Source organism: Acomys russatus, chromosome 28, assembly GCF_903995435.1.
Source record: "Acomys russatus chromosome 28, mAcoRus1.1, whole genome shotgun sequence".
NCBI classification, from domain to species: Eukaryota; Metazoa; Chordata; class Mammalia; order Rodentia; family Muridae; genus Acomys; species Acomys russatus.
Window position 1 is genome coordinate 31,595,489 of NC_067164.1, and position 222,590 is coordinate 31,818,078.

At 40.5% G+C, this 222,590-nt stretch overlaps 2 protein-coding genes and 1 pseudogene across 4 annotated transcripts; 1 reads left to right on the forward strand and 2 right to left on the reverse strand.

The window, feature by feature from the left end:
• Nucleotides 1-12,016: 12,016 nt before the first annotated feature.
• Nucleotides 12,017-82,869, reverse strand: Mon2 (MON2 homolog, regulator of endosome-to-Golgi trafficking). Of its 2 annotated transcripts, XM_051170894.1 has the most exons (35): nt 82,626-82,869; nt 74,673-74,736; nt 72,498-72,533; nt 63,459-63,586; nt 62,718-62,849; nt 58,965-59,094; nt 57,590-57,684; nt 56,868-56,993; nt 53,135-53,329; nt 51,671-51,795; nt 51,134-51,270; nt 50,110-50,263; nt 47,850-48,076; nt 47,213-47,294; nt 46,055-46,239; nt 45,048-45,160; nt 44,277-44,381; nt 43,378-43,458; nt 43,228-43,301; nt 43,054-43,144; nt 41,246-41,347; nt 40,063-40,173; nt 37,631-37,806; nt 34,772-34,934; nt 33,228-33,521; nt 31,813-32,011; nt 29,145-29,767; nt 27,274-27,417; nt 26,323-26,451; nt 24,881-25,071; nt 24,293-24,353; nt 23,210-23,333; nt 20,262-20,469; nt 17,624-17,706; nt 12,017-14,183 (listed from the first exon to the last, which is right to left on the reverse strand). In XM_051170894.1, exons 1-35 carry the CDS (start codon nt 82,734-82,736, stop codon nt 14,020-14,022), a joined length of 5,163 nt encoding a protein of 1,720 aa, XP_051026851.1. In that variant the 5' UTR covers nt 82,737-82,869; the 3' UTR covers nt 12,017-14,019. The 2 variants fall into 2 exon arrangements, with proteins under 2 accessions (XP_051026851.1, XP_051026852.1); XM_051170895.1 differs by lacking the exon at nt 72,498-72,533.
• A 29,312-nt stretch (nt 82,870-112,181) lies between these two features.
• On the reverse strand, nt 112,182-203,784 carry Usp15 (ubiquitin specific peptidase 15). 2 transcript variants are annotated; one of them, XM_051170899.1, is made up of 22 exons: nt 203,617-203,784; nt 186,332-186,459; nt 180,329-180,459; nt 175,313-175,439; nt 172,353-172,498; nt 167,385-167,446; nt 157,218-157,304; nt 151,966-152,110; nt 131,702-131,875; nt 128,885-129,043; nt 128,576-128,800; nt 125,459-125,542; nt 125,276-125,370; nt 124,995-125,186; nt 123,478-123,593; nt 123,055-123,327; nt 122,606-122,676; nt 122,186-122,301; nt 121,607-121,756; nt 118,960-119,063; nt 116,749-116,837; nt 112,182-113,148 (listed from the first exon to the last, which is right to left on the reverse strand). In XM_051170899.1, the coding sequence occupies exons 1-22, from the start codon at nt 203,703-203,705 to the stop codon at nt 112,966-112,968; spliced, it is 2,946 nt and encodes a 981-aa protein (XP_051026856.1). In that variant the 5' UTR covers nt 203,706-203,784; the 3' UTR covers nt 112,182-112,965. The 2 variants fall into 2 exon arrangements, with proteins under 2 accessions (XP_051026856.1, XP_051026857.1); XM_051170900.1 differs by lacking the exon at nt 157,218-157,304.
• Nucleotides 146,069-146,611, forward strand: LOC127211068 (60S ribosomal protein L27a-like; annotated as a pseudogene).
• Nucleotides 203,785-222,590: the final 18,806 nt, after the last annotated feature.

Consider the following 222,590-nt stretch of genomic DNA (forward strand, 5'->3'; position numbering starts at 1 on the left):
CACTTCTGTGGGAATAAAGATTTTTTTTTTTTAAAGAGTATTATGTAATCCAAGAGAGACTAGATAGCAGAGAAGTTGAACTTTCAATCTGCCGGCTTCTACCTCCCAAGTGCTGAGACAACAGTGTACACAACTATGTCCAATACACTTTCAAAATAAGGAGGCAAGTGTTAGAAAGGAAATGGGCTTTATCTCAAATACAACTGCAGTATCAGCAGGTTCTGAATCGAGGCCCCTTCAGAAGGCACATGAGTAGAACTTGGGTTTTAAAACAACACAAGTAGGCCAAGGATATAATGTAATTATAGAAAAAGGTGTTCTCATTAGCATACAAACACGGACTTAAAAACTTCACCATACACATCGACTGAGGTGCATGAGCACTGAGTTAACATGAATCTCCTGTGGTAGGCTTACTCACTTGCTAAAAGTGGAATGGGCGCACTTCTTTCAGCACTCACGAGGCAAAGGCAGGTGGATCTCTTGTGAATTTAAGGTCAGCAAAGGCTACATGGTGAAACTGTCTCAAAACCAAAACAAAAAAGGAAATGCAGTTAGGATTCCAATTAATTTTTTTAAAAAACAAAGACAAAATAATTAGCCAGGTGGTGCATACTTTTAATCCCAACACTCGGGAAGCAGAGACACGTGGATCTTTGAGTGTGGACCCATCCTGGTGTACAGAACTTAGAACTCCAAGTTAGCCAGGGGTACAGAGAAATCCTGGCTTGAAAAACCAGGGGTGGGCGGTGGGGGGCGGGGAGCTATGACAATCTGTTTTCATTTACTGGCATATTTTAGTTTCCTCGGCTTTCTTCTGTCTATCACAGCAGTGTTACATGTTAATACTGCGACCATGATCCCTTCAAACAGCCTTCTAGGTTTTAAAATACACTATGCAGATTAAAAGAGCGGCCTCCACGTATCTAGATCCCTGACCAGTAGTTATGTTGAAAGCGAACAACATGCTCAGACGTTTTCACTGTTCAGCCAGGAAGCAGCTAAGAGGTTTTTTTTGGTTTTTTTGAGACAGGGTTTCTCTGTGTAGTCTTGGCCATCCTGGACTCACTTTGTAGACCAGGCTGGCCTCGAACTCACAGCGATCCGCCTGCCTCTGCCTCCCAAGTGCTGGAATTAAAGGCGTGCGCCACCACGCCTGGCTGCGCAGCTAAAAGTTTTAATCTAACTTTGCAGCAACTTTATCAAGTGGTCTGAGTTGCCCGTGAACACTGGGCACCTTGGCTTCCTGAGAAACCCTGACTCCCACAGTAATATATCGTCAATTATATTATGATAAAGCTAAGGATCTGAAACCCAACTCCAAGTGAGTGGTCTATTTTCAGGAAATGTCTGATGCTGAATAGAGAAGAAACTTTGAAAACACACATTTTTAGTACATATTTAAGTATATATACACTAATATGTATAACTATATATGTACAATTCAGGAACTGTTAAGACACCAGGAACAGTTATCAACTCCAGCTGTCCCCAGGATTGCTGATAACACACAGCGTGAGAAAACTATTCTGTACAGAGCCTCTCCACAGCTTTTACCTTGTGTCAGTCAAGTAGGTTACTAATGTCTTTATCAGTCCACATTTCTGGTTATTTGCTCCACAAGTCATATTTCTGCTTTCCCTTGGGGGCAGTGGTCCCGCTTTACAACATTACCCATGGTCCTTAGCATGGGGTCTGACAAAAACAGCCAATGGATTTTTGGTAGTCATACAAGTAACTTGAATATCTTTGCTAGGTTATTTTGTGATGGGTAGCACAAATGACTTTTTAGATTTGATGATAGAAGTAAAATTCTCACTTTGGATATCATTAACCCAATGTTAACTCATTTCTGGAGATGATCGCTCCATTTGCTCTCTGGCTACGGGGTATGGGGGGGGGGTGTCGCAACTGTTGAGTGAGAAAGTCTAGTACCTCCCCTGTTGGGTAGTGGGTATAATAAACAGTAGAAGGAAAGTGTAGTTATGAAATCACACAGCCTTCTCAGCATCCGCGCTCTACACTAAAGAGATGTGTTCTGCTCTTAGGTACCTCTGGCAATGCTTTGGGGTCTGTTCTATAACACAAAGATGTTTTCCTTACCAGCCAGGAGGTAATTATATTTATAAATGCATTTTTCATATATAATTAACAATCAGGGATATTGGGGCACAAAGCAAACTTGCCTCCTAATAATCTTTGCCACATGGCACATCCAGAACACCCTAACATCCCTCTACTTCCGCTGGAGTTGGCATTTATTAAAATCTCGTGACGACAGCCTATCCTTTCTCTGGTGCACTTGTACTTGAGAAGGGCACTCAAAACACTGTGGCATCCTCCCTATCAATGGCTCTGTGCAGCTACAAATTACTTAAATGCCTGACAGTAGACCTTTAGCAGAAAAGTTAATTGCATTAGTAAATGTCGCCAATAACGACTGTAAAGCTGCATTTTGGGTAAAACCACCCAGTTGGAAGCTTGTCAGCAGTGAAAATAGTTGGTAGTTATCACGGCCACACAGAGAACAGGAGAGCAGCTCTGGGAGGACTTCCCCTTCCAGCAGCAAACAGAAACATATGGAAGCCCTCATCCAGCTGACAGTACACGCATGCTCCCTGCGGGCAGTGTAGCCCTGGACAAAAGTTACTTTAAGCACAAGATGAACTACGGGGGGGGGGGGGTTTATACATGACAACGTGTTAGAGTTCAGTATTAGCAGAATTTAGTATTTTAGGGGTACAGATTGTTAACAGTATAGTGGGCTGCATGATTTGTTCATTTGCTGAGGGAGGTTCTGGAAAAAATAACTGTAGTACCAACTAGAATTTTACTAGTACTTTCCTTCCACAAATTAAGATTTATCTAGTATACAACAGGCTTTCATCACTGAGGGGTAGGGGGGGTGCTTAAAAGTAAAAGGCCTTACTTTATCAAGAAAAACAAGCTTAAAGCCGGCGTTTTAAGTCTAGCCTGAATGTTGAAATTCATGGTCCTTTACTGTCCTTCCTACAGTGAGGTGGCCCATCCTGATGAAATTATATTTAGGTTATCTTAAAGGCGTAAGCTTAACTTAAAGGTATTCCATCACTTTTGAGTTAAAAAGCACCAAACTCTCATTGAAAGGGACAAGAGATTGAGTTGCTTTCAAAAAGTTTCTTTCATGTACTTAGCAAAGAATTGCCTTAAAAAAAAAAAAAAAAAAAAGCATCAAAGTGACACCAAAAATCTACTACACTATATTAAAACCATACACACAAACAGACCAGCTTCACAAGGAAAAGAACTAAAATTTACTATCATACTCTCCTCTTGGAGAAAATAAACGTATCTTCCACACAGACTTCGGGTAGTTCCCTCTAACTATCCAAACTATCTCTACAAAACTTGTATTTTCCTAATTGAGGTCACACTAGGACATTTCTATGTCATTAGACATTAAGTCAAGCCTCTGGGAAGCCATGCTCCTTTAATAAAATGCACATATAAAGAACCATATTAACATAAAAGTCTAAGGCCAACCCTCCCCCACACCCTCAAACCAGCATGGCTATTTGAGCTTCCAAAGTTAAACTAAAAGAAAAAACAAACAAAAAACCCAAAAACACAGCACACAGTAAAAATAATTTATTTTGTTTTATACATTTAAAAAAACCGAAAAAAAGAAAAGCCCGAAAAGTGCATTTAACTCTAAAGTCAACTGTCTTTTAAGGAGTTATAAGCAATTTAAATTTAAACTCTACGTTGCATTAGGCTTACATTTTAAATTAAACTCTTAAAATTCAGCGGTCATACAATAACCCAAATCCAAAAATTAACATAAGAGTTTGTAATCACAACGTTTACTATAGTTGTGCCTCGCAGAGCAGCTCGCCCACCCCGACCCACACACACCTCGAGAATGAAGCGGACACAAACTAAGACCCTGCGCTCCTCAAAATCATCCGAGGCGGAAAGTTGTGCTGCGCCTCGCGCGGTTCCGCCCGCTCCTCCGAGAGGGCGACTCCGGAGGCTCGGCTCTCCTCCTGCGCCGCCGCCCGCGCCTCGGCCCGCCGGACGCTAACGGTCTCCGCGAGCCCGCCCGCCCGCCCGCCCGCCCCTCCGCCCGCCGGGCTGTCCCCGCGCCCCGGAACACAAAGGGGACCCCCGGCCATTGTCCTCGGCGGCGCTGAGCATCACCAGCACTAGCAAGGCAGTAGCTTGCGCAGTTATCTCCACAGCGGGCAATGTCACAACCCGACCAACAGCACAAACTACTACCTCAGCCAGGGCCATGGTGTGTGGAGCCGGCCGAGCTCGCCGCGCCTCGGTCTCCCCGCAGCCGGCGGCCAAGGGCGGAGGCTGCAGCGGGCCGGCCGCGCCCTCTCCGGAGCGGAGCCGCCCGCCCGGGGCCACCGCGGTTCCGCGCCCTCCCCGCCACCCCGGAAGTCCCCCGCGCGCAGCCCCCGCACCCTCCGGGGACCCCGGCAGCCGGCAACCCGCGGCTCCGCGCGCGCCCCGTCTCGCGCTCCTGCTCCACTGCGTCCGGGCGAACCATAGAGATCCCTTAAAGAGGCTGGCGCGCGGCTCTGACCACGTGACCACCTGCCGGCCCCCGCCGCCATCTTACATCCGGGACCCCGCGCCCGCTCTCCGCCCCGGTGAGCCTCGCGGCTCCCGGAGAAGCCGGCGGCAGGCGGGGATCCCGGCTTCACGCCGGGGTCGCAGGCCGGGCTCCGTCCGCTCGGCAGTCCCGCTGCTCCTGGTATCTGCTGTAAAGATGGCGGCGGCGCGGGCTGGACACGTCCTCCCCTGGCCGGCGGGGAAAGTTTCCGGCGCCTCCTTCCCTCCGGCCGTCCTGCCCGCGGTGCTCCACCCCCGGCGCGGCCACTGATGCTCGCTGCGGAAACTGGCGGGAAAGCTGTGCTCAGCCAGCTTAGTGCGCAGGCTCCTGGGACTGGGGCGGTTGCCTTCTCCCCATTTTTAGGCAAGATTTGGAAGAGGGCCGACTGCAATGGGGCTTCACCTTCGCGTGGCCGGGGTAACATTAGTTTTGCTTCTCCTTTACAGGGTTTTTAAATTTTTGTTTTGTTTTTAGATGTCACTAAAGTGTCAGATAAAACTAGTAAAACAAGAAAACTACATAAACGTGCTTTTAAAACCTATGTACGTTACATGTACTAAAAGGGGGACGGTGTCTGGATTTCAGATTTATCTGGCTATCTTCTATAAAGAGTATTTGGCAGTCCCATTTGTCATAAAGTTGCTGAAAATCTACACTCCGCAAAAACAAAAATAATGAACGCTTAGAGAAATGAGTATGTTGAGTTGCAATCTGGGAACTTTCTCTAGACTTCAACCCTTTCACAGCAGCCAGAGAGCTAATAGTGTCTGGAGCAAAACTTGGTAACAACACTCATATTTAATTAATTTTTGAGACCCACCCCAAGCCCACCCAATACACTGCAATTTAGCACAACAGAGCCTGGAGCCCATACTATCATAAATTAACTCTCATTACAGGACCCAAATACATTTCCTGAGGTACGAATTTCCGAATTTAGCGACTACCTATGTTTCCTAAGTACATGTTCACACTACCTGCCCTGCTATGCTACTGACAGATTTCGGTATCTTCGTATAATTAAAGCCACCGCAAATGGTAATTTGAATAGTTTCTAATTAATACTTTTTATGTTTGAGTGTATGTGTAACACACTTGTTGCAGTAATATGCTAATTTACTGTCTGCCACATACCTATGGAAACTCACACCGACTAAGTCACTGCACAGCGAGCAGGTCATGCTGTCTCTCTTCATACCAAGTTTTTCGGCCACTGTAGCATGGAATTATTTTTAAGTGGGTATCAGGTGTGCATTTGGTTTAAACGGTATACAGATTTGCTAGAACAAAGTTTCAGACTAAACTTGGTTCAGCTGTTGTACCACTTTATCTATTTCTAACATCAATTTAAATCATCCACATATTTTACTATCACACCAATATTCTCCCACCATTAATATTCATATATGTAGAATCTACTCAGTTCACCCTAACTCCTTTTCATTTGAGACATTTTCTGACTAGTCCCAGCTTGCTTGGAACTTGCAGCTGTTTTCATCTGCCTCTGAAGTGCTGGGAAGACAGGTGTGTTGCACCACCATTCTTGACTCAAGCATCCTTTGAAGCACGAGCCTCTGCTCATCCTCCATCCCACCTCGGCAGGAAAGCCAACGTTTGCTTTCCCTCTTCTCTATGGCATGTATTCTACACATAACCACAGACGTCTCTCCCTTAGTTTTGGTTATTAAACTAAACCTGTGTCATTCCAAAGTATTTCTGGCTTTTAAGGAGTTTACTGATGACGTTTCAATTCCTCCAAGCCAATCTCTGCCGGCCCCCACCCTATACAATACCAAATTTCAGTTACCTATTCTACTGAAAACACCCACCTTCCCATGGTGCTGGGAAGATGGCTCAGCAGTTGACAGCAAGCATTGTCCTTGCAGAGGACCCAAACTCTTACCACTGGGTAGCTCAGAGCCACCTGCCCTCCAGCTCCAGGGGACCTGAAGCTTCTTCCAGACTCCTCCGACACCACCCCTCCTGTGCACACACCACCCCCCCCAATACGCATAATTAACAATCTTCAGTCTTTTCCTACACTTCCTCACTTCCTTGGTATAAACAGAGACTCTTAAGTTCTATCCTGAGCACTGAGCCTTTTCGGTTTGTTACTCTGTGTCTGCACACTTGGCAAGAGCTCTGTCCTCGAGGGTAGGGATAGGCACTCGCACGCTACTGACACCCTGGGCCTTGACGATACAGTCCTACACTCAGCAGTATTTGAGGTAGAAGATTTTCTAATCTAGCCACAATATTCTGGAGTGACTCCCAGTCCCATGACAAGGAGACGCTTATAGTTAATATCTGATGGCCGTACAGTCAAAGAAAAGAAAGAAGCTGTTCTGGTTCCCAGCCCATTTCTTAAAACACATTGAGTGTGTTTTATTCCTATTACAGCCTAAACCTTGCCACAGGCAGGCACAGTGCTTTTTCTAACCTTCCTTGTAAAATTGTATTTAATAATTCTATGCATTGGTCCTCAGTATTCATAGACAACAACTCCAAAACAGGTTGGTTAGCTAGCTCAGCTCACACATTCAGCAAACCTCAGGAACCGAATTCACGAAGACTCTCGGCCTTTTAACCACCATGCTATTGCTGACATACACTAAGCAACAAACCAGATGCTTTAATGGATAAAATATTTTAAACCTGGACTGACAATGAAAATCCCATGCAGCTTATACAGAGGTGAGTTCTTCTACAATATATCCTCAATATGTAAAGTTCTCTGTATGTTCATGTATATTTATCCCAAATGCAAGATCATGGAAACAGCAATTGCCTCAAAGTACTTTTAATTTCAGTAAGATTAATGCAATGAAACATTTTTACTAGCAACCATACTGTGTAGCTAAAAGGATGACCTTGAAGCGAGCCACACTGGTTGAGGTTTGTCAGTCTAGGAAGCAGCCTCTCAACTGTGCTTTCCTCGTGTGTAAAGTGAGTACAGTCCTAACTTTATATTGTCAGGAATGAAGAGAGATGTTGGGTTCCTCAAATACTCCACAGTGGTGATTTTTTAAACTGGGAAATACAAAACTTACTGTATTGGAAAGCAGTACCACACTAAATAATACAGAGATTTTTTTCATTTGTATTTCTCAAAGTAGGAATTTTGAGTCAGAATTTCAAGTGAGCTTCCTGTCTCGACCTCTAGAGGATCAGAAGTAACATTTGTATGTCTTATTAAAAAAAGAAAATAGGAAACAGAATTTCTTTGAGCTGTGGAGGGATGGCTTAGCACTGATACAAATGGGCAGCCTCTAAACAGCTGCCTCAAATAAAAGCAAAACCAAAAAACCAACACTCTTAAAATCCAAAAGGCCTTAAGCCAGACTGGGGAGATAACAGTTTACTTGGCAGGCACAAGGCCTTAATAAACCCAGCACTGCTCTCTAAAGGCCCTACCCCCAACGCTAATGTACATGAGGACTGTGCTTTCTACTTGATCTTGATTCTTGAAATGTCAAATCGATTTTATAATACCTCAAGTCTTTCCTACTAGACACTTTTTTTCCTTCCATTTTATACATCAATAGCTTTAACAAGTTTCTCAAAAGCATTTCTCCTTTATTTCATCTTCTGATTGTTTTCCAGATTGGCTATTTCCATATTGTAAGCGTACATCATCACCATAAGTGATGAGAGAATCAATGATGTCCTGAGCATAATGGGGACATGAAAATGAGCAGACAGTATACCGAAACCACCAATCAGATGGGAAAGAACTTATCAAGGTGACGGAAGTTAGCTGTAGGATGGGACAAAACATGTAGAATCATCTTAGTGGGTTCCGGGTGCAAATTGAGGGTCTACACAGTTTTAACTGTGTAGTTCTAAAGAAACACCTACCCTAGATTACAAAGATTTGGGCTTGAAGCCAAGAAACTTTCCTGATTATTCCATACCTTATGTATGTCAACAACATAGGGAATATAAGAAGACTGTAGAGAAACAGTGGCATGGCATTACTTTCTAGAATCATGTTGAGAGCTAAAAAAGGAATCCCACAAAATTAGATAAATCTATCAAGTCTGACATAAACACCATATGGTAACTGCTTTGAGTCAGGAGTTAAATGTTCTCTGTTAAAATTATGACAGAGGGAGTAAAACTAGAAAGAAAATGGAATTTGCAGTTAGGTCTAAATCAATATTTTATTTTTCTAGATAAGCAGGCTTAGACTATAATAGAATCTCTTTGGAGTTTTCCTTCCACCTAGTAAATCTTCGTCGTAAGTAGTGATTGCTGTTACACTACAGTAGTTTTACAAATAATGGCACAGTTTAAGAGATCTTTTATGGCTACCCTATTTAATGAGGTTTAGTATAAAATAAAACTTTAGGTATTTGTAGCAACCGGAAGTGATCTCAAAATTCAGTAAGTTCCCTCTTCATACTGAGGATCTAAGCATTCTCGGTGGCATAATAGCGAGTACGTCAAGACAGCTGCCACCACGGTGGGTTCCAAATATGCTAGGAGTGCTCAGAAAACGTGTGACTTCCTGTCTTGAATCAAAATTGCACTTACATGTATTTCATTTTATGTGTTTGGGGATACAGCCTGCATGGAAGCCTGAGGGGATATCAAATCCCCTGGAACTGGAGTGAAGATGGTTTAAGCTGCCGTGAGAACTGAACCAGGATCCTCTGGAAGAGCAGCTGTGCTCTACCCATCTCTATCCCCCAAATTACTTCTTCGTAACAGGAAAATAGATGGCACAGAAGTCATAAGGTAAGTAGAGCACATATCATGAGCAAGTGGTAGTCAGATGGCACACACACCTGAATTCACAGTATTTACCTCCCAAACGGGATCTTCTAAGGCAAAACAGTTTCACTCCAAATAAACTTACAGCTGTAAATAACCCTCTCTAAGAAAAGTAGCATTATTCTGGTATTCACAACACAGCAAAGACATGACTGTTCCAAGTTCAGCTACTAAATCCATGTATAGCAATCCCATTCTGTGTCTTGGCAGCAGAGTCAATAGACTCAGAAGTACAGTAGGCGATAGTTGCAAACTATATTGTTCTGTTATTTTAAAATGGGAGAGAACTTCACCTCAGCAAAAAAGGCAACAGTGGCCAAAGTGGAAGGCACTTCTACAGTCTCACTAATAGGAAGTGGAAGGCACTTCTACAATCTCACTAGTAGGAAGCTGTCACCAGGGCTTCTGTCCGAGGCTCACAATGAAAGCACAGGTGAGTACGAATGGGTAGAGAATTTTTAAAAGGGGGAATAAAGAGATAAAAATTAAAACAGGCAGAAACCAAAGTGATGCCCAAGATGAAGGGAAGGGAAGTAGTTAAATACTTTGGATATAGCAGTGCACCATCAACCTGAATGAGTGCCCCAGAGCGCCATTATCAAGTCAGGCCCACATCCACAGCAAGCATCTGCTAAAGAATGAGGAGAGGAGCAGCAGCAGCAGCAGCGTCTTAGAAATAGAGAAACAGCAGCTTTAGACATCTGCTTAAAGATGCCATAGGAGGGGACATTCTCCACAGTTGAGTGAAGAGTGGGGTATGACTTTCACACGAACTCTGGTGCCTCATATTTGACCATGTCCCCTGGAGGGGGAGACCTGGTGGCACTCAGAGGAAGGATAGCAGGTTGCCAAGAAGAGACTTGATACCCTATGAGCATATACAGGGGGAGGTAATCCCCCTCAGGAATAGTCATAGGGGAAGGGAATAAAGGGAAGAGGGGAGGGAGGGAGGAATGGGAGGATACAAGGGATGGGATAACAATTGAGATGTAACAAGAATTTAAAAAAAAAAAGATGCCACAGGAGGCAGAACCTCAGGCCACCACTGCAAGATCACAGAGTATTCAGTCATGAGATGACTTACCACCACTGCTCCTCTTGTTTTTGCAGCAAGGCCTGTGTAGTCCTGGCAGCCTGGGCTTACAGACACGAGCCACTACACCAGCTTATCCATGTGGCTCTTTAAAGCCAACACTGCTAACACAATGTTTAAAAAACAAACAAAAAAACTACTGGATTTAACCCAAGCCTTCTGAGAGGGTTTACATGTAAATTGAGAGTCAATGACATCTTTTTTTCCCATTCAAAAAACTTAACATTAACATAAAAGGACCACTCTCCTCTCCAGAGATACAAAAAATTTAATTCAAATCGCCACAAGGCATTAAAAACTATTTATCCACCATATGCAAATCAGTAATACACCACATCACACACTCCTGTTCTTCTCATGAATAATTAGAAAAAAATTCAGTCTAATAAAGACAGCCTTGTAGCACTAAGCATAGCAAACTGCAGTACTTTTGACAAGTCAGAGTATCTCCAAAATGCCAAATCTAGTAATTGGAAACATTCTAGGCTGCTGGTAATGTTTTGAAGAGACCATTTTTGTGGACCTCTGTGGTAATTTTCTAGAAAAATCTATAACCCACAATAATCTGAGCTTGGATATTAATCCTTTTGGGTCTTGATTTCCAGTTAATTTCAATGGCAATCACAGGTATTTCCTGAAAATGTTCTGCCTATCTTAGTGGTTATACGCACAAATTTATATTTGAGGAGTGTATTCAAGAGTGCCTTTTATTAACATGACATGAGCAATTCATTTTAGGGGATATATTTCCGATGTCTTCTAGCACTCACTGTTCAACACTATGTTAATTCACTGTCAGGTCTTAGGTGACCACTGACCCAATGCTGACCTAGGACAGTTGGTGCCAAACTGACAACAAACACAACATTCTTAGCATTGTAAAAGGAAGGGCAATAACTGTTCCTAGCTGCTACTGCAAATGACTGCGATCCACTAGGATAATATAAATAAACTAAATTTTCCATGTTTCCTTCTGATGCGATGTATAATTTAAAGAACGTAGCAAGTGGAGGAAACAGTGGAGAACATAAATGTTAATGTAGTAAAAATATAAACAAGTTAAAAGCTTTCTTTCCTAGTCAGGCCTAAGTCCCCTTCACAGAAAAGCCTTTTAATAAATGTGATGCAAAATGTGTACAGTAAAATAAAACTTTAACAGTATTCATAAAGAAAAAGACACTATAAGACTGACCTTTCTTCGTTGGTAATGGTTGTGCTACTGGCATCCAAAAGAAGATCTATGCAAGTAAATAGTTACATTAAGACCGGTATGACCATCCAGTTGTTGCTATGGCTTGTTTTATTGTTCAGCAGTCTCTAACAGTCGGTCAGTGGTAAAGAGTCTTGAGATTTAAAACTCCTGCCTCAATGCAGTAATAGGGGTTGGACCTAGTGCTTCACTGTCAGGAGCGTTTTAAGATTTCCTTGCATCTGGCAACTCCATGCAGCCCAGTCTTGCACTGACTGAAGAACCCACTTCATACTTAGAGGGCAAGGACAATGCACTAACCTCTCTGGGAACAGCACATGTGACCAAAAGGCTTTAATTACTAACAGTGACTCCTTGAGAGTTGAGAGAAACTTTGGGGAGAAGCCTGTCAGTTAGTCCTCCAAGGGTGTGGCCCACTTCCTTGACACTGAGCCTGGCATTAATCACTGTACATTAACACATCCATCATGTTTATAACATTGGTATTAAAAGCTAATACTGTATTAGCGCCGATTATTTATTTTATGTAACTGTGTGCTGTCGACCCTTGACTCACAGCTACCTTCACTGGAGAAGAATCATTCAGGTTGCAATTGATCTGTTATTTCTCACAAGCAGACACTTTTACTTTCTATAAACTCATGGTAATATCTTGAAAATGTTACCACTCTTAGTATTTTCATACTTTATCAGTGATATTCCTATTTTTTTAATCCACAAAGTGAATATATCAAAATATAAAAAATACACCGCTTGAGTCATTTTTTAAAACACCTTTAAGAAAACACTGACAGTACAGTCTATGAAATGCCATGTTTTACCTTAACCTTAGGTGAAATAATAAAATAGAAATTCATTGATTCATGTGAGTAAAAATAATACTCCTTCAAAATAGGCCTTACCACACATATACAGAATATAGTGCAAATTAAATCATTACATAATTAAAATAGCCTCAAAATTGTATCTCATTGACTATTCAACTGTAGGGTCCCCTTATAGTTTTATGGTTATTCTTGAGAGGCCAAAATTTATAAATCTTGTTAAAGTCAAAACTTTTCTAGTACATTAAAATAATTTCAACTCCACTACCGCTTATTAATAGCAATGTTTTCAACATTTTTCATGTCTTCAGCACTTGTGAAATAAAAGTTTAGCTTGGAAGAATACTGTAACAGCATATTAATTAAATAAAAAATACAGTGAGCTAGGTCAAAGTCAGTCAGTTTTGTAAGAAAGCAGTCACGTGCTCCGCAACTTTCTTTCTCTTTTAGGGTGGGACAGCACTTGCTCCAGGACACTCGCTCTATACTTTGGGTTAGCCTGGTGCTGTGTCTTCTTGGAAAGAGCTCAGAAAAGGAAGCCAGAGCAGAACAAAATCTCAGTGGCAAATATCAAGTCATCTTGCCTTGGTCATCATTTAAAGACAGTGACATATGTCACAAGAAGAAGCAACATGAAAAGTCTTTAAAATTCAGACAGCAAATATAAAATCACACATAGAAGCTTAGAGAGAGACTTAAAGAAATGAGGTATGATTAGGTCATGGTGCTACAATGTGTCTCAGGGTTTAAGTTACAACCTGCATTTCAAAGGTGCAAAGTCAGCAAATCATACCTTCTGTTGTTGTGTTCACATAATCCTTCTGGCCACTAATAATGCATGTAAAAAAGCATAAGGCTAACTGTATGATTACACAATAAGCTAAGCGTGTCTGCCCCAGAAGAAGGCAAATCAGAAGTAAAAATGTAAGCAAACAGTTTTGTATTAATAATAAATACAGCTTCGAGCATTTAACATCATCAATATTTTAAAATTTTAAATAAATGCAACTATTTTGTACAGAACTGTACCATTTATTATACACACAGTATGTCAGTTCCCTTTGTTCACAAAGGCTGGTTGTAGATAATATGGAATGTTACAGTACCACCTTGCATAAAATTTTAGTACAATTCTGTACTTGAAAAAGGGTGCAAAACACCAGCCTCAAAAATCTGAATGGAAATATCCTTTTTAAAAAGTACATCATTAACACATACACCACAAACTGTACATAAGCTCACTTTAAATCACCAACTGAAGCTATGGTAGAAGGGATGATGTAGTGTCCACCAGCCCTCCATCAAGACTGCTCATGGGAAGGCTTGGCTCCTCCAGAAGCCTTTGCTGTCACCTATACTTCTGTATGGATCACGGAACCCAGATAATTACACTTTAATTTAAAGAAGGCAAACAGCAGCTGCCAAGAATGACTTCGTAAGAAACGTCCTTCTTAGAGACCAGGAGGAAGCATCCCTTAGAATATATTTCTTCCTGTGTGTGTACTGTAGCTGGTCAAGATTCTCCATTTTGAACTTTGGATGCTGGTGGCTGCATGAAATCCTTAAAGGGAACTAGTGCCTCTTTAAGAGCAGAGCAGACTTCTGAGGAGGAACAGGTGATACATTCTACTAAAGTTGGGTATAAGGCAATTACTTGTGCCCAGGTATTTCCATCAACTGTAATATAAAAAGTAAAAAAAAAATCTCAAAACAGAGTGGATATAAACAGTACAGACAGCCAATTTACATAAACAATCTAAAAAATAACAGAAATGGTCCTATAAGCATCTTTTAGTTTTTAATTCCACAAGACTTCATGATGAAATTAATAGAATGCGAAAAAGAGATGATGGCACTTGCTGCTCTTGTAGAGGGGTTCTCAGCACTCACAAGGCTGCTAACAGCCATTTCTAATTCCAGCTCCAGAGGAGTGCAATACCCTCTTCTGGCCTTTTGGGTACCAGGCACGAAAGTGGTGCACATCCATACAGGCACACAAAACATTCATACACGTAAGGTAAAGTAAGCAAAATCTTTAAAAGGAGGAAAGAGAAATGATAGTGCAGACAGAGTCATCGATACCAACAAACTTTGCAAGTTAACAAAGAAACAGAATAACCCAAATTATTTTCTCTATAGTTGTCAGAAAATATAGTGTGCATGTCACAAACAATTAGAAAACATTTTATTCACTTGCCTACTAAACATATCTACTCGTGAGTTTCTCAGTAATGACCTTGAGAGTGGTTTTGATTTGGTAGTCTTCTTACAGAGCTTGCTAATACATAATACACAGGACTAGACTGGGTGGAAGAGCCCAGCCTGCTTTGCTCACCATACCCACTGTCAAGTGGATGTTTTTCTTCAGGTAGGTAGACGTATTCCACTAGAAGCAGTAATATGCTAATAGTGAAACTATGCTACATTTACATTTTCTGTTGTGTGCTGGATTTCCCCAGCCCTAGGGACGGAGTCAAGGTCTTATACATGCAAGCATGTGTTAACCACTGATCACTACCTTGGGCCCTCTTTTCACCTTTCAGCCTGAGACAGGGTCTTACCAAGTTACCTATGCATGGCTCAAAGCACTTTTAAAATTATTATACACTTTATTTTAATTTATTAGGTGGTGACATTTTTCCACCTGGAATAAGGTAGTGCACGGTACCCTGGTCAAGCTAATAAATTTCTCTTTATCTTAGTTCTTCAATGTAAAAGGAGAAAATGAGTTTTTTTAATGTGGTGTCTCTCATTTTCTGAAACAAGTTGCTGATTAAATAAGCGTGGTAGATATCACATACATGTGACAGACATGTCTCTTCCTAAAGACCAGTAATTCATATGAATTCACTAGAGGCATACAGGAAAAGAGCACAGCAAGTTTATAAAATTCATGGCTTCCCAAATGAAGATGCTTATGGGACCTTTTCACACCTAACATGTCTGACACTACTTACCATTAGCGCTACTCCCTTAGTGTGCTTACTTAGGGTTCTCTGTGCAGGTGCTAACTTCTTAGGCTTCTTCAGCAAAGGGTTGGAAGACAGAAGGGGCTGAAGAGGGAATGGAGGGTGAGGGCTCCTGCTTTTTCCCTGTCTGAAGTGTTAAGGATCTGCACTGAGACTGGTAAGGAGCTCAGCAGGCTCTCAGCTGACAGTGATCCCCCTGGACCCACGCGGTGGAGGAAGAGAACCAAGTCCCTGCAGTTGTCATCTGACCCACACATGTGGGCTATGGCAGTGTACACCCCTCCTCCACACACAAAATAAATGGCCTGTAATAATAATAAAAGAAGAATCCGTACCATATTTCTTCTTATTTCTGCTTTGGTGGGTAGGGTTTGACTTAAATCAGAAAAGGAACTGAACAAAACCAAAAAGGGCCGGCTCTGCTCTTGCCAGCTCACTACAGCCTGTTCGGGTTGTCTTCTGTGGCCCTTTGTTCCAGTCTCAGAAGACCATGCAGATGGAGACTAGCTACTCTGGCCGATGAACGTCAAACCGCTATACTAATTCTTGGCTTATCAGAGGAGATACATTACAAAGACAGCTGATGTCAAACCTGGGGGAGAGTGCTGAACTTCTTAAAGTATGTTTTAAAACCCACTGTAATCTCCAAGGGACTTTGTGACAGGAAGCCAGATGTACTGTAACTCAGGACTTGGGAGATGGAGGAAAAGAGATTAGTACTTCAAAGTTGTCTTTGGCTGCACAGGTAGCGTTCAAGGCCATCCTGGGTTATATGAGAAAAACCTCAAACTACAAAAAGAATACTAAAGAGATGTATCAAAATGAAAGAATAGACATAATCCTTGTTAAGTAAAAAGTAGAGAAGAAAGAGTGGTTACAAATGGGGTATTGTTATTTGTATAGAAAACATGGGGGTTACTGAAGTATATACTTACATGAAAAATAATAAAGTAGTAAAAATACACACATTTTAACCTTCATTTAGTGTGTGCAACCCAGCAGGCACTCGGAGGTCAGACACAGCTGTGGGAGTTGATTTTCTCCTATGATGTGCTTTCTGAACTCAAGTTCTCAGATTTGGTGGTGAATGCCCTTACCTAGTGGACATCTCACCAGCCAGTGGTTTTACACTTTTTAATTTATGTGTATTTATATCACCTATTCAAAACACGCCATCAAGTACCATCAGGTAAAATAATAAAAACAAACTTCCCTCGAAAAAAAAGTAAGTCTCCAAATGGCTCACTTTCAGCAACAAAAGTATAGCAAGACAAGAATAAAAAGGTTTTGAGTAGCTGTGGAGCCTGGTGGTTCTGCACCTGACAGCCATGCTCTTGCATCAGCCTTGGACTGGCTATGTGCAGTCCAACACAATTCTACTACTGAAGGCTAGCATTCTTTTGGTTTTTTTCTTTTTCTGGGGGAGGGGCGGGTTCAAGACAGGGTTTCTCTGTGTAGCCTTGGCTGTCCTAGATTCACTTTGTAGACCAGGCTGGCCTCGAACTCACAGGGATCTTGCCTGCCTCTGCCTCCTGAGTTCTGGGATTAAAGGCGTGCATCACCACACCTGGCTTTTCTTCTTTCTTAATGAAGCATATTACTTTACTAATCTACCATTATAAATTATGGATTCACTTCATTTATTCACAGCATTATTCTAATTTCTAAATTTTTTTCTGTATTTGTGCATATGTATGTGTGGAGGTCAGACAGCATCTCACGTGTTCTCCAGACACTACTTTCATAATAAAGTAATTTGTAATTTTGTATCACTGCATGTCTCCTCTACACGTGTAGATATGCATGGAAGCCAGAGGACACCTCTGTGGCATTGGGTCTCTTCTATTTTCATCTGGGTTCTGGAGCTCTGACTCAGGTTGTCAGGCCATCTTGCAGGCCTACCATGTTTTGTTTTGTCTTTATAGAGGCCATTTTTAAATAGGCCGTTTTAATAGGCCAAGATCAAACATTACAAATTAATTTTCCTGAATTGACATCCTAATGGACTTGAGCTTTTGTCATCACGAGAACTGGAGAAGAGTGCAGTGGCAGTCACGCTCTGCAGGTCGGCTAATAGCATGCTGCTCACTAACACACAGGACGCAGCATGTACTGCCTCACAGGGTTAGCAAGTTCCCAAGCACTTACCGTTCTCGGGCTGTGTTTTCTTAAGTGAATCAATGAGAGTGCTGACTGCTTTTAAGACAAATATGATTTCTGTTACTTGTTGCCTGAAAATGATGAGAGATGATTTCCCTTAGGATTTTTTAGATAAACCATGTAATTAATATTTTTACGCTCAAAGTTTGCACAAATAGATACAATTTTTGAAAAATATTGACTACAATAAAATAAAAAGATGTTAAAATTCTTATAAAAGGAAAAATCATCAAACATATAAACAACAAACATATATAAATACAAGAATTTACTGCTTTGTAGCTATTCTTACCCAAATTATCAATGAAGGAGTAAGTCAACTCCTGACAATCTACATTTACAAGATAGGCCATGCAACTATTTACATATTATTATTATTACTGGGTTTTCAAGACAGGTTTTCTCTGTGTAGCCCTGGGTATCTAGGAACTCACTCTGTAGACCAGGCTGGCCTTAAACTCAGCCTGTGTCTGCCTTCTGAGTACCAGGATTAAAGGCATGAGTCACTATCACCTGACAAAAACAATGTGGCTTATAACATGCTTTTAAAACTTCACTATAATACAATGTTTTGTTTATTTTCCAACTAATATTAATAGAAATTGGCCAAAATTAAATAAAACATATACTTTTAATAGGTGATATATATTTTACAATGCTGCTAAAAGTACACTCAAAACTGCAATGATACCGAAGTATTTTTCATTTCCTTATTGTATTTTTATATGACAATCATGAAACATGCCTGAAATTAATTATGATATGGCCTATTTAGCAATTAACAATAATAAAGCAAACAACAAATAATAAAGAATAAGCATGGAATAAAAGAGCAGTGTCGAAAGATGCCCCAGTCCTGTCCTTTCCCCCAACAGGAATGGCTATCTGCCTCCATGGTGCATTCTCCTGCTGGCACAGATCCGATCTGCAAGCCCACAGAGAGCCAGGCCTTTCCAGTGTAGTATAGGGCACTACAAAACCTTTTATTTTTAAATTGGAGACGGGATCCCACATTCCCCAGGCTGATATCAAACTTGTAACTGAGGATAACCTTGAACTTTTGATCCTCCTGCCTCAATTTCTTGATTATTGAGATTAGAAGCCTCACTATCGGGCTCTGATGAACTGTATCCCAGGCACCAAAGTTTCTTTGCAAGCAGTTTGATATTGAAATGTTGCTTAAGGAAAACTCAAAATACTGCAACACAGAATGAAACACCAGATGGCTATAAACAGAGCTCAAATCACAGAAAGTAGGTAGAGTGGGAGAGACAGCTCAGTGGAACTTGGAACGTGTACTGTGCTTCAGATGATCTGAGTGTGATTCTGAGAACCCACGTCACACAGCTCACACGTCACACAGCCCACACGTCACACAGCCCACACGTCACACAGTCCACATGTCACACAGCTCCAGCTTCAGAAGGTTAGCCATCTGGTCTCTTCTGGCACTTGGACTAATGCCCACATACTGACACATAAACAACAAGAATACAGTTAAAAGAAATATTCAAGACAAAAAAGGAAGGAAAGAGATTTCCTGAACTAGTATTTATGATCTAATAAAAATATTCATTTGCATGTACACATAAGGAAACAACTTTAATCCACTTTTAATCATGTCCACAATCAAATATCGGGATGGATTTGTACATACAGTTGAACAGAGTGACATAATTTATGATCTAGAAATTTAAAATTCAAGATTGTGATTTTGTGAATTTCATTCACCAAATTAGAAAACTGTAAAATAAACACTGAATGAGCAAAGAATTTTAAAATACTAAAAATTGAGGAAAAGGCATTCATATACTCCTGGGGAAACCTAAACAGGTATGGAACTGTAGTAGGCAATTTTATAAGACATGAATGCTTAAAAAATAAAATCTGTATCCTTTGTCAGGTCAGTTCTAACTTCATAAATTGGTAAAGAAACAAGGTGCACGTGAGATTTGTGGGGGTGATCTGATTCTCAGCCAGTTTCCCTTCTGTCTGCTTTGACCTAAACTCCAGTTTCTACATCTTAAAAACTTAAGGCTGTCCTTTGCTGGATTCCAGCCTATAGTTCAGCTGTGATTTAACTCTGGAGTTCCTGCCATGAACACTAATTGGATATAATAGAAGGGATCACCTCAGGACAAGTGCCTGATTGGAAGAAACTCGGATTAAGATATGGCCGAGTGATAGATATCAAGGATATCCCTGGAAGTCATTAACCTCTTCCTCCCCCTCCCCTCCCCCAGACAGGGTTTCTCTGGGTAGCCTTGGCTTTGTAGACCATGCTGGCCCCAAACTCACAGAGATCCACCTGCGTCTGAGAAAGAGATCCTGCTTTCATGCAAACCCACAAGTCCTTATGCAGAAACCTCTGGCAGAGGATATATTTTCAGATTCGATAGTGTTTTAAGGTTCAAAAGGTAATTTGATATCACATAGCCCCTTATCTCCAAGAGAGGCTGAAACAGCATAAAAATCAGAACAATTACGTACCTGCAGCAAAGCCTACAAACACTTAGGCTGCAAAGGGCAAGTACAACTATCAACCTCACTAGGAGTCTCTTGGTTTTGTGCCATCTTTGTTCCTAATGATGATAACCCTGTATCTCTTTCTTAATTAAGCACGCACCTTGGGAGAGGGCACTTCCCACTCAGCCTCTCATCCTCTATGTAGCGATGCAGGACATCCTGAGACCTCTTTAAAAGCACGGAGAGGGCCATCCGTGAGATGTAGCCTTCCTGGGGTGTTGTGACTTTGTTACTGAACGAAAACTGGAGCAATGTTTCAAAACACATTTTAGAAAATTCTTCTCTCAAACGAATGTCAATCTCTGCTTCTGTAAAAATTAGTAATATTTGGCTGTTAATAAGATGTTAAAACAGTGCACATTAATAACGAGCCTAGCAAGCTAGGAATAAAATGCACTCAGTAGTAAGATGAAAGGCATTGATACACAGCCTATACTTAACAATCTAGTAAATAACAGTTTTCCCTCTTGCAATGTGAAACACAGGCTGTCCATAATCCACATGTTCTTTTTCAATTTTACTGTGAGTGTGTGTGTGTGTGTGTGTGTGTGTGTGTGTGTGTGTGTGTAAGTCAGAAGACAACTTGTAGGAGTCAGTTTTCGCCTTTCACTATGTGGAATTTATAACTGAACTCAGGTCATCAGGCTTGGCAGCAAGCTTCTGTTGATCCATTTTCTGATCTTTTGGCAATACTACAAAATGAGTCTCAGTGGCAAGGAATGTCCCTTGGTGGGTAGAATGCTTGTGTAGCATGCGTGAGGCTCTGGGTTTGATCTCAGCTTTGATCCACAGTACCACATGAGGTGGCCTTGGTGGCACGTCTGCAACTCCAGCCCGAGAACAGGAAGCTCAAAGTCTGAGGCCAACAATGGAGGCTATGTTTTGTTTTGTTTTGTTTTGTTTTAATGTTTACATTTTCCCCCCTGACACAGGGTTTCCCTGTTAGCCTTGGCTGTCCTTGACTCACTTTGTAGACCAGGCTGGCTTTGAACTCACAGAGATCTGCCTGCCTTTGCCTCTCCCGTGTTGGGATTACAGGCATGCCATCACCCCTACACTATGCTTCCATTTTATTTGATGTTTCCAAATGTCAAAAGGAAAGTCAAGGGCTAGGGAGATGGCTCAGAGGTTAAGAGCACTGGCTGGTCATCCAAAGGTCCTGAGTTCAGTTCCCAGCAACCACATGGTAGCTCACAACCATCCACAATGAGATCTGGTGCCCTTTTCTGGTGTGCAGGTGCACATTTGGGCAGAATACTGTATACATTATAAATAAACAAATCTTAAAAAAAAAAAGTCAAGATTCTCACAACAGTTCCAATGTGTCCATCTCCAATGAAACCACTCAAAGCAATTCCTGTACACAGTACCCACTTCTCTCCTTTACCTTTTTTGCTTCACACCGTGTGACTGACAAAACACTGGACGGCCATTTGAGCCCTTGGTCCCAGGTAAAGAGCTGTTTGGGGAAGCTTAGGGGGTGTGGCCTTGCTGGAGGAAGTGTGTGACTGGGGCAGGCATGTTCTCTCTCATTCAGGGTGGAGGTCTCAAATCTCTCCCTCCCTCCCTCTTCCCACTTCTAGCTCTTGCTCATTCTCAGTTTCCTGTCTGGGGTTCAGGATGTGAGTTCTCAGCTTGCTGCTCCAGCTGTCATGCTTGCCTGCCTCCACACGTCCCCGGCAGAGATGGTGGTGGCCTCTTATTCAACTGGAATCATGGACCAGTAAGCTCAGTTTTCTTACTTACTCATCTGGTTTGGCCTTCCTTTTAGAAGTCTGTGAACTTTGGCTCTCAAGTCATGCTAAAGAGCCAAGAACCAAGTGACCATGGAACTAGCTTAGCATGGAATGTCTTCCTATATATGTTAGTAGAAAATGTCAAGGTAAAGCTGAGGGAATGCGGCGCTTTATGCAGAGCCCTAGAAAATACCTAGCATTTTAAATATGGGTATGATATAAAAATTAAGCACACTTAATTATTTTTCTCTGAAATTCCCATGCTGATAAAACTAACAGGCCAAGTTTTTTTTTTTTTTTTTTTTTTTTTAATGTTGGGGTAGGTGGAAAAAACCTAGTTTGTTAAGTAAGCAGCAAGAGAGCCATCTAGTGGTTGAACTGTATAAACGTTCTTTAAAATTTCACAAATTATTCATGGGTATAGTAAATGGGTATATATATATAATGTATAATCTCACAGAAAGAAAACCCCATTATGATGTTGCAATTATATCTGAAATTTGAATACACGGTTTAATAAAGAGGAATACTAACAAAACAGTTTAGATAGCAGCTCAGGTTAAGATACGATGACGTGATGAAAGGAGCATGGCCTTCATTATTTAGCCTCTAGTCTTATGACTATGGAGTTTTTCCTTTTTCTTTTTTTTTTCTTCATTAATTAATTTATTTATTCACTTTACAGATTGATCACAGCCCCCTCCCCCCTCCCTCCCATTCCCACCTTCACATCCCTCTCCCCCTACTACCCTGCCTTTTTCCCTCAGAGGAGGATCCCCCATGGGTACCAACCCACCCTGGCACATCAAGTTGCACTAAGCACATCCTTTCCCACTGAGGCATGGGAGTCTTCTCAAACTAAACACAGCCCCCCCCACCTTTTTTTTTTTTTTAACTACTGTGGTGCCTATCCTCATAATGTTCTGAAGAATGCGGTACCTTTCTAGCATAATGCTTGTACACACAGGCACACACTGTTTGTTCTTTAACAAATGGAAGCCACTGTTTGCCTAACAGAGCCAGCATACTCAGTGGTCCAGTGACCTCTTTTTTCTACACTGTATTCCTTATAATAACCCACGACTTCTGTCAACCTACACAACTTCATCAGATTCCAGAAGTTCCACGTAACTTAGTCAGAACTTACAAGTATGAACACACCTGCATCTGCTCTCAGAGAACATAACATTCTGCACCGCATCCCTAAAAACTGCCCCTCCCATTCTCCCGGTTTACAGTGAAGCAGTGAGAGGACCAGGCATGCCACTGGCCTTCCTGCTCCTCCCAGCGTCGTAGGACTGTGAACTGGCACCTGTGAAGGAGGACGACTGCGAGTGGATGGAGCCCCTGTTGAGCATGGTCATCATCTGACCCACAAATGCCTTAGGGATGAGGTTGGCATACGGGAGGATCTCCACGCTGATCAGCTGAACCACCTAGAGCAGAGGGCACTCAATCAATTAGAATTTCTAGAGTAAAAGTTAAATTTCATTTTAAAAAATTAAACTTCCCTGATGGAAGTATATAAGTGTTTTACTAGGACTATGCAACGTGACTAAGCACTAAGCCTGCTTCCTTCATCCACCTTACCTACGAGGAAAGTCAACGCTAAGGCTTACTGTACTGCAGTTTTAACATGTCTTGATCCTCACCAGCTGTGAATATATAGAAAAACGCTCAGCGTGTGAAACACACCCATGCTAAAACATTCAAAATTAATATTAAACGTACTGTATAACCAGAAACTTTGAGAAGTTAAAGTTACACTCGTTTTTGACAGATACCTTATCCTAACATGATTTATTTTGTCCTCTAAAGGAAAAGCTCACACACAATTTAAAACAGTAAAGTCACAGAGGCTGTACTTTACAGATCTATGACAGTGCCCATACTCTCAAGTCTACACCTGAAAATCATGTATTTATTGGCTTAAAAGTTCAGCTATCAACAGGGGGGGTGGTAGTACACACCTTTAATCCCAGCTCTTGGGATGCAGAAGCAGGTGGCGCTCTAAGTTCAAGGCCAGCCTAGTCTACAAGCTGTCCAGAACAGCCATGGCTACACAGAGAAACTCTTTCTTGAAAACCAAAAAATAGTTCTGCTATCTCACTTAAATGACAATAGAGTCCAAGTCCTTCACCCAATCAAAACTTCAAAGCTAAAAACTGTAAGGTCGGCAAGCTGGCTCAGGAGGAACAGAACGTATGTAAAATGGAAGGCTCGACAGAGGTGTCCTCTGACCCACATACAGCTACCCACAGGGAGACGCGCGCGCGCGCACACACACACACACACACACCCCACATGCCCTTCCCCTACTAAAATTAAAATTTTTAAATCTTCAAATTCCATCTATAATAAAAAAAAAACAAGAAATTTTTCTAATCTTGCTTACTTCAACATCAATACTTTCATTTCTTTGAAATTCTTGAATAGAGAGATTATCTGGAGGTATGCTGAAAAAGAAAAAAGAAAGACTTGATTTCATTTCCTAAACAAACAGAAAAGAGACAAACAGTAGTCAAGTGATACAACATTAGCTCTTCCTATTGGGGCTGAGGCATTCTGGCACCCTTAAAGGGAGTTATTATTTTCTTTTATGTTATATGTGTAAACACAGCACCCGTGCATCTAGTTTAGAGGCACAGTGTCCACTTTCCTGCCTACAGCCAGGTGGTTAGCAGCCTTGCTTTGTTTGGACATTGCAGTTGAAAAGCACTCTGAGCACCAGGTCCTCTGCACCAAGCACGAGTCTCTCCCACAGTGAGCAGAACTCAGCCCCTTCCTCCTCTAGCCACTTCTTCCTGTCGGCAACTCGGTAACAGCAAGGAGAAGTAACATAAACTGTCCTCCTGTCTGTGCAGGCAGCCCCACAATGACCCAATCAGTGGATACAGAGTAAGACACACATCTCAACACTTGCAGACATCTTTGCAGTCTTCCATCTCTGTAAAGTCTCCTCCTTTTAGATCAATGAGCTGACCTTTTAGTAAAGAGGAAGTCTTCAAGAGTGCTAGCTAATTCTGGCCACATGCTGTCAAACTTCCCAGAAGAGGCATGCTGCCGGGCGACAGGCAGCCCAATGGAGAGAACTTTGAGTAGAGAAGCTACCGCCAGTTTCCATGTGCTTTCAGAAGGGCAAGAATACTTCAAACTGAGAGGAACCCTGAGAGTCTGAAGAGAAGCAGTTAGGATTGGTTAAAACACACATAGCTGCATTCAAAACAAAACACACCATGTAACAACTGTGAAAAAAACAACAGTGTAGGTATATTCACTGAAAAGATGATTAAGAAAGATCGATTCTTAGGCATAGTCCCCAAAGACTGCTTCTTAGAAAGATATACTTTATTTTGCTTGGAACTGAGAACCAGACCAGGGCCTTTTGTATGATAAACATGGCCGGCACTGCGGAGCTAACTTCAGCTCTGCAAGCTACACGTGTTCTTTACATTGGACACCAGAGTCTTAGTATATAGTTCAAGTTACAGTCAAACTCACGATTCTCCTGTCTCAGCCTCCTAAGGGCTGGGTGACATGTGTGCTACGACCATACTGCTTTAACACTGTCTCTCTCGTCTTCTAAACACGGAGTCATTAAAGAGTCACCAACACCTTTGAACCTCAGTTGTCTTTCTTTAAAATCACAATAAGAATACTGCATGAGAAGTGAAAGCGTCAAGAACAGACAGTTTGCCATTTTGCAACTCCCCTGACATGGGTCCCAGCAGAAAGCAGTCTTCTTCATAAGGATCTCCTGTCCAGAAGAGGCCAGTACTGCTTATACTTTCCAAGTGGTGAGGGGAAAGCTAGCAACCTGAGATACCAGTACTTTCAAGTTTCATACCCCAAATTCCTTGGGTTTTATATTTTACTCAAATATCTTAATGTACTTTTTCTAATACTGCAATAAATTAATCGTGTAAGAATATAAAACCTAGAATAAGAGTTAGGTTTAGGTTTGTCCTTTAAATAGAGGGGAAGTTAAGATGAAGAACAAAAGTTTAATCTTTTAAAAAGAAATTCCAAACATGATGATCTATGTGCCTTTTTGAAGGGAGTCTGCAGCAGCAGTTAGCTGATGCTCATTCCCCGAGCAGCCTGAGTGCTGAGCAGCCTTAGGCTTGAGGACTCTTTAGGAATGGTAACCAATCCCAGGGAAGAAGAGCCATGGCAGGCTGGAGGTGGAGTTCAGCAGAGAGGGTTCTGCCTGGCATTTGTGAGGCTCTGGTTCAAGCCCTAGTACTGCGCCACCCACACCCTATTCCAACAGACCTCATAGACTAAAAAGATTGAGTTTGCCAAATACAGTTCATATAAAGTCACTATCAATAATGTTTTCATTTATCCTAATATATTGCTTAGAGAAATTTCAATAATTTTATAATGTCAGGTAAAAGTATAGAGATAAAAAAGACACATTACCTTAATGATATTCTGGAGGACTTTCTCGTTCACCACTGCTTTATGACAGGCCGTTTTTTGGTACAAATCCACAACTACTTCTAAAGACCTTTCCGCGAATGGTACATAATTCAAGGCTACCCATTCCGCCTAGAAAGTAATGTTTTCACCAGGAGTTAAGAGGTACCGGGACTGGAGGAAACAATTTTGGTCTTGAAAAGAAAGCTCCTTTCCTTACAAGTTCAGGCCCTTGGTTTTAGATCAGATCACATTACATGCAAGGTTTTCAAAAACATGTGTACTTCCTAAAAATCACTGGGCACAAGCCACAACTACGGGGGCACAGAGCACTCTAGTGAGATGGGGGATGGGCTGAACTTGCTCCAGCAGGTTAGGACAGGGGAGGAACATAACTCACCGGTGCAAACAGTTGGATCTATTTTGAGTCCGGTGTGATGCAAGACAAATAGAATGAGAAAATTAATACATGGCAACGCTGCTTTTCGGACTATATATGACTATAATTTATGGCGAGTGAAGAAAACCAGCATGTACATGCATTCCAGAATTTACTTTCGTTGTAAGTCAAAATAAAGATATAATTTGCCAGCCAAGGCTATGAAAATGTATATAAAATCCAACTAAATTTCACACCAGCAGTGGACAACTTATTTAGTACACACAGATTTCTTCATCTTGCATTGTAGATATCTATTTTAAGGGAAAATTAGCCTCAGGGATTTACACCCACTTTATAGAAGAATAGGGCAGCAGAGAAAAAAGTACAGTGGAACTGTCATTCTTGAAGAAGCAAGGGGAGGGAAAGGGTAAGCTCTGAGAAGAGCACACAGAGCAGACAGGAGCACCACAGCCATGGTTTCTCGGGAATACTTCTATTCCGCAACAGACACATGCATATGAACGACAATTTCCTTTTCTTAGGTAACCAGAATAAGCACAACTGTGAACTACCTGGTTATATTTTGCATTTGCAACATGCTTTGTTTCCAGCTGTCCATACTGTGGAGGCTTACAGGAAAACTCTACAAATGCCAGCAGCTGGTCAAAAATAGCTGGGTACATTATCTGCATGTTTTCTGGTCCGACACAGATGGCCTATGAAACAAAATGAGACCATTAGGATGCATAGTACAAACCCCACGAAAGTGTTTTCTTGTACATGCATTCACTCACCTAAAGAATCTTAAGAACTGTACTACCTTATGCCATCCTGTGACACTTCGAATTCAACTATTTAAACAATTACTAAGCAAAAAGCAACCTCAAAGTGTTTAGTCAGGTTAAAAATTATTTTCATGAAATATGCTTTATTCTTTAACATGGAAGGCAAGGGTCAAGCACGTTAAGACAAGTGCCAGGGAAGGCTGAGGTGCATATCTGAGATTTGCCTCAACGCAGCCACGAGACCAGCATTAGGTCAAGATGAAGCTGACTAACTTTAGTGTAAATGCTATCAGCTCATACACACAGCTGATTCCAGCCCCATGCCTGGGCTATGTATTCACAGGCATTATAGCTGAAATATAAATAAATCATGCAAAAATGATTCTAGTTACTTAGTTTTGGAATGATGTTACATTTTGTTTTCAGAGTCAATGCTCAGAGCAAATTCGTAGTAGCCATAATGAACAATTATATTTGTTCTTTTTCTGCCAAAGTAGAGCTATTAAAAAGTAAAATTTTGGATTTTTTTTTCTTGAAAATAAGAGTGTAAGTTGGTTTTTTTTTAATTATTATTATTACCTTCTATACACACATAGCAAGCCTGAATATGCAGTTTTGAGAGTTCAAGAATCTGGGAATTCTCCAAATGACATTTTCTGATAGAAAACCTGTTTTACTCACTTTAGGGAAATGTATACACGATATATTTGTATAATCTAAGCAGAGTGGGGTTACTACAATTTTTAAAACTTACTTTGATTTCACTTGAGAAATTCATGCCCCTCAAACAATCTTTGAATGTCATATCTGTTGAATTCTGAGCTGTTCACAACGTGTTCCTTGCACAGCCTGGCTCTCTCTGGTCCTGGCTGATGACTGAGTGGGCCTTTTTAGCTCCTGTTTGTTTCCTGAGTGTCACACTGTAGAGAAGGCTGGGCTCAACCTTCCTGAGAACCTTCCTGCCTTAGGCCTCCATGTACTGGGCTTACACATGACTTATCACACTGGATTTGGTTTGGCTTTTCTTTTTATTTTACCCATATGCTTTTGCATCCATGCTTGTACCATGGATGTATGTGGCGGGCAAAACAATTCTGCCATGTGGGTCCTGGGAACCGTAAATCAGGCTTGGCCAAGTCCTTAACCAGGGCAGCCATCTTGTCAGTGCTTGTTTAGAACTTTGATAGTTATGAACTCTTGTATCAATTTCCTTGATAATCTAAAAACCATATTTTTATATGGTGTTGCTTCCCAGCCTGGCTTTATTCAATGATTTTTAGATGTGTTTAGTGATTTATTGTTGTAAAGAACCAAACACACAGCTAAAAACACACGTAAGCTGTAGTAAGAAAAACACTGTATAAGGTCACCCTTCTGTCTTATATAGGCTATCAACAACTTCAAAATTAAATTTAAGTGAACTCGGATTAGAAGACACAAGCAGCTTCTTGATGACTCAAAACAGCTGAAGTGATTTTTTGGAAAAATATCAGAAAGAATAAGATTTTTTTAATCCTGACAATCTTAAATTTATTCACACCAATCTCAAAAAATCTGAATTTATCTTCTGAAACTTGCTGCAAAATAGTAATAAAAAAAAAGATCCAGAAACCTATATTCACTACTTCTTATGCAGCTAGCTATTCAGATCGCATTACCTTTTGGAGAACATCTAAAGCTGTAAGCACAGCTTCCTGTAAACTTGTCAGAACCGCCTCAGTGTACGACGGAAGGATGAAAGGGGATGCATCTGAACTTATGGGGACCGAAACGGCACTGTGCAAAATGACTCCTAACTTCTGTAAGTCGTCCATGTTGAAGCCGGCTTTTATGTGCTGGTACAATGCTGGGAATATCTGAATCAGAGCTGTAAGGAAAGGCTGGCTGGGGATGAAGGTCATCTTATCAAAAGCTGCAGGTGGTTTTGTGCTTTCAGAGCCAATCCTGTACCAGGTGCTCCAGGCAGCCCACCAGAGGTTCAAGTCCTCCAGCTCGTCCGTTACCACGGGCGGCTCAGAGCTGTATCTTCCCAGTTTTTCTCCAATGGAATCCGTCCTTACAAATGGCCTGCTTAGGCCTGGCCCCGAAATGCCTCCTATAAGGACAGGCACGGGCACATTCACCACGGGCGTCTCGGGCTTCTCGGAGTCTCTGACAGGGGATGCAATCTGTAAGATTTCCTGGAAGCTTTTCAGAGCAGCCAGGGACACTTCATTGTTTTTGCTGAGCGCAGCTGACTGAATGTGGTCAAGAAGAACATCCCAAGCTCTTGAAAAGTCTCCTGTATCAAGAAAAGGGGGAAAACCCAGTTAGTATAAAAATGACTGAATTTTCTTAGACATTTTAGAGCATAGTTGCTTTATTTTCTGCTTAAACTGACAAAGAACTAAAAAGAACATAATTAGGTTCTAAGGTACTAAAACCACAACTCAGGGGCTAGCAAAATGGCTGAGAGGAAAGGCACTGCCCTGTAGTCCATATTGCGGAAGGAGAGTGCTAATGCCTGAAGGTCTCCTGTGATGTCCAAACGTGTACTATGGCATGTGTATGCGCTCTCCACCACATACGCACAATTTAAAAAAAAAAAAACATGAAAAAAAATACCAACAACCCAGCCAGTAAGTTAGCTTTCTAAATGTCTACATATAATTATATACTGTGCATGGGTCTGTTAAAGACAAATTTATTTGTGTTCACATTAGAAAACCTTATCCAAGCCACCTGAGTTGCTTTATATTTTCATTTAAAATTTTAAATCAATACTCAGCAATTCATCTCTGTTGGCATAAAGTGAACACATGTTAACCGTGATGTATATGCCATCATATGTAAATCCAAATTAAACAAAAATACCCTGGGTGTGGTGGCACACACCTTTAATATGAACACTTGAGAGGTAGAGGCAGCCTGGTCTACAGGGTCAGTTCTAAGGACATCCATTTAGAAAGACCCAGGCTCAAAAACAAAACAAAACAAAAGCACTCGAGGTTTGGGAAATGGCCCATCTGGTGATGTGCTTGCCATGCAGGGATGAGGAGCAGAGGCTAACTTCTAGTTAAACAACCAGGTGCAGTGGGCATGTGCTTCGGTTTCAGAGTGCTTGCTACATAGGCAGGAAGACGTCTTCAAGCCCCTACCCCAGTGTACAGAGCTCGGCGTGGCTGTGTAACCTCAGCACTGTCGGGCAGAAATAGAGTTCCAGGTCCAGCAGGAAAGTGTGTCTCAAGAGAACGAGGTAGAGGGACCGCAGGACAGCCACTGTTGTCGACTGACCATCAAAGTGCACGCACTCACGTGTGTACACCTCCCTCACACCACTTACTGTCCATTTTTCTGTACTGCCCCTAACACTGCCACCCAAACCAAAAGCATTGGAACCTCACCTTGAGTTCTCAGCCTCAAACCCACTACATCAATAGCTAGGCGGTCTTGATTCTGGGCGCTGTCTTGTACACTCTAGGATGTCTAGCGTCATCCCTTGCCCCTACACTCCAGGGGGCAGTAGCATTCATCTCCCCCAGGGCAACAATGAAAGTCTCAGAATGACCTTGTCCTCTATGGAATTAGCTATAAGCTTGGTCATGCTTGAGAACCACTAATTTCCAGTAACAGCTTCCTTATCAGTCTGCCATGCCGGCCGGGCCCCTTTCTCCCCTCCCCCCTGCAACCAGAGTGGTCTTTTTGAACAAAAGTCTGAAAAACTTTTCAGCAGTTTTGTTTTTCTTTAACTTGCTGTTAGGACGAGGTCCCAAGCTCTGAAGACATTTAACACAGCCTGGCCTCTTACGACACCTGACCCTCCTCAAGAGCCACACCACTCTTTACTTCCGTTTCAGAGCGTCAAGCATGCTCGGGTCCTCTCCATTCGTTCCTCCTCCAGTCTTTTCCCTCTAAGCCTATCCTCACTTCACTGCACCCTGGCCTGATGAACTCTTACCTACCTGCATTCCTCAGGTAAATCCTCTCAGGCTGCCAATAGAGGCTTCACCAATCTACTCTAAGCTCACAATGCACTAATTTTCTTTGTGGCATTCATCACTGTAGCCATTTTTCACTTATGGGTCTATTTATGGCTCTTCGCTCAAGCTCAACAGTGCATGTATTCTGCTCAGCACTGCACTCCTGAAGGCTGGTCCAAAGTAAGTGGGCATTACTTTTCCCTCAATAAAATGAACATGTACCCACCACACATAAAGGCTATAGGTAAAGCTGACTATTCTTGAGAGGCAGTACTGTATATTAATTCCCAAGGAATTTTCTATGTATCTTCCAAGTTTCTTTGAACACAACTTATTTGTATAATCAAAAAAGAAAGTGGTTATCTACCTAGAGGCTGCAGTAAGTATCTCCTGGTATTGAAGATTCTTGCTACTCCGGCGAGCGTCAACACCCACGTCTCAGCCCATTGCTTCTCTGCCGTGTCTCTTGAGTGATGAATTAAAATATTTCCACCTCCAGACTCAATCTTTTCTTTGTCTGCAGTCGTAGAAGATTCCCGAACTCGGTCCAATAGATGAAAGAGTACCTAAATATTTATTTTCAAGGTCATATAAAAAGTACTTATGACTTAAGTACTGGCAAAGAAAACTAGAAGTTACAGAGTTATGTAACAATGTTATTAATCCACATAAAGTAAAGACATTACAGAGTTATGTAACAATGTCATTAATCCACATAAAGTAAAGACGTGGCCTGAAAGAGGCCACTGTGCGTTCTTAAACTTATCCTTAAGGTCACAGGAAAAAGGACGTTAACTGGACACAGCTTTAGCCAGGACTTGTCACCAGTGGGAAACCTCTGGGATGACACCTGAGATAAGGATGCAGGTCCAGGCAGAGAGTGTTACTATGGAGATGTCCAGATTGCGCTTAGGACTAAATGAGGTGTTGGAAAAACAACCAGAAAGCAAAAATTGGTTAGAATTTCAGGAGTTTTTACAATTAAAAGAAAATAAGAACAAATGAGGGGGCACTGAACAGAATAGCTGTGTTTATGAAACAGAAAACTTAAAAAAGAAGATGTAATAATGTTAAGCACCCAGCTGGGCATGGTGGTGCATACCTTTAACCCCAGCACTCGGGAGCAGAGGCAGGTGGATCTCTGTGAGTTCGAGGCCAGCCTGGTCTACAAAGAGAGTTCTAGGACAGCCAAGGCTACACAGGGAAACCCTGTCTGGAAACGCCCAACCTCACCCCCCCCCCACAAAAAAATCCAACAACAACAAGAAAAAAAAGAAAAAAGAAAAACATTAGGCACAAGATCCTGGGTTCAATTCCCAGCACAGCCACAAGAAAGGAAGGAAAGAAAAACAGGAAAAAAGAGGAAAGAGCCAGTGGAGGAGGAGGAGAAGGAGGAAGAGGAGAAGGAGGAGGAGGAGGCGGCTTTAAGGAACTAGTGAGACCTTCTCTGGCTTACCAAAAAGAACAGAGAGTGGGCAAGGGAATGGAGACAGAAGCCTTTAAGCCTCTATGAGTCCCTGTGTGCTCCTCTGTGTGCCTCTCACCTGTACACCTGTACTGTATGTGTACACACACACACAGTAAAAGTAATGAAAAAATTAATCTTAAAATTTAATTTATTCTATGTGTACTATGATTTAAAAAGGACAAGGCCAATGATTTTGTTTTACCAAATAAAAAAATACACGGGAATGATTCTTTTCAAAGTCAACACATTTAACAATGTTAAATGCATATTGTAAGAACATACATCAACTAACAGCCCAAACCGTCTTCCAGTACCTTCCAAATGACAGTGTGCCAGGTTGAGTGCTGCAGCAAGGTTCCATGTGCACCGATTGTAGAGAACAGTGTCTGCCCCGCACTCTTCCTCACTGCAGGGCGGGGGTCCACACAAAGCTCCCCCAGTTTTGCATAAAGACATAACCATAAGCAATCAAATGGGGGTGCAGGGTGGAACGGCCTATTCAGAGACACCCCTTTTTCTTCTGCCTGCTTCTGCTGAACAGCCTCTTCTTTATTTAACTCTTTTTCAATAGTTTCCCCTCTTTGGAAAAAATAATCTGAAATATTCCACTAAAAAGAAACATATAAAAATATAATTTCATTTACAAATTTAGTTTTAAACTTCAGAATAGATTCAATATAAGCATTTCCCTCATCAATGTCTATAATTTCAAGAAAAAACAGCTACTTATTTTGTCTTATCTTTAACTTTTATTGTACTGTACTTTTTATTATGAAAAATTTCAAATATATAGAAATAATAATGAATTTCCAAGTGTTGATATACATAGTACCTAGTCATTATAATTCTTAACTATAACAATATGTCATACCATAACAAAATAATTTCTTAGTGTCACTTAATACTTTATGATTTCATACAAAAAGTGCAGTTACTGTCTTCACATATACCAAAGCCTTTATTCTCAGTGACAATGAACTGTGCGACTTAATACTGAGTGTCCAGTGATGGCAATGCAGTAGTTCCAACATGGCGAGCATCAACACGAAGTAAACAAGGCATGTCTAGGGATGACTGAACCCTGAATTAACCAGGTGCTCGCTACACGCAGGTTAGTGTGTGGCAGATTACAGCCTTCCCCGGCCACATGTTTCAACTTACCTACTTTGTGTGAGAAATTTAAAGTTCAATTTTATGGAACTTCTGAGTCAGGAACACTTGGGAGAGTCTAAGTAAGTGCTTCAAATAATGCTTAATTAGCTTATGAGAAGGATGGCAGCTCAGCCCTCTAAGCTCACTACAGATATGGGGCCGTTCTCCTTTGATGCATGTGAAACTCTTACAATACTCTTAACGTGGCACATCTACATTAAGATGTGTAAAGTCAGATTTGAGTGTCAATAACTGGACAATCAACAAAAGCTAAACAACTAACCACACAGGCTGTAGTCAGCTTTCCACTATACTGTACTGCTCCTGTGCCTCACAGTACTGCTGACAGACTACAGGTGTATGCAAACTGTAAATAAGGCTCTGCTACGGAATAGTCTAGGGGAATGTTATTAACGCCAACCCCGACTCTCCTTTTATGTATTTACTATTATTGTTTCAGTAAGTTCTCTCCTCATAAATAACTTGGCAGAACTCAAACTTTAAAGGTCAGGGTATCAAAACTGTTTCACGTGTCCTGCTACTAACAGATTGTGCCCTAAATTACTTCATTCTTCATGGAGGATATGTTTGGGACTTAAAAGTCAGTAAAAATTTCCAGAGTCTAGCCTGTATTAGTGAGTATTCACTGCTAACTATGTAACAATCATTTAAAAAGGATTACCATAAGAAAAGCAATGGTACTTACCAATAAACCTATTGAAGTTAAACTAATATTAAGTTCTTGGTTATGAAGTCCAAAGCTACCTGCAACATCTACAACAATCTGTAGGCAAGAACAAGGCATTGTTGGTAGAAAATCTGTCACAACCAACTGAAGACACTGAAAGGCAGTTCTTATCAGCGACTCTCTGAAAACACAAAAGAAACAGGTAACGTGCATTTAGAAAAAAGGCGAGAGAGAACCTCACAGCAATCTGAACCAAGCTAACTTTTACTTACAATTCTAGCAGAGAAGCACTTCCTGGTTGCACAGCACCTCAATGACCACACAAATGTAAAAAGTAGTTGTGTTTTCTCAAATAAACAAAAGCAAAGGGAGTTTGGCAATACCAACAAATAAGATTAGACCCAATCCCAGCACTGGGGAGGCAGAGGCAAGCGAACCTCTGTGAGTCCGAAGCCAGCCTGGTTAGCCAGCCAGAGCTACGTAGTAAGACTGTCTGAAAAGAAAGTAGCCTTTAAATAAGTGTTAGCACCATGCACCAACTAACAAAAGAACCCCTGTGACAACGTACAAGGTGAAACTGCCACGGCTCATTTTCTGCCTGCTGCACCAAGTCTATCTTATGTGGCGCCTAGCAGAAACCGTTTCCTTGGTAACTGTGTATGGGTGCCTCTTTTGTTGCTGTTTTTTGTATCTATACAACATGTCTTTAAAAACATAAAAACAATTACAGACCTATTCTGTGAGAAAAGTACAATTGTAAACTTCATAAGAAAATAAGAAGCCTATGGTCTTGGAGCATGCGTTTAGTGTTCTGGCTAGCTCTTCTGTCACCCTGACACACCGAGAACCTTAACTGATGGAGGGGCTGCCTCTATGAGCTGGCCTGGAGGTAAGTCAGTAGGGCACTTTCTTGACTGATGATTGATGTGGGAGGGCCCTGCCAATGTGGGTGGTGTCACTCCTGGGCAGCGGGCCCTGGGTTTTAAAAGAAAGCAAACTGAGCAATCCATGGAAAGCGAGCCGGTAAGCAGCGTCGGTAAGCATGGGTTCTGCCGTAGTTCCCACCTTGACTTCCCTTCACGGTGAACTATGACTGGGCTGCGTAAGCAACATAAACACTCAAGATACTTCGGTCATATGTTTATCACAGCAATAGAAAGTAAACTAGAACAAATGGTAAATAATGTAAGGGGAAATAATAACTACTAATAATAACTATTCTCAAGTTTTCACTATGTTACAGATTCCTAAGTGCTCAGTACATTCATTTCATCCTTACAAAACATATCCTACTTTGTGTTGTGAGTTGAGAAAATCAACTTCAACTTGATGTAAATTGGTCTTTTTTGCCTTATTAATCTCAATATGTTATAATATTTAAGGAAATTTACTATTAAAAATATTTAAACATTAATTTTCTCTAATAATATCATTAATTTTCTCAATAGTTTTTTTTTTTATTAATTTATTCTTGTTACATCTCAATGTTTATCCCATCCCTTGTATCCTCCCATTCCTCCCCCCCCCCATTTTCCCATTATTCCCCTCCCCTATGACTGTTCCTGAGGGGGATTATGTCCCCCTATATATTCTCATAGGGTATCAAGTCTCTTCTTGGCTACTTGCTGTCCTTCCTCTGAGTGCCACCAGGTCTCCCCCTCCAGGGGACATGGTCAAATGTGAGGCACCAGAGTACGTGAGAAAGTCGTATCACACTCTCCACTCAACTGTGGAGAATATTCTGACCATTGGCTAGATCTGGGAAGGGGTTTAAAGTTTACCTCCTGTATTGTCCTTGGCTGGTGCCTTAGTTTGAGCGGGACCCCTGGGCCCAAATCTGCCTATCATATTGTTCTACTTGTAGATTTCTAGGACCCTCTGGATCCTTTTATTTTGCTGTTCTCCCATGTGTCTCTCATTTAGTTTTAATATAAAATTCAACTATACTTGTCACTAAAAGAAGACTGTGTACGTGATATTGTAGAATTTCAGACAAGTATATTTGGTACCTGCTAAATAGCTTCACTGATGGTCTATCCTAAACTAAGTAAACTTCTGAATCACATTCTAATGTGCTCTTCCTTCTGTATTCCCTATGCATCTAATGGTCTCACCACCACTCACAATGTACCTGAGTCAGAATTGTGAGGGTCACTCTAGACTGCATCTCCCCCTTGTCCCCAGAGTCAATCTCTTACTTCTAAGAAAGCACTTGTCGACACTTGCATATTTCCTGCTCTCCTCTTGTGCTCCTGTCACAGTAGGATCTGTCAAATGCACATCTGATTACATCTCTCCCTTGTGTAAAATCCTCAAATGCCTACCAAGTATACTCAAGGTAAATACAAGCAGCTTAAAAAACACATGAGGTCACATGGTCTGCCCCACCCCTTACGACTGGAATGCTGTGTACAGTAAAGTACTTCCTTACTTGTGCTCTCCTTCTATGGGAGTGGCTGGTTGGTTGTTGTGTACCCAGAACAGCCAAAAAAAAAAAAAAAAAAAAAACCAGTATTTGGTATACACTAAGCACAGAATAAATGTTTAAGAAACAAATGAGTAATGACATTTTAAAGCAATTTCTTAAGGCTTCCTAATATAAAGGGTTCTTTAGATACATTATAAAATGTTAACTTGGTTTATTTATCTTATAATAAGATCTTATATTCTAATATAAATGGCACAAAACAGCAAATCTTCTATCCCTTTAAAAGCAAAGCCATAGTTGAAAGTTGAGCTTCCACATAGGTATGGTGAGAACTAGGCAGACAGAGCTTGGACATGAGCAGAAAGGCAGAAATAAACTCTCCCTACAGGGCTTTAGGGTGGTGCCCTTCTCACTCTGCTGCAGGCTGGGTCTCTACTGCAGACGCTTACCCTTGCTCGCTTCTGATCGCTCCCATAACTCCAAGAACCAATGGCCACCCAGGCCCGAGACTGTCCCCCTGACTCTGCAGGATCTGCAGCACACACTCCAGCTGCTTCAGCCGGATGTCTGGATGGTTAGCGTTGGACATCTCTTTTAATGGGTTCAGTAAGAGCAGCTGAAGTCTCTAGAAAGCGGACAAGAAGCTAATTAGGAAAAGAAGTCCAGAAGGACAGACGGCTTCAGTGCAGGTACCATCTCCATGAGGCCCAGGTTGGTCTAGAAGTCTTGGGCTCAAGTGACCCTGTGCCTCAGGTTCCCAAGAGCTGTGATGACAGAGTGCTCCACCCTTCTCTGCTGTTCCTTTTGAGGGTCAGATTCACCTCCATTTGCAGTATCGTAGTAAACAGAAAGTTTTCTAGTGAAGAGCACAGAATATGGCTTCTCTAGCAGCAATCTTCAGAGCTTTGTCACTTCTCTGCTTTAAACCTGTCTTCAACACGTACACCTCCAGGGTCAGGTGGAGTGCCTTACTACCCAGACCCAAGAGAAATGGACCTCACCAAAGGAGATGCATCTTCAGCTGCAGCTGAGGAAAAGACACCAGTTCCCAGTATCTAGTGTCATCTTTCACTTGCTCTGTTAATGTATAGCACGTAGTTCAATGTAAAGCTATCAAGTGTGCTATAATAAAAGCTATTAAAGCTTGAAATTATATATTTTAATAACAATTATTATTATTAGCATAGATGACAAAAAGCCACAAAATTTGTTGGGGGAAAAAGCAGTCTGATGGGTCCTTTTCGGCATTTAAAAGCTCTTCATTTTAATCATCTTCTCTACAAATTTTATTGTATGTGGTTGATTTACTAAACAAATATTTTCAAACTTTCACTGTGACTGGGTGCTAAGAAGATACTGATATTAAAGTGAAGAGAAAACAAGTCTACATTTTTTATTACTACTTATTTAGTGTTTACGATGGAGGTCACAGCACACATGTGGAGGTGAGTCAGTCTCACCGTGTGGGTCCTGGGGACTGAACCCAGGTAGTCAGACTGGACGGCAATCCCCTTCACCCATTGAGCCAATTGTCAGCCATGAGTTTATATATTTTGAAAGGGTTAAACCAGAGCCAGGTTTGGCGGCATGTGTCCATATTTCAATACTCGGGAGGCAAAGGCAGGCAGACTGAAAGCCTGAGGCCAGCCAGGGCTCTACAGCAAGACCCTGTGGTCGAACTTCAAGAGCAGTGGACGCCACTGAGTGTTAGAGCACTAACAGCCTGCAGCACAAGGCCATGGCGTCAGGCCCCAGCACTCATCAGAAGAAGAAACAAGCAAAACAAACCCTTCAAGCTGTAGCAGAGAAAAAAGAGAAATCACCAAAAAGCAAGCTCCGCAAGAGCAGAGGTCTCGTCTCTGAGCTGCTGATTGTCCTGTTCTAATTATAGTCAACAACAGCACTGAATTCCTGTATAGAACACACTTACAAGACAGTAAGATAGTAAAGGGAATTGGTAACGGCTGTTAGACACTTCAGCTTTGCTTAGTCTTGAAACTGTGAAACATCAGTAAACTTTTTTAAAAACCTATAAAATATATGTGAATGTCAAAGAAAAGACAAAACCTAAGTACAAAAGAAAATTCTGAAAGTATAAAGTGATAAAATTATTTTAAAATAAAATCTATTTTGTTGGAGCTGGGAGGTGGCTAAGTGGGCAAAAGCTTGGTCAGATCCCCCAGCACCCACATAAAAGGCAGGTACAGCAACCCCAGTACTGTAGGGCAAGCAGAGCAGTCCAGCTGACAGGGGAGCTCCAGATTCACTAAGAGACTCTGTCTGAAAAAGCAAAGTGAACAGTGCTAGAGGAAGGCACCCAGTGTTGCCCTAAGGCCTCCACATGACACGGGAGCCAGCGCCCACACACATACCATACACACCAAACCTACTCGATTGTGATTGATGCTTCTACACTTGCTTTGTCCCTGTGTAAAGCAGTGAGAGAAAAGGGTCGGAGAGGGCAGAGGAAGCCCGAGAATGCAGCGTTAGCACTTCATGAAGGGGGAGGGCAAGCTGCAGATGACAAGACCAGTTCCGGGAAACTTGCTAACCTAATTCAGCAGCATTTAAATGTTCTTTATGAAGACCGCACTAAAACTCTTCTGGCACTAATGAGTGATCCTCAGCCTACATATAAAATAGAATATTAATTTAAGAAGTCTGTTTTAGACATTGGCTTGGTGGCACACACCTTAACATCCCAGCACTTGGGCAGTGAGTGCAGGAGGCCTGAGAATCCCAGGTCATCCTTGGCTATATAAAGCGAGGCCAGCCTGTGCTATGTAAGGCACTGCCTCACAACACAAGATTTATACTAGAGTACCATGAGGTGACAGTAACATAAAGTCACGTCTGAGAGTGGGCATTAAACACAGTTTACCTGGTTCTGTGAAAGTGGAGGTTCATGGTTAAATGTCAGTCCTGCCTTAATGAGTGACGTCAAAGCTTCTGCTCCCCACTCTCTCATCCGCGAGTTTGGATGCTGGCAAACCTGAAGAAGATACACTGATTAAAATTAAAACAGACTCAGTTGTATACATAAGGTAAGAAACACACATTAAACCAAGAACAGAAAAATTAAAGCTGTACTACAACTTTTGTTTTACAACTTAAAAATATCTATTAAGAGTAAAATAAAAATTATATCCAACAATCTTCTGAAGCTTACCTTCTGAATAAAGGCCAGGGAGGCAAGAGAGGAAAGAGAAAAGACAAAAGATGAAACAGAGACACATCACAGGAAAGGAAGGAGTCCACAACTGAAGGACTACGGCACAGAGGAGACAAAGCTCGCTCATCCTAGGGGTTATTTTGTTGTTCCTGTTCTCACATTGGTGCTAGGCCTCGAACCGAGGGCTTCAGCATTTGAGTAGATGGTTCAGTTTATACAACACTATCCTGAGCCCACTCTCTCCTGATAGGATGCTTTAGTCATAAACAAGTCTGCACAAATCCTTTATTGGGAAATTAATACCAACAAATGGGTAAAATCTCAGAAAGAATAATAGCTCAGGTTTCTAAAATGACATTAAATGGCCATAGTCTCCAAACTACACAAACATATGCAGCAGCAGAAGCAGCTGGAGTTAAATACCAGCTAATTATCAAGGCACCTCAAGCTCAACAAGAGATGTATCCAGACAAAACCACTCTCAGTCTCACTATGTGGGATGTAGTAGCAGCACATCAGCTTTCCTCTCGCGTAGCTACCTCCACTGTAGCAAAGCTGTGGACAAGCTGCATGTGTAACCCCTCTCATCCCAAACTGCTTGAGAATTCCAGGACTGCCTAATTGAGCTGAGACAAGAGAGACTATGATCAAAGGAAAGAGAGCCCCACAGACAGCTGAGATCACCACTATTTTACAAGTTAAAGATGCACCCATTTTTTTACTTGATAAACCCTTCCCCAAGCTGGTAACCGCACAACTTTAGTCCTCTGAAAAAACACACTGGGTGAGGAAGGGCCTGAGGGAAAAGTTAACCTGTCATTATGTTGAATCATAAGCTCAATGTACATGATTTTATCAGTAAAATTATCGTATTTTAAGAAAGACAATTCACCTCAAGTAGATGGCCAGTTAGAGGTCTCCACAAAATTTCTATTCTGTGCATATTAACTAGTCCAGTTTCTAACAATTTGGCAACAGCAAAAAGAGACGGTTCCTAAGGAGAAAACATATTACATTTCGATATATAAAAGAGAATTCTGTGATGATTTGAATAAAATAGAACATTACTGTGATTAAATTATGATAGTCTGTATATGTGAAGTTATCCCCAAATTATATTGTCACAAATAGTAAGTTACAGATTAAAGATGTACAAATCCATTTTTTAAAAAAAATTCTGTATTCTTAACATTTTTATGATAGTGTAAACATTTGCAACATGAAAATGTTAAATAGTATCTTTCTTTTCTAATAGAAGTCAGTAAACTAAACTACACTGGTGTTTTAAGACAAATGTGCCATTAGCTAATCTATAGGTGTCTTAAGAATTATGGCAAAAAAACCCATTCAGGTTTACGGAGAATAAGGTATAAGATTAAGACTGATATCTACAAAATTTTTTGGGTTTTATTGTTATTATTGTTGGGTTTGGAGGGGGGTTCTGGTTTTTCAATACAGGTTTCTTTGTGTAGCCCTGGCTATCCTGGACTCACTTTGTAGACCAGACAGACCTCGAACTCACAGAGATCTGCCTGCCTCCGCCTCACGAGTACTGGGATTAAAGGCTTGTGTTCTACCATAGCTCAACCTCCCTTTGAAACTATACAGTCATCATTAAAAAGCTGGATTGTCTTCATATTTGGAAGTGGTAGACTACACTCATGTTTAAATGTAGAAAGAAGTTGGAGAGATGGCTCCCTAGTGAAGAGTGCTGGCTGCTCCTGCCTGGAGTTCAGTCACTAGAACTCACATTGGTGGCTCACACCACCTACAATTCCAGGGACTCTCACATCCTCTGGCCTCCAAGGATATCCAAAGAAATGAACACACACACACACACACACACACACACACACACACACACACACACACACACAGAGTTTTTAAACTGTGTAAGGGGCTTCATTCTGTTTGTGGACAACGCTAGGACCTCATGCCCAATAGACAAGCACCGTGGGTTACTCATTCAGTTAATAACAACTTATCTATTATTTCCAATTCGCTTTTTCTGTATATATTTCTGTCATGATAGAATCAACCCCAAGGCCTCCCACAGTATTGGCAAGAGCTTTGCCACTGAGTGCTGTTAGCCTCAAACAGTTCACTTAAAGTAGCAATTTCTAAAATATGGTTAAACTCAAATTTTTTCTGTACTTTAGAAACGCAATAGAAAGTATTTTGAGTACGGAAAGAAATGTTCCTGAATGCGCTATTCAGAATACTGTTCTCTACTTACTGGCAGGGGAAAGAGAAGTCCTGTTCTACTTCCTCAAATAGTGGACAGTGAGAACATCTTCAGGAAGGAGGCAATCAGCTCCTGACTTTGCATCCCAGTGAGGGCAAAGCAACCACCCACATCTGTGACCCTTTTCCTACCTGCAGTCTTGCATTCCCCACATCACGAGTGCACTATCACACAAGCACTATCAGGATAGTTTATGAAAGCTACTTATAATAAAAACTATGTTGCATCATTTATAAAATATGTAATAATATTCAGCACAGAAGAAAGAGGAGACATAAGTTTAAATTACACTACATACTTGGACAGACCAAAGCTACGTTATGCCCTCTTCCTTCCTCCTGCTACAGATGGTAAACACCTGACAGGCCACTGCTAACAAAGCACCAACCTGCCAGTCAAATGCTAAGATTACTTATGTACCTTGTATAACTAAAGAAAAATGTAGATTACCACACCTTATTATTTCCATAGGCCATATCCATTGCTTCTAGAGATAAGGAACAAAGTGCATTTATTAAATGATGCAAAGATACGTCATCAAGATACCTAAAATGAAAATGAAAAAGACAATTTCATCTCAAATATATAGCTATAAACAATGTGGCTGTCAGTGTAAAGCACAGACTTACTGTGAGCTTTCAAACAGTCTTGACAGTATGTTGGAGATCACTGGCAAGTCTGTCATCACGGCTGTTGTTAGCACCTGGAAGAAGGATGAGCTTACATGCAGGTGTGACACTTTCAAAAGCGCTCACTGGACCACAAGAGCTGCCACTTACTGTGCTGGGTCCTTCTACCGCTCTCCCAGGCTTCAGGGCACCACCACTACTAGGCTTTAATCCCAGAATCCATACAAGATGCTGAAAATTAAAACAAGACAGAAACCATAAAAATTCTATTAATTAAAATTAATGGTAATGGCTAGCAATAAAAATTAAAATCAGTAGTTTTCTAATAATTAAAATCAAAGTAATTAGCACCATTCATAAAAAATAATTATAGCATGTATAAGCTGTTGTAGGATATTTGATTCCAATGTGATCCCTGAGATTGTGAACTGTAAAAACCTGTCTTTTGTTTGGTGTGGTTGAGCCCTAACACACACCTTTAATCCAAGAGCTATCTGTACACAGGATTTAATAAAGTTAACCCTAGGTCAAGAGGCAGAGCAAGAAACCCGTTGACAGGGATTAAAGAGCAGGAGGGGCTTCAAGTTGAGGGGTGTTTAAGACAGTGTGTGGAAGTAGGCGGGGCTTTAGCTCTTAGCTCTTTGCCTCTTAGTTCTCCAGCTCTCGAGTTCCATGGCTCCTTGGCTCTGGGTTTTTCCATCAGGACATGAGCTGAGTAGGAAAGTCAGTGGGTGCTTTCTCTGCCTCTCTGAGCTAGCAGGTTTTTTTTTAAACCATAGCATCTGGCTCCTGAGTTTTTATTGGTAATAGAAAAATCTGAGATTTTCAATTAGAACAATTTTATGTGGTAAAATTTAAGACATTATCCCATTGTATCCATTATATGTTATATTACATATTATATTCACTACTTCCTAAAATGTAAGCCACTTGTTTATTCCTTCTCAACTTCTCCTTTTTCATACTATTCATTAGGCCTTCCTGAAGGAACAACAGGCACTGTTTAATTGTTAGCAATCATAAATCTAGAATCTGATAATCCAACATACCTGAAGAGTTGCCAGAACAAGTTGCCATGATGTTCCAAGAACAGCACCATGACAGTGAGCTAAGTTAAGCAGAGTCCTCATACACTGGATATTTTTGGAAGTCAGCTATGGTGAAAAAAAGACAGAGTTGCAGCAACTGCTACAGATTCCTAAAATTTAACAGCTTACAAATCAGAGTGAATGCATTCAAAATTGTCTTAAATAAAAACCAAGAATATTAGGAAAATACATTTGTATAGTTTTATAAACACAAAGTTGTGTTACCAAGCTGGGGAGAAATTCAGCCCCATGTAAGTGTGAGGGCTAAAGTTCAGATCCCCATAACCCAGGTTAATGCTGGGAGAGCATGGTGACTCGCCCACCAGGGGATGGGGGTGGGGGCAGGGCATGAGGGCTACCTAGCAGGCAGGCTACATAGTCAAGTGAGTTAGAAACCCGCATCAGCAGACAATGAGTGTGAAGCAGCAGAGGAAGATACCAGATGATGCTCTCTGGCCTCTACACACAAACATGTGCACACTCATAGGCCTACTCATGTGCCAGCATACATGCAGATATGCATACACGTGTGCATGCATTCCACACAAACATACACAAGCACAAAGGAAATTGTATGCAAATACCAGGTCTAAAAATGCCAAGAAAATAGACAGTTTGTTTTGGAACGCCCTCCAGGTAAAGGAAACTCAGTATTAATGTTTGGAAAGAAGAAAAGAGGACTCCAGCAGGTGACCTTGGTCATCAGCAAACGCCAACACTGTCACTACGTACCATCACTGTCCCTTGAGGCTGGACGGCAAGAGGCTGACCCACTGCCACAACCTGCTGGTGAGACTCGCTTGATGGACTTATCATCATAACACTTTGACCCTGGATAGAGTATGCTAGAACACAAAGGAGAACCTAAGTGTGAGATACTACTCACATTTCTTTCAAGATAATGTCATAGTGTAAAACATTAAGTAAAACTCAAGCATTACAGTTAAGCAGTGGTACTATCAACCAGATGCACATGAACAGCTGAAAATTCGTTAGGTGCAAACACTGAAAGAAGCAAATATGAGGTGATTTTCATGTAAGTTGTTACAATTATAAAACTTTGGTAGCATTAAGCAACAGAGTTAGGACACATACGTATTTTAAACATTATCTATGTGTGCTTTTCTAGTTAGAAGCAAATAAATTTTGAGGGTGAAATCTGAGTATCACATTGAAATATATATAAATTAAATGTAATGAACAATAGTGTCCTCAAAGTTATCAGCCAAGAAAATTAGTTTTTGAATGTTAGTGTTCTGTAAGCAGTTGGAAACACTATAGCTCTACTAGGCCAAACAGAAAAACAGCAACCATCACTTCAACAACATATTATAGTCTACAAAGGAATGTCAGAATTATATTTCCTATCTATATATTACTTAAAATTTCTATTACTGTATTCTTCTCTCTACCCTTTTTTAGTGAAGAGCAGACAAAAAAGAGAAATTCTATGTGGTCATACCAGGAAGAGAAACAAAAAGGTCCGATCAATGGCCCTAAGTCCCATCTTCTACCTTCCCTTTAAAAATAAAAGAGCTGCCTTAAAGTGGAGGCCAAGTGGGAAAGCAGGAGCACCACAGCCAGGAGGGAGCACACGCGACCCAGGCCACGCATACACAGGTGACCCTCACACAGGCCACGACGCGTACACAGGCCACACATACAACCTGGAGTTCCTATCATCTCTTGTCTGAGGCCATCCATTAGCGGGGGAGAAAGCTGTGTAGTTTAGCTCTTACACTTATTGCAGAGTGCAGCTGCAGTGGCGGCATTCAGCACAGTCAGGGCGTAATGTGGAGGCAAGGAACCTTTGCAGACTGCGGTTATAAAGGCGTCCCGTGAAGTGACAAGGCCCAGTCTTCCACAGAGAGCAGCCATGCTCAGTTCAGCCTTTAAAATGTTCTCAGTGGCAGCCTCATCTGTGCTGAAAGATAAGGCATTTTGTTTATCTCATCAACTTATTTTAGTTGTACTTTAAAGCAAGATGTAGGCTTACGTATTCGGCGAGGTTTTAAGAAAATCTAAGGGCCAGGTGTGGTGGTACACATGCCTTTAATCCCAGCACTCGTGAGGCAGAGGCAGGTTGATCGCTGTGAGTTCAGGGCCAGCCTGGTCTACAAAGTGAATCCAGGACAGCCAAGGCTACACAGAGAAACCTTGTCTCAAAAAACAAAAAAACAAAAAACAAAAAAAAAAATAAAAAGAAAAAAAAGAAAAGAAGGAAGAAAGAAAAGAAAATCTAAAACTGCTATACTTAGAATGGAACTTTAACCTACTATCTAAATAACCTAATATCTAAAACATGACCTTTATACTGTGATGCACATACATGACTGGAAAAAAGAGAGAACTTAGAGATAAAACTGAAAAATATCAAGTATTTTATTTGTTTATTTTGAGACAGGGCCGTTAGTGCAGCTTGGCCCCGAACTCAGTGCAATCTACCTTCCTTTGCCTTTCAAGTGCTGGCATTACAGGCAGGAAGCAGCCCACCTGGCATCAAGCATCTTAAAATCACTTAATTCTGGGAGGAAGCATCAAGCAAATCACCACCATTGCAAAGGCAGTGGCAAGCCTTGACACGACCCAAGTGTTCCATAGGTTGAAAACTGTATTTTTGATTAAAGCATTATGGCAATCCTGGTGGGATTCAGAGCAGGCACAGGCTGCCAAGGGGGTACAAACAGCAGCGTTCTCAACGAGATAAGGAGATGTACATGTGAACACTCTGATTCCATCGTGACAGTGGACACACAATTATCGTACAGCACATGGAATTTAAAGCGAGCAACAAAGGTCTACTCATACAGAAAGCTACAGGTGGGAAATAAATCTTGGACAAATGGAATCAAGCTTAACCGCAGTGACAGCATATAAAACTCACAGAGACTTAATACCTGGCATCGAGGAGAAGTGAGAGGGCAGCAAGAAGACCACACCAGCAAGCGCTCACCATCTCTTCCCAGACGGCTCTGCTCACTTAGAGGAAAAGGATGTCACACCATTACAGCAAGCGCCAGTCTGTGCAACCCAAGTATTCTAGCAACATCTTAATTATTAGACATCAAACACTAATATTTAAAACACCCAAACAATGACAATGTAGAAGCTACGGTTGTCTCATAACAAAATAATCTAAAGAGCTGTGCTCCCCAATGCAGGAGAATATCTATACACAGCAATAAATTCAACAAACAAGGGGCCACAGGAAACACTGAGACAATTGGTAAAATATGAGTGAGTTCTGAGTTTAGATGAAATATTAGGCTGCCCCTAATTTCTGATATTGACCAGATAAGAATAGGGGAGGCTACACATGCAAATAGTAAGGGAGAGTGGGACATCATGTCTAAAACTTAATCTCAAATAGTTCAGAAAAATATAGTGATATGTACACAAATGAAGAGAAATGTAAGATCAACACGATAAAGCATTAATAACTTGGAAATGGGGTAAATGGTAATTTCTCTAAATTCTCCCTTCAATTTCAAATTATTGAAATGTAACAATGACATGCAGAGACTCATAGCACACCTGTCTCCTTCTCCAGCTGGTCTGATGCTGACTGTGCATCTCCCTGTCCTGAGGACTGTGACGATGCTCCTTCTGTGACAGTGGGACACTCTGTCCCAGCCTCCCCCAACTCTCCTTCTATCATAGTGGTGATTCCTCGGACAAGATCCAACAGGCAGTGGAATGCCACGGACATGGCGTAGCCTTCTGGTATAGTCGGGGGTTCAACTTTGTCCAGCATCTCTAAGCTGAAATCACAAAAAATAGAGGCACAAATGAGAAGGCACAACAAAAACAAAGCAACAACTAAACATAGAAAGCCATGTCCATAATTTGTAGACTCTAAAAATTACTAATAGGGAGACAAAAATAAAGGGAAATTACTGCGCTTGTTTCATGTGGAGAAGGATCCTTCTTTAGTCCTTTAAGTGACTAGAGGGGCTGGCGAGCTGGCTCGGGACACATGCGATGGGGACGATCTGAGTTTGGTCCCTTAGACTCACAGGGTACAGGAGGGAACTGACTCCTGCAAGCAGTACTCTAACCCCTGCACATGTGCTATGGTGCACACACACATGTGTACATACAAAGTAAATGTAAATACATTTACAAAGTAAATATTAAAAATTGATTAGAAAATAAGACTGGCTGGTACCATAACTCCTCCTTGAAGTATGCTGATATCTTCACTATTTCTGGTCTGAGAAGTTAACATAAAACATATCAAAACAGCTCACTATGCTTCTCAAACTCTTACTTTTAAAATAAAGTGCCATAAAAGATAAAATAATAAAATGAGCCCACAAAGAGGAGGATGCTTTTACGTTGAGAGAAAGCATAACTCTGAGATGCCCAGATGACACGTGACCTCAGACAGTCAGCCAACAGCACCAGTAGCCCTGAGGGACAGCTGTGCCAAGCTCAAATCTACAGCCCAGGAGGAAGTGTTCACAGGGTAAGACAGTAATACATCTTATGTTCTAAGTTAGGACAAATGAATTTGTCCCAGATCCCTCAAAAGGGGTATTTCTCAAGTTAAGAACACAAAGAGTAACTAATTCAACTGGAAAGAAGTCATAGACCTGGGATAATGGTATTCACATCCACAGAGAGGGAGATACAGACCCCAATCCCTTGTACACAAAACTAACTCAAAATACATCATCGGTCTAAATGTAAAAACTTTACTAAATGTAAAAAGTTTACTAAATATAAACTTTACAAAACAACTCAAAACTCTTATTTCCCTTCATGCAACAGTTTGTTAGATACAATACCAATAGTTAAAAAAATAGGTAAAGTGACTCCATCAAAATGTAAAGCTGCTGTGCCCCACAGGCAGCAACAAGAAAAAGACAACTTACAGAACTGCAGAGTGTGTCTACAAGTCATGTGCACACAGAGACCTAAAACACATGTCCTTCTAGTGTGACTCCTGCTGTGTCATAAAACACATGGACTGAAAACTACTAGAAGAGGAAAGAACTCCCCTTCCTCACTGACTTCCTAAATATTATAATAATTTTCTCACATATGGAGTCCTAGAACTTAGCTGTATGACAATTTGCATCCCATAGATGAATTAGCTTAATTTGCCGAAGAGAATTCAATTCTAGAAGAGCTGTATCCATGAGGTCTAAGAACCAAGACATGCACTTAACTCAGAAGCTGTGTAAGACAACAGAGTCAGCTCTTAGGTAAATAAATTCCACTTTGTTTATAGCTCTATTAGCAGCTGACAAATAGAAAATTTAGTCCTGCTTACAACTTCTCAGAATATGAGGCTGGATAGATGGCTCAGTGGTTTGGCTGTTCTTCCAGAAGACCTAGATTCAATTCCCAGCACCCACATGGCAGCTCATAGCTGTCTATAATTCAAGTCCCAGGGAATCCAACACCCTTACACAGATATACATGCCACATTTGTGGGCAAAATACCAATGCACATAAAATAAAAATAAATACATCATTTTAAAAAATTCTCAGCCGGGCAGTGGTGGCACATGCCTTTAATCCCAGCACTTGGGAAGCAGAGGCAAGTGGATCGCTGTGAGTTCGAGGTCAGCCTGGTTTACAGAGTGAGTCCAGGACAGTCATGCCTACACAGAGAAACCCTGTCTCAAAGCCCCTCCCCCCCCCAAAAAAATCTCAGAATATGACAAAAGAGAGTAAGCTCCAAGATGTACTACCCACATTAAACATAATGTAGACACAAGTACTTTAGAATTAAGTACCCTCTTCAGTGGATCATTTATTACAAAACTACACTGCTATTACTTACTAGGTGGCTTTAGCACTGCCTTGGACTGTGACAGTCAGGATAGGTATCCAAGTTCCTCTGTACTCAAACGCCGGCAGCAAAGTGACCCCTCCACCAAGGCCCACCACCCCTGAGTTAGCTGGTGCTGAGGCTGGGCCACCGGCATTATTGTTCCCTATTAGAAAAGGAGAAAAGCAAAGACAGCAATTTATTAGTGGATTACAAGTCACTAAACTCCAGCACCTACTCAGACTTAAAGTCTGTGCTATCAACTGGGATGCCTATACATGACTTTGTTGAGTCCATTTTACCCCAAGAGGCTAGTCCCTTAATATAACTACTTTATTTTTTAACATAAAAATTACTATGAAGCCTAAGCTGGTAGCTCTGGTGGTACAGCATTTGTCATAAAAGCACGGGGACCTGACTGTTCTCCAGTACCACTTAAGATTTGTACGTATGTCTCAAAGAAAATAGTGCAAGTTATCTTATACTCAACCTCACAGTAAATGAAGAAAAGAATAGCAACTCAGCCAAGATGCTGCAGCATGCACAAACTGACGATATATAAAGGAGTGCCTGAGTTTGCTCCTCAGAACCCACAGAACAAAAACAAAAAGCCAATCCCTGAGCTTGGCAATGCCCACATGTGAGCCCAGCCCTGGGGAGGCAGAAGTGGACAGACCCCAGAGCCCCGCTAGCCAGCTAGCTTCACCTAACCAATGCACCCCCAGTGGCAGTGAGAGGACTGTCTCAAAATACAAGGTAGGCCCCTCCTGAGAAATGGTAGTCAAGGCTGACCCTGACCTATACACACACAATAGACAATGCACACACAACATACACACACACACACTCATCTACGCCTGTACATACATTAATACATATGCAGTTATGAGAAACAAAAATACGAATCTTTTTTTTTTTTGTATTTTACAAAAATATATTCAGGTGGTTTAAGTTTGTATAAGCACAAATTTCTCTTATAACAGTGAGTACTATACTCCAAGGGAGAAAACAGAGACAAATATGAGCGCAGCGTTACCAGCTTGGTTGGCTGTGGCAGGGTTTCCAGAAGGAGGGACAAGAAACAAAGACTGGATAAAAGACCCCAGTGCATTCACGATGTCTCGGAAAACCTTGGTGGAATGTTGCTTCATGTCATATGACTGGCAAAAGGACCTGCAAAATAATTTTAAACATTTCTGGGAAAAAAAACATTTTAATGTGTTATAATATTCACATTTTAAAGGTAAGTAATATTATTTAATAGTTACAATTCCGTATCTGGTGTCACTCACCACACCTGAGGGGTTTCTCTAATTTGGGATAGAGACAAAGGTTTGGATTCAAGAACAAAACAAAATTAAAAAGAAAATAAAGAAAAATGTTGGCTTTATTTGCTTAGTAAACGGCAACAATCACCACCCACATGCTTGATCTCTCCCAGTTCTTCCCAAGAGCCCACTCGTGACGTCATACACATAAACACACAACTTCTTACAAGGAGGCCCTCAAGCTCTCCTTACCTCAACATGAGGCTACCAGGCCATCCACCTAGCAGATACTGCTGCAACCTTACCTTAACAACTGCGGCTGCACACAGAGCCTGTGGATCGATTCCACTGCAACAGCACGGAGCCACTGTGGCTTATCTGCATCCAGAAACTTCACCAGAAGTGACAGAAAGATCTCACACTCGGTTACCTAAAGGAACAGGATTTTACACATTTCTTCAAGTCGGAAAGAAATGTCAGATCATCTTAACAGTAACTGGAATAAACTGGAGAACAAGTTAAACATAAGAGTTAACTGAAGACAACCACAACTTCGCTCTAACTACGTACCAGCAACACTAATGACCTGCTAACGCAGTTAATCCCTGACCCTTATTTTAGAAAACATGGCACACCATCTTGTCATCTCTGGTCCTTCATCCTGCTGACAACGAATGGACTACCCTTCAGCATGTCTACTCAATGGCTGCTAAAAAGCAGATGCAGTTTGTTGTTGTGGGGGTTTGAATAGGCATAGTTCCTCCCCCCCCCATAGACTCATGGGCTACAACAGCAAGACCTTGTCTCAAAGAACAAAAGAGAACAGAAAAATATGTCTTAACTACGGATCTCAGACTATGTGCGTGACACCTTAATTTCTTCTATTCAGTCTAGGTACGCGAACAGAACTACTCTCTGACAATCACTCACCCTCACCTCTGATCGATGTGAAAAGAGGAGCTAGAGAACAGAGGGGACGGCATGACTCTCAAGGGCAATGGCTCTCAAAGTGGTTGTAGAACACCTTGGAGTTCCCTGAGATCATTTATGGGAGTGTGAGGGCAAACGTATTCCCATAATAATATTATCAAAACGTGCTGGTTTCAGTGCAGTAACATTTGGTCTGACAACACAAAGGCAATAGTAATGGAACAGTGAATGCCTTTGCAGGGATCGTGGAAACAGAGTCGAACTGTACCAGCATCAGTGCATCTTCACTGCCACACACAACTAAACAGTGCACACTATACACACATGCATATTATATCCTAACATATATGCATTATCTTCTTTATTTAAAGACAATCTGATGCTTAATTTCCACTGTTAACTAGATTAAGTTAGGGCATCCATGGGGTCCATGTTTGGGTACATCTATGAGGGTATTCTCACAGAGGATTACTTAAGTAAGAAGGAGAGTTCCCCTTGCATGTGGGTGATACCTCCAACAAAAGCTGGGAACCCAGTGGAATAAAAGGGGGGGAGGGTGATGGAGGAGCCTGATGTCACAGGCATGATCAGTCTGCTTCCTAGCTGCAGTAAGGTGAGCAGCATTTTCATCCCCCACAACAATGATGCTTCTGCCTAAGGCAGGCCCCAGGTAATACAGTCCGATGGTGGAGGACCAAACCTTTGAAACCATGAGCCCAAGAATAAGTTCTCCTTCCTTAAGTCGTTAGGTAATGCATTTCTGTCAGAGAAACAAGACAAACACACACATACACAGCATGCAAGTGTATTTAAAAACATGCCAGGAAATTATCACTTACCAAAAGACTGTAAAACTGCTTGATCAGAACAGACACCACTCTCAGCAAACGCATGCAAATAGGAAAATATGGTTTTTCAACTGGTGCTGGAGAGGAGGAAGTATTGGAACCTTGTCTGAACTTTATATTTGGAGAAAAGAGCTTGATCACAAGAGGACATACTCTTTCTTTGAGGAGGAAGCTGAATTCTTGATGCTATTTGCAAAGGAAAAAAAGAAATTTAATTAGTTTGTAGTGATACTTCTAAAAATTAGATCATCATGAATAATCTAATATGGTTGCATTTTTCCTAAAAAGCTTTGTCCTCTGACAATTTTATAATGGATATATAATGCATTCTGGTTTCTCTCTCTACTTTCTCTTATTTCTCTCCTCTCTTTCCTTAAAAATCTCTTTCCCATATTCATTGATTTTTGTTTGTTTCCTAAAGATTATAGATAGTTCTTCCTAATATAACCATGACCATATGAAATATGAATGATTAAAATAGTAAAGTATATGTGAAGTTGATCTTTCAGTGCAGACTAAGCCGTGTACTGTCACTAAAGTGGGGCTACTCTCCACTGTCACTCCCATCTAACTGATCTCTTCAGACTGCGCAAGACTGCGTAAGGTGCTGTGAGATGCTCCAAGACAGCGTAAGGTGCTGTGAGATGCTCCAAGACAGCGTAAGGTGCTGTGAGATGCCCCAAGACAGCGTAAGGTGCTGTGAGATGCCCCAAGACAGCGTAAGGTGCTGTGAGATGCCCCAAGACAGCGTAAGGTGCTGTGAGATGCTCCAAGACAGCGTAAGGTGCTGTGAGATGCTCCAAGACAGCGTAAGGTGCTGTGAGATGCCCCAAGACAGCGTAAGATGCTGTGAGATGCTCCAAGACAGCGTAAGGTGCTGTGAGATGCTCCAAGACAGCGTAAGGTGCTGTGAGATGCCCCAAGACTGCGTAAGGTGCTGTGAGGTGCTTCACAGTCATCAGTGAGCCAGCAGGAAGTAGTGTGGTCTCATAAGGGCTTTGTATAATTTACACACAGATTTGAAATCTGCATTATTCTTAAATGGACTAAACACAAACTGGAAATATTTCAAGAAGTTAAAAAAATTAATTTATATTTTTAAATAGAGACCATACTTGATTTTACAATTATTAGTGTTCATTACTAAGAATACAAGAATATAAGGCATTTAAAATAATAGAAGTAAAAACATGATTATTTGACATTATTTTGCAAAAATACTTCTACTCACATAAAGATGATTTAAAGACTAACATATCTATTTGATTGGTCCAACAGAGATGACAAAACATTCAGCAAGAAATAAGGATAAATAACTATACATGCTGGAGAATTCTGTAAATAACCCTACAATTTCTCTTAAAGTCTCTGCAAGTCAGATGAAAAGCTCCCTTGGCCTGTTAATTTCCCATGAGTATCAGTGAAAAGTAGTCTCAACGTTAGTGATGGTAGCCTGCAGTTAATGATCAGCTTCAACATATTTTACTATTTTAATCATCCAGATTTCATTAAAACCATTAAAGAACCATAAAAACCATCCAACTTAAACCTTTAATCTTGCAGAAATATAAAGCAAGTCACAGGTAGTTAATTTGCTCAGTAATATCTATTAAAAGCAAACAAATGAGAACAGGAAAACCCGGAGCAGCCCTCCTCGCTTCACTTCCAGGAGGGAAGCTGAGAACCATGCCGCCTTCTGGTGCACGTTCTTGTGCTTTTTCACGTATGTTTAATGTGCATGTTGATTCTTTCCACGACATACTGAGAGTGAGCAGAAAGTAGATTTGTGTCTGTTTCTTTTACTGCCAAAATGAAAACTATATTTAAGTACAGTTTTGAAAGCTTTCACTGTATTTATGATATAAGTATTCCATGTTTTACACGGGGCACTCCTGGAGTTGGTCTGGTTGCTGCCCAAATGAGCAGACTCATGTACCCAAAAGTGTAACCTTGCCTAAAAACTTATTCCTGTTTGACCAATAAAAAGCCAACACAACTGTGCCAGGCAAATGGGATAGGTGTGGCTAAGGTTCCTGGGCTTTTGGGACAGAGAGGATCTTAGGAAGGGAGACCGGCAGAGAGCATAAGAGGATGTTGGGAAGAGAGAAGAGAGGAGGAGGAGGAGGAGGAGGAAGAGGAGGAGGAGGAAGGAGGCTGCACCATCACAGGTTAGGTGGAGTAAGAAGCACATGGCCAGTGTGGATGGAGGATTGGGCCCAGATGAAGAACATTAGCGACTATTTGGGATTATGGATGGGAGGAAGCTCCATAGAAATTATCAGAAGCAGATGGCATGGGATTGGGGCAGAGTGACTGAAAGGTAGTTTAGTGGATTATTATCTGTCCTGCCCCAGGTAGAGCAAGGCTATTTTAAAATACAACAGGTGTCTGTGTTTTTATTGAGTGATAGTGGGTTAGAAAATACCACCATAGTAATTATAGCCTAATAATAAACATTCATTAGGTCATACTTCTAAATTAACCACAATATACAAGTATACAGAGACACATAGAGAACACTCTCCCCGTACCCTCCGACTGTCCTCTTTCTCCCCTGGACAGCTTCTACCTTCCATTTAGTATTTACACAGTTTTAAGTGACTATGAAAACCTACAGACAACAAATGAAGGAAACTTGGTATCTGTCTTTCCAAAATCTGGCTTAAATTCAATCTCATGGTTCGTACTATTTTTGATTACAGAATTGAGACCATTACTATTGAGAGTTCTTAATGAAAGGCACACATTAATTCCTACTGATTTTGAAATATTTGAATATTTGAAATATTTGAAATACTCTTTGTTCCACATTTGGCCATGATTATTTTATAATCTTATGAAAATGTGTCTTTTCTTCAGTCTGAAGGATTACTTCAAGTATCTTCTGTAGTGCTCACTTAGTGGTCATGAATTCCTTTAGTTTTTAATAACAGAAGAGTTTTCTTTTTTTTTTCAATTAGTTTTGTTGAGTATAGTAGTCATCTATGTTGGCAGTTGCTGTCTTTGAGAACTTGAAATACATTACTTTGAAATAATACTAACTTTCGTGAGTTCTATTAAGAAATGGCCTATTTCTGGTGCTGGAGAGATGGCTCAGTTGTTAAGAGCACCTACCAGCTGCTCTTCCAGAGAGCCCAGGTTTTAGTCCTATCACCCACATGGTAGTCAACTACCATCTGTAACTCCAGTTCCAGTAGATCAAATGCCCTTGTCTGGTGTCCACTGACACTGCATTCATGTGGTACATAGACACACATGTTGGTAAAACAATCATGGATGTTGAAAAAAGAAAAAGGAACCACTTATTTTCACTCCAAGGCTTGGGGATATCTGCCTAAATAAGTTTCTAAGATTTATTCTACAGCGCTCAGGAGGCAGAGGCAGGAAGATCGCTGTGAGTTCGAGACCAGCCTGGTCTACAAAGCAAGTCCAGGACAGCCAAGGCTACACAGAGAAACCCTGTCTCAAAAAAACAAAACAAAACAAAAAAGATTTATTCTAATAATGAAATTTTTAAATGTTGGGGGTAATAAAAAAGAAAGGAAGAAAGAAAGAAAGAAGGAAGGAAAACACTAAATCAAAATTAGAACAATGGCTTTTTTATGCCCATAACCCCAGTACTCAGGAGACAGAGGCAGTTGCATATGTAAAACACATTTTGATTTCTTGACAAATATCTGTGAAAAACACTAATTTTGTAACAAGACAATATCAAATTGCTTACTTGTAAAAACACTTGTGGAAAATCATTGAGGACTGACTCTAGCAACTCAAGGCCAAATGTCCTAGTCATCTCGGTCATGCCTACAAGCCAATAAGGGGCGTCAGCATTAACCAACTGACAAAGGTCCTGGGAAAACAATCAAAAAATAAAATAAAATAAGTGTCACCAGTTATAATAAAATATGCTTTCCACAACTCACAGTTTACAAAACTAAAACAAAACAAACCTCTTTTTCTTAAAAGTTAACCATCAGTAATTCAAATTTTAGATTTTAGTAAACCTCAATAGAAGCATGTAGATATAGACAAGTATTAGTGTTATTTTAAGAATAAAGTTTTAATCTTACTGTACTTAAAATGACTTAGTCATGCCAACCGACGTAAGAAGCAGTGTATCAGATTACATTAAATAAAGAGCAAATCTATTACTTAAACTTTCCTTATTAAAGTAATGTTTTTATAGATTAGTCACCTCTAATATACCTATTTTTTTAATTCTGAGTTTAATTTCTCTTCCTTAAACTGAGTCACAACATTTTATTAAGCTAGTCAAGTGCACAGTAGAGGCAGAAGCCTCTCTTCAATCTTTTAGAACTACTTTAATATAATACTTTTAATACTGATATATTAATAATACATTTAATTTTCACAATTACAGACATACATTCTAAAATAAAAATACCTGCACAAAACTACATGTTATAACACAAATTACTAAAATACCTGGAAGAGCATATATGCGTCTTTAGCGCAAGGTCTTAGGGTACTGACAGATCTTCTGTTACTGTTCCCTTGGATCAGTACTGGAGGTTCTATATCTGTAATCAAAACAGGCCAGGAATGGAGCTCAGAATGACCTTTAACAAACCATACACTCTGCTTAAAATCCATTTTTTTGATGTACCCATAGTCTAGTATTCTAAGAACCACGTCTAGCAGGAGCTTGTCACTGAACTAGAGGACAGCCACACAATATAATCAATCCCATGATTAAAATGTAAACTATGCAGATAAAAGAACACCACAAAAATTCATAGAATATGTTTGTATAAAATAATGCAATACAAATATTTTGTTAAAATGTGAACTTATCATCTTCAATGGGGGAATCTATTCATATTAGAACTTAACATGGAAATGAAGCGTCTACTCAGAGTGATAAAATAGTGAAGTCCATATTAACGTAGTTGGCTTTTTGAGCCAGGGCTCTCTGTACGCAGCTCTGACTGTCCTTGAACTCACAGAGTCGCACCTGCTTCTGCTTCCTTGGATTACGGGCATGTACACCATGCCCAGCTAAAGAATTTGTTTTTAAATGACCATCAATTTTTAAATGCCATACAGTAATGTGTGTGTGTGTGTGTTACATATGGATGTACACACACACACACACACACACACACATTATACCTGTTATGGTTACTATTAAGTGCTAACTTGACACCATCTAGCTGGAATTCCAAGGAAACAGGCTCCTGGCTATGCCTATGGGGAGCAGTGGTGTCTAACGTGCCATGTGACCTGACCACAAACGTGAGCTGCAGCACATTTACAGAAGGCTGGGACCCTGATTCTGCTTCCTGAGCACATGCAATGGGGCCAGCCACCTCCACACCTGCCACGGCGACTTCCTGCCAGGATGCACCACCGCCCCTCTGACAAGACACTGAGATAACCCTCCCTTCCTTCAGCTGCTTTTGTTAGGAAGTTTGCCAAGTTATCAAGAGTAAGGGGGCTTAACACACATATAAACACAAGTGCATCCATACACAGAAGCATATATGTGCGTGCGTGTGTGCGCGCGCGCGCGCGCGCGCGTGTGTGTGTGTGTGTGTGCGTGTGTGTGCGTGCGTGTTTTCAGGTATTTCTGTGAGTGTTTTGGAGACTGCTATCTTGCTGGCCTCAGGCGTATGATCCTGCTGAGGTTGGGATTACACTGTGCACCAGTATATTTGCCCCCAAAGGAACATAACAGTAAAACCTTTCTAGCTTTGGGGGATTCCTAGCTCAGAAGGTAAAGTTAAAAGTGAATGAGCACTGAGTCTTATATATAAGAACCCACTCACAAACAAAACGGAAGCAGCTGTCATCACGTTACCTCTGTGTCGTTCATCCTCAGCCACCATCCTCTCGAAGACAACAGTCACCACCTGTCGCACCGTAGCTGCAGCCGTATTGTTTGTGATATTGTCCTTAGTGAAGTGGAGTCGGAAACAGAGGACGATGGCCTGGAAAAGAGTCCTACAGCGTGAAGTGAAACTGAGAGCACGCACGTTAGCCTATCAGATGGAACCTCAGGCAAAATGACTTGTTTCAATCAGACGTGCACAGTGCCACCTTTTTATAAAATAAAACCATGAAAGCCCTCAGATTTCAAAATAATCCAGTCTCAGTAAATGCACAGCTATGCACAACCAGCAAAAATAGCTTGAAACGTGTCTTCCCAAATGCTGTTCACGTAATGTACATAACAGTGTCATGTTTTATTTTCCCAGAATGACCTGCGTTAGAAATAGCAAGTATTCATATTTATTATAGCACTGTCTTTAGATAAGTCCTATGTAAATTGGAAACATAAAAACAGAAGGATATTATTATTAAAAGGGTGACTGCCACACTTTTCTCTTTGAAAAAGCAACTTTATTATTAAGAGAAATTCTATATACTAAGTTGTATTCCTTAAAGGCATATACTTCTGTGAGCTCTGCCCGGTCCATATGCACACAGACATGGTGCACATGCCTATCACCCCTAACGTTTCCTTGCATGTCTCTGAAGTCCATTTCTTCTTCTTTTTTTTTTTTTGGTTTTTCGAGACAGGGCTTCTCTGTGTAGCCTTGGCCATCCTGGACTCACTTTGTAGACCAGGCTGGCCTCGAACGCACAGTAATCCGCCTGCCTCTGAGTGCTGGGATTAAAGGCGTGCGCCACCACGCCCGGCCCTCCATTTCTTCCTCTTCCTGAGCCATGGATAACTGATTTTTTTCCCCACTACTGGCCACTCAGCATTTTCCACAATCTTATATAAAGAGTCACTCTTCGTTCGTGTCTGGTTTCTCTCATGGGAAATCCTATTCATGGAAGGGGTGCGCTGCCCTGTGAATCAGTGTGAGCTCCCTTTTTATTACTGAGGAGGTTCCGTAGCATGGCTATGCTTAAGCATTTGTCTGCAGACGGACATCTGGACAGTTCTCAGTTTGGTGCTACTCTGAATACGGCTGCTATGAACATGCAAATGTAAGTCTCTATAAAGACAAGCATTTCTTTATACTGAATTAACACCTAGGAATGGCATGGCGAGGCCACAGGTAATATTGCCTGTTTCTCAAAGTAGGCTTACAGTTTTCTAATTCTGTATGTGTGATTTCAGAACTATTCCATCCTCAGCAATATTTGGATTGGTGGCATTATAAAGCTTAACTGTCCTGATGGGTATAATGATAACACTGTATGATTTGAGTTCTCACTTCACTAGCAAACCACAGCGCTGAGGGGCCTCTTCCCCTGCATTTGCTTGTCACTGAGCACCTTGTTTCATGAAGTGTCTTTAGAAGTCATTTGTCAATTCTTCATTCAGTTATTTTGTTCTAGAAAATGCTTTTAAGGGTTCTTTACGAGAGCATGTGACTCCTTGGTAAGGTATCTGTGACTGTTTTCTTCTACCCTGTGACTTATTTCATGGTTCATGGGCTATGAATTTCAAGCTCTATGAAATGGGTGCATACAACAGTATTACAAAGATCTTCTAAAAGTTTAACAGTTTAAAAGCACATCAGTCTTAGGAAAAACAAAATTCTGTGCCTTATCACTTTATCAAAAAAATTTTAAAGATTTATTTTTCACTTTATGTTTGAGTGCTTTGCCTCCATGTAAGTACACTGCCTGCATACCTGGTAGCTGAGGAAGCCAGAGGGAATGATGGACACCAAACCCAGGTCCTCCACAAAAGCAACTAGTACGATTTTTGTTTGTTTGTTTTCCCAGACAGGCTTTCTCTATGTCGTCCTGGCTGTCCTGGACCTCACTCTGTAGACCAGGCTGGCCTGCCTCCGCCTCCCTGTGTGCACGTGTGCGTGTGAGGGTTTGAGTTCAGGTGTACAGTGCGCATGGTGTGTGAAAGGTCTCTCTCGCTGGACCTCGCCCACAGTCTAGACTGGCTTACCAGTGACCCTCAGTACACTGGTTAGTGTTTTACATTCAGCGCCAGCTAGAGGAACTTAGACAGAGTGGACCTCAGCTGAGGGACTGCCTCCTGTGGGCATGTCTGTGGGGCAACTTCTCCACTAATGGTTCCATAGGGCCCTGCCCACTGTGGATGAGTAGCAAGCTAGTGAACATCATTCCTCCATGAGCTGTTCAGCTCCAGCCTTACGCTTCCTTGATGGCATATAACCTGTCAGCTGAAATAAAGCCTTTCTTCCCCAAGTTGCTTTAGTCATGGGGTTCATCCTAGCAACAGGAGCCTGGTCAGGACAGGAGTCCCTCCCACCTGTTTCCATGCTGCCTCATGAGCCACCACACCCTTGGGACTACCCTTCTCCACAGGTAAAGATGCAGCCATGCCCCACGCTTATGCGGCAGCCATCTCCCAAGCTCCAGTTCTTCTCTCTTTAGTATGTCAATTGATAACATTTTATACATTTTAATATGTTTATTAAAAGAATAATTTGATAGCAAGAAACCAAACTGAACTGTACACAGAGAAAAGTATATAAAAAACATTCTACTTAGCAGACAGGAGCCTAGACGAACAGAACAGCTGCAGTTGAGTGTATTTTCATTATGTTCTAAGAACACCAAACTAATATCTAGAAAAGATGAACATACAAACCCACTTGCGAGACTATGTGTAACTAGGCTGTGATGTCTCTCTTTTATAAACTACCAACCCTTAAAAGCACGAAAATTATCATGAAACTACTGAGAGTCCAAAACAAAGTTGGGCATGGTGTTGTACACCTTTAATCCCAGCACTGGAGAGGCAGAGGCAAGCAGGCCTCTGTAAGTTTGAGGCCAGCCTGGTCTACAGAGCAAGTTCCAAGACAACCAAGGCCGCACAGTGAGACTTTGTCTCAAAAAACAAACAAACAAACAAACAAACGGGCTGGAGAGGTGGCTCAGTGGTTAAGAGCACTGCCTGCTCTCTAGAGGTTCTGAATTCAATTCTCAGCAACGTCATGGTGGCTCACAAACACTTATAATGTGATTGGATGCCCTCTTCTTGCAAACAGGTGTACATGCAAATAGATCACTCATATGCATAAAAATAAATAAATATTTTAAAACAAACAGTCTGCGAGCAGAAGACTACGTTATGTTGCTTTCTGTTCTACAGAAATATTTCAAGATTTTAAAAACTATGTAACAGAACAACTGCTAATATTCCAAAGAAGGTCTGAGAAAGGCAGAAATGAAAACTAGCTATGAGACCTCATCTGATGTAAATGCTCAAGAAGGTTTTTGGCCACTTAAGAGACAGTTTATTTACATAATGCATACATGTAGCTTTAAAACAGGGGGACCTGTGAGTAATTACAGAGAAATAGCAATAGCAAGCCAGTGCGATCCAAGGCACTTCCCTTCCTCCTCCTTCCCTTCCCTGCCCTGCCCCTCAGTTTCTCTCTTCTTCAGCCCACTATCTCCTAAGTAACTAAGCTTAGCAGCAGCCAAAAGCTAGCTAAGCAGTCAACATGCCGGCCTCTAATCCAGAGGGCCGAACCCACACTGCTCACACTCACTGCAGAGGCGTGAGCTGCTCTTCATGCCAATGGCACTAGGCTGAGATCTTTTATCAGCTCATTCAAACACTACCTTGAAGCATTTATAAACACCAATTAAGTACGTTTCCTACCTTGGACAGTGCCTCGTCATGAACTACTGTGTTGGTTGTTAAAAGAACAAGAACTGTTTGAAGCAGCTTAAGTTCTTCAAGGCTGTTTTCCATTAGCTGCCAAAGCATGTTAATTATGTTTCCAGCAGCAGTCTGCGAATCAGAAGATGGCACACAAAATCAGTTCAAGTCTGAGAGATGGTGGACAGTCACAGTAATATTTCTTTCTCACTTTCCATCATCAAGTTAGATACAAACAAAATACTTACATTAATGAGCAGCTATCAATCAGATAATCTACATTTTAAAATATGAATTATGTTAAATAACTATTCTAGGACACAGAACCGTCACTTATTCTAAAATCAGCCCCTGTACTACTGAACTATGCCTTCTCAAATTACAAGTAACTCAATAAACATTTAATCTTTACTACTAGCTTTATTTTATTTATTTTTATTTTAGCTTTCATAAAACTGCTCCATAGTAAATATCAGATATGTTTTAATCTTCCCCATGAAATCAACTACCGATGCAACTCTTGTTGTAGTTTTCTTTTTTTTTTTTTTTTTTTCCTTCGAGTCAGGGTTTCTCTATGTAGTCTTGGCTGTCCTGAACTCGCTTTGTAGACCAGGCTGGCCTCGAACTCACAGTGATCCGCCTGCCTCTGCCTCCCAAGTGCTGGGATTAAAGGCGTGCACCACCATGCCCGGCAACTGATGCAACTCTTAATAAGCAACTGAGATCAAGTCTCCATACTACCTCAGACACCACTTCGTGTGACATGAGTCTCTGAATGGCGGCCAGGCACAGCTGAGTGATCTTTGGCTCCTTGGTCCCACAGCCCATCAGGAAAGGCTGCACAACCTCTGAGCTGTTCTCTTTCAGCGCTGTATTCAGAAAACATACAAAATAAATCATTGGACCTCTTCATAATTAAGAATAGTTGTCTACATATTTATGACTATGAAAATTCTGTTGATGTAAAATAAACATCCAAATAGAAACAAGTAATAATTCAAGAACTTCAGATACTCCAGTCTTCTCCTCAATCACAGGTTGCCCAGGCTTTCCCCAACAGGAAATTTTGGGGACCTTCCCATATGTTAAATTCTCTTTAAAGACATGGATTATCACAAGTTCAGAAATTAATATTTTTCATGTTGCACAGGAAGAAAATAAATAATTCATATCACAGAGCAGAAACAGTAATTAAAATTGTATATACATCATGTCCTCCATAGTTCATAGGCACACTAGATTGTTTTTATATGCTATGAATGTTTGTAGCTCTACTTTCTTCAGGAAATAAACACAATTCTCTAACAATAATAGCATTATTCCTCTTATTATGGAAAGAGCATTTTAAATTAACTACTGAATACACAAACTTTTATTCCAAACTTTAATTTAACTTCTACCAATTCTAGAAGTTGTAAAGTAGCAATTAAACTGTAGGTTAGGATAATACAATTAAGTTCAATTAAACAATTAAATTTATAACAAAGTTTTTTTTAATTGCTTAAAGGCAAAAACAATAAATAAACCAAGTTTGTCACCTTCAGAGAAATTGAATAAAGAACATGAAATTCTAAGTAAAGAGAATTATTAAACTTAAAGGTCTGGTAGCTGTTTCTAAGGAAACAAAACTCACTAACTACATGTATATCTAAGTCAGAAAAAAAATTTTCTTCAAAAGAACTTGGAAGGAGTCATTCATAATTACCACTGAATGTGTAAAACCACCTCAGCCACTGTTCCTGATTATGTTTACAGGATCAGGTATGAATCCCCTCTTATGGAACAGGCCTCGAATCCAAGCAGAGGGCAGCTGATCTCACCTGTAACAGTCATGCCACTATCGCACAGTTAGGCATAGCTTGCTGGATGACTGACATTGTAGGCTGTGAAGGTCACAGCTAGGGAGGGCCATCTCGGGCTTTCTCCTCTAGCACCCTATAGAGCACCTCCCGGCACGACAGCTAGCCAAAAGAGAACTTCCAGCTCAGTGCCAGCTTGGTTTCTCTACATTACAACCAAAGTGTGCAGTACCCTCTCCATTGGGTTTATCAACTAGGTCTGGTGGGCAACCAAAAACAGTGGCAAGAGCTTCTGGTCTTTTGGGTACCCCTGAGGACTTCCCTGGCAAACAGCTCAGAAGAAGGGCTCTCACACCTAGCCGAAGCAACAGTACCTAAACATCCAGGATATCTCCCTTCTAATTCTCTCAACTGACATTTTTTTAATTGGCTTTCAAAGTACTAAGTTTCATATGGGTTTTTCATGCTTGCTTTTGGCCAAGCCTGGTCCCTTTCTTCCCCCATGCCCTATTCCTGCTTTCCAGCCTACTCCTCAAAGTCCTCATCTGTTGTCCCCCATGCCCTATTCCTGCTTTCCAGCCTACTCCTCAAAGTCCTCATCTGTTGTCACATCATCTGTTTGGCGCTCCTCCCTCCCCTTAAGGCAGCCTCCACCCAAACAGACTCTTTAGTTTCCTTATACAGATACTCCAGGTTAAACACACGAGCCTGCCGATTTGAAGCTAGGAGGCATGAGACAGAACATGCAGCATTTGCCCTTCTGAGTCTGGGTCATCCCATGCAGTACAGCTTGGGGTGTCTTTGTTTTTTGTTTTTGTTTGCGGGGGGGGGGTTGGTTTTATTTTTTGTGTCATTGGGTTTTTGTTTGTTTGTAGTTTCCACCTATTTACCCGCAAATTTTGGTTAGTTTTTATTCCTGTTTTACATAGTATTTTTGACATGTATCTACTACATAACAGTTTGTATTTTTTTACGATTGGTATGTATCCTGTCAAATGCATTTTTAGGTTGATATTCTTCTATTTTAAATTAATTCTTTGAGAATTTCATACATGTATTCAGTGGTTTGGGGGTTTGTTTTTAATAATAATATCAACCCTCCACTCTCTCCAGCTCCTCTTGAACTTTGCTTTCCTGGTCGCCCTTTCAACTTCGTACCTCTTGCCAAAGACACCGAGTCAAATCAGCACTGTCTTCGTCTACAACATTCCCTGAGTCAAGTGTGGAGGAGATGTGATACATATGTGTCATACATACATTTAGGGATGAGCATGTCACAGTTACTCATTTTTTTGTACTCTGGTCATCTGTGACCCTCTGTACTAATTTACCTGCAAATGTCATAATTTCATTTTTCTTTATAGCTGAACAAAATTTCACTCTGTATTATGTACTATACTTTTATTATCTTGGGCCCTAGCAATGAACTTAGTGACTGCTGATGAGCTAACCTGTCACAAAATGCTAAACTATCTTCTAAATATTTATGTTTATAACCATACACAAATGCTCCTCACTCCCAGATTTTCTATGCAACAAATGGCAGCAAATGCAGACACACAATTGCTCAAGATACAGAGAACAAGTGGCAGTCAAGTGCACAGTCCTTAACAGGTCATTTGTACTTCTACCTCTAAGGCTCAAGGATGCTGTAGAGGATAGGAAGGAAAGAATGTAAAAGGAATATAGGGAGAAGGGCTGTGATGTGCCGTCTCGGCATGGCAGGTAAGACTACACAGCATCTGTGGGACCTGCAGCAGCCCTCAGAAAACTGGGCCTGTCAAAATTCCAGCACAGATGAGGGAGAGGGTGCACATGCCCCTCCTCCTCCCTGTTGAAGTGTTGGCTACTGATGAATTCTGGAGGAGGAACAGTAACTATTTTCCACTGTGTACTAAGTTCCAAAATCATGGTCAAACAGATGTTATTAGTTTAAACCTAGTGAGGTTAAAAAAAAGGGGGAAAAAAGACATGAATGTTTGAAAGGGAACTGTGGGGAGGTAGAGAGGTTTTTGTTTTGTTTTGTTTTGTTTTGTTTTGTTTTGTATTTTATTTTGTGCACATTGGTGTTCTGCTTGTAAGTGTATGTCCAGGGTGCTAGAGTCCCTGGAACTAGAGTCACAGACAGTTGTGAGCTGACATGTGATTGCTGGGAACTGAACTCAGGACCTTTGGAAGAGCAGCCAGTGCTTTTACCCACTGAGCCATCTCTCCAGCCCAGAGAGGTTTTTGGTAACCAGAATGTACTTTATACATGTATGACACTGTCAAAGAACAAATTCAATAAAAGTTATAATTTGCTTTGTTTTGTTTTTGAGACAAGGTTCTGTGTAGCCCTGGCTGGCTTCGAACTCACAGTAATCAATCTCCCTCTGCCTCCTGAGTGCTAGGATTAAAAGTGTGTGCCACCATGTCCAGCAAAGATTAAAATTTTTATTTTTATTGTTTGTTTTTTGTTTTTTGAAACAGGGTTTCTCTGTTTAGTGTTGGCTGTCCTGGACTCACTTTGTAAACCAGGCTGATCTGAAACTCAAAGCGATCTGTCAGCCTCTGCCTCTAGAGTGCTGGAATTAAAGGCATATGTCACCACACCTGGCGGGTGATAATTTTTTTAAATGAAGAATAAGTAGTTTTCTTTTAAAATCTGATATTTAATATTTCATTTAAATCCTACTTTCTGTCTCCCAAAGTATGGGCTATAGGATGACAAACTGAGATCATGTACTGTACCATCATAAAGTACTAATCAGCCTGCTGAGTACTGGACTAAAGGTGTGCACCACCATCGCTGTACACAATAATACATTTTCTCAGAAGGAAAACAACTTTATTCACAGTAGCTGCTGGTTGGAAATGCAGCTTAGTGGTAGAGCACTTCCCTAGTATGTATATATACACACATAAACCCCAAAGACCTGAGAACAGACTTAACTAAGGCTTTAATAAAGTCGCTAGATATCCAACTACATCCAGTTCCACCAGTCACTCAAGTCAGAGGCTGGCCTTCTGTCTGCTGAGCACTTCTACTTACTAAATGTTGCTCAGGCAAATTACACCATTCCACAGTACTAAGCTGTGTCAGCGATCTTGATGAGAGTGCCCATGTTGCTCATTTGAACATGACAAGATGCATGGCCAAGATCTGGCCATGTGATGCAGTAAATAGGCAGCTCAGTGAAACTGGCAGTCTGCCTTCTAATGCCTAGCTCCTACTCTTCCCGCTCATTATGCTGTCATTTTGTAAAACAAATATCATGATGATAAAAGAAGCTAAAACCAGGACTCAATCACCCTACTGTCTACCGTCTTCCCGCTCTGGACCACCAAGAGCAGTAGGGATACCTGGGAAGAGACATTTACTATCATGCCTGAAGTTTCTTCTAAGCCACTGACACTCATTCTGCTTTGTTGCTGTTACATACACCTTTTCACCTTGGCAAACAGTTTTACCTCAGTTTTGTCAGCACCTAGAATGACATCTTAGGTAGCAATTAAAGTCAGTTTACAAGGTATCAACACATGCTGCCGATCTGTGTGATAATGTGAACAACCATGGACAAATTCACCCATGACCCAGGAAAGGAGCATGCACCACCAGCTTGGCCTACAACGATTCTAAGAAACATCAATTTAAGTCTGTTTAAAGGTGAAAGCCCATGTATATTAGGATTAATAAAATGAGATGTATCATAAAATGTTATATAGTTCCTGTAGAGTCAGGTTTATAAGGCCAGATAAATTAAAGATAGCAATAAAAGTGTTTATGAGTTCTATTTTAATGTAATTCAAAGGAATTAACACATCACACTCTTTTTCCTCCCAAGTTAGATGAGCATATAATGGTCAATGAAGTTTCAACGGCATCCAGAATAACCAACACCACAACAGCACTGATTTACCTTGTCACCGTCTTTTAAAGGACAGCTTCAAAAGCAAAAGCAAACTCGTCACCAGCAGATTACAACTCAGTAATAGAAAACCACTAAACCACTGAAATAAAACTTAAAAAAAGAACCCTGAGTTGTTTCCCTTCCTTTCAAAGGTGACAGGTGCACTGGGTAGCCAGAGCTGAGGTGGCTCTTAGATGAGAGGGCGCTACTCTCAGGAGACAATAATTGCAATGATGTGCTATTAAGGGAACTTTAGATAAATGTCCTCCCAGGCAGAGACTTCAGGAGTCACACTGAGAAAACACTGCTCAACAATGCAAAGAAATCTTGCTTTAATTATTTTATGTTGCTCCAGCTATGGGTGTGTGTGTCTTCCTAAACAAAACTTGGTTTCCATTATCATACAAAAATAATTGTGTGGGTAGGGTGGGGTGTATTTTCTACCCAAGTCCTTTACTTTTTAAAAGTCACATTATGTCTTTGATATATGTTTCATTTCCAAATTATATAACTGTGAGATCCAGTAATGCACTTTCACAGACCAGACATAGGTCCACCAGGTCCCACTGCACTAAGGACTGTCTGGTTCTGATCAATTTCACTGCATTCTGAGAGGGAGAACTAAATTAGCATTTCACATGTATATCATGTGTCATGTGACACAGGCAACAGCTCTACATCCAAATGTTCCATGTCTAATTTGTGGGAATGCTTAAGGTTCTAACAACATTAAGTTTTTTATTTTATTTTATTTTATTTTATTTTTTATTTTTTATTTTTTTTGGTTTTTCGAGACAGGGTTTCTCTGTGTAGCCTTGGCCATCCTGGACTCACTTTGTAGACCAGGCTGGCTTTGAACTCACAGCGATCCGCCTGCTTCTGCCTCCCGAGTGCTGGGATTAAAGGCGTGCGCCACCACGCCCGGCTGTAACATTAAGTTTTTTAATGAGTTCAAAAAGTCCAAAAGTCTGTTTAAATTATTTAAGAATAAGATGTCAAATAAAATCATAGGAAGTCTTGTAATAAAAATATTTTATAGGGTAAGGAACAACAAACAACTTTGGCAATTAATTTTGCAAAAGAAAACAGGATTACATAAAAATAATATCTAGACAAAATAATTAATGGTTAAAGGACCTGGTGATAATATGGCATGCATATGGAAAAGGTATTTTTGATATATAATAGTTGAAAGTTTGAATAGGAAAATTTAGAATCATAAAAATGTAAAGTAAGCCAGGCATGGTGGCACACACCTTTAATCCCAGCACACAGGAGGCAGAGGCAGATGGATCACTGTGAGTTCGAGGCCAGCCTGGTCTACAAAGAGAGTCCAGGACAGCCAAGGCTACACAGAGAAACCCTGTGCTGGGAAAAAAAAAATGTGTAAAGCAAAAAAAAAAAATTTTAATGCATACAGAAAAATATGTATAATGTCAACAGGAGACATCAACTAAGCCCAAGATGCTAAAAAATAATAATCCCCACAGGCTTATAGAAACAGGCTTACAAATGTTGGTAATTATGAGCTTTTAAACCTTTCTAGAAAAACATATAGTAATATCTTCCAAAAACTTTAAACATATTAATAGTCTTTAACTTGGTGTTTCTTTCTAGAAATTTAACATAAATAATTATAAATATAAGAATATACCTAACATCAAGAACTACATTGCACTTGCTGAAATAATGTACAAGTAAAAGCATTTTAAAAGATGACATCAAATCCTTTAGCAAAAGATGAATGTGCATAAACTTTGAAAAATGAAAAATCCAAGGGAAGATAAAAATTAATAAAAGTACATGATATTATAGACAAACTGCAACCTCGCTGGCCCAATAGATGAACATGTGACAGCTCGCATGGCTTCCAGGCTGCATCAGAACAGTCTCTGAACAGCACCTGTGCACAGGAAGGCACTCGATTATGTCCTCCAACAGTCACGGTTAATTATTTAAAATGTAAGTATGAATATGAAAAGTCTACAACTCAAACTTTCCCATAAAGCTTCTCAGGATGCCACACAATGGCCCTGATTCCCAGGATGCAGTCCTTTGGCAGCGGGCACTAGGGAGCCAGGGTTGTTCCTCTAAAGGGAGGGATGCATAACCTGTCATCCCCTCAGCAGGCCAGGAGCCTGCTGACTGTGCTCTCCTTGTGGCCAAGACCACACTAGACCCTCCTCTAGACCTCTGTCATGAGCTTGTCAATCTATACAACCCATCTTCCTGGAAGGCGTCACATGTACTTTACAATGAGTTTTGATGTAGTCATGTCTTAAGCTTTATTGTGTATGTGGGATTGAGTTATTACCAGGAAATTTTTTGACCAAATTGTGCTGTGCTTAAGTATGTCTAAAATAAACTACTTAGGGTCAGACTCCAAACTTTTGAACCCATACCAGCTACCTAGTCGTGTTGAACTGAACTTCCTTTTGCTTCCCAGTGATGGTTACTCTACTGGCCATGGTGGTTGCAGGGACACTCCTCCCCCCTTCACTTTAAGTACTGATGAAATGCGCATGAGGCACCTTCGCCTTCTTTGCAAGGCAGCCTGGCATTGGGATGGGTGGTGACTCAGCTCCTTCTACAGTGGTCTTGTAGTTCTTGGGAGGAAATGCTGTAACCAATCTCAGTACACTAAGATGTGTTACACACCAAGCTTCCAGCCCCTTGACACTGTGACTCTGATGCTTCTGGAACCACAGGACAGCACATGCTCTGCTTTCTTCCTGCACCAACACGCAGTGCTAGGCCTCAGGACCTGGTCCTAAAGCCTCTCCACACCTTGTTGCCAACAGTTCTGCACTGCTTCCAGTTACTCTTAACTGTGCCATAGTGACACGTGAGCCTATTTTGACAATGTTGTTTCACAAGAAGTCTGAAGACAACTGTGATGGCCAGGAGACAATGGGGCCAGAGAGAGTGCCTGTAGACCTTCTCCAGCCTTTATGATCAAACAGCACTCCAAATGTATGCTCAAATAATATCAGGCTGGCTACGTGATACATTAGTAGTGTTCCAGTGTCATATGATAAGTAATGGCAATATAAAAAAGAGCGAGATGCTGCCTCTAATTTTAGAAACTAAGTCAGGCCAGAAGGGAAAGCTTCTGGCAGAGGAAGTAATGAAGGAGCAGGTGAGTGAATGGCATGAATGTGGCCAGTGAGGAGACCACAGAGGAAGTACCGAAGCCACCTCTCTCCTGTCATTCTCACACAGGGCCAGTGAGGAGACCACAGAGGAAGTACCAAAGCCACCTCTCTCCTGTCATTCTCACGTAGTTGTGTTTGCTCTTTAGGACCTTGTCGATCTGCTCTACAGACGCTAACCACGCGCAAGGCTGAAGAGACAGCTCAGCAGCTAGGACCCTATGTCAGTTCCCAGTACCAAATGGAGGCTCACAACTGCCTGTAACTAGTTCTAGGGGATCCAATGCCTACTCCTGGCCTTCTTGGCATCAGGCAAGTATAGTGCATATACATAGATGCACATAAGATTTTCTTTTAAGTTTTTAAAGATACCAGAAATACATATATTGATAAAACTATAGTAAAACAAATAGGTAAATTGCTTTTTATGTCAGAAAAAAAAACCTGAAGTATATTTGCTCATTGTGACTTAGAGACCGTCTAGTTACTAAGGCTATGCAGATAGGAAAGGGTAAGGAAGAACTATGAGAAAATAGACAAATCACAGATAATGACCGAGCTTACATGTATACTGACGGCAGCTGAAAGCAGCCATGGTGCATATACTCATTAGGGTTTGAGGTAAGTGTTAAGTACATAACTTTTAGAGATATTACAATTTCATATAACTTATAAATATATATTACAACTTCATAGATTTCCCTGCTAAAACCACACATTAAAAAGCAGAATATATAATTTTTATGTAATGCATGCCGTCTTGACTTCTAGTAACATGTAACTTAGGATAACAAATAATTTGCAACATACATCAGTCAAGTTTAAGATTAGGATCTGGCTTCATAAGGAAGAAACTTTACGTTGTTGTTATCTCTCACTCTCGGTGGCCTGAGAAAGGAGGAGGTAACGATCTACGTATCTGACCAGCGCTGACATTACCTGGCATAGCATTTCCACTCATGTCAGCATTCATGACAGCAGTGAAAACAAAGAGAAGTACACATTAAAAGAGGATGCACAAAAAAGGAGCAGGGACGTAAGGCAAAGACTGGTCCTGAAAGTGAGTCATCGTCCCTTAAGCTAAGAAACTACAGCTGACGACAATGATGCTGACCATCATTAAGTAAGCTTGATGATCTGACGCATGACTCTATCATTTCGAACATAGAGAAATAAGAATTCAGCATCCTGACTCACTGCAGTATCCTCAATTGTTTGTGATCTTTGACATTTGATATAGGACCAAATTAGTATCCCATAATCTCAGGGTTTATAAAGAAATAAAAACTTCCCAGGAATGAAAACATTAGAAGTGTTCTCCATCTTAGCTGTATTCTGATCTGAGTAGGTGGTTTAGAAACCATACCCTGACCAATGTGAACTCTTGTAAGAGCCTCTGATTTCAAAATGCCATCAATGAAGTCTGTGTCTGTAGGTAGCAACTGCTATAAAGACACCATTTAAAAATGCCAAGGACAAGTTTAAATGCTAATGTAGCTCCTTAAATACATGGCCCTGGAAAATATGGACATGAAAGTGTAAAGATTTGTGATGTGAAATGTGGCTATGTGTATTATAATGAATTCAATAATCCAGCTACATATTAAACGTTCTTATTCTTAAGACATTGTTTGTTTGGTTATAATTTTGTGTGTGGAGGAGTGTACCTGTGCCACAGCACTCATGTGAAAGTCAGAAAATAACCTGCAACTGTTGGTTCTTTCCTTTCACCATGTGGGCCTCCACTTAGCCATCTCAATGACTCTAAAATGTCTTATTCTTCCTTAAGCTTAATTAATTAGATAGTTCACTCTGTATAGAAAACTAGAATACATAGTCATTCTTTGAAGATCTTCTGTCAACTATAAGAAGACCAGTGAAAACTACTATTGAACAATAAGAATTTGTTCTTATAATATCAGCAAAGGTAAATATTTTACAACAATAATCTGACTCTACTGTAATAAGTCTCAAGTGTAAAAGTCCAGGTCATAAATTACTTTTAAACATGCACTTCCTCACAGAGACTATGCAGCTAGCCAGCCCAACATGCCCCTCCCAAAACCTACTTGTCCACTCTTCCAGTCCCAAACACATACCTTTGCTTTTACCCTCCATCGCTACCCTCCTCCACATATAGAGAGCATTATTCCCTGCTGTGAGAAGTGTCACAAAACTATGGGAGTTTTCATAAACTGTTAAATGACAAGGAAGATGCTATGGGAGAAAGAGATGACTTAGGGAAATTAACCATAATGGAAAATCTCCAGCAAGCTGAGATCTATAGGAGACCCACTCTTGTCCAAGGTCTTTATTTTGTTTTATAATGGGGAGATATCTCTAAATTGGGAGTTCTTAGGTTTTAAATTTCAAGTTTTATGTTACAGACTGAAATCTTTCTCCTATACTAGCTGAGAGGAAAGGCCGATAGGACTGGAATTCTGTAGGCATTAGGAAGTAAAGAGTGGTTGCATACACAGCACTTGGGAGGGGAAGCTAGTGTGGAAACCCCAAAACATCATGGTGGTATACTGCAAACACCTCCAGGTTCCAAAGAAGACAAGAGAGCAGACGGAGAAGAAAAGCCATGTCAAAGAGAAGCTGACCCTGAAAACTGTCCAATGAAGGTTTGCAAACCCAGGACAAACAAACTCCTTTGTTTTCTATCTCATGATCATGGCCCTGGTTCCAGAACTCAAAATGTCTGTCACTACTTAATATACAGCATTACTTTATAAACTGTCTAAACTGCACTAAGTAAGCGTTAAGAATCAGCTTGCCAAACAACACAGTACACAAATAGAAAGTGAATACTCATTCATAGGTGAAGGGTGTCACCTGAGTAGCGAAAGGTGGAGGAAAAAGCAAAGATAAGTAAGAGAATCCTTGATTCTAAGGAACTAGCAGTCCTAAGGCCTCTCATTTCAAGGAACTTTCACCTCTAGCAAATACAAGCAGTTTGCAATTTGGGGACACTCACATGTTCTATACCATGCATAGCACATTAGGGTGCAGGAACAAGTTGCTCCAAAAAACCGATGGCTTTCTTTTAAGGGTCTATTTAACTCGGTAAAATTTTCACCAATAATTGAATTTATATGCAAAAAAAATTACCTGCCAAAATTTCGGTGTTTCTTGCAGCTATGGTTTTAACTTTTATTATTCCCGATTCAGCAGCCTGTAGGAACAGACATAATCAGAAAATAAAAGTCACTTTAAACTTGAATTGTGGTGTGAAAAAATAAACACAAAACCAAGAGCACGAACAGTCACTATCATCTTTGTTTTTAAACCATCAGGAGTCCAGTGGCGGCACATGCCTGGAACATAACAAAATGTGATTGTTTGGACCATCCAAGACGCAAACTGCACTTTGCGCGAAGCCTTGCTCTCTTAATCCAGACCTGGAGTGCCTGAAGACTACCCAGATGTACATGTTCAGAAAGCAAGACGACAGCAACAACAACCCGATGAGAAACCCTGGTTCTCCTCCTCTCTGCTCACCATCCCTTTCTCCACCTCTAACTGCAAAGGCCTGAGATCAAGTGAAATTACTGTCATGAACTAATAGGGGCCAATTCTATTTTTTCCTTCCTATACTTTAAAGATTTATTTTATCTTACCTATGTGTGTGTTTGTGGGGAGCCACAGAGGTCAGTGGGAGCATTAGGTCACTTGGACCTGGAGCTACAAGTACTTGTGAGCCACCCAATGTGCGTGCTATCAGCTAAACTCAGGTCATGACCATGTATGAACACCATACACATACACACACACAGACATGGAGGAAACCACATTTATCCCTAAATTCAAGGAGACACCAAAAAGACTACTGGCTGCCTTAGGTTTCAAATCTACTTCATCATCCTCCCTCCCCCCCCCCCCCCGCCCCTTTTAACAGTTAAATTATCATCCAAGAAAGTTCTTGGAATTATTATTCTCACTGACAACACGGTTGCTAGAAAATTTTACTAAACGTGTTTCTTTGCAAAACACACATTTTAAGGTCCCCTACCACAACTGTAGTCTTACTTCATGCCATAGTAACCCTACATAGCCTATGTAGTCTGGAAATTGCTGTAGGAAATGAGGTCTTCTGAGACATCTCTTTACCGACCCGTAAAGGCTGAGAGGTGTGAGGAAAGCATCTCCCGCTGGGGTGGCAGCTAACCCTATGCTCACTAAGCAGGAAGACTGAGGCAGAACTCATGGAGTTCTGAGCCAGGCTAGGCTCTACATGAGACACCTGCTCAGAACAAAAATGGCAACAGAAAGCTCAGAAGAAACAGCTCAGCAGGTAAGAGCACTTATACTCTTTCAGAGGACCTGAGTTCAAGCAAACCTGTAACTCCAACTGCAGGGGATACAACAGTCTCTTCTGCCCTCTGTGGAAACGTATACACATGGTGTGCAGACAGACAAGCAGGCAAGACACCCACACATATGAGAGTAAACAAATCTTTTATACTTTTAATAAAGCTTTCAAGTATTTCCTACGATAATCACTCACTGTATATATCAACTGTAAGCATGGTTAATTTTTCTCTTGAGTTGAGTAGGAGGGGAGGGCGTTGCCAGTTCTGAAGACCAAAAGAGATATGGGAATTAAAGATGCATGTCTCTTTTACTCACTATACTTTGCTGATTCCTTTCTCAAAACCTCCCAGAAGAGTCTTGGTCTCATTCTCACTCCAAAAACTCATTACCAATCTCATAATTTTATGAGCTTAATGATGTTTAAAGTGCTTAAGAATCCTAAATTATATTTCTGTTCTTGACGCATATCCTAAGCAAGCTTACCAACCTGAATGTTTACACTTACATTCAAGACAGACAGACAGACAGACAGAAAGAAAGAAAGGAAGGAAGAGGGAAGTCACTGCCTTCCTCCAGTGACCCTGCTCGCCTTGCTCACATCCTCACGTATTTCCAACAGCAGCAGCATCCATGTGGTCCCTGACCATGCATGCTTGCTTCCTTCTGTCTCACAAACACTGATCAGAATCACAGTCTGTTTCGCTAGCCATCTGAGTGTCTTCCCTCACATCTACACTTCAGTTCAAGCTTACTTTCTCTACTATCATGTCCTCCAGTCGTTCAGCGCCTCACCTGTCAAGGGGTCACCAGCATCCACCCCTATTAGCACTTCCCGAATATGAGCTGGGGCTGCGGGTGGATGGCAGTGTGCTGCCTAGCATACACAAGATCTTGAATCAATACTAACAGTGCAAATGAATGAATGAACAAATGAAGTGTTTCTAAAATCAAGCAGCATAAAGAAATCTTCTAAAAGAAACCATTTCCTAGAAGTGCTGAAGCACTGACAAAAGTAGGCATAAGGAGACACAGGGAAGAGCGCAGCCTGGGCTGGAGGAGTGGCTTAATTCCCAGCGTGAAGTGAGGAAACAAGCAGACCAATAAGAAACTCTATAGCTCTTAAAGTTACACCGTCTACACACTGACAAATCCAAGCCCCAAATCTCATAACTTTATGTGCCAACGCTGTGCCAACGCTGTGCTAACACCACGGGGACCCTTCTGCGCTGTGACGAGGGTTCTTTTGATTTGGGCACTGTTTTAGCATCATGGGGACACACTCCTTTATGTGAAGGCTGTGAAGAGGGTTTTCACCTTTGCTGCTATCTAGACCTTTCCCTGGGAGTGCTTTACTCCCCCTTTCCACTACATCTGTTTCTTTATAACTCCTTCCATTGCTAGTGCTTATCACCCCTCCTTTTAAATACACAATAAAGGTTTCTAGATGTTACTCTAAATGTTACTCTAAAAGTTAACAGAGTATAAAATGAAAACTCAAAAGAAGGTGCCCACTAAAAGAAAAATCCATCAACTCTGACCACAGATTCACAAGGCTACTAGGTTTACAGCTTATCGCTCTCATCTTGGCTCTCGCCTGTCGCAATGAGAGGTTCGTCCTCAAGCGGCCTCCAATCTGGGCAACAAAAATGACTGCAGTTATTCAACGCCTCGGAATTCCCATGATACTATCTAGAAAGAGAGCGGAGTCTCTTTCGGCAGATTCTGATGTGGAAGCCTATTTATTTCCTTACTTACTTATTTTGATATGCATATATGCATATGCATTAGTATTATGTTGTGACGCAGAGGGGAGAGGTGGAATTTTTTAAATGCACATGAGTGTTTTGCCTGCATGCGTATGTGCGCCATGTACAAGCTTACTGCCTACGAAGGTCAGAAGAGGGTGTTGGATCCTCTGCAGTGGAGCCATGGACGGTTGCAAACCACAGTGTGGGTGCTGGGTATGCTAAATTGATTCACTTATGTCGTTCCTGTGCATCAAAAGCCAGGAATAATGTTTAGCGCTGCCAGAAACGACAGAGGGCAGCGGGAGAAAAAGAACAGCCACACAGCAGCAGCGTAAGCAACAGTGAGAAGGAGGAACAGGGAGCGAGAGCCGCCCCAGCAGGGCAGAGGTCAACCACAGGAAGTTCTATCTGAACTATGTGGGAGACAGTCTGGTAGCGGTGTTGCACGGGCTGATGGAAGCAAACTGGAGTGGATGGCACAGACAGAGCCACTGGCATCACGGCAAGGCCAAAGCAAGGGGAGCAGGCGGCATACAGGAAGAGTATCAAGAAAGCTCTGACGACAAACCAGGACTCCTGGGAGAGGAGACACACGGACAGCGTGCTACAGAAATCAAAACAAGAAAGCGTCAAGCAGGAACGTATGGTCCACAGCAGTAAATAATGGCACCGACACATGGTGGGAAGAGTGAGGCATCTGTGGAATGCAGAGATGGGTGCACAGGGCGCCACAGCCCGTCCCTCCACGGTCCAGCTTTACTCTCTTACTGAGCCCCTCTAACCTCCTCTGTATAATAGGAACTATTCGTTTACTTTACTCTCTTCTGTCCTTGAGACAGTGTCTTGATTATGTAGCCCAGGCCTGCCTGAAACTCTATAGACCAGGCTGGCCTCAAACTCAGAGACCTGCCTACCTCTCTGCCTCCCAAGGGCAGTGGGTCATATTACACCTGGCTTTGTTTTCTTCTGAGACAGAGTCTTGTCATGGAGTTCAGTCTAGTGTGGAACTTGAAATCCTCCTGCCTCAGCTTTCTGCCTGCTAGGTTCTAGGTATGCCTAGCTATAAAATATTTAAGGTGGTATGTTAAAAGATGCAAAGCTTGCCACATTGTTGTACAGATTATATTTTATGCAATCACATTAACTTCATGAAAATAAAGGTAGTTTGGTTTTTTTGTTTGTTTGTTTGTTTTTTGCCATGTTTAAGAGTCTAAGAAACTGCTCTAGACTTTCACTATTAGAACAACCTACATTGTACCTGATTAAAAGTAAGCTATCTTGGGCTGGAGAGCTGGCTCAGAGGTTGGGAAAACTAGCTGCTCGGCAGATTGCTGTGAGATCGAGGCCAGCCTGGTCTACAAAGCGATTCCAGGACAGCCAATGCTACACAGAGAAACCCTGTCTCGAAAAACCAAAAGAAAAAAGAAAAATAGAAAAAAGAACACTGGCTGATCTTCCAGAGGTCTGGGGTTCAATTCCCAGCATCTACATGGCAGCTCACAACTGTCTGTAACTCCAGTTCCAAGGGATCTGACACCCTCTCACAGACATACATGCAAGCAAAACACCAATGCATACAAAAAGAAAAGAAAAGGAAAAAACTCATCGAAAAAAGGGAGGGGGTGGAGAAATGGCTCAGAGGTTAAGGGCACTGACTGCTCCTCCAGAGGTCCTGAGTTCAATTCCCAGCAACCACACGGTGGCTCACAACCATCTATAATGTGATCTGATGCTCTCTTCTGGCCTGCAGGTGTACATGCAGACAGAGCAGGAGAGAGAAAAAGGACTCAGGTTGATTTTATGTCATAGACAGTGTCTTTTATTTCCAGGTCATCAAAGCACAGTATCATGAAGTAATCAATACAATGCAAATACTTATTAAGTATTTGTCTCTACTCTTATGTATTTCAATACATAAAACCTGAATTTGTTCTGTTATGCTTGAACAGCCATGGGGGCTGGGGACATAATAACAGTGCATTGCTCCACACTTGAGTGGAGAGTGGGATATGACTTTCTCACGTACTCTGGTACCTCACATTTGACCATGTCCCCTGGAGGGGGAGACCTAGTGGCACTCAGAGGAAGGACAGCAGGTTACCGAGAAGAGACTTGATACGCTATGAGCATATACAGGGGGAGGTAACCCCGCTCAGGAACAGTCATAGGGGAGGGGAATAAGGGGAAAAGGGGAGGGAGGGAAGAATGGGAGGACACAAGAGATGGGATAACCATTGAGATGTAACAAGAATAAATTAATAATAAAAAAAATAACAGTGCATTGTAAACACAACAACACTAAACGGTTTACAATTAAGCCCCACTCCAGCCTCCATTCTTCACTGGGAAATGGCCCTGAAAACAAGGTCTGACTCCATCCAGAGCCAAGAACCTTCGCCCAGATCCCAAATAAAGAATAAAAGAGAGCCCTACTGTGGCGATACAAGGCAGTCTATCACCAGATCTTTAGCAGCCACCAAGTAACATAGAACAACAACTCTGCTCTGGAAAACTCTGCCACGGGACCTTCTCATTTAGGCAAAAAAAAAATCTCTGCCAAGGTGCCAATGAATAACAGAAAGCCCCAAAGCCTGGAAACACTATTTGTAATTTATGATTTATTGATTCTGTGGTATCAAAAAGATAGACAGGGTCTGAAAGATGGCTCTGTAGTAAAGGTGTTTATCACCAGGCCTGACAGTGTGAGTCTGCCTGTATGTGCATTTTATGGTGCCAGTGAAGGCCAGAGGAAGGCATCTGGTCCCCTTGGAATTACAGGAGGTTTAGAGGCCTCCAAGGGGTGCTGGGAATCAAACGGGGTCCTCTGGAAGAGCAGCCAGTGAGTGCTCTTAAGCTACTGAGCCCTCTGCCCAGCCCCAAGTAAGAAACTTTCACTCAGCAAATCTTTGTGGAACATGCGCCATATACAAGATCATATATTAGAGGCATCACAGGATGATTTTTGCCATCACTGCCAAGGCTGCAGCAATCACTGTGCAGCTGCCCGGCCAGTGCCTAACTAGAAACTAACGAGCTTTACCGAAAATGCTAGAATGAGGAATGGAGTGAGTTCTACAATTTTGTAAGTTACCTGTTGGAAGAGTGGATTTTTTTCCCCCAATAAAAATACCACAGAAGTAGCAAAGTCTCAGGCTAACCCACAGAGGCCTATAGCATAGAGGAGACAAGCTCTTAACATGATTTACTAGAACCAGGAACAGCCACAGTTCTACAAATGATTGCTGAGATTACAGTAGGATTTAATGCTTTCTAAAAGTAAAGAGAAGCTCGCTCTCTCTCCTCTCCCTCTCCTCAGTCTCCCCGGGGGGGGGGGGGTTGTGTGTGTGTGTGTGTGTGTGTGTGTGTGTGTGTGTGTCTGCGCGCGCGTGCACACACGCGCGCAGATGATTCAACAGGATTACACTCTCTAGCCCCAGAAACACCTTAATTCTTTAAAAATTACTTGCTTTAACTTTCAACAGAAAGATGATACGGAGACAACAAAGAAAATCAATACCGAAGCAAGTTGGTGTTTATCTGAAATAAAACACAGGATCTTCCTCAAACTGAAATCTGTGGTCTCCATCCTCAGGAGTAGCTCATTAAAGAAACTGGAATTCATGAAGACAGGCAGAAGCAAGGTGCTCATAGACAACTTAAAGGTTCCTTACAAGTCTAAATTCTAAACTTTACCAGTCAAGTTTTAATTATAAAACTTTTTACAATAAGAATATAGTTTCAAGTAAAAAAAATATGAACTCAGTTGGTAATTTTAATAGCAAATAGTATGTTAAATTGCAGGCATACTAAGCTATATTAACTAGGAAATAAAATTAAGTGTGTTTACATATCTTTGAACTACATTTTTTAAAAATTTTAGACTTATTCATTTTTGTCTTATTCGCATAAGTGTTTTGCCTGTATGTATGTTTGTGTACCACATGGGGTCGGATCACTTGACTGGAATTGCACATGGTTGTGAGCCACCATGTCAGTGCTGGGAATTGAACCAGAGACCTCTGACAGAGCAACAAGTATTCTTAACCGCTGAGCCATCTCTCCAGCCCCCTGAACTACATTATCTTCAAAATGTGAAAGGACACAGTTTTTAAAATATTTTCAACAAAAATCGAATATTAACAGGAAAAAAGTCAGGGATGGTGAGTTAAATAGTGATTGAATTAAAATTTTCCATTCAGTATCTGGAAATTTTTACTGGCATACATTAAGCTGAGTTTCTTTACTGATGCTTTTCCTGTGAGCCATCACCATGATCACCATTATCACCATTATCATCATCTTGGTTTTTTGAGACAAGGTCTCTTTATGCAGCCCTGGCTGTCCTGGTGTCCACTCCCTCAGATCCGCTTGCCTATGTCTGCTGGCACTAAACGTTTGGCCACCACACCTGGCCTCTCAGAATCTTGTAAAACCGCATTTCCACCCTATTCTTCAGCTCAAAACAAACAAACAAAACTCAGGTGCTAAATTCAGGTGCATTCGTTTTGCAGAGCGTCCCAACACAACACTGCGCGCAGAGGGTTTAACGTTAATTACTGCAGGCCTTGACCATTTGCTGTAAAATTAAATGCTCTCGTTTACTGAGACTGAGACTGAGAACTAACACTTGGCTGAGTAACACAGCCAAGAAGGAAATGTTTCCAGGTGAGTGACATACATACACTACGTACATGTACGCCTGGAGTTCAGATTCCGCTACAGTGACGGATACTCATTTTTAGGAGCAATAAACCTGACTCCGTTCACTGAATCGGCTCACTCCAGGAACTTCATTCCGAAATAAACACGTTAAGAGAATGGAAGAAATCAAATTTCCATACAACTCTCCAAGGAATTTACAAACAGCATTTGTGAAACAATCACCGACTTAAACCTGCTGGTGGAATGAAAATTAGGACAGGGCTGGGGAGATCAAGGAACAGGTCTATATAAGACTGGGGAAGTGCTCGCAGCGTCTCCCCTGACGTCGTCTGATGCGTACCTCCTTGACAGGTGGGAATTTCTTCTTGCATTCGAGCGACAAGGCCCGCAAGTCGCTCTGCATATTCTCCAGCAGCTTCTTCACAGCCTCGGGGCTGTTGGTGCCGGACATGGTCCTCCCCCCAGGTCCTAGCCGATCAGCTGGCACTGTCGGCTCCTAGGGCGGCGGGCAGCGAGCCGGAGGCCAGGACTCCGCGGGCGCACGGCCGGGCCTGGGCTGCGCCCCCGAGGCGTGCCCGAGCTCCCCTCCCCGCCGCCCCGCACCGCCGACGGCTGCTCGCCCAGATCTGCCCGCAGCCGCCCCGCCCCGCCAGGCTTCCCCGGCGCCGGCCCAGGAGCACACCGCACCGGCAGGTCCCTCCCGCTGCCGCGGGGCCCGGCCACGGCGGGCGTCACCGGCCGCGGAGCTGGCCAGAAGCTTCAGCGATGCCCGCCCCGGGAGCCCAGACTCGCAGACGCCATTAGCCGAGTCGCCCACAATTCCGAGCGCAGCCCCGACACGTCAGCCGCACTTCCGGGCTCCGGGCCCCGCCCCCGCACTGGCCAATCAGGACGCGAGCGGCTGGGGAGGCGGGGCCGAGCGAGAAGCCGGGACGCGCTCCAGCTGAACTGCGCGGACCCCGCCCCCGGCGTCCACGCAGGTTGCCCGCACGGCTGCGCAAGCGCATCCTGCTTCTTCTTCTTCTTTTTTTTTTTTTTTTTTTTTTTTTTTTTTTTTTTTTTTTTTTTTTTGCTGGTAACCTGGAGCTAACTAGGAGTGCTCCTTGGCACCTCTGTGTGTGTGTGCGTGTGCGTGTGTTCTATTCTCTTCTTCAGTAAATATTTGCTATTTAAAAAATGAATTTTTCTTGCCCCTCAATTCTGCCTTCCTGAGCCCCTCCACCTACAACACTAAATAGCCTCTTCCTCCTACCTTCCCCAGCCTGAGGACCTAAATGGCAATCCCTCTACGGAGTTGTGCAAATCGCCCTTGGTTCATTTAACTGCGGAGTAGTCCCTTATGTTCCTTCTCAGTTACAAGATTGCTCCTGCGCCCCCAAGCCCGACTCCACCCCTTCTAACAATTGCTTTTCCTCACCAACAATGTCCAGCAAGTTGACCTCTGACACCACCACCCCCCTCCCACCCCCATCCCCCCACCCAACCCCCTCTCCTCATTTCTCGGTGTGTCTCCACCTCCTGAAAGGGTACCTGTACATAATAGGTAATTGATGCTCAAGGAAGGAACCAAATCAATTAGATGGCAAGTGCCAAATAAACGTAAGGCAAAAGCTAACGTGTGCTTTTTCGAAGATCCAGGTTAGTCTTATTTTTACCCAAGACATCTATTTTTCTGTTGCAAAAAAATAAGCAAGAAGCAAAAGTAACTTCAAGTGATTGTTCTGATGAGCAAAGCCAGCTTGTGTGCATTGAAGTTGAAAGCGGAGGCCGCTGTGTCTGCATTAAGGACCGCTATAAAATGGCCTGATTGGAAGAAACTTCTTGGTCCTGGGGCACTGAAATGTTGCAGGTCCAGAATCGAATTATCTTGGTCATCTCTTGCCCCCAAGTAGCCATTTGTTGTCATCTCCGTGTTTGACCTAACTTCCTGGTGATCTCTTTTGGAATGTGTCATCAAATTCCTAACCTCCAATGACCCGAAGGGCGCGATCACTGTCAAACAGTGCCGGAGGCTAGGAACACACTTGCCAGTTTGACTGTAACCCACCCACCCGATGTTTTCACTAAGGTAGCAGCTGCACAGGGGGTCACCCAGGACCATCAGAAAACAGATACATATATTACAATTCATAACACTAGTAAAAACTACAGTTATGAAGGAGCGTCAAAAATAATTTTGTGGTTGGTGGTCACCACAAGGTGAGGAGCTCTATGAAAGGGCCGCAGCATTAGGAAGGTTAAGAACCACTGACTTAATACATTTAAAAAGTACCTTGATTTATGACTTTGCTGCTGCTGTTGTTGTTGTTGTTGCTATTAAAACTTTATGAAAATACTGCTAAAAAATAAAATAAAAATAAAAAAGAAAGAAAATACTGCTATTCTGGATGACAGTATTTGGAGCACATGAATCTATGTTCCTGGGTTTTGGTCAGTTACATTTAGCTACAGAACAAATTAGGTCTTACTTTCTTTGAGGTAGGAGCTGGGTTTTTGCATCAACAAGAGGAGAGAGGTGGCAGATGGGGTAGGAGTGGGGTACTCCCAGGATAGTAGTTGGGGCCTTTTGTGTCCATTGTACAATATGGGAGGGGCTTGGCTGCTTCGCTTGTGTGTCAAAGCCTCAGTATCTGTATGTGGAAAGAAAGAGGAACCAGATGAAATCCATGACACATTACTTTTGAGGTGCCAGGAAGTTTTCTGAAGTGATCTGATAACTCGGCCACTAACACAATGTTTCGGCTTTTTATTATGAATAGCTTTGGCACAATTGACTGAAAATAATTTTCTTTCATCGTTTACATCTCTGTAGGAAATCAGGTTGCAATTTTTTTGTTTGTTTTTTCTTTTGTTTTCTTTGAGACAGGGTCTCACTATGTAGCTCTGGCTGGTCTGAAACTCATGATGTAGGCCAGGCTGGCCTCGAACCCACAGAGATCCGCCTGACTCTGCCTCTCCAGAGCTGAGAGTAAAGGTGCCTGCTTTTTTTTTTTTTCCTAAGCAGGGTTTCTCTGTGTAGCCTTGGCTGTCCTGGACTCGCTTTGTAGATCAGGCTGGCCTCAAACTCACAGTGATCCACCTGTCTCTGCCTCCCGAGTGCTGGGATTAAAGGCGTGCACCACCACACCTGGCAATGTATCCATTTTTTAAAGATTTATTTATTTATTATGTATACAGTGTTTCGCCTGCATGTACACCTGCGCCAGAAGAGGGCAGCAGATATCAGTGTAGATGGTTGTGAGCCACCATGTGGTTGGTTGCTGGGACTTAAACTTAGGACCTCTGGGAGAGCAACTAGTGCTCTTAACCTTTGAGCCGTCTTCCCAGCCCCTCAAATTTATTCTTAAACTTAGCACTATGGGAATGAAAAATAGCAACAACAGTCTGTTACCTCATTATTTCCAAAAGTTGTCATGTCATGCTGTTGCTAAAAGTCCTTCCCAAGCAGAGACCAAAGCAATATCTACCCCTCCTTCTAAGGTCCCAACCATAAGCCAAGGCGTGACCCCACTAAAGCTCATTCATTGGGCTTCCTTACAGGGAATCAGTGGAAGGTTCATTACAGGTGTGGGGGTGCTCCTCCCTCAAAAGGGCATACAAGGAAAATTTACCCAACAAGGATGTGGGTTTCCATGTAGCAGCAGAAACGGAACCACCCCTCTCCAGTACTGACGCCCCATCTACTCCCTCACCACAGCCCCTCCCTGAGGCTGTGGAGGCCGTGTAGAATTAAGGCAGCGTTGGAGGGTTTGGATACTTAGGTGATGGTCTTCTGACTCTCCCCAACCCCTTCATGAGGGAGTGTAAATGGTCAGCAAGCCCAGCTCAGGTAATTTTGCAAGGGGGCACAGCTGAGCCCTCCAGGATGATGTTTGCTTGGCTTGGAGGATACTCACTCAGAACACAATCATGACATGAGCATTCAACTGACCGTAGGCTTTACCTGGATGCCTCAGCAGCACCTCGGGTTCCTCCCTGTAAAGGAAAGCCCTCACACCCATTTGCCCAAACATTTGAACAAAGGGCTCTTCCTGCTGCTTCAACTGCTGTTCTCCCTATTCCACCCCAATCCCTTCCAACACCCCAACACCAGGTAGAGGAGAAAGAAGGGTAGTGGGGAGAGAGGGCATAGTTTTCCTTAGCTGCTTCCTGCTGTTCAGGGTTGTTGGGTTCCTTGGGGGCAAGTCCAATCCTCCTTTCAGGACGTCTCCAACTTCTCCTCATCCAATTTCATCAACAGCAACCAGGAACAGCAGGGGAGAAGCAGCAGTAGCCATCTTCTTCCTCGGAACCCCCCAGCCTTCCCAGCGTGAGGCAGCTCCCAGCTGTCAAAGATCACTTGACCTCTCTCATGAGGCAGTTATCAGCTGTGGACAAACTTGAGCAGCGTCCATATCCCACACCTGGGATTAAAACAAAAACATGTTTACATATAGGTCAAAATGTTCACAATATTAGCTGGAAACAGATGTGTGAGAGAAGGCGTGATGCTTGTCCACTTGAAAAGGAACTGCCTCTTGTGGAGGCATGGTCTCTGCCAACTGATAAATATCCTAGTATGGACTCTGAGAGGATATATATATATATATTACAAGAGGCTTGGCTTTGGCTCTTTTGATTTTGGCATCACTTCCTATCGCTTGGCTGTTCATTGCTACACTTTGGGACACTCCTGGAAAGAAGCGCTCCAGATAATGCTTGGAGGTCCTGGGTTCCTTCCAGTTGCTGCGGTTGCAGTCACCTTTGCTGAACTGCTGTTTTTCTGTTTAACAGATCTGCAGAAATCCTGGCGACAAAAAGTGGAATCACTCCAAGGAACTGAGCCTAAAAAGGTCTACTTCTCCTGTTCCCATTAACCTCTTCTCTCTCCTATCTAGGGTAGGTGGGTTGGAAGGGAGGCATAAGCATTAAAGAACCCCAAATAAAGTGGGTTTCAAGCAGTTCAAAGCCTACCGTGTCTACGGTGGATGTAATTCGGTTGTTCCACCCTTCATGCTGTTTCTAACCCATTTGCCTCCTCTTATTCTGAAAAGCATACTCATGTCCTTTGCTACCTCAACTGCTGCTTTTCGTCTGACTTCTGCCCTCACTATAGTCACTTTCTTCACGTATCACATTCCCATTGCCAAAGACTAATAATCTGAGGAGTTCAGAATATGGAATATGTATGGAGAACTCTAGTTCTGCTATGCTTTTTGGGGACTGCCCCCTACATCACTAAAAGGAATGCAGTCACTTGTCCTTAGAGTAGACGACACAAAGATCATCAGGACCATCAGCTTCTGTGGTCAAGTTCATGAATTCATTGGTACATAATACAGTTATCTGTAGTGAAGAAAACAGATCAAAAGTTTGTTATATAGTTAATAAGAAACTTTACCTGCAAATGCAGAAATGGTTGCTTAACCTTTTTTTTTTTTTTTTTTTTTTTTGGCCTATAATCACATTTTAGATACTATCTATAGTACAATGTTCCTGTGTTTGTGAATTAAAATTTGTTTAAACATGTAGCTGATAACTCTCCTTAAAATGCACTTTATTGTTAGTGACCCGGCATTATGGTTTTCATTGTCATCACTGTGTCTCTCTGAATTACCTTTCCTGAAAATTTTATACTTTTCTTTCTCAAAAAATCTTACTTAGTCCTAGAGCAGTTAGTCTGTGATGCCAACTGGCACACACTCTATGTGATGGGTAGCTGTGATCGTTAACTTGCCACACTCAGACTCAAGTGAGAGGAGAGGAACTAGCCGGATCAGGTGTGTGTGTGTGTGTGTGTGTGTGTGTGTGTGTGTTGGGAGGGAGGGGTTGTTTGGATTTTGATAGTTGAGGTGGGAGTGACCTGCCCTTCAGATCACACCATTTCATGTGCTGTGCTGTGAACTGTGTAAAACTGAAGAAATCTAGTTGAGCAGAGGCATTAAGCAAGCAGTGATGCGTGTATTCTTTATTTGCTCTTGATTGTGCATGTAATATGACTGCCTTCTTGAGTTTCTGCCCAGACTTCCCTGAAACGATGGCCTATGACTTAAAATCATAAGCCAAACAAAGCCTTTCTCTCCTAAGTTGGTTTTGGCTAGGGTGCTTTATAATAGCAAGAGAGAAGAATCTACGGCACTAAGTATTATTTTCCACATGTATACACATAGTCACACACACATACATACAGTCTGTAAGTGTGCACAATGTCCGTGCTTATGGGACAATGTGCCATGGCATGCATGGAGAGGTCTCTGCCTACTTACAGAGTGGGTTCTCTCTGCCCTGTGTGTGGGTCCTGGAGACCAAGGGCTTGCACTACCCACTGAGCCATCTTACCCACCCTTAACTGTTTCTTAAAATGTAAACTCAAAGTTTTAATTTTCAGAATTAGATGGCATTAGTTGCATCTTTCAGAAATTGCATGCCAGAAGGGAGTAAGGGGAAAACGGGAGGGAGGGAGGAATGGGAGGATACAAGGTATGGGATAACAACTGAGATGTAATATGAATAAATCAATAAAATATATTTTAAAAAAAGAAAAGAAATTGCATGCAAATGGGACAATACAGATGATTTATTTAGAGAATAAAAGAATATTTATTACAAAAGGTAAATTATAGAGAGAACCAATAATGCACTATTTATGACACTGTCTTTCCTAGATAAACTTGTTTATATGTTTTTATGGTAACTCTAAAATATTTTAAAGGCATTTTTGTTTTTACTGTAGTAACTTTAAAAACATAAAAAAATCGAGCCAGGAGTGGTGGTGCATGCCTTTAATCCCAGCACTTGGGAGCCAGAGGCAGGCAGATCTCTGTGAGTTTGAGGCCAGCCTGGTCTACAGACAGAATCCTGGACAGCCAGGGCTATTATACAGTTAAACCCTGTCTCAAAAAAAAAAAAAAAAAAAAAAAACTGAAAAAAAAAAGCGTAAAAAATCATTCTAGTGTGTGTGTGTGTGTGTGTGTGTTCCTTGCAGACTTGGCTGAAGGCAAACCCAGAGAGCCTACCTCTGCTTCCCTCGTGCTGGCACTGAAGGAATGCCTCACGGTGACACCAGGCACAAAGTTATTCTGGCATCATTACATCAAAGTATGGTCTCTCTTGTGAGGAAAGGGAGTGACAGTGATGAGGAAGAGCCAAGTTTTTGATAAGCTTTAAGTCAAAACTTGTCTTCTCTGGGCCTCCCTGAAGTCATTCCGCGAAAGCTGCACAAACAGATCTGCCTTGAAGAAAGCAAAGCAGCAGCCACTCTGATCCACTGCCTTCATGCCATAATTTCAGCAACTGTTTAAAGCAGAGAAGGGATGGAGGCTGGTGCACATCTTGGCAAGACTCTTCAATAGCGTGTCCTATTTTATAACTGAACTCTCTAGAGATACTGAACGCTAACCAGTGTTGTGTGCTCAAATGGGTATTTCTTTAACAAGTCTGTTATTTGTGTACTATTTTAAGCCCTTCCACTTCTTTTATTGGCTTTGCTTTCAGCATTATTCTGCCCATTTCCATTCTTTCTGCTTCTGTCCCTTGTCACCCTCTGGAACTGTAGTGGCCTCTTGTTGTTATGGCTGCTGCCATGGCTGTGGCCACTGGGGAGGCGGCTCTCACTCAATGCTTCTTTTGCTGTTCTTGTCGTTTCTGCTGCTATCAGCCGCTACCCAGCGTCGAAGCTCCGTCAGCTCTGCAGCGGGCAGATGTTGCTGAGCATGCTGCCATTTTTTTTTTTTTTTTTTTTTTTTTTTTTGGTTCTGCCTGCCAGCCGCTAGTATCCTTTTCTTTGTACAGCCACTCAGCCTGAGGAGCCTGCCACTCTGTTGCTGCTGCTGCTGCTTCCTTCACTTCTTCCGCTGCAAATAAACCTTCTGTCAGGCCTAAGGTTGCAACACCAAAGAAGGCAGCACAAGACGGTATCACCCAACTGGCTCACCAAGACCGCTGAACACTTTGCTTGTGTGGTCTGAAAAGGGGTGCTTGTGGCAACTGCAGCAGCAACAGTTTGTGCAAACGAGGGTTTGTGTTAACAACAATCATAGCATTGTTCCTTTTGCACCAGGCACAGCAGTCCCTCAGTTAAGCTACCAAGAGACATGCTCCCCTTTGGTCTGAGAAATGACTGCAGACACAATCGTGCTTGGAACAGCTGTGTCTGGGCCTGGGCCTGCAGGAGCTTGCACAGCAAGGAGCTGTGACTGTTCTGTAGCTTCCTCCAGGCATCTGAGAGTGTTCCCAATAGACAGCACTGGAATACACACGGTTCAGGTGACTGATTTTGATTGACAGCCTTTCTCTCTCTCTCTCTCTCTCTCTCTCTCTCTCTCTCTCTCTCTCTCTCTCTCTCTCTCTCTCTCTCTCTCTCTCTCTCTTCCCCCAGGGAAGCAAGGAAGAGTCCAGAGGCTGTGAACTAGAGAATAATCAGCCTGTTTCATCTGTTTATTTGTAAAAGTAACTTTTATTCTCCTGACTCAATTGTTGTCTGGGAGAAAACTCAGATGAAGACAATGAGAAGAAAATCAGAAGGATCCAGAAGATTAGAGTAGATTGATTGCCGAGTTAGTCTGAGGCCAAGCAGAACAATTCTGGGCCTGAGAGAGAAGCCAGATTGAGTAAGTCAGCTGGGAGAGGAGTTTTAGCCAGAACAGCTGAGTTGAACCAGCCAGCCCAGAGCTCAGAAAGAACAAGTAAGGGTGAGCTTATTCAGCAGTAAGTCTCAGAGGCTGAAAACATTCTAGGTCTGGGTTAGATAGTCCAGAGGTTAGAAGTTTCCAGGGCTAGGCCCAGGTTAGCAGAAGGAGGCAGTGAGCCTCCCAGACAACAACTGAGCCGGAGAATAAAAGCTACTTTGACAGTGTAATATTTCAAACTAGAAGGAAACTGTTATAATGTAATGGAGGAAACTGTAACAAAGCATCAAGAACTTGAGCAAAGAGGGAAGACTTTGCTTTGGCTAGACATAGGCCACCAAGGCCAGGAAATCAACCTGAGCACGGTAGCTGCTTGTCTTGCTTCCAATCGAGAGAGATGATCGCAGTGTTTCTTGTGTGCTCGCCATTGCCCCCTTTCCCTTCTTCCTGACACCCTAGCCTCTTTCAAGATGGATCTTTCCTCAGCTAAAAGGGAAACGCCCTGCCAGACACACCCCAAATGATGCTCCCTAGGTGATCCTAACTTTAGTCAAGTTGACCATGAAGATTAACAAGCACATGGTTCTATATTTGAAAGGGCTTTTTTTCTTGTAGAGGCCAAAGTCCATTGCTCTAGACCACTGGTTCTCAACCTGTGGGTTGAAACCCCGTTGGAGGATCAGATGACCTTTTCACGGGGATCACTTAGCTAAGACCATCAGAAAACACCCAGATTTGCATTATGATTCACAACAGTGGCAAAATTACAGTTCTGCAATGAAAAGAAGTTTATGGTTGGGGTCAGCACAACATGAGGAAGCATATGACAGAGTCCCAGTGTTAGGAAGGTTGAGAGCTGTTGATCCAAGAGCGAGTACAATAGCTTTGTCTCTGAAATGGCGGTCTGCTCCACATTACACTGTATCTGTACAAAATATCAAAGCAACAAACTAAAATTTCAGAGCCCCCCCCCATTTCTCCAAACAATGTTTAGTTAAAAATCCAAAAATAGTGGCAAAAGTGAGAATTTAAGCAAGGGTAAAGTTTAAGGAGGTCACTTTGCAAAAGGGTCCTGGAAACCTATAAGAAGAACATTATTATGATGGGCAGATCTGGGTCCTGGGGTCCTGCTCAAACTATGGCACCAGCCAAGGAAAATATAGGCAGTAAACTTTGAACCCCTACCCAGACCTAGGCGATGGACAGGACATTCTCCACTGTTGAGTGGAGAGGGAGATCTGACTTTCATACAAACTCTGGTGCCCCATTTTTGATATGTCCCCCTGATGGGGAGGCCTGGTGGCACTCAGAGGAAGGATAGCAGGTTACCAAGAAGAGACTCGATACCCTATGAGCATATACAGGGGGAGGAGGTCCCCCTCACTCACAGACATAGGGAGGGGAGTAGGAGGGAAGTGGGAGGGAGGGAGAAATGGGCTAACAATTTAGATATAATATGAATAAATTAATAACATATTTTTTAAAAAAAAAAAAGAAAGAAAGAAAAGGCGCTCCTAGTTTCTTTATATGTGAGACTGAGTAATTCCTAAAAGGCAATCAGTAAGAGGAATAAGGGGCCAGCTGGTGCCAGTAGAAAAGTTTCAGTGCCCATGGAAAGAAGGCAGGAGTATTTGCTGGGCGAAGAGTTGACCTTGTTGATATATCGCCCTAGAGTCTCTTCCCCTCAGCAGGGCCTTGGGCAGTGATCTTGCCGGTAACAGAATCATCCATGGATATCAGTTAATGAGTGCATAGGACCATGTCTTCTTAGACAAAGCAAGTCTATTTAACCTGACCCACAAACGGGGTAGGGCAATGTGCTAGTTTGGTTTCTATTGCAGTTATAAAACACCACGACTAAAAGACGCCTGAGGAGGAAACGATTTATTTCAGCTTACAGGTGTGGTCTATCATGAAGGGCACGCAGGGGTGAGATCGCAGAAGCTGGAGGCAGGAGCCGATGCAGAAGCCACGGAGGGGTGCTGCTGACTGGTCTGCTCCTCGTGGCTTGCCCAGCCTGCTTTCTTATAGAACCCAGGACCACCTGCCAGGGCTACACTACCCACATAGAGCAGTACGGTTCCATCCAACTGTTTTCAGGTTATGAGGAAACACAAAGGCTTCTGTTTTATTGCTCTGTCATCAAGTCTCCCAGTCTAAAGGGAACAGGAAGATGTAAAGGAAGGGAATGCAATCTCTTAAATGAAGTTTGCTAGCTTGGCGTATTATTTATAACATCTGCACTGATTGGCCAGAGCTTGGGTCATATGACTGGAGACGGCTGTTGCTTTAGATCAGGGGTCAAAGAACAGTCACAGGGGAAATCGTTCTCCCTGCCATCCCCAGCCCCGCTCTCTTGGTGACCAGAAAGGTTAAGTAGGGAAACACTGAGAGTGGCTATTGGGTGAAAACATGATGGAAGAGGAGCATGCGGCTGCTCCTAGGATGGCGGAGGAGAAGGTTTACTGTGGATGTAAGAGAGAGCACAGGCGGACGCACCGTGGGGTGGGGTGGGTGGAGGAGCAGGAGAAGAAGAGAGGACCCGAGGACCAAGGGGCTAGGAGACAGGGGCAGTCAAAATGGCTGGGCTGTACAAGAGAGAGCAGGTTGGGGAAGGGGCCCAGACCAGTCCCTTGGCTGGAGAGTTTTTGGTAGGAGTAGGATATGCCAGCCAGGATGTCTCTGTAACAGATGCCAGCGATGCCTCAGAGAGACTGGCACACAGTTTCTGTTTCGGTATATTAAGTAGGCACGCTGTTAGCCTTTGTTCGTGGGTTTGAGACTTAATAGTTTTCACTAGTTAGTGAGATATTGTAGTTTTTACTTTAACCACGTGACTCAAGTTTCAAAATTGATTATGCATTTTAAACAATAAAAGGATAATACTCAAGATTAAAAAGAAACAAAAAATGAATGTTTTCTCTGTTCCAGATCTTTTTATTTTAAATAAAGCCTTAAAAATATAAAATTTAGCCAGGTGGTGGTGGTGCATGCCTTTAATCCCACCACTTGAGAGGCAGAGGCAGGTGGATCTCCATGAGTTCCAGGCCAAACTGGACTAGAGAGGGAGTTCCAGGACAGCCAGAGCTGTTACACAGAGAAACCCTGTCTCAAAAAACCAATAAAATAAAATTTAAAAGAAAACTTAAAATGAAACTGTAACAAATGCTACAAGTGCTAGATACAATATATATATATATATATATATATATATATATATATATATATATATATATGCTGTATAGAAAGTCAAAGAGAACTTTACATAAACAAATATCACAAAAAAGGAGAAACATTAGTTCTCTGGAAACATACACATATAAGTTTGTTGTTGGGGCTGGAGAGATGGCTCAGCAGTTAAGAGCACTGTCTGCTCTTCCAGAGGTCCTGAGTTCAATTCTCAGCAACCACATGGTGGCTCACAACCATCTATAATGAGATCTGATGCCCTCTTCTGGCCTGCATGTTTACATCAGATATACAGAAAATAAATAAATCTTGAAAAAAAATTATAACACCCATAACAGGTGTAGTTTCCTGACTAGCCCGGCCCTCCGTTAGCTACTTTCTGCAAACTTCTTAAGCAGAGACTCAAAGAAGTTAAATAAGAACACAGAGTGGACCAGCTGGTGCTGGTGTCACTATGGTCCTTGAGAGAATGTTTTACTCTTTGCCTGTCCCCAGTTGAGAATATTTGATGAAGAGAAAATATAAACAAACAAACAGAATAAACTAACAGCTTTTTTTTTGTTTGTTTGATGGCAGGCTGTTATGGGTAACATCAACACCAATAGACACTTACTGCAGTTTCCTTGTTCTAACAGGACAATACCAACAGTCCTATCCCACGGCCCCTCCCATCTTCTCCCCCTCGACGCCCCCATCTCCCCTGCTGTGGATCAACAGCACAGTTTAAGAGTTTGAAGATCCTAGCCAGGCAGGTGGGATGGCACAGGCCTTTAATCCCAGCATTCAGGATGCTGAGATACTCAGGTTTCTGTGAGTTCGAGGCCAACCTGGTCTAAAAGTGAGTCCAGGGCAGTCAAGACTACACAGAGAAATCATGTCTCAAAAAATCAAAACAAAACAACAAAAAGAATTTGAAGATCCTATAGTAATCAAGTTAGAAATCATTCCTTCTGTGCAGTCTTACAGGCAGTATAACCTTGACCATTTCTATAGCTGTCATTTGATAACAACACTTAAGTTCTCTCACCTTTTTAATTAAAAAAAAGTTATGCCTTTTTGTAGCCCCACTAGTCAATTTCTTTTCTTTTCTTTTTTTTCCTTTTGGGTTTCTGAGACAGGGATTCTCTATGTAGCCTTGACCGTCCTTGACTTACTTTGTAGACCAGGCTGGCCTCCAACTCACAGTGACCCGCCTTAGTCAATTTCTTAGAGGATGCTCTTCAGGAGGCAGTTGAAGGGAGGAAGAGGAAGAGAGAGCAGATGAACAGCAAATGTCACATTTCTCCCTTCCCCTCTCTTCAGCTCATTTCTTGCAATAGTCTGCTTAAGGATTGATCCATTTCATTATATGGCAAGAATAGAGGGAGAGGGCTTTTAAAATTTGAATATAATTAGCCTAAAATAGTGTGGTGGTACACAGGAGGAATCCAGGAAATATTTGGTAGGCCATGGGAAGACAGGTGGCTAGAGACTGCTGAGAGGGATTGGGGCTACAGCAGAGAAGAGGAAGCTAACCTTCTCACTTCCACTTGGGACGCTCCTTAATGGCTGAGGTTCTTTCACGGATACTAATACGACCCTTAGGATGTGCCGGGCAGAGTAACGAGGCGTCCAAGTTCATACAACCTGGCATTGTCTTAAGCACTTTACTCTTTTCTTAAACAGTTTTTAACCTTAATTTTTATTTTGTGCGTATGGAGGTTTTGCCAGCACACATGTCTTCTGTGCACCGCTTGCATGCAATGCGCACAGAAGCTACAAGAGAGTATCAACTCCTGGGGGCCCGGAGTTACAGATGATTGTGAACCACCATGTGGGTTCTGGGACTCCAGATGAGCATCCAATGCTCTTAACGGTGGAGCCATGTCTCCAGCCCCTCGTTACAAACATTCCTACACGGTGCTATGCTAATACCGTAAGGTGCAAATATTTTCTACCAAGGGGGATATTCAAGCTGGACGAGATTAAGTTCTCCCCGTTAAAACCTAAGGGACCCCAGAGAGTTCAGCCCCACAGTTGGGAACACAGTATCTCTCCAAAGGTTGTAGGGACAGAGGGAGAGCAGAGGCAGAAGAGGCAAGTGGTATAAGAAGCATCATATGAGTCTTTCCCTGTCAGCTGTCCGCCCACTGGAGCATCAACACATCAGGTCACTTCAGCGGAAACCCAGCTGAAAAGAACTACAGAGGAGACAAGGCTCACACAGGATGGTTTACAGAGACAAAAACTTCAGCAGTTCTCTCTTCCAGCTTTAATGGCGAGTTCTCTTCCCACCCACCTGGTTGTTTTGCTATAGAATATTCAAATCTGCCATGGAGTGAGGCGGATAGCCTGGCATCTGCAGGAGCATACTTCTTGTGACTCTGTGCTCATCGCAGTGTGAAGGCACAGACACAAGCGTCCCTGTGTTCCCCCCACCCCCCTTTAGTCTAAATGTGTGGCAGCCCTCCAGGTAAACCGAATAAGAGAAGGTTAAAAAAAAAAAAAAAAAAAAAAAAAAAAAAAAAAAAAAAAGCAGTGGTATCGAAGCACAGTAACTTTTGTTTAAACTCAAAAGTTACAGATCATCTTGAGAGGAGGGATTCTGGTGACCAGTCTCAGCCAGCATTAGAGATGCCTTCGAATTCTTTTTTTTCTATTTATTGAAAATATATCCCCCCCCCACTCACATAATATATCCTGATTACAATTCTTCCTCATTCTACTCCTCCCCCCCCAAGTTCCTCTCCACCTCACCTTCCATTCAGATCCACTCGTTTTCTATTTTTCATTAGAAAACAAACAGGCTTCTAAGGGATAATAATATAATGTGGTATATAAATAAGATTATATAAAACAAAAACTAACACATCAGAACTGAGGGGAAAAGACAGAAGGTCCTTCTATCCTTCTCCCAACTTTTCTACAAGTCTCACTGTGCTTTGCCCAATGTTTGGCTGTGAGTCTCAGCATCTGTTTCGATCGGCTGCTGGGTGTAACCTCTGAGAGGACAGCTATGCTAGGCTTCTGTCTGCAAGCATAGCAGAGGATCATTAATAGAGTCAGGAGTTGGCTGGCTCCCATGTTTGGGTCTCAGGTTGGGCCAGGCATTGGTTGGACATTCCGTCAATCTCTGTTCTGTCTTTTCCCCTGCACATCTTGTAGGCAGGGTACACTTTGAGTCGAAGTTTTTGTGGGTGGGTTGGTGTTCCCTTCCTTCCACTAGGAGTCCTATTTAGTTAAGACGGTGTCCTCTTCAGTCTCCATGACCCCTGCTACTAGGAGTCTTAGCTAGAGCCACCCCCATATCCCCCTAGAAGCCTACCTCTTAGGTTTCCAGCTTGTCACAGAGATGCCCTTGCCCATGGTTTCTCTTCTCTGTATAGGCCCTCTGTCCTCCTGCCACCCTCCTCCCTCCCCAGGTCTGATCTCTACCCTCATTTCTCTTGCGCCCCCTTTCCTGCCTTGTGCCCTCTCTTCAACCACTTCTACCGTCTATTCTATTTCTCCTTCTCGGTGATATTCAAGCGTCCTCCCTTGAGCCCACCTGGTTTCTTGTCTTCTTTGAGTCTGCAAGGGTAGCATTTCTTACTTAGCAAAGTAGAGGCCTCTGTTATGTCCACTATGAGTAGAGTCTGCCAAGACATCTTAGATTCCGGTGGCGTCCCTTGTCCTTGGTCTGTATGTAGAGTGTACAATGACCGTTGGCAGATAAAACAATGAGTGATCATTTTCACTTACAATGTAGGGAAGCAGGCTATTCCCACTTCAAAGCACAGGACACACGAGGGCCAGAACAGCTTAGGTGGGCTAGCATTTGGACTGGGCTACTTTATTACCTGCCCATCTGATCTCTGTTGTCTATTTGCCCGTCTTTAATATTAGGTGGAGCTTTAGCTTTTATTCTGTGCTATGCCTAATACAAGTTCCCACCTCTCTTTCAATCCCTTCCCCCAAACAGCGTTACGAATTAGAATTACACAGGTATTGAAACAATACCAGATAGGACCAGTGGTCACTCTCACTAAAGAAGGTCTAGATTTCTTTGATCTAAGATTAACAGAAACTAAATTTACCCCCTTGTCTGAAACACCACAAATGTAAGCACATCTATAGATTAACACCACTCAAGACACTGGGCATTGACGTCAGAAGAGTTCTAAATGGGGGATGGTAAACAGAGCTACTGGAGGCGGGGGAAGTGGAATTGCAGAATTATGTCCAGAGGAGCCCAGTGGGCGGCACCCTAAGTTGAGCGCTAACATTGAGAGTCTGTGGAGACCAAGGTAGCCAGGGTTTGCAAGACAGGACACTAGACAGAGAAGAGGCTTTTATTCAGGAAGCAAAATCTGGGCCGGTTTTGTCATTCATCAGCGTATAAGCACTGAACAACAACTTGAGTGGGGCATCATGAAGAAAGAGTAGCAACAGCAATGACAGGCATTCACATGGGGCGGGGGAGGCTTATCCATGTCAGCTGCGGGCAGCACTCAAGCGTGGGCCACTGGGAAGAATGTTCTGGGGAGACTGCTTCAAGGAGGGTGGTAATTAGTGGTAGCGCTAGACTGGGAACTGCTCTGAACCTGCCAAGCAAATCACAGAAAGACCTGAAACAACCAGTTTCCGAGTAATTTAATGTCATCTCAGAACAAAGCTCTGGGCTATTTATGGAAACACAGAAAAATATCCATCACCCACACAGGCTAAAATTCACAAGGCTGGCATCCACTAAGAACTGGATATATATCAGACAAACAGTTGCAGAAAATGAGTTCCAAAACGGGAGCATGGTCACATTATCAAAACCGATTTGAACCGAGTCAGACATTACAACGAGCAGAAAGAGACATTAAAACAACAAAACTAGGGTCTAGAGAGATGGCTCAGAGGTTAAGAGCACTGTCTGTTCTTCCAAAGGTCCTGAGTTCAATTCCCAGCAACCACATGATGGCTTACAACCATCTACAATGAGATCTGGTGCCCTCTTCTGGGGTGCGGCATACATGCAAGCAGAATACTGTATAAAAAATAAATAAATAAATCTCTGAAAAAGAAAGAACTTCATTTAAAAAAACAAAAACAAAACTATCTCCTAAATATCCCAAGATTAGAGACACCTGAGGGTGAGAAAACTATGAAATACACAATTTTAAAATGCAATGTATGAGATTAGCACTCCATTAGAAACCAGAGGAAGAATTTGCAAGCTTTAGCATAGCGTTACAGTAATTACCCAAAGTGAAACTGTGGGAAAACGAAAGCATCCTCCATGAAGGGCGGCTCAGCCTCCGGCGTTGTGTGCAAGTGGATTCTTGCACAGCGAAGAGGATATGGATAAAATGAAAGAAGTAAAGGCTGAAACGTTTCCAAACTCAATGAAGTTAATGATAAACCCACACACAAAGAGGGGAAACGCAGAGGAAACACATGAGCAGTAACTAAAGCCACACCAAAGTAGATCAGGCTCAGTTGCTCAAAGCCAACATCACACAGTGCTAGTCCCATTACAGTTCCCAGACACCACAACCAAATGCTCTCCTGTGTTTCCCTAGGATCCTCAGCACAACGTGTAATAGAAGCAATAAAACCACATATTTTTGCATTATTGCCCAGTTTTTGGTGAACAGCAATTCTGAGTAAAAAAACATTTGGGTATTTCACCACGAAGAACAGCGTTTCTTGTAAATTTTTTCCTCCCACAGATACCCTTTATCTGACTGGGGAAAGCACTGCTGTTCTTGGTTTATTGAGAATTTTATCACTAAAGGCACTGGCGTTGAATGCATCCTTTCATTGTGTGTAATGTCTTTTGTAAATAAGTAAAAAACTGGTTAAAAAATATTTTAATCTTCTGAATGGTCACTTTGTTTTTCAGAAATAAAACTTGGCTTAACTTTACCAATATATATATATATATATATATATATATATATATATATATATATATATATATATATATTCATGAAACCTGTAGCTTTTACTTTTCTATAGCTATGAATTTCCCAACTGGAAATTATTCTGGAATTTCCCTTAGCATTCCTACACCAGAGACATCTAATGAACAAATTCAGATGTTTGTTTAAGTGCAAATATTTGAATTTTCTTTTAATTTTGAAGCCATCTCTTTGCATACAGAATCCTCTGTTTTCCTCCCTATCCTATCACTGGCGGTTTAGAACCTCGAAGGTTCTGCCATTTTTCTTGTGACCTTCCTCATTTCTGGTGAAATGCCAGCTGTCCCATGGCTTCCTGATGATGGGACTTTCTTCCTCTATATTTGTTTTTCAGCCTTCTTCTTCTTCATTGTGCAGCTTTTGCTTTAATTATTATATGTCTGTGTTTTTCTTTCTGTCTATTTTACTTAGGGCCTGTTGGTTGGCTTTTTCTCCATCAGCTGATTTTTTAAAAAAAAAAATCAAATTAAGAAAAACTTCATCTATATTTCTTTAAATATATTCTGGTGTCTCTGTCTCTCTTCTCTTGTTTGGCTACGCCTCACATGTGGAGGACATATCCATGTATGTATGTATGTATGTATGTATGTATGTATGTAGTAGTGCCTCCCTGTCATTCAGGCACCCAGCCTTAATGGATGAGTCCTGAGAGTTTGAGTCCATCCTGGGCTGCACAGAACGTCCAAGAGCCATGTCAGTTAATAGGGGATCCCTAAATTTAGAAACAAAACAAAGCATGAGGCTGTGGTGCAGTGGTTTGGCATTTGTCTTTTGCACATGGGAGCCCTTGATTCCATCCCCCAAATAATAGAAAACAAATGAAACCACTGTTGTTTGGTTTTGAGTGTGTGTGTGTGTGTGTGCGTGTGTATACATGTGTGTGTATACATGTATGTGTACATGCGGAGACCACAGGTTGATATTAGGTGTGTTCTTCAGTTGCTCTCTGCTTTACTTTTTGAGCAAGATCTCAGCCTGGCTAGTATTAGTAGGTTGACCAGATGGCCAGAAGTCCCAGGGTACCTTCAGTCCCTGCTTCCCTATTGAACTCCGGTCCTCATGTTTGTGTGACAAATGTACTGACATGAGCTATCTCCCCATTCTTCTGGTAGATTATTTTTTAAATAATTTTTTTCTTCCTATTGATCTCACTAATACATTTATTTTTAACTCCAGGTATTTTATTCTTTAGCTTTGTTGTTTTAGTTCATATCCTTCCTGAATTCTGTTTTACTCACTAATGTATTTTCCTTTATATAATTTTTAACATATTCTTAAATTTGGAAATCTTTCCTGTTAGACATTACCATCTCAGTTTTCTGTTTGTTTGTTTGTTTTTTCCTTACTGGTTATACATTATGGTTTCCAGTTTATATTTTTGCTAGTTGTAGTTCATTTTTAATAACATTTTTAGTTGAAATATAATTGACTTATATCACATTCATTTTAGCTCCTCCCAACTTCCTTTCCCCCAGCCCTTCCCATGCACCCTCCACGTTGATAGTTTCATTGATCATTGTTACAAAATTGTCTTTATATGTGTGTATTTTTATATATGTTTAAACTTCTGTTTTTGTTGGCCAATGCAGGGCGGATTGCAACTCGGCATTAGGGGACATAAGGGAGTCATCCTGGGGGAGGCTGAGTTTGCTACTTTAAGCAGTCATTAGTTGCGTTGTTCTTCGTCTGGGGCTGGGACACCACACAATTTCTCCTTTCCCGTTAACACGCCCATTGACACTGACATTATCCCCTTGTGTTTATGCAGCCATTTCTATGCGGACAGTGTTTTACAGCAAACTTCCTGGTATTCTGGATTTTATCATCTTTCTGCCCCCCTAGTCACCCCCTTCTCTCCCTTCTGCCCCCCACCCCCGTTCAGTGATTTCCTCTGAGCAGTAGATGCAGGACTGTGATGTAGATGTTGCCATTGGTGTCGGGAGCCCCATGATCTGTGATCTCTGCATTGTGTCCAGTCATGGTTCCCTGTGGTGGTCATTTGTTGTGAAGAGAGGCTTCTTTGATGCAGGCTGCTAGCTACACTTATCCAGGAACGGTGGCTCACAAACTACGTGTTCATTTAAAAAACATTTTATCTGTAGGAATGTTTTGTTTGCATGTATGCCTGTGCACCACTTGTGTGTCTGGTGCATGAGGAGGTTATAACAGGGCATTGCATCCTAGCTGGAGTTAGAGACTGTTGTGAGCCACCATGAAGGGTCTGGGAATCAATCCTGGGTTCTCTGGAATGGCAAGCACTTAAAAAAAAAAAAAAAAAAAAGATAATTGAATTGCAACACTTTCTTTTTCCTTTTCATGTCCCCAAACCCTACCCTTCCCCACTCTCCTTCAAGGTGATGGGCTTCTTTTCTGCTAATGCATGCGTATGTGTATATATTCTTACACATAACCCATTTGGTCTACATAACGTTACATGTATGTATGTATGTTTTCAGGGCTGACCTTTGGCCCCGGACAGCCAATTGGTGTGTGCTCTTCCTTGGGGAAGACCCCCTCTCCTTCTCCTGGCTTCCCTCAGCTACCTATGGTCCTTTGTGTAGGACTGAGGCCTCATGGGCTTTTCTCCATCCGGTTGGGCATGTTTGTTGGAGTCATCCTTGTTCTGCTCATGTTTGAGCATGAGGAGTTTGCTGAGATTGTCTCCTGCTAAGAAAGAGGCAAGTACTCTTAACACTCAACCATCTCTTCAGACCCTTGGTATTTCCCCCCCTAAATAACATTATTTTTAGTAGGCAGGTTAGTTATTGACTAGTTCCTTGACCTTATTAAGGCTTTTTCCCCCCTTCTTAAGGCATAGCTCCAGTTCATGGTTTCTACTCCTAATGCCCAGTCATTTAAGTTTCCGTAGAAAGCCCCTGGTTATTTGTAAAGAGTCTCTGTTTGGTCACATCAGAACTCCAAAGTTTGTCTCTTTTGTGCTGAAATGCTTTTGAAACCACTTGAAGCTTAATTATTTTCCCATAGTTTCTGCTCTGTGTATAGTCTGGGAGTAAGCCAGGAGCCTGGAGTTTGAAGGTAGACTTTGTGGCTACCTACAATAGCACCACCCTTTTAAAATCTCCCTTGGTCATTAGGTACTTGGGTGTCCCTAAAGTATGAAACTATGGATCACAAGCCTGCACTGTCCACATGGGCCCTCAGCACAATGTCGAGACTGTTGTCACAATTCAATGTCTCAGCGCCTTCAGTTAGCTCTACTTTATATCTAGACACTTTGTCACAGTGGTTTTTTTTTTTTTTTTCCCCGAGATAGGGTGTAGCCTTGGCTGTCCTGGACTTGCTTTGTAGACCAGGCTGGCCTTGAACTCACAGAGATCCGCCTGCCTCTGCCTCCTGAGTCCTGGGATTAAAGGCGTGTGCCACCGCGCCTGGCTGTCACAGTGATTTTGATAGCAGGTTTCAAATAAGTTTTTCTTAATTTTAGTTTTACTTTTTTTGAGACAGGGTTTCATGCAGCTGAAGTTGGTCTGGGACTCATTCTAAAGCCAAGGATGATCTTGAGCGCCTGACCCTCCTGCCTCCACTCTCAAGTGCTGGGGTTATAGGCATGCATTAGCATGCTCAGCAAACTTATTTACTTAAAAATAAATTACTTTTTTTTTTTTTTTTTTTTTTTGGTTTTTTGAGACAGGGTTTCTCTGTGTAGCCTTGGCTGTCCTGAACGTACTTTGGAGGCCAGGCTGGCCTTGAAATCACACTGATCTGTCTGCCTCTGTCTCCTGGGTGCTGGGATTAAAGGCGTGTGCCACCACGCCTGGCAAGTTACACTTTTTTAACGACAGAGAGTTTCACTGTGTCATTCTGATTGGCTTGATACTTGGCCCCGTAGACCAGGCTGACCTTAAACTCCCAGAGATCTGCCTGCTTCTCCCTCTGCTTCCCAAGTGCTGGAATTAAAGGTAAAGGCTTGCATCACCATACCCCGAAACCTTTGCGCTTTTAAATGCGCAACTGACAAAAATGGATTACCTCATCATTACTATGCTACATGCATGGCACACATCTATCTTTGTAAGACAGCTGAAGATGAAAACTAAAATAGTATAACAGATGGTGAGTCGTGTGGAAAAGTGGCAAAAAAAAAAAAAAAAATTAACTGTACAGAGAAAGAGATTAGATTGACCAAAACATGTTTATTACATTTACTGATATTACAAATGGCAATCTCATACATTGTAAATGCAGTAGCTCTATATACACTGTACATTTATCCACACTGGGATTGGTGTCACTGCAACAACAGTGCCAGAGACGGAGGGTGTGGCTGACAGGGTATTCGCCTACCATGTATGAGGCTCTGGGTTAGAGCCCTAGCACCTGAAAAGAAACGGTCCCTAAAATGCGAATCTCATGAACAAGAGCTGCATGCTAGAGTTAAAAATTCAAGTTCAAACTTCTTGAGACAAAGCATGTGGTTTTAGGGATGGCTCCGAGGACACTGGTCACATAGAATGAGAGTGTGAGCAAGGGTCATGTGACATACCTCTGCATTCTCACCCCAGGTTCAGGATGCTACGTAGTAGTTCTTGGTGGAAAAAAAAAAGATCAGAACTTTTGTTAAGGAAAACCCTCCTCCAATTTCTAAAAAGCAAAGGCTTTTTTTTTTTTTTGAAGTATGCCAGCCAACTGCCTTTCTGGACATTGGTTCCAATGGGTCATAAGTCTAACCATGTGAAACACTGACCTAAACAGAATTATTTTTTGAAAAATCCAGAATTTGCAAAGAGAATTACTAGAATAACCAAACTTGGAAAGTTTTTTTTTTGTTTGTTTTGTTTTTTGTTTTTCAAGACAAGGTTTCTCTGTGTAGCCTTGACTGTCCTGGACTCGCTTTGTAGACCAGGCTGGCCTTGAACTCACAGTGATCCACCAGCTTCTGCCTCCCGAGTGCTGGGATTAAAAAGGCATACGCCAACCACGCCTGGCCAAACTTGCAAGTTTTAAAGGACTTTTAATACAATTTGACAGCTGTTTTTCTCCGCCCACCATGTGGGCCCTAGGGATGGAATTCAGTCACCAGGTTTACAGGCCAGGGCTCTTACCCACTAGTTATCCCACCAGTCCTAGGTGACAATTTTCTTCTGTCATCTGCAAGTTTCCTAAGGTCATATTAATGATTGAGGCAAACAAGCCACAACAACCTCCCTCCCCCCCCCCTTCCGAAACTAGACCCACAAAACCGAATCAAGTAAGCCTGTCCTCTTTGGGTAGAGAAAAGTTTGGGGTGTCCCTCAGCTTAAAAGGCTATCCTTCGCTGCTTCTGGTCAAGTCTGCCTATTATTCCTATGGAAAGAGGGCCTCTGCACAAATGGAAATTCGGGCTGATTTCTGATAGGACCAAAATATAGCAGCAATGTCTCTATTAGAACAAAGATTCCTTACAGTAAAAGTCCCTTAGACAATCCACACAAAATAAAAACCATTTAATAAGAACCACGCACTACATATTCTATTTTACTTTGAGTCCTACATACCTCTTTCTGAAAAGCATAAAAGCTTACACAGATAGCATTCATATATGTGTGTGTGTGTGTGTGTGTGTGTGTGTGTGTGTGTAACCTAGGTAGCAACTAAGCTGTAAATCCATAAAAATGCAAATGAAAGCCTAAATGGCATTATGTGAAAAGATTACAGATAGGCACAGGGCTTCTGACTTTAGAAAAGTTAATTCAAGAGAAAATCAACATACACTTAAGTTTGAATATTCTAGATTTCATAAATGTACCAAATTTAAATGGCATTTAACCACCCCCCTTATTATACTATTTTTAAAGTACACTCAAGAGGATTTACTTTTAAAACTTAAAAACATGTACTCAGTAGTATCAGAAATATAAAGCCACAAGGACAGCAATGCGCGAGGAACTCGCGTGTATGCTGGGGACGCAAGCTCTCCCACTGAGCTCCAGCCCCAGCCCCAGCCTGCATGTTCTTGTCTGAGCCAGGTTCTCACCAAAGTGCTAAGTCTAGCCTTGAACTCTGTCTGCAGCTCAGAAGACACTTACATTTGTGACCCTTCCGCTCCTGCCTCCACCTCCAGGATAGGAGCACAGCCCTGCCTTGAGAAAATATCTCCTTGTAACAGTTTATGAACAGAAACACCATACTATACCACACTGTATTCTTATCGGGTGTTGGGGCGGGGGATGGGGGGTGGGGTGGGGGAGACAGATTCATGATTTATAGCCAGGGTAGCAACTGGCTGAATGGGTGAGACAAGGGTATTTTGGAAAGCTTTCTTCAGGAAGCAGCAAGGAAGTTCACCTGGTAGTAGATAAAGCAGACCATGCAAAGAGGAAAGCCCTGGAAAGTAAAGCTGCAGAACAAATTCGAGGGAAGGCAAGAAACCGGACGAAGGCCATTCTCACCTTTGTCCTCAAGCACCATTGTAGCACTCGGCATGGTTCAAGCAACGCTGTGTTTGTTTCACAGTAGTAACACCTGCTGCACTCTTCATAAAGTAAGACAGTCTACATCTTAGGATCACATCAAGGGAGTTCATTCACGCTGGGAGCGATGACTTGTGTGCTTGGGGAATCTGGTTTCCACACTAGTCCTCAACAATGGAACTGTACATCTTACGAAAATTCAGTGGTTGGCCAAGTAAACGGTTTTCGTAGATCAAATTTCTGTCTTCTAATTGACGTCTCTAAGTATTGTTTGATAGAAATTCTGGACTTGCCCTACTTTGTAAGTCAAGAAAGTGAGAGAGGTGAGATGAAGGGCACAAAAGTGATAGGACCAGACTTAGTGGTCTAACCCTGTGTCTAAAGCACAATTTCATGATTAAAGTTTATATCTACTAGCCTGGATCACAGAACAGCCAAATATTTTGGTAAAGATTATTTTAGGTGCTTCTGAGTGTGTTCTTGAGTGAGATGAACACTGAATGGAATGAAAGGATTAACTCTTTGTTTCCTTCTGCCTGACTACCCTGAGCTGGCACCCTGGCCTTTCCCTTGCTTCTGGATTCAAACAAAAGCTGGCTCTTTGTGTCCTCAAGCTTGCTGGCTTTTAGGCTGGGGTGAATGTCATGCTTTTAGATGGTGAAAGGGCTGCCATCATTCTTGGGTCTAGCTTGATGATTGTGGGTCTTGGAAAAAATCTCAGCTCCATCACTCACGCCAAATCCTTACTACTTTCCAAGGGTACACCCTATTGGTTTTGCTTCTCTGGAGGATCCTAACGACAGGAGTTAAAGAGAATGTTAAGATCAAAAGAAAAACTTAACAGAGGACATTCTGCTAACGGAGAATGCATTGTAGTAGTAGGGATTGGGCTGAGCAGACCTCCCCCAAAATGGAGCTTACATTTTAGGCTGCCATTCAGTAATGGTTACGCGAAGGTGACTTTCATGACAGGGTTAGCACCTTATAAGGAACACCAGACAGTCTGTTCCCTACTCTCTTGGCCACATGAGTCAATGTACGTGAACCTAACTGTAGCTAGCAACAAATCTGAGTGAAGCAGATGAAACATATCTTTCCCCCACCAAACTATATAGATGAAGTTATGTTTCCATTTGAGGCCAGCCCAATCTACAAAGCAAGCCCAGGGCAGCCAAGGGTACAGAGAGAAACCCTGTCTCAAACAAACAAATAAATCTAAATTCCTGATATGCAGGGGGTAGGGGGGGAGAATATAGTAAGATAAGCGACAAACTTAGGCAATTTTTTTTCTACTGCAGAACAGTCAGCTGCCAAAACAACTTAAACACTTAGAATATTTGATTTTGTGAATATTAACGATGCCGTCTTGGGGCTGGAAAGATGGTTCAGCAGTTAACAGTGCTCCCTGCTCTTCCCAAATAATCAGCTCCCAGCTCACACGTGCCTCTAACTCCAGGGCACCCAATGCCCTCTTCTGGCATCCGTGGGCTTCCTCACCCATGTGCCACACACAACACAGATACAAAATTACCCAAAAATGCAGGCTTGGTTTTATAAGACTACTACTTAAAATATAATTTCCAAAGAGATGGTTGTATTTCTCTTTCTCGCTTTTTTTTTTTTTTAAAGCAACTCTGCAGAATTAAGTTAACTATAATTTGGTAGGGGACCAGACCTCAACAACAAACCAATGGATTTTAAGCCATCTGACTGATTTTTCTACCTTTTGAAACTCTTGTCCAAAATACTGTAACGCTTGTTTGTTTTGTTTTGAGTAGTTTATCTACTTTTAAATTCCCATAATAATGTAGGGTCTTTCCCTTCAACTACTCTTTCTAGTTGAACATGCCCCAAACAAAGATGGGGAATAATTAGACCACAGTGTGATATAGGTATCTCAATGCTTATATTTGCCAAAACAATCTTTGAATTGTGTTTTATATTAGTCATTTCTTTAGAGAGAAAATTTCCTTATCTTTCATTAGTGAAAACAAGGCTTAGTTAGTATTTGAATTATTATATATGTACTTACTTTTCCCAAATCTGTTATCTTGGAAACTATGTACCTTATAAAAATTCAATATATCCGCCTTTAAACAAACATGTCATCTAAACTATTTAGCAATTTCATCTGTAACTTATAGTACATACTAATTAAACACACAAAGCTACACAAGTCTGGAATGCTTAAGAAAAGTATTTTTCTCATTAGGAAAATCTGGCAGTGAAACAATATAGAACACATAGCTGCAACTGCAACACCAATACACTCATTTATTCTCTTTATCATCTGGTCAAGTAGCACTTAAAATTATCCAGAAGCATCAACATATTTTTATAAGAAGCTATTTCAAAACTCTATGAACAGGTTAAATTATTCAAATAAAAAAAATCAATTTTGTTATAAAGTAACAAATAGGAAGACTGCCCCTGCTCTCAGGCTCCAGACAAGGTTTCATTTGGTCACTCTCCTCACCTTTCAGAGGCCCCAGCCCGAATGAGACGAGGTCTCCTCACATTACTAGTTAGACTGGCAAGAGTATGCCCATCCACTCTGTGCAACTGTGTGTCAGAACCAACAGGCAGCCATGAAGCAGTCATCCACTGAGTCCTGACTAAAACCCAACTGCATTCCACTACTGGACACCATTGGTGGCAATGAACTCCTCCTCTCAGGTGGAACTTGTCCTTCTCCTTTGCTTTGCCACTGAGTGACACTCTGCGCTTCCTCTTGTGATCTCTTCTGGCTTTCTTCTAAGACAGCCTTATCTCATCAAAACTAGCTCATAAAGAAAAGTGCTTCCCCTGTGCAACATCTATTTTGGTACTAGCTGATTTTCTTTGTGCTGAAATCAATGTTTTGTGTGGCTTTTAATACTTGGTTGTTAGTTTTACTTGTTTTTTTTTTTTTGAGACAAGGTCTCTCTGTGTAGCCTTGGCTGTCCTAGACTTACTTTGTAGACCAGGCTGGCCTTGAACTCACAGTGATCTGTCTGCCTCTGCCTCCTGAGTGCTGGGATTAAAGGCTTGAGCCACCACGCCCAGCATACCTGGTTGTTTGGAAAAGTAAGGATAAACACAGAACTGCTAAAATCAAATTATAAGCAAAAGCAAGAACTACTTAAAGCACCAGGCTACATACATAAATGAATGAGATGGCTCAGTGGGTAGAGGGACTTTCTATGAAACCCTGATGGCCCAAGATCAACCTCTGGAAGAAGAGAGGTGATTCCAGCTACCCTCTGGCTACCTTGTGCTTACCATGGTACACACGTGCCCTCTCCTCAACTAATAAAATAGATTAAAGTGAGATGGCTCAGCAGGTAAAGGCACTTCCATCAATCTCAGGGGGTCCATAGTCCTGCAAGTTGTCCTTTGATCTCCACACATGTGCTATGCCATACATGCAATCGCTCTTCTCCCACATAAAGTAAGACACCATATAAAGAATTACAGGTGAGGTTAAAAAAAAAAAAAAAAAAAAAAAAAGACTTGAAATTCAGGATTGAATTTGGGGAAATGGTTTAAGTTATATGGCACATTAATAGTTAACATTTAATCAAAGTAGTGAATAAATAGCCTAAGTACGTTGATAAAGTCTAGCAGAAGGTTCTCTTAACTGGAGGAGGTGAAGGTTACTTTCTGGAAGCAAAGTTATCTAACACCACTTTCCATGCAGCCAAAAGACATCAGAAACGAGTACCACGTTGTTCACAAACCCCTTCCTGATGGACGACAGGATGACGTCATTTGAGTTCTCTGGCGAGAAAGGCACTGTACCACAGTGAGGCGGCATGCATCTGAGGGCAGCGTGCTGACTTTACCACGCAGTGACTGTGGGAACTTTGGGACACTGCTACATGTTTTGCACCGTTTGCAACACACACACACGTGGGAGGTGAGGATGAAGACCGGGATGGAATCAGACAATGCACAGACACTTTAATATGATGACCCTTTTAGAGTAAGCCCCTCCATAAACACCGGCTACTATTGTCATCATTACTGTATAGGTGAGGAAACAGACTAAGAAAGATTAAGTTCAAAAACCTTACGATTACTAACAGGCAGAGCTACAAGTAGAATTCTAATCTAAATATATTCCTACGACCCTGTATTCCATATAGATATATCCTTTTAATTCTTTTTATGCTACAAAGTTTATTTTCTTTTTTTTTTTGCAGATGAAACTAGCATTTGACAGATTCAATGGCATCAACAGCATTCTCTATTTTAAATGTTTCTTTTCAGTGAGAAAGAAATTAAAGGCATGCATGAAAAGGATGTGGTCCTGGTCAGGACGTGGTGGTGCTCATCTGTAAGGCAGCACTTGAGAGCCCAGGCAGGAAGATCGAGGCTTTGAGCCTGGCCTGGGCTTCACGGTGAGATGAAGGCCAGCCTGAGACTCCCTCAAAATCAAACAAATGGAAGATGAAGTAAACAACACAAACAAAACAAAGCAGAAAGCAAAAAAATAAGGAACTAGCCTCTGGAGAATCAGGGCGGAAGTATAATCTAGGTCTATAAGAAGTTAACACGGACTTTGGCAGAACAAATGCATGCGCCAAAGGCAAGCAGAAGAAGGCGTAGGTTGCTCAACGAAGACATAAGTTAAAACAAACAAACAAAACCAACCCAGGTTGAAAACATCCTTAGTAGGATTTGATTCCCTTTGGAAGGCTAACTATAATGTCACTGTAAAGCCATCTACACAGAAAACAGGGAATTTACTTCGGTGGTCTCAGAGTAAGAAATGAAAGACTAAATAAGGCCTTCAATAGCTTTATTGAAATCTGTATAAATAAACATGCACATTTCAAATGTAAACTCAAGTGAACCCAAGTGCAGACAAAATATTAACCTCTGTCATGCAGGACGTTAGTTTACATTTAAAAAAAAAAAAAAAAAAAAAAAAAAAGGAAAAAAGAAAATGAAAGAAAGAAGATAAAAAAGAAACAAACACCCAAAGCAGCGTTTAAAAGACCAGGATGAAAAACCCAGCTTTAATATCAAGATATAAAGCAAAGCCATGATCAACATACCTTACTTATCCTGGTCAAATGTATTTTTTTTCTTTTAAAATGCTAACATAAATAAATAATTTACCAAAAGGTGCACTCACAGAGTGAACTTTTATTTACAATACACAATTTATAATCTATTGTATTTGATTAGTTCAAGTGAAGAACATTATACTTTTTGCTTTAATAACAGTGGGACACTAAGCGATTTCTCAGGTAGTCATATGTGAATGTGCCCCAGCATTTAGTTTCCTACTAAAGGCAGTATTGTAAGCCAATCAACGATACATTCTTTCAACCAGATCATAGGGAAAGAAAGCAGCAAATGAAAATGTCTCAAATGGTCATACATATATTTGGCATCCTGGATCCTTGAATGTGAGAAACTAAGATGAAACCCGAGGTTTGTATGCTTCCTATGCTGCACGGGTCCTGATGCTGGAACATGCAATGCCATTTTTCTTACACAAGTTACGTTCTGAGAAAAGCTGTAAGGCTATGGTGAATTCCATCAGGAACACAGAGAAAGTGAACAGACCTACCCCTATAGCCAAGCTATCAATGAGTTAAAGGCTAGTATGTAACAGAAAACCCCTCACTAACGTTGATGCAATTACTACTACAGATACAGAGTACTAACCAGCCTGTCCTTAAGCTACAGTAACTGGGAGCTGAAAAGTTGCCAATTTACCAAAAGTGGGGTAGAGAATAGTAGACGGCAAAAAAAAAAAAAAAAACCCTTCAATTTTGGACCAATAGTGGATTGAAGTAAGCGTTCTAAACCAAAACAAAAGTGAAAATTTAAAGAATAGATTCCAATCACAGTGAAAAAATACTTACATGTAGCTGAAAATGATTTCGATGGCCTGTGAATCTAGAAAGTGTCCCCACAGTGAGTGAGGTACAATGCAATGTTCTGCACTGTAATGACACAACATAAGGGGACTCTGTCAAGACTGTTGCTCATGGTTTGCTAACAGACCCACACTGATTACCGGGGACAGACTGGAAAACGTGGCGTTCCAAGGACACTCGGCAGCCTTTGAGCCACACTGATGCAGCAGCTAAGTACCAGAGTGGTGCAGACAGCAGCCTAACGCACAAGAGCTGAGTACCCCAGAACTAAGTTCAGCCATAGTTTTCTTGCAGTATTATTAGAGCAAAATTTATGACCAACATCCACAAATTTAACATTTGTCATCAATTAAGTCACATCCAAACAAATTAAAGAAAACATAATTCATCAAAACAGCAGCAAACTTGAAAGGGATTTATTTGTGATTTCCTATATATATTTAGCTTGTAAATACAAGACTGTAAATGTATTAAGAGACAATTTCTGTTAAAAGTTTTCATTGTGTTTCACTTCAAGTACTGCACAAGTTAAAATCTGATAAAGGATTTACATTCGGTTATCTGAAACTCCTCATCTCAGACTTCTGTTTTAATGTGGTGGGTAACTTCATTTCCATGGACACCACCAGCAGGAAAGTCTCTCTTTTATGGCTTCCTGGATTTTCATTAATTAGTGTGCATACAGTTTTCATTTTCTATGTCATTGTCATTATCATTGCTGTCTTCATCACTCTCCAGGGGGATCCCTGTGGCAGCTGAAGCACCTTTAGTTTCTCGGTCAAGAGGGAAGAAGCCGGTTCCGCTGAAAGTGTCCTGCCTCTGGTAGAAGAGGACGTATGCCGCTTTGGACTGTCACACAAGCAAAGGATGTCAATGGTTGCAACACACAGAGATGATAGAGTACGAATTTCTAGCTAATAACCAATTTTGGTGGTTAAAAAAATTAAATGGAAGCTACCAAAATTAGCTAAATATATTTATTTCAATATTTAAAAATAAACATTTTAATTCTATATAATTTGGACTAAGAAATATATACAGCCAAAATACAAATTATTCTACTTACTCTAATATAAAATATAATTCTGTCTTTCTTTCTTTTGACTTGAAGGTGAGTAAGTGTTTCACCTCATGCTTGAGCTGCAGTGCAGCTTTCCATACTATACTACCTTTTCCCCAATGGCTAACATTGTTGAACATTTCCCAGTATTTATTGTGAGAATACTGAGTTTTTAAAAAGACATTAAAGTACCAGCAGGACCATCAGGGAACAGAAAAGGGCAGTAGTAGATGAGGGCCATTTAAGGGAATGGAGTGAACCTGCCTAAAGGATATCACTCATATCCTTGAAAATACCATTAAAAAGCCTATTCTTCATACAATTAACATATGCCAACAACATTTTTCTTCCTTTTTAAGACATGGTTTCCTTGTGTAGCCCTGGCTGTCCTGGAACTAGCTCTGTAAGCCAGGCTGGCCTCGAATTTAGAGATCGGCCTGCCATTGCTTCCTGAATGCTAGGACTAAAGGTGCGCACCACCACTCCCAACTGAAAAACAATCATTTAAAAGAATATTTTTTGAGGGGTGCATGCTCCCTTCCCAGTGGACCTTGAACACAGCTGGACTTTGTGGACACCAGGACTGCAAGATGGCGTCTGAAGTGTCAAGATACCACCGAAGGAGAAAAGGCTCATGGAGGCTACACTTGGAGAGCTGCCAAGCTGGATACTGACGTGGGGTTTCACCCCAGTGGCATTGCTGGAGCTTTTGAGAGATTATGACTTGTATAATTTTTACAAGCACACCAACGTTTGGGAGGCAGCATGGTGGGGATCACCATGGTGTTGGCAGTCTATGTGGTTTTCAGCTACTGCGCTTCTTAAGGGGAACTCAAACAGAGGTGGCCCAAACAACACCGAAGAGGGTCACTAGGAAGGCACTGCACGCCTGAGCATAACCACCTGCCCTTCTCCCATCTATGTCAAATTCAATTTTGGCTGAATCTTCATGTCCTGACTAAGGACTTGGGGCCAATAAAAGGTGACTGGTTTATGTAACTGTATCTTTAAGAAAAAAAAATTTTTTTTTTGTATTGCTGTTTAGTCTGCACGAGAAGCCTGGTGCCCACAGAAGCCAGAAGAGGGCACTGGATCCTCTGGAACTGGAATTACAGGTAGTTGTGAGATGCCATGTGTGTACTGGCAATGAAGCCCAGGGTTCACTGGAAGAGTAGCCAGTGTTCTTAACCCCTGAGTCATCTTTGTAGCTCCTGTATCATAAACAAGACAAAACAACAACAACAAACAGGCCACCAACAATCTATAGGAAATTAAAACAGTTCTGCAGAGCACCATCAGCAGAGGGAACTGACAGCCTGCCGAATGGGAAGAAATCTTTGCTACTTATATTTCAAACAGGTGGAAATCTAAATAAATATACAAAGAACTACAAAAATTCAATACCCTCAAACCAAAAGTTTTCAAGAGAAGAAACTCAAATAGCCAATAAAGTTAAAAAACGATTAAACATGCTTAGCCAACAAGAAAATGCAAATGAGAGCTTATTTCACTGCAGTCTGAATGTTATCAGGAAACAAATGACAAGTACTGTTGAGGATTAGGGAAATGGAACCTTCACTAACTGATGGTGGGAGTATAAACTAGTACAGCTTGTTATGGAAATCAGCATTGAGGTTTCTCAAAAAATGAAAATAACTCATATGAGCAGTTTTATCTGCAAGGAGCACATATCCTGCCAGAGACACTTGTCCATCTATGTTCACTGCTGCTCTATTCACAGCAGCCAGAACCAGCCTAGATGGTCATCAACAGATGACTGGATAGTGAAAATGAGGTATACATACACATACACAATGGGATTTTATTCAGCAGGCAAGAAAAATGAAATAATACATTTTCATGAAAATAAACGATCTAGGAAAGTATTCAAAGGACAAAAATCATGTTTCCTCATAAGCAGATCCTAACTTTTTAATGTTATGTATGTATGTTATGTTTGCATGTTTGTATGTGTGTATGTATTTAATGTATGCAAGTATGCGTGTGTTACGTATGTTTGTATACACAAATGTAAGTGCATGTGAGAGTGGACACAGGCAGTGGAAAAGGGATGGAAGAAGAACACATATGACATGTAAGTACAAGAGGCTTATGAGGACTGAGGGGTATAAAGGGCAGGGGAAAGGGAAGGGAAAAAAACAAAAATTTGTTTGAAAATGTCATAATGAAATATAATATCCTGTAAGCTAACACCACCACCACCATCACACTCCAAGCTGGTCTGGAACTTACAATGTAGTACAAGATGGTCTGGAACTTGTGATCTTCCTGCCTGAGTGTCTTAAATGCTAAAATCACAGACACTGCCACCATCCCTGACCAATCTCTGTAATATTCTGTACTGTACCAGACATTTCTCTCTGGCTTAAAAAATAAGTTTTGTTTTGTGCATCCCTCACCTCACAATCAGCCCCCTGACCTGCTCAGACCATTCTAACAAAATGGCTTTCAGCAGAGCCAACAGTGTCTTAGTCAGCCAGCTGCCTTTTACAGTCATACTGCTCCACCTCTCAGTAGCATTCAGGATCTCACAGCCTTCTCTCCAATAAAGTTTATTTTCTGGGACACTGCTTCTTCTTTAGACCCACTCTCTTCCAGTTCCTAGTAAATCCTTCTGAGGCCTCATTAAGCCCTTTAAGATACCATGTTCCACCCCCAGAACCATCTTTCACTAAACTAAGAATGAAAGGTCGTATCTCAGCACTTAGGAGGCTGGGGTTAGCCTGGGCTATGACTGTGGACAACATGTGGATTCTGGAAAAAGAACCTGAATCCTCTGGAGAGCAGTCAGGGTTCTTGACTTCTGAGCTATCTCTTCAGCTCTGTAAAATTTCTTACTCATTAGAGTACTGTAGTTAATAAGTAAAACTTTGAGAAAAAACAACCCTTTATGGAATAACCAAGTCACCTTCTTTCAATCAATACTAATAAATAAAAATGTGCTGTTGTGAGGCATAGCAAATACCAGTGCAGAGTGAGAATGTCCTCATTTTCCTACTAATCAGAACATGGCCAAATGACAAGTGTCCCAGGGCTAACCTTTTACAGTTACAAATGTACCAGAGTTAACCTTTAAAAAAAAATCTGCAAATCCTTTTAGCCATTCCTGTACTGTCATATGATGTCAAGTTTCAGAGACTCATATGACTTAAAAGAGCATGGGGTGTCTAGCATCCCAACGCTTGGTTGGGCCTGAGAATCTCAGTGCTACACCTTCTTCTCCAGAGGAAAACAACTTCCCACCAGAAACTTGTTTCATCTGAAAACAGCAAAAAAAATGTTCCCAGAGCAATTTATGGTTTTCATAATGAGAAAATTCTCAAGATAAATTCCTGCCCAAGCAATTTTCTATTTCTTGACATACTTACCACAATTTGGTCTTCAGATGCAGTGGAGACACTACTGTCATCAAAATAGTACCATTTTCCATCATCTTTATTTTTTGCAAAAGCAGTATCTAATTAAAAAAAAAAAAAAAAATATATATATATATATAAAATTACTTCCATGACTGGAATATCTATGGCATTTGGGGTAATCCTCAAAACTCTAATCACCTACATAAGAATTATCTACTAAATGACACGATGAGCTCAAGCTTTAGAATAATTTCTAGTAATTAAATGCCTAAGAAATACTTTTTTCTAAGTTGAAATTTGTGACTTTTTACAGAGAGAAATAATATAGCTATGATTTTTTAAATTTATAAAATATACTGATGACAATTAGCGATCATTACTATTTATGCAGTGATTATGTGACAGGTACTGTGCCTACATTAAGGTCATTATTCTTATTATCATCGTTATCATCATTGTTGTTCTCCCTGTAGAAATAGAGAACTAAGGCCTCCAAAAGGACAATTTGTTCAAGGCAGTGTAGCTGTTAAGTAGCAGAGCTAGGACTTAAATCAACGACTATTTCTGTGTCCTATGTCTAGAATTTCTACGATTACTTATTTAAATTTCCTGTGACATTTTCCTGTCTGACAACTCTACTTAGTAACCTGTGGTTTTTACACACTAAAAAATTTTTTTCTGTCTTTAACATAGTTCAGGAACAAGGGAAAGATTTTTTAAAAGTGCTACTTCTTTATTCTACGCTCTGCATACCTAGTCACTCAGAACTCCTATGCACTAACAGAACACTTCCCAAAAACAGTTCTGCACATACACCAGCTAATCGTCAGCTCTGCTGAGGGGCTGAGACACAGTGTAGGCTTCCTTTGTGTATCTCCTCAGCCATCTTTTCCCTCCTTCTAACCACTAAGATTCAGCATTAAACAGCCGTGTGTGTCTTTGCTCTGTACTCTCTCTAGGACCCAGTACCCGACAGCGCCATGCCTTGCTTTCTACGTGCTTTCTTAAATCTTTATGAGGTCAGCTGAGCGACACTACTGCATGTGAGTGAGCTTGCCAATCTGAACTCAAGAGAACTCAGGGTATACAAGTGCACCTATACAAGAAACACATTCTTAAACATGGAGCCATGAGATAGAATAAACAAACAAATTATTAAAATTCTTCAAAAGCATTAGCAAGACAGAGCTTTGGAGAGGCTGATTAAAAAGTAGTAGTGAGACAAGAATAATAAAACCCACAGAAATAGAGCTTAGGAGAGACTATGAAGAGCCAGTCTTGAGTAGCCAGAACTCGGGTGAAGTGGGTACACTTTAGAGAAGTAAAACTGTCTAAATGTATGCAACAAGAAAAAGAAGACTGATTGCCCATAATTACATGACTAGAATAACTCATGAGCTAAAGCCCATAGCGTGATGGAGACTCCTAGTAGGCTTGTTGTCCTAGCTGTTTCAGAAAGGGGGAAAAAAATCAATGTAACTTATTTTAGGACCATAGATCTAATTTCAAACTGAAAAAATATTAAAGAAAAAGACTTTCAGTTTATGAATGAAATTGTTAACAATTCTAATCAGCTAATGAAATCACTGTGCATCCAATATGACAAAAGGGCACATCACAGGAATGAAAATCTACCAAGTAGAGAGTGTAAACTGTCGTAGTCAGCCTGAGTGAATCTGAGCACTATTATGCCAAGAAACATCACTTCTGGGCAGCTTAAAAGGACCCTCAGGGAACAGACCATAAATATTGACTTTTTTCAGTCTTAGGGTAGTAGTAATATAATTTAGTGTGATTTGAAGTGGAAAGATAAATGCCATAGTGGAAATAACAGCCATGAACTAACCTGAGTAAGCCCAAATCAAGAGCGCTACTGAGATGAGCAGCAAAGGCCCCCTGCTCCAAGTAAGAACTAAGCAGGGTTTACAAGAGCAGACCCAGACATGGTAGAAGGAGGGAGGCTGAGGAGAGGGGAGGGGAAACACCTTGGATAGACAACAGCTTTCTCCTGGAGCCTTTGGCTGAGAAGAATTAGCTAATTTCTTTGTAGAACTAGTTTTTAAAATAAAAGTCATACAGCTGACTCATTCATTTGTAAGTACTGAACGATGATTATATGCAAGATACACCTGGCAATTTATTTACTTTAATATGTATTAGCTATTTTATAGAAAATAGTCTACAGATTGGAAAAGGTTAAAAGGTAGATTGTGAACTTACAATGCCCTCCTCCCATCCCTCCATAGTGGTTGGAAACAGCAATCAAATTGTAGCGGCAGGGGCCTGCATTTGGATTAATTAGGAATTCTGACATATCCAAGTCACTGTTAAAAAGAAAATCAAGTAAGTCATGCTTTCTTTAAAAGTGATGAAATATTTTTCTTTTAAAGAAATAAATTCTAGTGTCCTCTGCTACTATACACTAATACAGTAACACACACACACACAGACACACACACACACACACCTCTTATACAAGAAATTACCTAGAGATAACTTACAAACAAATGATACATGTACCCCTGAAATTTGGGTGTTTGGAAATCCATATTTAGTGGTTAATGATTTGACACCCAATGTTATTCTGATTACTGTATTCATGCTACCACAATTAATTGTCAGTGTTCTGGAGGAAAAAATTAACAAGGAAAATGAAAACCAACTTTCTTATGAACATTCATAAATTAAAATTTTGGAGAACCTACTGCTGCCACCTTCCTAATCCTGTATAATCTCTAAGCTCAAAACAGTACTACGCACTCCTACTCTCATCAAAGAAGCTTCTTTTTGCTGCAGAGAGAACTATTTGTAGTCAGAACTGGTCAAATGCAGAGACCAACAGACCAACTGTGGAGTGTTTGTTTCCCATTACTACATCTACTACACAACCTGCACTTAAATCTCAGAACACCATGGACGGAGGCAAGTGTCAGAGGACTAGGACATTTACTGCAAGACTGTGTCCTGTAATTACGGGGGTGATGGTGCTAGAGTGCTCGGCACTGAAGGGCACTGGCTGCTCTTCCAGAGGGTCTAGGTCCAATTCCTGGCACCCACATGGCAGCTCTGGCCTCTGCAGTCACTGCACACATGCGGTGCATAGACATATATGGAGGCAAAACATCTATAAAATAAAAACAAACAAATCTTATGGAAAAAGGAGGACATGAGGGAGGGCGTTGTAGGCAGTAGAGGGCAGGATTTGGGGGGGGGGGTTCGGGGGGCGTCCTGGATGTGACAAAATACACTGTATGAAGATTTCAAAGAATTAATAAATTATTACAAAATAGAATTCAGCTGGGAGTGGTAGTGCATGCCTTTAATCCCAGTATGTAGAAGGCAGAGGCAGGTGGATCTCTGTGTTAGAAGCCAGCCTGGTCTACAGAGTGATTTCTAGGACAGTCAAGGCTATACAGAGAAACCCTGTTTTGAAAAACCAAACCAACCCAACAAATAATTTTTTAGTTCCATGCTTTCCTGGTTTGAATGACTTACATACTGGAAAGGGTAGCATCTTTTGAATGCAATAGACTGTTGACAATCTATTGTGCATAAATCTGGAACAAAATTCTTCTGAGCATCATTCTTAAGTTTGGACCATTAAAAAGTAATAATGGTTCTCAGTTTTATTTTTATTTATTTTTAAAAATATTTTTTCAACATTTATTTATTTATTATGTACACAGTGCTTGCCTGCATGACAGAAAAGGGCATTAGATCACATTACAGATGGTTATGAGCCACCATGTGGTTGCTGGGAATTGAACTCAGGACCTCTGGACGAGCAGTCAGTGCTCTTAACCTCTGAGCCATCTTTCCAGCCCCAGTTCTCAGTTTTAAATATAGTGCTACTGAATCTAGCTTTCCAATATTTACATCATTAAAATGGTACACTCTTGAAAACTTTATGGCCCAATCTTTTAAGAGAAAAATGCCTTGTTTGATTTTAGACACAGGTTACCTTGAACACAATCACGACCCTACTGCTTCCAGGACTGGGGTTAGAGGTACACACTAATATGCTCAGCTCTGACCCTTCTATGCTCAACCACCGCAAAAATGTTTTCAGTCTATAAATACCAGTTAAATGAGCCCAATAACTATCTTCAATTTCACATTACCTATGTCCTTCCAACTGCCTTTGTAAATATATCTGTCTTTAGCATGTCTACTACTTCAAGTAAAATTTGGCAGAGTATGAAAATATTCCGTCATGTCCTCTTACACATGGCAGAGTGTCCCGTTCTTTGCTGTGTAATACTATGTAAAGCTCTTTTTGCTGACTAAATGAAAACACAATGCTTTGACTTTCTCAATTTCCAATTTTGTGTAGTAAAAACTAAAAACCAAACAAAATACCCCACAAAGATGTTGCCCTCAGACCTCTTTAATTATTTAAATTTCTGCCTTCAGATTTATCTCTTCACACACGACGTCAAACCATGTACTAAGGAAACATCGAGGACAGCACCTGCATTCTATTCTCAGCATTCCCTTATACGTTTCTATCAGTTTTTCTCCCCCCATCTGACTAATGGAAAATGATAAAATAATTATTAGAAAAATATAGAACCATTAAGCCCACAAAGTATTTTAGAATATAAATGGCACCATTACCTAAGGCAATGTAATATATAGATTCAGTTACACTGTATCTTAAGGGGGAAAAAAAAAAAGCAGTTTTTTTTTCCTCCATGGAAAATCTCTAATAAAATTGTGAAATACTAATTCTAACAAGTTACTAGAATAAATCAAAACTTCAAGGTTTAAATTGGTCTAATTCTATCTACCAGATATTTACTAAATTGCAATAAGAAAATAAAAAACATTTGAAAAAAGGGTTGCTTACTGAGTAGTTTAAACTTACTTGATGGGAAAATCAACTAAAGTGTCTAACTTGTCCCTCATGTACCGACTGTATGAAAATCGCTTCAGATGCACCACGAGCACTGGAGGCAGGGACCACAAGTCTAATTTCTTTGTGGCTTGCTGATGTTCTTTACAATTTGGACAGTACCTAGAAGGAAGGAAATTATAAAGCTTGACAGAGCCACAGACATCATTTGCATTAATGAAACTACAAATCAAAAATCATTGTTTGGGAAGCTGTACATTTTACCAGAGTAATTACTGCACACCTAACATAGATGAACACGGAAGCAATTCTTCATTATTTTAATCTTGTACTTTTTCAGATAAGCTTAAACATTATAAATAGATAAGTAAACATTCAAAGAATGATGAAAGTGGTTTATCAGAGAAAAGAAAATATAGTCATGAGAATAAAGGTTACCACTGTAATGCTCTAAAAAAGATATGAGCACCCTCTTTAGACTAGAACTTACATAAAAATCTTACTAAAATGTCAAGAAAACTTAGTTAATATTCTGCCACCACGATCAGAACAAACCCTTAAAGGAAAGACCCAGTCACAATCGCTTCTTACCAGGGGTCTTCAGCACCTAGTTTTTCTTTTGTTGTAAAAAGCTCAATGCAGTCTTTTAATTTCACAAAGGGCTTTTTTGGAGGTTTATATTCCACACTTTCATGTTTTTCAAAATCCTAAAGAGAAGTATTTCTTGAGTTAAGACAACAAACGAAATGGAAGTCGTCTTAGTGACACATCTTATCAAGTCTAATGAGAACCCAGACTTTCAGAAGCATCAAACAGCTTATTTCGGCTGAGAGGTGTACAGAGCAAGTTTAGAAAGCATGCTCAAACTAACTCTCTCTTAAGGAGTAAAAAGGTCCACACTGTGTTTCATCTAAAACAATGTATTTGTACAAGCGAGTGTAAAGAGCATGAGCAAGTCTCATAGTCACAGAAAGTAGAAGAAAAGCTAAGAAGCAGTGAGTGAGGGCTCACCTCAGCAGCATTCTCATCAAAATATCTCTTTTTTAAATCAGGATCCCAGTCCAAAGCCAGAAAAGATCTTTCTAAGGTGGAAAAAAATATTTTGTTTTCATTAAAAATGTCACAAGCCCTTAGTGTTAAGTGTGTCTCAATGCATGCATATATACCACAGAAATGAAACAGCGATGTTTTCTACTTGCGCTAGGTGATCAGGGTAAAGAGCTGTTTCCAAATCACTGAAATAATCTGAGAGTTAAAAAGTGATACAAAGCTTAAGCATACATAAACTCAGCCCATTTTAGCAAAAACTGTCACTATAGGAGGACACTGAGGCTTTGGATTATTACTTATTATAGATATGTATTTTTTTTTTTCATGACAAGTCTAAATTTCATGGCCATCAGCTAAAAAATACTTTACTTGCAAGTTCAGGGTTCAAGCTATTTCTCACAGATACTCACCATCTAGCCGGAGCTGCCTGTCATCAAATCTTATATGCCTGGTGTCGTCTTTGATGTAGTTGATGTCAGTGTTGCCTAAGTTGTTGAACTGGAATGTAAACAGCCGCTTCCTGTGTCCCGTGAGCTGACCTTTGCAAGTTTCTTCAGCACACAATCCATTTTCAGAATCATTATCTCCTCCAACGGAATCTTCAGACTGACTGTTTTCATTCTCCGAGGGGAGTTCCTGATCCTGGCTGGACTCATCATCTGGTTCATCTGTTTCCATTTCACCTGAGTATTTAAATAGAGATCTTTAAATAAAACCTGTATTACCCTTCAACATTCAGTTTCTGTCTACTCATGTGCTCTATTTTACTAATCCGCACACTGTCAATACTATCTAGATCAGAAGTGCTTAGAACACAGTAAGTAAAGCCTTACTTGGTGACCCTTCTTCATGTATGCCATTTGGACCATTCCCATTAATATTCTGGTCCTCACAGCAGCGCAGGGGTCCGTCATTTTCCTCCGTTTCAGTAGACATCTTGACATAGCGGCTGCAGTAACATGAGGTAACAAGCTTGTTGTTAACTTACGTTTCCATCTGACTTAAGAAAACAAACCACTTTACTTCAAACTCAAGACCTCACACTGTAAATAAAGCTGAGAAACAATTTACATTTGCATAGTTTTTAATATAAAAAAGGGGATTACTTGTCGGTGCCCCCCAGCCCTAGGTTTTGTTGTTTTGAGGCAGGGTCTCACTGTTTATCTGCAGCTGGCTTGGAACTCTCTATGTACACCAGGCTGGCACTGAACACACAGTTCTCCTGACTTTGTCCTACTCTGTTCTGGGATTAAAAGTGTGTGCCTCCGACCTGGCTGCATGCTCTTTTTTATTCTTTTTAATTTAAATGTGTGTGTATGCACATCATGTGTTTGGAGACAGAAGTCCGAGGACAACCTATAGCAACTGGTTCTCCCCTTCTACCACATGGGCATCAGGGACTGAATTCAGGTTGCTGGCCTTGGTGGCAATTGTCCTTACCTTACCTACTGAACCGTCTCTTCAGCTTGGGTTTTCCATGTTTTATGGGTTAAAAGTGCAGTACAATGTTTCTCAACTTAAAGTAAGAGCTTAATGAATGGTCCTCATGTAGATGCTGTGCATGGTTGCCAGGAAGGACACTTAGGTTTGTGCACTGTTATCATCATACGTGGGTCAGAAATATGATTTCGTAAATAGAAAATAACATAAAACGTCAGCTATAAAGAATAAGAAAAAAGTGTCTAATGATAGTTGCCATTACCTTACTCCCATGAAGGTTTATGAATAGACGGTGTGGAGGAGGAACACTGTCTCACCGTCTGTCACAAAAGCTTATCCTTTCAAATGCAATGGCTGCAATGAGGTCTTGATCTAGCTGCATGCATTTAAAAAAAGGGCCATTTGGCACTTACTATGGCTTCCAGTTTGTACTTATATTAGTTACTCATCAGGTAAAACTTCCAACTATAAACTTCTGGTGTAAAACAGCTAAGAGTTGATGTTTTTGCATTTGAAATAACCTCAGTAATGTATGTTATGTGACCAAGTCAATGCATCAGATTATAATTTTACTTTTACTTTATTATTTATTTTGGGGGTTTTAAGGCACTCTCTCATGTAGCTCAGGCTGGCTTCAAATTTGCTATGTAAAAGCAGGATTGGAATTCTTGATTGTCCTAAGTCCACATCGAAAGTGCCGGGATTATAGGCATGTATCCAGTTCATGCAGTGGGTCAGACCCGGGCCTACGGCGTGCACTGCCACTATGCCTCATTGCCATCTGTCCAAACAAAGCTGAATGAGAGACTTGATTAACATTCAGAAGTACCTTACACAATGCTTTCCTTAGCGATCTTATGTTTTATTCTACCATGTTTGTTCTTTATAACTATACTTATGTGGCACTTACCACATTCTCAGGAGTAGGAGGTTATAGAGTTTATCCTCAGTGTTGTTTCGTGGTACAGCCATAAGGAAAGGCTGACCAAACAGTGAGGAGCCAGTGTGGTGAGTATAGCTCGAGTGTCTGAACTTCTCTCTCAGACAAACAGGAATAACCACATGCTCTGTGTCTTCTGTCCTGTTGATGTTAATTTCAAACCTACGAGGACAGGAAAGACCACAGAGTCTAAGTTCCACGCCAGCTCTTCAGATTCCCCCCAACAGACTGTGACTGGACACCACGCTTACACGTAAATGTCATCCCGCTCCATAATACTGCTGAGGTTCTCATCAACGGCAAATATCCTGTGAAATCTGTGGTTGTATATGTCAGTAACGATCATCTAAAAGGAAATAGATGCCTGTTAAGCTGGTTTAAATACTGAGAAACTGAAGACCAGTTCACATAGTTCAGTATCAGAAACACCTCACCTTATCTGCAGGTACTCCTGACAAAGCAGACAACGCTGTACAGAGATCTAGTATATTTCCAATTTTGGGCACAATAACTTTGTACTAAAAAACAAACAAAAAATTGTAGTGAATTTATTACACTGGAAAAACAATGAATAGTTAGGCCTGGGCTTGTGCTTGCTCCTATAGTCAAGTGGCTCAGTGCACTGCTCTAATCCTGTGGGTACCTGGGCAATAATGCCCACCATGATGGCTTCCGCTGGTTGTACTCTCCCTTGGGTCTCTGATTCGCAGACCTAGACCTACAGCACACTTCCTGTCATCACTGAAATGGTTCCATTTCTGGAATCTTGAACTCTAACAGGTCACTTCTTGCCCATTCTTGGTTTGTGTAGAGATTCTAGTCCATAGAATGGTTTTCTCTCTAATGTTTTGATGTCCTTTCAGCTAAACCCTACTTTCTTATTATGTCACCAACCCTGCTACAAAACCTGTAGTGTCTTTACCTCTCAGTTCTATTTTTGCTGAACTGTGGTGGTCTGAGTAAGAATGGCCCCCACAGGCTCCTATGTTTCAATGCTTTGTCAACAGAGAGTGGCACTATTTGAAAAGATTAAGGAGATGTGCCCTTGAAGAAAGAAGATTGTTATCAGATGTGGGCTCTGATGTTTCAAAAGCTCAGCCAGGCCAGTGGCTTCCTCTTCCTGCTGCCTGTGGGTGTGGACGCGGGTGTGGGTGTGGACGTGGGTGTGGACGCGGGTGTGGGTGTGGACGTGGGTGTGGATGCGGGTGTGGGTGTGGACGTGGGTGTGGATGCGGGGGCAGCTCTCAGGTACATCTGCAGCATCGTGTCTGCCTGCATGACATCATGTTTTCCACCACAGCAACAATGGGCTGAACCTCTGAAACGGTAAGCCAGCCTCAATGAAATGATTTCCTTTAAGTGAACTGCCATGGTCATGGTGCCTTGTCACAGCACTATGTGACAGTAAGTAAGAAAGACATGAACTTTCTCATAGCTGTTTGTATATGCTGGAGAAAATTTCCCAACTTTAGCATTGGTGTGCTACAAATGACAGTCTAATTCAACTCTCCTCTTTCCATTGCTCAGGAACAATTCTGTGTTTTACTTGCTTGTTCAGTCTACACAAACTATCTGAAATCTTCACCACTTTTCACTTTTCTCATTTCACTACCTGAAGAACACTAACTTCACCTAGAAAACAGAAGCTACTTTGATGGGGGGGGGGGGGGCGGGGAGGTCTGGTTTGAATCTAGAGGTTGTTTGCTCCCATTTCTGAGACTATGTATGGGAAGACATGCCTTTCTGCCCATGCACACCTGATCCTAGCACTCAGGTCTGAATTCTGTCTTCTGCTTCCTTTGACACCCACACCCAGCAATTATCCCTTCTCCATTTACTTTAACTTGGTTAAGTGCTGAAATATACATAAGTCTTTAAAAACAAAAACAAAAACAACTAATCCCCCAACCCCTAAAATAGTCCTTTACCATTCCCCTAACAACCCCTCACCTTCTGGAGCCCACGGCTTAACCTCTAACTCAGACAGTGTCTCTTCAGTCTAACATGTAACTGAATGATCACTGAGTGTCCCATCTAGATTCTGCCATGCATCCCAACAGTGTAACCCTGAGCACAGGTGCAGGCTTGCTTCACTTTCAATGAAGGACCTGATCATCTTAAGAACATCACACAAACACTGTTCTTACTAAAAGTAGAATACACTCCAACAGTTGAGGTTGAATGGTAAATTTGTCCACACATACTTTCATACAGACTTAATTTCTATACCACACCTACAAGTCTGATGTTTGGCCAGAACCCTAACCTAGGAAATTTATAGAAAATAATCTTCTAGAATCAGAACAAATCTGCTTTGTTTCGGGGACACACTGAGTAATACAAATCTAGACAAACTCTTGCATTCATGTCTCCGCATCCCAGCCCTGGAAGTGTAACCTCCCTGCCTACAATGCTCTGTAGCTGAGAATGAAAAATAAAGGTCAAAACAAAATCTGTAAGTGCTACAACAGAGTTCAGAGGAACAAAACAGAGCTCATTTCACTACAAGAGGGTCAAATGTGAAAGGAATGAATGACTTAAAAACAGAAAATGTAGCATTTTTCTCACAAAACATTATGGAATCCAGTGATTGCACTGGACAATGGAATCAGGCCAACAACTGACATTAATGTGTACCACACAGATTTTGCATAGAATAATAAGCACAACATAATACTTTAAAGCATTAAAGACTAGAACATTATTTAAACACATTATTTTTATTATTAAAAATGTGTTAATTGTATATGTGAGCATGCATGTGTGCATACCACACTGTGAGCGTGACAGTCAGAGGGTAACCTGCGAGCGTAGGTTCCCTCCTGCTACTGCATGAGTCCTGGGGTTGAATTCTGTCAGGCCCGGCAGCAATGGCTTTACCTTGCTGAGACATCTTGTTGGCCCTGAACCACATATTTTTAATTTTTCATCAAACTTGTTGAAATGCCTGAAGATTACTGCTATTTAAATATATGATCACATAATGAGTTAAAAATATAATAGTAGCTTTACTTCTAGAAGTGACCAGGAAAAAAACTACAACACAAAAATGTTCAGTAGTTGGGCGTTAAAGATAGCTCAGTGGTAAAGAGCCCTGGCTGCTCCCATTCCTAGCACTCCCATGGTGACTCACAAGCACCTATAACCCCAGGCCCAGGAGGATCAAATGCTCTCTTCTGGCCTCCATAGGTACCAAGAACACAGGTGGCACACAGACATATATTCAGGGAATATACCCATACATATAAAATAAATAAATTTAAAAACTTGATAGAAAAATATAGACAATAATACTGCTATCTATCAATCTTTGTAAGCAAACAATCATCCCAAATTGTAAGAACAAAAACATCTTGGTTGTCTTTGACGTGATGAAGAAATTAATTTTTCTAGGACATCCTTCAACAATTCTAAACAGCTGTAATTTCTAGAGTACGCAGCTTATAAAATATATTATACTACAAACTTTATTACTGAATTATGCTGGAGAAACCAACAAATGTTAAAATAGTCCTATCACTAAATAACAGTACAAAGAAGAAATTACTTACTTGCATAGGTTTAGCAAGGGGATCCATTCTAACTAAATAAACTTCCAAGCTACGTTCTTTTTTCATAGGTAATGGAAGTGTCAAGTAGCAAAAAGGGTCAAAGGTTACTGAGATCTTAGCACACTCAGGACACACTAAAGTAGATTTGAAAAGGCCATGAAATATATCTACTATGATAGAATCATTTCTTTTTAAATGATTTTCCCAGGCTTCTTCAGCAACCACCTGTAAGGAAAATAAACACAAGTTACTAAGAGGTATTAGAAAATTGTAACAATGACAATAAGAGTGTGAAATTCAATCATTTACCTTATCCGGCCTCCCATCAGCATCTTTTAATTGTATATATGGTTTTTTCCTAATTCTATTCAAATCTTCATGTAATCCATCCAATAGGAAAGCTAATAGTTCTTGGCAGTCTTGCTGTTGATATCCAGAAAACTGAGGTGCAAAACGTCCTACCTGTGTCTGTAAGACAAGCAAACCCACAAAGCCAGCTAGAGACAGGATTCCTTAAAAAGCACACAATTGTTCTAATTCTTCATGAATCTACATCTGAGAATTTACCTATTTATTAAAAACTACTCATATGCCTCAAGTAAAACTGGTACATTTTAAATCATTTGAAGATATGTTCCAGTGAAAAGCTTGCTACCTGATTCATATATTGCCCTCTGGGGAAGAAGTATATATACACTGCCTTTCAGTTTTAGCATCATTTTGTTAATTTTTTTAGTGCTATCTTCTTTGTACTTTTGTGCTTTCCTGGTAGGCTATTTAATGTTTGAAACTATTCCCAAGCAGAGTGCCAAAGTTTTGTCTAGTTCATAAACATAGGGGGTAATCATGTACTTTATGGGGAAAATACAATTAGATACATTTTGCTAAGAAATGAGTTATAGGGTTGGTTGTGACATCAGTGTCAATCATATAAAATAAGAAGTTTTGAAACACACAAAACAAAGAATGCAGTGACTAATTGATGAAAATGTGATCAAAGGCTTGGTGGAATCAAACCTTGCATTTTCCCTAGAAATGTGGTTCTGCATTTGTTAATTTGTGAAACCTTATGGAAAACTACTTTTGTGAAGAATCAAATTGACTGTTTATACAGAATAGGAAAAATCCAATATGCTGCAGGAGTGCGAGCGCGCGTGCGCGCGCGTGTGTAGTTTGTTTGTTTTTAATTTCCAGAAAGTCTTATCTGTAACAAAATAGAACACATGGCCTCTCTGAAAACAGAGCTGGGCACAGGACAAGCCTGTGCTCCCAGAACGTAGGGGTAGACACAGGGATGGCTGGAGTAAAGAGATTTGAGATTTGCACAGGTGACAGAGCAAGAATCCACTGAAAAATAAAAAAAAAAAAAATACATGTACATACATGTAAAAAACACCTCTGTATGTATTCATCATTGTTTGGTCTGACTTGTTATTAATCTGCATTTCACTGTTTTGGCATTATTTAGCTATAGGTCTTCCTATAGTGACTGGCAGACAACAAGAGACATGTTCTCATCCTTGCTATATTAATACAGTATGTACATATATACTGACTTAGATATACATATATATCTAAAAGCATTTTGAAATAACTTTCTAAGTTTCAAAAACACTGACATGATGAAGAAAAAATATGGTCAAATTTTACACAAGACATTGTGAAATGCTGGAGACTTAAAGATGAGTAGCAATTTACGGAGTTACTAAAGAAAAACTACAATTTCTTATATAGCCACTGTAAACAAGAGGACAAATCTGATGGTCAATAGGCAAATTACAGTTCCTCTACATTTTTCTTAGTCCTTATAGTACTAAGAATTTTTAAGTAAGACTTTAAAAAAATGTAATCTGAATCACAGAAAGAATGAAAAAGGCCTGATATTAATGTGTATTATGTACTGAAATTTTAAAGAGAAAAAAAATCTAGCAAAGTGAAGCTCTTGAGAGTTGGTTTGCCAAGTCTGCCCAAAGCTTAGAAGGTAAAATAATAAATGGAACAACAGTCTGATTTTTTTAGTTGCTTTTTTTTTTAAACTTAAGTTTGTTCTTAATTACATTTATTTATTTTGTTTGCACACACATATATGGGGTGACTTATTTTTCAGCCATATATTTAAAATTTGAAGTCTCATTTTATACATGGCTGTTTCGCCTGCACTGTCTCTGCAAGCTTTGCATGCAGTACCCTGAAACTGGAGCTACAGATGGTCGGTGAGGAGCTACCATGTGGGCGCTGGGATTGAGCCCAGGCCCCTGGAGAGTGGCTGGTGTTATTAACTGCAGCGTCACCTCTTCACTTCTGACTTCATGTTTTTAAAGAACTCATAGATGATTATTAACAAGATATTTTTTAGGTCAGGTGTAGAGATGCACTCCTGTAATCCCAGCACTCAGGAGGCAGAGGCAGGCGGATCTCTGTGAGTTTCAGGCCAGCCTGGTCTACAAAGTGAGTCCAGGACAGACAAGGCTATGCAGAGAAACCCTGTCTCCAAAAACCAAAAACCAAATAAAGAAAACTAAAATATTTTCTAGTAGATGTCTTAGGAATGCCACTTACCTGTAAAGACTGTGGCTTATATTAACTTCTCACTACATACAAATATCTAAGTGGAAAACTACATGGAAATTATCATTCATGACTACATGATGGGTGTTTTGCAAATTACTCTCATTCCGTTTGTTTGTTTTTTATAGTCTACAATGACCACAAGGATTAAACTAGATTACTTAGATGTAGTGGCCTGTCCAAATGAAGTTCTTTACTACAAATGAAATATTCATGTAGGGTTTCCAAAGATATTCTAAACCATTTTAAACCCCACCAGGGTCTTTTGTTTTGTTCCCTTTATTATTCCTTCCCTCGACTGATAGCCTTGTTCATAACAAAGATTTAGTTTTAATTATGTGTATACATGTGTGTGTTTGCACATGCAGTGGAAGTCAGAAGGGGAGTATCAGATCCGCTCCAGCTTGAGTTACAGAGGCTTTCCTGAGCCGTCTGACCTGAGTGCTGGGAACCAAACTCTGGAAGGGGTTTTTCTGGAACTTACAACCTCCAAGCCACACCTCTCCAGACTATTTCTAGACATTAAGAAAATAAAACCCCTAAGTTTACCACACTAACCTTAAATGCTCTTGGCGTGACGTAGCTAAACTTCCCAGACCACATTTGCTTGATCAGTTCAGCGTATGATTTAGCGATTTCACCTCTCATTCCTAAGGGATTGTCAAAATTCAGTTCTTCTTGGTACTTATCATTAAGGAAGTATTCAGTAAGTGGAGGCGTGTTGCTTAAACACTGCAAGAAACAAAAATATATTTTAAAGTAAAAGAAGCCATATACATACTTAAAATGTTAAAATGAAGAGTGAAACAAATTGATTTACTATCACATATATGGAAAAATATAAGTGGTCTCTCGTACTAGGTACTATAAAACACTCAAGTTATTCATTTCCCAAACTTTTAGTAACTAATAAATAAAAATACTTGTTGGTGCAAAGTCTGTACTAGTTTTAGCCACAGCAAACTACCTGTTTTCTCTTTTTTTATTTGAGTGGTAGAAATTATGGACTGTCTATTCATCGCAGGCACCTGAGAATTACCCTGAGTAGGTAAAAACTCAGATAGCGTGCAAACAAAAAAAAAAAACCAATTTAAAAGAGGTAGTCTCCATGGGCTCGAATCAACTGCAGGTAAGAAAACAGCTGGGAAAAAATTATAGTCATACTGAAGGAAAAATTTTGGTCATAAGTCTTTAGCCAGTACACTATAAAGGTGATGTTTTAAGCAGCCTAGAGATGGTTTAAAATGTGCAGGAGGAGACATAGATTATGTGATAACCGTAAGCCACTAGCATAAAACTCTTGTGTACCTGTGGATTTTGGTACCAATACCTCATGGGTACCACAAGAACAACTGTACTTAGTGCAGCCAAGGCCTTACCTTTAACGGTGCAACTTTAAACCTGTCGTCTGGCTGGTAGCAGTGTTTAGGAAGGGTGGTACTGACTAGTAAAGCCCACTGGGAACAAATTTTATGTAAACTCTGGGTGTGTTCTTTTGAAATTCTTAATATAGTAACAATTCAATTTTCTTTTATGAACAAATAAAAACAGCAAAGTCCTCAAATTCTTTATTTTGAATTAATTCCTGATTAAAAAAATTTTTAAACATGGTAGAAATATATTTCCCACAATATTTTACCTTAGGATGGGATAATTTTAAATTGATGCTGCCATATAATTTGACCTCAGAGGGAACGTCATGTTACTTTATTAACTAACACTTCATATATATAATGTCTCGCATACACATATAATCATGCGAGTCATATATATAACCACATAGATCTTTTCATGCAGGAATGTATTTGTCAAGTGACAAAGTGCTTGCGGGTAAGGCTTTAAAAATCCATTGATGAGTTTCACTATTAATGGAAATCGAGTTTTTGGAGAGCTGGCATGCCACTCAGTTGCATTAAGTTAAGTAGACTTTGTAACTACGAAAGCCTCAGCTTGCTGGCTCCATACAGATAATGCAAATTATGACTGTATTATGTCATCTGGCCAAAACACCAAAATACGCACATTCTACTCTTGTTTAGTTCTTTCAAGTAAATTATATTACTCATTTTTTGGTCTCAATTATTTCAACCTCTGTTTTCTGAGTCATCATAACATCTGTACAATCTGAATGTTGTCTAGGTTGGCAGTCTACCCCAACTCTCAAGATGAACATGGAAACTTTCTAGTATCACAGAATTTCTTGTTCTGAACCCCCCCACCCCCCGTCACCGTCTCTGAGACACCTGAGAGGAAGTGCACACTGTGAGTGAACTCCACTCTCGCACTGTACTGTGGGTACTGAGACGAGCTCTTAGGCTGCTTGGGCTGGCCTTGAGCTCACTATCTCTTGCCTCGGTCTCTAGAGCAGCTAGTATTTCAGGGCACGGCACCAGGCTCCCTTGTTACTCTGTGTTTCCGGCTGGGCTCTGCAGGCCTTCAGAGTCCTTTATATCTGCTTCTGGTATACAAGTCTTCTTTGTATTGACACACACACACACACAGGTAGCTTATAGTGTAGAAGGCAATTGAGGGAAATGACACTTCCTTTGTTTCTTCCCAAGTCCTTTTATGTTTCAACAATCTATGTTCACCCTGAGCTTCATTTTCTTCCTTTGTATTACATTTCGCTTTTAATTACAAACCCAGTACTGGAGGAAAGGCCAAGCAATAAAGAAAGAAGAAACCAGAACACAGATGTTATTACTTAGCAAAGCCTCTGATTTGTCACAAGCTGGATCAACGCAAAGTAGACAGGATTACAGTTGTAATATCTGACAACCAGCACTTAGTTTCCAAATCCTCATATTTGATTTGGTCAGGGCTATATAAATGCAGCATTACACGACAGCCTATTACTACACCTACACAGATGACCAAATATACGGTTCTACAAACAGCTCAAAGATAAGTGTTTCAAACATAAATAATTTCTGAATGTTATTTTTACTTAATTACTCACATGTATCCTTAACTTCTAAGGCCTTCCAAATACAATTTTTAAAAAAGTTAACTCTCTACCTGTAACCAGTGACCTTTGAAATGTGCTACTGCTTTGTTATAAAAGCTTTAACAATCCCTTATACTCATGCTAGAACCCCCAATTCTTAGGTGAGTCTCTTTTATTCACCTGTCTTTCTGACAATGCCCTGACTTGCTTTGTTCACTGCTGGCCAGGCCACTTGACCTCTATGCTTCCTCTCACTGTGAACACACAGCTTCACCTAACTCTCTGAATGAGACCTAGGTATCCTGCTGGGGACATGCTCTCAGATCCTCAACAATGTTTCCTGCTGTGCTTGCATACTGCTTAGCGGTCACTTTTACTTAGTACAGTACTGATTTTATAAAGTGTTGGAAAGCTGTTGCTAGTCTATGTGATGTGGGCTGTGACCGCCATGGCAGCCTTCATGTTTGTATCATTTAGCACTAGACTAAGCACAATAATAAACATGCTTACTAAAAATGTTCTGCATGTCTTTACTAGTGTATTTATTCTCCAAGCTTTTATTCTTTTCTGCTCAATGTTTAGCACAGAATACTCATTTTTGTCAAATGAAATCTTACCACATGAGATAAATCTTTCTTTGCTTATAATGAATTATATCAGAAGTTCCTCAAAAGCCCAAGGATAGAAGCAGGACAGAATGTACTGAAAATATGCCACCTTTACCCCTGATTTTCTATCGGCTTTGCAGCGAACCTGCTAACTTTCTAGACTAGCACTTATTTTCACAAGGACAAATGTCACTTTGAACTAACTATAATTCAGCATTGTCAAACAAAAGAATGAAATACAAATACTTTCAACAAGTGGGGGTCTATACTACCAATGGACATGTCATAACCAGTATTTAACTGTAAACATTCAACCTGCTGAATATAATGTATTAACAACTTTCAAGTATTACTTTTCCAACAATTTCCAAGCGCACAGGAACACAGAGAGCCAGTAGCTAGTCTGTTTGTTTACTAATATACAAATCACAATAGCTTAAGAACTAAAGCAATGTCAGAGTTTTCTATGAATCTTGAAAACACTGGTACATGAGAAGTTAGGCTCTTTCAATCAAGTAAGGAGTAACTACTGTAACGTCCTGTACAAACTTCAGGACATAATTCGAATAAAGGTGAAGCATCCAAGTGCTTCATGTTGTAGCTGTTCTATCCATATTCAATACCATCATTCTGGGAGAAAAGAAGAAACCAGTTTCTTAGTCTTGGTTGTGCTGCGGTCTGGTCTGGAAGTACTGCATGTAACCCATCATTTAGAGTTGTTATATGAGACTATTTCAAAGACTATAGAGCTTTTGATGACTGAAACACCTGCTCACACTGGCTGCTTGTAAACACAATGCTCCTCCTTAAATACATCCATGTGCTGTTTCTTCACAGGTCAAGTAGGAAATTACCCTTTTAGCCTCTCAGATACTTTGAAAGTCTAATGTTGTATGTAGCCTAAATGCTCCCATTGGTATGAAACTAGACAAAACAACTCCAGCTTCTTCTTAACATGTATGGTGTTCTCAGCCAAGGCTAAATATGTATGAGCACATTGTAAGAAAAACCAAACGCACAAACAGTATTAGTAAATCTATTTCTTTTGGCAATTTCGGACACGATACCTGTCTCTGTTAATTTACTGAAGTTTAACCACCTGACGCTGACAAACATCAAAAACAAGAAAATTACATCTCCTAATTATCTGTAATAAAATGGGGCCCAAATGTGAGGAAATGTACTGATAGTGGGACACACAGACATATAAGTTTGTCGAGATGTGGTTCTATTATATAGTCAGGGTTGAATCCACATCCTCCTCCTCTAGCTTTCCGGGTGCTAGCAATAAAATAAATAGGGCTTAAGCCATGTTTTGTTTTAATAGTTACCAGGCTTAGAGTTTGTTCCTCCAACAGAGGAGAGATTTTTGAAGAGCATATTAAAAGTAAAGTAATATCATGCTTGAAAATGTCATGAAAAAACTACTATCATCATGTACAATGCATTTATTTTAATTAAAAATTAAAGCAATAATCTGATGAGAGATTCTTAATAGTATCTTTAATTCTTAGTGTAAAAGCAGAAAAAGTAAGCAGCTTATGTTAATGAACAGGCAATGTACTTGGCAACTAGGCTAAATCCTTCCATATTTAAATACTTAAACAAAAGATCTCCATGCAAGCTGATAGTGCACAAAATTGGCAGGGACAATAGAAATTTGGTATGAATAACCAAATTTATATTGGTGTATACATGGTAATCTTTTTGCATCTACTAATTTAGTTTTCATGACAGAATGATGAGACAAGGTTGAATAAACAAGCTCTTGTAGAAAGTTACTGATTCAGGAGAAATGGTAAGAAAGTGATGGGCCAGAGTTAGGGCAAGCAATAGCCATACCAAATCCCACCACAAAGAAGGGAAGTTGGCATGAAGTCCCACCCCCAGCCAACAACTAGTGACAACTGGTAACTGCGGGGTGGGGAGAGACAGTTTTCTCTAAGACTGTGGTCACTGAGAAGTGGTCATACTCCAGTGGCAGGTCACACAGCCCGAAATATAAGGGCTAGAGGTGTTTAAAAAGCAGTTTTTTAAAAAAGGACAGAAACTTAGGGGGTGTGGAAAATGTTGGGGGAGCGTAGAAAAAAAAACATGAACAAAGCACACTGCACACCACTCCCAAAGAACTAATTAAAAAGAAGTGTACGGTAAGTGTCTACACAAACGGTGTCGTGATGGAAGTAACTGCTTAATATCTGCTCCTCAAGGGCTTGGGAGTGGTTGTGTATGTTATACTGGAAACTGGACGTTGTTATTACTGAATTTTAATTAGGAGTCTCTATATATTATATATATATATATATAAAGTATATGACATATAGTTTAATGGACTGGGTGAAGCTTTACATGTACTCCCTGAAATATTCTGTTAGAAATCCCCTTATCCTCTGATAATCAATGTTACATCTTCCTTAGTAGGTTAAGGGGGAACTAATATTCCTTCTTCTGGGCTAATTTTGTACTTTCAATTTATTTATAGAATCAATGTGATATTCATTAGTGTAGCACAGGATCTAGCACAATGCCAAAGTGCTACACTGCCCAAAGAAGTGTTAGCTGAATGACGGGGTGTAAGGGTGAGACCAGGAATAGTCTCCAAAGAGATCAGAACCTTGGGAGAGGAAGGGACTCAAAAGGACACTTACGGTGCATCTGGTTATAATACTTATCCAAAAGTTATATTAAGTTAAAAAAAAAATCTTAATGCCTAAAGAGACATCATGTAAACTTTTAGTGAAGGAAAATAATGACCGTCTAAGCCCCAATATCTACCAAACTACATCTATATGAGCCAGAATGGTTTCCTAAATCTTTAGTCAGAAACCAAGCAAAAATTCTGTAGAGAATTCTAAATACTCAAATGTCTCATTCACTGTGAATTCTGCTATATGGCTCAATGTAAATAGACATTTATCCACTGCAACACTCAAGAACTATATTATAAATAAATACAGAAAACTTCTAGAATACTGTGTGCAATGATGTTACCTAAAAAGGTGGAATTCACTGCACCCAATTTTCCTTTATATACATATACACATACCCTTTCAGAAGTTATTTTAATCTTTAAGTATGCATGTTTTGGCCAGTGAGGCTGCTGCCTCCTGAATTCTAGTAAAACTTTTAGGTAATGTATGTTGAGTCTTAACTATAAACTTCCATTTGGGTTTTTTTTTTTTTTGTGTGTGTGTGTTTTTTGTTAAAGTGGAGAACTCAAAGTCTTACTATACAACCAAAACCAAGTCTGAAACCAACATATGAATAATCAATAGCCATCCCATAACTTGTAATGAATCTGGAATTTCCCCAGTACCTGGAAATTAGTCAAAGTAATCCCCTTCAAAAAGAGAGAGTTGTCTTTTGTAATGCTGAATATGAACCACTCCCTCTCTGCTCAGGCGCTCCAGTAGCCCAATTCTCAAGATCAAGTATCTCACTACTTTAGAGAACCGGTAACTAGAACAGGAAAGAAAACACACTTAAGTTCATGGCCTACAGCTTCTGAGCTTTGTAACTGACCACAATGAATGTCACTAAACACTTTTTAAAGAACAGCTACTCCTTCAAACTGAAAATAAAAACCAATTCAAAATAAGGGTCTTGATCTTATATCTGATGATTTTAAAAATAAAACCTGAAGTAATCCACATTCCCAATCATTTCAGAGTATTCTTTAAGTACCTTTTCCTTAATTTTAAGTGAGGTGAATGAAGAATCTTTAGATTTTTACATCAATTGTTGTCCTATCTATTGTGACAACTATATGAACATTTTGAATAGTACTGTGTAATCAAAAGCAATTATTAGCAAGATAGCCACTCTCGTCCTGCACCCCAACAGTGGACCCTGGGAAGTCTAAGGTAGCCATCTATGTGAAACTTTGCCAACTAGATGGGGAAAAAATTGAGCCTTTAATCACTTGATATTATAATTATTTACTTACTTACTATTTATTACGTATACAGTGCTCTGCCTGCATGTACACCTGCACACTAGAAGAGGGCATCAGATCACATCACAAACAGCTGTGAGCCACCATGTGGGTGCTGGGAATTGAACTCTGGACTTCTGCAAGAGCAGTCAGTGCTCTTAACCTCTGAGCCACCTCTCCCACTCCTGACATTTTATTTTTGTAAAATTTCCTCTAGAAAAAGTAGATCTTAATACTCTTGAGAAGAACTTTAAGGATCTTCACAAACTTTGTGAAGCAAATATAGTTAAAACTCTCTTTAGCTTTGTGTTTCTATTTTCCACTTTTTAAAAAAGAGTGAGTTTAGGTAAATAAGGGGACATACTTTTCTCCCTTTATTTTTGCTGTACTGACCCTTTTCAATTAGTCAGTGAGGTGAGCAGTGGCTCTACTGAAACCGCTGAGACCGTCCCTAAAGCAGAACTCCCTCCTGCCTGTGTTCTCCCCCCCCCCCCCCCATCATTCTCTCTCACATCTTTTGAGACAGGGTCTGGCCAGGTGATTCAGGCTGACCTTGACCTCACAATCCTTCTGCCTCGGCCTTCCACGTGATTACAGGAGTCTGCCACCACATATTCACAAAGGTGGGTTTTTTTGGGTTGGCCAAGTATGTTGTTTCCATGCCATCGCTGTTAGCATACGACACAGATAAACGTCACCTAGTGTTCTACTGCGGTTTCTTCATTATACCTGTTCTTTATATCACATCCAATAAAGAAATATCAAAGTAGTGGGAAGTATGGCAACTGATAACATATACTATGATGGGTAGCAAAGAAATATTAATCCTCCTTTTCATCTGTAAGATTGAGAAAAGATAATTCTAAATTTGCCCAAAAGAAACAAGGGTTCCTTCTGAACTGGTAACTGAGTCTGTGATGAACTACACTAGCAGCATGGCTCTACGGCTGTCACAGATGCAGGGCTAGAGCACGCTGGTGAGGCTTCAACACCACTGACTTCCACTGCAATTAGCTAATTAAAAACATTTGTTAGTAACAGGGCTGTTCAGCCGGGTGTGCCTTTAATCTCAGCACTCGGGAGGCAGGGGTAGGAGGATGACTGTGAGTTCGAGGCCAGCCTAGTCTACAAAGTGAGTTCAGGACAGCCAAGATAACAGAGAAACCTTGTCTCAAAAAACAAACTAACAAAAAAAAACCCAACTCCCCCCCCCCAAAAAAAACAGGGCTATTCATGAGTGATTTGTGGTTATATATTTTATATAAAAAGTCAAAACTATGTGGTTTGAATAATTTTGTGAAACAGTCTAAGTTCTACTTACTTTCATAGCTGCCTAATTTAATTTTAATGTTAAATGACCTAGTTCTTAACCCATTAATTCAAACTGAAACACAGTAAAATGTCAATATTAACTTACTTGGTAAACAAGATAGCAAAGAAAATAATGGTTTATATTATTATTATTATTTAGTATTTATTCCTTTGTCCATTATATTCATCATAGAAACATTTTTTAGACAAATGAATATTAAGAATTGTGTGATTTGTTAACTGTTTTAGCTTTCTTTAAAGGAATAAGCTACTGAATAAAAAAAGTTTAATTTCTTATACTCTAAGAGACCAATGACATCATCCGCTTCTCTGTATCAGTTTATGACAGCAGGCCCACCCTGACAATAAACAGAAACTGAAGCATCATGGGATAGCACGAACTATGAAACATCAAATTATTTTAGTCCAAAAAAAGAGAAAGCAATCAATCCATAGTATTTACTATGGAAAACCAGTATTTCAGGAGAACTGTAGAGATAGGGCTGATATTCACTGTAGAACCAGGAGGGGCATTACTTGCAACGCAGTGGTGGTCCAGCCTGCCAAGTTGTGGCAAACAAGGCAGTCCGATTCATTCGCTATCACACTGGTTACGCTTGTGGGGTACAAACTGTAATGCTTATATAGTATTCCTTGTTTGTATCTTCTCCATTTTTCAATTGCAAAAGTTAACTATTGTATGTTGCAGTTCTATTTAACTTACTGTGTTCATTTGTGGGTTGACAGCTCTAGAAATGCTGCTAATCAAGTACATGTTTGGTAAATGATAGTCTTCTAATACAGTATTTCTCAAATCAATTTTTTTAGAGGGGCAATTGAAACAAAACTTTCAAATCCCTAAAGACTGGCACTTTTAGCAGAAAAAAAATGAAAAAATTAAAAAAGATGATACAAAAAGCAAGTCTATTATAGGAGTATAAAATTACTCTACTAAATTGACACAGAAACTTTGATTACTTACACTTTCTAACCCTTTTCATCACTGACTAGTATAGTGATAACACAAATCATAAACTGTGAGAAACACTGGGCTGGCATTATTATTGTTTGGTGTCATACTAAATATTGAAGACAGAAAAGAAAATTAGGGACAGCTTCTGCTTGCACATGGATCATGGTAGATCCTTCCTAGAAAGGGACAGAAGAAGGAAATGCCAACAGTCATACAAAGTTATCATACAAAGATGCATCATGTATTCTAAGAACTGGAAAAATCTGGATTAAGAGATAAACTGCTTACAACTTAAATTTTATCCTTTAGGTGACTAAAAACAAATTAAGCATAACATAAGCCTACTTGCTTCTTCAAACAATTAATTTGGAAGCAGTATCCTGAATGGCCCAGAGATGATAAATGAGGAAGAGAGGTGACTTGCAGAAATATGCTGATGGTTCAGACCACAAAGCAGCTGAGTACTGAAGCACTGTGCACGCAGAGGCGAGGACCGATGCGGCGTGTGAGATGATGGAGCGAACGGGACTTGGGATGTTAAGCCTCAGGTTTTGACCTGAGTTAGTGGTTGAATGGCTGTACCTCTCAGGGAGTATAAGAGGGGAAAGAGGGGTCCAGTATGGTAGTTTGCATTGCGCCCGAGAGGCAGAGGCAAGAAGAGTGCTGTGAGTTCAGGGCTGTCTTGATCTACTCAGAAAATGTCGGGTCAGTGCAAACAACAAAACTAACCTATCAAGTCAGGGTCAGCGTCAGCAGCCATTTGCGTCTGAGTCATTGGTCAGCCACCTCGGCGGGAATATTCACTTAACATTTGTATGGTAAAGGTGAAACTCAGGAGGGAGAATCACACTCTGGATAGATTTGGGATTTGTCAGTATGTAAATTAGACATAAAAATTATAAGGTAAACGGGCTGTCTATACAGAGCACAGCAAAGGGAGAGTGGCCTTATAAAAGACAATTTGTAATAAATGGCAGTAGCTCACACTGACACAGCTCATGATGTGTCAAGTACACCCTTAAGCTCTTTATCTCACTGTACAGATAGACTACAAAGTTTCTTTATGCAGGGTGATAAATTTTATTTTTTATTTTTTACTTTTATTTTTTTCGAGATAGGGTTTTCTCTGTGTACCCTTGGCTGTCCTGGACTTGCTTTGTAGACCAGGCTGGCCTCGAACTCACAGCCATCCGCCTGTCTCTGCCTCCCAAGTGCTGGGATTAAAGGGTGATACAATTTAAAAGCGGCAGATCTACAGTTTGAATGCAGGCAGCATGGCTTGAAAAGCTACACGTCTCAGTTGACAGCTCACAGTGCAGTGAAGGCTACTGAAACACAGCGGGAAAATAGAGAGGACAGACTATTCTTGTCAAGGTGATGTGGTGTCTTCCAGCCCATACCCTCCATTTAAAAAATATGAAAACAGCTGCATACGGACTGAAAAGAATAATGAAGTTAAAGAGTGCAGGGAAACGCAAGAAGAGCCCGAGTGTGGAGAACCCAGGACGACAGTGGCGCGGGCATGGCGACACATGCATTGCTACTTTTAGTACAGGGTTTGGTGACAAACCATCAGTATAAAAGGAATCTGGAATTACATTTTTTTACTCTCAGAATATTTTCCTATGAAGTATGTTTTCTTTGAAAAACAAATACTGAACAGTTCTCCTAGTAAACATATAATACTTAGGAAACTCTTAGCAATGATGCTTAACCTTCTGTTCTATCCATGTCAATGTAACTGGGCAGTCCAAACTGCTGTACACAAAATCTGGCATGTAAGTGAGGCACTATAAATAAGCACTATATATTACTCTAAATATTTAAGTTACTCTTTTATTTTTTTAAAGAACACTTCAGCATTTAAAAAAGGGTATCAATAGCACAGGAGGATTCTAATATGCACTAACTGAGTGTAAGAATGGTGTGATTTTGCTGTGGTGAAGCAGCTTTCTCATAGAGATTTCTATGAAGAAAAAAATAGGAATAAGCCTTGAGTTATAATGTATAGTCTAACTCTGGTAATTTTTTTGCTATGCTATCACAGGATGGACAACCTGAATCAAGACATAATATCCTCTCCACACAAAATTAAAAGCTAATTCAAAAGGCAACATGTGCCACAGTGTGGTAGAATACTTGCCAAACATGGCACTGGGTTGATCTACCGCACTCAAGACAGTAAGGAGAAAAAGTACTAAGATGTCCACTTCTCAGTAACACCTCACTTATTTTCTGATGTTTTCTTTTCTTTGTAGTCAAAACATTATGCAGACCATGCATTCTGATACACCTAAGACACTCCTAAGTCTGTAAGTGCATTCACTAGACCACGGCCTTCCAGAGACAGGCAGTCTTCCCCAATGAACTCTTGTCTGCATTAGTAATATCTGGAATAGATACTCAATGGATACTTTTTCGAGCAGATAAACAAATTAACTAGCAAAACAACTGGTTTATCTGTCTTAGTTGCTTTGCCCTCTTCTCGCTCAGTTGAACTCTCCCTGTTTTCCTCTAAATGAATTTAGTCGATTTGTTTCATGCATCATATAACTACACATTGCTGGGGAAAAATTCAAGTGAACAAACTAATACCATTCTAGCTGCCTGATCCTGAATGAGCCCCAGCCACACCCTTCCAATTCTCTGCTAATGATCTAAGGGTGCGTTTTTAGAGATTTAAAAAAATAAATCATTACAAACCCTAGAAAGTGTTTGCATTCACAATGTTTCCCCTCTCTACTAAACCCAAATGCCGTCCTCTACCCATATCCTGTAGGGCTTTCGAAGATGTCCTCTTAAGATACAACGCCTTCCTGTCTGCAGCACATCTCCTTCCTCCATTCTAAGTTTCTGATCTACACCTAAAATTAATTCAAAGTCTTCTCCCCACCTATAGCCCAACACTTATCTCTCTCTCTCTCACTACTGTGAGTTCATCAATGTTAATATGCATTACCATGATGTTTAAGACAGAACTAGACACACTTAGGACTTCTCTTATCCTTCCTTAAATTTAGTTTTCTATGTGTGAGATGTTCTTCCAGGTAACAGGGATATAGTGGCAACTAAAAATACCTGCATTAATAAAAAACAAAAACAGAAACCTTTTATATAAACACACTGAATAGGTGCGTGTGCTAGGAATAGGAGAGGAGCCAAAAATAAAATAAAATAAAATAAAATAAAATAAACCAAAACAAAACCCAGAAAAATCAACCAAGCAACCAAACACCCCACAAATACAAATGAGCACATCAGCTGGCCTTGAGCTATGTCCAAAAGTTGCTATTTTCCTCCAGGATGCTGGGGGAAGGGCGTTCTGGCTGTTAGAGACCTAGCCAAGTTAAAGGACAAAGATGTAGACACTTGGAAGAAGATTATCACAGACACAGGCAAAGCATATACTGAGTCAAATCATTTCAGATAAAATGGAGAGGGGGTATGATGCATCAGTTGTGGAGTATGGTTTAAGGATGGACTGTGCCGCGTGAGTATATATGTTCAGATGCATACATAAGACCATGACATATCCACACCTGTGGAGGCCTGAGGTCCACGCTGGGTGTCCTCCTTAGGTGCTTTATACCTCATTTTTTGAGACAGAGTTCTCACTGAACTTGGAGCTCATTGATTGGCCAGACCACAGCCCCTGGATCTTCTTCTTAGCACTGGGACTGAAAGCTTGGCTTTGTACTTGGGTGCTGGGGAATCCAAGCTCAGGTCCTCAAGCTTGCATGGCAGTAATGAACCATCTTCCCAGTGCCCAGGGCTTAGCAAAATGAAAAGGTGGTGTTGAAGGTCAGAGTAACAGAAAAGTTTCCCTGGGTTTGAAAGGAATGCTGCGTTCTGCCTGTGTCACACCCATTGCTTGGTCATGGCTCAAGTGTGAATGCCTGAGAAGCACAGCACTCAGGATAAATTAAGAGGTAGCGGGACTCTTGTTACAATAACATACCATCTTTCAAGAGAAGTTATCAATCCATATCTCTGATCACACTGACATGTAATTTAGAGTGTAGGACTGGTTTGGAAGAGGGGGCAGAAAAGATCCTGAGAGCAGAGAATCTGAGGATCTGTTGAGATTGTGTCTCTCAGAAACGATGGGGAAGCTTTGTCTATGGGTAGCCCAACAGTATGGCAATGACCAACAGACATGCTGACATGGCATGGACAAGTTTCAGGAAATGCTGAGAGCAGGGGAAATCGTCTTACCCAGGGATGACCCCCAACAGGTCATCCAATATCAAGGGGCTAGCCCTCACATCATATATAAATAGGTTATTTTTACATGTTTGTTTATACATATGCATGATAGTTCAGTAGCAGTAAGAGAGGAAAAGAGGCTATAGTTGAAAGGGAGAAGGGGGGTGCATGTGAGGGGGCTGGAAAGAAGAAAAGGGAAAAATGACCTATATTTTACTTTCAAAAGAAAAAGGATCTAAGCCTGAAACTTAGAACCTTCCCTAAAAATACTTGATGCTGGAAGGCATTTGGTAAGGAGCATAGTTTATATGGCACTTTTATACTAAGTAAATGAGCTGCGGAACAGAGGAAAGGCTGGGGCTAGGTTTTGTTAATTTTTATAGGTACAAATTCTCCAGTTCCCAATACAGATTATGATAGGGGCTGGCGAGATGGCTCAGCAAAGGAAAGCACCTGCCACCAAACTTGATGTCTGTGGTTTGATCCCTGTGATGCACAGCGCTGAGGCAGAGAACTGACTCTTCACCTTCAGCCTAATTGTACTGACAACTGCTGGTAATAGAGATGCAAGCACTCTTAGACATCCATGGGCACCACAGCCTGTGGCTGCTCGTCTTTTAAATAAAATGGCATTCTGCATGTGACTGATGCACGCTCTTACACACTTTGTAATTTTCCATCCTTGTATTACTTGTACTCAGCAATACAATGCCAAGGCTATTTAGCTGCTGCACGGCATTCCTTCAGGAATAAAGGCAAAAATACATGCTAAGTACAAATGCAAATTAAAAATAGTTCTGTCTGTAGTTGGCTGAGTCTATGGATGCAGAACCACAGATACCGGGGTTGAGTATACTTAGAATTCAATGCTGAGTATTTTAGGCAGGGTAACGCACAAGCATTCTGTAATTTAGAATCCTATATATTTATGATCTCTTAAAGTAATCTTCTCTACAATCTATAATCATGGATCACTCTCATGACATAAGACAAGACAAAACATTTAAGTATATCATTAATAAAAACATTGGGGCTCTTTCCTTTCTGCCGCCGCCATGCCATCCAGACTGAGGAAGACCTGAAAACTCCGGGGCTACGTAAGCCATGGTCACGGCCGCATCGGTGAGCACCCTGCAGTGGGAATGCTGGAGGCATGCATCACCACAGGATCAACTTCGACAAATATCACCCAGGTGACTTTGGGGAAGCTGGTGTGAGGCATTACCACTTAAAGAGGAACCAGAGCTTCTGCCCAGCTGTCAACCTGGGTAAGCTGTGGACACTGGTCAGTGAGCAGACACGGGTCAATGCTGCAAAAAACAAGACTGGAGGTGCTCCCATCATTGATGGTGTGCAATCAGATTACTACAAAGTTCTGGGGAAGGGCAAGCTCCCTCAGTAGCCAGTCATTGTGAAGGCCAAATTCTTTAACAGAAGAGCTGAGGAGAAGACTAAGGGTGTTGGAGGTGCCTGTGTCCTGGTGGCTTAAAGCTGCCCGGGGAGGTTAATTAAATGCTAACATTTTCCATGTAAAAATAAATAAATAAAAACATTGGGGAGTTGAGGATGTAGCTCAGTGGTAGAGCACTTGCCTAGCAAGTGCCAAGGCCCTAGGTTCGGTCCTCAGCTCTGAAGGAAAACGACAAAATAAAAACATTGGTTTTTGAGAAATTTGCTCATTGACAGAGTGAAGGAGGCAAGTTACATACTTTCTCCTCAGCTGAGACAAGACTTATTTTCATGACCAGAAGTCACTATTAGTGAAATCACACAGCTGCAGGACATTCCTTTAGAAGTACCACTTCTTCCCTAGTTGTGAACGTTCAATTCACACACTATTGATACAGTGTTTCCTAAACTTGCCACTCTGGGAGCATAGGATCAGAGAGAGGACCGAGTAAGAGCATCCCTCTCTCCACGTCTGGAAGGTGAGCCCTCTGATGAAGAGGCTGGCTCTGCCTGAGTGGCTCTGTTCATCCTTCCATGTGTTTCTGATAATAGCTGCTTTCCAAGTTTCCATAGCAGGAGTAGACTGTAATTACCTGTCCTGGAAAGCACAGTTGGATTTTTAGTTAGCTACATTTTTGGGTTATCAGAACTAATTATTTTCTTAAAAGATCCGAAACTATTGTTTTAAAATTTCTTATGTCTCAGGAGTGACATTTTCTTTCCTTCTTTGATGGGCAGACTAGTTAAAGATAAAGTTGGAACAGGGCTTGGTATGCAGGCCTTCACTAAACCCCAGCTATTTGGTATAGTCTATAGCAAGGTTAAGACCAGCTTGGACCTTCTCTCTGAACAAAAATTTAAAAAGACGGCCATATTGGCAGTGGTAAAGCCTAGTATGTATGAATCAGTCCTGACTACTACAGAAAATTGTTAACTAATAAAAATTGCTAACTAATAAAATTACAACTTTCATGTTAAAATGGGCCTTTGAGATTTGCGTCACAATAATGAAAAATAAGTCTGCAGGTAAGCGGGGGACAGTATCATATCAAATAACATTTAAAGCTAAGAAATAACACAAAGTAACGCCAGCTTCAGCTGCACTTTCCTTCTGTTCTACAATATGACAGCCTGGTTTCTTAAAGAATGCTGTGTGTGTGTGTGTGTGCGCGCGTGCGCGCACACACTTACGTGTATGAACACAACAAAGTCTGTGAGCTAAAGCCAGAGAACAACCTGTGGGACCTTGTCCCTTCTCTCCACCAGAGGGGACCTGAGGACTGGATGACTCCTGGTCACGGGCTTGGTGCCTGGTGCCCATCCACCCTGAGCCATTCCAGTGGCCCCAAGAAATGCTATTTCTGTATAGCATTATTTATTTAAATACTTTGACAATCCCCATATCCTTCTACTTACCATTCTTCTTAATTTAATATTTTCCACAGTATTTCAATAGATTATAAAAAAAGGAGGTTGACTTCAAAAGTACTTGGAATATCAACTTACTATTTTATGGCAAGGAAAATGACTTTCTAGATGTTTGGAGCCCATTTAAATCTGTTTAAAGGGATGAAAACACCACCACAAACTGTGCTGCCTTCCAGTGGGAAATACCTGCCACTCCCTGCTTCAAACTCATCTGCAGTGCCTGGCTCCTAGGAAATGAAAAAGGCTGGGCTGCCCGGAAATCTATTTGTCTAATACTAGTCAAATCACCTCCAACACTGAAAAAATGTAAACATGGACATTCTCTAAGTGGAAGAGCTCATTAAGAGAACTAGAAAACTATCTGTTATATTACTTGTTCACCAGGGCATGATTATTATATAACAGTAACCATAGCAACCTTCACTACTGAGGCCTAAGAAAATCTCAACTCAGGGCTCCACAGACTAAGCATGTGCACCACGTCTAATGGTGTGCCCGGGAAAGCTACACTAGCAAAGTTCAGAAGGAGTATATTATAAATACCACTACTGTAGCATTCAGTATTCTTTATCTTTTTGAGACCTGTCCGTCAAAACACAGTAAAATTTACAGGAAAAGAGAAAAACATACAGGGGTCATAGAACACAGAATCTTTCCAGTCACCCTCAACTTTTTGGATTAAAAAAAGAAAAAATGTTTAGAACAGCGGTCTCTCACTTTGATGTGCTGGGCACTGAGCCGTGTGCATTTATGACCTCACATAAAGCCCGCATACTGATGATATGTGGTACCATTGTTTCTTCATCATGAGTAAGAATTACAAGTTGCATGCATTATGTATCTACAATGATGCAGTCAGCAAACAGAAGAGCCACATTTCCAATCTAGGTACATAATTCCAGATACAGTGATCAACTTGTTCTGATTCTTGGAGTCCTGGGATTCCATGATAAATATTTCAGGGCCACTAAAGACAGTGAGTATCAGACAGGGTTCTGAGAACACCATATAGCCTAAGCAATTTCACTAACTATGTCCATTTAATTGCTGAGAATGAAATTAAGTTTTCTATGTAATAAAGAAGTTTTCACAATTAGAAACAAAAAATTGATATTGCAACACCTACAACATAATATTCATAATAATCAAGTTAGACTGTCTAAAGTAGTTCACATTTATGTGGTATTAAATAAAATTTAGCTAAATAAAAACTACATGGCAAGCCTCTGTGCTAGAAAAAGCTAACATATCATTATATCAGAAAAAATACTGAGTATCAATAACTAAAATAATTATATTCATGCTATTTACTTCTTAATCATTGGTGATCAAATATGTCATAGGGCAACATGACCCATTTTCATACAAAAGTATAATTTTCACACACATCTAGAACATTAATAATCAGCATTTTATATAATGAAATGACCACTCACTTTTTTTCAGATCACTGAATTACTGGAAGACGCTACATTATAATTCCTAAGTAGAAATGTTAAAGTGTGTTTGGAAGCTCAGAAGTGGGCTTCAATTCTCAAGTTATAAAGAAAAACACAAAACATAACTGAGAAAACTCTGGCAAGAATAAACTAAAGTCCTACCTTTGAGATTCTGAATTTATATTAAAAGATAGAAGCAGAAAAAATAAATAATTATTTATTCACTGAGCTATGGCTCAGTGAAGAGCACTGTCTGCTTGTCCAGAGGACCAGGGTGTGATTCCCAGCAATCCGTGGCCACGCACAGCTGTCTGCAACTCCTGACCCAGGGGATCTACACTGTCTTCTGGTGGGTACCAGTCAGGCACATGATGCACAGACAAGTAAGCAAGCAAAACACCAATATTCATGAAAGTAATGAAAATAATTAAAATAATGTTACTTTTCCTTTTCTAACTTATTTGGAAAAGCTTTGTTTTAGAGAAAGGATATTTTTCAACCAAGTTAAGATACAAGTATGGATTAATATCTACTATTTAACAGTTATTGCTGAAATTTCCTTTAAACATCTTTATGATTACTACTGAAACATTACAAACCATTATCTTAAGTCATAGAGAACTATTATTAAAAGAGAAGATTAGGGTATGCCAATTAATTGTAATAAAATGAACAGAAAAGTACTAATTCTAGCTAAACAGGATATTTATATCTAGTTGTATTTAAATTTTGCCAGGTATAACAGTTCATGACTATCAGTTCTTCATTCCTGAAAAGGACTGTATTGGTCCTGAAGGAGGCCAGCCTGCTCTACAGGGTAAGTTCCAGGTTAGGCTAGGCTAGAGTAAGACTGGACACTGCCTCAAAAAGAAAAGAAAAAATAATGCCCAAGTGTTTAAATTGTAGTAAGTGTTTTCACAAAGTTGCAGTTAAGCACAAGGATGACAGACGACCTCAAAGACATGAGAAGCCAGAACACAGCTCTGTCTTGGAGGGACTGCCAGAACTCCCCGTGAGCGCGCAGTCCACCATCCCTCCTGCTAAGCTCCTGTGACTCAATGTCTAGTGCCTGTGCTGTCAAGACCGAACAGATGACAAATACCACCACCGCAACAATACCTAGAGAAAAGGATGCACAATCAATTATATCTTCTTCAGCCAGTAGGTCTTTGTAGAAAAAACTAAGTTAAGTTTCCTATACTAGAATGTCAGAATGAAAAATGCTCAACTAGCCTCAAGCCCACAGAACCCAGAGGGGCCCAGCTGCTTCCTCTGCCCGTCTGTGCACTCAGCCCACTACTTCACTGCTACCTGAGCAGCTTTTGGGTGATGTACTTAGCTTGTTCTCAGTTATCTCCTTCTCTCCTTCCAAAAAGCTGCAAATGAAATGTTAACTAATGTCTAACAGTGAGAACCCTTGAACAATAACGGAATAAAGCAATCCTCGTTCAACACGAACAGCGCTCGTCCCAGAGGTTTAGAAAAGGGTCTGCTAACCTAGCCAGCCTCTGCCTGACAGGCAGCTAACTTCCTGAGTGGCCCCTCTAAGGAACTGTCTCTATGTTCCTTGTTCCCGCTGGTTTATTATCAACCCTTGGTCTACACAGTTCAGCTAAACTTTAACTGGCCAAGAAGCTGTAGAGAGAAGGGTTAACAGGATTCAGCTGGGTTAATGAAAATGTCCTGAGTAGATTCTTGGATACTGGGGGACAAAGCCTGGTCATTGTGGGACTTTCGTGCACCTATGTGCTGTACTTTCTCTCTGGAGGTGACTGACCACCTGCGTTCAGCAGATGGAACATTAAGGTACGAGGAGAACAGAGGAAGCAGGTTTAAAATGTGTTAATTCAGGGTTCAAAGAAAATATCAAAGAATAGCAAAATATCACGAACCGTCCAGCCTTACTTTGGGCTTCTAAAACAATTTTACCTGTAATAAGGGAATAAGGCGGCCTGCTCTAATATATACCTACTGACAGCTACCTCAATATATATTTCATTATTCAGAATTAAAGACACAGATATTAACAAATACAGGAGAAAAAAAAGACTGTACAAAATATAACAGAAAGAAAAGTTCCATGGAAAGAAACAGAAAGGAGACAGTATTTCATCTCTTTCTTGCACCAAATCAAATGCTTTTGAAGTGGCTGAAACATGTTTCTGTTTTTAATGCCAAGCCCTTGATAAGGTTTAAAATCTTTCCTTTTTAAAGCAGCAGACCTCTACTGAATAAAGGAGATGTCACTGTCTGCTTCTATTTCAGGAATTTAAATTTCCTGTTTGGAATGATATGTTCTGCACAAAGTAACATTTAGACCAAATATAGCCACCAAACATGCAGGGTGGCGTCCTAATTCCAGCAGCATAGGGGCCAGGTACACATGCCTACATACTGCACGAATCACAAATTGTCAAAACATATAATACTCTTGTACTGACATGAAAAACGAAGACAAAACACATCCATTCTTTTTGTAGCAGTGATTTCATGAAAAAGGAGTTTCGCTCTGTTTAAAAAGACCTACCTGGATGGCTGAGTTCATGAAACACGTATTTCCCAAGTTACTCAAGCCACAGAGGCCTGGCTGCTCACTGTTTCTCCCAGGTTCTGAATAATCATAGTTCTTATATGCAGTATATGATGGGAGACAATAATTTGAGTTTTTCACACTGGAAGAAAAAAATTATAAAAATGCAGCAATTACATCACAACTGGTTACAATAAAGGGCGCTTTACACCTACTCATGAGATGTGTAGCTAATCATTAAATATCTTTTACTGGACACTCAAGTAGTGCTTTTGGAGACACCACTTTCAAAGTGACCTCCATAACTAAGGCACTTTTTATCCCAGCCACAGAGCACAGTATCTTAGCCACGTCACTCAGTTAAAACCCACGATTATATCGTTCTACCCTGGATTAATGGGAGCAGCATCACGACTTGCTCCATTCTGCAGCGCTCCATCAAAATTAAAACACTCAGATTTTAAACACCACCCGCAGCAATAAATCATCTCAGTTATGTCCCTTTTGAGTTAGTTTGCTACTATAAGAGTGAGCTGCAGGAGCAGGGAGAGCTGGGCTTCAGTTACATTTGGGCACTGAGAAGCCCAAGGCCACTGTGACATCACTGTTGAGATGCACTGAGGATTCTATTTATAGCTTTCATGCTAGACTAGCAAAATCTAGTACTGACATACAGAGAAGAGCCTCTGACCAGGAATGCAGAATGGACAGTGTGCACGTAGACCCAAATACTATTGCCTTTTCCTCTATTCCCTGCAATATCACTTAACTTGATACACTCAAAAACTGTTAAAAAAAAAAAAAAAAAACAACTATACTCTAAGATTTAGAAAATCAGACTAATTTTAGGAAGAATTAAGTCAATAGAATCGATTGTATTTTTACATATAATTTTATAAATGAATTCTTAATTTTTATAGGGTAGCCATTTTATAAGAATATCTTTAAGAGATATTTTAGAGCAGTTTATTAGGATGAACTTGAATACAAATCAAGGTAAGGGGCTGAAAGTAAATAATGACGTAAATGAAATGCAGTTTTATAAATAAAGATAATAAATCAGTAATTTATTGGGTATAATTATTGAGTATAATTTATTTCTGATATCTAGCCTTCTCATCAATTCAAGTATTTCATTTTATTATTGCACAATTATACTCTCAGTAGTTTATTATAATGGTTTAAATAAACTACACTACTGCTTATCCGAACAGGTTTTATAGTAAACACACATGCACACACCATATCAAACAGGTAACACAAACATAAAACAAGTCAGCCCAAGAGTAGACAACTGGCAGCCCTGAGGCCATCAAGGACAAATCCTGACTCAGTGTCTTTGGCGCACTTTCACCATAATCTACTAATTTTAAGAAAGGAAAACATTCCGATTCCTGCCTCTAGGATTAGAAAAACAACACAGAGCTTGGCTGTGGTGCATTATAGGAAAGCTTCTTCCTCCTGGTAAAGCATGGCAACTTTTTGTTTTTATTTAAAACTTAAAAAATTACTTTTGAATCTTCTTTCTCGGTGAGTTTTGGTTAACAGAACGGGGTACTCCACAGTGAAGTCTGTCAGGGCAAGTACAAAGGCTAACAACTGAAGCACACTTCGAGATCCATGGGCACTTGAAAGACTTTCCTGTGCCCTGCGGATGTCTCTCCTCCCCTTTTTTTGCTAATGAAGTTATCATCTCTCAAGAACATACGACTTTGAAAATTTAAATAAGTTTTAAAAGTATACTGCATTAGGCTGGGTGGTGGTGGTGCACGCTTCTAATCCCAGCACTCAGAAGGCAGAGGCAGGCGGATCTCTGAGTTAGAGGTCAGTCTACAGAGTGAGTCCAGGACAGCCAGGGCTACACAGAGAAACTCTGTCTCAAAAAGCCAAACCCATAAAACAAAAGTATATTGTGTTAATTCTGTATTGTAAACCCTCTTTAATATGTAAAAATGCGAAGTTTTAAATTGAATCAGACCTGACTTTTTAATATAACTTTTTTATTCAATTTTCAATTAGTACTTGGCATCATAAACATGTACTTAATCATACTCACTTTGCAGTTAATGAAAATATGTTCACCTAAGTTATTCAGCTAAAACAGATGGCAAATGCTAGATGGCTGCAATGTCTCCAGTTACTGCTGTGACTTAATCTCATACAGGGCATCATCTACACTTCAAAAGAGACTAAATAAAGGAAACAAAACACCTAACTTTGATATGGAGCATTAAAATCTAGACAGTAGATCATTAAAAGACCTTTAATAGCAATGTATCAAATACAGTAGAAGGAAACCAACCACTGTCAATTAACCAACGGCAGATTTAAATATATGTTCAGAAGTTGTAATTGAGGCAAAAATATTTTATCGCCTAAGAGATAACATTAATTGTATTCTAAAATAAATTGATTGTACTCTAAAAACAGATTCTCAACAATTTTTTAAGTAAAAAAGTTTTATTAAACTTAAATTAAATAGGGCTGGAGAAATGGCTCAGAGGTTAAGAGCACTGGCTGCTCTTCCAGAGAGGTTCTGAGTTCAGTTCCCAGCAACCACATGGTGGCTCACAAGCATCTATAATGAGATCTGGTGCCCTCTTCTGGCCTGCAGGTGTAATGCAGATACAACACTATACATAATAAATCTTAAAAAACAACTTAAATAATAGGTGTACTTTTATTACACTTACAGTAATACTGTTATTTCTGAAATAGAAATTTCATTTCAGTAATGCATCGGTGTATAATAATTTTAGTCTTGGACTTGTAGAAATACTACTTTTTAAATATAGTACTGTTCTTCCTATATACTTAAGTTTGCAGTTTAGCTACAGCTTTTAATACACAATCTGAGTCTATAGACTACTTCCACATACTTCTGATTTTAAAATCGTGTGTTATCCAGACAGGTCACCATCTTGTCAACCACCTTTTACTGAAACTAAACCATATCCATCTGAAGTCTTTGGCTATTATTTCTGCAAATCCAATGAAATTCAAGAAACAAGCCTTATGTAAAATACCCTTTTAAGTATGTTACATTCAAGTTACACCCCCACCAACATACTCCCTAAATTCTACTCCTACTCAGAAGGGTGTCTTTTCCTCCCTCTCAAACATGCGTGCGTACAGGCGCGCGCGCACACACACACACACACACACACACACACACCTTTCAAGCTCACAGCGATCATGGAAGAGTTCCTCAGGAGGTGGCTCCCATTACTACAAGTCTCTAAGTCACCTTCAGCCCCTCAAGAGTTCCTCTCTTCAGAAGTGCCAGACTAGAGAGCACTATGAGGCTTTTATTATATGAAGGGAGAAAAACAAAGAGACCGCATACTCCAGCCAAAATAGTGTATTAGTAAATAACATTTATACATAGTTAAAATGACTCTAATAATAGGCACAAGGGCATAGTACACCTGTAATTTACATGTTATAGTAAATGTGGGAACCATCTGCAACTGGTATAAACATAAAATTTTATCCCTTACAAAAATAATTTTGATGAATTAGAATACAAATAAAAATACAAACTGGGCCAGACAATCTTTCTTTCTCAAGAAAGTGTTTTTCCAGCTGGTATATACTTTTACATGGAAGAGAAAAATGTAACAATCTGGATATTCATGCTTCCTTAATGCACTTTTAGGTGACAGCGTAATGCTTATGTACAGCGTATATTACTTCATGAATTATGAAATAAAGGTATGTTTCAAGCTTGCTTGAATTGGGAAACTTATGACTAAAAACGTGTGTCAATATTCCAGCCACTCAGAAGAAAGCCTTACAAGAGCAGATACTATAGTTTAATTTTTTATGGTTTTAGTTTACAAAACTAATTAGTGGGAACCTTGACATGTAAAATACTTACGCTCAATTCCTTTTATTATCCATTAATATTAGAAAATCTCTTACCATTATGAACTTGATATCTATCCTTAAAAAAGAAAAGAGTAGGTTTTTTTTTTCTTCTTTACCTTCTTTTAAATGCAAGATTAATTTTGGATTAAAAGCTCTACAGAGAAAACACCCAGAAAGCTATCCAGTCCCTTGGATGATTATTTCTTGGATAACTGAGGTATTTTTCATTGCTTAGAATGCTTTCTGATGACATCAAATTATCTTCCATATAGCGGTGCTCTGGGTTGCCTGATGCCCTGGCTGCCTGTGCATCCTTGACCAAGCTGTGCTGTCTACACTTCTCCGCCTGTGCTGTGTACAGAGCCTCCCTGTCTCCTCGTCTCTCACTACAGGGCTATCTCGGCTGTTATCACCTACTGCAAATCGAGCCTGTCAGAATCACTTTACCAAGTTCCTACAAAACACAAGGATTTTAACAGAGAAATTAAAACCATAGATGTAATTACTGCTTGATTTATTTCACAAACTGCTTTAGTGTTTCCAAATTTATAAATAAGATGCCATTTGTGAAGTGTACTAACGTGTGAGCCACCTGAATGTTTAAAGCAATGATACCACAGGGGACATATCACACCCATAAAGACAATCTTATTTGGATAAACACCCTTATACACTGGCTGGGCAAATTACAACTAAGATGGTTTTCTTCTTTCCCCCAGCAAGATAAAAATGACATGTTTTGTCAATGAGCTAGCTCAGCATGTAAAATGTTTCGTATAACAAGCCTGGTGATCAGAGTTCAATTTCTGAAGCCATTTAAGGTGGAAGGGTGAATTGACTCCAAACTGCAACTTTCAAGGCAGCATACCCATGGTCTGATTTTATAGGAAGGTCCAAGTGATTTTCACCAACTATGTAATTCTAAATATCACTTTTCATGGGGAAAAGAAACGTTTTAATATTTAAGAAACATTGCTTTTTCCACAATACCTGCTTTCTAGTTAGGAATCACTGATACGTGCTTTATTACAGGGGATTATCTAGTCTAAGATGACACATGGGATTCATATTTGTCCTTTAAGCTTAAGTTGTAACAAAGTCCTATAAAATTAATAGTTAGAATCTACATTTTAGAATATAAAATTCTAAAGGTGCTTTTTATTTTTCAGCAACTATTATATTATCTTGTATTATGGCCAGTAGTTTTTAAAATATTTTATTTCTTGTCGAGTGACTCATGAAAGAACTGACTAGTAATTTAAAAGAAATCAGATTTTGATTCACAAAGACTTTTATTCTAAATTTTAGATGCAAGAGATCTTTCTGCAACCATAAAAGGGCCAACCAATTAAACAAAGGTTTTAAGATTCGGTGCTTACTTTCTGTTGCTGATGTTGTTATAATTATTTGATAGAGATGAAGGAGAGATCTTTGGTAAAGTTGAAAAATTGGATGCACCTGGGGACCTTTAAAAATATGAAAATGTCAAATTAGATAAAAAACGAAGAATTATGAAATTATGAGATAAAGAAAAGAAGAAACATGACAATGTAGTAAGTGAATGCTGGAAAACAGATTTTTATGGTCAAAATAATTATATTATCAGTTGGTTTTTAATTTTCAGTGTATTTTTCCTTTGAAATATAATGGTACAAAAGGGAAAATTTATTTTTCAGATAATATGTATGAAACTATAAAACTTGCTGTTGTGCTTATAAATCTACTAACTCAGTACTTTCTCAGGGTAACAGCTACTAACGGTTCACAGTCAGTTCCCGCAGGTGTGATGGAAGAGGCTGCTTTACTTTCTGTGGTACCAGGGTGCTGTAATTATGCACAGCATGGACACAGGGTTCAAAGAATGTCACTCATTCATAGTGACATCAGTGAGAAAGAAGAACAAAAGAGAATTCCAAGCACAATTCTAAGAAACAGTATTTGGCCAAAACCATCTCTGGAGAAACTGAGGAGCATACATCTGACTTTAAGATATACACTTCACTAATTCAGAGTCTTTGGGGGTAATTTCAACTATGACTGGCTTTTAGATAGTATATGTACTTTAAAAACAAAAAGAAACAAAACAAAACAAAGAAAACAAAACACAACAATTCTATTACAAAGAACTAATTAAAGTATATACAGGTGTCTGAAAGAGCCACCTTTACTTGAGTTCTGTAACAATTTACATTTCCTACATAAAACCTAGCTGGGGGCTGTGGAAGCTGTGCTGTACTAACTCAGTCACAGTAATTGTAAACATGTCTCCAAGTAACGAATGGGCCTTAAAAATCTCCACTCAGATGCTAATCAACAGTGACATGCTGAACAGGCAGGACAATATAATCTACAAAATGTACTTAAAGTAACCTGGACTTAATCTTTACACACACATATATAACATGAAATAAATGGTGGGCAATGAAAATTTTAAATGTAAGAAAAATTCAACTTTTAAAGTGCAAACATTAAAAAGATCCTAGTAAAAATTGCCTTTCTTTGTGAAGAAGATTCTTTTTGCTGAAAATTGCATATTGATGGGTTAAGCCAGGTGCCTTTCCAATAGGAGGCTCTTCACAGGACAGTACTTTACTGTACTAGGCTGAAATAGAAAATACAGTCAGCTAAGTTTTAAGAGAAAGTACGGTAGAGGACACATTTTAAAGCTTTACTGCCCCTAACATTTTAGCTAGTACTTTTTCAATATTAGTAGACAGAGATATATTTGCCTTTTGATAATTCAAGTTTTTTGAGATATGGCCTCAATATATAGCCTCACCCTGGCTGGTCTAGAGCTCAGAGATCCGTCTGTCCCTGCCTCTCCAGTACTGGAACTGAAGGTGCACAGCACTACACTGGCCACTTTTTTTTTTTTTTTTTTTAAAGCAGGGGAGAAATATCAAATGAGATTAGAGTTTGGATTGCAGCAATGAATTGAATATCTTAATTTCCATAACTTGATTGAGAACTTTTCAGAAGTCCCTTCTATTTTACTTTCAGTAAGAGTTATGAAAATAAAGAGACTTAATTTAATCAAGTGGAGACGTGTTTACACATGCATGCCTTGCCTGTCCAGACTGCTACTGATGAATGGCTGAACTTACGGATTCTGTTAGGAAGGAATGAAGTATCATCAAGTTAATTTGCATTTTGATAGTAATTTGTATGAAGTTCACTCAAACATTAATAAATTACTACTGTGTTATTACTATATAGTACTACTAAATGCCTTGTTCTTAGTGAGACTGAGACTATAGGAAGGAAGTTCCTGATCTCAAGCGAGCCTGCAGTCTAGTAGGGAGAACCGACATAAGCAAAATAGCATGTGAAGTAGATGGGAAACACTATGTGCTTTAACAACTCTTAATATAAAATCTTATAGGTGTGACAAGAAGCAATTTGAAAATGGATATGCAGTTAGAGGTATACAAAGAGACACAGGTACAGTGGGTCCTATAAAGGAATCAGAACTTGACCCCACTGATGGAGCATTTTATAGATTTGATGAAAATCAACCATCAGATTTACATTCTACTAAGATTACTTACTGGGGGAGAAAAAAAACACAGTGATGAATATAGATTAGGAAACTATCAGGATAACAATGGGAGGACACAATAAAGGATGAGACTAAGAAAGGGAAGTGAGCAAGGGCAACACTTAAAGATCATTTATTTATTTATTATGTATACAGTGTTCTGCTTGTATATAACCCGCACACCAGAAGAGGGCACCAGAGCTCATTATAGGTGGTAGTGAGCCACCATGTAGTTGCTGGGAATTGAACTCGGGACCTCTGGAAGAGCAATCAGTGCTCTTAACCGCTGAGCCTTCTCTCCAGCCCCAAGGGCAACACTTAAAAAGCAGTTCTCCAAGAACTGTCCATGGACTCAGGGGATGAAGGACTGCGATTCTTTTTTTTTTTTAATTACTTTTATTTTTATTTTTTATTTTTATTAACTTATTCTTGTTACATCTCAATGGTTATCCCATTCCTTGTATCCTCCCATTCTTCCCTCCCTCCCATTTTCCCATTATTCCCCTCCCCTGTGACCGTTCCTGAGGGGATTTCCTCCCCCTGTATATGCTCATAGGGTATCAAGTCTCTTCTTGGCAACCTGCTGGAAGGACTGAGATTTTTTTCACTGCATCTGGTAGGTTAAAATTATTTCCACAATACTGAGACATCGTCACAATGTTATTTGATAGCCTTTTCTGGATAGTCAAGCGACTGGCACATGTGGATGAATGGGGGCGCACTAGGCACAGAACAAGCTTCACCACTCAGGGTAAAAGCCATTCAATGCACAAGCGGTAGGGCCAGACTAAGACACTTCTGAGTTATGAAGAGCAGTGTCAGGGCCACAGGGGTAGACTGATGGGGCAGGCAGACTGGATCTTGGAAACTCTCTTGTGAAAATAATACAAACACGTTAAAAAAGAAAAATGGCAATTTTCTTCATCTTCCTTAACCCCATGAAAAACACAAGATGAACATAATGGTATTTTTGTAGACTTGTCTCAAATGTTTCAATTTTTTTTATCTTATTACTCTTTTGCTTGTATATTATAATTTCCAATTTAAGTGTTTTTGCGGATGTTTCTTGTGGCTTTTGTTTGCCTGCTTGTTTTCTAAAGAGAGAGAAAGAAAGAGCATGGAGTTGAGTGGGTGAAAAGTGGGGAGGATCCAGGAGAGATTAGATAGGGAAAAGTGTGATCAGAATATATTGTACAAAAATTAATTTTAAAAGTTTTACAAAAGCCAAGCGTGGTGGTGCATGCCTTTAATCACAGCACTCGGGAGGCAGAGGCAGGTGGATCCCTGTGAGTTCAAGGCAGCCTGGTCTACAAAGCAAGTCCAGGACAGCCAAGGCTACACAGAAAAACCCTGTCTCAAAAAAAAAAAAAAAAAGTTTTATAAAAGTGTTTTTTCAATTTACCTTTATTTATGTGCACTGGTGTTTTGCCTGCATGTATGTCTATGTGAGAGTGTCAGATCTTGGAGTTACAGACAGTTGTGAGCTGTCATGTGGGAGCTGGGACTTGAATGTCTGGAACACTTGTCTTCCCTAAGGGTGTTTTAATGCTACTCTTAGTGAAAGTGTCTTCACTTTTAAAGTAGTTAACTTTATGAATGTTACAGATATTAAAATATAATCGTTCAATGATGTTATTCACAATTATTTTACATGTTAATTAATTATGGTAAACTCACAAAACTCACATAAAAAGAAGTTCTTTGGGAAGCTAGAAACAACAGGATGCTAACAGCAATGCTCAGGAACTATCATTTCACAGGTGGGATCGAGGCATCAAGAGTCCTGAGTGGTGCCTAACTAAACCAATGAAGGACATGTGTATGGGTTGGATGCAGTTCTAAGTCCTAGTCCTGATGCTATCAGCTTGCACTAAGGGAAAGGCTTAGCACTGACTGCCTTTGACTTGGAGTGCTTATTATGGAAGAAAGAAGACCTTTATACACATCTGAGGATGACTGATGCACGTAAGACAGAAGCACGGCTGCAGCACAGACTCAGTGAGCCAGGGAAAGTCTCAGAGTCTCCCCACACAAACAAGGACTCAGCCTTGGGAAAAGCTAGCTACCCAGAGGCCAGGAGGTGGTAGTGTGCCAAAGCAAAACAAAAAGAAAAGGCCCAAGAGGTACCTGAATGGAGACCTACGGTTTGTTTCCTAATGTGGTGGATTTTCTTATATTCATGAGAAGATGACATCAGAAAGGAAATGGAAATAAATTAGTGCCCATTATATACATAGTATGGCAGGCACTATATGCAGAGGAAAGAGGAATTAATAAAAGAACAGCAAAGAAAAGCCTAGGATGCACTGATACAAAAACATAGTAAAGAGTTCCTAAAAACTCCAAGAAGTCAGAGCAAGAACGATGGATGTGGACCACAGATAAAGCTGAAGTTTGCCGTTAGAAGACCTCTGAACCATATTTCACACAGGCCACTCGAGCTAAAATTTAGAGATGACTGGTGACATGTATCTCTCACTTACAATCTACTTTTAAAATTACCCTGTTCATTTTTTACAGAGGAGAAAGGAAAATTTGGAATAATACATATTAATTCATTGGATATCAAACCATTTACCTAACAATAAACCAATTTTGGCCAGTGTAGGTTAGGTGCACTAGAAGACAGTGTAAAAGTCAGAGAGGTGAGATACCAATTTAAGTAGTTTGGGGAAATTAAACCTTACTCAGCAGTCCAATGTCTGCAGTATCTGAATTTGGTTTCCAATATGGTGTCTCAAATACATATGTGCAATTCGCTGCTAAGCTGGCCTTTTACTTCAAAAGGAAATACAACTTGTTTCTGTTAAACTAACTAAATATTTAACATACACTAAAATCTAACACCACAATATTGGAGCAGCTAAAATGTAGGTAAATTTGACAAAGCAAAACAACCATTCTAACTTTATGAAATCTACAGACAAAGTTAGAAAAAATAAAAATAAGACCAATCATAAACTCTGTATTTCTGCCATTATTCTAAAACAAGTTCTTAAAGGAAATTTTAAATTTCTTTGGCTATTAAATTACTTGCTTTGTGATTGCGTCAATGCTTCTTTTTGCTGTGTGTCTCCTACAAGCCAAGGAGGACTTAAGATGATTCGTTATCCACACCTACAGTTCCTATTGTGCCCGAGCTCTGGCCTCCTCCAGGAAAGTATACGCAGCACACTTCTGGTTTGCTGGTCCCTTATCTTACACAGTCAAAGTCTGAGCAAAAGCCATTCCATAAACAATATGAAGAATTATGGAAAATGTAACAAACAGAGGCCTCGGTGCAATTTAACTGTTAAAATGAAAAGGGGACTTTGTGTGGGTGTTTCCTAATAGGTACTTTAACCTACTTAAGTCTATGCACCAGTTCTGCATCTGTTTATCCTTCTGGTTATACAGGGGCTTATGGTCCTGTTCAAAGTAGTACTTGATACAGTAGAAAACCAAACAATTGCCAGTCACCTTCATGTTTATTATATATCCCAACAAGAAAGTGATATGCAATTGCATTACCTAGAGTGGTTTTTTGTTTTTTGTTTTCTTTCCTATCAGAATGATGTAAAAAGACCACAATACTACTGGAAAAAAAGCCAAATGCAGGTGGATTAAGTTTATGCTTTATAGTTTCATGTTAATCATAATGTCATAGAGAACAGAGAAACAATACAAGAGTAAGAATTACTGGCACGGAATGATGGCTCAGCAGCTAAGAGCACTTGTTAGTGTAGCAGAGGTCCCATGCTCAGCTCTTAATACTTACATGGCTGCTCACAGCCAGAACTTCCGACCTATGCAGGTGCCAGGCAGTCATGTGATATATAAACATGCAGGCAAATCACGCACAACTTAAAAGAAAAGAGTTAATGGCATGGTTTATCTTCCAGCCATTGCAGGCTTTATCCAGTTGATGAATTCCTCTTATGTTTACGTGCCCATGGAAACACAGAACCATCAATGGCTTTCAACTTCCTTCCACTACATACTTTCTTATGTTTTTCTTTCAGCATTTTTTTTAGTAATTAATGAAAAATAATGAATTAAATTCTAATGTTATTTTCTCAAGAGGGAATTTTTACTATTTCTGAAAAACAATTTAGTTTTTTTGTTGTTGTTGTTATAAACAATTTAAATAACGTAAGGATTTTGAAATAATTATGCCTACATGAAACAATATCCCAGAAGCCATAGCTCAGGAAGAAAGTGTTAATTTTCTTTTTGGTTATATTGTTGTAGTTCTCTTTTTAGGAACTCCAGGGCTTTCACAATTATCGTAAAGTTCCTTATTTGAAACACAGATTTAACTACACATGCATTTTCAACAGATCAACCCTAATGTTAGAGTCTTTGAAAGGCAGACAAAATTAACACAATAGAAAATTTAGAGAAGGAAACTTTTAAAAGGTAAAACTGGTAAACACTTTTTTTGCGAAGTATAAGAAAGTGGATTCTCAAAAATTGGATTTTACATCCAAGTTCTAAAGCAACTAATAAGCATTGAACATTTTTAATTATTACATATATGTAAATTAAAACATCAACTTGTACGTTGATATTTAGCAGGAAAATTTAAATAGCTTTTGAGTGGTTCTTAGATTTTTAGATTTCTAATAGATTTGGTGTTGCTTTACTTGCTAACTGAAAGCATATGTATATTTAGGTGTTTTAAACAAAATTATATTTTCTCCTTAATATTTATAATTTTTAATATTTCTTTAAGTGCTGCCTAAAATTAATGGTTTAAGATAAATGTTCACGGCTTCAATAATAATCAAAATGAACCTAGTAAAGCCTGCCTACAGGCAAATCTATATTGCATTTTCTTGACTCATTATTGATGTGGTGGGTTCCTTTTACTGAGGTGATGCCAGCCCTGAGCAGGTGGGCACAGATAGCATAGGAGGATGCTGGGCAAGCAGTGAACAGCAGCTCCTCATGGCGACTGCTCCACTTCCTGCTTCCTTTTATGAGTTCCTCCTCAAGCTGGTTTTGGTCATGGTGTTTTATCAGACCCTAGTAGAAACCCTAAGGCACCTCAAACCCCAAGCAAACAAAAATCGTAAAGCAAAACAGAACCCCATCGTTATCCAAAGAACAATAGCCAGGTGTTTTAAACAACCGCTGGCCCTGAGTTAAGCACGTCTTTCTGAGCTCACTCATTTGTCCAGGCCATTTGCCTTTTTTATTTTATGGCTTTTTTCTTTTTCCTTTTCTGGCTAGTGTGACATCAGAGATCTTTTACTTAGTTTTGTACTAATTCTCAGTTATTACCAGATGAATGTATGCATCCTCACTTGGGCTTTTGTGGTTTTATTTTCTACATGGTGCTGTACTAGTCTATATCATAGCTCACAGATGCATGGCTCACAGAATAAATCCAAGCCTTTCGCTTTTATAGAAAAAAAACTTTAGTGTAATACAGGGACACCTCTCTGGTAACAATACTAAGGTTGCTTGCATGCCACATCAGCAAAGTTGCAGATCATATGATCCATAAAACTGAAAACCTATCTATTAGATGCCTACCAAGAAAAAAATTTTAAAAATCAATGACCTGGGCATAGGAAAGGCCTACAGGATTTATAATACTCCAGTCTGCTCAGTTTCCACAGCTCTCAGTGGTTTGCTGATCTAATGGTTTTCTTTGTTTTTGATATTATCAAATAATACAATTATTTTTCACTTCAAACCTTGTCATATACCCCTCTGTTTTTCTTCATGGCTTCATCTTTCATTACCTGTTGTTACATGTATATATGTATGTACAAACATCATATATGCTACTTGCATGTTTTCAGGGCTCATGAAAATCATTTGGGGTGCTCCTGCCATTTTTATGTGGATTATTTGATCGTTAGTGCTACAAGGCCCTTCCATACATGTGTGGCTAGCTTCTGTACTAACTGACTTGTGTTGAAATTTCACTAGGAAATACACTGTTTACTGCTACTGATTTTGGATATACAGGCTTTTCTTAAGCTAGGAGGATCTTCTTTTATTGTTAGCTTTCTAGGAATTTTTTTTATAAGCAAGTGTAAATATGAAATGTTTTATATTCTGGTAAATTATCATTTGGCAATACAAGATACACTGCAGTGTAGTATTTCTGTTTTACACGGAATGATACTTGAACTTCTTTTGTTAGCATCCTCACTAAACTGGTAGATAATCAAACTGTACTTCCATGGCTATCCGGTATTCTACCTTCATTCACCGAGATTTACAACATGAGTGTGGTGTGTTGGGTACTGAGAAACTGTTTTCTACCCTGACATAATGCAAATGAGGAAAACTGATCTGGGCTGAGTGTGGGCTACAGCACGAAGTCCCAGCGGAGTGGGAAGCTGAGAAAAGGGAGTTCAGGGTCAGCTTGGCAATATCTTGTTTTAAAAAAGAGGGAATACTAAGAGTAGATAGCCAGGTAATAGATAAGGCTTCTGGAGCTTTAGAACTCAGGATATCTGGATATATAATGCAGAGCCGATTTTATTACTTTAAAATTGTTTCAAGATTCAGTGACTATACAGCAATCTGAACACAAGCAAGGAAGAGATGCAGTATTTATGATTAAATACTACAAGTAATTTCTAAATCTTTACCTGTTAAGATACTTATGATCTGAGTCACATGCTATTAACTTTTCCTATTAAAACTTGTACTTTTAGGCAGTGTTTGTGTGGGAGGGGGGTGGAGGTGGTGCACACCTTTAATCCCAGCACTCAGGAGGCAGAGACAGGTGGATCTGAGTTCAAGGCAAAAACAAAACAAACAAACAAAAAAATTAAACCCTCACATTATGTCCAACTGAGCAGGGTATTAAGCAATGCCTACCTCTTAGTAATTTTAATATATTTTGGAACCAACTCACAGGAAATTTGAACAATAACAACAACAACAACAACAACAACAACAACAACAAAGCCTCACATGAGATCAAAACTCTAGAATGTCTTACTGAAGGTGCATTTCCTTTAGAAGAAAATTCGTAGTCAAGTAGCAAGGCTGTGTTCACTTTTACAGATTTGTATGTCAGTATCTAGTGCATTACTAATTTAATTACATTATTTTCAAATTTTCCAAAATTCAAGTCTATATCCCTTATCTGAACACCTGAAACTCAGGGTTACAGAAAACTAGATTTCTGTCCAATTTATTTGGCAACAAGGTGATGTGAATGGACATGAAGCTATCTGTGGCCCTCATTCATCTCACTTAGCATAGTATTTGCAGAAGGAAGTTTAGCGTGAATGTACAGGGTCTCTTTAAACTACAAAATTCTACAACTAAGGACACATGGATTAATTCTTAGAGATTTCAAGTTTATGTATTGAAATACAAATAAGGTTAAGTAGTGTTTGTTTGGTTTTGGGTTTTTGGTTTTTAGAGACAGGGTTTCTCTGTGTAGCCCTGGCTGTCCCAGACTCACTTTGTAAGCAAGGCTAGCCTTGAACTCAGAGATCTGCCTGCCTCTGCCTCCGAGTTGCAGGATTAAAGGCGTGCGCCACCATGCCTGGCCTAGGTTTAAGTGCTTTGATAATGCAGTGTATATCTTACAACTTTAAAAAGATTCTCAACTCTTCCTCCGTTTGCTATCAAAAGCTCTCTTAATATCCAGACACTATCTCTACTTAATTCACTTAAATTCTGAGAATTTGTATAATAAAAATACTGTTCTCACGATAGACTGTCTTTCATAAAGAAGCATTTCAAAACCAAGTGTACATCACAAAAATACTCAGGAAAATGAAACAAAACGCTTAAGGATCTGACTATAGTAGACAGCACAACATTTATTTACACTGTAAGTTATTATAAAAGCGATTTGACCTTGAAGGTTTTAAATGTGTTACAGATTAATCTAAGTGTAAACTTAGAAGACTTCTCCAAGAATATACTATAAAAGATACACAATGTATGTACTCTTGCAGTTCAGTTCAGTTCTATTCTAACTTTGGCTTTCAGAGTCTGAGTCAGATTCAACATCATGCAATAAACCACGAGGAGGAGCACTTACTTAGGAGCAGACGGACCCCTTGGCCACGTTCCATCTTCATTTTTTTGTTCTATCACTAACACCTGCAAACATGACACAACAAAGGGTGTTTTTCCACAGCTCTGAAGGCAGAACAGCTTTAGGAGATAAGCGGATAAGGAACTAAATAACTGATTATTTAAAGGATGCAACAAGCAAAACGGTCTGAAATACGTCAATGTCAATACGGAGGAAAAAAAAGGGGGAAACAATTAGCTTCTATAACTGTAAGGAAGTGTAAGTCCAATAACAGAATATCAGTTGTTTCAGTGTGTGCTTTTAAACTGTATTTACACATGTAGCATGGCTTGTGCAATAAACAGATGCTCCATTGGTGGTTATATCATGATTTAGTTAGTATGCAAATATTACTGAGAAACTGTGGCACAAATAATCTCAAACTATAGATTACTTACAATTTGTCTAGGGTTTTAAAGTTAGTGTTCAGTTACATTACTTATATGAACCCTGACACCTTTTTAAGAAGTAGTCATTTGTAGTGTGTATGGGTGCCAATGTGTGCAGGCACCCATGATACATGGGCATGCATGTGGGCTGATGAGGACAATGTGTGCAGGCACTCATGATACATGGGCATGCATGTGGGCTGATGAGGACAATGGGTGCAGGCACCCGTGATACATGGGCATGCATGTGGGCTGATGAGGACAATGTGTGCAGGCACCCATGATACATGGGCATGCATGTGGGCTGATGAGGACAATGTGTGCAGGCACCCATGATACATGGGCATGCATGTGGGCTGATGAGGACAATGTGTGCAGGCACCCATGATACATGGGCATGCATGTGGGCTGATGAGGACAATTTGCAGGAATCATTTCTTTCCCTCCACAGTGTGCATGGACCACAGTCAGATTTGGCAGCAAGCACCTTTCCCCACTGAGCCATCTCGCCAACCTCATATTCTGAAATCTTTCAGTGTATAACTGAGTCACATTTATAAGAATCTCATAATATGAGAACTCAAGTTCCCCGCTGCAGCATGTGTCAGTAGACAAACATCATCTTGGTCAATAAAGAGTCCATGCCAAGACAGAGCTACTTTAAAACATTCACAACTCCTTTCTTTCATGTCCCAGATTAATAAAGAGCCCTTTGTTCTAGTCTCTATTAAGGATGAGTCTATGTAAGAAAGAAAAGTTAAAAATACTTAAAGAAGTTTGTGATATTAGTAATAAGAAATTGAAATCTAAATTTTCATGATAAAGCTACAATGTAAGACAACATGAACTGAAATATAGTTAAACACAAACTTGAATATATTCTACATATTTAGTTTCATTAACTTTTTCTTATTGTTACAATTCTGCAAACTACTCTGCAGAGCGCAGCAAAATTCTTTGGCAAACTGTGTGCTTCCAGACCCACTTATAAATTGGCCTTTTGATCCCAGACACAGGGTCAAATTAAAGCAGGAAATTTAAGTTTGAAATGTAATATTAAACGCTCATCCAAACAACTCATGTTACTTGTTGAGAGAGCTTATGTGTACTAAACACTAACCCTGCCTTTAACTAGCGCATTTGGTACATTCAGAAAAGCTTTCTAAGGTGTGTGCAGCTTTCAAAGAGTAAGTACACCAAGCACCTGCCATCCTGATCTCTGATATTCATCTCTTTGCCTACCAAGTATCCAATATCTCAATTTTCTTAAATATCATCTCAATGTGGAAGAATATACTTTCAAAGATTTATTAAGCAGAATTTATTGAGTGAGTCACAGTTTAAGATTTTTCTTTACTATAACCTAAACTGTAGTGACATATATAAACTATATCCATATATACATAAGTATTACGGTGATTTGGAGGAGTCAAATCAGGTACAAAACCATGAATCCTAGCTGTACAGTTGTTGTTGTTGTTTAGCATGTCTAACAGCACTTGTAAGTAAAATCCTGTATTTTGCAGCCACAGAAATAATAAAATTCACTCCTTTATTCAAATGTTCCATTTTTCTGAGTAAAGTTTTGCTTATTGTTAAAATTTATGAAAAATTCAAAATTAAATTATACATACATAAAAGGAAGACAAGGAAAATTCACCAATATGGGAGGTAAACTCTTCACTAATGTCGTGCTCTCTTACTTTCTTTTACCTGTTTATTTTTAAGTAATGTACATTTTTGCATCTATGTACTGGTATGTGCACATGAGTCCAGGAACCTGAAAAGGCACAGAATCCTCTGGAACTGGAGTTACAGATGGCTGTGAGCCACCACTGTGGGTGCTGAAGAGACACCTCAGGTCCTTCTGCAAGAGCAGTGTGCACTCTGGCAGTGAGCCACCTCCCCAGCCCACCCTACCTTACTTCTAACTAGGGCAGTAGGGGTGTGGTTGGCAGCATATGGATGATATTTTTCAGAATAAAAAAAGCTCTGCTTTAAAAGGCTCAGTGACTAGGAGCTCTTGTATGCTCTGAGTTCAAATGGTCGATATGCACATAAAAGGGCTGGCATGACTCCATTTGCCTATAACCCAAACACCGGGGTGGGGTACTGGGAACTGGAAACTGTGAGCTGCAGGTGCAGAGAAGCCCTGTCAGGAGAGGACGGTATCTATAGAGAAGACAACACTGATACTCCCCTCTGGTCTCTCTGTACACACATTACACATAGAATACTTTTTAAATTTGAAAATGTTAATGTATATTCTTTGAAACATACCTCTTCCCAAATGAACAGAGTCCTCACAAATATTTAATCTCATTAAATTAACTTAATTCTCTCATCTAAGTTTAATCTTCAATTTGACAATCAAATGCTTTAACTTTCTAAGACCACATTTTTCTATACGCCTGGGGAAAATAGCATCCATTTCATAAGGCCCCCTAAAACACTGAATCAATTTTACACAATTTCAAATTATGTTCTTACTGCCAAGTACCAACAGACGGTAATCAGGATGGAGGTTTGTGTCCGCTGGGAGATGGAGGGGTTCATTAGCCATGAGAAGACTAACTAGGTCTTACTTGATCTTCAACCAGGCAGCCTTCCTACTGTGTACACTAACTTTTACAGTTTCACCTAAGAATATAATGGCTAAAAATCATCACCTTGCAATTTCTCAAATTCTGGACTGAATTAAATAGCTAATGACAACATTTATTTCTTCCTTAAAAGATTCTAACAGTATGTGTATAGGTGTGCTTGTGTGTGTGCACATGCATGTGAAGGCTATGGACAACCTCAGGTACCATTCTTCAGGAGTGATTAACCTTGTTTTTTGAGGCAGGGTCTCACTGGGACCTGGGCTTGCGAATCACATACATGAGGCTGGCCCAATAGGAACTCCAGGATTTGCTCATCTCCATCGATCCAGTGCTGGGGTTACTACCAGTGTGCTGGGGATCAAACTCTGGTTCTTAGGCTTGCACAGCAAGCACTTAGCAGACTGCACTAGCTCTCCAGCTCCCAAAATGATTGTCTTTGGTAGCCTAGTATACTTGACATATATCAGGGTATTTACTAACAATTAATCTATCTCAGTTTCTGAGTTTTGTTTTTGTTTTAAAATAATTATGCAACTGATGTTAATAAGCTGGCAAAACAAAGCCATCTACACATTGAATCACCAGTCATTGTGTTAGGTACTAGCAATTAAAACAATACTAATCAAAATATGAGCCATATAGTCTATGTATATTTTTAAAGATACTAATAATACAGAAATTAGGGGAGAAATTCTTTAAAGTAAGATGAATAAATAGGTACTGAGAAAAAGGGTTAGCTGAAGGGTTGAAATTTGAAGGATAAATTAATGTGATCGGATGCACCTACATAATAGGATGAGATGGGTAATATGAACATTTGAATGGTTAAAATACATTTTTTACTGGATAAATGTAGGAAAATGGGAAGAATGGTACACCAGGCAGAAGAATAATGCATTCAAAGCACACCACCAGAATGCTATGATAACCAAAGACAGGGACCGTCTAAGCATGGACAACAGACAAGAGGCTCAGCCCTGACTGCATGCTAGCTATGGGGTCTGGACTCTAGAATCCATAAGGACTCAGAAAAGCTTTATGAGAGGCAAATAACCAGATTTATACTGCAGAGTGAATATTCTAGTAAAGCAACACTACGAGAATATGTAAGAAACTAGAGGTAGCGGGACATGTTGAGTATGAAAGATAAGGGCTGGGAAAGAAATAGAAAGAAAGAGAGAGTTACAAGGTAGGACCAGCTCTTCACTGTAATTAAACACCCTCATTGCTCAATATATTTCATTTTTTAGATTATACCATAGGAGAAGATAAAATCGGGAGGTGATAGGCCCAACAGGGATGCTCAAACTAAGGCTCGCTTAGCCTACAGCTATGTTAAAAAGTTCCATCGTAATGCAGATGTATCCACTTCTGTATGCACCACCCATGGCTGCTTTTATCCTGTTACAATGGGAGAGTCACAGTTGCAACTGAGACCTTATGTATGGACAGTAAAGACAAAAACACTACTTGATCCTTCATAGGAAGCCTGCTGATCTTACATTAGCTGTTTTCACTAAAAACATTCTTACGGAGTGTTTCCAAGCTCAACAAGGAAGCTAGGAATTACACTTATTGACCAATGAGGAGAGAAAGGAGAGTTAGAAGGAGGTAGCTAGTTGGAGGGCCCACCATATACTACAAAACACTCAGAGTTTTTTAATGCAAACAGCTGTATTTAATCACTCTTGGGTTGGACAGATGGCTCAGCAGTTAGGAACACTTGCTGCTCCTGCAGAGGACCTAGGTTCAGTTCCCAGCACCCAAATGGAGGCTTACAACCACCTGTGACTCCAGTTCCAGCTCCAAGGGAGCCAACACCCTCTTCTGGTCACCATGGGCACCAGGCACATATGTGGTACAAACATACGTGCAGGTACTCACACATACATATAAAACAAAATAAATCTTAGAAAGGAATGACTGCTAAGCATTACCTGTCCTTGGTACAGGCCGGCATCCTGGATCGTGCTGTCCGGCTTATTCAGAGGCTCAAACGTATTACTCATATACTTGTTCCACAGTCTGGCCTCCTTTTCATCTGGAATATTGAAGATTTTTCTTATTTCCTTTTCAATTGTATCTGAGATTCAAGAAGAGAAGATATGTGAATACAAAGCATGTAAATGTTAGCCACAAAGAGCTAAGTGCTCACCAGACTAAATAGATAACTATGTAAGAAATAATAATACAAAAAGCTTTGTCTTAAGACCAGCTATGTGATTCCAATGGGGAAAATGAGAACTTTAACATTGACAGATGATTATTTAATGAATTTAAGACTGCAAAAAGTAAAAATTAAATCACATAACATTAAAATGTAATTTGTTCCATAGGGTAAACTTTTAAGTTTCAACACAGTACAAAATCAATGTGTTTTAAAGACTATATAGGAGATAGAAACTAAAGTATGGCAAAGAGACACCAAAATGAAAAATATTCCTATTCATAATGCAATTATTAAAGAATATCTTACACTGAAGAGTACTCTTTATGCTGAGATTATCTGTGTGATATTAAAAACACATGCAAACATCGTATTTTTTCTTAAAGAACTCTTTTTAAGTAGACAATTGTTAGTTATCTAACGTGTCTTTATTCGTGTGAGGAGGCACACGCACGCATGGGTTCTCTCCTTCTACCACGTGGCCCTACTTGCATTTATGCCTGCATGACAGAAGAAGACACCAGATCCCATTATAGATTGTCGTGCCGTGCCATGTGGTTTCTGGGAATTGAACTCAGGACCTCTGGAAGAGCAGATAGTGATCTTAACCACTGAGCCATCTCTCCAGCTCTAGTAGAGGCTTTAAAATATCAATTTCATTCAGTTTTTTTTTTAAGACCACAGGGATAAGTATATATAAATATATATAAGTGTATATACACACATATACTTACATCTTTTGCTTATTATCTTAATTCCAAAAAGTTTGAAAAACATTCATTTAATAGTAAGAAATTTCAAGTTTCACAAAAATTAAGTTCATTTACAATATTAAGACATATATTGAGGGTGTGCACTCTTTAAAAGTATTAGGATATTTAAAGTATTTGGGCTAAAATTTGTGTCAGATCGAACTTTCTGAAATAGATATTCTGTATAAATTACATTTACCCTCTATACATTTTTATTTAGTACTTCAAGTAAAAACTTCCTAAAAGTTGTTTTCAATGCAGAAATTAAAATCAGTTGCTAAGTTCTTGAGTTTCTAAAATAATTACCTAAGAAAAAAGTTTCTGATGGACTCAGATTTTCTAGAACATTTGTTAAAATGAAAATTTATAAATAGCTAGAGATTTTATGATTATTAATTATATTAAAATATAGTTTATTTATATTCCAATTGGCTATTGATCTCTAGCTGGCTTTTTTGTTGTTGTTGTTGTTTTTGTTTTTGTTTTTTTGCTTTTTGTGTTTTCGAGACAGGGTTTCTCTGCCTTTGCTGTCCTGGACTTGCTTCTGTAGACCAGGCTGGCCTTGAACTCACAGGGATCCACCTGCCTCTGCCTCCCAAGAGGAGAGCTAGGATTAAAGGTGTGCGCCACCACTGCTCAGCTCTAGCTGGCTTTTTAAAGCCAAAAGGCACTATATAGGGGAATATCTAGGGGGAGAAAGGTTTCCAATAGCCTTACCCAGGCAGGGATATGCCCTTGAGTGCAATAGTGTCAAGAATGCCTTACAGGTAACCAATAGCTGTCCAATTAGATTTAAGGCCTGCTCCATAGAGGAAACTCATGCTTGGCACTGTAAACCAGTGCTTGAGAGGCCATACACCCTACATGATGATTCACTATCAGCACTGTGCTAAACTGGCCCAACTGCCTTCCAAATATTCACCCTTACACCATCATCATAGGACAGCTGTCACTCCTCTCAGTGTTCTTGGTAACTAGCGCAAAGAAGGAACTCCTTCCTACACAGTGTGGGACTTCCCAATTTGCTAATTTCTCTGGCATGCTGAGTTCTGCATCTCATGTTTTTTCTATTATTCACTTATATTTTCCAACAAGATTACTGTTACTACTATCTTTTTAATACATACTGAATTGTTAACATTGTACATTAGAAAGGTATCAGGAGAAGATAGGCTAATGAGTGATTATAATCTAATATCACACACGTGCATAAACATTTTACATTTAGACATTTAGCCTTATTAGCATATATAACTAATGTGCTACTAAAATTTTTATTGTATTAAATTTATTGTCAACATTTACACAAAGCTATAAAGAATTAGGTCCACTGATATGTGAGACTATGTTTCAAGCTCACTCACTAACCACAACAAAAACCCCTCATTCTGCTATAGTAACACGCGCCTGCGGCCTCAGCTGCTAACCTGTAATGGAAGAAATAGCAATTGACTTTTTCCTCCATACTTGACCAAGTTTTATTTAAACATGGTTTGCTTAAAAGTTATACTTAGATTTATATTTATTGCTACAAACATGGCATGCCATTTTTCAAAAGCTTATTTTAACAAGAATTTTATTTTCCAAAATTAAAAATGGCACGAACAGCCGGGCGCAGTGGCACATGCCAGGAACATGGCACACGGCACTAGGAAAGGCAGAGGCTGGCAGATTTCTGTGAGTTTGAGGCCTGCCTGGACTACAAAGAGAGTTCCAGGACAGTAATGACTGTAACACAGAGAAACCCTGTCTTGAGGGAAAAATAAAAGGCAGAAACATTAAATAAACATAATAAACATTTTAATAAACATAGTGAAACAAGCTGGGCAACTATAAGCTAAGACATATGCATGGAAGCTGAGATTCTAGAATGTTTATGGATATACTCTCAAAAGGTTATCACCAAAGTAGACTACAGCCAAGCATCACAATATCTAAATATCTAAACTCAGTAATTTGGGACAGGATCTGGCATTACCTATTGTGTCAGCTTTGCTAAATCTCCGAGTTACAACGTTGTTCATGTTTCCATTTTCACAGAGTTTCAATTCTGTGAGATATACTTCTACTTTGCAGTGCTTTACAAACATACCCTGTTCTACCACCTTAAAAAAAAAAAAAGAAAGAAAGAAACAAATCAATACAATCATTCTCACACTAATATATATCTTTAACAAGGCTTCAGAAAACTACAAATATCCAATGAAATGTAAATACCTACTATAATCATAATTTAAAACATTAACACTTTCAAAAGGCAATCTACTAGCCTGTTAATATTTTGATATACCATAAACAATAAATTTATTTAGGTTTAATCAAAACAATTGTACACAAATTTTCTCTATTCAATTTGCAAATACAGATATAGATGTCTACTTTTAACAATGTTCTGAGACAGAAAACTTACAAAGTTTTATGTAACTGTATCTACAAAGTTTGTTATTACTATTTATGTTAAAACATGTTTCTTAAAATGATAGCTCCTGCTCTTTAATAGATATATTTACTTCATTCTAAAATGACTTTGTCTGACCTTTAAATGTGTACTTAATAAATCTACGTAACACACAGTCATGTAAAAAAAAGTCAAGCATGCAAATAATCATGTATAAAATGGTAAAATATTATATATTAGGTTCACCTTTTAAGTAAGTATATTTCCTTTTGCTCTTCTAAAGGTTAACTGTAGGATTTCAGTCATGAAGACTGTTTCTGAAAATAGTAATTGGCCTGATACGTGATACAGAAGACAGATATGGCAAAGGGAGGCTCCAAGGACTTACATGTACAAGCAGGCTCATAGCAAACTCCATAAGTGAATTACAAACTCCTCTCTCACTTTCAGGAAAAACTCTTTCAACTCAAGGTTTTAAAATAGTTTATCTGGAGTTTCCTGTATAATCCAAGATGAATTTAATTCCTTTGATAGGTTCTCTTAATTATGTCTGTTACAAATCTTTAAAACAGGTTGACAGACTACAATGTGTTTTATTTTAGTAAGCTTAACCCACAGTGTAAAACTTAAATTTTGCCTCAAATAAGATGCTTTAAATATCTTACACAGAATTATGCTGAGTTTAAGAATGGAATATACTGAACTTTTATAAGATTTTCTTGTAGCTATTTGATAATAAAAAACTAGGACTCAAATATTCAGTTTCAGTAAGTAGTCAAAGCTGGCCTACCTCCTCTTCAGCACTGACACCATGGGCATGTGTCAGCAGGAACCATGTCTAGCTTTTTAATATTTTTTAAAATTATATTTTTAGTATGATTTTTAAAAAAGATTTACTATTTGTACAGCATTCTGCTCTCAGGTGTGCCTGTACGCCAGGAAAGGACACCAGATCTCATTATGAATGGTTGTGAGCCACCATGTGATTGCTAGGAATTGAACTCAAGGCCTTTGCAAGAACAGACAGTGCTTTTAACCTCTGAGCCATCTCTTCAAGCCCTTAAATTGCATTTTATTATCATTTAGTTTTGATTTTTATCTCTTATCTGGTTCTTGACTACTTAAAAATATACTTCTGTAGATAGTTGGGAATGATCAAATGTCATTACTAATTTCTAGTTTAAACCCACTAAGGACAGGAAATACTCTGGATAATTTCTTTCATTTGTTATTTTGGGAGTATGACAACCCAGAATTTTTTTATCAATTTATCAATGAATATTGTTAAGGGGATGATGTCCTTAATTCCTAATATGTCTTGTCAAAAATATCTCTGATGGGGTTGGAGAGATGGCTCAGAGGTTAAGGGCGCCACCTGCTCTTCCCAGCAACCACATGGTGGCTCACAACCATCTATAATGAGATCTGGTGCCCTCTTCTGGCCTGCAGGGGTACATGCAGGCAAAACAATGTATACATAATAAATAAATATTTAAAACAAAAAATATCTCTGACTTCTCCACAGTGACACACAGTCCATGCTTTGGCTCTAGTGTGGTTAAGACCGTGTTTTCAGAAACATTCTTAGTTTTTACTGTCAGTTGGGTTTTGGAAGGGATAAAAATCTTCAAAGCTGGCAAGTTATTGCTCTGTCGTATTTAGGGATTTCATCTTTAGCTTATCTTTATACACTTTTCAAGTCTTCACCAGTACCTTGTCAAATCTCAAATTCCCTCAGTGTGCTCAAGCCCTTGAGGGCCTTTGTTCACGTTTATACCTTCTGCTCACTGTGTCGCCAAAGTCACATGGTTCTTGCTGTGTTAGTACTACAGCACCCAGGCACCTGAACTAGTGCCAACACCCTCCCAGTACATGGCAAACTATCTTGGACTTCACTATTAACAAACACCTTACATCGTTTCTGAGGTAAAAGTCTGGGAGAGTTCAGCTGTGCTGATCTGGGATGAGACTTCTTAAGGAGTTTCTGTCACGTCTTGGGCTATGGCTTCTGCTATCTGAAGACTCATTAAGAACTGACAATCCACGTTACTGGCCGGGTAGGCCTCTTCCTAGAGTACTTGCATGTCCTTGCTATGTACAGTTCAGTCTCCCATGACAGAAAAATAAGAGAGGGGTGGGGAGGGGAGAAAAACCACATCTGAGGTGTAAACTGCAGGATCTTCTATAACCTAATCTTAAAATGTATCACGCCAGGTATATCCCCAAACTAGGGGAGTAGAATCAGAAAAATAGACTTGGAAGTTAAAGAACTTAAGGTTATTAAATTTTCTTCTCCTTTTTGGAGGATTCCTTCCCAGGGTCAGTCACAGAATGACTGGCAGTTATTTTCTGACAGTGTATTGAAAACAGTGAAGTTTCCTGGCTTACACTCTGTCTGTTGGGCATCTATTTCCTTGGTTTGCACGTTTCTGAGGACAATGTATCTTTCTGTCTAGCACTACTGAGGAACATCTTTTTATCTTGTTAACTTTTGATATGTGTTTCCTGACTTTATGATGTGGCATCTTTCTCAGTTTGGAGACAATGTCAGCTATTCCTTCTTCAGGCGTTACTCGTAGCTGCCTCACTCTCCTCCTCTCCAGGGTTTCCGTCAGTACACACTCAGGCTCACTGAGTCCCTGTGTAGCGGCGCTTTTGACAGACGTTCTGTCCTCTGACACAAACTGCTCCTTACATATTTTCTACTAACATCAGCTGGTCTAAAATTCCCTTTCCAGCTGTTTCCTGCTGCACCAAAATGTAAGGAGTGCCATTTACACTGTGAGTGCCAAGTGTTGGGATCTTGCTTAACAGTTCTGTACCATGTTTCGGTTGTTTTGAGCACACTCGAGCTACTGCCAACACTAACTGTGTTCCTTACGGCCGCTCTCCAGCGTCCCTTTTCTACTACGGCCTCACTGTGTCTTCTCATCTTCCTGTTTCCTGGTCAGTCTGTCTTCAATGCTGAGTGCCTGACCTTGACGTTGAAGCAGTTCTGAGTCCCCAGAATAATAATGGCTTGGTTCATGTATCACAGAGTCTCTAATGGAGACAGACATGATGAACCCAGAGCTGGGCATCAGACCTAACAGCAGCTTTGTGTTTCCTTCTTGAAGGAACATCTCTCTGCACCAGTAATTTAGGGTTAGGATAATGCGCTTTTCTCAGACCTATGATTTAATTTGGAGCAACGAGGCATCTCTAGCAAGGGCTCCAGACAACTCTACACATATTACAGCTTGAAAACTACTCTACATGCTGGAAAAAATTGCATTTTTCAAAAAAAATTTTTTTTCATCTTACTAAGAACAAATGTATTCCCTAACAGACTTCTCAAACTCTTCTTTATAACTTTTGATGGTGTGAACTTTCGATGATTCTTTTTATTTGTTCTTTAATTTCCTTAGTTTTCAAAAACCAAACTTCAGTATGCCTTTTTTTAAAAATTAGGAATTTTTAAAAGGCAATGAATTTGTTGGTGTAGATAGTACCATAATGAAACTTGTAGCATATAATGTGTTCCAGGTTCGAGGAAAAAAAAGTAATATACGTACACATTTTCCTTTCAGAAATGAGTTTGGGGAGATGAGAGAGTATAATGTATTCATAGTATATTACATATAGATATGAAATTGTCAAAAAAAAAAAAAAAAAAAAAGGTTTAAAGGCAGAAATGCATTTTAAAAAATAAAGTTTTTCAGCCAGACACGGTAGCACACACCTTTAATCCCAGGACTCAGAAGGCAGAGGCAAGTAGATCACTGTGAGGTCTACAAAGTGTGTCCAGGATAGTCAAGGCTACACAGAGAAACCCTGTCTTAAAAAACAAAATGTTAGCCGGGCGTGGTGGTGCACGCCTTTAATCCCAGCACTTGGGAGGCAGAGGCAAGCGGATCGCTGTGAGTTCGAGGCCAGCCTGGTCTACAAAGTGAGTCCAGGATGGCCAAGGCTACACAGAGAAACCCTGTCTCAAAAAACAAAAAAACAAAACAAACAAACAAACAAAAAAACCAAAATGTTTTCCTTCCAGTACCATTTCACAGGCAATGGGCTATCCAATAGGTTAGAGCACTCAGTTCTCCAAATATAACACAATGCCAATCAGAATAAATTAGTAGATAATGTCAGTTTATTTAGCTCCTAATTTGGTATTCTAGTAGAGTAATACCCATTTTAGTTTCAAAGAATATTCACTTTTATATTTCTAGACTATAATTATAAATGTTTTTAATTGGAAAAAAATTGCATTTGCATTTAAAAATGTTTTATGCTGCAAAAAAATACACAAAAAAACCCAAAAAATATTTTAGCTCATTTTTTAAAATTGTCTAAGAAAAAAAGAGTGTACCATATAGACAACTGGCTTCTCATTTTGTCATGTGTTAACCAGTTAGCCAGATGTATTGTTACTGTCCTTAGCTAAGAATGTAGCTAAGTTTCTATATGTGTTATCAGCTATTATTAGCATCCAGTGTATAGCAAAATTTTCCTAGCTTTTCTCCTAATACAAGCTAAGAAGGCTTCAGAACCCACTGAATTACCAATGTAAGCTACTCAATAAAGATATACTGATACTCAATAAACTCTTAAATATACCTTTCTTGCTATTGGCTCTTGACCTTCCATCAGCGTGTACCAGCTGACAAGTTTATTCCAGCCTTCAGTCGGCAACAGTATGTAATCCAACTCATCAATAAGATGCTCCTTAAGTGACTGGGCATCCCCATCTACAAAGGGAACAACAAACTCAGTACAGAACAGGGAACCACAGTACACATCTCTGAATACACAGTTACACTGCACACACTACTGAAACTCATGATGGTGATCTGAAGGAGTTACAGGAATGAATTCTGGAAAACTTCAAGAAGCTTCAAATCGATATATTTCAAAATAAACCACAGCCTGAAAAACCTTTCAAGGATCTTCTTGGGTTCCTAAAATACAAATATATTAGTTATTAGCTAAGATTAAGACAGGTTCTTCAAATATTCTGAGTATCAATGATCCAGTGGGGTCCATTCGAGCATCAGTTAATAAGTATAGCAAATTCATGAGTAAATTGGTAACTTTTTCTTTTATGAGAAGGAGTCTCATGATGAGGGCCAGGTTGGTCTACAATTTGCAATCCCCTGTTTTAGTCTCCCAAGAGTTAGTCCAGTCATGCTATAAGCTGTTGTCAAATATCAGCTTGTTATGGTATTAATTAAGTCAATGACATATTAAATGACCCCAATATACAGAAGCTTGGAAACCATGCTAATTTTTTTTAAAGTTATTTTGTAAAGTGTCTACATTATTCCAGAAGATTCACAATCTGTATTCATCCCAAATCTGAAACAGTGGTAGCTGTGTAGAAGTCACTTTTAATTCTGAGATGCTTTAAAATGTCTTAGCTAAACTCAGAACTTCAGGTATCAAAGTAGAGAGACCTAGGAATGATTTGCTGAGTCAGTACACTGTCACTGTCCCATTCTGCGTCTCATCTACTGATCGGCCACTTGAGTTACTGAGTACTGAAAGAGAACTAGCCCAGTGAGTTATAACTAGCCTAAAGGGGATTTCGTTGACCCAAATTGATTTTACTCATCAAAGGAAGGAACACTGTTCTCTGTGGCATGTCTATGACAAGAATATACTACTCCTACAGAAAAAAAAAAACCTTAAGAGTAATAGAATATTCTTCTTTAGAATTCATCTATGGGTTTCTGAACTTTGAGAAAGCTATGTGTTTATATAGAAACAAAAGTTGGAAAAGTCTGAATTTTATATGATCTTTAGTAGTAGAAGCACTAGTTAAATTATTGCATTTGCTGTGCATGCATGATACATACACATATGTATTAAAGCATGCACATGAAGGGAAGTCAGAGGACACGTGGGAGTTGGTTTTTTCCTTCTACCACATGGGTCTCACTGGGTGAACTCATGTCCTCAGTGTGGGTGACAAGCGCCTTTACCATCTAAGCCCTCTTACCAGCCTTGAGTATTAACTTTAAACACAGGCTCTTTAACTGTGGTTGTAAATTTTATGTCAGCAAATATAAACTCCAAGGATGAAAGAAAATTACATATGCTAAGTAAGCAACACATATATGAGACACCACACAGCAGCTAACTATGGCAGACATGATATTGTAAATTCTCTGAACAGCCTTGCATGATGGGTGTCTTTATTATAAGAATATATCCAGAAATACAGAATAACAGGGTAATCATACAAAATTTAGATTTTATTCTAGAAGAACCATGTTATTAGCTGGGTATGGTGGTGGTATACAGTTTTAATCCCAGCACTTGTAAGGTGTAAATATGGTTGTTAGCTATATAATGTGTTCTGTTCAAAGGCCAACCTGAGCTAGGAGGGAAGAAGAGAGTGAGGGATAAAATCTTTGTTATTTTATTCTAGGTTTTTTTTACCCCCAGAGTAACATTAAGAAGCAGGTAGCTCCATTTTCATCAGTAAATAGACTAAGTTGGTAAGTTGGTCAATATTCAATATATAGAAACTTGCAGAGACTGAATTCAAACATGAAAGTATTTATTCTAACACCATATGCTCTGCCATATAGTAAATCTAGCCTAAAGAAAACATGGGGAAAAAAAAATCAAGACTTAGATGTTATTTTCTACAATAACTGAGTTTAGGTAAATTGTCTGATTATGTGACAGACTTCACATAATACTATACTTAGTAGACAAAGTAAAATAACCACATTACTTTTCTTGTATGTGTTGAGAATACCTTCAAATTATAGAAGGGATTTACTTTTAATTTATCACTTTTGTATTTAATGCTATGTAACTGCTGAACCATAAAGAAATACTTAAATTACACTGGTAATTTTTGAAATGAAGAAAAAAATGTATTAGGCTAGCACACCTGTAGACTGCAGCAGCTGTAATAGGCTAGCATCCGTTACAGGACACAACATGCTGTAGTCACCAATTCTAAGTCTAGGTCAGGCATGTTCATGGACACGGTCCTGCTTGTAACCTGCATATCTACTCTCCTTTTAATCTCTATAGTTCTATATGTTCACCTCACACTTGCCAAGCATGGGCTAGGCGACACTCATGAGCTCACTCAGGCCTTTCAAAAATGCTGGATTAAAAAAAAAAAGGATGAACAGTCAAAAGAGCACCTCTGGTCTGAACGTGGAAACACATTTTGGTCTCAAGGAAGGTTGTAGTATAACCAGAAAAATTCCACTTGCAGTTCTTCCTTGATGTGTAAGACAGATAAGCTTCTAGCGCGCAATACAAACGTTAACACAGCATTTATCTGCTCCAGCTGATAAACCCTCAAGACTATCTTGCGATTCCTTTCAATTCTCCAAGTCTTCAATCCTAGTCTTTTTCTCTCCCCAACTCCTGTTCTTTTTTGTTGTGCGGAACTTGGGGCAGGGGACACAGCGCTTCTAGGGTGCTCAGATGGTGCTGGGCAAAGGTGGGCAAAGCAGGGATAAGTTTTGTTCTATCTACACAAATGTGAAATTACCACTACTGGAAAAATGATAATTCATTGATCACCCCAAAAGCTCCCCCGTGGCTCTTTGTCATCTACTCTCTGCCTGTCTGGATTCTACTGTTATGGTGATCACTATCTATAATTTACAATGGACTAATTTGTAACTTCTGGAATTTTATGAAAATATTATCTGTCTTTTCTTACTGTAAATAAATCTACATTTTCTACTAATGTACATACGCAACATGGCCCCTTTTGTTTGGCTTCATTTATACAATTAGAGATCTACAGATACTGTTATCTATCAAAATTTATTCATTTTAAATGCTATATAGAGTTTCATTTTACGAGTATACAATCATTTGCTTATACATTCAGATGATGATAAGCATTTGGGTTGCTGGCAAGTTTTTCTATTACAGAACATGCATGTGGAACTTTACTTATGGGTAAATGTTTAAATTTCTCTTAGGTAAAGCCCAGTGTAGTTTGACTGATTCCTAGGGTTAAAATATGTTTAACTTTATATCTATCTATTTGCTTTCCACCCTTGTCAGCAATTGTTAAGAGTGATTCCTTTAAATTTTAATTAAATTTTACATGCATAGTGGTATCATACTATGGTCCTGTGCATCAAACCCATGACTGCGTACATGCAGATGTCCTACCACGTGGTAGAGCATCCGCAGTCTCTTGCCACTATGACTTTCTTTTTTTAAAAGATTCTTTATTATTTTTAATTATGTGTGTATGTGTGTATGTGTGCCATAAGGCATCCTCTCCCCTGGACCTAACTAAAGTCACAGGTAGCTGTGAGCTGACAGTGGTGGTACTAGGAACTGAGCCAGGTCCCTTCCAAGAGAAGCTCACACTTTCAGCAGCTGAGCCATCTCTCCAGCCTTCAATCTCGTTCTAGGAAAGCTGAACACGTTACCTATTCTTTTGGAAAACTATTTTCTTCTTTGGCATAGTGCTACGTGTATACACAAAATCTATGGGCACATTCGTATGTGTGCTGTCAGATGAGCATGTCTGTTCAGGGAAGGGTTGACTGGGTGCTCCTTCTCAGGAGCTGGCCACCTGATTTTAAGATAAGCTATCTCTTTGGTTTGAGATTTACCAAGCACCATGGCTGCTGGCCAGTGAGCTCAGCTGTCCAGCTCTGCAGCAGAGAATTACAGGTGTGCATCAGCATTGTTTATTTGAGGGTCAGATAGTAACAACTTTACTACTCTGCTACTTCCCCAGGTCCTCTTTTGGTAAGGTAAAGGTAAAGATTTATTTTTAAAAATTTGCCTACTTTTTCACTGGGCAAAACGTTTTCTTTCTTTCTTTCTTTTTCTTTTCTTTTCTTTCTTTTTTTTTTTTTTGGTTGTTCTGTTTTTAAGACAGGGCTTCTCTGTGTAATATCTCTGTCTCACTGTTCTGGAACCTGTTCTGTAGACCAGGCTGGCCTCAAACTCACAGCGATCCTCCTGCCTCAGTCTCCCAAGTGCTACAAGTACAGGTGTGTACCACAACCATCTGGCTGCTTAATGTTTTCTTTAAAGTAGGTTTTATTCTATTGTGGTAAGAGAATATACTCTGTATGATTTGAATGCTTCTAACTACTGAGACAGGTTTTATGACCTAGACTATGGCCTCTTAGTTAACTGTTCTTAATGTGCACCCATCAGTTAGGGATTCTGAGAGTCTTAGCGTCTTTCTATGGCTGTGTCTGCTCTGTCCTTTGCATGTACATCATCGATTGCAAGTCCTCATTTATTTTTATTATTTAATTTTGTCCTGGACCCCACAATCTCATACCCTAATGTTTAGCTTACAAAGCACACAGGTCCAAATACTAGATGCAGCAAGCCACTGCCTCTTCTAATTTTAGTTTTCCCAATCAAAACTAAGCTGGCAGCAGTAGCAGCGAAGTAAGATACAAGAGAAACCAGTCCGTCACAGAGGCACATGGAAACAGGCTCACTCTAGTCCTTTACTCTGGGAATCAACAATCCACAGCAGCCATCCAGTTCTGTAACATCTTAACAGTGCAGGGCTGGGGCTGGGGCTGGGGCTGGGGCTGGGGCTAGGGCTGGGGGCGTGGCAACTACAGCAGGCTCCTTACTCTTTCTTCTGTGTTCTTCACTTCTAGGCATCCAAAGCACACCAGTTCAGCACATGCGGACCTAAACAGAAACCAGTCCCATGGCTGTTACCAACACTATCCTTCCTGGCAGAAACACAGTAGTCTCACAAAGTACTCTGAACACAGCAGCCAATCACGTGCTTTCCTCTGTTAACTGCTCTTAGACATCAGAACTAGCTTGGTACATTTGTGGGTTCCTGAGATTAAATTTGAAATGATGTATGGAGACCTTTGCATATTGTAGGGTTTTAGTTATTCAGGTCTATGGATGTAGTCCCCCTGACTCCAAGTCGACCGTAAGTGGGAGTGTTGGTACTTATGACTTATTTTTTTTAAAACACAGTAAAAGGTAGAAGAGTTCTGGCAAGTAGTGAGGGTTGTAGGGCAGTGCAACAATCCAAGACTATAAACACATAGTGGTGATCACTAACTCTGCAAACCTGTCATCTGTCCATTAGGAAAAACAACGTGTGCTATACCATCTCCCAAAACAGTAAAATGGTGCTCTATAACTTACATTCTTCGTTTTAATGTTTAAATCCTCAATCATGATTACATCATAAATATGAAAGAGAATGTGTCATATACATAACACTGATTACAGAATGATCTGATAATAAATAGCTTTTTCTTTCCTTGTTTTCTTTTTCCCAAGACAGGGTTTCTCTGTGTAGCCTTGGCTGTCCTGAACTCACTTGGTAGACCAGGCTGGCTCCAAACTGATAGACATCTGCCTGCCTCTGCCTCCCTGAATTCTTTTCTTTTTCTTTTTCTTTTTGAAAGGGTCTCATTGTGTATCCAAGGCCGGCACACAGTAATGACTCTCCTGCTTTGGCTTCTTGTCCAGGGACTACAGCTGTGTGCTACCTACCACAGCACACTTGCAGTGAATTGCTAACTATCCGTGTATTTACATTAACACTCTCATGCTATACCCAGGGACACTCACTCATTAAATGTAACACACTAAGAACTTGACGGAATAAAATAATACCTTTGAGAAGTCCCGAGTTATCGATGGGTCCAGGGTAGACATTTTGATCTCCCATCTGATATTTGTCCCAACTGTCAAAGCCAACATACTTTTTCCACTGTTTGAACCAGCGACTATCTACTAGATACCTAGAAAAGAAAAGATGCTGGTTAATTAAAACACAAACACAAGAACATCAATCTGCCTTTGCTGTTCCATTTTGTATTAAAGAAGATGGCTCCTTCAGAGGACTAAGACCAACAGCACTCTGTGGCCACAGGTACACTGCCCTTCATGCTGGTGACTTCATCTGTACAGAACATTTTCACTGTTAGATAAGTCGTTACTACTGGAGGCCAAGTGATTACATAAAAGTGGGAACAGTCCCTGTGGCACTTCACAAAAGCATTCAGATAATAAACAGTCAAGGAAACCCGTCAATTGAACAGACAAAAATGGTAAGAATCAGTAAAAATTTAAAATACAGTGTGAGGAGGTACAAGTATAAAAATGGCTCTTTACTAGAAAGCTAACACAATATGTACATCATATATCCTTTAATGGTTTTTGAAAGAACAGAAAGCTTATAAGGGTTTTAAAAGTTGATTATGTTGTTAATTATAATCAAACTTAAAAATAATAGTTTATCACCAAATTTTTCAACACTGACTTCATACAAGCCCCTGGGACACTATTCTAGCATTTAACCAGGCTCAACTGCAAGCCCAGTCAGCAAGAAAGGTTAATGACATGTTTGAGGCTCTGTGTGTAATGCAGAGTTCCAAGGGATCACCCTTCTAGCATTTTTGGGCTTACCACATACAGCACTAGAGAAATAAAAAACCCACAGTTGTGTCTGAAAATAGCTAAAGCAAAGGCACTAACCGAACAAAACCTTCTAATTCTTAAAGAATATTCATGAGCAATTTCCTTCCCTTAAAGTAGATATGAAAAATTCTGCAGTGTCCCAATCCCACTGTCAGTTATGCAACTCAAAATCCTTACACTGGAGAATTTTTTGAAGTGGTAATTCTTAAGTAAACCCATTTTCCAATATGTTTTGATCATATTTTTCTATGAAAGTATGATCCTCCTTTTTTCAAAGCCAATAAATACATACCAAAAAATAATAATAATAATAATAATAATCGCTCAGTAAATTTTAGGCTTTTCTTCCTTTGCAATTTAATTAAGATACTAAAACATGTGACTTGCTTTCTCTGTAGAGAATGTCACACCGAGACATATCCCTTTTTATCTATACATTTATCATTGTCCAAATTCTATACTGTTTGATACTGTTTGAATTACCTTAATCATGATACTGCTTACAACATTTCCTTCAGCTTGTTGTTCTAATTGCCTTAGCTACAACATGTGGCCATTTGTGTTTTCAAAAGGATTTTACATAAACTCATCAAGTTGCGCGTGTGCACAAGCGCACACACACATTATGATTGGAATTGCACTAAACTTAATACAATAAATTGGGGGGAATGGTTTTTGGATCCACAGGAATTCAGTATTTTTCAACTACTTAGGTTCTGTTTAACATCTTTCTGTAAATGTTAACATGTCCCCCCACAAGAATCCAAGTTAATTTGTTGGGGGGAAAAAAAGACTTCATTCATAAAAATACATCAGGTTACTACCTTGTCAATCGAGCAAAAACTGAAAAAAAATTATACAGAACTCCAGTCTCTCTATTGCACCTTACTCTTCTGCCAGCTGTGGTGGCACATGTTTGTTCTCCCAGCATCCAGGAGACTCAAGCAGCGGAGACTGAATTTGGAGGTCAGCCTGGATTTCCAAGTCATCCACAAAGACACACCATACTATCTCAAAACAAAACCAAACCAAGACTAATTTCCAAGCAATTATATTTCATAGTTCTTGGTAGTTAATACATAGAAACCATCAGTTTTATTATTTTTACACAATACACAGGAAACCTATAAACTGGGTGTGGTGGTGCACTCCTTTAATCCCAGCACTCTCCAGAGGCAGAGGCAGGCAGATTGCTGTTGAGTTTGAGGCCAGCCTGGTCTACAAAGTGGGTCCAGGACAGCCAAGGCTAAGAAAGAGAAATCTTGTCTCGAAAAAAAAGAAAGAAAGAAAGAAAAGAAAAGAAAACCTGTATATGTTCGTGGGGTCCCATGTGATTACATAGTGCAATATTTAAACCATCATAAACATGCTTCCTTCAAGCATTTATCATTTCTGTCTTTTCTTTTTTTTGAAGAGAAAGTTTATTTTGGGTTATGGTTTCAGAGGATAAGAGTCCATCACAACAAGGAGGCATGACATCAAGGCATGGCGGTATACATGTGTGGTGGACAGAGCACAGAGCTAAGACTGCACATTTTCAAAGGCAAGCTCAGTGCCAAGTAGGAAGTTGGGTGCGGCTTTAAGATCTCAAGGCCCTGGCGCACGCCTTTAATCCCAGCACTCGGGAGGCAGAGGCAGGCGGATCGCTGTGAGTTCGAGGCCAGCCTGGTCTACAAAGTGAGTCCAGATGGCCAAGGCTACACAGAGAAACCCTGTCTTGAAAAAACCAAAAAAAAAAAAAAAAAAAAAAAAAAAGATCTCAAAGCCCACTCTCCTTAACATAGTTTCCTTCAACAAGGTTACACTTCCTAAACTTCTGTAAAGAGCAAAACACTGGGGATCAAGTATTCAAAACCAGAGCATGTGGGGCCATATCTCATTTAAACTGCCACACTTTGAGGGAAGTTAGGAAGGACTTTTTAAAAAACTAAATTAAAACTTAACTATAAAAGTAAATTTGCATTTTAGTAGTAAAAGTCACAAAATAAAACATGTAGATTAAAATCATACAGACATAATTTGGTGTTTGACTTTAAAGGGTCTTTAAATTTGAGTATACTTTCTGGTTTTGTGTTTTTTCAGGATGAGTAAGTATGTGTGTGTGTGTGTGTGTGTGTGTGTGTGTGTGTGTGTGTGTGTGTGTGTGTGTGTATGTGTGTGTGTGTGTGTGTGTGTGTGTTCATTTCTTTATAATAAAAAAAAAAATCCAAGTGCTCTCTTCTCGTTTTCTGAAACGCACACTGCATGCCCATATAGCACCGTAGTGTAAGGCCAGGGCTTAGTCTGCGCAATTTAGTGCCTGCTGATTCAGTGCTCCCTGGCCTCTAAGTACTCTACTCCCAAGTGCTACGAGACCAACTCTTTTAGTTTCCACATTTCAGTAATGTGTGCTTTTTTTGTATCTGCCTTGTTTTACTTACTATCATGTCTGCTGCTGCAGATTGCAGGATCTTACTCTTTTTTAAAGGGAAGAATACTATTTCCCTGTGTACCTGCGCCTCGTTTTCTTTATCCAGTCACCTGCTGACGATGGGACAGAGACTGTTTATATGAAATATTTTTTAAAAGCAATCTCCTATCTACCACCTTTCTGAGTCTATTCTGTTGGAAATAGTTTTTCCTTTCCCCTCAAATATATCCCCCAGTCTGAGCTGGAATTCATGGATCCTCCTGCACTCGCCTCATGAGCACTGGGAGTACTAGCATTTGCCACCACACATTAGGCTCCTCTTGATAGTTTCAGTATTTCAATATTAAGTTGTTGCTGTAAATAGTTTTCTAATTGAATTTTCACATCATATCTAAGCACCGATCAGGACTGCTAAACTAGAGTGGAAGAAGAAACTTTTTTATTTTTTGAGACAAGGTTTCACTGTGCCGCTCTGGTGCACTTACAACTAGGAATGGAAACCAGGCTGCCTTAGAACTTCCAGAGATCTGCCTGCCTGCCTCTGCCTCCCCTGTGCTACCACAGCCAGCCAAAACCAAACAATTTTGTTTTTTAAAAGTAATAATATCTAAACTTTTACCATTTGATAAAATAACTTGCTACAGTTTTTGGTAAATGCTATTGTGCTAGACAAACTACTTTCTCTTTAACATGCTTTATACTATCATGATAAATATTGATTTATCACATATTGATTATGTGAACATTTTCTACAGTTACGATGATTTCTTTTTTTTTTTCTTTAATTATTTTTATGTGCATTGGTGTCCTGCCTGCATGTATGTGTGAGGGTGCCAGATCCTCTGGAACTGGATTAACAGCTGTGAGCTCCCATGTGGGTGCCAGGAATTGAACTCAGGTCCCCATAATTACAAGAATAAATTGGAAAGAATATTAATGGCAGTATAACATGCTAAAAATTGGGGGAAAATCTAATATGCACCATTCATATGAAATATTACATAAAAATCTAAACAAAACTACAAGTACATGTAATAATATAAATAAATCTCAGAACAATATTTTATAAAAAAGGGCCACAAAAGGATACTTTCTATACACACACACACACACACACACACAGTGCAATCATAGAAAAACCTAAGACATGCTACAGACACTGCTACCGAGATCCATGGGTATGTAACAAAAGTATGAAGGTAAGTACGAAGCTTAACTTCAGGATGCTGGCGGATTCAGCTGGGGGGAAGAAGTAGGACCAGGCAAACAAGCGAGAGTCACCTGTCCCTGTAAGAGACATACCAGTGCTTTACTATGTGTTCTGACAGATATGTCTAAAGTCACGAAGTTAATGACAGCTTTACTCTACACTTGACAAAAGGCTACAAGTGTGACTTCCTTCTCAACTTCATTCTTCCTGTCCGTGGACACTGTAACTATTTAAATTCCAGGCCAACTTTTAACTTCTGTGCTTTCACTCTGACACAACCCTGTCTCTTGGAGACTTCCCCAACAGACAGCCTTCTTGTTTCTCCTCCTTTGCTTTCCCTCTTCTATCACCTCCCTACTTGCATACTCATCGCTGCCTCATTCTTACTTTTCTGACAGGGCTTTGCCATCAATGTTTCTAGTTCCTCAGCATTCACTTCATCTCCAGCCTAGTATGAGAGGTCAGTCTTCCTATACAGTTTCAGACAGTCAACAGACAACTAAACAAACAAGTCACAATTTTACAAACCCACCAACCATGTAAGAGTTTAGCTTGTCACTCTGATTATTTTTGGGGTGGGGGTGTAAATGCTGGTTTTAACCTGTTCCTGACTGAGATCCCGTGTCACAGAGAGCTGCTCTGTGCACTCCATCACTGCATATCCTCCTGGGACACTGTAACTCACACTATGGATCTTGTTATTTCGAATTAACAGGCCATACAACTAGAATTTTCCATAGAAACCTCAATCCCAAGTTGTCAATCTTCTTCACCTCTACATTTACTAATTTTGATTATCATTCAAATAAAATTATTTCAGCAGTGACTTAGTTCCCTAGGCTGGGAGCCTAGCTCCACAGTATATAACGGTGACCACGCACCTCCAGGATGATTCCAACCATTTGCAGCTCTCCTCTATCAAGTGCCTTGTTTGTGTGCCTGCCTTACTACCTCCTCACTGCTAGTGACACAAATTACTATAATAGCTGTTTGACTTCTCTCACTGCTTCAGACTTAAATTTGTTCTCCATTTTGTGGCTAGACTTGTAAAGTTTTGTATTCTGTATTGAGGGTGTGGTGTGGTGGGAGCAACTGTGTGCAGATGGAAGTAAAAAGACCCAGCTGGTTCTCCCCTTCCCTCCTGTGGGTCCCATGAATACAACTCAGGTTGTCAGCTGGGCTGTAAAGCTCCCTTACTTGCTGAGCCATCTTACTGGCTCTGTTGCAAAACTTTTAAAAAGCAAAATCATGAGATGACTTCATTTTGCCTTTTTTGGCAAGACACATTGTCATGTACTCCAGCTTGACTTTAACTTTCTATGTATCCAAAAATGCCTTTGGACCTCTAATGCTCCTGCCTCCACTTCCTGAACGGTGGGATTAAAGGGTGCATCACCCTTTAATTAAAGGGCAAGGGTGCATCATCATCCCAGATGTATGCACTGCTAGAGAGTCAGAACCAGGGCCTTGTGCGTGTACCAATGGGACGACAGCCTTAGCACGTTCTTTTAGAAAGTCCTAACAGCTGCATTACAGAATATATAGCTGCACACTTACATACGGCCCATGTATAGTGTCTTTACATTTGTTTACTGACTTTTCATATAATTGAAAGAGAAATTAGTATTTTTTCTAGGGTTAAAAATGTTTCATTGGATTATGCTATGATTTTTATTATTATAAGTTCATTATTATATATTAACTTGTAATAGAAAGTCTATTTGTGAAGAGAAATGGGATTTTTAAAATAAGATTATACTTGCAAGTAATTAAGCAGGAATCTTTATCTGAAAGTTGTGAGCGTGTGTGTGTGTGTGTGTGTGTGTGTGTGTGTGTGTGTGTGTGTGTGTGTATTACTAAACACACATCCACCATTGCTCTAGTTTCCTAAATCCTCCTCCAGGGTTTTCCCCTTATTTCTGCAGATCTCTGCTATCCCTGGGACTAATTGCTAAGTTATTTATTGGCCCCTGTTGGGGGATGGTCTGATGTATTTTGATGCTAATTACTGCTTGCTGTCTGTGTGACCCACCTTTTACTTAATAAAAAGCCATCCCATCTGAACAGGACAGGAGATAAGTGAGACTAGGAGAGAGAGCAATTCTTTAAAAAAAAAAAAAAAAAACAAGGAGAGAGACCTGAGGAGAGGAGAGGAGAGGAGAGGAAGGCCTCCATGGGCTAGCTAGAGGAAAACCACAAGGCCAGTGGCGTGGATGGAAAATCCAGCGCAGATAAAAAACATTAGCAAATATATGGGATTATAGATGGGAGACAGCTTGATAAAAGTTATTAAAAACAAATGGCATGGGATTGAGACAAGGATCCCATGCCTGTCCCACTATAAGAGGTAATTTAGAGGATTGATTATCTGCCCTGCCCCAGGTTAACTAAGGCTATTGTAAAATATAACAAGTGTCTGTGTCTTAACTGACTGCTAGCTGGGCCTACTGATAATACTAATAATACAGATAATTTAAAAACAATAGGCCCCATATTGCTTTCTTATATTTACTTCTGAGTATGTATAAAAGTGCTAAATATAAATAAAAAATCTCCAGTCTTACTTCCCCACAAAAATAAAGCAGAGGGTTTTGTTATTATTGCAGGGTTATTGTACTTAAAGACAATTTTAAAGTTGACTGTACTCCAGAGCCACTGAGACTTTCTGTCCAGACTGCAACACTAGCTGTCTTTCCTGGGACTTACAAAATATTTAGCACCATACAACTTGCATGCTTGTGGCGGTCAGAGGACAGCTTGCAAGAGCTGGCGCTCTCTCTTTCCTTCACCATGGAGTCCTGAGAGTCAAACTTAGGTCAGTATTAAAATACTCTTAATAGCAAAACTTATTTATTTTTAATTATGAAGCATTTCAGGTGTATTTGATCCTTCCAACGATCTCTTCAGGTTTGTGAGTGTGTACGCAGAGCATCTACTTTTATTATAAATCAAATATTTTGTTGTTTTAAAAATACCACTAGAACTGAGTCTTCCACAGTTTTAGTAAGACCAAAGACAACTCTATAGTAGTTTTCAAGCACACCAGTGGCCTGGTTCACTGCCTCTTTATATCTTCAGACTTCAGGCATTTCTAACCTATTTTTTGCTCTGCATCTTAATTCTATCTATTAGGAAAAAAACTAATTTGTATGACCCATTTTTAAGCCTAAGCTAAGACAAATGAGGAATTCAAGGAGGAGGACGAGTATGATTGTTCTTTTTTTTTTTTTTTTTTTTTTTTTTTTGGTTTTTCGAGACAGGGTTTCTCTGTGTAGCCTTGGTTGTCCTGGACTCACTTTGTAGACCAGGCTGGCCTCGAACTCACAGCGATCCTCCTGCCTCTGCCTCCCGAGTGCTGGGATTAAAGGCGTGCGCCACCGCGCCCGGCTGAGTATGATTGTTCTTAAGTTGTCCATCCAGCAAGTACATACACACTCACTGATACCACAGATACAGAGGCAGAACTGAAGAGACCCCACAACTCTACCTGACATGGGAGTTTGGATAAGCACATGAGAAGCAAAGAAACAGTAATTAGTAATGTTTGATCTTTACTATATAAATTCTCTGATCTAACCTTGTATAATAACTTTTTTTTTCCTATTGGAAGAAGAACTAAGGACAAAGGAAAGTAAGGAAACAGAAGGAATAAACAAAGGAAAAATAGTAAGAAATACTATGATAGCTGCTAAACAAAAACCCTTACGACCAGCTGCTCTTTAATAACTATTCCATGTCCTGGTACACATTATAGTCCTGAGGTCAATAATCATTCATGTACGTACCTATCAAATCAAGTGAAGAAAAAATCATTACAAGCAGCCCTTTCTGGACCATTCTCTTTGCACACTCTTACCCTAAATTTAGCATTTATTATTTCAAAAAAAATGTTGGTTTTTTTTTTTTTTAAAAGAACACAACTGTATTTCCAACCCCGATACATAGTCTATTGAATGCTTTCCAGGCTTCAGCGCAGGTAACTGAGTAGTCACTAGAGGAATTAGTGTGGGCTAAGGAGCCATGTGGGATGCCATACAATTTCCAGCTGCTGAGGGGGTTGTAGTGTTGTTCTGCCTTATCAGATACAAACAGTAAAAATGTTTTTTTGATAGTCAGCACATTTATGTTTCTTTTAAATTTTATCACATCCATGCATGCATGCATACATCCATCCATCCGTGCACCCTTCACCACTCTGTTTGTGAGGGCGCACGCATGCACAGTACACATGTGGTAGGACTGTCAACCTGCAGGAGCTTGTTCTCCCTTTCCAGCTTGTGGGGTCCTGAGTTAGGTCACAAGACTTGCCTGCAAACCCTTTACCTGTTTAGCCACTTCCTGGCCCTTATCTGGTTACTTGCACAGTAAGTAGTGTTTTTACTTTTAGGTCATTCAAGGTTAGAAGCCAGAAAGTGATCTCTGGGCAAAAAGACGTACAACATTTAGTGTATAAATATTGTCAGCTATCTAAGAAACACAGGGGTGGAGACAATCTGCTAACAGGATTATTAACAATAATGAGGTATAGTAAAATGCCGACGTGCTCTTAGAATATTACATCATTTTACCATACCATGCTGTGGTAAGAAAGCCAAAACAACCAAACAAAGCTGCTGGAGGTCTTCGGGCAGAAATGGGCGGTGACAGCTACTATGGAGTTTCTTTTGGAATGACTAAACTATTCTAATATTGATTATGATGTGTGTACACTGCTACACAGAGAGCTGTCTGTTTTTAGTGGGAATATTGTGTAGTACATAAATTATATCAAAATAAAGCTGTTATGTTGGTGAGTTTTTTGTTTTGTTTTTTATGGGTTTTTTTGGTTATGTTGTTTTTTAAATCAAAGCCTGGAGGAGTTACTCATCTGTGTTGATTAAGAAATCCTTTCCACGCCAAGTGTGGTGTTGCACGCCTTTAATCCCAGCACTCGGGGGCAGAGGCAGATGGATCGCTCTGAGTCGAGGCCAGCCTGGTCTACAAAGTGAGTCTAGCACAGCCAAGGCTACACAGAGAAATCCTGTCTCAAAAAACAAAAAAACAAAACCTTGAGTTCTTGAAATAAGTGAACATCAAGATGAAGAAACAGGGGCAAGATGGCCAACAGTCACAGATGCTTGCTGCCAAGCCTGATGGCCTGAGTTTGATTCCTGGGACTAACATGAACAGACTGCCGCAAGCTGTCCTCCGATCTGCACATTTGCACGCTGACTCGTGTGCCACCTTCCACCTCCCTACCCCAAACTTACACAATAAGTATGTATGACAACATTTTTAGAAAAGAATCAGGAAGATACATTTGAAATAATTGAAATATAACACAAAGTCCAGTAATACAGGAAATGCTAAATAATTTACAGGAAATGGCAAAACACACTTGCATCAAGTTAGAAGGTCTAAGATACAGACCTGTGAAGACAGGTTCCCGGTGTGGAAAATGGTGTTTAATTAGGATCACGAAGTTGACACCTGGATTTCAGTATTTAGTTATCTACTTTTAAGGGTTAAGAATCTGAGTCTGACACTCACAGGAAGGCATACAGCAGAAGTCTTCAAGGGACTAGACTGCCTAGGTCAGATTCCCTCCCTTCCCACCAACCCAGCACATGACTGTGTACACTTTACTCTTCAGTTTCTCTATGAAAAGAATGCTACTTATTTCATACATGCAAGAAAATACATGAGCAATATTTTGTAAATCACAGGCAGAGATTTATGTATTTTCTTAGAACCAGAAAACTCAACATTAAATTTATTCAATATGAATATGATTTTCTATCTTTATCAAAGATTAACCTCTTGAGTAATCTGTTACTTTGCCAAGATGGAAAAACAGAACTAAGTAAAAGAAAAATAAACCCAAATTATCAAATAAATTATCTTTTGCAAAAATAAAAGACCCTGTTCCTCTTTTCATGGAAGTAATTAACTTTGTCTTGACCATCCCTGGCTTTGATATAATCATCGCTATAACTTAAAGTAGTCTGGCCTTAAAGATACTCTTGCGGGTGTCTGTGAGAGCCTTTGGTGCTTTATTTCACCCACATTTTTGTGGGTACTTCTGCTAAACAATTTTCAGTAACAGTGGAGAATTATCCCTCTAGAACCTGGGTCTGTCAAGCTAGCAGAGAAGAGAAAGGGCAGTTAGTATTTTTAGTTCTACCGTCCAACATTCTCCTTTCTGCTGGAGAGCTGTGAAGAACCCATGAGGGATGCTGGGGGGGGATAGTTCACTATCTTGTGTGGTTTGAGGAGCGTGTGTGTGTGTGTGTGTGTGTGTGTGTGTGTGTGTGTGTGTGTGTGTGTGTGTGTGTTCATTCTCAGAGGCGCACTGGAGGGAAGAGGTAGAGACAATAGAATTCCAGGAAGCCATGGGCTGGCCAGCCAGACATACACAGAGATAAACAACCCATTTTAAGGTGGAAGGCAAGGCCCAACACCCAAGGTTGTTCTCTGACCTCTATGTGCACTTAAAAAATGCACATGCTTGCATTCACTCTTGTGAATAAAAAATAAGCCCAAGTAAATCTTAGTGATGGAAGGCATTACAAACAGTAATCAAACACAAATTATAAATTCTTTTTTGTGTGTTCGGGTTTTTTGTTTGTTTGTTTGTTTTGAGACAGGGTTTCTCTGTGTGGCCTTGATTATCCTGGACTTGCTTTGTAGACCAGGCTGGCCTCAAACTCACGGTGATCTGCCTGCCTCTGCCTCCCAAGTGCTGGGATTAAAGGCGTGCACCACCACTGCTTAAAGAGATTTTCTACTTTATTTCACAATCTGAATTTACTCCCAAAGAGCAATTCTTTTTTTTTTTTTTTTTTTTGGTTTTTTCGAGACAGGGTTTCTCTGTGTAGCCTTGGCCATCCTGGACTCACTTTGTAGACCAGGCTGGCCTCGAACTCACAGCGATCCGCCTGCCTCTGCCTCCCGAGTGCTGGGATTAAAGGCGTGCGCCACCACGCCCGGCCCAAAGAGCAATTCTTGATCCCTTCCTTACATACTATAATGTGTATTAAAAATTGAGGTTTCTTTAATAGTGATTTGTTTGTTTGAACTAAATAACCTTTAAGGATTTAGTCATTTTCCATTTAAAGACTAGATAAGAAAGTCTAAAGAAATAACTTCAGGGGAATAAGTAAGACACAGATTGTAGAATAAATGGTAATGAGATGAACGAATGAAGGAAAACAGAAAGGACAAGTTGGAATGACACTCCTGAAGGGAAAACAAACAAAAAACCCTAGCAATGTGTAATTTTCTATATCTGAGAATTTGTAAGAAAACACAATAGACACTGTCTGAATTACATTCAAGTAGTAACATTATCAAATTATTAATACTAAGGAGAAGATGATAGTACCTATGATTTTAGAATTACAGCCAGGTATTTAAACAAGCTCAAAAACCCAATGGAGTTAAGAGCAAGTACGAAGACTTTTGCAACAGTGGCTGGCACAAACTAAGCAAGTCAATAAATGTTCATTGTGGTATTATCATCTGAACCACTCACAAGCCAATTAATTCCTCATCTATAGGAAAAAATATAAATACATTTTCTGGACTTATTTTAAGGATCATCTAAGATGTTTAGATTCAGCCTTTATCAATTGTTTTTAAGAAGCCCCTTTTATTTCTCTGCCCACATGTCCACCAGTTTAGACTTAACGTCCAATAATGCAACTAATATGGTTAACAATAAAGTGATTTTCCAGGTGGGAAAAGAATCATTTTAAATTCATAATGAAAGAGACATATCCAAGGATGAAGACAGTACAACAGACTGTTCAGTAGCTGTGGTGCCATGAGGCCTGTCAGATCTTTAGAACACTCATGTGGTGTCAACATGGTTATGCCCCCACTTCCCATTCTCTTAAAAATGTTTTTGACTTGACAAATACATTAAAACAGTACCAAAATTTTTTTAGTTGATAACTATGGATCATAAACTACATGCTTTTCAAATGTTAGGCTGTTCATAAGAATTTCATGCGTCTGTGGCAATAAGCAAATGCTTTTAAAATACGGACAGAATACTAAAACAATATAATCTACACTACAAGACCTTACTACGTTTGTTGTGCTATCTCTGTAAATCAGTGAGAATGGGCCTTATAACTTCTAATATAAATTTATCATTACTGATCATTAAAATTCAAAAGCCTGTATCAATAGTGATCATATATAATTGTGTCTCAGGAGTTTTCAACCAAAATGACAACTGCTCCATATATTCAGTTATTTGTCTGCCAATGTCCAGAAGCAAGATGCTAAGATTTCCTGTATACGCCATTGCATATAAACAGAACAATCATAAGAGACAAGTGTAGGAAAATGCAAGAATTCTGTTGCTAAGTATAAAATTGGCTTTCTCTAAAGAGGGGGGAAAAAAAGTCTCTTTTTCTCCTTAAAGTAGAACTATTTTAAATAAATCTCTAAAAACAAGAGGCAGTTTATCACAGTGATTTATGGCTGTGAACCTAAGATCCAAACTTCTTATGGTCAAATTCCAAATGTTGTGTGAAGGTCTGGGTCTAGGGCTCCTATTCTGTCCAAGGTGAATAGCAACAGCAGTTCCCTAACTTTTAGCAATGAGTAGTTAAGCCAACATATACTTGCAGCAGCACCTGGGCACTTAAGTGTTCTGAAATGTACAACTGTAGGCTATGGCTTCACAAGCTAATATTTTCTTACTTAGAATAACTATACAGCAAGAATAGTGACTGTCACAAAACTACTTCGCAAAAATAAGTCATTGGGTGTTTTAAACATACTAACGGGAAGCTGCGTGTTTTGGGGGAAATGAGAAGCTTAACTGTCGTGAAATAAATCACTGAATACCTCTAGACCTTGCCAAAAAGGACTCACTAATCCTTGGTTCACTAAGAAGTTTGTAATCAGGAGTTAAAGGATGTAAACTCGCTGCTCTACTATTTTAAGCATCTAAAATAATATGCTTTAGTGTGATGACTTTCTATTTTAATTTTTGCTACTATGCCAATATTTTAAAAGTTTTGCTTTCTATTTTCATTTCTTGTAAGTGACACCATATATGACCACTTACTTGGTGGCAAACAAACTTCTTGCATAGGTATGAACTTGGGAACTTATGTCAGTGGAGGCTTTAGTGACTGTCTAATTGTCTTGTTGAGTTAGTCTCACAGGTTCCTAGGTGAAGCAGAAGGAACAGAGGGAAGCTCTAAGCACTGAGGGTCCCCTGCCCAAACAGCACTGAAGAGGTTCTTTGGAAATGCAGTGAAACAAAAATATTACAGACATGCGAAATGCCTAAACACAAAGTCAGGTTACTCTGCAGTTACTTCAAGTCTAGACTCACCAGGGGTTGTATAACACAACAAGCAACACAACTAATTTGGCTACCTACACACTTATTAGATACAATGACTGAAAATGATTGGCAGACACAACTTAGTAAAACCTGAAAATGACTTTGATGATTTCTCGTTACACATCTATTCATAACAGGTCTATTTAGAAAGAACTCTCAAAAAGGAACATTTTCCAACCAGTAACTTTCCCTGTCCTTCATTCAACTCCCATTCCTTAGGTTCCTAAAGAGCTTACAAGTAATTAAGCACATTCTTCTAATCTTACCAGGAAACTCTCACCACATGTACTTTGAAGGTGTCTGTAATTCATCCTAAACTAAACTTTAGTTCAATTCTTTTTCTGTAATCCCTAAATTCTAATTTAACTTTGTTCCTGGTTTTCTGGCCGCCTTGTCAGAATTGAAACAGACTAACAAGCATCACTAGAGACTACTGTTTTCCCCTATGTAGATGAGTGTCACCTTTTCCATAGGTGTAACTCTTGTATCCATGTTAATGTACTTCTTACTACAAATCTAATATCCTATAAAGAATGTTTCTCTTCATCTCAGATTGTGTACTCAATTTGTGCTAAAAATCCCTCTTGCAAATAAACAAATGGGTATCTATGCCGAATCTCTGTTTTCCTAGGTACTTGAGATAGTTACCACCATGAGGAATCCCATAAGCAAAGTGCTCAAGAGCTAATTTATTTTTTTGTTTGTTTGTTTGTTGTTTTTGTTTTTGTTTTTTTGAGACAGGGTTACTCTGTGTAGCCTTGGCCATCCTGGACTCACTTTGTAGACCAGGCTGGCCTCGAACTCACAGCGATCCACCTGCCTCAGCCTCCCGAGTGCTGGGATTAAAGGCATGCGCCACCATGCCCGGCTTCAAGAGCTAATTTAAAACATCTGACTACAATTTCAAAAATCTGTACTAAGATTCAAGATTATGGAAAACCTGTTTTTGTTTGTTTTTGTTTTCTTAGTAGCTCATCAGCCATCAGCTTTCTAGAGATGAGCAAATGCTCATGCCAAGGTAATGTTCCATTTGCCCATGGCCAACTATAAAATGACAGAATTTGCCTAAATAACCCAGAATGAGTGATCACCAATCTGAATGATTGTGTTGTTGTTGTTGTTTTAAGTACTTAAAAGAAAATCTAAATTTCAAAACAAGTCCAACAACTAAATTATAATTAAATGTTCCTACCAATTTAGAACTCATAAACTTGTTATAAGTTGTGCCTTCCAAACTGTTCTCCATAAGACTGAAACAAACTTTGGTTTCACAGTTTCTTTTGGGGTAGGGACAGGTTTCACCTCCCAGTTTATACGTGAACTGCTTCATGCATCCAAATGGTTTTTGCAAATTCCTAATATCATGTTGTTCTTGCATTTCTTTATCATTTACACCAGTGGCTCTCAACCTGTGAGAAACTCAGGAATCTACAGAATGACTTTTTCACAAGGATTGCCTAAGACCACTGGAAAACACAGATATTTACTTCATGAGTCATAAGAGTAGCAAAATTACAGTTATAAAGTAGCAACAAAAATAATTTTATGGTGGGGGGGTCACGACAGCATGAAGAATTGTATTAAAGGGTCACAGAATTAGGAAGGGTAAGAAGTAGTGATTTACAAAAAAAATGAACATTTATAGGAAGATAAAACATGTACATTCAGTTGCTGCCTAAAAACTGACCTTCAGTTTCCTTCTTGAAATTAAGGCACTGTAATGACTTGAATATGGATTTCGACATTCGACAACCTTGCAGTAACCGTGTTGAGAAAAGGTACTCACTTAAAAGGTATCCAACATTATAAGAAGTTTAGTGTCCACGATACACATATTTCTTAAATCATACTTCAGCGTCAACACCAACTTACAGGATATTATTACTCAGCACGCAAAAACATCCACATTTTAACACATCTATATTTTATAGATAGCCATGTTTGTATGTGCATGAAGCAACAAAGTAGCCATATTTATATTTGTATGAAACAGTAAATGAGTAGTTTGGTTTTTTTTTAATCCTCAATATACAAGAGAGAACAAGTTGTAAGCTTGAATCTATCTTTAAGACTCTAGGCCAAATAAAACGTAGGTGCTCTAGGGATTGCCCATTTTTCCTCAGTAATAAACACGGTAGCAAGATTAGAATATAAGCACCAAGCCACTGAAATGACGTAACACAACAAGTGTGTTTTAAATCATATAGGGTCTTAATTATAGAAACTGTTTGCAGCATTACAAGCTACAATTAACGTGGTCAAATTCAGGTCTCCAAGCTGTAGCCTATTTAGCTTACTTGAAAATGATTCCAACCCCACGGCACTTAATAAAAAGATTACTGAAACGTAGTGCTTCGTGAATATAGACTTTCAAGACAGTTAACCGAATCAATATAGACCAAATACAATAACATTGTTATTGTCCATTTAACAGACGGGGAGTTGCAAGGGCTTGGATGAATTTGCTTCAAAGACACACTGCAAGGTGGGAGGTGGAACTCTGAAATAAGTCAGGTCTAAGTCTCTTTCCACTAAGCCACACTGGAGTGCCAGAACGATAATCACTTGGGAAGCTATAGATCACCGGTATGGCGACCGAGGGAAGGGAAAGGAACTTTTTAAAAAGTAAGAAACAGGCACACGGGGGTCCTGACCCTACAACATTACATATCCACGTATTTAAACGATTCTGTAAGTCAATTGCTTTGGCTGACAAGTATTAAATTGTCTACATGATCCCTCTAGTATTTCAGGGCAGCACGTCCTTTGGTATTTTACCAGTTTGAATATTAGCAAGCTTTTTGAGCTTCAAGTGGACTTATCTACTTTTTGCAGGCCTACGTTATCCTTTAAAGCAGAGGGAAGGGCTGCACTTCTAAGCAGAAACGCTGCCGGCTTCTATCAAGCCAGGGGCAAAGCACAGGACCACGTGGTGTCTCTCATCAAGCCCAAGGTCCCTAACAAGGCTCCCTCCTCTTGACAAGGAAGTGGAAATTAGGGGTTTCCTTTTAAGTGGGGGCCTGACACAGACCACCTGTGTGGTACCCGCCGCAAACATCCTGAAGCCCGAGTCCCGGAAGACTACAAGAATCAGAATAATGGGGAACTTGGGTGCCAACAAAGACGGGCCAGGGAGTGACCCGAGAAGCGCCGCGAGCCGGGTGGAGCGGCGGGACCGGGATCTGTCAAAAACAGAGTCCGACTCACGCCGAAAGGCTGCACCCTCTCTCTCTGGGAAGGCCCGAGGTGGGAGCGGCTCTGCCGGAGGGAGGAGGACCGGGAGCCCCGCGAGCCACAGCCGCCGCTTCCGCGCAGCTCCGGGCGCGCACCGCCCACCGCGAGCCCCGGCCCTCTGCGCCGGTCCAACCTTTGCCCCCAAAATCTGCTGCCTGGGCGGCCGCCGCCGGACCTGTCCGCACCTGTCACCAGCCCGAGACACCAGCCCGTGGCTCCCGCCCAGCCCTCCGCCCGCCTCGGGCCACCTCGGCTACCGCGACCCGGTTCCCTACCAGGTGTCCCCTTTCCGGAGCGAGGTTTTGAGCAGCGTCAGGATGTCAGAACGCTGGGTGTCCAGGTCCGCCGCTCCGCCTTCCGCCATCTTCTTCCACTAGCGGCAGCGGAGGCGGCAGCGACGGCGGCGGCACGCCCCGGAGCATTGTGGGAATGGCGTCCTCGGCCCCGCCCCGCCGGCAGGTCCGTACCAAATAGGACGCGAGGGCGGGGTGAGCGGGGGGGCGTGGCCCGGCGCGGAGGCGAGGCGGGCGCAGTGTGGGCGCGCCTGCGCTCTGCTGCCCACTCCGGTCCCCGCGCGCCCAGCATCCCGGCGTGTCTTCCGCCGCCCCAGACCTCTGCGTTTGCTCGGTTCTCGCCGGGCGCGGTGCTTCCCTTCCCCGGCTTTGCCTTGACCGGTCTCTCCTCGCCCTGCTGGCCTCACTCTTGCCGCAGCCGCTTCCAAACCCATCTTTGCTGCTTCACTCCCGCTGGAGGGCGGGGCCGGCTGAGACATGGCAGAAAGCGCGCAGATCCGTGACTTAGGACTTTTCCTTTCCAGCCGCAGAGCCCAAGCCCACTGAATATTGGCACAAAGACCGCTCTGAAACCAAAGGACTGGGAGCAGTGCCCTTCCTAGGTTCCTCCCAGTTCTCCATTCCTACTCTCCGTAGGGACCTCTCAGACCTCTCATAGGCTCTTTGTGACGCCTCCTGGCGCGCGCGGACACACACATACACACCCGTAGCTGCAGTGCAAAACACGTCCCAGTTTCTAGGTGAACAGGCAGCGAAAGATGTATTGAATAAGGCCAGGTACTAAAAGGGGATTTAAAAACATGGGAGAAAACTCATTAATGTCAAATTAGCGTTTCCCTAGATTAATGTTCATGGTGTATATTTCTGAAGTTTGACTCGATAATACAAGCTGCATTTGAACCCAACAGTTACAAACGGGGGAAACTGAGCCTCTTAAAAATCAAATGGCAAGGTCACACGGCAACTGGATCTGCGAGGTTTATCGCCCAGGTTCCAAATCCCAAAAACTCATTACCTCCGTGGAAGACCGGATTAAGAAGTGATCTCTGTATGAGCTGAAACTGACTTCTTTTTATATTTTTTCCTGTGTGTGCACATAAGTTTTAATTTCTATGCTTGTGTCTAATGTTTCCAAATTAATTGTGGCAAAACTACTGTTCCCAAGAATGAAGATAGCCACCCCAGAATAGCAGTATGTGATAAATTAAATGGTCTTCCATTTTCAACGCCTCCTACTTTACTTGCTGGGAATGCAGTAATGGGTGTGGCCGCATTAGCAAGAAGTGTTGACCCCTTCTAAGGGAAAGTAGCGCTGTACTGGAAAGCTGTTTTTAAAGACCAGCCTCAGAGAGGAAAGCAGGCAAGTCAATGGGGGCGTTTTCTTGTGTTATGATTGATGTGGGAAGCCCTCTGTGGGCAAGTAGTTCTGAGTTGTGTAAGAAAACAAGCTGCACAAGCCATAAGGAGCAAGCCAATAGACTACAGTTCACTACAGACTCTGCTTCGGTTTCTGTCTTGAGGTTCCTGTGTTAAGCTTCCGCTTTGGCTCCACCCCTCCCGCCTCCTCTTCCCCCCCCCCCCCCCGACCCCCTCAAGCCACTCAAACCCTTTCCTCCTCTGGTTTGGTTAGAATGTTCTGTCACGGCAATAGAAAGCAAACTAGGACAATTGTATGCGGGTGTCACACTATGGGTGAGCCAGTATTGTGATTTCTTGTTTCTGCGCAGGACACTTTTGTATTACTTCAACCTCAATGAGAGTGTAAAAGTAATTTCCATTTACTGCTATTTCTTATGTTATTTGACGACTCCTGATAGATTATAAAACTGAATTTTTCTGACTATGGGCATTCTCAAAGTGTTATTACTCGCGCCCTCCTTCACACCCCCCCCCCCGCCACCCCCCTACCCCGACTCTATGAAGGAGAACAAAGTAAGTTTCCAAAGAGGGACAACATGACAAAGAATATGCTGTAGGCACATACACACATGACTTGGGACCGCTACTTGGCAACACTTAATCTGTTTACAAATTTGAGTAATATAATGCTTAAAGGATACTTAAATTTTTTATATTGCCCTTATTTTCTATATATGAGTTGGGTGTGTGTGCATGCAACAGCCTGTTGTGGAGATCACAGGTCAATTTGCAGAAATCAATTAATTCTCTCCACTATGTGGGTCCGGGGGAATCAAACCTGGGTAGTCATGATTAAACCTGCTGAGCTAAATTGCCAATTGCCAACCTAGACTTAAAACAAAACAAAACAACAGCAGAAACATCTTTTTATTATATTTTTCACCCAAAAGGATCTCATGTATTCTAGGTTTGTAGTGTAACAGAGGGTGACCTTGAACTTCTCTGATCTTTTGGCTTCCGCCTCCACAGTGCCGGGATGTTTCTGCAGTGCTGGGTGTCAAGCCCAGGATTTCATGCTGGCTGTGTAGACACTCTGCCACCTGAATTGTGCCTCTGGCCCCCATTAAGGAGTTGTTGTTGTTTTGTTTTGGTTTTGGTTTTGTTTTTAGTGAAGATTAAATGCAACAATATGTGTGTGTTGCCTGGGACTTAATAGCCCATCAACAAATGTTAGTAGGAAGGATTGGACTGTTGTCCAGGATAAATTGTATAATACGTGTCTTATATCGCAATAAAGCTATTCCTAACAAAGTGTTCTGGACTTTAAAGGTAAATCTGTGTTGTCTGTTATTTTATAAGCCTAACAGGTACAAGAAGTAATGCATTATTCATACCCTCTCTGCTAGTTTCTCTTCAAACAGATTTGTTGAGGCCTATAGCCATGCAGGTGGGGGGAAAAAAAAAAAACAGAGCAAAACTCAGACAGACAATCTTCACCAACATTGTGCTCAAGGGGGTGGGGCCGTTGATACAGATGTGTGAGTTCAATGGCACTTTACATTGAACATTGGGCCTGTGAGTTTGTCTTGGAGACCCACCCAGTTGACATCACAGTCAGTAAAGTGGTGACAATGTTTTCTTTTCTAAGCACCCAAATACCATCGGGTGTTCTCTTCTGACTCTGCCTTGTTCCTTTGAGACAGGGTGTCTCTCTGAACCCAGAATCCACCTTATCTCAGCTAGATTAGCAGCCAGCAAGCGCCAGAGATCTGTTCGTAAAAACTAAAAACGGTTTCTATTAACACCCCTCTTGAATAGTTGATAAGGGGAACATCTGCATTATGCCGAGTCACAGAAATTTGACTATAAAGGAGGGATTTCTGTTGCTTGTTCACTGTCGCTTCCTTGAGTTGACTATTCTCCCTGTAATCTTTGGTTAGTGGTTGCTTTTTTTTTTTTTTTTTTAATTTACTTCAGTGTGTGTCCATGACTGTGTGAGTGTGTGTACATATGTGTGGGCAGACAGCAGCCAGGAGAGTCTCAGTGTCTTCTGTCACTCTCCATCCAATTATTTGAGGATGAGTCTCTCCCTGAATCTGATATTTGTGTTTTCCTGGGTATGCTGGAAGTCATCTAGTTCCAGTAATCCCCATGTCCCCGTCATCGTCGTCATCGTCATCATCATCATCATTGTCTCCCTAGAGCAGGCATGCTGGGATTATAGGCGTGTGCCAATTGCACTTCGGTCCTCATGATCGCGTGGCGAGCACTCCGTCTTGTTATTTTCTTAGACACTCTGGGCCCTTCATGTTCATTAAGAAACCTATGGGAGGGCTGGAGAGATGGTTCAGTGGTTAAGAGTACCCCCTGCTCCTCCAAAGGATCTGGGGTTCAATTCCCAGCAACCACATGGCAGCTCACAACTGTCTGGAACTCCAAGATCTGACACCCTAACACCAATGCACATGAGTTAAAATTAAATAGAATATTAAAAAGAAGAAGAAGAAGAAACCTAGGGGTCTGAGTAAGGGAAAGAACAGAATGTAGGGTACTTTCAACATAAGACTTAATATGAAAGCCGGGCGGTGGTGGCGCACGCCTTTAATCCCAGCACTTGGGAGGCAGAGACAGGCGGATCGCTGTGAATTCGAGGCCAGCCTGGTCTACAAAGTGAGTCCAGGACAGCCAAGGCTACACAGAGAAACCCTGTCTCGAAAAAAAAAAAAAAAAGACTTAATATGAGCCAAGTGGTTCGCACATAAAATGTGCCAGTTTTCAAATTAGAGCTCTTCTAGGGAGGATTTTTTTTCTTTAACTCTCATAATTGCTCTTTCTTCCAACTGATGTTTGAGCAGTCCCTTGTTCAACCTTGAGAGATTTCTGTACTGAACAATTAAGAGATAAAGCTTCATGTGTAAATACTCCAGAAGAGAATAAGGCTTAACAAAGTGTCAGTTTAGCAAAACAGCAGTGGTAGGTTCTCCTCCTGGACCCATGGCTCCCTCCACTGCTGCCTCTTGGCCAGCTTTATAGCACTAGGAATGAGTTCCATGCCGTGGAACAGACATCAGATCTAATCAGAAAGTGCATGGTTACTCCCATAAGTGTCATGCTACTAGAGTGGCTGTACCTTGCCAGAGAGGTGTGGCTCTTGGGGTCCATAGAAACATTAGTGCCTGCCCCCACCCCCCAGTTGCTTGTATTGCATCCCTCAGCACCATGATAGCTAGCCAGCAGTGAGAAACTTCCAGCACAGATTCAGTATGATTTCTCAGTGTCCTACAACCCACCTGATGGTGTCCTTAGCAACAGAGTCTTTCAAAACAAGGGACCAGGCAATAGCCTGTAATGTTATGGCAGCTTCTGGGGCTACCTGACCAAAACTTATAGGGAGGTACCCTACATCTGACGCTCGAATTGTCATTTCATAGCCTTTGACTTCTAGGAGAAGTGTTATCCACTTACCCCTATGAAATTGTCAGTGTGTTTGTTTATTTGTTTGTTTCATTGGGGGGGTTGTTGTTGTTTTAAAGACACCCCTGTAACATGAGCAGTTTTTCAGTCCGGGGTGAACAAAGAAAGAGTATACAAGGTGTTTATTAATAAAATTGAACGAGGGGTTGGGGATTTAGCTCAGTGGTAGAGCGCTTGCCTAGCAAGCGCAAGGCCCTGGGTTCGGTCCTCAGCTCTGGAAAAAAAAATAAATAAATAAAATAAAATTGAACGAAGGGCGAACAAGTTCTAAGATGATCTTTGCCAACCTTACAGCTCTGTAGCATTGGCTTGATGAACCCTAGAGGGAATCTCCTGAACTCACACGTGCCCTTCTCCTGGAAAAAGAGCTGCTCCCTCCTGGAACCCCACCAGCTACCTTTCAAAGTGTTTCCTCCTAGATGATTTTGTCATCTCCCCCCTCCCCACCAGCTCTCTGAACATCGAGAAGGCAGAGAAAAGGCGGGGGAGCAGTACACACCCCGAAATAGCTAGTAGTAAAATGCTTAATCTGTTAATGGTATTTTGAAACTTGGAGTGCAAATAAAAATCGTAAGCGCCGTGATGCAGCTTTTAAAGCTTAAGGAAATACACCAACTCCTCACACAATCGTTGGGCTCTGATAAAAAAGAACGAAAAAGCAGTGAAATACATATAGTGCCTCTTACAGAAAGCCAGACTACTTGGATTTAGACTCTGGCTTGCTGCCACTAACTAACCAAATACCTCTGCCAAGTTATTTAATCTCCAGGAGCATTGGCTTTCTCGCTGTATCATAAGGTGATTAAACAGCATTGGCTAAAACGCAAGTGCTTGCAGATCAGATATGCCTGATGTAAATGGGTAAAGCAAATGTGCATTGAGGTAATACGGAATTCGGGGGACTCCATTGAGCTATGCACCCCCAGATAAAGGTATTAAAATTAAAGGAGCCAGAGCCGGGCGTGATGGCGCACACCTTTAATCCCAGCACTCGGGAGGCAGAGGCAGGTGGATCGCTGTGAGTTCGAGGCCAGCCTGGTCTACAAAGTGAGTCCAGGATGGCCAAGGTTACACAGAGAAACCCTGTCTCGAAAAACCAAAAAAAAAAAAAAAAATAAAAAAATAAAATTAAAATTAAAGGAGCCAGAACAAAGGAAAGTTAATCTCCTGCTCTATAAGGTCTAGCAAGTTTAATTTTGACACGAGCATGAGAGCTCCATGTTACTGTTGACTGCTCCATGTCCCCACTTTTTCAGAATCAGAAACAGAAAGCTTTGGGTGGTTCCATTGTACCTAAAGATGGGCAGCAGCAGCAGCACACTTCCCTATAGATCTTGCTAAATGATGAGAAAATTATGCTGATTTTCACCGATAAATTAGACCTAGGCTAATAAGTTTAGAATCAGTACCAAAGGAACTTGGATAGAGAGTATAGTCTCTGGGTTCTCTATATTTTTAAGTGAAATATTTGTGAATGGTGGGAAACTTTTTCGAAGGAGGAGAAGGAACAGAAGGAGGAGCAGGAGGAGGAAGAGGAGGAACAGGAGAAGGAGGGGGAGAGGGAGGAGGAAGAGAGAGAAAGAATTACACTATCTAACCAACAGTGAAAGAAAGCAAACCAAAGTCAGCATTAGGAAAAAAAATATATTTTCTATGCTTTAAAAAGGTATCTATTTTATGTATGTGTGAGTGTTTTCTCCATGTATGCATGTATGTACACCATAAGTGTGCCTAGTGACTGTGAGGGTCAGAAGAGGCTGTCAGATCCTTTGGAACTGAAGTTACAATGGCTGTATGAGTTACCATATGGATGCTGGGAACTGAGCAGCAAATGCTATTAGCCACTGAACCATCCCTCCAACTCCATATTTTATATTTGTGTTTGTTGTTTACCTTTATGGATGGACTTTACAGTTTTTTTTTTGTTTTTTTTTTGAGACAGGGTTTCTCTGTGTAGCCTTGGCCATCCTGGACTCACTTTGTAGACCAGGCTGGCCTCGAACTCACAGCGATCCACCTGCCTCTGCCTCCCGAGTGCTGGGATTAAAGGCGTGCGCCGCCACGCCCAGCTTGACTTTATGGTTGTTAAAGCATCATTTAGTAATGCTAATAAAGCTCGAAGCGTTCAAGTAGCAGCCTAGCTTCTCCTTCCCCAGGCCTCATCAAGGACAGGGCAGGGAGCTGAATGACTTGCAGGATGGTAAAGTGATAATCTTTCCATTACGCATCATTTGTACTTCTTATCATTTCTTTCAAGAATCTGAAAAAAAAACACCAAAACCTATACTGCCAGAGAAGTGGAGAAAGCTATGATCCTGCCGCTCAGCAAATGTACAGATTCCAGAGACTAACATTGTCTTCTCCCAAGAGAGGACTGAATTATTCAGCTTTTCTATTCGGGCAATCCTTCTCTCATTTGGCTCCAGGAGCAAATAGATTTAAACTGCTTACTGAGAGTTTTAGAAGGATATAATGGTGACTACTGTAGAATACCTGTGCTCCGGTCTCCGTGGAACTTGGAGAAGGCACTCCCCATGACGCTGCCTTCTTGGTCTCTCTCAGCAGCAAATCCCTGCTGATCACCACATAGCAGGTTGGGCTAGAGTTTGACAACACCAGTGGTGAGGAAAAGCGAGCTTGGTGACATTATTAAAACATTTCTCACCGCTTTGTTTTGCCAGTCAGTATGCTTCTGATTAGGACCTCTCAGAATATTTTAATTATGGATTTATAAATTTGTGATGGTCTAACATACTTGGGTGGATGCCTTTTAGAGGCTGGAAAAGGCAAGGGCGTACGACACCCTTCTACATCCACCAGCAAGGAGCATATCCTCACCAGTGCTATGATTTTAGTCTCATTAGAGTTGTATCAGAAGCCTAACCCGTGTGACAAGACTCTTCTGCATCTTCAGGGACGAAGTCTCTGGTAGTTCATTATAGTGGCAGTAGGACACTGCTGGACCACAGTAGAACACACTACCTTAAGGAAGTCAAAACAAAGCAAAATCTAGTCAGGCCTGAGATTAGTCATTGTGAGTGGCCATTGACAGTGAGCACCTGTGTTTATAAATTCTGTGGATTGAATTTCAGCTGCACCGCATAAGCCAAGGGCAGCTAAACAATTTCTAGACAAGTTTCAGCAGGACAGTCATTGACCCACCATGCAGAAGAAATTCTATGAAGACTCCAACTCAAGGCAGTTAGGACTGTCAGGAAATGGACTTCATTAGGATAGGGCTCTACAGGTGAAAAGAGCAACAGGTTATAGACACGGACTATATGGATATAGAGAAAGACATTGATTATGCAGCACTGGAGAGTGGGAAGCCCATATTTCTACTGCCCCAAAACTGGAAAATGAGGGACACAATGGTGTAGTTTTATTTAACTTGCAGCCCCAAGAACAGGAGAGAGACTAATAGTGTTAAGTCCAGGTTAACATCGGAAGGCTCCGGCACTCAAAGAGTTAATCTTTGAAGCCGAGAGAAAATGGAGAGTCTGTCTCAAGCTGAGAGACTTAGCACCTCCCTCACCTTTTTATCCTTGTCTGCCCCTTAGAGTTTTGGATGGTGTTCCGCATCCTTGGTGAGTGTAGTTTTTACTCAGCCTGTAGGTTTGAAATGCTAATCTGTGCTGGTAGCATCTTCACAGACACTTTACTAGCCACAGGGGGCATCCACAGCTCACTCAATTTAGCAGTCATGCATTACTGCCAGGGGAAACTGAGTCAGGTAATTCGAGAGAACTGGATCCATAAACACAGAGGCCAGGATATCACACCACTCGTACAGAAAGGTTAGAAATCTGTGCACCTAGTCAACGGTATCGTTTTTCCATCCTTCCTTTCCCCTCTGTTCCTCCCTTTAATCCTCCCTATCTCCAAAGGCATCTGGTACAGTTCTATCCCGACAATGGTTAAGTTTCTTGGTGAGAACTGACTGACTGACTCTTCAAGGAAGTTAAAAACAAAAGTAAACTCTAGTCTACTGACTGCCTGGTATGGCTACTGGAAAGTAGAAGTGGATCAAAGTGTTGTGGGATGTTCCGACAGAGACACGAACGAATAGCAACTCTAGACGGGAAACTGATGGCAAAGGAAAAGCGCGATACCACCTAAGACCCACTCCATGAAGGAACGGCTGGCTCTGCTGGAGTAACTCGCAGGGGTAGAGGTGAGAGGTCACTGACAGGACTATGGATGACTCAAAGGCAGCTGCTTCAGCGCAGGCCCACCCCAGCATGGGTGGTGAGTCATGAAAGCTGAAACCCTGGAGCTCACTTCACTTCTTGCAGGCAACTCTACAAATTGGGGAGTATCCTCACTTCAACAGTATGTACTGCTCATAAAATCTTGGTGAAGCCGTAATCCCAGCACACGGGGAGGTAAAGGCAGGCAGATCTCTGTGAGTTCAAGGACAGCCTGGTCTACAAAACAAGTCCAGGACACCCAAGGCTACACAGAGAAATCCTGTCTCGGAAACTAGAAAACAAATCAAAACAAAACAAAAAAGCTAAGCCGGGTGTGGTGGCGCATGCCTTTAGTTCCAGCACTCGGGAGGCAGAGGCAGGCGGATCACTGTGAGTTCGAGGCCAGCCTGGTCTACAAAGTGAGTCCAGGATGGCCAAGGCTACACACAGAGAAACCCTGTCTCAAAAAACCAAAAAAAAAAAAAAAAAAAAAAAAAGCTAAAAAGAAATAAAACCTTGAGGAAATAAGAGACTGTTGGCATCTGGTAAGTTTTGGGAACTTCTTGAAACTTTTAGGTTGTTTATTTCTTGAATCTTAAAGAACTTCTTGAGTTTTAATAAGCTTCCTCCGGGATGAAATGTTTCGATTTGGAAGCAATTACTATATAACATAAAAAAGAGCAACATCAAAGGCCCTGTCCTTTTACCAGAGCAATAATGACTCAGTAATAGCCTTCCTAATGCTGCGACCCTTTAACACAGTTCCTCATGCTGTGGTGACCGTCCCCCACCACCACCACCATATAATTATTTCTGTTGCTCCTTCATAATGAATCATAATTTAAGGTTTTTTTTTTTTTTTTTTCCTTTTTCAAGACACGGTTTCTCTGGGTAGCCTTGCCTTGCCTGTCCTGGACTCACTTTGTAGTCCAGGCTGGCCTTGAACTCACAGCAATCCACCTGCCTCTGGCTCCCAAGTGCTGGGATTAAAGGTGTGTGCCACCACCACCCAGCCACAATTTAAGTATCTTATAAGCAGGATATGTGGTATACAACCCCTGTGGAAGGGTCGTGTGACCCACAGTTGAGAAATGCTGGTTTGGACTCTAGTGTTCTCCCTGCTTATGAATGTCTCTTCTAAATGACGCAGTACCAGCAATGTCTCTAAAGCCTTGCAAAGTAAAAAGGAGTGCTTCTTTCGTGAGGAGAGAATCAAACTGCAAAATTAAGAACAGTTAAAAGCGGGTAGACTTCCAAAATAAATACATACCTCCCAAATTTTTCTACTGCTAATGTGGTTTGCACCAGAAAAACCTCATTTCAGGTTGTTGAACCAATTCTGAAAAGAAACAAGAGTTGGCCGGGCGTGGTGGCGCACGCCTTTAATCCCAGCACTCGGGAGGCAGAGGCAGGCGGATCGCTGTGAGTTCGAGGCCAGCCTGGTCTACAAAGTGAGTCCAGGATGGCCAAGGCTACACACAGAGAAACCCTGTCTCGAAAACCAAAAAAAAAAAAAAAAAAAAAAAAAAAAAAAAAAAGAAACAAGAGTTGGACTTGGTGGATCTGTAATCCCAGCACTGGGGAAGCAGAGCAGGACGGCCACCACAAGTTAGAAGCCAGTTTTGGCTTCACTGTGAATCCCAGGGCGGCAAGAATATGGTTCTAAAATGTCCATGCTCCTTTTCTCTTATTCCCCCCCCCCCTTTTTGTTTGGTTGGTTTTTGCTTTCTTTTGTTTTTTGAGACAAGGTCTCTCTGTGTAGCCTTGGCTGTCCTGGACTCGCATTGTAGACCAGGCTGGCCTCGAACTCGCAGGGATCCACCTGCCTCTGCCTCCCGACTGCTGGGATGAAAGGTGTGCGCCACCACCGCCCAGCTACCCTTCTTTCAAAAACAGAGTGGACAGACAGTGATAGGAGGAAACTTTCTTTGCTTCAAGGGAGTAAAAGTTCAAATGGGGAAGTAGAAACTCCGAGCCCTTCTGTGATTAATAGGGTGCCAACCAAGAAAAGTGGTAAGTTTTATAGCTCTGAGTCCTTGGCAGGTTTTGGGGTGCCAGGGAAGGGGTTACAGTGGGCATTACAGCTGGATAAGTTCTCTGAGGGCCTTGCAGAAGAAGTGTGCGGAGAGCAGGCTTCTGAAAAAGAGTACGGAAGCAGCAGGAGTCCCGGCTCTGGGAGGTCTCTGGAGTAGCAAGTTTTGGACAATGGATACAGTGGCAGAACAGTCCTGTTTCAACAAAGGCTTGGAGGGTGTGGTATGAAGCAGTCGCCCTCCCTGCAGCCTCAGGTAAATCCGGGAGGCTGGAGCCTGGAGCAGTGGGAGTCTACGAAGAAGCCTCAGGTGATGGGAGCCTCTGACGTTGCTATCTGCAGAGTCTTCCTTCTCAGAACAATGCGGAGCTGGGCTCTTAGGGGTGGGGTGCAGTCACAGACACAGAAAGTTAAATACATAAGAATACATTTGTCTTTCCTGTGTGAAAGAAGTTTAACTACTCTTTTTGTTTTTTTTTTTTCTTTTTATTGAAAATAGTTTCCTCCCTCACAAAATATATGCTAATTATCTGTCCCCTTCCTGTATTCCCAGTTCCCAACCCCTCCCCCCTCTCCTAGCCTCCCATGTGGATCCACTCTCTGGCTCTTATTAGAAAGGAAATGGGCTTCTAAGGGACTAATCTAATGTAATATATATTAAAATGAAATTTAAGGCTGGGCACCGTGGGGCATGTCTGTAATCCCAGCCCTCGGGAGTCAGAGGCAGGAGGATCTCTGTGAGTTCCAGGCCAGCCAGGTCTGCAAAGTGAGTCCGGGACTGCCAAGGCTACGCAGAGAAACCCTGTTTCCAAAACCAAACCAAACCAAACCAAACCAAGGGAAAGAAAGAAAGCTAACACACTGGAATTAGACAAGACAAACAGAAGGAAAAGAGCCCAAGACAAGGTACAAAGAAACAAAGACCCCAGGATGGCCAAGGCTACACAGAGAAACCCTGTCTCGAAAAACCAAAAAAAGAAAGAAAGAAAAAAGAAAGAAAGAAAGCCTTAATATTTACACAAAGGACCTGGTACAGACCAGTGCAGGCGCTGTGCGTGCTGCTGCAGTCTCTGAGAGTTCACATGAGCTTTGCCCCTGTTGGTTTAGAGGGCCTTGTTTTCTTGAGTCCTTCATGCCCTCAGGTTCTTACATTCTTTCCAAGGCCTCTTCGGCAGCTAGCGCTCCCTGTGCCCTGAAGGGAGGAAGCTGATAAGACTGTTTTTCAGACTGAGTGTTCCCAGGTCTCACTCCTTACCTACTGTCTGCCTTTGGGTCTCCATGTTTGTTCCCATCTGCTGTAGGAGGAAGCCCCGCTGATGATGACTCAGTCACTGGTCTATAGTCACAGCAGAATGTCATTAGGAATCATTTTATCACCGCTTTTTGTTGTTTGTTGTTGTAGTATTTGGATTTTACCCTCAGTCTCTGGGCTATCCAGTCTCAGGTTCTTGGTTACCCAAGCCGTGTCAGGTATGGGTTCCATCTCATGGAGTGGGCCTCAAGTCAAATCAGATAATAGTCGGTTACTCCCACAAGCTTGTTTATCTTTGAGGCAGGAGAGCGTTGTAGGTCAAAGGCTTTGTGGCTGGGGTGATGCTTACGTCAAGGTTCTGTGTAGGCAACAGCTTGATCTCTCTGTTTTTAGTGAGCTGTGTGGCTGTTGTCTCCAGCAATGGGACCTTGCTGTCGGTTTGGGGAGAGCAACCTATCTATAGTCTTGGCAAAAGCCTGGGTTGTTTGGGGATTTTCAAGGGACTCATTAGGCAAACAACTCAATTAGATGCTGTCCCATCCTGGGACTGGAAGCTTTATTTATTTATAATAGATGGGTGGTTGGGGGCTCTGCATCCCCCAATATTTGACAATTTCAATTAGATTGCCTTTCTATATTTATACATATTTTAAGAAGTTTCTAGTGTATTAGGTTTCCATAGTACCAATGAGATATCCCTTAATTTGTTTCTCCTTATATTCCTTTCCTCATTCCCCTCTTCCTCCTACCTCCTCACTTGACCCTTGCATTCCAGTCCATCCATATCCATCCAAAACTATCTATTCTTTCCCTTTCTTAAGCTCTGCCATCCCCCCCCCACCCCCAGTTCCATACTCTATACCTAACCTCTGTGGTTCTATGGATTGTAGCTCAGTTATCATTGACCTAACAGCCAATATCCACATGTAAGTGAGTACATACTATATCTGTCTTTCTGGGCTACCTCACTCAGGATGATTTTTTTTTTTCTAGTTCTATCCACCCACCAGAGAATTTCATAATTTTTTAATGGCTGTTTTAATGTACCGTATTTACTGTATCTAGTCTTCTGTTGAGAGACATCTAGGTTTTTTCCAATTTCTGGCAATTATGAAGAGAGCAGCAGCACTCCTTTAAAGTATCTATACTTAAAGTACAGAAAGAATCCTTTAAGGGAACTTACAAGTTTTTAGAATGCAAACCTTCACTAATATTATTTTTATTACATGTTTATTATTGTGATATAAAAGAAAACACATAAAAAAATTTTTTTTCATAACAGGGTTTCTCTGTGTAATAGAGCCATGGCTGTCCTGGATGCACTTTGTAGACCAGATTGTAGATGTACTTGCCTCTTCCTCCCAAGTACTGGGATTACAGGAGTGTGCCACTATGCCCTGCTGTAAAAGAAAATTTATATGAAGTCAAACAAGTGCCTGTAAGTGTTTCGTTTAAGGCTTATAAAAATGGTGTTCTCTATTTAACAATGCACCACAAACTAAACTTTGGAGTCCCCCAAGACGAAAAACAAAAGCCCTTACTTAGATCAGGAAGAAAAGCACCTAGGAAGTTCATCTTCTATAAAATAATTACACTATCCACTCCTTTCCTACCCCCAACCTCCTCCCATGTACACTTCCTTGGTCTCTCTCAAATTCATGGCTCCATTCTATATTTATAAATATATAGATCCAACTTGCTCAATACAAACAATGCAAGCCCCACAAACAGCTGCATCATTGCACAGTCCCATCATAGGAACTACATCATGGAGTCCAGCTTTCAGGTAAACCTTCTACTTCCTATCTACTCAACACTCTCAAATCATGTGGCAGGATATTTGACCCCAATGTGATCCCTGAGATTGTGAACTGTAAAAACCTGTCTTTTATCCCAATGTGATCCCTGAGATTGTGAACTGTGAAAACCTGTCTTTTGTTTGGCATGGTTGAGCCTTAACACACACCTTTAATCCAAGAGTTTTCTCTACACAGGATTTAATAAATTTAACCCTAGGTCAAGAGGCAGAGCAGGAAACCAGCTGACTGGGATTAAAGAGTAGGAACGACTTTGAGTTGAGGAGTATTAAAGACAACCTGTAGAAGTAGAAGGGTCTTTAGCTCTTTAGCCCTCTAGCTCTTGAGTTCCTCAGCTCCTTGGCCTTTGGCTTTTTGAGCTTTGAGCTAGCAAGCCTTTGGCCTTAGGTTCTTTGGCCTTTTCCTCCTGGGCTGTGAGCCAAGCTAGTGAGCCTTTTGGGCCTTCTCCATTGAGACGTGAGCTCAATAGGAAGTTCAGCTGGTGCTTTCTCTGCCTCTCTGAGTTAGCAGGTTTTTCACCACAGCATCTGGCTCCTCAGTGTTTATTGGTAAAGTAGAACAATCTGGGATTTTCAATAAAAACAGCAAAATCACTTACAGCTGGCTGGTAGGTAAGGTAAGAAGGTGTAAGAGCCAGAATTCCAAGTGTGGGTCCAGTGATTTTCTTCCTACCTCTTCTACCATGGAGTGTTAACATCTCCATTACCTTACCCCGCCCCCCAATTTTTTCAATTATAATTTATTCACATTACATCTTGATTGTAATTCCCTCACTCTTACCTTCCTTTTCCCACCCTTCCTCCCTCTTCTGCCCTATTCCCCTCCCCTAGACCTCTGATAGGTGGGGTCTTCCTCCCCCACAGTCTGACCACAGCCTATCAGGTCTCATTTGGATAGCCTGCACCCCCTTCCTCTGTGTTCCCACAGGACATCTCCTCTGAAGGGCAGTGATCAAATCGAGGGCACCAGAGTTGGTGTCAGGGGCAGGCACCCCCGCCCCCATCCCATTCCCCACATGGAGAATGAGCTGTCCATCAACTATATCTGAACAGGGGGGCCAGGTTCTCTGTGCAATGTCCTTGGTTGGTGCATCAGTTTGTGCAGGAATTCATTGGTCCAGAACCTCCAGCCTTGATAGTCTCTTTGTGGAGCTCCTGACAGCCACCCTGCCCCCAGGCATTTATAATAATACATAATTTTTAAATAGAAAGACTAAAATACTTATATAATATCTACATTTATTTCATTGTAATGGAAATATGTCACAGATTGGGTTTTCAAATAGCAAGATCTTGTTAGTACTAAAGCTTTGGGAATCATTGTCTAAAGTTTTACTACTCTAGTTTCCTTTCTGTTGATGGGATAAAACATTCTGACCTAAAGCAATGTGGAGACGGAAGGATTTTATTTTGCTTTATATTTCCTGGCCCCAGTTTGTCACTGAAGGAAGTGAAGGCAAGAGCTCAAGGCAGGTACTTCAAGAAGAACTCATGGAGGAATACTTTTTGTTGGACCTTTCTCAGGATCATTTAACTAGTTTCTTTATACACCCCATGCCCAACTGTCGAGGGATAGTATTGTCCACAGAGGGCTGAGTCCTCCTCCATCAATCCCTTATAGATATGACCCCAGGCCAGTTTGATACAGGCACTTCCTTCATTGAGGCTTCCTCTTCCCTAGTTGACTCTATGTTACATATAGTTTTGCCCCGGCCTGCTGGGGTTCGACTAACACTTGGGAGGAAAATTTTCCTGTATAGAGACAGAACACTAGACACGAAGAAGGGGGCAAGTCTGCATTCTGATCAAACCCTGTTTATTGAGAAATTTCACAGAGGTTTTATAAGGCAGAGGGCAGGGAAGCATATTGCGATGGCAACCCAGCTGTAGGCTATCTCAAGATGTGAGGAATTCCAAGCAGGTCACAACATCCTGCCACACCAAATATTTTGCTATCTTTATCTAATCTGTTAAACTACAACAGGGTGGCTCCATCTAAATCTTACCTTTAGTCTAACTGCTGAACCACAACAGGGTCAGCTGGTGTCTGGTAAATGGCAGACTGCTGGAGAAATAGGGACCTAGGCTCTGACAAGATGGCTGAACATTGGCTATATAGCCCGTCCCCAGCATAGTTTTCATTAAAAAATAAAATAACAACGAGAGTTACCATTCATAGTTACTTTATACTTAGGTAGGAAAATACCAGACACAAGCAGCTGACAGAAGGAAGCTAGGCTTTATTTTCACAGTTCAAGGATATGGACCATCATGATTGGGAGGTCATGGAGGCAGGAGCATGAGATAGCTGGTCACATGGTTTCCCCAGTCAAGAAGTAGAAAGAACAAGGAATCATGACTCTCAGCACCTTTTCTCCCTTTTCTGGCATGATGCTGTTCACAGTCTCTCTGTGTAGCCTTGCTGTCCTGGACTCACTTTGTAGACCAGGCTGGCCTCAAACTCACAGCGATCCACCTGCCTCTGCCTCCCCAGTGCTGGGATTAAAGGCGTGCGCCACCACAACCGGCGATGCTGTTCACTTTTAAGGAGGGCCTTGTCACATTCATTAGCATGACTCTAGACAATCTCTCACAGGCATCCTGAGCAGTTTGTCTTCTTGGTGACTCTAGATTGTGTCAAATGACCATCAGTACAAACGATCACATTATACCTAAGGACCACCACAATAGAATACACTACTACTGAAAGGTGACCATGCACTACTATTGGAAATTACCTGAGAAGGTAATAATTTTATTTTGTAAGATGCTGTCGTCCTGAGCACGACAAATTTTAGCACACAAAAAAGCCGTGCAAGAGACACTCAAACATGGCACATTGTTGAGTATCCAGCTTACAAGTGAATGTGTCTTTTGCTTGATCAAAGTCTTTGGGAACGTATCCAAAATGTTACCTTTGTTCTTAGAAGGTACAAATTTTATGTGTTCTTCTGTAAATCTAATTATGTACTGATGTTACAGTGTTAGCATAGAACCACATCCTGCATAATGGTTATAATTGTCTTTAAAATTCCTGTACATTCAAAGGTACTATTGAAAATCCCTTGTTTATTTTGTCCCCAAAGGTGGGGGGGGGGGGGGAATGTGGTTTTGTATTTTAGACATGACACTTGATTTCTAGTGCACAATAATGTAGAAGAACTCAATAAGATTTTCTATGAGACATAACAGAGGCAAACACTGATGTCTATTTTAGAAAGGTTCTGCCACAATCATGGCTCTTGGGTGGCACTGAACAGAAGTAAAGTTATGCACAGTGCTTCCTCTTGACCATAGTGCTTACTCAATTTGTTTCAGATTTTATAGCGTCACACCAAAAATGCTTCTGTTGTGAAGGAGAAATGGTTGGAAGAACTAATTCTAACTTGCATGAAGGCACTTCCATGAACTTTACATCTTCCTAAAAACAACAAACAAACAAACAAACAAACAAACAAAAAACCAGGGTTAAAACAAAACACATTTTACCAAAGCTTTGAAGAAGAGCCAACATAAATTCTCATCAACGTCCTCACAAAACGGGAAGGCAGAGGCTGGAAAGTTGACTCAGTTGGTCAAGTTTATGCTGTGAAAGCACTGGGACCTGATTTTGATTCCGATTACTCATGCTAGAAAGCTGTCCTAGGAATGGAGGATGTGGGGGGTGGGGTGGGGGTGTCTCTGCAACCACCACGACCAGCAGAGTCGGGACCTTCAGGAAATAAGAAGGTGGTTCAGAGGTTGGAGAGATGGCTCAGTTGTTAAGAGCACTGGCTGCTCTTCCAGGGGTCCTGAGTTCAATTCCCAGCAACCACATGGTGGTTCACAATCATCTATAATGAGATCTGGTGTCCTCTTCTGGCACTCAGGCTCTACACACACACACACACACACACACACACACACATACACACACACACACATACACACACGTGTGCATTTTTAGTACTTTGTATTCAAATTGTTACTAGAATTAAGCCTACCTCTGGAGGTACCAACAGACCAGGCCAGGCACACACATGCACTTAACGCATGCACGCACATAAACACTATGCAACGTGATTACACATCTATTTTTATCTGTATCTGTGTTACCCAAATATAATCTATTCAGAGGGTGTGGGGAGACAGGATGAGTTTGAGTGACATACCATTGCTGATTTTTTTTTTTTTCCTGCATCCCAGAGTTTTCTTTGCTCTTATTAGTTTTCCTAAAGAACATTCCTAGTAGGAGGGAAAGACACATATGAAAAAGATTCTTGGGCAATTTGAGTCCATGATAAAAAGCAGATATTGCAATGGCTCAGTGATGCTAATATCTTACTTCTGGTGCTAACTGTGTAAATCCACCGGGAAGGGCTTCATATGCTGCCTGTGTGCATTGATTGCTAAATAATAGCTGTAATAATTAGAAAGGGTTTCTTCAGGGCTGCCGTCTTAGTGTTTTGTATTTACACAATGTGGTTAGTTTTTGCTGGTTCAAGTCCCTGGCATTTAAGCACATAATAAAACAGAAAATTAGTCTGTAAGTGGGTAGCCTTTACAATAACCATGAGTATATATTGCTGCTTGGTTTAATTAGGTACATAATGTTTTTTTAAAAATTACTTTATCTATTTGATAAACTGAAATGGCTATAGGGCTTCATTCCACCATAGAAGATACACGATATGCATTTGTAAATATCTGTTCACGAAGCTTTTAAAGTCAGAAAAATGCAAAATGCCAGAGCTACATTTTAGGGCCATCATCTCACACACACTAAAGCATTTTCTTGGCCTATTTCTCTAGCAGTGAAATCACTAAACGGTTCATCTTGATATTTGCACATGG

What these genes read in the sequence shown, in the direction of transcription:
- Mon2 (XM_051170894.1), bottom strand. Translation starts at nt 82,736, where the DNA reads ATGTCCGGCACCAACAGCCCCGAGGCTGTGAAGAAGCTGCTGGAGAAT. An exon ending in CTTTAGATGTTCTCCAAAAG is followed by an intron (nt 27,418 to 29,144) that starts GTAATGCGATCT and finishes TTTGTTTCATAG; the next exon opens with GCCATCTGTGTCGGACCAGA. An exon ending in CAAATGCAAAATATAACCAG is followed by an intron (nt 26,452 to 27,273) that starts GTAGTTCACAGT and finishes ATTACTTTCTAG; the next exon opens with GCGGAATGGGTAGCCTTGAA.
- Usp15 (XM_051170899.1), bottom strand. Translation starts at nt 203,705, where the DNA reads ATGGCGGAAGGCGGAGCGGCGGACCTGGACACCCAGCGTTCTGACATC. An exon ending in CCGGCCTGTACCAAGGACAG is followed by an intron (nt 167,447 to 172,352) that starts GTAATGCTTAGC and finishes TCATGTTTGCAG; the next exon opens with GTGTTAGTGATAGAACAAAA. An exon ending in CATCTGAAGACCAAATTGTG is followed by an intron (nt 113,149 to 116,748) that starts GTAAGTATGTCA and finishes CTTGTGTGACAG; the next exon opens with TCCAAAGCGGCATACGTCCT.